The sequence below is a fragment of the Sminthopsis crassicaudata genome, chromosome 5 (assembly GCF_048593235.1).
Source record: "Sminthopsis crassicaudata isolate SCR6 chromosome 5, ASM4859323v1, whole genome shotgun sequence".
Taxonomy (NCBI): Eukaryota; Metazoa; Chordata; class Mammalia; order Dasyuromorphia; family Dasyuridae; genus Sminthopsis; species Sminthopsis crassicaudata.
The window spans coordinates 13,289,715-13,575,735 of record NC_133621.1 but is presented as its reverse complement, the minus strand read 5'-3'; the positions used below and the strand labels follow the sequence as shown (position 1 = coordinate 13,575,735).

Here is a 286,021-nt window from a genome sequence, read left to right as displayed (position 1 = left end):
GGTTATTTTAGAGAAACTGAGGCAAAAAGTGACTCGCTCAGTGACCACCGGAAGTGTCTAGGCTGTATTTGGAGGCAGGCCTGGTGCCCCAATAGTGTACCACCAAACTGCCCCTGCACAGTCCCAGGGCCCCCACCTCGTTCTCCTGGCTGCTTTACTCAGCCTCAGTTCATAGCAAGCTTCCCCTGGGCATCTCTGGGCTCTTTGATCGCCTTCGGATACGGGATGGTAGCATTCCATCGCACTCATATAACGCCTTTGGGTTCACTTTTCCCTGATTAATGGGCACAAGGATTTTTTAAGCCCAGTTTTAAAGAGGCTGGTGTGCTTTTAAGTACCTCATCCTTGTTTACCAAGATAATCCTGTTTTGTCAAGCTCTGAAGACTGTGTTCTTGGGTTATTGTTAGAGCAGAGGGTGGCTGACTCCCAAAGCAGAGTGGAGACAGTGCAGCACCAGCCTCCAGGAAGGGATTTTCTTTTTCTTTTCTTTTTTTTTTTTTTAATAGTTTTTATTTACTAGATATTTGCATGGGTAATTTTACAACATTGACAATTGCCAAACCATTTGTTCCAATTTTTTCCCCTCCTTCCCCTCCCCCATGATGGCAGGTCTACCAATACATGTTAAATATGTTAGAGTATAAATTAAATACAATATATGTATAAATGTCCAAACAGTTGTTTGAAATAGTTTGAAATAGTTTGAAACAGACTTTGAAATAGTGTACAATTAGCCTGTGAAGGAAATCCAAAATGCAGGCGAACAAAAACAGAGGGACTGGAAATTCTGTGCAGTGGTTCACAGTCATCTCTCCCAGAGTTCTCTCATTGGTTCGGTTCATTACTGCTCTATTGGAACTGATTTGGTTCATATCTTTGTTGGAGAGGGCCACACCCGTCAGAATTGATCCTCATATAGTATTATTGAAGTGTATAATGATCTTCTGGTCCTGCTCATTTCACTCAGCATCAGTTCGTGTCAGTCTCTCCAGGCCTCTCTGAAATCATCCTGTTGGTCATTTCTCTCAGAACAATAATATTCCATAACATTCATATACCACAATTTATTCAGCCAATCTCCAGTGGATGGGCATCCACATAGTTTCCAGTTTCTGGCCACTACAAGGAGGGCTGCCACAAACATTCTTGCACATGCAGGTCCCTTTGGGAAGGGATTTTCTAGGCAATATTCTGATAATTCTTAAAGGCAGCTGTAGGCCAGAGAAGAACTGAGAAAATAGATCTCCCTCCCTTCTTTGCAGAGGTGGGAGGCAGTGGATGTGGAACGATGCAGGTATCATCAGATACGTCCTGGCTGGTTTTCTGGAATAGTTTTTTTCTTCTTTAAAAAGAATCTCTTACAAGAGATAACTCTGGGTACAGGAGGAGGAGGAATGTATTTTTTATTTATTTATTTATTTATTTTTAGCAATCCTTAAGAATAAAACTTTCAAAAAAAGGAAGTGATTAAAATGAGTTAGGGAGCCAACTTTGAGAGAGGGCAACTATAATGAATACAGTTCTGGATCCTTATCCAGTCAAGAATAACCCAATTTCCAATCATGTCTCTGATTTGTACTGACTTTAATCCCATTTAACTTTAGTTTCTTCATCTGCAAAATGGGAGTTTGGCTCAATACAGTAGCCCTTAATTAAGTACCCACTATGTGCTGAGCACTGTGCTGGGCAGAAGAATATTACAAAGAAAACAAAATAAAAAACAAAACCCAACCTTTGCCCTTAAGGAGCATATGTTCTATAGGAGAGGGAAGAAAATTATACCATGTGCCGAGCAATGCGCTAGGCAGTAAGAATATTAAAAACAAAATAAAAGCCAGCCCCTGTCCTCAAGGAGCTTGTGTTCTTTAGGAGAGGAAAGACAAATTACTGCCATTATGCTCTATAGGCATAATGATGTATATGTTAGTACTTACCCTATAGGGCTCTTGTGGGAGAGCAGCCAGGTGCACAGTGGGTAGAGGGTTGTACTCAGGGACAAGACTCAAAGACTGACCTGGTTAGAATCCTGCCTCGTGACTTTTTTTTTGGGGGGGGGGGCTTTCTTTGTATCCTCGTGCTTAGTGGGATGCCTGGTACATAGTAGGTACTTCAGAAATGCTAGCTGACTGACTGGATGTGAGATCCAGGATAAGTCACTTAAGCTCCCGGCAGCTCAATGTGAGTTACAGAGAAGAGGTGCCAGTGTCCACTGGCAGAATTTTCTGTACTGGAGAAATCCCTTCTCCGTGGCCCCCATTGCGGTGGGGATCAAATGAGATTGTAAACCTTCACAGCTAAGTAAATGTCAGCTACTCCATCCTTTCCATTCCTTCCCAGGCGGTCCTACCCAGACCCGGGGCCATTGTGATTGGGCAGCCCCAATGGCAAGATTCCCAGGGTCGGTGATTTCCATTTCGGCCTCTTGTTCTGAGGAGGATGGAGAAAATCCCCGTGCGTGCTGCTTTCCTCCTGCTTCCTCAGAATCCCTGCGTGTTTACCGGCAGGAGGCTGCGAGACCAGCCAGGGAGGGGCTCCGGAAACGTTTCAGGCACAACCTGAGGTCTAGGAGAGAAAGGAGAGTGAGAATCAAAGCGAGGAATCGGCGGGCCTTTTGGAAGCCGGGGCTTGGCCCACAGAAAAAGGAAGGGGCCAAGAGGAAACCTGAAAGCGTGGAGCTTTGGGCCGCTGCCATACCTTGAGCCCTTCTCAGAAAGGTGCAATTGGAGAGGGGCTGAGGGGCTTCTCTCCCCTCATTGGTTTCCTCTTCTTTTCCTTTGGGGGACTAATTGTAAACTGGAATTATGACGAAAGGAGTAGGTTACAGAGAGCCAGTTGTTGAGGTACTGGAAAGGGTGGCGAGTCCCATTTCAATGAGGCTGGAGATTTTAAAACAACCATCCAGGGAGAGCCTTCTGTGGGAAAGGCTTCCTCCTGGAGGGAGGTGGGAGTCGTGCTGGCTGGGAGAGATGGGGAGGACTTTGTGTGAGATCAGGAGAGGCCGTCAGGGGGAAGGGGAAACCTCCCCTGGGGAAGGGGAGGTTTTCGTTGCATAAATCAGCGCCGAGCACAGAGGTGCTTAATAGATGGTGACTGAATGGAATGGAATTTCCTTACTTCCTAAGAAATTAGCACTTGGTTGGGCAGAGAAATGGTCCAGTGGGCTGATCCTGGCAGGAAAAGGATAAAAACTGGATTATCAGAGCCCAGAGTCCCATGGATGGAGAGGAAGAGAAGGAGGGAAGAGGAGGGAGGGAAGAAGAAGAGGAGAGGAATGGGGGAAGAAGGAAGAGGGGAAAGAAGAAGAGGAGGAAGAAGAGGAAGAGGTGAAGAAAAAATAGGAAGGGGAGGAAAAGAGGAGGAAGAGGGGGAAAATGAAAACCAGAGTGTAGTTGGAATAGTTCAGAAATGACTAAGACCTCAGTGAAAATCCTGCCTTTGTCATGTATTAGCTGTGTGACTCTGGGCAGGAAACTCACTTGTTCTGAGCCCTTGGAGGCAAGTTTCCTTGTCTGTAAGTGGGACTGACACGGCTGTTCTCTGGGGTCTGGTGAAGCAGACAAGCTGGCACTTTGTAAGCATCAATGCCTGCTCCGGGTGTCACTTGACATCACGTCTGACAAGTTCCCTACTCGTTGTCCCATCTTCCTCTGGCTTCATTGAATGAGGAGAGGGAGTGAAAGATCTCTGGGGGGTGGAAAGACAGGTGAATGGTACAAAATGAAGCTCAACAGAGTTTGCACAAAGGTGAAATAATCCATTCTAGGGAAACAGGGGACAGAGCTTTGGGCCTGCAGTTAGGAAGCTTTATTTTCCTGACTTCAAATCCAGCCTCAGATACTTCCTAGCTGTGTGACTCTGTGTGATCCTCTGATTGCCTCGGTTTCCTCATCTGTAAAATGAGCTGCAGAAGGAAATGGCCAACCGCTCCAGTATCTCTGCCAAGAAAACCCCAAATGGGGTCACGAAGAGCTGGGCATGACAGAAATGACCGAGCAACAAGAAACCCTCTCTCCCCTCCTCTCTGCCCCTCCCTTGACCATTTTCTGGGATAAAAGCAGAGTATAAATCTTCAAATGATCATAGGATCACAGATCTGGAGCTGGCAATAACCTTAGAGGCCATTGAGCTTAACTGCTTCAATTTGCAAATGAGGAAACTGAGGCTCAAAGTGATTTAAGTGACTTGCTCAAGACTACACTGGTAGTGTCCGAGCAGGATTGGAACACATGTCCTTAGACCTGAGAGCCAGTATTCATTCTATTGTTGCTAGGACTTCCTCTTCCTAAACTGACAAAGTAATCCTGTACCCTCCAATAAGCTAAATATCCACCCATGGCTGAGGTGGCGATCCCTCGTCCTTTCCTACATAGAGAAGACCCATTTAAAGTATCCTTGCAGTGTGATTGATGTTGCTGGTGAAGGTTTGTGGTCCTCTCTGACCCTTGGGATCCTCAGCTTCCTTCAAGCTCATCTCAGGGGCCTCTTCCTAGAGGAAGCCTTTCCTGATGCTCTTTCCTTTTAGTTTTCTTGGCGGCTTTCATTTATTTATTTGACCAGTTTTTAAATTGTACGTTGCTTTAGAAGATAAAATCAAGTATTTATGGGAGGAGGGAAAGACTGGGTAATTAAATATTAAGACAAACAGGGAATGGTGGATTGCCTCAAAGTCATTTCTGAATGGATTCCCCTCTCTTCTCCAGCCAATCTTTCCTCGTAACAGAGTTATAGCCGCTTGCTGTTGAGCAATCTGAGAACAGCGCAGCCCAGGAATCTCTCTGCCGGGGCATTATGTTCTTACCCTTCTCCAGGCCCTGACTCTGCCTTTATGGTTATTCAGTTTCACTTGGTTCTTCTTCCCTTTACATCATGTTCTGCTTCTCGCTTCCTTCCCTGTTCATCTTTTTGTCTGAGTCTTCCTGCCTCCGGCTGGTTCATTTTGGCTGCCCCGCGAGGTCCTGTCCCCTTCGTTCCGACCCCGTTTGTTTCATCCTTTTCCCGGCTCGCTGAGCAGCCGCTTTGTTTCCTGTTCTCTCCAGTGCACAGAAAGTGCGTATGAATATATTGGTATACGAGCTACCTTCCTTTGACTTTTGTCCTCCTGGGACAAAGGTCAGATTCAAATAATGTCATTTCTTTGAGGTCCCTTTGTTTTTCTCCCCAGTTTTGGGCACAGCAGCGGGCACCAAAATGCTTGTTGGATCAGGAGGACTCTTTGGGCTGTGGGAGGGGATATATGGGATCTCTCTGAGCCCCTTTGCCCCACTTGAACAGATAATATTCAGCCTTTACTTATTTTCCAAGGTGAGGGCGTTTGCGCTCCCCCCATGACGTCGGATTAGTGAGTGACTAAATGAAACCTGGTTCTCACACACCTCGCTCTTGTGACTCACGTGGCCCCTTCTCAGGTAAAGACGAGTGGCTCAGCAGGTCTGTGGTTGGTTTGAGGAAACCACGCGAGGCCCTTAAAGGCTGTCTAAAGCTGAGGCTTTCCAACCGCCTGCCGCCGCCCCCCGACCTCGGCCACTTTCCCAGTGGCTCCTGAAACTCTGCTGCTTGGGCTTTAAGTCCAAGGCCAAGAGAAAACTCCAAGGACAGCGGGAATCTTTGGCCCCATGAGAGCCGGCGGGCTCGATGGCATGAGCCCTTCAGGGACTACACATCCGAGTACCCGGCTCCAGAGACTCCCTGGGTAACGAGCTCAAGCTCTCCAAACCTCAGCCCACTTCTTGCTTTTGTGGAGAATGCCCCCTCCCCCATCAGGCCTTTCTGGCTGCCCCACCCCCTCCTGGGAGAGCCCTCCCTTCTTGAAATTACTTTGTATTGACATAGAATTTGTCTTCTGTTACTTCTGGCTACAAGCTTGCCCCCACTGTATCCCCCTTTGAGTGAGAAGCTTTTGTTTGTCTTCTGTTACTTCTGGCTACATGCGGGAAGCTTTTGTTTCTTTAATCATCAGTACCTATTACACAGTTGGCACTCAATAAGTGTCTGCGGAGTGAATGGTGCCGCCCTGCCTTTGGAGCCCCAGGGCCCGAGTTCAGATTCCAGCTCCCCTTCTGGATGCTTTGGCCACAGGTCCCTCGCGAGATTATGGCTTCAGGCTGGGCAGGGCTTGGTCCACGCCACAGTAGGAGGCTCTGGTCAGCCTTACAGGTCAACACTGGCATTTCCTCAAGTAGAAACCGAGGCTTAGGGACATCAAATGTCTCACAGGGGGCACACAGCTACTAACTGAGAGGCAAGATTTGAACTCAGGGCTTCCGACTCCAGAACCAGAGCGAGAACTCTTTGCATTTAGTCACAAGCCGCTTGATTGTGTGAGATCCCCCCATTTTTTCTTCTGTAAAATGAGGTGGTCAGGCTGAACAAATGTCCCATTGCATGTGTGAAGGGCGCCCTGGATTGGTGAGGTCATGAGCCACAGACTGGTCAGGCTGGAGTCCAGTATCATGGGAGGGATGCTTGGCGTTCACTCCTGAGACTCCGCTGTTCCCAAGCAGCATTTTCCTGCTTTTCCAGGGAGGACCATGGATTTGCCATCGACCTTTCCATTTCTTTCATTCCATCCTTGTCCCTTAATCCCTACACACACATACACAGTCAGTCTTTTTCCTTCTCCCTCTCTTTTTCTCTCTCTCTTTCCCTCTCCTTCTCCCTCTTCCCTCTCTGTCTCCGTCTCTCCCTCCTCCCTTCTTTCTCTCTCTCTGCCTTTCTGTGTTTCTCTATCTGTCTCTCATACACACACACACACACACACACACACACACACACACACACTCTCTCTTCAAAAACCAACTCAGTGAGCCAGAGCGCCAGGGTCAGGATTAACCCCATGTCTCTGAAAAAAAATGAGGGGAGCTGATTGATTGGTGGATGCTGGATCAGCGCGGTGACTTGCAAGGCTGGCTCATGCGTCCGTGTGCCCAGATGCGGCCTGGAGCGATGATGAGCTAAGGGCCCTCGTGGCCCAGATCCATGGAGACAAGGTGAGGTCAGGGGTTTGTCTTGCTGAGCTGTGCTACATGTTGGGGGATGAGGGTCTGCTTCTCAATGAGGAAGGCTGAGAGAAAGAAGCAGAGAAGGCAATTTTTGATGAAAAATTAATTAAAAAGTCTTCCACAGGTGCAAGGGGCTTTGCTGGGATTATTTGTCAGGGGGTTCTGTACCCTGCCTCTTGTTTATCTTTGTCCCCATACTTAGGACATCTGCTGGGCACCTAAAAAACAGAGGCGCAGCAGGTACGTGGAAAGAAAGTGCCTGTGTGTAACGAGCTGTCGTCTCCAGAAGCTGCCGGATCGCTCTCTGGGAAGAGATCTGCTGCGTCTACTACTCAAATCTCTCAGACAGATTCTTCTTCCTGTAACGAACCGTTGTCTCCAGGCAGTTGCTGTTAACTCTTGTCCTTAGAAGTGACTTCCCTTCCTGCAGAGAGCCCCGTCAAGCCTGATGCAATGCAGAGTCTTTCTTCTTGAATCCTGGCTCTGAATCTCCTCCAGCTCTTATCCTTCTCCAGGCCGATCTGCCCTCTGCGCCCATTGCTGTCTCTTTTTATCCTCCCAGAGAATGGGCGTGGGATAATGCAAGGGCTTCTGGGAAGAACCACCCCAGCCAATGAGCTTGCCCCCTCTATCAAGTCAACCTGAGTTCTCACCTTGTAATTGTCCAGAAAACCTGAATTCTCACCTTGTCACCATCCAGACAACCTCAGTTCTCACCTAGTAATCCCAACATCTCCCCCTTTCTTTTGATTTAGAACATAGGACAGTCATGACCTTGAAACATAAATCCATCAATATGGGAAGTATTGCAGATAATTACATAAATTACATAAGCATATAGTAACATAGTAACATAACACATGCTAGAAGTATATAACATAATCATAAATTGAAAATTTATAAATGTCCATAAGTCCATTGTCCATTAGTCTCATCTTGTGTGAGGAAGTCCAATGATTCCTGCTGGTTTTTAAAGTTCTTTAACAGTCTTCTTATTATCCATGCTCTTTCAGTGTCAGATGTTTCTTAGATCTTCTCCTTTATTTTGAGGTCTTTCTCTTTTTCTGTCTCTCTCTGATGGACAAGGCGAATATGACTCGTTGGCACCCATCTGATTCCTTCTCCTGCTGAAGAAATACAAGCAAACCCTCTCTCCCAGGCAGTTAACCGCTTTCTAAATCTCTTCTCATCATCTGACAATTACATTGGAGTTGTTTGCACTGGGCACAGCCCTGTTGGTTTAAAAGGCCTGTATTCTCCCCAAGTGTAATCCATTTTTGCAATCTGATTGCCTTTTGACTAACTTATCAGGTAATCCCTTTCTGCCATGTGATTGCTTCTCTGCTGATTGATTAAATCAGAGTCCTGGCCTTCTAAAGGCTCTTTAGGTGTAACATCAGCTGCCATCATGCCCCAAGTCTTTTTTGCCTGGGGCCCTGGACCTGGGCCCCTCATCCCATTTCCCTGAATTATTCTACACTCTGATGCCCAATGGAATCCTCTGTTGCATTTTGGACATGGGGTTTTAGGTCTTCTCTCACCCTGTCTTTTCACTGTATCTCCAAATCTACACTGAGCTCTTAGATGTCCAATTTTTCCACATTGAAAACATCTCCGAGTTTCTCTAGAAGGCCCTTGCCAGGAGGGACCCTGTCTCTCCACATTCATCATTGTCTGGGTATAAAAAGCATTTGTTCCCACTGTAGCACAGCGTCTTATGATCTCCTCTAAAGGAGCATCTTTGTCTAATCCCCATATAATTCTTTTGCAAATCTCATTGGCATTTTCCTTAGCCAGATGTCTGGTCATTATTTCTGTAGCTGAATTTTCTCCAATAGTTCTTTTGACAGCAGTTTGCAAACGTCCCACAAAATCTGCAAAAGGTTCATTGGGACCTTGCTGTATTTTAGTGAAAGCCTCTCCACGATCTTTCTGTCCAGGAAGGACACCCCAAGCTTTTATTGCAGCCTTAGCAATTTGTTCATATATTGTCATGGTATAATTAATCTGTTCCGAATTCTCTCCATACTGACCTTCACCAGCTAAGTGCTCAAAAGTGAATTGTGTGTTAACTCCTATTTCCAAATTGCATCTGACTTGAATTTTACATAATTCATGAAATTCCGCAAGCCATAATAAATTTTCTCCAGGTTCCAGACATGTCCTTGCTATGGATTTCCAATCATTCGGGGTTAGGACTTCATAAGACAAACCATCTAGTAACATTTTGACATAAGCTGATGTAGCCCCATAAAGGGTACAACCTTTTTTCAAATCCTTAATTTTATTCAAATCTAAAGGTGCATATCTTCTCCTTTTTTTACCTACAGAGTCAATCTCTTCAATCACAGGATATGCATGTATAAAATCACTTATATCCTGTCCTTCTTTTTTAGCTTTAACCAATGCTTTTTCTAATCTTGTCATAGGCTTAGACTGCTTCACAGACAATTCTGTTTGTGTTTCTGCCTCTTCCTCTCCTCCTTCTTGCTCCACCCCTGAAGGGTTAATTGAGGGAGGAGATGGGAGGTGCTCCTGTTGCTGTTGCTCAGAATTGTACTTAACTTCATTGTTATCTGATTCATCCTTTTCACCTAGTTTAGTTGACACCTCCCCATTTTGCTCCTTCATCTCTTCCTTTAGAATAACATTTTTTAAAGCCATTTGGATTAAATTGTAGGTATGAATTGTATCTTTGGAAACTGAGTTTGGTCTGGAACCAAAGGGTAAAATGTCACAAAGACAATTGTACTGTTCACCTAATTGCTCTCCTACTAATTCCCATTCATCTGGATCCAATTCTTCTTCCAGAGAAAAAGAAGGACATATAACCTTCACAGTTCTTAAAAGTTCAGTAATCTCCTCTAAAATTATAATCAATCCTTGGCTTTTCATAACCTTGATGATGCTCTCTAAACATTTTCCTTGAACAGAAGGTGTTTGCCCCATTTCACTATAAGAGATTCCTGGTTTAGCCCTTAACAAGTTAAGTTCCTTATTTATCTATTAGCACGCTCACTTAATCTTTAACAAAGTTTTCCTCGTTACTCACGGTTCTGGGTCAGAGAGACTGAGATCTAGATTGGAAGCTTTTCCACTGGAATCAGGACCGTGTCTGTCCCTGTTCGGGCGCCAAATTGCGAAGGTCTGGTCTAGCTCTTCTTGTCAGGATAAGCAAAAGTCCTTGCCCCACGTTGGGCGCCAATTGTAACGAGCTGTCGTCTCCAGAAGCTGCCGGATCGCTCTCTGGGAAGAGATCTGCTGCGTCTACTACTCAAATCTCTCAGACAGATTCTTCTTCCTGTAACGAACCGTTGTCTCCAGGCAGTTGCTGTTAACTCTTGTCCTTAGAAGTGACTTCCCTTCCTGCAGAGAGCCCCGTCAAGCCTGATGCAATGCAGAGTCTTTCTTCTTGAATCCTGGCTCTGAATCTCCTCCAGCTCTTATCCTTCTCCAGGCCGATCTGCCCTCTGCGCCCATTGCTGTCTCTTTTTATCCTCCCAGAGAATGGGCGTGGGATAATGCAAGGGCTTCTGGGAAGAACCACCCCAGCCAATGAGCTTGCCCCCTCTATCAAGTCAACCTGAGTTCTCACCTTGTAATTGTCCAGAAAACCTGAATTCTCACCTTGTCACCATCCAGACAACCTCAGTTCTCACCTAGTAATCCCAACACCTGTGGAGCAGGGTTCAAATCCTGCTGTGCCAGTCACTTAGTCTTAGCCCTCGGTTTCCTTACTTGTAAACAATGAACTTTGGGCTAGATGAGACTTATGGTCCCTGCTCTATATACATCAATGGGCATTTGTGAATTTGCATCGAACTGTATGAATTTGTGTTACCTAGATTGGGGTGCTGATGGTTTCAAGAGCTTACTTGGGAAAGGCCGAGGTCGCCCTCCGCTGCCCAGGCCATGGTCGGTCTTGAATTTTGTCCAGCCACTGATGCTGGTGACTCTGGAGGAGAGAGCGAGGCTGGCAGCCGTGCAGCTCCACACTTAAATCCGCTTCACTCACAACTCAAGCCATCATCCTGGGCCATTGGATCTTTCCGAGAACAAAGGAGGAACAGCAAGTTTTTTTATATCTGAGACCTAAAAGTAAATTTTAAAAATTCTTTTAGACTGGACCTGTGATTTTATGAATGTAGGGACCTCCCAGGGAGGAGACTCCAGTCTCTGGGCCATGAGCTTCTAGTCTTAGAGTTTCCAGGGTTCCACAGCCTGTGGTATGAGAGGTGGGTGTCCCAGATTCTGAAACTAAGCTCTGAGAGAGGCTCATGACCTAGCCAGAGTCATCCAAACAGAAGCAAGACTCGAAGTGTTCCTGACCGCAGAGCTGCTTCTGGAGCCGCTCTTCCACTTCAGTGACATTTCTGAGAATAGTAATCACTAATCCTTGCCTTAAGTCTTAGGATAATGATCCCCTGTTTACATTCTTTTAGCCCCCTGATCGTTTGTGAGAGGATCCCGGGGTGTCCAGCCGCAGGATGAGGTGTGGTCCCTGTGGCTCAGCCTCCCAGAGTCCCTGGCCGATGCAGATCGCTCAGCTGAGAGCAGGGGCAGGGCCCTCCGTGACACAACGGCCAGAGCAGGTATTGTAAGTTCTTGGCCAGGTGACTTCTTACACATGTGGCCAGCTGCACACTCATTTCCTGTTCTGAATGCATAGTTGATGTCAATTAGCCCTAGTGACCACAAGGCCTAAGTTCCTGAAACAAGGAGCTGCTGCTGGTCTCGACCATCTGTGACCTGTCAAATGTCAAGCACAGGATCATCTCAAAGTCCCTCCCCCCCAAACCAAAGGGTAGTTAAGGAGAGGGTGTGAGAGCCCCAGTGATCTGCCCTCAGAATCACTCTCTGATAATGAATTATATCACAGAGTGGACCTGTAAATGTAATAATGGCACCCTGGGTTCATATCTCACATCTGTAGAATCCATGAGCTTGAGTAACTATGGTGAAGTCACTTAACCTCAGTTTCCTCATCTGTAAAATGAGGACATCAAATCTGTGGTCTTCCCCCATTAATGTAACTGTGAGAACAAATGAGCAAATATTTGTAAGGCTGTTACAGTAGAGATGTCAGATATTTTCACCTTTGCAGAATTATGGGAAATTAGGAGAAATTATTCTGCCATGGAGGTGGAGAGCTGTTTACTTTTCCAAACAGGGAAAGAAGACTGGCCTCTAAATTTCATTCTAAAGTAGAATGAGGGCAGCTGGATGATGCAGTGGCGGGAGCACCGAAGCTGGAGTCAGGACCTGACTTCAAATCTGACCTCAGACCCTTGGTGCTTACTAGCTATGCGACCCTTGGCAACTCATTTAAGTTCAATTGCCTCACTGATGGGGGAGTGGAATGTTGGGGAATCCTCAACTGTCTAAATCCCAGTTGCTCAGAATATTATAAAGGGATTTTTGGAAAGGTATGGGATAGACCAAAGAGTCTCCTAGGTTCCTTCTAACTTCTAACTCTGAATAACCCAAAGATAGTAGTGGCTGCTTGGCAAGCCAGCTACAGAGTAAGTAGTGGTCTTGAATGATTTGAGAAGAATCTCTTCCCAGGAAATATCAGACCAGAGCCAAATATTTTGGGATCGCCAAGGAGAAAAACAGAAACTCTCCATTTAGATCCTCTGAGAATATGGTGGTTAAGCTCCTATAACCCAAGACAGAACAGCTCCTAGTCAAGGGCAAAACAATCTGTGGTTCTCTTTTCTACAAGAGGAATCCAGGACCTAGAGAAACTTTTCTACTTTAAAAAAAAAAAAAAAAAAAAGGCCGACAAATCCCCTAAGTGAAAATCCCTTAAAATAAAGACTGTTGTTATTTCATAATAAAAGATGGTGATCAGGCTCCCTAGGAAATTGCAGATTAGCCAGAAAATAAAGAGACCATCTGGTCTGTGTATGAGTTCCAGCTCAAGTTTAGAAGCAAGGCTGCTTTGCTAGCAAAACCCAGCAAAGAAGCCGGTGATTGTAGACCCTTGAGCCTAATGTGCTAATAAGTATCTTCAAAGTTTGCTACCATGGTAAACTTGCCAATTAATATGAAGCTGCTTCTTTTTAGACAATCATGAAAAATCACATTTAAAGAAAAAGGCCTCATGGACTCTTGAGTGACAAAGCACTGGACTTGCAAGGGGAGAGACCCAAGTTCTAATCCTGCCTGTGACTTTTACTAAACTCCGATCACTGATAAGTCACTTCTCTATTTTAATCCTTGATTTTCTCATCTGAAAAATGGGGTCAAGTAATGGCTCTCCATCTTCCCTCTATTCTAGTACCAGTTGCTGTGAGCCTTAAGTTAGAGAATCCAGGAAAAGTGCTTTTGCAGTCCTTAAAATACTATATAAATGGCAATCAGAATGCCTTTATCAGAAGGGGGTCTGGACCCCATCGGACAGATCTGAGGAAACTGAAATCTGGCTTCTCACTCAGGTCCTCTGACTCCCAGCCCAGTGTTGTAGCCATTGGACCACCCTGCTTCCCAGGATCCTAGATCTTAGATTGAAACTTCGAGAGAACTTGAGAGCATTTTCTCCAATTCCCTCATTTTACAGATGAGGAAACTGAGGCCCAGAGAGCTGAAGTGAGTTACCCAGAGTCCCATAGGTAGCAAGCCCGTGAGCTAGGTGCCAGTTACTCAATCAGTATCTATTTACACGATAATTATGTGGCCTAGTCTCTTTCTGCCATACCACAGAGGGACAAGACATGTTTGTTACTTGGCGAGGGATCTGCCAACCCAAAGTAAGACTATCTTGGGCATGCTGGTGTTTGTGCTAAAGAGCAGCAACAAAAGGCAGCCCTAACGGAGGTCTATTTGTTGGGGTCGAGAGGATGAAAAGGAGGAGTGTTTTGTCTGCAGGCAGCCTCTGGTGATTTCTATTCCCTCTTGAGGCCTCTCTTGATGTGCATTTTAACCTGATTTCACCTCAGAGATTTTGGCTAGGAGGAAGGATCCGGCCTGAGCCAGCTTTGACCCCCCGCAAGGAACACAAACCACATTTCATATCCTGTCCCCTTGTAGTGGAGCCAACGCTCAACTATGTGCTCGCTCTTTCCTTTTCGCCCCAGGAAGTCTTCTAAAATAACGTGTACTTGTGGCCAAAGTTTTTGACCGCAGCCTAGTTACCACTTCTCGCCTGTACCCACCTACCCATGTTTGCCAGGAGGCTGGGTTCTCAGTGGCCACTCCTCCCTCCTTCCCACCCTCTTCCCCCCGGGCCATTTGGACTGCTCTGGCCCTGTGATGGGTGGGGGAAGAACAGGGCAGCAAAAATAACCAGCAGTGTTACACACCCACTATGGGATGTTTGCCCTTCGTTCTTGAAGGGCACTGGGACATCAGGGAGGAGGTGCCGTGACATGCAAGTGAATTGGATTGAGGTGAGGGGGCTGGCAACGTCACCTGCCTCCCTTTCCCCGCCAGAGCCGTCTGGCTCTAGTGTTCAGATGTAGAGAGATGGATTTTGCAGAGTAAATGTTGAAAACTCTCTTTGCACATATTTTGAAAATAAAAGTTATTATAAGAAAAAAGATAGAGACATGACCCCTGATCCAGTGGGAGACTGTGTTTTTCCCCCAGACACCCATGGTCTGCCCGCCATTGCACCAGCACTCCCTCCCACTATGGAAGGTGGGATGGGTTCTTCACTTTCTGAGCTCCTCTTCAGGCTGGCTGTGTAATTAGCCAGGGTTCTGCTTCCTGGTACTTTCTCTTCCTATTCACATTGTCCTAGTCTTGTACGTGGTCTCTGCTGACTTCCCTGTGCATCGGTTCACAGAAATCTGCCCACGATTTTCTGTGGTTTCTTCCGGCAAGGCGGCATTCCACTCATTCTCCTGGGATTCTCTGGTCCGCAGCCATTGACTTCATTACCACAAAAAGTGCTCCCATAAATCTTTTGGCCTGTATGGAACCCTTCTTTTTGTCTCTGAGCTCCTTGGGATCTATGCGCAGTAGTAGGATTTCTGGACCAAAAAAAGTAGGAAATTTTAGTCTCGTTCTAAAAATCCCCAATTCCCAATTGTTTTTTTGCCGGAATGACTGGGTACTGTGGCGTTTGTCATCCTTATTCTGCAGATGAGGAAAACCAAGTCTCAGAAGGGCGAGGTGCCGGGTCAATGTGTCATACTGGGACGAGCCCAGAGGCAAGATTTGAGTCCAGCTTTTCTTGAGTCGATACTTCTGCTAAAGGTTCAGAAGGCGGCCACAGCCTCATCTCCTTGCCCCCGTCCTCTTCCTCTTATCTTCCTTTTTTCCTTTTCATCTCTCCCTGACTCTCTTTTCCTCGGTCACAGCCTGGATACCCTCAGTGCAAGCTGGATCTGGAGCCCGTCATGGAGGAGCCAAGTTTGGTTACCATGGTAGCACCTGCCCACATTTCTATTTCATCATTTGGGCTTCTTGTCAGTTTTACCATCTCATTTCCTCCAACAGCAGCAGGCAGCCCTGCTATTAAACAAGTCAGTGAGGATCGCTCTACGGCCCCTCCTCCACAGAGTCGTTTAAACTTTTAAAAAATGTTTGGTTTTTTAAATTAATATCTTTTCTTTTTATATCACTTAGATTTTCCCCCGGGTTCTCCTCTAAGAGAATTTTTTTTTTTTCTTTTTTCCCAAAAAGAAAGAGGAAGGAACAGCAAAGTCAGTCAACCTCTAGATTACAAAACAGATCAACATAGAAAAACAGTTCCAGCATTGTAGGGGGTGATCTAGCCCCACGGACCCCAGCTCTGAGGAAGAATGGGGGTGGGGCCAGCTGTGGGCTGTGATCACTTGATCACAATCTGCTGCCTTCTCTCTTCCTGCTCCCCCTCAGTGTGAATGGCTGCTCACTGTTTAGAGTTGGAAGCTCGTGGGGGAGCGTGTATGGATTTGGGGGGGCGGGGGACGGGCGCAGTGCACTAAGTTGGGAATCTATTTCTGCCAGCCTGCAGGTGTGTTCATTTTAATTACAGAGATTTTTCAGTCTCTCCGCATCCTCTCCGTACTATTTATAGTTTTAATCTTCTCCTTTTAAGAACTCTGAATTGACAAGAGATGTGGAAGGACTGAGAATGTTTACTCATACACAGACCGGCAGCTTGAGCGGCCATTTAGCTCAGCAGTTTGGGAGCAATCTGCCTCTTCAAAAGAGGTAATTGAGCCCCAGCCACCTGATGGTTTCTAATTTGTACGGCCCTTCTCCAATTAACGGCTTTGAGTGGTTTAGCAGAGGGATTCATTCATCTGTGAATTTCATTATGGATCATAGCCTGGCCTCCCACTAGGCAAATGCCCGGCTTCCTGCAAAGGGCAACGCAGGGGCCACGTCCTTCCTTTATTCGGCCTCGTTCTCTTTTGAAATTATTTTCTGTTCTCCTTCCAGTAGAATGGAAGCTCCTTGAGGTCTGGAGTGATTCCAGTTTTGTCTCTAGTTCCTCTAGAATAATGGCTGTCACATAGTAGGCGCTTTATAGATAGGTGCATTGAACTGAATTGAAACTGTAAAAGACCTTGGAGAGCATCTACGTCAGCGCCATCTTTTTATCATTCGCTTGAGCCTCTGCTTGGAGACCTTGAATGATGGGGAGTCCGCCACCTTCTCCCGAAGCCGTTCCACCATTGGGTAGTTTTCATTGTTAGGACGCTTCTCCCCAAAATCTTCACCTGTGTGACTTCCACACATTTTGGCCACCGGGCTCCAAGTTTTACGCGGGTTTGCTTCTGGTGGATCAGCTCTACTCTCCAAGGCCAAACTGAGGAGGAGGCAGCAGAGACTTCGGAGACACTTCAAATATTCCCTCCTCCTGCTCAGGGCTTCTTTTTAGCAAATTAAATGCCCCAAGTTCCATCACTTGATCCTTGAATGTTGTGCAGTAGAAGGACCCTGAGTGCTGGACAGCTAGGACATTTATTGTGTGGGCACCCTGAAAGGGTTATTTCTCTCTCTCTCTCTCTCTCTCTCTCTCTCTCTCTCTCTCTCTCTCTCTCTCTCTCTCTCTCTCTCTCTTTCTCTCCCTCAGTTTCCCCTCATAGAAGAAGTAGGGCGTGATACTCTTTAATCTTTCAGGTCTCTTCCATTTCTAACTTTCTGCTCCTATGTACCTGTGATTACCCAGACTGCTCTCATCCCCATATAATCCAGCTGGTTCACTAAGTCCTCAAATGTGGATCAGCACTAAGTTTGTTCTAGTCCCGTGTGGGACTAGCATCTCCTTCGCCACTCTGGACACCGTCTGGCTCTCTCTTAATACCAGCAAAGATAAAAATTGGCCTTTTGATCTTCACATCTCATTCTTGACTCAAATGGAGCTTGTGATCAGATCTTTTTCATGCTCACCACGGCTTGGCCACATCTCCAGCCTTGACTTGGGACGTTGATTTTGAAAAACTCAATTGTGAGACCTTAGGATTTTAGCCTATTCAAGAATGTTTCAAATTCTGGTTCTTTCATGCGGGATGCTAACCCGGCTTTGTGTCAAATACAGATGTGAAGGCTACAGGCCCTTCATGCCTCAAAGTCATTGATAAAAACGTTAACTAACATGGGATCAAGGCGAATCCCTGAAGCACTGCACTGGAGACCGTCTGAGCTGATGCCAAACCAGTAACCTTCGATTCTTTGGGGAATCGGGATGTCGAACTTGTTCTGAATGCACCCAGTGTCACTATCATGTGGTCCTTGTCTCTTGAGCTTGTTCCTGAGAATATCTTGCAAGACTGTCAGATGCTTTGCTAAAAATCCAAGTAAATGTAACCTACTGCATTCTGCCATTATAATAACCCTGTGAAAGAAAAAGCTGAACATCGGTATCATTGTTGGCTTATATATAGTACCTACTGTGTGCAAAGTGCTTTACAAATATCGTTTCATTTGATCCTGTCATTAATGAAGTCATACCGTCACCTTTGCTTTCTTCTTCTAGTTTTTCAGAGGCTAGATCCTTAAGAGCACAATTTAAAATTCCCCAAGTGTCGTGTGCTCCAAAAGCGAGGGCAAGACGTCCCAGGGGCCCCTCTGGTTGGGGCCTTCCTCCCTTGTTGTCCTCAGAGCTCTTGTTCCTCAGCTGCTGGGATGTGCTGCTGCCACCTGGATGGGGCGTGTTCCTGGGCAGGAAGGGCCTCCACGTGGGGCTGCCATAGTCTCCCTTCTGTGAACTCCCTGAGATAGGGATGCATGTGCTTTGTGTGTATCCCCAGTGTTTAACACACAGTAGGCACTTATTAAATGCTAGGTGATGATGAATTCTTCCTTTTTGCCAGCAACTGGTCAGGCTAGTTAGCATTGCTGCTGGCAAGCATTATCTCTGCCTGTGGTAATACCCATCCTGTGCCATGGTGTTCTGAGGGAGTAGGGAGGAGTGGGCAGAGTTCCCTAAATCTGTATGTGAATTCATTAATAAATGATCATATTTCCTGTAGTCAGAATAACCAAAAAATCAATCTCTCTCTCTCTCTCTGTCTCTCTGTCTCTGTCTCTCTCTCTCTCTCTGTCTCTCTCTCTCTTTCTCTCTCTCTCTCCCTCCCTCTCTCCCTCTCCTCCCTCTCCCACTCTCCATCTCTGCCCCTCTCTTTTCTTCTTCCCTCCCCTTGTCTGAGTTTCTCAGCTTCTGTCTTTATCTCTTTCCCTCCCTTCCCCCTTTAACTCCTCCCCCCCCCCCGGATCTGCTTTTCAAATATATCTAGACGAATGTGTAGATGGATTTCTGTATGCTTTAGAGTGCCTTGCTTTGTAGACATCATTAGCCCCTGAATAAAACATAAGATCCTCCAGAGCTAGCGCTGGTTTTTTTCCCTTTGTGTCCTTAATGCTGAGTATAGAGGCTGGGACACAGTAGCTGCTTAATAAATGCTTGCTGAATTGAGTGACGAACTCCCTGTTCGATGCTTCTAACTCTGTCTCTTTGGTCTTTTAAGCTCAGTGTGTTCCAGACAGATTTCATTATCCTGATCCCCCACCCAGCCCTTGTCTGAATGACTTTACCGAGAGCACCTTCTTCCTTCCAGATCCTTAGGTTCATAAATCACCCCCGACTTTTCCTTCTTGGTTTTCCCCCCAAATCCAAACCATTCTAATGTTGCTAATTCACTTTCACAATGTCCCTAGTTTTCTTCTTCTCTTGATCTCTGGGGCTTATCCTGTAGCCATTCCTTCTTACCTAGACTACTGCAGTGTAACATGCCTTCCTGGCAGTTACAATTACTAGTCTGCCCTAGGCCCAACAGAGTATCTTTGACCACTGACCTTTGCAGTGCCAACTCTACCCGGCTCGCCTCCTCTGAGGCCTTCAAAGGTCTCTGGCCACGATCTCTTGAATCTATAGCTTAATAACCCGTAGCGCACTCAAGAGCAGCCACGTGTATTCTTAAAAGCCTTTATTATACCTACTCACATAATGCCCTGACGTAATGCCTGACTTGTCAGCTCCCTGGTGAACACCTGGTCTGAAGACCCACATGTTCTCTACCAAACTCCTTACCACTTGGCTATCCATCCGCTTGGCTCAGCTACCCCAGGTTAGGGAGCCAGGTTAAAGAAAGCAATTGCTGTCTGCAGTGGGTTTGGCCTGTGAGGTCACCCACACAGCTAACCAGCGAGAGAGCCGTCACCCATTATGAAGCTATCTCAATATGGCCAGGATCCCACCCACAGGGAAGTCCTATATCCACAGAGATTACTTCGGGCCACTCAAATCTCCTGTTGCACTGTGCCCGTCCATTTAAAGGGCCCTTACAATTCCCTTCTCTTGTTTTGTGGGAACTGCATCCTTACACTGCAGTGCTCTCCTGTTGGGACTCTCAGCTTCTAGGCCCTCCCTTCTCAGATGCATCCTTCATCCTCACTCAAGAAACTTCCTGGGATCCCTGGGCAGCTGGGTGGTGCATGGTGACCTCTGGTGGAAGCCCCCCTCAGATACTAGGTGCAGTTACCTTGGACAAGTCACTTAACTTCTACCTCAATTTCTTCAATTATAAAATGGGGATAGTAGCAGCATTTGTTTGTCAGGATTAAGTGAGATAGTGCATTTGCTTTGTAGCTGTTAAGTAAATCATCTTGGTAAAATCCTCCTTCCCTCCCTTCCTCTTTCCTTCCCTCCTTCCCTCCCTTCTTCTCTCCTTCCTCTCTCCTTCCCTCCTTTCCTCCCTTCTTTCTTCCCTTCCTTTGTTCTTTGTTTCCTCTCTCCTCCCTCCCTCTCTTCATCTCTCTCCCTCTCTCTTTCCCTTTCTCCCTTCTCCCCACTTCCTAACAAGACTGTGAGGACTGAGTTGTCACCCAGGGCCCAGACTAGCTGGACAAGGTATGGAGTTGGGCCTTTGATTAATAGTTAAATGGGAAGCTCCTTGAGAACAGGCCCCATTTTTTGCCCCTTTTTGCATCCCTGGAGCTTAGCACAGCGCCTGGCACATGGGAAGCCCGGCAGATGCTCAGTGACGGGCCATCGGCTTCGGTGTGGACAGTCCACGTGTAGGAAGAGGAGTGAGGATGAGACTGATCCATGTGGCTTTTCCTTTTGTTTCAGGAGGCTTCTCTCGAACCCAGACCGTGCCACTAAAATGCACTGGCTGAGAAGGGACCTCCCTGCCTGTTGGGTGCTTTTCCATCCCTAGACTCCATCCAGAATCAGCCACTGCTGTCACAGTCACCTGGAGATCCAGTGGCCAGCTGCCTCAACATGGGTGATGAAAAAGGCCTGGGGCTGCCCCAGAAGTTGGTTTCTCCTTCTCGGAGTACCAGCAGCTGCTCCTCCAAGCAGGGGAGTCGACAGGTAAAGGTCAACCCAGAGACGTAAAGGTTCGCCCACTCTTGCCCCGGACCTTTTAGCTGCTGAAGGTACAAGCAGCTGGAAGGTCCAGTTCTCCGGGTCCTGCTCAGTCCACTCTCCATCAGTTGAGGACAGATTAAGTTCCCTGAAAACCCACAGCCCTTTGTATCACAAGGTGGCCTCTTGCCCCTTTGCAGGTCTTGAAGGGCAGCCAGTTTTTGTGGGAATTCACATCTCATCCCTTTTGGGTCTCTTTGCCATCAGGGGGCAAAATGTAGGCAGCGAGAAGGGGAAAAGAAGCGACCCCCAAGTGCCGGTCTTCGGGCCGTGCCAGCTGCTCCTGCCCGTTTCCCCTTTCCTTCCTGGTGGGTTCTGGCCCGCAGCTTCGGGCTTGCATTAGGGATAGATTGTACTTAATTTGTATCAGTGTGTTTCCCCCTCTGGAGTATGGGGTGAATGCAGTTGTCAGTGCTTAGGGGCTCGCAGCCAGTTGAGCCTGGGAGGTGTTGGCGTGGCTGGCAGTGCGGTACAGCTTCGCCTCTTCTGGGTCCCAGCTATCCCTCTTTCTCCTTCTCTCCAACAGTCCCTCAGTCTCCTCATGTCCTCCTCCCCACCAACTCCTCTTTCTTCCTCCCCACCACTTTCTCTTCCATCGCATCCACCCATCTGCTTTCTCTCCCAGACTCCTTCACCCCACGCATGCTTTCTTATACCGCAGCTTTCCCCCCCATTGCCATTCACTTCTTTCTGTGCCCTCCCCTCCTCCTTTCATCTCCACCTTCTCCCGTCTTCCACGACCTCCTCTCCTCATTACCTCCTTTTCCGTCCTTATCTCCCTCTCACCTCCACTCACTTCCTTATCCCTTCTTTCTTCTCACTATCCCTTAGTCCCCTGAGTCCTGTCTGTCTTCCTCCCTGCCACTGTTTTCTCCTCCTGAGGCTCAGTTTCCTCCCAGAAAGTAGACGAGTTGGTCTGGATGCTCTCTCCACATCTGTGACGCTCGCCTGAACCCCAAGCCGCCTCTGATGCAGAGACCCACACTCCATCGCCTTTCAGTGCTTTGGGAATACCAGCTCTTACTCTTACTATTATCATCCTAAATAACTGCAACCGAATTCAAGTTAGTGGGAAGCGAGCAATGGTATTTTGTTAGAGTAAAATAAGCCACTTCTTTTTTTTCTTGGTGAAAAAAGAGAAAACCTTCTGAGTTGTCTCCCTCCTCCCCCTCCCCGATTTTAGCCTAAATAGCAGCGCTGGGCCGGTCCTTCCTCCGGGGCTGTGATCAGAAATCCACACGCACACGACTCTGGGGGTTGTTATGGAGGACAGTGCATGTAAGAGATGTTTGTTGTTGAGCGATCGTTCTAAATGTGAATTTTTAGCCATCGTGCAAAAGCAATCCCATAACTTTTTCTCAAAGCTGAACCAGCTTCATTCACTAGATCATCTCTGTGCCTTTGCCCTGGGAGGGCCCATGATTGGGATGTTCTCCTCCTGTTCCTTTAAGACTCAGCTCAGGTGGTCTTTCTTCCCAAGTGCCCCAGCTCCCCACGCCTCTGTATGTAAATAGCAATGAGCTTGGACTCGGCCTCTGGGATCTCTTTCCACTGGAGATCTGTGCAGAAATAAACATTAAGAGCACACGTTGGGCTCCTGACATTTTCTCTGCACTTTATAAATGAGAAAAGAAGGGAATTCTTGCCCTCCAGGGGCTTTAATCCTGGTGGGAGAGAACAAACCTTAAATCCCCACTCTGTACCTTGGCTGGTAAAGGAAACGGGACCTGCCCGAAGGGAGCTTCTATCCTGCTGGGGGCCTGCCTCCCGCCGGGCTCATGCTGTCCGAGCCCTCCCTCTTCACAAAGACTGAAGCTCCTCCCAAGGGAGGAATGAGCACCAGGGGTGCCCGGGCCCCCGTAGCAGGTGGATAGCCGAAGGGCAGCTGACGGGCTCCACCACTGCAGGGTCAGTTCTCGGGGCTCTTCCTCATCCAGCTGTGTCAGCTCAGAGTTCTTTACTGCGCACAAGAAACGGATTTCTTTGAAGTCTATCCAGTTTTCAGACATGTTGAGCGTCTAGTCGGAGGAAAGATTTTTCCTCTTAGCAAATTCCTCACGGAAAGGAACCTACTTTAAAAACAGCAAACAACCGAACGTCACCATTTTGGTAGCATTTGTCACCCCTGCTCCTGTTCTAATCCAAGCTGTGTCGCTCTGGAGCACAGGGAGCTTTTGGGTGCTGCTCTTAACTGCAGGGATTCCCGCCTCCATCCACCATCCCTTTCAGGACTGAGAATGTCTTGGGAGGGGGTGGGGGACGGTCTGCCTGGCCAGGCCCCTGCTGGAAGCTTTCCACTGCCGGATTGGGAGGTGACTGATTTAGCTGCTTACTTTCTTGAAATTTTACCGACATCTGTGACTAAATGTCTCCTGTGATGCTTTGTCATGGTATGATACCGACCCTGGCTTCTCAGCGGCCGGGACAAATGGGGCCAGCCCTGCCAACTTGCACCCGGAGAGCAAAACTTTGAGGGGTGGGCCCACGGCCCGCAGCTCACAGCACGGCGTGACGTAATGGAACACGTGACTTAACACTACACAGCATATGCCATAACATAACAATACACCATTAGAATGAAAGATGTTTGCAAAAAGGGAGTTATTTATTGTCTTTGTATCCCCATCCCCTGATATGTTTTTTTTTTTTTTTTTTTGCTCAGGCAATTGGGTTGACTTGCCCGGGGTCACCCAGCCAGGAAGAGTTAAGTGTCTGAGGTCCTATTTGAACTCAAGCCCTCCTGATTCCAGGACCAGAGGTGGCTCTAGCCACTGCACCCCCTAGCTGCCTCCTAGTAGATGTTTAGTTAATGTTTCTTATTTATTGATTTCTTAAGGTCTCACAAAGAGGTAGGGAGATAGATGAAAAAGCCCTCTTTAAGTCCTTGTTCTGCATCGGGCCCAGGGCTAACTACTGAAGTAGGGAAGCAGAGGCCCCGCCTTCAATGGGCTGACATTCTAATGGGGGTAAAGCTGTGGAAGTGTGCATGGCTGGGTGGGTACTGCTTCCTCGCCCTTTGGAGGAGGAGAAAGCAGCAGCGGCCATTGCCAGGGGTGAGAAGGTTGATGGGGTCAAGGTGGAGAAGTAACCAGGAAGGTCCAGGGCTGAGCTGGCAGGGATCACAAGCGCTGCCGTGGGCACCCGACCCGCTGCCTCCCAACGTACTGTTCTTGAATGAAAGTAGTGCGCTTGCCCCCGAACAGGAGACTTTCCCGCAGAGCCGGCCGTCCTGGGAACGCAGAAGCGTCTCCAGACAGGAGGTGCGGTTTTTAGGATCTGCCCCATTTTCCTCTGGTTACACAGTTTGGGCCCCACGGCGTCTGAACTGCAGCGGGTGCGGAGAACACTTCTGAAACAGTCAGTGACACTGAGTCATGCTCTGCTTTTTCATCTCCGTCTCTTGGGCCCTCCTTCCCAGAACTCTCTAAGAACAAGAGGCTAAATAAAGATGACTGACTGGAATGGCTTTCTGGGAGCAGGGAGGTTACAGATGACTATCTTCCTTCCTAGGGCTTGGGTAGGCCAGTGAAGGCTGCCTGATCTAGGGCAGGGCTGGGGAGCTGAGTGATGGGAAGGAGGAAGCTGTGTGTCCATCAGTCTGTTTCCTGCCTTGGCTAAGTTTGACGCCGGCATGCTGAATGCTGCAGCAACGACTTCTCCACGCGGAGGAATTAGAGAGGGACCGGGCGTTCGCGCGGCACGTGGGCAGCGTCCGAACGGCTCCGCTTACGGCCCATTTTGGTCTGGGAGTGTTGGAGGGTGCAGGCAGGGCTGCGTGGGGGACCTCTCGGAGGCATCGTGGGTGCAGGTGAACCACAGAAGCTGCCTTTGTCCTCTGGGCCCTGAAGTTCCTGCTCCCGGTCCCTTTGTCCAGCTGCTTGCCGGCAACTACAGCTGCCCGGCTCTAGGCCCGGGCCCAGCCAGATGGAACCAGTCAGCAAAGATTCAGTGAGAGGGAAACTGCCAACTGTGTCATCTCGGGCTTGGTGTTTCCCTTTAAATGCCTGTTTAGTTCCCCCTTTTTTTTGTTGTTACTCTCAGTTTCAAGGCCAGAAGTGACGGGGAAACAGATTTCAGCTCAAATATAAGGACGGATTTCCTAATAGTTAGAGCTGTCTAAATATGGCGTGGGCTATTTAGAAGCGATTAGGAGGCACTTTAGAATTTGCTGAATGGTTTCTATGCTACCGTCCTGTGAGACACTGTGAGGAAACTGAGTCTGAGAGAGGGAAGCGTATGTCCAGCATCACACAGTAGGTGTCAGAGTTCTAGCCTCCTGGCCCTCGGTCCAGCGCTCCTTCCTGTGAGCTCTCTGAGGCAGGACCTGCCTTTTCCTTTTCCGGGGACCCCCCACACTCCCCCTACTGCACGCAGGGGCACCTTGGCAAAGAGTAAGTGCTTCACACTAGCTGATTAGATAACAAATATTTTCTCTCTTCTATTTGTGCAAATACAAGTAAGTAGTGACTCGTGATCATTTTCCTTTGAAATACAAACATTTAGTCTTTCCGTGAGGGACAGAGCCCGGTCCTCTGAGTTGGTCTCAAAGTCTGGACTGGGAAATGTTTGTAGGTGGGTGAGTGAGGGCCTGCTCCCTGCCTGAAGCTGGAGAGAGGGTCAGGTTTAAAGCTGACGGGGGCTGGAGGAGGAGGAGGGGGACGTTAGCTAACAAACAGTGATGTTTTAACTCATTTGATCCTCTCAGCAATCTCGTGAGGTTTTGTGTCTGTCTGACTCTCTGGGATCCCATTTGGACTTTTCTTGGCAGAAATTCTGGACTGGAAGATCACTTCTTCATTTTATATATGAAGGAAACTGAGGCAGACAGGTGAAGGGGTGTGGCCAGGGTCACACAGCCAGGAAGTGTCTGAGGCTGCATTTGAAGCCCGGAACATGAGTCTTCCTGACTGTGGGGGCCGGCGCTCTGTCCCCTGCTGCCTCGCTGTCTTGGAGGTCCGAGTTCGAAAGTGGAACTGGCGCGGCGTGCCCCGTTCTTATCGGAGCCGGGCTGGCTTTTGTAAGGACTGCTTCGCTCTCGCCGTGTCTGCCAGCCACCTCTTTAATCAGCTGCTCCAAAACGTTCCCAGGAATCAAAGTGAAGCTCCCTGGCCAGAGTCCCGCTCCCAGACAGGTAGGGCAGTGCCGAGCCAGAGGCAATTAGGGGGAAAGCCTGGATTTGGCTCAGGAGGAGCAATGATTCATCTGTGGTGCCGGGGAAGAGGTAACGGGCAGGGTTTCCAGAGCGCGGGCTCCCTGCCCCTCAGACACTCACTGGGGCCTCCTTTTTCCATCGTGTTCTTGCTCCAGCTTGCTTGGGGTCTCTGGATGTGGGGGGGAGTGGCCCTGGCCCCCCAATGGGCAGAGAGGGCAGCGTGACTGATGCCACAGCGTGAGAATCTGTGGCCTGGAGCAAGCAGCACGTGGGGGTTCAGAGGAGGAACTGGCCCTCTCGTCCTTGGCAGCTTTTCCTCTTCCTGGGGCAAATGCCAATTCCGCACTCCAGCCGGACGGGCCCAGACGGGTGTTCCTAGTGCCCACAGCACCTTCCCTCCTGGTTCCTCTCCCCCCTGCTCTCTCTTACTGGGTGTTTACACCCCTTAGACGGGTCATGGAGCTGGGAACAAGTTAAGAGGCTTCTCCTGCAGCCCCTTCCCTTCCAGGGAGCGGTGAGATGGGACTTGTGAGGCTGCAGGCATTGAATGGCAGAGTCGGGTGTCCGGAGAGCCGGCTGCTGATGGAGAACCCAGCGGGGGCTCCTCCAGCTTCCTGTGGCGTGGGCTGCCTTCTAGGGCCGTCAATCAGGGCCAGGGTCAGCACAGAAAAGGCAAATGGATGGGCTGGGGTGGGGAGGCCGAGCTCTCAGGGACACCATCCACAGGAGGGCCGGGTAGTGGCCCCAGCCTTTTGGGTTGTGTCTCTCTGGCAAAATGATGAGTTTTTGACATGATGGAGTCTAGGGGGGAGTCAAGAGGGGGAGGGGAAAGTGAGTGGGTGCATGCCCACATTTGAGTTACCCAAAGTTCCTTCTGTGGCTCCCTGTTGCCTACTTTTAGTTAGAGTTCTTAGTCTGGCATTCAAGGCTCTTCATGGTTTGCTGTGAACCTGGTTTTCCAATTTTTCCATCTTGTATCAAAGGTTGCGGCCAAAGGAGCCAGCTCCCTCGTGTGGTACAGATAGTGATGGGACCCGCGAGTCATAGGGACAGGGACTCCCCGAGGAGGAAACTCTCTGTACCCATGCAGACTAGCACCTCCTCTGCAACTGAATGATTGGGAGAGTTTAGGATGGAAAGGGGCCATAGAGAACCTCTGTTCAATTTTCCCAGGTTAGAGATGCTAAGAGAGGAAGTGAATTATCCAAGGTAGGGGGCCCTAGAGCCAGAAGAACCAGAGGATCCAGAATTAGAAAACAGACAATCTAGAACCAGAAGGAATGGAGGATCTGGAACTGGAAGACTGGGAGGATCTAGAGCTAGAGGATCTAGAACTGGAACAGCATGAGGATTTAGAACCAACCAGAAGGGCTGGAGATCTAGAACAAGAAACCCTATGGGTATCTAGCACTGAAAGGCCTGAAAGGATCTAAACTGGATTATAACTGGAAGAAATTGAGAATATGAATCAACCAGAACTGGAAGATCTAGAAATGGAAGAACCAGAAGATCTAGCACTAGAAGGAATAGTGAATTTGGAGCTGGAGGATCTAGAAATGGAAAAAAAAGAGGGATCTAGAACTGGAAGAACCAGAGGATCTAGAACTGGAAGAAGTGGAGGAACTAGAGCTGGAGGGATCATCAGGGGTTGTCCAATCTTTGCCTTCATTTTATTTTATTTATTTATTTTGCTGAGGCAGTTAGGGTTAAGTGACTTGCCCAGGGTCACACAGCCTGGAAGTGTTAAGTGTCTGAGGCCAGATTTTCACTCAGGTCCTCCTGACTACAGGGCTGGTGCTCTGTCCACTGCGCCCCCTAGCTGCCCCTGCCTTCATTTTATAGAAGGGAAACTGAGGCCCAAGGATTAGAAATGATAATGATGATGGCATTTATGCAGCCTTTTAATGGAACTTGACTTTTGCTTTCTCACTTAGTCCTCATAGTGACTCCAGGAGTAGGTGTGTGTAGGCTAACGTGATTGAGCTTTTTACAGATAAGGCAATTGAGTCACTGAGAGGTTAAGTCATTTGTTCCAGATCGCACAGCTTGTCAGTGTCTGCAGCAGAAGTTGAACTCGGGTCTTCCTAACTTGGAGGATGAGTTTAAAACAGGACTGTGCTGGGCTGTGGGAGTACAGAGCCACAAAATGAACCAAGTCCTGCCCATGCTACCTAGCAAAATAATGTGTACAAATCTAAGCACATGCAAGATATATACAAAGTAGATTGGGGGGAAGGGGAGGCTGTGGCCACCGGGGAGGGAGGGAGGCAAAGGAGTCACAGGGCACTGACTTCCCAAGTGCAGGACAGTATGCCCATTTCACAGACAGGGAATCTGGTTAGCTCAGAGTCAAGCAAATAGTAAGCTTGAGGTCTCAGGTTCTTTCAGCTCTCTTAAGCCAGGAGAAGGGACCTGTGACCTCACCGGTGTGGGGACTCTCTTTGCTCATGCAGATCGCAGCCGGTCTTTTTCACAAAATTATAATCAAGATAATTGACATCTCGGTTCTATTCAGAGACATTGTTTGTGAAAGAAGAGTAGAACAGAAGGGAACTTTCATTTATTACATTTATTAAACACCTACTGTTTGCTACACATTATGTGAAAAGCTTTACAAATATATTATCTCGTTTGATTTTTTGCAATAACCCTGGAAGGTGGAGGCTATTATTATCGTACCTATTTTACAATTGTGGAAACTGAGGCAACAGGGTCTGACTTGTCCAGGGCATCCAGCTGGAAAGTGTCTAAGGCTGGATTTGAATTCAGGTTTTCCTGACTCCAGGCCTCCTGATTTCCCCAGAGCCAGGGTCGAGTTTTCCCCTTCCACTTCTCCTGCAGCCTTCTTGGGTAGGTAGTACACACATTTTTTGGCCCATTTTCCAGAAGAGGAAACTGAGGCAACTTAAGCATTAAGTAACCCACCTCAGGTCACACCCAGAGTGTCAGAGGCAGAGGCAAACTGATCTGACTTCTGGGCTGGGGCTTATTCCTTCCGAGTCTCCAAGGAAATTAGGCTGTGTTTATTTTTAGCATTAAGTCACTAATTCTTTAAAGTGGATAACCCAGGACCCGTCTCTCTGGTAATGCTATTACCAAGAGCGTCTGTCCCGGCCCCGAGAAGGGTTTGCTGAGGTGGGGACGCGGCGACCCCTGCTCTGTGGGGCAGAGAGGGCGGGAAAGTCCACAGTCTGGCGCGTCTGCTGGGCCGGCCCACGCTCTTCTCTCTGAAATGCCCGGAGCAGAGACAGCTGCCCCGGAGGGAGATGCCCATAATCCAGAGATCCGGCAACATGAAAACTGCCTTCTAGCCCAGGAACATGAAGAAATGCCTGCTCTGTCCCCACATTGAGGAGCGTTCTGTGTGTGGCCCTTTTGTTAGATGGTTCTGGGAGCGACTGTGCTGGGCCCAACGCCACCGCTGGCCTCCTCTCTGGTGTGAGGCTGAAGGCTTTTCCCGCCTTGTACGAGGTACGGCCCTAGGGTGCTGGTGAGATGGGGCAGGGCAGAGCGGCAGCTCAGCGGTGTTTGTGTTCCCCCGAGTCACTGCCGGCATGACCTTCCTGAATGCCAAAGGTTTCCAGGGATAGTGAGTCTGCAGGAAGGGAATAAGCATTAATTAAGTACCTACTGTATACCAGGCGAATCTAATCTCACTGGCTCTTCACAACAACCGGGAGAGGTAGGGGCCGTTATCATTATCTTCATCATTATCTAGTGGAGGAAACATCAAGCGACTTACCTAGAGGTTACACAGCTAGTCTTTGAGGCAGAATTCAAACTCGAGCCCTCTCCCCTGGCCTCCTGGGGCTTTCAGGGCAATGGAAGGGCACGTGTATCATGTTTGTATAGAGAGGACCATCTTCCTTAGCCCTGCGGCTCAATCTCCTTATTAGCCACGCTAGAATCAGGGAGACCCAAGTTCAAATTTGGTCTTAGACACTTACTATGTGACCCTGAGAAGATCCCTTCAAACTGTGTACCTCAGTGTCCTCATCTGTAAAATGAGCTGGCTCTCCAGGCTCCTTGCCAGGAAATCCCAAACGGGGTCTCACAGTTGTGACGGGAGTTCTGAGAGACTTCAATAAATTTTAAAAGGCTTCAATTGTATCAAGACTATTTCCTTGACAACTATCTTGAAACTCGCTCTATTTTCTTTAAAGTATTTCTTCTTATTTATCTGATTTTCCAAGAGTCTTGGCTCAAACGTATTGGCCAGACTCCAAGCATTGCTTTATTCCGCAGGATGGCTTTCTCAGAAATGAGCAGCGTAAACTGCACTTCATTCTGGGATCTTTCACTGTGGGGACCCCAGGGGGGCCCCGACTCGGACTCCTCCTTGCCTCCCACAATGTGTGTTTGATTGACTTAGCTTTTATCCCTGTTGTGATGGGAAACGTTCCACAGAGAGACCTGGAGAAAGTTGTTTTTGTATCACAAACAATTGTCAATCACTCTTTCGTCGGGGGTCTCCAAAGTGGATCCACTGACACCATGAGGGATCACCTCTTCCCTCACAAAGGGCGGCTTGAGATGTTGCAGGGTCGGTAAGAGATAAGAGGCAGATTTTGCAGTAGATTTTCATCTGTGGATCACCTGTGAGTCAGGCGCTGGAAGGATTGTCATGTGGATGACGGATTGGCCCCGCAGGGCGAGACCAGGAGCGTTATGCAGGGGGAGGATGGTACAGAGGCAGAGCTGGATGGGATGCCGGGAAAAGGGAGAGCAGCCCCGGGGGGGATGGTGGCTGGTGAGATGGCAGATAGAGGTCCCCAAGCAAAGGTCGGAGGCCGTTTGGTAGAGTTCTGATGCATTATATTCCTTCTGGGGACGGGTTTGTGTAGATGGGTGCTGAAAGCCTGCCCAGGTCCAAACTTGTGTCCTTTTGTGAGGAAACTGGCTAAGTGCTCCGTGAGGGAGATGTGATGCCCTCGGGGCTAACTAGTGGCAGGTTCTAGGCTGGAAAGGCCTGGGGAGCCGGGGTCAGCATTAGGGCCTCGTGGGGTAGGAGGGAGGCAATGCTGAAGACAAACTGGGGGAACTCGGGAGCAGGAGCACAGCGTGTGAGTAGCGCGCTGCCTTTAGAGGCAGGAAGACCTCGCGTGGAAGTTCAGCTCTACACTAATGGCCCGTGGAAACTGAGCAAAGCACTGGCCGACTTTGACTCCTTCCTTGGGAAAACCAACTAGGAGGAGGTGAACTTGGCAGGCCCTCCTAGCTCTGGATCTTCTGTAATCTTAGGACTTCAAACCTAACCACCTCTCTTTATTCTCCCACTCTCCCCCTTTCCCTCCCTCTTCCTTTACTTCTCTTTGTCTCTTTCTTTGTCTCTTGTCTGTCTCTCTCTCTGTCTCTCTCTCTGTGTCTCTTTCTCTGTCTTTCTGTCTCTGTCTCTCTCATTTTCCCTATTCATGTTGAGACTCTGGTCTCTTTCTAATGTCTTTTCGGATCCCAGAAACTCTGACGCTGGCTTCTGTTTCCCTTGATCCCTGGCTGTTGGGGACATTCGTGCTCTGAAGATTTGTCAGGGCAAACAAATATAGAATCTGCGAGACGCTCTCATGGAACAAAAGTTTGTTTAATTTGATCATCATTCTCTTGCTGAAGACAAAAGAGAGAGTCAGAGAGCAGCCTGGGTGGCGAGAGTTAACAGTCTGGATTTGGGGAAGGAAGCGAAGCCAGGATGTGCTGGGAGAGGAGGAATACCTGAGACTGGGGGGGGGGGGCAATTCTCTGCATCTTCTTTAAGGAAAGAGGGAAATTTCCTTTTTTAACAAGTGTCTCTTGTTTGAGCAGGACAGCTGGGAAGTGGTGGAAGGGCTCCGTGGAGAGATGAATTACACCCAGGAGCCCCAGATACAGAAGGGCTTCCTCCTGAAGAAGAGGAAGTGGCCACTCAAAGGCTGGCACAAGGTAGGGATCCGAAGCGTACCTCACCTGCCCTTGCAGCTTCATGTTGGTGGCTTTGGGAGTGGGTCCCAGGCCCTGCCGGGCCCCATTTGTGGAGAGGGTCCCATAAAGCCTCTTCTCTAGTTCACTTAGCCTTTGACCCCTTCAGCAACATGTGCTTTTCTTCCAACAGAGATTCTTCTTCTTGGAGAAAGGGATCTTGAAGTATGCTAAGAACCTGGCTGATGTAAGTCCCTCACCATTGTTTCACTCATCGGGTTGGGAAAATTTGTCCAGTTGGTCAATAGCGTGTCCGGGAAGTAGAGAGTGGAAGGGGTGGGAGGTGGAAGCCTCGCCTTGTTGAGATGGGCCCCAAAGGGACAAGAGTTGGGAACCCCATCCTGCTGGCCATATGGTCATTCTGGTGTGTTGTGCTTCTGACCAGATCGAGAGAGAGAAGCTCCATGGATCCATTGACGTTGGGCTCTCTGTGATGTCCGTCAAGAAGTCCTCCAAATGTATAGACCTCGATACTGAGGAGCACATTTACCACCTGAAGGTAAGGAGCTTCCCACAAGGCGCCATCGTAGTGCCCAGCAGAGCCAGCGTTTGGGGCTTAGAACTGGCTTAGCCTTGGCATTCACTCCCCGCCGCTCCCACGAGGTGTGACCTTGGGATGATAACCAGGTGCCAGGGTCGTGGGGAGCCCCAGAGGGTGGAGGAGGAATGAGGCTTCACAAACTTTAATGTGCCATATGATTGAGCCGTGATAAAGTGCTGGCCTTGAAGATTGGAAGTCCCAGGTCCAGTTTCCATCTCTGACACAAACTGGGTCACCCTGAGAAGGGTGGAAAGGAAGGAAGGAAGGAAGGAAGGAAGGAAGGAAGGAAGGAAGGAAGGAAGGAAGGAAGGAAGGAAGGAAGGAAGGAAGGAAGGAGGGAAGGAAGGAGGGAAAGGAAGGAGGGAAGAGAAGAAGGGAGGAAGGGAAGGAAGGAAGGAAGGAAGGAAGGAAGGAAGGAAGGAAGGAAGGAAGGAAGAGAAGAAGGGAGGGAAGAAGGGAAGGAAGGAAGGAAGGAAGGAAGGAAGGAAGGAAGGAAAGAGGGAAGAGAAGAAGGGAGGGAAGGAGGGAAGAGAAGAAGGGAGGAAGGGAAGGAAGGAAGGGAGGGAGGAAGAAAGGAAGGGAGGGAAGGAAGGAAGGAAGGAAGGAAATAATTCTTAAGTACCTAACATGTGCCAGGCTCACTGCTAAGTGTTTTTTGAATATTATCTCACTTGATCCCCACAACTACTCCAGAGGTAGGTGCAATTATCATCCCTAAGAGGCCTAAAGTAGACAGAAATTAAATGACCTACCCATTAGTTAAGAAGGTTCTGAGGCTGGATTTGAACTCAGATCTTTCTGACTTTAATCCTAACACTGTCCACTGTACCATCTGCTGCCTCAGTGATTCCAAGTTGGTTGTTATTTATATGACAAGATATGTTATATTGTTATGCCATATTAGGTTGCATTGTATTATCTTAGATGAAGCAACATAAGAAAACCTAACAATATGTGGATAATTATATCAAATATATTTCTGATGTAACAATTCTTACTGCTTTTACAAATGAAGGACTATAAAATAATGATGTCAGTCTTGAGGATCTCAAGATTCTTTCCTGATGACCTATTAGAAGTCTCTTGTGACTCATTATTATGCAAGATATTATTATTCAAGAGCACAACAGAGCTGAGGTTTTCTTGGTGTGGGTGCTCTGTTCCCTCCACATCTCGTCCCCTCCCCAGATTAGTCAAAGGAAAATTACATTTAAAAGAATCATCAGTAAAGGACATGGGGAAATTTATGGGATGCAAGGAAGACATTCCTTTTAGAGGTAGATTTATATCCATGGCCACTTCTTTTAATAACTGAGAAAGCCGTGAATTGAATATGCAGTTTCAAATGGCAAGTTAATCAATCTTCTGCAAGAGTTTCTGGGGCCAAAACCTTCATTACTTTGTGGACATATTGGCAGGTCAAATTGTAGCTCCTGAAATACAGCAGCCGTGTCCGGGAGGAGGCTCGTGGCTGGCCTCTATTCCCAGCACCGGTTTAATTCAAGGGCTCTGGGAGATTGCTAACATTTGGGAGATTCCCCACAATTCCTGCCTGATTTCCTTAGAGCAAAGAATCTCGGTTAATCCATTTGCTTCCATCCTCAGTTTGTGGAGCGTCTCTTGGTGGACTGTGAAGCTGATGGGCCGGCCCATCCATGCCGCCTTTCTCCAGTTTGGGGAGATTCCCAGCACTTAGAGGAAGGCATTCTATTTCCTTTCCCCAAAACTGATGGTGCATTAAAAAAATGATCAGTAACTTGGTTTGAGGCATCAAGAACCTGTTAATCATGAATGTAGGTGATGAAAAGCTGGGAGGGAGAGCTACCAGTCTAAAATGACTGTGACTCCTTCACATGGGATTCTCCCCATCCTCATTCTTTACTAGATACTCACTAGTTGTGTGACTCTGGGCAAGTCACTTAACCTTGGCTTAGCCTTGATTTCTTCAACTGTAAAGTGGGAATAATAGCTTCAGCTTCAAAGTTACTGTGAGGATCAAACGAGATAATTTTTTTTAAAAGCTCTTAGTTGGCGCTTCTATAGAAATGCCATAGGACTAACAGAATCGATCCCTGATTTTGAGGGTCTTGGATATTTGGGGAGGCTTCCAGGCTTGTTTATTATGTGTGCAGAGACATTTGCCAGGTTCCATGATAGAGAAGAAAAAAAGGAATAACTGATCCAAGAAGGAGGAGAGGAGAAAATCCTCACGGGGCTTCTCGTTAACTAAATGAAAATAAGCCGTTCTCTCAGAGGGTTAATAGTCTGTGAAAAAACTTGTCTGCTCTTCATTTGAAGCTCTAGAGAAGTTGGGATTTGTAACCACTAAAGTTCCGGGCGAGGGGGTTGGATTATGTTAATTATGTATGTATGTATATGTATATAATTATATTGATATTAATGATGACTATTAATTGCTAGCATTTATATACATATATATTTTTTCCCCTGAGGCAATTGGGGTTAAGTGACTTGCCCAGGGTCACACAGCCAGGAAATATTAAGTGTCTGAGGTCAGATTTGAACTCAGGTCCTCCTGACTTCAGGGCTGGTGCTCTATCCAGTGTGCCACCTAGCGGCCCCTCAGTGCAATTCTTACTCCCATTTTACAGATAAAGAACATGGCTTTGTCCGGGTTACGCAGCTAAAAGGCTTTTTTGCCCACCATCCGAAGCAGCAAGTGTTTCCACAGTAATTCATTTGTTTAGATTTTATAGCTGAGAAAAGCTCTGGCTGGAATAGCCTTTCCCTTCCCCTTTCATTTCTTTTTGTTATTTGTTTGTTTGGGAGGCATTTGGGATTAAGTGACTTGCCTAGGATCACATAGTTAGTCAATGTTGTGTCTGAGGTTGGATTTGAACTCAGGTTCTCCTGACTCCAGGGCTGGTGCTCTACTAAGCCATCTAGTTGCCCTTCCCCCTCATTCCTCCCTCAGAGACTCTTCTTTCCCATGAAGCTTAGCTCGAATGTGCTTCCTTCCCAAGACGTCTCCTGAGTCCTCCCTCCCCCAAAGCTATGTATCTATGTTTTGTATTGATTTTTCTGGGTACACATATTGTATCCTCCCAGTAGAATTTAAGCTCTTGGAGGGGAGAGATTGTTACATTTTTGCCTAATGTATCTTTGTCCATTGTGTTTGTGGCTAAGGCACCAAGCCCAGTCCCTGGCACACAGTGGGTCCTTACGGACTGCTTGTTAGACTGAGCAGAACCATTGTAATATTTTCATTGTTGCTGGGTTTTTTGCCCAAGAAGTGTCTTCCCTTTGAACCCTCAAAGCAGATTAGCAAGTGCGTACTAAAACAAAAATTGCATTGAATTTTGAACCAGAAATCGTGAAATCCTGCTCCCTTGCCCTGATTAGAGGGAGGGGCTTTTGACCTGGTAAAAATTCAACAGAACAAACAAGCCTTGAGTTCCAGAGACACCTTTAGTATATGCTGATATTTTTTCTATCATGTTGCAGGACATGAAAAAAATGAGGGAAATAAACAGCACATTTGGTGATCCACGGAAAGAGGACTAGGGGCTTGGGTCTTTTTGGTGGTTCAGCCACTTCAATTTTATCTTTGTCCTCAGGGCCCCCTTTGGGGTTTTCTTGGCAGAAATACTGTGAAGTGGTTTGTCACCTCCTTCTCCAGTTCAATTTACAAATGAGGAAACTGAGGCAAAGAGGGTTAAGTGATTTGACCTGGAGTAACACAGCTTTTAAATGTCTGAACTCAGGGCTTCCTGATTCCAGGTCCTTGTATCAACTAGCTGACCTGGTTTGGGTCTCAGAGAATCCTCTCAGTGCTTTGGAAGGCAAGTCAAAATCACTAGTGATGAGTCTTTTTGTGATTTATTGCCATTTATTATATTTATATATATATATATATATATATATATATAATATTTGTATATTACAATACATTATACATAATATATTATATAATATAATTATTGTATAATATATAATATTATATAAAATATAATGTATACTATATTTTATACATTACATAAATTGCAGTTTGTTATATTTATTTATTTTTTAAAAGAATGCAGAAGTTGGCCAGAAGTATCTCAGGCTTCTCATTTCCTCTATGGATTTCCCCTTGAAATAGCATTCGTTCCAGCCTTGTAAGGTTAGAATTCTGACTTTCCAGTGTGCCTTTCTTCAGCCAGCATTTATGCTGTGCCGGTTTTATGCAGGTGCCATTGGTACTGTCCAAGCTGTGGAGGCTCAAGCATGGACTATATACACCACAGGGCTTTGCAGCGGAGGCAGAGGAAGAGCTGGGGGGCCACAGTGGCTGCTTTTGATCTTTTTCAATGTTGTGCTTGACGTATTCCACAACCTCAAGTCTCTCTGTTTTAGGTGAAGTCCGAGGACGTCTTCGATGAGTGGGTGGCCAAGCTCCGTCACCACCGAATGTACCGTCAAAACGAGATCGCCATGTTCCCACGGGATGTTAACCATTTCTTCTCTGCGTCCACTGTCACAGACTCTGCCTCTGCAGTATTTGACTCCGTTTCAACTAGGAAGGTAATTCCAGATGGCTTGGGATGCAGGCATCAGAAGGAAGGAGGGAGGGTGAAAAGAAAAGAAAGGACGGAGGAGGAGGAGGTAAAGAGAAAGGGAAGGAGAGAGGGAGGGAGGAAGGAAAAAGAGTCTCCTTGTACCCTCACCACCGAGATCTGTAGCGGCGAAGGGTTAGTGATGTCCAGCCAAGGACAAGGTGATAGTCCCGCCCTGCTCTGTCCCGAGCTGAGCACATTTGGAGTCTTTCTTTCTGAGGACCACTTATTGGGGAGAATATTGACAAGCTGGAGAGTGTCCGGAGTAGGGTAATCAACAGAGTGAAAAACCTTGAATTATGGTGCATGGAGATCATCTGAGGAACTGCAGAAGGAGAAGAATAGTCTCAGGGGCAGCAGAACTATCTTCAAGCATTTGAAGGCCACCGAGCGAAATCAGGGTTGGACTTGTTCTGCTCGAGAGTAGCCGGGGATGTGGGGGAAGCAGGCTGCTTTGGGCTCCTTGTGACCAAAGATTAATGGGTGTCTTAGGAAGCAGGAGTCTCCATTCATTCGAGGTCTTTAAGCAAAGGTTGGATGACTCTTCATGGAATAATTTAGAGAAAGGATTCTTGTTCAGCTTAAAGTGGGTGCCCCCTTCGCAAACTGTCCAATTCTAAGATTTTGTGATAGACCGGAACCTGTTTCCCATGCACAAATGCATGAATGAGACTTCCTTTCCTTGCTAGTATTTCTGCTTTAATCCTACTTAATTATTTAACGGTGTTTGTGCAGTCAGTTCAAACTGGGAATTTTGCAGCAAAATTAAGAAGGAAAATCACACACACACACATCTGCATAACACCTCCCTGGAACAGGTCATTTTACAGATGAGAAAACTGAGGTTCAGAGAGCTTCAAAAACTGGCTTAAGTTGCTTAACTGGAAGAACTGGGGCTTGAGCCCTGTGACTCAGTCCATTGATCTTTTCATGAGCTTTCTTTCCCTGTTACTATTTCTGCTCTAATCATACTTAATTATTTAACTGTGTTTGTGCAGTCACTTCCAACTGGGGTAACCAGATAATTTAATAAAGGTCGTACAGTGAGAGTATGTAGAAAAGAGTATACTTCCCTCCCGAAAATATGTTTTCCACTCCCCCCATCTGTCTATCTATGTCTGTCTGTCTGTCTGTTTATCTTTCTCTGTGTTTGTGTGTGTCTATCTCTCCCTCCCTCTCTTCTCTCTTCTTCCTCCCCTTTCTCCTTTCCTGTTTCTCTTTTTCTTTACTTCTTCTTCTCTCCCTCCTGCTCTACTTTCCTCTCTGTGTGTCTCTGTCCTTCTCTCTCTCTCCTTTCTCTGTGTCTCTCTCCATCTTCCCTTCTCTTTCCTTCCCATCTTCCTTCTCTTCCCCTTCCCCTTCTCTTCCATCTCCCCTTTTCTTTCCCTTCTTTCTTTTCCTCTCTCTGTCTTTTCTGTCCTCCCTGTCCCTCATCTGGCTTGACCTCGCTCTCCCCCAACCATGAATGAATGAAGTCACCTAGCCATGGGTATTTGTAAAAAACCATTCCACATGATGTTTCGCTGTTGGCTGGGTCTGTGACCTTGTTACTTTGGCAGGAGGGGAAGTCAAGGATGGTAGCTCCGGGTCTGATGGTGTCTGCCGGGCCTCCCTACCAGGCCCTGGCATCCCATCACGGGCCAGGCTGCTTTGCCTCCTCGGCCAAATCGCCAGGAAATATTTGTGTTCCTCATCCCCCTTTGTTGTCTGTGGAACAGCGCGGCAGCATATCAAAGCAGAGCTCGTTGCAGACGGGGAGCAGTTTGTCGTTCGGCTGTGGAGAAGTCAGGTTCCCCATCTGGCCCCAGTCTTGCGAAGACATGGAAAAGTGCTCCAAAGGTAGAGTCTCTAGAGCTCAGGCCGGGTTCATCCTCAAAGGGAGGTATTTGTCCCCTCTCCACTTTGCCCCTTACCTTTTGTTCCTGAAGTCGATTGATGGGAGGTCACTGCAGGGTAGATGCTGAGCAGGGGGGATCCTGGGAATCACCTCCTCCAACCCGCTGCTTTCTCAGAAGAGAAAATTAAGTCCAGAAGGGAGTGAGTGGTTCATGGTCATCTAGTGGACCAATAATAATGGCAGCAACTGATGTTAGCAGAGTGCCATGAAATAGGCCAAAGTTCTCTAACATGTGTTGTCCCATCCAGCTCTCACTAGTCCTGTGGGTCCTACGGACTTCACTCCACAGAGAGAGAAACGGAGACTCTTTGAGACTCTGATGGTCGCCCTGCTGGTAACCTCTGAGTCTGAGCCTGCCTTGCCGGTCATTGCACCACACTGTCCTCTCCAGCATGGCTAAAGCCATACATCTGACAATGAGGGTCATACCTTGATTCTGGAGTCTGGATCTCATTTCTTTTTTAAAAAGTTATTTATTTTTAATTCACATTGCTTCATGAGTCATGTTGGGAGAGAAAAATCAGAGCAAAAGGGAAAAACTAGGAGAGAGGAAAAAAAAGAAAAAAGAAGTGAACCCAGCATGTGTGGATTTGCATTCAGTCTCCTCAGTTCTTTTTCTGGCTGCAGATGGCATTTTCTGTCCAAAATCTACTGGGCTTGCCTTGGATCACTGAACCGCTGAGAAGAATTTCCTAGTTGATCATCGCATATTCTTGCTGTTATTGTGGATCATGTGTTCCTGGTTCTTGTTTCACGCAGCAATCGTTCTTATAAATCTTTCCGGGCCTTTCTATAATCAGCTTGTTCGTCATTTTTTAATAGAACAATAATATTCCTTACTGTTCTATTAAAAATGACCAGCAGGATGATTTCAGAAAGGCCTGGAGAGACTGACAGGAACTGATGCTGAGTGAAATGAGCAGGACCAGGAGATCGTTGTACACGGCAACAAGATTATACAATGATCAGTTCTGATGGACGTGGCCAGTTCCAATGGTCTTGTGATGGAGAGAGTCATCTACACCCAGAGAGGACTGTGGGAACTGAGTGTGGACCACAACATAGCATTTTCATTCTTGTTGTTTGCTTTCTCATTTTTTTTCTTTTTGATCTGATTTTTCTTGTGGAACATGATAACTGTGGAAATAGGTATAGAAGTCTTTGCTTAGCATATATTGGATTGCCATCTAGGGGAAGGGGTGAGGAGAAGGGAGGGAAAAAATTTGGACACAAGGTTTTGCAAGGGTCAATATTTAAAATTATCCATGCATATGTTATGAAAATAAAAAGTGTTAATTAAAAAAATAGGAAAAAAAAAGAACAATAATATTTCATTATCTCTATGTACCACAACTTGTTCAGCCATTTCCCAGTTGATGGGCATCTATCTACTCGTTTTCTGGTTCTTTTTTAACCACAAAAAGAGCTGCTACAAACATTTTTGTCCAAGTGAGCTGGATTATACTAATAATGGAGCCATTTTTTCTCTGGGGGCTTCAGTTTCCCCCTTTGGAGGTTAGCGTCCATGGCTTCCGATGTATGGTTTGGGCCTCCTGCAGATTGTCTATTGAGTAAACATGAGCATCGCTGTCTCCTTGGCTTCTTAGCCTCAGATTAGCTGAGCCGGCCTTCTAACCCACGTCCTCTGGCCCTCAGTGCAATGCCCTTTGCCCTGCCTTGTTTTTCCTCCCAGGAGCGAAGGGTTTTTAGCTAACAAGAGGTGTCTGTTGAAACTTGACAGGTAATCTTCTCTCTTCCATAAACACCTCTGTGACCACCTCCCTTCCCTTTTGGCCATGTGAGCTTTGTCCTCCCAGGCTGCCTCACCTTTGACCCTGGAAAGCTGCCTTTGCCACGGAGGCCTTTCCAGAGTCCATGGTATGATTTCCAGAATCAAAACACAGGCTATCAGAGCAATGAACTGATAATGACGGAAGGATTCGCAGAGAATGTAAATGTGGGAGCCAGTTGTTGCTCAGGGAGTTAGCTCAGGGAAATCTGTTTTAGGCAAATCTGCAGACAGCACTTTTACGTGAAAGTCTGGATCTCCAGAAGGAAAAGCCTCCTGCTTCATTCTAGACAGAGATCAAACGTCACCATATTTTGATGTTGGCCATGTGGGGCAAAGGTTAATGCCTTCTTTGTGACCTTGCAGCCTTCCCAGGTGATGCAAGCAGGTATCAGATTGTGACAGCCGTTCCCGGGAAGTTCATTCCTGAACTAGGAGCTGGCCTGAAAATGGGTCCCACAAAACATGGAAAGCCTCAGAGAGATGCTCTGACACAGCATTGGCGTGGGGAGATTGGATCTTATTGACCTTATAGGAAGATACATGTGCACTTGTTAATGGAGACTTTTTTTTTTTTATTATTTAATTTATGATAAGGAAATTAAAAATATGGTATAAGATTTCATATTCTTTTTTTTTTTTTTTTCTTTAAACTTCACAAACATTTCCTAGGAGATCTTGGGACAAGGAAAAGGTTATGTTGTGTGTCAGCCACACAAACATCTGACAGAGTATACCATTTTTTGCCCCCTTGTCCACCACCTCTCTACCGAGAGGAGAGAAAGCTGTTTCACTGTCTGCTCCCCGGGGCTGAGATCAGTCATTACAATTCATCAGAGGTCAACTCCCACGTAGTGTTGTCTTTGTTGCCCTCATTTTACTCATTGCGGACGCCATTTTGTAGGTTCTTTCTTCTTCATGCTAAACATTTTGCCAAATTCTACTCATCCATTGTTTCAGCACGGCAAGATTCCCGTTGTTCACATATCCCAATCTGCTCAGTCAGAGGAGCAGGTTCAGGTCCTGGCTCTGCCCTTTGTCCCATTTCCACTTTTGTAAAATGAGGATTTGGACAAGATTGTCTCTACCGTCCCTTCCTGTGATTGCACTTCCCTTCACTTGTGTTCCTGTTCCTCCAGACCTGGCCCACTGTCACACCTACCTGGTGGAGATGAGTCAGCTCCTCCAGAGCATGGAGGTCCTTCACAGGACTTACTCGGCCCCAGCGATAAACGCCCTTCAGGTCAGTGGGATCCCCCGGGCTCGCCCGCCTTTCCTCCTCCGGGCCCGGGGGGCTGCCAGTCGGTCACCGTGGCCCGCCGGCTGCTGCGGATGGGGCTTGGTGCTGCTCTGCTGGCCCATGGATACGTTCTGTGGAGCCTCATGCCCTTTCCTCTCTTTCCTCTTTTGTGCTGAAGGGTGGCGCTTTTGAAAGTCCCAAAAAGGAAAAAAGGCCCCACAGACGGTGGCGGGCGAGAGCTATTAGCAAGGAGGCCAAAGGAATGCTGCAGGTAACCTGAGCCCCCGGGACGCTTGCCCCACTTTGGCTACTTCTCTGCCCTTTGCGGCAGAGGACACTTCTGGAAGAGATGCGCACTTAGGGGCAGAACAGGAGTACCCGGCGCCCCCGTGGCCATCGGGCCGACCCCAGGGGACCGAGTTACTGACTCGCTCCCCAAATGTCCCAGGCAGATAATGGAGGCTGGAGGGATTGACCTAAGGGATGGAGAGCTGAGAGCAAGCTCCTGCTTGGGCAGGGAAGGTGGCCTTTGATCGCTCCACTGGCACGGTGGGTCACTCCACTGATGTTAGAAAATGGCGGCAGACAGCGGTTCCAGAGGCTCCCCCTTCTCTCTGACTCTTCTGAGCGCTCCTTCCCTGCCTGAGTTGGGCTGTGGCTGATGGTGGCCCTTCCCCGCTGCCTCAGATTCTGCTGGCTCTGCCCAGAATCTGAGAGGCCTCGAGCTGCTCGGGGCAAAGGCTCGTCTGGCTCCTCGTGTCCCTTTTGCTCACACGCTGCCTCCCCCCGTGCCTTCAGAAGTTGCTGGGCAGGAGTCCAGGGTCACTCTTCTGGCCCAGCCCTCCATATTAAACAGGGATAGCCACTAGACCAAAGCAGCGGCCTGGGCCCCGGGCCTTGCTCTCAGGCGCAGTAAATACTGCCGAGGGCCAGGAAATGCGAGGGGTCCTGAGGTGAGGCAAGCTGCTTGGATGGCATAAGGCAACCTTTAAAGCCAAGACTCCCAGGTAGACCTTCCTTGTTTACAGGTAAGGGGATTGAGGCGTAAGGCGTGAGCTGACGTCCAATTTCCCGCAGCTAGTCGGTGTTTGAGACCGGGATCTGAATCCGGGTCCTCACGATCCCGAGTCCTGTGCCCTGATCCTTGCATAAAGCTGTCTCCCCAAAGAACCGGGGGACCCAGCAATGTGGGTATTGCCCCTAGGATGCTGACTGCAGCTTCTCCATCCCCATTTGCTTAAAGGCACTGAAGGATGTTCAGGGACAAATAACCGTCTCCTAGAAATAAATTCTCTCCAAAAAGGGAAGGGACAATCTGCAGCTGGATCTGTAGATGGTCCCTTGCAATGATGAGCGTTGAATAATCTACACGCCTAGTTTTCTGACCACCCTATGAGCTAGGGGCTCAGTTGGGCCCTGTTTTTCTCATGGGGAAACTGAGATTCAGAAGCACTTAATACCCAGCCCAGGCCACACAGCCGGCTGACATCTGAGGTGGGATTTGAACCACTGACTCTAGCTAGAGCACTTGCCTTCCTCACTCACACATTGGGACAACTGAGGCAGCAGAACGCCAAGCTTCCCTTTGAAGTTTTCCTGAAGCGAACGTGGCTTCTTGCCCATCTGCACTTCAGTGGAAGCTCTTGGGGACGAGCTGGTTCTCAGAACTCAGGTTTGGGGAGCTTTGGGGGCTCCTCTGGGGCCGGAGAAGACAGTGCCATCTGTCTGGGGCCCGAACCTCAACTCTGGCAGGTGGCTTGGGGGAGAGGGGGAAGGGAAGAAGGTGGGGGACGGGAGAGCTCTCCCCGCTCCGCCCCTTCAGAAACCTGCTCTGTTGCTGTCGCCCCAGGTCCCCAAGCCTTATTCGGGCCCGATCAGGCTCCACGCGTCCAATCCGAATTTATCAACACTGGATTTTGGAGAAGACAAAAATTACTCTGATGGCTCCGAGACCTCATCAGAGTTTTCCAAAATGCAGGAAGACCTGTGTCACATTGCACACAAAGGTAAGGACGCCGTTTGTTCCCCTCGATATGGAACATTGCTTAAGGCGTTTCTCAGTATGGCGTGTGGGGGACCGGACTGCTGGCCGTCCTCGGCCCGGCCCTGCCCAGCCATCCCTGGGCATCTTCTGAGCACGAGAGAGTGAGTGACTGGCCACCCTGCTCCTCTGTCTGTGTCCGTGGTGGAGCTTGGACTTCCTGCCCTTCTCTGTCTTCTCCCCTCACCCCAAACTCCTGCCGCCTCCACCAGCTCTTTGAAACAGACTAGTTAAAGCTTGGCCCTGTTCTCCAGGTCAAGCCCAAGTCTTTGGTGCCATTTTAAGCGTATACTCTGTAGTTCAGTGGCTCTGCATCTTGATGTGTCCTCCTTCTAGACTCAGATCTGGTGGCCCTCCCCTCCTGCCCTTCCCTTTCCATAAGCGTGCGCCAATAGAGCGAGACCTTCCTTGAGTTCCCTTTTCCTCTCACAGATAGATCCCCAAAAAGAACCTGGCTGCCCATTGGTCATCCTTATACATTCAATTAGTGAACATTTATTAAATGTCTGTTGTGTGCCAGGTATTGTACTAAGCTCTAGAGACACAGAAGGCAAAAGACCACTGCTGCCCTCAAAGAGCTCACGGTCTAATGGGGGAGACAAGAAGCAAACAAATATATACACGAAAAAGCGAGTGTTCAGCATTGCTCAGGGGAAGCTCTTTATTCCGCTTTTCTGTAATGGGCCGTTGAAGCCCATCATGCTCTTCTCAGTGTCCTCTGGGCAATCCTCATTTCTGACGGATCCTAGACTGAATGCAGCCTCAGAGGCATCTGGCTCCACGTGTGCATGGTACAGATGAGGAAACTGAGCCCTGAGGGGGAAGTGAAGGGGAAGCCACCTAGGTCCATAAGAAAGAGCCGAGTGGGACTCGGTTCCCTGGGCGAGGCTGCCTTGCAGTTATGCAGAAGTCCAGGAAGAATCCGCCTCACAGAAGGCTTCGAGGAGAAGGGGAGAGACCTCGGCAGCTTCCTGGCTCATAAATCTCGACCTTCGGGACAAAATTGTACCAGCGTCCCCTCTCTGCAAAGTGCTTGACGTCATTTCATCTGTCCCCCGCAAGGACCCTGAGAGGGCAGTGTTATTGGGATCCCCATTTTGTGCACGAGGAAGCCCGAGTTAAGTTATTTGCTCAAAGTAACAGAGCTCAGGGAGGCGTTGAGCTAGGGCTTCCCGACCCAGGAGCTCTGAAATGAGGCATCTGAGGTTTCACAGCTGGTGGAAGCAGAACTGGAACCGGAGGAGAACCAGAACCTCTTGCCCAGACAGCCCTGAATTCTTCTGGGCCCACTTTGTCTGGCTGGGCTGGATGACTGGGGGGCCCTTTCCAGGCCCATCGTGATCGTTTGTGTGTATGAGTATGAATGTTGTGTGTGAGTGTGAGTGTGTGACTGTACGTGTGGCTGTGTCTAAGTGTAGTGTGTGAGTGTTTGTGATTTTCCCATGACTAATAGCTCCTCCCTGGGACCCCTTCGAGACCCAGTCCCTCCACACTGACCTATCCCGGACTTCCTTCACGGCCTCCCATAAGTGCTCCCGGGAGAAGCCGCCCAAAGGGCTGGGGGCCACCTCTAGAGAAAAGCTTCCTAATCTTCTCTGCAGCCCAGCATTCTGGGAAAGTCTGTGGGCCCGTTCCCAGAATCATGCTTTTAAAGGCATCAAATAAAATAAGATTACAAAAGTGACTAATAATTTTGAAATGCAGTTACATTAAAAAAAACAAAAACAAAAAACTGGGGGCAGGTGAAGAATGGCAGCTCTAGGTTTCGCTGTGGGACGGCATCAGTGAAGAGTCTGAAAAATCCATCAGTCCGTGCCTCCTTTGAGCCTGGGCTCCGCCCTCCTGCTTTCCTCGCCTTCCCATGAGCCTCCTCACCTGTGAACTCCTCCACGGGCACTCACCTCCCCTTCTCCAACTCCTGCCCCCCTCTTGCTCAGGCTGACATTCATCCTTTGACCTTCGGCTTGTGGCTGAATAGCCTAAGAATACTCATTAGCCATATTATAACTATAGTTTACATTGATTTAACTCTTTGGTTGCCACAAAGCATCTCATTCCCTGGTCATTCGATTCCCACAGCAACCCTGGGCAGTAGATGCTCTTATTATTTCCATTTTACAGATGGAAACTCAGAATGGTTGAGGTTAAGTGACTCTGGGGTCTCACAATAAGCAGCTGAGGTAATCCCGCAGTGAATCTGATTTGAACTGGTTATTGAAGGAGGCCAGGGAAGGGAGCCAGTGGAGGTAAGAGTGATCACTACAAAGGCTTGGAATTGAGAGAGCCAGTGTTTAAGATATTTCAGGATATTCAATCAGAAAGTAAGCATTTATTAAGCACCTACTACAGCAGTCAATCAGTAAACATTTATTAAGCACCTTCTATGTGTCAGACATTCTAAGTGCCGGAGATGCAAAGAAAGGCAGAAATCAGCTCTTGATCTCATGGAACTCGCAGTCGAATGGGGGAGACAACAGGCAGACTCTATACAAACAAGCTCTAGCCAGGAGATAAACCAGAGAGAAGGCAGGGGAAGGGAGAGGGCTTGGGAAAAGCTGCCTGGAGCAAGTGGGGTCCAGCTGGGACTCAGAACGAGTGAGGGAAGCTAGCAGGCAAGCATGAGGGGGGAGAGCATGGCAGGTGTGGGGGACACCCAGAGGAAACTCCTGGAGGCTGGAGATGAAGGGTTTCGTTTGAAGAATAGCCGGGAGACCTATGTGACTATTTTGAAAAGTGTATTTGAGTCCTGTGTTCCAGGCAGGGCGTGGGTGTGAAGTATAAGAAAATAAGAAAAATTAAAAGTACAAGAAAATGAAAAATAAGAAACTAGAACTAGACTAAGTGGCACTTTTAATACCCAGGGATTTTGTGTTTTATCCTGGAGGTGAGAAATAGCCATGGGGTTGAGGAGTGAGTGGGGGTGGAGATAGTGGACAAGAGTGGTCTGCTCTGCCTGAGCTGAAGGTGGGCAGATCCCAGAAGCCATTGCCTTAGTCCTGGTGTGAGATGCCGGGCCCGGGCAGGGGGCTGTATTTGAGAGATGCTGCAAAGGTGAAGTTTGTAAACTTTGGCCCCAGCTCAACACTGAGAACACTCAGAGACAGCGAGGGTCCTAAGCTGGAGCCTGGGGTGGGGGTGGGGGGCTTGCTCTCCATAGTTACAGGAAGGTGGTCGGAGCTGGAGGCTCTAGGGGAAAGACAATTTCGGACTTGCTGAGTTGTCGAGAGTTGCAGGAACATAGAGAATGAGCGGCTGCCAAGGGAGGAAGGGACCGGCTTATGAAGAGCTTGAAATAGCAAATAAAAGAGTTTAGATCTGACCCTTTTCTATTTAAACCCGTACTGGAAGTACTTTGTACACAGTAGGTGCCTAATAAAAGTGGATTGAAAAAAATTGTTTTAAGTAAGTATCTGATGTAGGAATTAAACACACATTTTCTGACTGTAAGTCCAATTCTATTTGCACATTTCAGAATGATGTCATCCTAGTAAAAAAAATTTTGGCCTACCCATTTTTAAGTATGTGGCTGTTAAATGGGTATTCCTGTACATGATGTGAAATAGCGAAGCTATTTTTTCAATTGGCAAACTATGTCAGATGCAGTACTAGCGCTTTAGTGGCTGTTGGCAGAGGGAGGTCCTGCCCGCCTCCGCCCTGACAGCTGGTGCTGGAAAAGTTACTCAGAGCTATGGCAGGAATAGATGTGAGGCCATATTTGCCTGTCATAGGTAGTAGCCCTGAATCCATTTGGCAAACTATGTCGAGGTGGTTGAGTAATGAGTAAGGCTGTTCTAGAATCAGTTTATTTATTTATTATTTTAATAACATGATATTAATAATAATTTTTTTTTCATTTTTATTTTATTTATTTTTTCCCCCTGAGGCTGGAGTTAAGTGACTTGCCCAGGGTCACACAGCTAGGAAGTGTTAAGTGTCTGAGGCCAGATTTGAACTCAGGTCCTCCTGACTCCAGCGCTGGTGCTCTGTCCACTGCGCCACCTAGCTGCCCCCTGTTTTTTTCATTTTTAGATGAAGGAGAATGTTGAGGTTCTTCCTTGAAAGGTTTTTTAAAAAGAGATTCTGAACACTTGTTGTCATTCCAAATGAAGCCAAAGACTATGTCATTTAGACCTGGAAGGGACTTTGGAGGTCATCTGTCCAGTTCTGTCAATTTCCTGAGTAGTAATATATATGGCCCAAAGACATCACCCATCATAGGTGTATCTTGGGATCGGAGCTGTCCGACTCCCTTCATTTGACTGAGGCGCAGACAAGAGAAGGGATTCGCCCTGGATCTATGCAGGTGGCAGGGCTGGGTTTTGAACCCTCTGCCTCCAGAGCGTGTGCTTTTCCCACCATACCATATCATCTTGGGAGCCAGTGAGATTTTAAAATGAGAAAATCAAGATCTGGAAGGATTTATTCTCATCTTTTGTGAATGCTAGAAAATAAGCAAACAGACCAAAACATTTCAAAAACAAAAAACAAAAACAAAACAAAACAACAAAAAAAAAAAACGGTCCAAATCATTCTTTAGCATACCGTGCATGTTGCGTACACTTAATAATTGTTTCCTTAATTGGATAGAACTTCAAATATTCCCCAAAGAATTCGATTGTGATGAAGGGAAAAGTCTTGTTTCTGGCATTTGGAGTTGACTAAAAAGCTATTGCTGCAGGAGGTTTGGTTCCCCATTTGGGTGATAATTGCTGCTAAGACAGAGACGGTGACTGTCTGGCTCTCTTGCCAGGGATATGAAGATATACTATCACTTGGACCTTTTAATCTTTTTTTCTATTTAAAAAAAGCTTGCTAGGAACAAACAAACAGCTAAGAAATCATTTTGCAAATAATCAGAAATGTCCATGGAGAAAGAAAGAGTGTTCTTGAAGTGTCTGGAAGCTGCTGTTTCCTATTACTTTGGACATAAAAACAATGTCCACAAACACAGATTTATCCCTTCTACCTCCACAACGTCTTTGACCTTGTGCCTTCTCTAAAACAACTAGCCAGATACTAGAACGCCGGACCTGAGATCAAATATCATCTCAGACACTCAGCTCTGTGCCCTTTAGCTCTCTGTAAAATGGGGATAAAAAGGATAACATCTATCTCCCAAAGTTGTGATTGTAAAGAACTCTGCAGACTTTGAAAGTACTACATAAATGCTAATTGTTTTTAGTATTATTATTGTCACTGTCCTGGTTCAGGATTTTATTCTCTAAATTATTATTATCACTTAAATTGAAGTTTTTGTTGTTGTTGTTGTTGTGACTTTTTAAAAATTCAGAACTTAAGATGAACAATTCCCTGGGCAAAGTGGAACAGAAAGAGGATTGTATGTGACCCTGCACATTTCTATTACAGATACTTTGATTTTTCCTTTTAGGTATGATGTGGATGTGGCCCATCCACTTGGGCAGCGGGGTCTGCAGAAGCGGTGTCTGACATGTCATTTGTATTTTCCTCTCTTTGTGCTGTTTCATGAACAATTTACTTCACACCATCAGTTCTGGGATTTCCCCCCAAGGTTGGAGACTGGTGGTGGCCACATTGCTATTCTTCAACCATACTCTTAGAGTCTAAGATAACCCTAATGTAGAAGAAAAAATTTTATACCAGTTGCTATTATAGGTCCTAAACCCCCATTGGTGTACTTCCATTTGTACAAAATCAAAGTGATACCAGTGACTCTTAATCATAAAACATTTATTAAACATTAAGGCAAGAGCACTACTGATGATGTTATTTACTCATTAGAAGGCAAGAGGAGGTATAAACAAATTCTATAAGTTTCTATAGCAGAAATTTTCTATAACATAGGAAAAAGTACAATCCATCATTAAACCTGAATCATATTATATATGTATACAATGTATGGAATATCCATGAAAGAGAGAGAACACATATTTACTGACACTTAGCTGGGAGGCACATGAATGAGGTAACCTGCACACTAGAAGTATTTCACAACTCTGGATTACAGGCCTTGATGTCCTTGACCCCTTCAAGGAAAATCTGGACCTGACAAAGCTGCTTCTCTGATAAATGCTCCTCTTGGTCCTCTCCTGTCTCACGATGGGCAAAATTTATTCTCTTCTGCTTTCTACCAATAGATCAGTGACAGCCTTTTAAATTCACAGCCACATTTAATAGGGCACTAAGAAAATGTTACACTCTTTTAACAATGCAAATACATACATATAATATACCCTCCCAGTATATTACAGTCCCCCAAAGGGCAGTTCTGTGTCTGCTCCTCAGAACAGCCTGGATCTCTGCTCAATATTTTATGTGAGAGACTCTTTCTTCATAAGCTGGTTTTGTAAGGTTTTTTCCCCCCTCTTACACAATTGTTTTTGGCCACTTTTAGCAGACAAGCTCTTCTCATATGAAAGGGGCAGTACCTTACATAAGTGTATAAGGAATTCAACTTTCAAAGAGTTTCTGCTTGTTTGTCTTTCCTTTTGTTTTGTTCTGTGCCTTGCTTTCCCCCCCCCCTTTTTCAATTATTTATTTTTGATGTGCCTTTTAAAATTTTGAGTTTCTCAAATAATAACCTATAAATGTTTCTCTCTCTCTTCATATATATATATATATATATATATATATATATATATGAAAATATATGTGTATGTATATGTATGTGTAGCTATTTTTCTAAATGTATAGAGACCCACCTAAACATTGCATTTATTTAGTGGGAAGTAATTCTTTTCAGTCACCTCTTTAAGGTGACTCTCTGGACAGTTCGGACAACTGCCCAGCCAGCTTTTCATTCAACTGGGATTCTGCTTTCTCTTCTGAAAAGCAAAGCCAGCTCAAGCCTCTTTGCCAATAAGCCCAGTTTATAATAAAAAAATTGCAAAGCCTGTTTCTCTCTGCCCCCCCCTTTTCTCTCTTAAGCAATGAGGAACTGTCTGCGTTTTTTCCCCCTTTCTCATGATACAGACGGCTCTCCAGAACAGTGAATATAGAAAGTTCTGCATGTGCAGCAGCAAGACTGAGCTCTCCTCCCATCAGCACAGTAGCTAAATGAGCCTTTCTGCTGGCCAGTCTGCAGAACATTCCCTTTCTTCCAATCAGCAGGCTCCCATCCAAGCAGCTGAAGAATCCGTGTTCTCAGCTGGAACCAGCTGTTTGATTGACCTGCCATGGCTTCTTATGACCCCTTCTGTGCTTGCTTCTTCTCTCTGCCTTTATCTTCTAAAGACTCATGTGACAGCCTCCTGAAAAATATGGACTCCACTGTCCCTTAATAATAATCTCATAGTCCCCAAACAATCATTCGATTTGCAGTTTCGATTGTAAATGTTAAATCTCTTAAAGAAAAAATAGTCCCAAGTAACAAGCAGCCATAGAAAATCAGTGATAATGCCCTGCAGCCTGAATTACCTTCTGTCATTCTGCTGACTTCAGACAGGCCCTCCCAGTATATTACAGTCCCCCAAAGGGCAGTTCTGTGTCTGCTCCTCAGAACAGTCTGGATCTCTGCTCAATATTTTATGTGAGAGACTCTTTCTTCATAAGCTGATTTTATGAGGTTTTCCCCCCTCTTATACAATTGTTTCTGGCCACTTTTAGCAAGCAAGGCAATACCTTACATAAGTGTATAATGACTTCAAAGTGTTCCTGCTTATTTGTCTTTCCTTTTGGTTTTCTCTTTGTTTTATTCTGTGTATTGCTTTTTTTTTCTTTTTCAATTATTTATTTTTAATGTTCCTTTTAAAATTTTGAGTTTCCAATTCCGTTGCTCTCTCCTCCCCTCTTCTACTCAAGGCAAGCGATATGATACTCCATTATATGTGTGAAGTCATACAAAGCACATTTACGTGTTAACCACATTACCAAAAAAAAGGCAAGAAACCTAAACAAAAAGTCTGCTCCACTCTACACCCGTTGATAGTTTTCTCTCTGAGATGGATAGCGTTTTTCATCATAAGTCCTTTGGAGTTATGGCGGAGTGGATCAGAGCAGCCAAGTCTTTTCCAGAGGATCATCCTTCTAACATTGCTGTTCTTCTGTACAATGTTCTTAATGGTTCTGCTCATTTCACCTTGCATCAGTTCACATAAGACTCCCCAGGTTTTTCTGAAACCATCCCTTTCATTTCCCATGATGCAATCGTTCTGCAACAACTATATGCCTCAGCTTGTTTGGTCATTCTCCAATTACTATGCATGCCGTCACTTTCCAGTTCTCAGGTGTTCCTTGCTTTTCAATGTTTCAATGACCTTGCCTTCTTTTTTATTTGTTGGGAAGGGATTTCGTCCGTCCCAACTCCCACTCCCAATTGGGAGGGAGGGACATTTGCAATAAATAACTTAAATTGAAACTTGAAAAGTTTAGTCACATTAGCTTATGATCATTAGACTCACAATATTCAGTCTGTGTGTTGTGTGTGTGTGTGTGTGTGTGCAAAAGTGGTCTAAAAGCCCAGATATTGCCTTGGGCCTTTTTGGTTCCTAAAATGGGTTGTTCTGGCACAGTGTCAGCCCAGTCTGACTCAGTGTTCGGGAGCAGCTTTCATAGCATGTGACACTGTGTTATTATGGGATAAGGAGTTATCCCATGTATGAATATGAATTTGAGTGTGTATTTGTGCTTTATGTAACACTCACAGATGTAACACTTTTTCTTTTCTAAATCTTCCCCCTTAAAAAAGGCTAATTTCTCTGATCCTGTTACCCATGAGATTGTAAGCTCGGGGATTGTCTTTTGCCTCTTTTAATATCCCTAGCTCTTAGCGTAGTGTCTGGCACATAGTAGGTGCTTAATAAGTGTTTATCGATTGACTGTTGTAATAGTAACTTATTTTATTTACTCTCAATTTTTTTTTTTTTAATTTTTTTTTATTATATATATATATATATATTTTATAATATTATCCCTTGTATTCATTTTTACAAATTACCCCCCCTCCCTTATTCCCTCCCCCCGACGACAGGCAATACCATACATTTTACATGTGTTACAATATAGTCTAAGTACAATACATGTGTGTGAATATCATTTTCTTGTTGCACAATAAACATTAGAATCCGAAGGTACATGCAACCTGGGCAGACAGATATTAGTGCTAACAATTTACATTCCCCTCCCAGTGTTTCTTCTCTGGGTGTAGCTACCTCTGTCCATCATTGATCAACTGGAAGTGAGTTGGATCTTCTTTATGTTGAAGATTTCCACTTCCATCAGAATACATCCTCATACAGTATTGTTGTTGAAGTGTACAGTGATCTTCTGGTTCTGCTCATTTCACTCAGCATCAGTTGATTTAAGTCTCTCCAACCCTCTCTGTATTCCTCCTGCTGGTCATTTCTTACTGAGCAATAATATTCCATAACTTTCATATACCACAATTTACCCAACCATTCTCCAACTGATGGACATCCATTCATCTTCCAGTTTCTAGCTACAACAAAAAGAGCTGCCACAAACATTTTGGCACATATATGTCTCTTTCTGCTCTTTAGTATTTCTTTGGGATATAATCCCAGTAGTAGCACTGCTGGGTCAAAGGGTATGCACAGTTTGATAACTTTTTGGGCATAATTCCAGATTGCTCTCCAGAATGGCTGGATTCTTTCACAACTCCACCAGCAATGTATTAGTGTCCCAATTTCCCCACATCCCCTCCAACATTTGTCATTATTTGTTCCTGTCATCTTAGCCAATCTGACAGGTGTGTAGTGGTATCTCAGAGTGGTCTTAATTTGCATTTCTCTGATCAGTAGTGATTTGGAACACTCTTTCATGTGAGTGGATATAGTTTCAATTTCTTCCTCTGAGAATTGTCTGTTCATATCCTTTGACCATTTATCAATTGGAGAATGGTTTGGTTTCTTATAAATTATGGTCAGTTCTCTATATATTTTGGAAATGAGACCTTTGTCAGAACCTTTGTTTTTAAAAATATTTTCCCAATTTGTTACTTCCCTTCTAATCTTGTTTACATTAGTATTATTTGTACAGAAACTTTTTAGTTTGATGTAATCAAAATCTTCTATTTTGTGATCAATAATGATCTCTAGTTCTCCTCTGGTCATAAATTCCTTCCTCCTCCACAAGTCTGAGAGGTAGATTATCCTCTGTTCCTCTAATCTATTTATTATCTCCCTCTTTATGCCTAAATCATGGACCCATTTTGATCTTATCTTGGTATATGGTGTTAAGTGTGGATCCATATCTAATTTCTGCCATACTAATTTCCAGTTTTCCCAACAGTTTTTTCCGAATAATAAATTTTTATCCCTAATGTTGGAATCTTTGGGTTTGTCAAAGATTAGATTGCTATAGATGTATCCTTTTTTGTCCTTTGTATCTAATCTGTTCCACTGATCTACCGGTCTATTTCTTAGCCAATACCAAATGGTTTTGGTGACTGCTGCTATATAATATAGCTTTAGATCAGGTACACTTAGACCACCTTCCTCTGAGTTTTTTTTCATTAGTTCCCTTGCAATTCTTGACCTTTTATTCTTCCATATGAATTTTGTTGTTATTTTTTCTAGGTCATTAAAATAGTTTCTTGGGAGTCTGATTGGTATAGCACTAAATAAATAGATTAGTTTGGGGAGTATTGTCATCTTTATTATATTCGCTCGGCCTATCCAAGAGCACTGAATGTCTTTCCAATTATTTAAATCTGATTTTATTTTTGTGGCAAGTGTTTTGTAATTTTTCTCATATAATTCCTGACTTTTCTTTGGTAGATGGATTCCCAAATATTTTATACTATCAACATTTGTTTGGAATGGAATTTCTCTTTGTATCTCTTGCTGTTGCATTTTGTTAGTGATATATAAAAATGCCGAGGATTTATGTGGATTTATTTTGTATCCTGCCACTTTGCTGAAATTTTGAATTATTTCTAGTAGCTTTTTAGCAGAGTCTTTGGGGTTCTCTAAGTATACCATCATGTCATCTGCAAAAAGTGATAGTTTAATTTCCTCATTTCCTACTCTAATTCCTTGAATCTCTTTCTCGGCTCTTATTGCCGAGGCTAGCGTTTCTAGTACTATATTGAATAGTAATGGTGATATTGGGCAACCTTGTTTCACTCCTGATCTTACTGGGAAAGGTTGCAGTTTATTTCTATTGCATATTATGCTTACTGACGGTCTTAAATATATACTCCTGATTATTCTAAGGAATAATCCATTTATTCCTATACTCTCAAGAGTTTTTAGTAGGAATGGATGTTGGATTTTGTCAAATGCTTTTTCTGCATCTATTGAGATGATCATATGGTTCTTATTAATTTGATTATTAATATGGTCAATTATATTAATAGTTTTCCTAATATTAAACCAGCCCTGCATTCCTGGAATAAATCCTACTTGATCATAGTGTATTATCTTGGAGATGATTTTCTGAAGTCTTTTTGCTAATATCTTATTTAAGATTTTAGCATCAATATTCATTAAGGAGATTGGTCTATAATTTTCTTTCTCAGTTTTCGATCTACCAGGTTTAGGTATCAGTACCATGTCTGTGTCATAAAAGGAATTTGGTAGGACTCCTTCATCCCCTATTTTTTCAAATAATTTATATAACATTGGGGCTAATTGTTCTTTAAATGTTTGGTAGAATTCACATGTGAATCCATCTGGCCCTGGGGATTTTTTCCTGGGGAGTTGATTAATAGCTTGTTCTATTTCTTTTTCTGAAATGGGACTATTTAAGCAATTTATCTCCTCCTCTGTTAATCTAGGGAGCCTATATTTTTGGAGGAAGTCATCCATTTCACTTAAGTTATCAAATTTATTGGCATAAAGTTGGGCAAAGTAACTCCTTATTATTTCTCTAATTTCCTCTTCATTGGTGGAAAGATCCCCCTTTTCATTTGTAAGACTATCAATTTGATTTTCCTCTTTCTTTTTTTTGATCAAATTTACCAAAGGTTTATCTATTTTATTGGCTTTTTCATAAAACCAACTCTTGGTTTTATTTATTAATTCAATAGTTTTTTTACTTTCAATTTTATTGATTTCTCCTTTTAATTTTTGTATTTCGAGTTTAATTTTTGGTTGGGGGTTACTCTCAATTTTTAAAAAAACTCTTCCTTTTTTTTCTTTAAACCTAGTTTACTTCACCTTAAAGTCAGCTTTCAATACCATATCAAATGAGAGGGAGAAACTGAAGCAGATCATGGAGCACGAGTCTTCCTCATCACCTTCTGCACAGATCGTGGGTCTGAAGCATGCCTTATCATCCGTAAGTGACATGTGTGATACAGAGGGAGCTGTCCTAGCAGCTAAAGGGTGCCGCGGTGTATGGAGTGCAGAGTTCAAATGTGACCTCATGCACTTAGTAGGTACATAACTCCTGGCAAGTCATTTGGCATCTAGCTGCCTCACTTTCTTCAACTATATATGGGATTAATAGCGGCATTGATCTCCCAGGATTGGTGGAAGACCAAATGAGATTTTTGTATAATATTTCTCAAGTGCTTAGCACATAGTAGGGTCTTTACAAACATTTCCTTCCTTCTTTCTTGCTCATATCTTCTTATCTTGTCTGGATTCTAAGTTTCACAGACAGTTCCTGACAGAACAAACCAATTAGATGATCATTATTTTCATTCAACAAATTCGACCAACATTTATTAAGCACTTAGTGTATATAGCCTTTAATATGTTAGAGTCCTCAGGCAAAGTTAAAATGTAAGTTTCAGAATTTGGGTTCAGGGCCTTGCTTTCTGTTAACTGTGGCCTTTCTAAGTGACCTCAGAGCAGGAGCTGTTGTGCCTGGGAGAGAGAACTCATCATCTAGAATTCCCAAGACCAAGGAAATCACGGGCTGTCCCCTCCCCCATCCTCTCCAAAAATGGCAGTGTGGTGCAGAGATAATTCCTGTGCATGTGTGGGTGGTGCCGGGATGTTCACACCCATGTATGGGCAGTAAAGTGGTCAGATGCCTCTGTGGCGGAGCAGGGAGAGCACACGTGTGTCTGTGGGTGGGGCAGGGAGAATTTGTATATAAATAGTTCAGTGATTGTTCACACAGGTGTACAGGTGGAGCAGGGAGAATTCACACAGAGGTGAGCTTTCAGGTGTATAGGTGGAGCAGGAGAATTCACACACAGATGATTTTTCACGTGTGTACAGGTGGAACAGGGAGAATTCACACACAGGTGAGCTTTCACAGGTGTACAGGTGGGGCAGGGAGAATTCACACACAGGTGAGCTTTCACAGGTGTACAGGTGGGGCAGGGAGAATTCACACACAGGTGAGCTTTCACAGGTGTACAGGTGGGGCAGGGAGAATTCACACACAGGTGAGCTTTCACAGGTGTACAGGTGGGGCAGGGAGAATTCACACACAGGTGAGCTTTCACAGGTGTACAGGTGGGGCAGGGAGAATTCACACACAGGTGAGCTTTCACAGGTGTACAGGTGGGGCAGGGAGAATTCACACACAGGTGAGCTTTCACAGGTGTACAGGTGGGGCAGGGAGAATTCACACACAGGTGAGCTTTCACAGGTGTCTAGGTGGTGCAGGAAGTATTCACACCCAGGTGAGCTTTCACATGTGTCTGTAGGCGGAGCAGGGAAAAGTCACACACACACATTGATAGGTAGTGCAGTAATAATTCACAAATATGTAGCATTTCATTTTGCTGCTTATGTAGAGTTCATTTGATCCTCTATGTAGCTCTGGGAGGGAATTGCTGCTATTCCCATTTTACAGAGCCATATGACTTGTCCAAGGTGAGAAAAGGGGAGTTCTGTTCAGGAAACAGCTCTGCAGGCCAGTCTCGCTGGAATGGGGTGCTTGGGAAGGGGCGTTACATGGAGCAGACCTGTATGGGCTGAGCCAGTCGGCGGAGGGCATTAGGGGCCGGGCCCAGGGGTTTGTTCCGGGCCAGGATGGGGTCAGCACAGGCACAGACTTAGACAACTGTTGTTTGGACCAGCTATGAGCCAGCTCCTCCAGCACTTGGGGCTAGAGAAGTGTGACCATTTTCACCTTCCTCCGTGCTCAGATGAACTCTCTGACGTTTCTTTCCATGAGACGTTCACTGATTATTCAGATGGAAACACAGTTCACCCTCTGACCAATGTGAGAGTTGGCAATTAATTAGAACAGAAGAAACCTTTCTTAACCAGGGATCAGTTTTGTGTGTGTCTTGCTCTCTGTGGCTGAGGGTATGGAGATGAAGGTATAAAGAGGGAGGAGGGAACAGGAGGAGTCACACTGCCATCAGAGGAGAGGGGAGCTGGAATTTTTCAGTGAGATTTGTGCCTTTCTCTCCAGCCTTCCAAGAGCTGCAAGAGAGACAGCAAAGCTAAAACACGTGATGGACAAGGTCCCAAGAGAGCATTTCAGCTGTGATTATGGGATTTGTTTTTGTCTTCCTTTTTTCTTCCCTTCCTCCCTCCTTCCCTTCCTTTCTTCCTTCTTTGTTTGTATTCTTCACTCCCTCCCTATTTCCTTCCTTCTGTTTCTTCTTTCTTTTCTTCCTTATTGTCTTTCTTTCCCTCTTTTTTTTCTTTCCTTCCCTCCTTCCTTCCCTCCTTCCTTCCTTCCTTCCTTCCTTCCTTCCTTCCTTCCTTCCTTCCTTCCTTCCTTCCTTCCTTCCTTCCTTCCTTCCTTCCTTCCTTCCTTCTTTTCTCTCTCCCTCCCTTTCTACTTTCCTTTCTTCTTTCCTTATTGCCTTCCTTCTTTTCTTCCATTCTTCTCTCCCTTTCTTTTCTTTCTTCTTTGTTTCTTCCTTATTGCCTTTCTTTCTCTGCTTCCCTCCCTTCCTTCCTCCCTCCCTTCCTTCCTTCCTTCCTTCCTTCCTTCCTTCCTTCCTTCCTTCCTTCCTTCCTTCCTTCCTTCCTTCCTTCCTTCCTTCCTTCCTTCCTTCCTTCCTTCCTTCCTTCCTTCCTCCCTTCCTCCCTCCCTGCCTGCCTTCCTTCCTTTTAATTAAGCAGGTATTAGCTGCTGAGAGAGCATCTGGGGAGTTTTCTCTGTCAGTCACAGCAAGGGGAGGAGAGGGAGTCAGTCATGAGCAGCCTGGCAATAGAGGGTAAGAAAAAGAGACAGGGAGGCCCTGAGCCAGCCTGGCCGTGTCTCGGGCTCAGCCTGTAATGGTGTAACAGTCTGATGTCCATTTTCCATCATCCTCCTAACAAGCTGCCATGTTGCTTCTTATCCTGATGCAAAAATTCCAACCTGGAGCTGGTATAAATGGGATGAAATACGGCATTGCAGGTTCCCTCTTCTCCAGCATCTCCAACCCACTGTTTCTATGGGTTTAGACACAGTTCTGTTTTAAAAAGTGGTTCCTAATCAGCTTTCTCCACAAAGGCCCTCCATCCCCTGAGGTCTAGGATGATGACCCTGAGTTCTTAAAAGCTGTGCCATGAGGAGGAGAAGCTCTGGCTAACTCTGCTAAGCCAGAACTGCTCTGAATAAGGGCCTGGAATAGACTGTGCTTCTCTCAGCCTGAGGACAGAAGCGTTTCTGAGAGGATGACAGGCTCACAGATTTAGAGCCAGGAGGCGTCTTAGCTTAGAAATCTTTCCTCAAGAAAACATGGAAATGTGTATTAAGCACCTACTATGTACCAGGCCCTGGGGAGAGAAAAAGAGACAAAAGATAGTCTCTTCCCTCTAGAATCTTACAATCTAGAGATTTTTAACTGCAGCCCGTGAACCTGCCTTCATTTTATTTTATTTTTTCAGTATAATGGGTTTCCTTTGTAATTCTAGGTGCTTTATTTAATTCATTTAAAGGCATGGTTCTGAGAAGGGCCCCATGGGCTTCCACAGACCTTGGCCAGAGGTCCATGACACACACAAGTCTGAGCTGATCCAGCCCTTCTGCTTTTCATGATCAAACCAGGGTCCCCGAGAAAGAAAGCTGAATGGCCCAAAGGCGCACAGCTAGTGAGACTGATGGTCCTATGGCGCATCCTCCAAGGGGTGCCAGTAAGACCTGGCAGAGGTGGAGAGAGGGAGCATTGGTACTTGAGGTGAACTTGGCTGAGGGTCTCATCCTTTCGTGGGGGAGCAATGAGGGTGGGCGGGGATTCTCTGTAACCGAGAGCCGTGGACTGACCGCCTCTCTTAGCAATCCCCAGCCCACCAGTTCCTGCCCTTGGTGATGCAGCTTATCTATTAATGCGGCCCCCATATTTTTTTAACATGTTCCAGGCCCTAGCACAAAATACAGACCTTAAAGAACGCTTACGTAGAATCCATGCCGAGTCCCTGCTCCTCGACTCTGCTGCCGGTGCCAAGTCAGGTGATGGTCTGGCAGAGGTGGGTATGGGCTCCCTCCGGGACTGCAGTCCCCTCACCGCATGATTCCTCTTCCCCCGTTGTGCATCTCCTGCCTGATGCAGCCATCGTTAACCGTGCTCCGAGCCCAGCCGGCATCCCTCCTCGCTCCCTGTGACTTCGAGGCAGGAGGGACTGAGGGTCCTGGGGGGAGCAGGTTCTCTCTGGAGAAATGGTTAGTCTGAAGCCCCTTCCCCTCTTATTTATCTCCATTTTCTCCTAATTATCATCACTTTCTATTAGGGGTGTGTGTAGGGGTGTGTGTGGGAGAGAGAGAGAGAGAGAGAGAGAGAGAGAGAGAGAGAGAGAGAGAGAGAGAGAGAGAGAGAGAGAGAGAGAGAGAGAGAGAGAGAGAGAGAGAGAGAGAGAATGAGAGAGAATGAATATGAATGATTGAGATTGAGAGATTTGCACAGGAGCCCTTGGAGGTTCTCACAGAAATACCTGCTTGCCTCCTGTGGGCTCTGCTTTCCCAGTTCCTTCTTTCTTTATTCTCTTCTTCCATCCCTTGAAATCATTTGTGGTAAATAGTGATAGAAAAGGGGGCCACAGTCTCCTCCAAGGGGAAGTTTAAATTGTTAACTAAGTTGAAGTTTCTGGGCCAAACGTGCATCAGAAAACCTGGCTTTCAGGCGACTGAAAAATGATGAAATCTTCTCCCTGTTCCTCCAAGATGAGGAGAATATCTCCATATGGGCGCATTCCCCAAAATTAGCTGTGGGAAGGGGCAAATAAGGTAAAGGATTTTATTTTTAGTCATTTGTTGTTTATCTAAGCCGGAGCAGATTGGTTTAACGCGACATGCATGGCGGCGTGCATTTCCAATCCAGAGAGCTGTGTTTGCAGTGGAGTGGAAGCTCCCAAGTGGCTGCTGATGAATCTGCATGTTTCTGCTTCATTTCTTCCTTGGTGCATGTGCACAAGAGCTGCCTGGAAATCTCTGTCACTGTTATTGCCTCAAAATAAACTAAAACATAAGCAACCAAGGGGGCTTCCCCCATTTCACTCCATAATGTGATTCCTGATTTCTGGGATTTGAATTTTTGTTTCCTTGTTTTCTTCCTTCTTTCCTTCCTTCCTTCCTTCCTTCCTTCCTTCCTTCCTTCCTTCCTTCCTTCCTTCCTTCCTTCCTTCCTTCCTTCCTTCCTTCCTTCCTTCCTTCCATCCATCTGTCCATCCTTCCATTCTTCTTTCTTCCTCTCTCCCTCTTGTCCCTTTCTTCCTTCCTTTTCTTTTTACTCCCTCCCTTCTTTCCTCCCTTCCCCTCCCCCCTCCCTTCCTTCCTCCCTCCCTCCCTTTTCCCCTTCCTTCCTCCCTCCCTTCCTCCCTCCCTCCCTTCCTTCCTTCCTTCCTTCCTTCCTTCCTTCCTTCCTTCCTTCCTTCCTTCCTTCCTTCCTTCCTTCCTTCCTTCCTTCCTTCCTTCCTTCCTTCCTTCCTTCCTTCCTTCCTTCCTTCCTTCCTTCCTTCCTTCCTTCCTTCCTTTCTCCCTTCCTTTCTCCCTTCCTCCCTTCCTTCCTTTTTTCTTCTTTGTTTTCCTCCTCTCTTTCTTTCCTTTCTTCCCTTCTTTTCTTTTTTTTTTTTCTTCTTTGTTTTGTTAAAGGTGTCTAATTTAATCTTCCCATGTGTACAAATCATTTCCATGTGATGCTTCCTATCTGGATTGTAGTCATTATTGAAGCTTTCAAGGCCAGCAATTCCATTAACGATCAGTGCCTCTCTTTCCTCCCTGGGATCAGGCCAGGATATATCCTAATGGACGCCCCACGCCATTGTAACAGCTCCCTTGCTGCCAGAGCAGATGCCTCTGGGGTTTTAATTGGTGAGGTGTGGATTTTTCTATTGCGCCCCGATTTGGAAATGGAAGCGGCCTGTTGTAGGTGAGGCAGAAAAACCTGAGTTCTAATCCAGCCTCAGACACTTTCAGGCTTTGTGACTCTAGCAAGTCACTTCTGTTTGCCTCGGGCTCCTTTGTAAAATGGGAATAACAACAGCACCTACCTCCCGAGATTGTTGTGAGCATCAAATGAGATAAAAAGTGCTGTACAAATGTTAGCTGCATCATCATTCTTAAATTTCCCTGTAAAATGGTCCAAATCTCAGTCTTGGATCCAGTGGATTCCACTGGGGTCTGAAGATCTTGCTTGAGGGTGGGGTCTCAGCCCTAAAGCGCACGGGTTGCCACAGAGAGGGGGAGAAGGACCAGACCCCCTCTGCTGGGCTAGCATGAATTCTTAAGCAGTCTGGAACAAAACATTGCCATTATCAGCCACCAGAGAAACTTGAGTTAAGCAGATCGGAGCCAAGACTCGCCTTTCTTAGTTAAATATTACCTAAGAGATTCAGCTGCGATGTGGAAATGAGAAAATGAAAAAACCAAACCTGACAGCCTGAAAGCGTGGGGGGCAGAGCGGATGGGGCTCAGAGGCAGGAGGCCGGAACTGTGGGCGCCAGAAAGCTGAGGCTCGCGCCTCGGGCCGCCGTCCATCTGCCAGGTGACTGCGGCCAGATCGCCCTCTCCGATTCCGTGTCCTGGACGCTTCTCCGCAGCTCCAGTGGGCCGGGCCGGGCCAAAGATACTGAGACAGAAATGAATTAACCCGTGCCCTTCCTCTAGAAGTTTATCGTCTCCTGGGGTTGGGGGTGGGAGGAAGAGGATATAGCACAAGGACAGGGGAGGCAGGAGAGAGCCCTTGAGACTTCGGGTGCAGGGGGTCAGAGGCAGCTTCCCAGGAGGGAGGGAGCCCTGGGACGAGCTGGCAGCAAGGCCGGGATTCTGAGAAGAAAGAGAGAGTTCCAGGCCTAAGGCACAACGTGCGCAAATGAGGAGTGTGTGTGAGAGGGGACCCGATTGGAGCCGGGAGTTAGGAAGGGAAGGAGCCAGACAGCCTCAGTTTCCTCCTTTGTAAAATGGGGCGATGATACTCACCAGGTACTGTGGTGAGGCTCCAATAGCTCATCTGCTTTCTCACACTAAAAGCTCTGAGCACTAGGGACTTACTAGAGATTTGTAAGTAAAGGCAAAGAACCAGGCAGGGGAAGCAGAGGATCCATGGCCTCATTATATTTGGTTCCATGTTCTCTTCAAAGATCTTCCTTTATTCGGGCATTTTTGTTGCTTTATCTTCACCCCAGTAGAAGAGCCGGGACGGCTGGGTGGTGCTGTGGACAGAATGCTGGGCTTAGAAACAGGAAAACTCCCTTTAGATACTCCTTGCTGGGTGATTGCCTTTTGCCTCAGTTTCCCCATCTGTAAAATGAGCTGGAGAAGGAAAATTCAACCTGCTCCAGAAGCTCTGCCAAAGAAGCCCCCCGTGGGTCCCAGAGAGTGGGGCACGGCTGAGCCACCCGAGTTTTGTCTGATTTCCTCTTGTTTTCTCCAATTCTGTTCCTCTGTGGGAAGCGCCTCCTGTTGATCCTCGTGGGCCATTCTGGAAAGTCAGCGTCAACAGCAGGTCTCTGAGCACCCCAGGAACTGCCTTTGTTTCCGTGGGAGAACTTCCCTTAGAACGTCCCTGACAAGTGCCCAGTTGTGCTCAGGGACTAGCCTGAAACTGTGGGGAGAAGGCCCCAGAGGCTGGTTGAGCTTCACAGCAAAGGCCCAGCATTTATTAAGGACCATTGTGTACCAGGAACTACGCTAATGGCCACGGACAGACCGCTCTGTCCTCGGGGAGCTTACCTGGACACACAAGTTCATCCAAGTGAAGGATAAGCGCTCAGGACCAGAGGAGGGAAACTCCCAGGGAGGACAGGATGGCGCCTCCCCTGTGGCCTAGAGGGTTATGGTCTAGTCTTCCGATCACAAAGAGACAAATTTACTTGCCCAGGGCCACATGGACAGACTATGTCAGAACTGGACTTGAACCCAGACCTTGCTGGCTTGGAGACCTCCAGCTCTCTGCCCATGACGCCATGACTCCTCATCTGTATAAGGGATCACTTAGAGTGATCACCCTACAAGGTGATTTTTTTTGAGGAGAATAAATAGTTGGAAGGTTCAGGAAAGCTCCTGAGAGGAGTTTAGCTGGATGGTCAGGATGATCTGAATTCAAATTCTGCCTCCGACAATTACTAGCTATGTGACCTTGGGCAAGTTAATTAAGTCTCTGCCTCAGTTTACCCTCTGTAAAGTGGAAATGATAATAGCATCTACCTTCCAGGAAAAAAACCAATGTGATATTTGCAAAGCACTTGGCAAACCTTAAAACATTATACCAACTATAATCGTTATTATTCTATAATAATAATAAAAGTGTGTATGTAATAATTTTATTATTGTTACAATTTGCTACAAATAATAAAAATACGTTATTATTAAGCTGACCTTTGAAGGAAGTAAGGGAGTCCAACAGGCAGAAAGATGTAAGAAAAAAACCTCAAAATTACAGCGCTGCATAGTGAGAACTGGGTTGCCACACGAGACCATTGGAAGCTGCTGCCCTGGAAGATGGAGGGGCCTCCTGACTCTGGGATTCTCCCCTTTTCTCAGATGTGGAAACTGAGACAGATGATGATGTGCGACGGGGACACGCTGGGGCCCCTTCTCCCCACATCCTGCTCTGGTTCAGATCCTCTTGTTCCTGGTCTCATTACTTTATTTGAGAAGTATCAAGGGGACCAGCCCTCTTCAGTGGATAAACAGTCACGGAAATGTTGATTTGTAACAGTTAAGGATTTGAACACAGAGCCCAAACTGCCCGAGTTACGGGGTCCTGATGATGTCCCTCCCAGTGACACGGATCTGAAAAGCATTTGTAGGTTCATGGGCTTGAGCTTTCAAGAGCCATGAAGGTCATAGTCCAACCCCCTTCCTTGACAAATGAGCTTCTGTGATTTGCCCGACATTGCCCAGCCGTACAGCTCTTCGGCCCGCTGGCAACAAGCCCCGCTTTCTTTCTTCACGCCGTGTGGCCGCCAGAGGCAGCTCCGCCTTGCGCATGTCCCAATTAACTTTTACTCTCTTTATCTTGGCCAGGTGTCCTTCCCCAACAAAGTCTTTTTGGAGTCGGCCCAGCTATGGGTTTTCTATTTTTTCACCTCCCTTTTCAGGGTCTGGTTCTGCTTCATTTGAGTCCAGTTTCTAGCCCCAGGTGCTGATTTATCAGTGATTTCAGCTGACTTCGCCAGCCACGAAAATGTCATCATTTTACCCCCAGGAAACTCGGCAGCTGCCTCTTGGAGGCTGATGTGGGAATTTGGCCCTGAGCTCCTTTTAACTGAGTCATAGGCTTGACACAGAAGAGGACAGATGGCGGCCAGTTGGCTTGGTGGATAAAATTTGTCTTCAGAACTCCCAGAACCCCTTCTCCTGCAAGCTCTAGACAGCTGAAGTTCCCAATTTTATACTTTGCTATACTTTCCATTCCCTGTTCTAACCTTTCCCATCCTTTCTGGCTTCTTTTTTCCTTTCTTTCCTCCTTTTGTTTTTCTCTCTTCTTTCCCCCTCTCTTCCCTTCTTTTCTCTTTTTTTCTTTTTCTTTTCTTTCCCCTATCTTTCTCCCTTCTTTTTTTCTTTCCCCCCTCTCTTTTCTCCTTTTTTCCTTTATCCTTCTCTCCTACTTCATATATGAATTATGAGGTGCCATCTTGGAAATAATAATGGTGCCTTGAGTTGGATGAGTAAATTCTCATTAATAGCTTCATTGGATCTCTTCCTTCTGCCAGTGGAGATGGTGACCTCTGAACCTGTGATCTTTCAGAGTTGCTGTAGATGAGAAATGCATCTACTTTTAGTCAACTTGCTAATAACTCCCTCAGAATGATCGAATCCTAGATTGGAATGAGACCATAGAGACCATCTAAGTCTAAATTCCCCACTTGATACTAGGAAAACTGAGGCTCAACAAGCTCAGGTGACTTGCTGAAGATCCCAGAGGCAGTAAGCATCGGAGGTCGGATTTGAATTCAAGTTCTCTGACTGTCACTGTCTCGTTGAGCCAGGTTCACTGGTCTTCAGAATACAGACACATAGTCAATCACCAAGTCCATCCTCAAGGTCTTCCCAGCCAGGGTATGTCCTGTCTGACTCTTCATGACCCATTTCTTGGCAGAGATCCTGGGATGGTTTGCCATTTCCTTCTCCATCTCATTTTACAGATGAGGAAACTGAGGCAAAGAGGCTAAGTGACTTGCTCAGGATCACATGGCTAGTCAGTGTTTGAAATCAAATTTAAACTCCTATCGTCTTGCCTTAAGGCTCAGTGCTTTATCCACTGGCCACCCAGCTTCCTAGCTTGGTAGATCCTACCAAAGCTGGTGCTCTATTGGTACAGTCTTTGAGAAATCAGGGTCATCCATGCAACAAAGACGCCCGAGCAGATTTTCAGTCTTTTATTCCATGTTAATAATTTAAATAATAAATACACATCCTCAGACTTTCGTTTTATGGGTCTGTGGAACGTGACCCAACCACTTTGACTCTTGCTTTTCTTGGTTGCCTCCATTTTCCTGAGAGCCAACGTAGGATGTAGGATTAGATCTGCGAGGGGCAGGGAGCGAGGTTGTGTGGACACCGTGATGGATTGTGTCTTAGGGCTTTTGGACAGCATCAGGTAGACCATTGGCTCCTAAGTAACTGAATTAGCCCCAGTCTTTTCCCAGAGAGTAGGAGGAGGACTTTGTACGTTAGAACCTTGGCCAGAGAGTTTGAGAGCTGGGAAGAAGCATGGATTCCTGGCCGATTGCTCTGAACTCTTCCTTTTTCTGAGGCTGCTAAAAGAAATTTGAGAGAGGAAAGGGGTCAGTATGTGTGGTGGATTTCTTCGTCCTGCCGGAACTCACGTTCCTTCCTAGCTGCCTCTTTCTACTGGAAATATGCTGCTTTTCACCAGGAGAAGGGGCTATTCTGAACCCCATGCACAAGTAGGATTTAGAAAGCAAATATTCGTTTATTGTTGTTTGTCCTTCATTTTCAAAGACAACGATAACGTCAGGGAGGGGACGTCATGACGTGCAAGGTCACTAGTCTCACTTTCTGCTCCAGAACCATTTGGGTCTAGTTACAAGATAGAGTGAATGATGAAAGAAGGGATAGCTCAGGAGGCCCAACTTGGGGTAATTAGATCCTCGGGGAGCAGGAGAAGATGGGGTAAGGGAGTACGGGGAATATTTGGTAATGACTACATTATCCTATTAAAATTAATGTTCTTATTCTCATGTGCATAGACGTGGTAAATTTTTGAATATATTTCTTTAATGTTAACGGGGGGTACAGGCAGGTTTGGAGGCAGCTGAGGCTAGAAGGAAATAGAAAAGACGAGAAATCCATTTCAGAGAAAGGTGTTTCTCCCTTTTGAACGAAGGGAAAAAAAATTGTCTCTGTTGGCAGAGTATCCCCATGGCTTGAAACGTGAATGGTGACGTGTTTCTGTAAGTGGCATGTCTCCATCCTACGGAACCTTGCTTTCCATTTTGTTCGCTAAATGTATGGTCCCGCTCATCTTTGGACCTCGGTCCCATTCTGTAATCCCAATCTAATCCCAGGTGCCCCAGGACTGATTTATTATTATTATTATTTTAGCTTTTTATTTCCAAGATATTTGCATGGGTAATTTTACAACACTGACAATTGCCAAGCCTTTTGTTCCAACTTTTCCCCTCACCCCCTTCCCTTGATGGCAGGTTGACCAATACATGTTACATATGTTAAAGTATAAATTAAATACTACATATATATATATATATATATATATATATATATATATATATATATATATATATATATACACATACATGCAGGACTGATTTTTTAAGTAAGATTCTTCTTTGCCTCTTTCCTTCAGAGTCTCTGGAAACCCTTTCCCAACGCCTTGGTTTGTTTGTTTCAAACAGGACATCTCTGGAGAAGAAAGCAGAGCGCTCGTTCACCAGCTCTCCAATGAAAGTCGGCTCTCCATCACAGACTCCCTTTCCGAGTTTTTTGATGCCCAAGAAGTCTTACTGTCTCCAAGCTCCTCAGAAAATGAGGTTAGAGCTTTATTTTTATTAAATAGGATTTTTTACATTGCTTTAGTGATGTAGCTGCAACCCCAAGTAGTAGTAATGACAACGCCACCAGCTGGCAGTTGTGTAGTGCTGTCAGATTTGCAAGCTACTTTTCCGTGCGTGCTGTTTCATTGGATCCTATGAAGTGAAGTCCCGTGCGCCCAGTGATGACTTCCCTGAGTATATGTGGCCGGTACTAGAGTGCTCAGAGCAGACTGGGAATGGAAATAGATCTGTTTGGTTGGCTTTTTGATTCTCCCACCAATTAAGCAGTTCCTCTTCGAGCCCCTTATTGCTTCAGACAAGATGGCCTTTCCCTTCCTCATGGCCTAGAAATCCCCAAAGTACCACTTGGGGCACCTCCCTCCAAATCAGGTCTTTTTGACGGCTCTGAGGCTAGACGTGAACGCGACCACGAAGTTGGCAGGCGGGCCCTGCAGGGCGATACTTGGGCTCACAACACAGGGGCCTTGTTCATTTCTATCGCACGTTTTCATCGTACGCAAAACTTTAGCGCAGTGAAAGGGCCGGGCTGAGCCGGAGCCACGGCCCGGTGGGATTTAACCCAAGTTACCTTGAGACGAACGAACAGTTCCCCGAGCCGAGGCTAATTGTTTTGTCAGGTTCCGTCCTGCTTCGGGGAGGATCCTCCCTCTAGCTGGGTCTCTGAGAAGCAACGGGTGCTGCTCAGAGCTTGTTGTCTTAAATGGGAAAGGCTTTCTCCTGGCCAGCTCGCTCGTGGTATCGATTTCCATAAATCCTGCTCTCAAAGATAATAAACTGTAGCCTTCCATCTGGCTGGTTTTTTCCCTAACGAATTCAGAAAGAATGAGGGCTTATTGTGATCAATATTCCAAATGGGGTTTTATCATAATAATGATGATATCATGGGTTTATTGGATGCTTTTTCTGATAATGAGTCAGATTCATTCTTAAATATTGCTTGATTCCAGTAAATGGCTAAAAGGTTTCAAATGCCTTTTTCATTAGATTGGAGGAGCTAAAAAACGAGTAAGATCACAAAGCACAAAGAGCCGTGCCCCCTAACTCTGGCGGCATCGAGCCTCTTGGGAAAGTGATCCTCCAGCTCTTTGTCCAGCTCCCCTGGAATCCTGGGCTTAATGAAGATGTTTCTCTCTCCTCCTCCAGGCTTCTGATGACGACTCCTATGTCAGTGATGTAAGTGATAATGCCTCCATGGATAACCTCAGCAATGATCTGGAGAATGAGAGACAGACTTTGGGTAGGACGAAAACATTTTTTCTTGTCTGGAAGGGAGCAGCAGCACTTGCTGAACACTGGCTGTGTACAGAGGCGGTGCCGGGTCCTGGGAAGCCTCCATTGGGATGGGACGTCTAGAACAGGAACCACTTTTGTCATTAAATCAGGGTTTTATGCAAAGTTGGTGCTTAATAAATGTTTGTTGGATTAGCCACAGAAGTGTGCACATCAAAACCTGGAATAGAATGGAGTGGAGAATCTAATGGTCCATTCTGCCCACGGTGTGGGAGGGAGGAGAGTCCCCAGGACCCAGTGGGTGCACCCAAATGGCTGCTCAGAGTTAGCTTTCTTCCCCTACTGAGCGTCAGAGTGCTCACGTCAGGGCCTGCAAACGCCTCTGTGGCCTAAATCGGACTAAAATGAAATTGGGCGATGTTTACCAGAATAAGTGAAAATAGAAGGCAACATGGATAAAGTGACTCTGTGGTTTTCTGAGCCCATGAGCATCTGCTCCTATTGGACTTTGACAGCCCTGCTGCAGACATTCATTGCCAAAGGCCGCTGAATTCCCAGCATCGGGGCCATCCCTTCTCCATCCCCCTGGCCCTCTGTGGTCATCAGCCACGGCGCGGGATAGTCGGTCCCTGAGGAGAGAAAATGAGGATCGCCCAAAGTGGGCTGGAGAGGCAGCTGGTGGGTGGGGAGAAGCCAGGGGGAGTGGGCTCAAAAAAGAATGGCTGATGGTCCGCCATGGGTTCCACCGGGGCCTTTGTGCGAGCAAGGGAGAGTGTGGAGTGGCCGTTAGCATGTTGGGTGGACTCCTGGGGGAAGCTTATGGAAGAACAGAAATGAGTCACCCAGACTGGGGGGCTGAAACGGTCACAAGCAGGAGGCGCCCCGTCTATGAGATCAGAGGATCCTGGAGGATAGGAGATCCTGATCTACAGGATCACAGCATCCTGGAGGATAGGAAATCCTGATCAGAGGATCCTGGAGGATAGGAGATCCTGATCCAGAGGATCCTGGAGGATAGGAGATCCTGATCTACAGGATCACAGCATCCTGGAGGATAGGAAATCCTGATCAGAGGATCCTAGAGGATAGGAGATCCTGATCCAGAGGATCACAGGATCCTGGAGGATAGGAGATCCTGATCTACAGGATCACAGCCTCCTGGAGGATAGGAGATCCTGATCCAGAGGATCACAGCATCCTGGAGGATAGGAAATCCTGATCAGAGGATCCTAGAGGATAGGAGATCCTGATCCAGAGGGTTACAGGATCCTGGAGAATAGGAGATCCTGATCCACAGGATCCTGGAGGATAGGAGATCCTGATCAGAGGATCACAGCATCCTGGAGGATAGGAGATCCTGATCCAGAGGATCACAGCATCCTGGAGGATAGGAGATCCTGATCCAGAGGATCACAGCATCCTGGAGGATAGGAGATCCTGATCCAGAGGATCACAGGATCCTGGAGGATAGGAAATCCTGATCAGAGGATCCTGGAGGACAGGAGATCCTGATCCAGAGGATTACAGGATCCTGGAGGATAGGAGATCCTGATCTACAGGATCACAGCATCCTGGAGGATAGGAAATCCTGATCAGAGGATCCTGGAGGATAGGAGATCCTGATCCAGAGGATCCTGGAGGACAGGAGATCCTGATCAGAGGATCCTGGAGGATAGGAGATCCTGATCCAGAAGATCCTGGAGGACAGGAGATCCTGATCCAGAGGATTACAGGATCCTGGAGCTAAACGTGAAAGGCCTCAGACAGCCCCCTCTTGTATATAATAAAGAAGCTGAGGCGCAGAGAAGCCAAATGTCCTAGCAAGTGTCGAGGAAGTGTCCGAGGTGGGACGGGGACCCAGGGCTTCTTGCTCCCAAATTCTGTGCCCCATCCACCGTCCCAGGTGCCTCTCCTTTCTGTTGGAACTTTAAAGCATCCAAGAGTTTGATGTCCCACACGGCGAGCTCCCAGGGTCCTTGGGACAGGGGGAGGGAGAAATCACAGTTTTGAACGTCCTAGACACCTCCTGGCGGTTCTGCTGGGCACTTTTTCACTCTTACAAGGCAGGACCGTATATTCAGACGTGACTGACGTCAAGACATGAACAAGGTCATTTTTAAAGTTAGACTTAAACTTTGATGAGAGAAAGAGGGAGAGAAATAGCTGAAGTGACGTCCCCTCCTGTCCCCTCCAGGTCCCATTCTCGAGAGCGGCCCCGAGGGCCAGACCAAGAGGCGCTCCTGCTTGCCGGCCCCCTGCCCCAACACCAGCAACATCAGCCTCTGGAACATTCTGAGGAACAACATCGGGAAGGACCTGTCCAAGGTGGCCATGCCCGTGGAGCTCAACGAGCCTCTGAACACGCTGCAGCGGCTCTGCGAGGAGCTCGAGTACAGCGAGCTGCTGGACCAGGCGGCACGGACTGCAGACCCCCTGGAGAGAATGGTGAGGGGCTGGGGCAGAGACCCCCAGGAGAGGATGGGGAGGGGCTGGGGTCAGAGACCCCCAGGAGAGGATGGGGAGGGGCTGGGGGCAGAGACCCCCAGGAGAGGATGGGGAGGGGCTGGGGTCAGAGACCCCCAGGAGAGGATGGGGAGGGGCTGGGGGCAGAGACCCCCAGGAGAGGATGGGGAGGGGCTAGTGGTGGAGACCCAGGGACCCTGAGCCTCCTGAGTCACAGCAGGTGTCTGCAGGGGGAAGTGGGACTCGATATACAGCAGCTTTATCCACTGAACTGAGTTTACACACTCATTCATTCTCACCTCCATGTTCTCTACCCAAAAGGCACGGAAAGTGTGTGTGAGGGAGTGTGTGTCTCAGGAGTGACCGGACTAAGGACCTGTCTTAAGTAAAAGGAAGTTCTTCTTCCTTCTTCTTTCTTCTCTCTTCTTTCTTTCTTCTTCTGGCAATTGGGGTTAAGTGGCTTGTCCAGGGTCACATAGCCAGGAAATGTTAAGTATCTGAAGCCAGATTTGAACTCAGGTCCTCCAGACTTCAGGGCTGGTGGGCGCCACCTAGCTGCCCCCAATCTCCAGTTCTTTATAGAAACTCTTTGAGAGGCTGTGGGGTCCAGTGGAAGGAGTGCTGGGCTTCACCCTGAGCTTGAATTCTCAGGACTTGGGGGCTGACCTTGGATCACTGACAGAAAGCAGTCTCCTCCCACAGCCCCAGAAAAGCCTCTTAGGTGTTTACAAGAACAGAGCAAGTGAAGGCTCGCCCCCAGGAAGGTCCCAGAGGCTGCTGGGAATGTCCCGCTGCAGAGGTGGGGGTCTCCCCAGAGGACGTTGGTGGTTGGAGGGAAGGTCACCTTGCTCAGACAGCCCGAAGGCCTGCAACCCAGCAGAGCCTGCCATTCAGTTGGAGGGGTCTCCTCGGGGCTTCCTTGAGGGGCCTCTTCACCATCAGCTGGAGAGCCTCCGAGGAAGGCTGTTGTCCTGACCACACACACTCATGCTTTCCAGAGTTAAAGCCTGCTTTCCTTTCTTTAAACTTGCTTACATTTGGGGGGAACAGCCGGAGCCTCGTGATCCAGAGCTGACAGCCCAGCACCAAGGGAATTCCCATCAGCCAGGGCTGCCGCGTGCTTGGTGCCCATCCTGGGCTGGACCGTTTCTTTTAGAGCAAGCTGAGGGCTGGCAGGAGGCTGCCCTCAGACCTGGGTAACCTTGGGGAGCCCTTTCAGTGCTGGCTGCAAAGTTCAGGCCTTCCCAGGTGACTTCTATGGACAGACCCGGAGAAGGAGGACTAGTCTGTCCCCGGCACAGAGAAAGACCGTTCTGGGGACTCACCCCAGGGAGCCACTGGTACAATGGGGGTGCCGCATTTGGACTCCGAGTGCCGGGTTCTGGCTCTACCATCCCTTCCTGTACCCGAGGAGCCACTGGTACAATGGGGGCGCTGCATTTGGACTCCGAGTGCCGGGTTCTGGCCCTGCCATCCCTTCCTGTACCCGAGGAGCCACTGGTACAATGGGGGTGCCGCATTTGGACTCTGAGTGCCGGGTTCTGGCCCTGCCATCCCTTCCTGTACCCGAGGAGCCACTGGTACAATGGGGGTGCCGCATTTGGATTCCGAGTGCCGGGTTCTGGCCCTGCCATCCCTTCCTGTACCCGAGGAGTCACTGGTACAATGGGGGCGCCGCATTTGGACTCCGAGTGCCGGGTTCTGGCCCTGCCATCCCTTCCTGTACCCGAGGAGCCACTGGTACAATGGGGGCGCTGCATTTGGACTCCGAGTGCCGGGTTCTGGCCCTGCCATCCCTTCCTGTACCCAAGGAGTCACTGGTACAAGGGGGGGCGCCGCATTTGGACTCCGAGTGCCGGGTTCTGGCCCTGCCATCCCTTCCTGTACCCGAGGAGTCACCGGTACAATGGGGGCGCTGCATTTGGACTCCGAGTGCCCAGGTTCTGGCCCTGCCATCCCTTCCTGTACCCGAGGAGTCACTGGTACAATGGGGGGGCTGCATTTGGACTCCGAGTGCCCAGGTTCTGGCCCTGCCATCCCTTCCTGTACCCGAGGAGTCACTGGTACAATGGGGGGGCTGCATTTGGACTCCGAGTGCCGGGTTCTGGCCCTGCCATCCCTTCCTGTACCCGAGGAGTCACTGGTACAATGGGGGGGCTGCATTTGGACTCCGAGTGCCCAGGTTCTGGCCCTGCCATCCCTTCCTGTACCCGAGGAGTCACTGGTACAATGGGGGGGCTGCATTTGGACTCCGAGTGCCCAGGTTCTGGCCCTGCCATCCCTTCCTGTACCCGAGGAGTCACTGGTACAATGGGGGGGCTGCATTTGGACTCCGAGTGCCCAGGTTCTGGCCCTGCCATCCCTTCCTGTACCCGAGGAGTCACTGGTACAATGGGGGGGCTGCATTTGGACTCCGAGTGCCGGGTTCTGGCCCTGCCATCCCTTCCTGTACCCGAGGAGTCACTGGTACAATGGGGGGGCTGCATTTGGACTCCGAGTGCCCAGGTTCTGGCCCTGCCATCCCTTCCTGTACCCGAGGAGTCACTGGTACAATGGGGGCGCCGCATTTGGACTCCGAGTGCCGGGTTCTGGCCCTGCCATCCCTTCCTGTTGTGACCTCTGTGGGCCAAGTTACTCATCCCTCCTTTTCTCCTCTGTAACATGGGAAGACTGAGTGGGATGAAGGGCCCTTGCAGCCCTGTAGCCATGACGGCCCGCTCCACAGGATGCCGAAGTATCTCCCCACAGGCACCTTCCTGCCGTTTTCCTGGCTGATGAATAGTCCTGAGGATGGGCCCTCCCAAAAGCTCCCCAGCAGCCCTGACTGAGCTACAAAGCCCGTGGTCCTTTTCCTTGGAGGAGATCCTGCCCTTTCATGCGGAAAGCTCACCCTCCCATCCTAGGAGGAACTGGGATCACCTCCAAGCGGTGGCTCTTTCCCCTGCCAGTGCTTTTCTCTTTTTCTTGTTTTACTCAGAAAGGCAAAAACTTTTGAAGGCCCGGGCTCCCCCCAGTGGCCGGTTCTGGCCTTTTCAGCTCATTTTGAGAAGGTCAGGGAGCCCCAGAGGTGCGTCCTCTGGGCGATGATGAATGTCACAGGGCTGCGTTGTCAGAAAGAGGCTCTGAGGTCTGGAGGCAGCTGCTAACGACTCCACTGGCAGCTGACATCTTGGGGGCTTTGTGTTCTCTTTCTCCCAGGAAGCTCGCTCCTGCTTTTCTGTTCTCTTGTTCCAAGATGGGAAACCCAGGGATCTGGCTTCTTCATTACCAAGTGCAAGGCAGTTCAATTAAATGAGCATTTATTAAGCACCTAGTCCATACATCATCCCGTGCTACTTGCTGCAGACACAAAGACAAATACAAACAAATATAGACAAATAAAAATAGCAGCCCCAGCCCTCAAGGAGCTTACATTCTAATGGGAGAGGCAATACGTCCGCATATGAGTGTGTGGGGAAAAGAAGTGATAAACTGGGAAATATCTTTGAGGAGGTGACTCTTAGGCTGAGCCGTGAAGGGATCCAAGGTTCAGGAGATAAAAGTGGGCAAGGAGAGTGTTTCAGTGCGTGAAGAGTGCACAGCAGCAGGGACCGCATGTTGTGTGCAGGGAAGCCGCCCCTAGGCCAGCGTGACTGGAGTGCTGAGCGTGTGTGAGGGGGGAGATGGCAAAATCAGTTAGGGAGGACGGGTTGGAGGCCGAAGGAGAGTTTCAGGAAGTGCTGGAAGATGAGTCTGTGACTCTGAAGGGGCCTGGGAATGTAGGGATACCCACAAAAGAAACATTTGGGACCTAGCTTAATGACCCCAGAAAAAGATGCCTTTTTTATTGATTGATTGATTAAATTCTATTGAATGATAAGGTTTGGGGCTCCGAGGAAACTGGAAAAGAAATGCACGGTTTAGAAATCACCTAGTTTTTAAACAAAGCTTTAGACCTAGTCATGCAGTAATAAGGATGAATGAATTTTAGGTTAATACCTCAATCAGTCTTTGCATGATTTATAGACAACAATTGATTTTTTTTCAGAGATTTCTAATTCAGTTTTTGTCAACCAATTCCTTTTCTTTTTCTTTTATACTTTTTTTTTTTTTTATTTTTCAAAATCACACAATGCAAACCGTTTTCAGCATCCAAACTTGCAAAACTTTGTGTTCTAAATTTTTCTCCCCCTCACCCCGCTTCCCCACTCCCCTAGACAGTGAATAATCCAATACAGGTTCAATATGTACAATTCTTCTAAACATATTTCCACATTTATCATGTTGTGCAAAAAAAAAATATATATATATATATATATATATCAGATTAAAGGCGGGGAAATGAGAAAGGAAAAAAGCAAGCAAACAACAAAGGCGAAAATACTACGCTGCGATCCACATTCAGTCTCGGTTGCGGGTGGCTCTTTCCATCCCAAGTCTATTGGGATTGGCCTGAATCGTTCATCACATGATGATCAGCACATAATCTTGTTGCTGTGTACAATGTTCTCTTGGTCCCACTCACTTCCCTTAGCATCAGGTTAAGTCTCTCCAGGCCTTTCTGAAATCCTCCTGCTGATCTTCTTACAGAACAAGAATATTCCCTACATTCGAATACCAGAACTTACTCGGCCGTTCCCCGGCCGATGGGCCCCCACTGAGGTTCCAGTTCCTCGCCACCCCTAAAAAGCCGTTTGCTCCTTTTCTCCCAAACTCAGCCTGCCAGAGTAACGAGAGCGCTGGACTAGACGTCCGAAAGATCTTGAGCAGCTCCCATAAATTGTGACTCTCGTAACGCTACCTGATGTTGAACAGTTCTTGAAAGTCTGCCGGGCTCTTTAGGAGCAACGGTCCCATAAGCCTCCCAAGATGGCCCTGTGAGTTCCGTACTCTGGGCCCGTGACGAGTCAAGTTGGGGGCACCTCAGAGTGCCGTGGAAATCACAGCATTATTATCATTTCTACCTTTTTAGCCACATCCCTGAGCACAGATAGGAAAGGAAAAAAGAGCTAAAATACAAACCCTCTGATCTGACTAATGGCTTTGTGTCTGCTGAGTTGAGAGGGTTTGAGTCTGATTCCGTTCACTACTGATGTTTAGTTTTCTGCACTTGCTAAGGCAGGGTGACATTTTAACATGGCCACTATCAATCTCATCCATCTTCCTCACAATGGAAAATTAGTGTTTCTGGCCCTGTTGCCGCTCTCCCTCTCTCAGAATTTTCAGTAGCTCCCTAGTACTTAGATTGGCCCAGAAGTTCTCACCCTGCTGCCTGACTCCCCTCCGACCTCCTGACCTGTGGGCTGTTCCCCAAAGTCAGAGCATCACAGCCCATTTCCGGGCATTCCCACATACGCTAGGCACTCTTCCTTCGTCTATATTCTTCTTTAATCCTTTTCTCCTTAAAGCTTTAGTTCAGATGTCACTGGTTACAGACTTTCCCTAATCCTCCCAGTTGTTCACTCGTCTCCTCCACTTAGTCCCTTGTCCCTGTCTTCATGCTGGGCTGCGTGTCCTCCTCCCTGAGACTATGGGTCAGAGAACCATCGATGTGCAGCGAGGAGGGGCCTTCGTAGCCTTCTAGTCCAAGCTCCCTCACTTCACAGAGGACATTCTGCATCAAAAATGGCTTACAAAAAGCACAAAAAAAGTTTTTGTTTATTTTTTTACAAAAAATGGCTGCTTAGGGCCAGACCTAATTTAAGACCTGTCTGAGAGCCTCACTGGCCACGTCACTTAATCTCTGCCGAGGGTGACTGCCCCCAGCACTCTGCATAGAACTAGAACCTTGTCCACAGAAGGGCTCAGAGAATGCCTGTCCACAGTGATAGCCAGCACTGACCTGGCACTCAAAGGTTTACAAACATCTCGTGACAAAGGTATTATTATCCCTATTTTACAGGCCAGCAAACTGAGGCCGCGTGTGCCTAGGATGCTGTCCTTGGTCACCGAGTGCCGGGCTGGGGTTCGAATTCGGGTTTTCCCGCCCGGGCCCGGCCGGCTACGGAGCTCGCTTGGCGAATTGATCGTGCTGCTTTCTGCCTGTTCCCAGGTCTATGTGGCGGCTTTTGCGGTGTCTGCGTACGCGTCCAGCTACTTCCGCGCGGGGAGCAAACCCTTCAATCCAGTGCTTGGCGAGACCTACGAGTGTATCCACGAGGAGAAGGGCTTCCAGTTTTTTTCAGAGCAGGTAGGGCTGCTGCTGGCGAGCCCAGCTCTGAGGGCGGGGCGGGGCGGCAGGAATGGCTGATGTGGCCGGTGCCCTGCGCTGGCCAGTGTCCCTCTTCCCCGGCTTTGAAGCACTTTGGGATTATTTCCTCGCCTCCTTTCTTTACTGCTCCTCCTCTCACTGGGCCTGAAACTCCTGCTATAACCGTGTCCGCACCAGCCCGGTGGTGAGAACGGAGAGCTCCGTTAAAGCCGCGGGAACGGGCGGCTTCTGAAGGGCGTGAGGGGCGTTGCCTGGGTAGCTTGGGCCCCTCCACAGGTACTGCCCCCTGTGCTAAACCCTCGAAGGAAGGAAAGGCCAAGTGATCCGAGGAGCGGTGGCCCCCACGTCAGTTTTAATTACTTAATTACTAAATTTAAGAGACCAGACCAGTGTGGGACTGGGACCCCCGACTCCTCGTCCCGACCCTCCGCCACAACCACTCAGACCATTCGAGAAGAGCTACTTTGCACAGTCATTCTAGAATTTCCTCATCAGCTTTGACCTGGCACTCAGCATCTGACCTCGGGGTGCTCCCTGCCCTCCTCTGTGCGGGGGGAGGGGGGGGGCACGGAGGGGAGCTGTGTTCCCTCACCTGCACCTGGCTGCGGTTGGGTGGGATATTGCGCAAGCTCCCATCTCGGTTTTTGTCCCAGTCCTTTCCATTGGCCCGGGATGTTTCCCTGACTATTGTGAGCTTCCCAGGCTTCCCTGGGGTCTTCACAGACATCTCCTCCCGCCTGGATTAACATTCATCCGGCAGCAGCACATGCTGTGTTCTCCCGTGGGCCCTCTGCCGCCTGTCCTTGGGCCCCAAAGAAGCGCAGTCTCTGGGGGCGTCTCCTGCTCCCAGGAAGCCGTCTCTCTTCCACATGCGCCCGTTGCTGGGCACCCGCTCTTGTCTGAGACCAGACTGGGGCTGAGGGCTTCAGGAGCACTCTCCCTTGCACGCCCGTGGCCTCTGTGAGAACAGCCTAAGGCTAATGATGACCAGCAGCGTCCGGACCGCACCAGGCTCACACAGCTCTACAGAGGCTCTGGGCGGGAGAAGGGGTTTGCATGGGGCTCCTCCCGGACACTTCATCCTGCTGGGTTCTGACCACAGTCCCTTCCCCTGGAGAAAGGAGCTTGGGGGCGGAGGGGAGCCTTGGGGGGGGGGCGCTTTGATAGTAAATTTAATAGCCCATGGACGTGCCACGAGGCTGCTAGTGAAGTCCGGGACGTTTGGCAGTTCTGTCAGGGGCACTGGGGCGTTCTGGGGCGACCCCCGCCTGGGGCTCCTATCGGAGGGGATGCTCCCCCCTCCCCCGTGGACAGTCCGCTGGAGGGGAGGTTTCCAGACCACGGTAGGAAGGGAGGGGAAGGGCGTTTGCTCGGCGTTCCCTGCGCCCCCGGGTGCTGCGTCCCAAGCTAAGTGGGCCGCCACAAGTCCCAAGTAACCTAAGGAGACGGAAAGGTTGCAGGAAGGCGACGACCCACGGATCCTCTTCTCATAGAGAAAGCGTCTCGGCCCCGCCCCAAGATGGCGCTGGGAGTCTGAGGGAGGGGCCGGGGGGGGGGGGCTGAGGAGAGCAAAAGGAAGGGGAGAGACGGGCCTGGCCCCAGCAGGCTCCGAAGGGGCCGACCCAGCCTGAGAAAAGCCCTTGGGGTGACCGGCTGGGGGGCGCTTAGCCAGCGCCCGCCGGCCGGTGTCGCTCTGCCCCTCGGGAAGTTCCTCTGCGTTATTCCATAATTTGGAGAAGGAAATGACAAATGACTTCGGGGTCTGCCGAGGAAAGTCCAGGGGGCGTCCGTGGGCAGGGTCCCGAAGAGCCGGGCCCAGCTCCGGGGTGTACGTGGAGCTTGCTTCCCTGGACTCCTGCGGCCCTACGGTCCTGGGTAGAACCGAAGCCCCCCAGGGCAGCAGCCCCCCCCCCCCCCTGTGTCCTTAAGTCCTCAATACTTAGCACAGCGCCTAGCACACAGCAGGTGCCTAATCAGTGCTTGCTGCATTGAATTGCAAGTATTGCTGGGATCCCGTGGCTGGCCTTGGCAAAGCTTGCCCAGGGATGCGACAGGGCCAGAGAGCGCTTCTTTCCCCGGGAGGGCCGCTCCCTCTGCAGCCGCCTTCTGTACTGGACACCTTAACTCTGGAGTGGAGGAGTCCCAGCAACGGCTCGCTCCGTGCTGAGCTGAGGGCCCGCTCTTCCGCAGAGGTTCCAAGGGGCTCGGCGGGGGGTGGGCCAGATGGGTCTGCTGCGCGCTGGGATGCAGAAGAATGAGCTGATGAACCAAGGCGAGGGCAGCCGGGCCTAGTGCAGTCAGAGCGGACCAGCGCACGCAGCGACCTCAGGCACGCGGGCCGCCACGTTGTTCTTGAGCCTCTTCTGTTAGCAAGTTCAAGTGAGCTCATTTACGCCGAGCGCTCAGAGACTCCAAAGCCGAGAAGAGCGTGCCCGTTGTTTGGTGGGGCTGTTCCCGAGGCCTCCACGATGGGGCGCCCGCGCTGCTCCTTCCCCCCTCCCCCCGCTGCTCCTTCCCCCCTCCCCCCCCCTGCTCTGTCCCCCCTCCCCCCGCACTGCTCCTTCCCTCCCCCCCCTCCCCCCCCACTGCTCCTTCCCTCCTCCCCCCCCTGCTGCTTTGTCGTTCCCCCCCCCCCCCCCCCCCCCCCCCCCCCCGCTGCTGGGGGCTCACACCTTGACCTTGGACCTGTGGGTGGATGGAGCACAAGCCCTTCCCCGAGCTGGACAACCTTCCATCAAGGACCCGCTGTGGGAACCCTGGCTGGTGTCCAGGGCCACGCTGAGCCAAGTCTGGGAAGGCTCCGGGGCAGGGACTTTTCCCACCCCACCCGCCATGGAGAAGCCTCCTGAGGCCAGGCCTGGAGTCCTCCGCGCCCCACCCTTGGGGTCTGATTGGACTGTTTGTGGGGGGCCCCGAGAGCCCCCCAGAGCTCATGTCCTGCTCGGGCACGCGCAGATCTGGACCCAGCCAAGAGAGACAGTGCTTGACTTTGCATCGTTGTTAGAAGGTTTTTCAGTCTGAAGGATAGGAAGGAGATGCTTGTGAACCCAAACAAGCAGGTACAAAATAAATGCAGGGCAGCTTTCCCCAGGGGGAGACCCTTTAAACGTACCCGCATTTATTGAGTCGTGGCCATTTTCCGTTTGCTTTGTGGCCCTAACGTTGCCTCGTGCTTAGCAGGTGCCGAATAAATCCTGGTTTGTTAATTAGTGCTCGCTTAATTTTTAAAATTGCGCCTGATTTCCACATGTGCACACAGTGCAAGAGTACTGGCTGGGGTAAGAGGCTCTGAGCGCGAGTCTCACTTCTGATGCTTGCTACCTCGGGCACATCCCAGCTTCACCGGGCCTGTTTTCTCCCCTGTAAAATGGGGGGGGCGTGGAGTAGAAGGTCCCTGAAAGCTATGACCTCCCCCCTGAGCCTCCGCGCCATCCCCTGTGCCCGCCTCGCAGGAAGAAGGCGGTCAGTGAGGGAAGTGGGCCCTGACCGAGTGTCTGCTTGCCTCCGCAGGTCAGCCACCACCCGCCCATCTCGGCCTGTCACGCGGAGTCCCCAAACTTTGTCTTCTGGCAAGGTAAGTGCGGTGCAGGGGTCAGTGCCCTCGGGGCCCAAAAGCCCCCGCGCCTCCCCCAGTGCCCCGGAGCGCCCCACGGGATGGAGCAGCCGGTGTCATGCAAGGAGAGGATGCTCTAATGAAATCTCAGGCTCCGGAAGGGAACCCAAGGCCTCTGGCTGCCTCTGTCACTCAGACCTAGTGGGCCGAGTGACCAAGCGCCCCAGCCTCGCATGGCTCCCGGGTCCTGCGTCCGGAGACGCCGTCCGGAGACCGCTCAGGAGCAGGGGCAGTGTGCCATCTTCTCCCCGCCCTGGGCCGGCGCTGTTCCCGGACACACGGGGCTGCCCTCAAGGAGCTGCCCCGGCCTGGGGTGGGAGACATTCTCCAGGAAACCCGTTGGAGAGAATGTTAAAATTGAGGGGCCCGGCGGAGGCGCCCGTGGCAGGAGTCCGAGTCCAGGAGCGTCTGAGGCAGGACCGACGCCACCTGCGCCCCGTGTGCCCCCGGACCTGGCCCCCGTCTTCCGTCCCATTCCCACTGGGATGATCAGGAGCCCGCCCGTGGAGTCACCACGGAAGTTCTGTCTGATCTTCACCCGAGAACTTGCTGGGAAAGAAAAGAGGCCCCAAGACACAATATGGACAGTACCCAGAAGCCCCTTTCCCCTCCGCTGTGGCTCCACCCTGGCCAGTGGGCCTCGGCCCGGCCCCTTCCTTCAGACCCTTAGTATTGTCCAGCTCCAGTGCCTCCGGGTGTCCAGCCGCCCAACTGGCTTGTTGTGGGAATCACGAAGGGATGCTGTCAAGTGCTGAGCCCAGTGTCTGGCACATAGTAGGTGCTTTGGCTGCTTGGAGAAATCCTGCCTGGAGTCTGGAAGGCCTGAGTTCAAATCCTCCCCAAACTATTAACTCGCTGCCTTCACTGAGCCTTCCTGGGCAGGCCAGTTAATCTCTGTGTGCTTCCTTATCTGTAAAAGGAGGATAATAATAGCTTTTTGGAGGGTTTTGATTATTTATAATTGCTATTATCATGTTCTCAGGCCAGGCAGAAAAGGCCTAATCCCTGTCAGGTGTGTTTGCCCCGTAGCCTGCTCCCTCTCAGCGGTATTGGCAGCCCATGGGCTGCGGCCCCTTGGCCAGCCTTGTGCCCGTAGGGGAGCTGCACCTGGGTAATAGCTCCCACAAAGCGTGGCCCCAGAACCGAGCCCAGCCCCCCAGGGTCCGACGTTAGGGCCCTCCCTCCCTCCTTGTGGACACAGATGCAGCCCAGGACACACTGATCCCTCTGACCAATGTGGCGGCCTGCTGCTGCGCTGACCCAGAAGCCCCCTCGCATTCACCCCCTCCGGGCGCAGAGTCTGCACCGAGAGGACCCCCATCTCCATCCAGCTTCAACACCTCAGGCTCGAGGTCCACCGTGGCTAAAGGGAATCCATTACCTCCCAAGATCTCACGGCGCTCTCCACATCTGGAGGAGGATCCTGGCCACGGGGCAATGATCCCAACCAGCCGTCCGCCCCTTCTGGGTCCCATGTGTCCCCTGGGGGAATGGCTGCCCACCTCTCCTTGCCTTGTCTAAGGGTCAGAGGCAGCCCTGAGGTCCCTCAAGAAGGATTTGGATCTAGAAGGACACTGAGAAGTCATTTAGCCAACCTCCCCATTTTACAGATGGAGAAACTGAGGCCTAAATAGGAGATCTGCTCAAGTTGGTGTTTCCATACTTGGGGCTTTTCACAGCACTTTGCACATGTGATGTCAGTTGCTGTTGTGATGGACACTTTACAAATCCGGAAGCAGGTGCTTGGGGGAGCAAAGAAACTCCTGGACCTTTGAGGACCCTTTTTATTTCAGAAAGGAGCAGCTCTGCTTTTCTTAGACCTCCTCTGGGATTATCAGCTTTTTTCTTGACATCCAATCAGAGCCTTTCTAGAGTTTCTGGCTTTCGCTCCTCGCCGCCCATTACTTCAGGGGAGCAGGTCACAGAACTGGCTCAGGGCTGCAAAATCAAACTGAGACCTCGACGTCTATCGCCGTTAGTTCCGGCTCTGCATACAAATTCAAGCTTAAGAGAGCAGCTGTTGCCCGGCATTTACTAGCGAGCTTCCTGTTTAACCTGATTCCCCCTTCTGCCATCCGTTCTCTGATGTGTAAAGAATTACCTTCTGCTTCTGCTTTCCATAAAAAAATCCCCCATTCCCCTTCTGCTGATATAGAAACACAACCTACATAAAGGTTGCAGAAACCTACATCCTGGGCTCACGATTTTTATTTTAGTGCTTCTGTTTTCTGAGCAAAATAAACTGGGTTTATCCTGTCTCTCATCCTGGTTAGTCTACCTGGAAGTCACACCCAGGAGTGGACCCGAGAGATCCTTGTCCAGTCCTTCCGCTTTATAAAGTGAAGGGATTTTTCCCGAGGTCCCACAGAGAAATAGGCAGAGCCGAGGCTCCTACTGTCAAGGCAGCGCCCTGTCCCCGTGTGCCGTATTTCCTTCCTTCCTTTGGGGCCAGGGGCTTTGGTAAATACCCAAGAGGCAGCTCTTCTCCTCCTTTTGATAGTCTGCTGCCTGTCCTTTCCACAAAAGCCTCTGGTTCTGCTGATGAAGGAGTTTCTCCACGCAGGCAGCCCGTCCCCCGTCTGTAATTCCGGGCACGGCCCAGGGAAGCCCGATGGCCAGTGTCGGAGGGAGATCGCGGCCAGCTCTTCCTGGCGGCACGTTCAGCCTCCGTCGCCTTTACTCCCTGCTCAGAGAACATGAAAAAGCCTCACAAGTGGGTGAACAACAGGCTGAATGAGTGAAAAATCGGGACGGACAAGACCCAAGCAGCGGAGCTCTCCGTTACTTTCAAACACACACAGAATCACAAGAATGGGGCTGCCGGTCCCCAGGGACAGGCCTTGGTTTAATGGATAAACAGCAATGCTTTTTAGTTTGCAGATTGAGTGTTTGCTTTGAATAAAATGCTCCTGAAGTTGGGGAAAATTACTTCGGTATCGTCCCCTGAGACTTCCTTTGCAGAATCTTCATTTGCGCTGCAGCCTTTGTTTTTTTGGCCAAGCGAGTTCTCTGGTGGGAGGGATGACTGCCCTTCCCCAATTAGTGGGGGATTCATGAATCTCTGCCTTTGGTGGATGGAGGAGAAGAGAAAAAACCAGGCTCCCACCAAGGCCAGAGTGAGTGTGAGCAGCTGCCGAAGGGAATGAGGAAGGATTCAGGAACTGGCGCTCCTCCCCATCGGTCGGAGTTAGGGACGGTCAGAGCTGGAGGCCCCTCTGCTGCTGTGCCCCACAGAATGGACGCTCCCTGAGGGCAGGGACTGGCTCGGTTTTCTGTCTGTAAAAGGCCCTCCCCAGTCACAAAGCCTTTCCTCTGACATTGACTCCTGCCTATTTACCTCATGGACAGGAGCACATTGCTGTTTGCATTTTGTCTCCCCACCCATTTGCCTTCCTTTGTATCCCTGGTACTTCCTTGGTATTTAATAAATGCTTGTGGAGTTCTTAACCCTTAATGGAGCACCTAGAGTTTAGCGTGTGCTTAATACTTAACTGTGTTGAATTAAACAGAATTGAACTTAGTCAACCTTGTATCTACACAGCTGTCCTACATCTTGACAAGAAGTCCCTAATCTTGATCTTTCATCTCCAGCGCTGAGTATACAGTAGACTCTTAATAAAGGCAGTGTTTACAGTTCTGAAGTCAGGAGCACCGGAGTTCAAATCTGGCCTCAACACTTAACACTTCCTGTCTGTGTGACCCTGGGCAAGTCACTTAACCCCATTGCCTCAGCAAAAAGTAAAATAAAATAAAATAAATGCAATACTTGGTTTTTGCCCCAGAGTAGGCCTCTGACCTACTAACTGACTGCTATTTGTTGTTTCGTTCTAGATGTGAGATGGAAAAACAAATTCTGGGGCAAATCCATGGAAATCGTTCCCGTCGGCACGACGCACGTCACCCTTCCTGCGTAAGTTCTCTGCCGAGGCATCGTGGCCCCATTAAGCCAAATGGAGAGAATTTGTGGTTGAGATTTAAGCAATTATCTGTGAAGCTTCCATGCGCGACTTTGCACATAAAACTAAATTGCGCGACCATTTCGATACGCTAGACAGTTGGCCCAGATGTTGTTCATTTTCTCCATGTCCAGTTTTGTGGGTTTTTTTGCCTGGGAGATCCCACTCTGGGCTCTAACCATCGTTTGCTCACCCCAGACTCTTCCCTCCTCAGCACACAAAGCCCAGGGGGGCCTCGATGCAGATTTCCATCCCCTGGGAACGGGCTGCCCAAGTCAAATCTTCTCAACGTCAAAATGGCTTATTTGTAAGAAACTGATGTTCTCACAGGGCTCAGTGTCATCTCACGTCATGACATGGTAGAGCTGGAAAGGCTTAGAGCCCACTGTCTAACCTGCCGTTTTCACACCTGAAGGAACCGAGGCTGGGAGGAGCAAAGAAGCTAGCATGGGCCAGACAAGGGGACCGAGTGGTAAAGCGGGAGGTCCGACTGGACCCCAGACACTTCCTAGCTGAGTGACTTTGTGGCGGACCCGTCACTTTTAGTTCCTCTTCCTTAAATATTAAGCTGTTCCACGAAGGGGACTTTCCTCCCTGGAGTTCCCCGGCGCTGATGAAATCATGGTTCCACACAGAGCCAATCACCTTTGAAGAGGTCACATTTTGCCTGGGGAATAGGATGTGTACACACACCAGTGAAGGGCTGAAGAGGAAAATCAGCAGAGGGAAAAGCCTTCTGGGATGTGACATCTAAGTTCTGCTTTGAAGAAAGCTTTTGCTAGTTAATCATATTATGATCAATTAGAATTATTAATAATAAAATGATAGTATTTATTTAGCATCGTTAAATTGACTTTACATAAAAAAGAAAGAAAAAAATTGACTTTACAGACATCTCATTTGATCCTCACAATTATCCCCATTTTGCATATAGGGAAACTGAGGCTAAGAGGGGATTGGTGGCCTGAGCAAGGTCACACAGAGTAAGAAGTATCTAAGGCAGGATTTGAACTTGGGTCTTCTATTGTTGTTCAGTTGTATTCAGTCGTGCCCCATTCACCGTGACACCATTTGGGGTTTTCTTGGCAAGGACAGATGAGGAAACTGAGGCAAACAGAGTAAAGTGACTTGCGTCGGAGTCACACAGCTAATAAGTGTCTGAGGCTACATTTGAACTCAGGAAGAGGAGTCTTCTAGCCTCTAACCATTGTGACTCCTGGCTGCCCTAACTCTCCTAGCCACCTTTTGTTTTATTTTATTTTATTGTTTTTATTAAAGCTTTTTATTTTCACAGCATATGCAGGGATAATGTTTCAACATTAACCCCTGCAAAACCTTGTGTTCCAATTCCTCCCCCCCACCTTAGCCACCTTTTATAATCAATCAACCACATGCCAGGCACTGGGCATCCAGAGACAACCGTAGGAGAAGCTCATTGCGTGCAGTTCTGACTATAAGTCCGGCTTTCTGTCGGTTTCTTCTTTGGGGGGAAAGGAGGTTAGGGGGGTTGGGGGCCCATCGACAGGGTCATTCTGGTGGTTGTTTTCATCTGGCCTCCTTGGTCCCGGCCTCCTCACCCTCGTCTCCCCTCAGCTTCGGCGATCACTTCGAGTGGAACAAAGTGACTTCTTGCATTCACAACATCCTGAGTGGCCAGAGATGGATCGAACACTACGGGGAAATCATCATCAAGAATCTAAATGAAGATTCCTGCCACTGCAAAGTGAATTTTATCAAGGTACCTGGGAAGGGGGGAGGGGGCCAGGCTGGGATGGGGCACAGAGGCTGCTCTCAGAAGCAGAAGGAGGCATCGGGCTTCCTTCCCCTGCTCCCCTTTCCCCTGCGTGGGAGGCTCCAGGGCACTGGTACTTCCTCCCCCTGTTCCCTTTCCAGATTTATTCGGAAGAGCTCATGCACAGTGAGGAGGACCAGGCTGATTACTGTTTTCTGGATTATTTTCTTTTTTGTCAGGGCTCAGTAACCTCGAAGGAGTGAAGCTGGGCCGGGGAACTTGGGGAGACAGCCCCGGGGAGGGTTTGTTTCCTTAGGGAGGGAAAGGAGATTGAGAGAAGGGGATAAGTCTCTCCTGCAGCCTTAAAGAGCACCCACAGGGATGTTTGTTGGGTTGGTCATGGCCTTGCTTTTCTGATACAGATAAGAGAATGAATGAATAGGATCGCAGGATTGCAAGCCCTCAATCAGGATTCAAACCCAGGGCTCTCCCCTCTGCACCACCTGCCTCCAAAAATCTGAGAAAGGCCTTAGCCCTGGATGCCTCTGAGTGGGACAGCAGTGAGTTAACTCCCTCCTCCAGCTTGAATTTCACTGAAGATATTTCCCTTCACTCTGAGCAGCCACTTGGTGGAACTCCAGATTTCAGACTCCAAGAGGAAGATGGGACTCCAGGCACGGGGCCAGGAGCACTGACCGCTCTTGGACTGTGACTGAGTCATGACCTCAGGGCCTGCTAGCATCCATCCACCTCCGTGAGCCTTAGTTTCCCCATGTTGTTGTTGTTGTTATTATTATTCCCAGATTATTATAAGTAAAGACCTTGTAAAGCTTAAAGTGCTCTAGAAATCAGAATAGTTATTATGGTTCTCAGTCTCCCGTTCAATGAGGAAGTCAGAAAAGTGAGAAATAAACTCTCGACCTTGGACAGTTCCTTCTGAAACACCCTTGGTGAATCCCTTCTCCCCCCCCCCCCCCCCGCCCTGCCTTAGTTTCCTTCTCTGTACAATGAGGGGGTTAGACTCCATGACCTCTGAGGGCCCTTCCAGCTCCACATCTCTACCCCTGTCATCTGCTTACAGAACCAGGAGCATAGGAGGAAATCCTTGTGGGCAAGGGAAGCACTGACCAGGGTCAGAGGTGACCTCCCCAGCGCAGGAGCAGCTCAGGGGATGGCTAGACTTGGGGTCCAGAGGGCTTGAGTTCATAGTCAGCCTCAAACGTTTACCACCTAAGTGATCCTGGGCAGTCTCTCAGCCTCAGTTTCCTAATCCGTGAAGGGGGACAATACAGGTAGCATGTGCTTGTGTGTAAAACGTTAGCCCTTCTCTCCCAAAGATGGCTGTTGGACCGACCCGCGCCCACTTCTATCACTTGCCTAGATTTTGATTCTTCTTACTAAGACTTGACCTTTTATGACTGTTTGTTGTCCCATTGGACTCTACTCTTCGAAGGCTGAGATATGGCTCCTTATCCTTCAGGGGATCCAGTGAGGGACCTGAGAAAATGCAGGATCCGCTCAATGCTCGAGCTTCCAAATTCTAGAGAGGGCGTCCCATGGGAGAAGGGTTGGATTTTTCCTGAGAGCGAGAAGGTCCCAAAGAGTAGATTGAGTCCGAAGTGGGGTCCACAGCATCCCCAGGTAGCGCTGACTGCCTCGTGAGGTAGTGAGCTCCCCATCGATGGGAGTATTCGAGTGCAGATGGATGACCCCATGGAGGGTAGGGCACATCGGGGATCTGGGTTCAGATACGGGTTGGGTGGACGGCTTCGTGATTAGCCCCCTTAGATCTGGGATGTGGGATTCGGCGTCTTGGAGAAGAGGAAATCGTCATTACTCAAAATATCCTTGAAGGCCCTTCTGCTGTTGGAGAGCTCCGGAGCCAGGGCTTAGAGATCCCAAGGGACTTGGGGATACTGGGACGTGCAGGCAGCCTGGGAGGGCTAAACTCTGGAATTGAGCTACTCGGCAATTTTCTCCCTCTGCTGGCGCAACGTGGAACTGCAGCTAACGCAGGAGTCCATCCATTCTCCTGAGCGCTGAGAAACTTCAGCTTCTTCCTGACGAGACTCCGGTGGTTATCTCTGTTCTAGGAGAATGAATAAGAAAAGCATCGAGCCAGAGAAGATCCATCTCTAAGGATTCCTCCAAGATGCCGCCGTTGATATTATCATCAGGCTACAAAAGATTGGAAATGTTACGTAGAAAAAAGTCCAGATGCTAAACGCTCTCAGCCTGCAGGGCCTCCTCAGGCTCCGGTTTGTCCGTGGGAATGGGTGAGGACAGGAGAAAAGCCACAAGCCGACGCCGCTCCCCCCAAACCATAGAAAAGGCCGAGAACCCGAAGACCGCGGATGTGACTGCCCGGCGCGACTTCCAAATGAAACCTGCTTAGTCCGAAAATGGACTCAGACGTGAGGGAGGCAGTGGGCTCGGACGGCGTTCCAACAGAGAAGCATCTGGGGATTTGTTTGAGAAAGTGGAGATACTATTCATGATGGCAAATCAGACCCGGGCCATCACCGCCAGGAATCACGGAAGAGTCGAGTCGAAGGAGCCCAGGCTTAACGATCACCGTAAGGAATTGGTCGAAGTCATACCACTTGTCTGCAGAAATTAGCCCGGAGACTCTAGCGAGACAAAACCTGGTCAGCAGCAGAGGGGAGCAGTTCCTCGTGGACTGACAGAAGGCAGGTCTCTGCCAGAAATACGGACCTCAAAGATATCCTTGAGAAGCCATCCACTCGACTGCCTTGGAATTGAGCGTTATTAGAGCTCTGGCTGTTTCTCCAGATTGCTTACACGTAGAATGGATGCGTCTTTAGTGGATGTTGTCATAACGAGTACTCAATCTTCCAGCCGTGTGGAAGGAAAAGCTTCCAGAACCTCGAGGCGCGGCCTCCCAGAAGATCCAGAGCACGTGGGACTGCGTGAGTTCAAGTCGCCGTCATCTTCTGCGACGGAGCTGCTCCTAGGCTGGCCGCAGAGAAGGCCTCGACACCCGTCTACATAAAGTGGCTACTGTAGGCCAGTCATAAAGTAGTGGTAGCCGGAGAGTGCCTTGTCTTAGGAGCCTTTCTAGCGGAAGGCCAAAATCCCCAAGATGAACGCAACGAGTGGATGACTGGGGCTGCTAATGATAGCGACACCTGGACACACGGGAGCTTCCACGGCCCAGAGCCCCGAAGACTTGGTGTTTTCTCGCTCTGTAAGTGACCTGCTCCCTCTGCCTTCTAGGCCAAATACTGGAGCACCAACTCCCACGAGATCGAGGGCACCGTCTTCGACAAAGGCGGCAAAGCCGTGCGCCGGCTCTTTGGGAAATGGCACGAGAGCATCTACAGCGGCACCCGGTCCTCGTCCACGTGTATCTGGAGAGCCCGTGAGTACCGAGCCTGCTCGGGTGCGGATGGGGGTGGGCAGTCAGTAACAGGGCTTTCACCCATGACTCCCGGCGGGGCTCCCCTCATTCCCAGCTCCTTGTGAAGCCCCATCCCTGGCTCAGTCTGGGAAGGAAGCTTTTAGTCCACACACAATATTGTCGCCTCTGGCGTGTTGTCCAATGGATGACCGAGCAGGCAAGGGAACAAGTCCGGGCGTCTGGACTCTGGAGAACTGCTCCTAACCACCCAGGGGAACCTTTGGGCAGCTCCCTTCCCCTGTTTCAGCCTCAGTTTCCTCATCTGTAAAATGGGAATAGTAATCCTTATACTGATTTCATTCTAGGCTTGTGATGAAATAGTCCAGGAAATTGGTGAATTCAAGAATTCAGATTCTAAATGTAAATAACGTAAATCTTAGTTCCCACTCAGGAATGTCACAACGGAAAGATGACTGACTGAATTTGGAACCAAAAAGGACCTAAGTTTGAATCAGGGTCTTATGACCTCTCCTGTTTCCTCAGTTTCCTCAGCTGTAAAATGAGGAAATTGGACTTGAGACCCTCTGATGCCATCTCTGTAAAGGGCCATATATCACTGTTAGCTATAATCCGTATTGTTGCTGTTGTTATTCTCCTGACCCACCGGCACTCTGGAATCTAGCTCCGAAAACTGGTGCTCTGACCTCCAGCCACCGGCCAGAGGGCATCCAGCTCCTTTGTGTCTAATGCTTAAACTGGGACGGGGCCACGGTCTGACCTCTGCCTGGAGGAGTATCCATTTGGTGACTGGGGGAAGGGCGGGTGGTCAGGGTCCGGTCCCTTTTCTTCACTTACTCCTGGGGTCATCTGAGTGTGGGGCAGAAATATATGTGAAGCTAACGGAGGGATTAGCTGCTCTAGTCCCTTGGTTGAAGATTTACCGAGCCCCGGTGCTGCTAGATCTCAATGGAGATGGCCCCTCCGCCAGCACTCCTAGCCCAAGCTCCTTCTGGTTCCCACATTCTCCACTCTGTAAATCTTCCCAGGAGGATCTTCCCACTCCGCCGGCCCACCCGTGGCTCCTCTGATTCACTGCCCTCCCTGCCTCTTGTGATCAGATTGTATCACCAAGTCCGGGGACCAAGAACTGCTTTCATTTTTCCCTGTGCTTCTAATAGCTAGCATTCGCATACTAGTTTAGATTTATTAAGCATTTTACAAATATTATTTTATTTCACAAGCACCCTGGGAGGCCGGAGTTATTATCACTAATCTCATTTCATAGATGTGGAAACGGAGGCCGACTTGCATAGAGTCATCCCACTAGCAAATATCTGAGGTGTGGTCAGGTCTTCCTCGCTTCTAGGCCCAGCACACCCTGCACTGCATCACATAGCTTCCCCTTCTGCTCTAGGGCCCGAAGGGACCTCAGAGGCCATTCAGGGCATCCTCCCCATTTAACAGATGAGGAAACAGGCCCAGGACGGGGGAGGGCCGTGTTCACGCCAAAGCTGCAGCCCCCTGAAGCCCACCACACCACATGGGCTAACTCCAGGTGTGAAAAGAGCGAAAACCAGATCTGACAGATTTCAAAGCTCTAAAATGCACACTGGGGAGTATCTGCAGAGTGAGAATCGGGGAAAAACAAGCACTGAATTTTTTAAAAAGCAGGTTTCTTCTAGCAATACGATTCAGGAGAACTTAATAAGTCAGAGTGAAGCCCAGTGGAGCTGCAGAAATGGGAGGCTGGTCTTTGCGCTCTGCCTCCCCAATTTCAGTTTTAAGTGAGTGTCTAGACGGCTGACCGAGGAGAGGATGTGAGGGTGGCAGAGCTGGGGGGGGTGCAGATGGCAGCAAAGCAAACAGGGATGAGAGGAAGGCAGGAGAAGGGGACGTGTCCTGGTGCCTTCTGCCAGAATGTTTTCATAGATGGGGAGCAAAATGATGCTGAGGTCAGAGAGGACGGGTAAGTGGTGAGGGAAAGAGCACGGGGGAAATGAACAGAGACTGGGAGGAGTGGGAGGCGAGCACCAGTTATCGGTGTGCTTCTTCGCAGACCCCATGCCCAAAGGGCATGAGCAGTATTATGGCTTCACCCAGTTTGCCCTGGAACTGAATGAGCTGGATCCACTGACCAAACCATACCTCCCCTCCACGGACACGCGTTTCCGGCCAGACCAAAGGTAAAGTTCTCCAGCTTCCCCCACCCTCTAAGCAGTGGGCACAAAATGCCATCCCCAGTGCCTGGGGGGGAGGTAAGTCTCTTAACCACTCTGTGCCTTGGTGTTTTATCTATAAAACGGGTATAATCATATCTTCCCTCCTTAACTCACAAGGAAAAGATTAAAATTATCTTTAACTTTATTTCCAGCTTAAGATTTATGGTCCCATGTACCCCTAAATCAGTATTCTTGCCACTACTCTTAACTTGCTAATTTATTTATACTGTAAATCAGGACATTTTGGGAAGTGCAGGTAAGCATATGGGTTCAAGCAATTTAGTGCAATGCTGCAATAAAGCTCCTTGTTCCAGGTTCATGTCCGGCTCTCACTCAGAGCTGTCCCTCAGAGCCTTTACTTCCCCATCAGTAAGATGGGGCTAATGCTGCTTGAGCTCTCTCTTCCTTTAATCCCTCCCTGAGTAGTGGTGCAAACACCAAGACACTGGGGACACACATATGAGCCACTCGTGATTTAGGACATTTCTGAACAATGGTCCTCTCTGTCTAGGTTTTTAGAAGAAGGGAACATAGAAGAAGCAGAGACACACAAGCAAAGGATCGAGCAGATGCAGAGGGAGCGGCGCCGGGTCATGGAAGAGAATAACCTGGAGCATCAGCCTCGGTTTTTCAGGTATGCTCGTCACCCCTTGGGGTGACATGGAGACTGTGGCACTGATGGAGGTACTGGGAACAGAGGGAGGGTCTGGGACTGGAACAGGTCTGGCTGTGGTCTACAGATCTCCCAGGTGAGGAAACTCCCATGACCCATGCAGAACAGCCATTTCTCAGCCACTGAGCTGCCTCGTGCTCTGAGAGGGGAAATGGGCCGCCCAGTCGTAAGACTTGAGCCCGTGTTCCCCGCTTCAAGAGCAGCTCTCTCTATACTGCAATCATTGGGCTGAGATATGCCGATTAAACCCGATCCCGGCCCTCAAGGGGTAATGACATGGATGCGTTGTCATTTGGCTCACCCGAAACCCTAATTCTTCAGAAGTTTTCACATTCCAAAGCATTTTCGGGAGGATTTCCGTGTTAAGAAGATGGAACTTTGCACAAGGGAGTAGCTGAGAATTACCAAAGCTCTTTGATGCTTTCCAAATGTAATACACCCAGTTGCCAAGTATTTGAAGTTCCTCTTATGCTTCAGGCCTGGAAGGAGCCCCAGGAGCACAAGCACAAAGACCGAGACAATCCTTGTTTACAAGGAGCCAGGCGCAGTTAAGCATACAGGGCGTCCTCGTGCTGCCGTGATAAGCTCTCCCGGCTTCATTAACTGCGTGATAATTAAGTGCCAGATAATTGGGGAGGGTGGGCCCCAGCCATTGGGGAGACCCGAAAAGGCTTCATGCACAAGAAGGGACTGGAGTTTGGTTTGAAGGAAGAGGGAGATTTCATGAGATTATATTCCACGCCTGGGGAAGGCTGGGTAAAGTTGCTGAGGGAAAGGTAGAAATTAATGTCTGACCAACGGACTGGACTATTGGGTTAGATCACAAAGGGGTAGATGGGGGGCAGTGATGTCCAGTGAGACTGGAAAAATGAGGCTGGGGCCAGGTGGGAAGAGCTTTAAAAGTGAAATTGAGGAGTTTATATTTGATCCTAGGACACTAGGCAGCTGGGTGGTACAGTGGGTAGAGCGCTGAACTGGAGTCAGGAAGACCTGAGTGTCACGTACAGCCTGGGATATTTAATGGCTGTGTGACTTTTGAGCAAGTTACCTAACCCTGATCTCTCCGTTTCCTTATCTGTGAAATGAACTGGAGAAGGAAATGGCCAAGCACTCCAGTATCTTTACCAAGAAAACCCCATATGGGCTCATGGAGAGTCAGACGTGACTGAAATCATTGACCACAAAAAAAGGGGCACCAGGAGCCACTGGGGTTAATGGGAAAAGGGAGTGATGTAGTCAGAAAAATGAAGACAGATCAGTCAGCCATTCAGCAAATTCAGCAATGTCTTTACTTTTACTAGTCCAGTGGAGGAGAGTCGTGGCCAGTATTATGAAAGTTCAACCAATCAGAAAGTACCTGTATTCTTTGAGATCTCAGGCGAGGAGATTTCCCAGAGAATCCCTCAGATGCTCATTCAAGAAACCGTTTGTTGTTGGGCAGGAAATCCAGTGACGACTCGTGGGTGAGCAACGGCACTTACCTGGACCTTCGAAAAGACCACGGCTTTTCCAAACTCGATAATCCTGCCCTGTGGTGAAAGAAGTTCATCTGCTCTCGTCCTCTGCTGGTTGCTTTCTGAGACAATGCATACTTAGCTATATATGAATATATGTACATGTATTTATAAGACACCATCTAGAATGATGCATTTGTGCTTAACCTAGACTTGTAAGTATATAAGTATCTATTTTCCTCAATGGATTTCTTTACAACTCCAATTGTTACCATGATTGTTTGTATGAATGTAGAACACCTTGATTTCTTTTTATATAGAAACTATTTAATAAAATGAAATCCTGAATGTTAGAGGCTTGGGGAGAGGAGAAGGAGAGAAGCTTTAACACTAATTTTCCAAAGGCTTCACAGACATTCAGATTAAATTGATGCCTTATTGAATCATGTTGAAGGGGAAAAAAAAGAATATCTCCCAGATATGTTGGGGAGCAGGAAGAGGGGCCCCCACTTGATGAGCTGCCCAAGTTTAATTTGGTAGCTCAGCAATTTTTGGCCTCAGACTGCTGGAGAATTGCTCACGCTGGGCGATTCTGCGGATTCTCTTCCTTTTATTTTCTCAGGTGGGAGGGTAGGGCTGTGAGATGAAAAGAAATCTTATTTTTGTTTAATATGGGTTTAGAACCTCCTGGAAGAGGTTGTCCAGTTGCCTTACATGCACAATCGTACCCTGTTGTTCAAGCATTAGGAAAGAAAATCCCCGTGCCCAGTATTTTGGATCGATGGCTCAAAGTAGCCACTTGGGGAAGCTGCCCTGAAGGAGAACAGAACCTTTGGCTAGGACTGAAAGCAGCCCCTGCTTTTCTGTCCTCCTGTGACCCTCCCCTGCAACCTATTCAGCAACATCTTAGCGTTCGACAAAACAATTTGAAATCCACCATGTGTTTGTATCCACAACCTTACTGGTTTCTACGAACTTGAAACAGACAACAGGGGAACTTTTTAAGAAAAAAAAAACAAAAAAACTTGGCAAATTTACCTAATTGTTTTAAATAACTGATGTGTTTTTTCTTAAATACTATTTTGGTATTTTCTACCTCTTCTAAGTACCATATTTTAGATCTTGTACAAAATGTTTGACCATCTGCCTTATTAAGCCCCAAATGATGGGATCTCCGCTCTTCCTTTGAACTCTCCGTTCTGTTTTGACGACTCTCTCGGCGTCCCGCAGTATTGGGCTGCGTCCCGTCCGACGCTCTCTCCCATTCGCTTCCCTCCCGTCCAGTGTCCCTACTTCACGAACTTGGCAGCTGCCTAAGAGAAAGCACAGATTCAAACCACAGGGAGAGGCAGTTTGCCTTTTGTACCGCTGAGTGATTCCAAATCACAGTCCTATGCTATCACGTGCAATAAAGGAAATGCATGACCAAACATTCGCCTGAAAGATATTAGGATCGGGGCCTAATTAATGCATAAACTTTCTATCCTGGTGCACAAGCCAGTGCTGTGGAAGCTCAAATAAGGATGTAAGGGAAAGAAAGAAAGAAAAGAAAATGTCTAACAGGTTTGAAAGTGGACAAGCTTTTGACCCGCTGGGAACAGTGAGAAAAAAGGCAGAAGCCTTGTGGACCATTAAGCTGTAGGACAATGGTACGATTTGTATGGAATGGGCCGGGCTCTTCTGGGGCAAAGGACTGTCCAAACTGTCCACTGAGCTTTCCGACAATAAAATCCTCCTTCAGTATCAGAGTCTCTCGTTCTCGTGTTTGCAGACAAGCAGATCAGCCTCCTTTCCATTCAAAGCCGGCATCCGTTGGCCCTGGGCTGATGTCACCTTTAGCCACACACAGTTCGGGCACAGTCCGGGCTGCTCCCAGGGAGACTCGGGCTGGCTTTCCTAGTGGGAATGCTAGTTGAGTGTGATGAGGGTGATTGTGCTTCCAGTGACTCTTGGGGGACATGGGTTCAAATCTCATCTGTGCCGTCCACCCTCTGGATAGTCTGGGGCAAGTCCGGGTTTCATTGTTCTCACCACTGAAGATGCAATTATCCTGGTTAATTCTTACGGTCCCTTTTTTGCTCCAAAGCTGATCCCTAGGTCTTTCCCTATTTGACTGTGAACTTCCTAGAACTGTATTTTGCCTCTTTTTCCATCCTCAGGTGCATCATAGATGCTAACAAATGCTGATCGATTGATTACTCTTCATGTTCTAGAAATTGATAAGCATCTGTCAGTTTAATGCGTTCTGGGGTACAGTGAAAGGGAAAAGGACCCCCAACTCTCAAAGAGCACCTAGTCAAGGGTGGGAGGAGGGGAACATCATGCTAACAACCGTGAGCAGACACACACTAAATGGGAAAGAAGGCACTACTGGTAACGTGAAGGGAGCCTCCTTTCAGGACTGGGTTTCTTTTAAAACTTAGGGCTACGGGAAGACGGGCACCTCGGGACACTGTTGGGGGAGCTGGGAAGTGGTCCAGCCATTCTGGAACTGTGCCCAGAAATGCACTAATTCCTGTTTATCCATTGACCCAGCTATACCACTGCGAGGTCTACGATGCAAAAAAAGATCAGAAAACACCATAGCTTTCCTTTTCTGTGGACAGGAGTCCCCTCCTTTCAGAGCTCATAAATACTAAGGAAATCGGCCCCATTGCCACATTATTTGAGATCTGGATGGGCACTGAATTCCCAAATGGCCCATAGAGAGAGACATTACGTGTGGACATTATGTGCATTGGGAATTGGTCCTTGGGAAAACTGGTCCCAGGGGCAGGACTAGGTGCCTTCCCTGTGTTGTAGCTGGCTGGTGCCCCCTGCTGGTCATTTTCAATTTGAATGACCAAAAACCAACCTGGCAAATAATGTTTTCAGTTGTCTCTGTCACAGCGTTAGCTCCCTCCCTCCCCCCAAAAGCAAGGGCAGAACCCACCTAGAAAGCCCACCAAGGACATGGGATTGGGTGAGATCAGAAGTCTGCTTTAACTCGGATTTACCAGGGAGCTTTGAGATCGTCTAATTCAGAGATGGAAGGCCCCTTGTTGGGTGGAGATTTTCCTTTGGGGATTGGGTGGACGAGAGGGCTTCCGAAATTCTGTGATTCTGCCTCATTTTACAGATGAGGAAAACGAGACCCACAGAGATGAAGGAGCTTCCCAGAAGGCAACACACAACTAGTAAATTCTCCCTGCCTCCTGTCCTTAGTGGCGTCGGGCTTTCCCTATTCTTGCTGCTATTGATCCTAGGAGATGGGCATAGTATTTTGGCTGCCCATGATCTACCTGGAAAGGTGCATTCCCAGCCAGCAGGGTGGTCTAGTGGTCAGCTGAATTCTGAAAGCCCCTGCCAAGAAAGAGGACCCGGTCCCATAGCGGTACCCCAACGGGTCCTACAAATCTCTTGCTCCCTGCAGGACCCTGGGCGCCGCCAGAATGCTAAGTAGAAAGGAAAGCTAGCGGGTCAAGTCAAGGACCACGTTTAAGGTTATTCCAAGGTCACCACTTCTTTCCCCACCTGGGTTTAACTCCTTCCTTTCCCCCCCACCCCCATGAAGAGCTCTGCATTTCTCTTCCTCCACCAAACACTGACCGCGTTCCACAGGTTCCATGTTTCCATATTGTCCATATGTGTCCAGAGGGTCTCAAACAAACGCTGAGAGACAGACGATCCGACACGAGTGTCAGTTGGACCCTTGGAACTCCTCACGAACACGTTGGCACCTCGAGCCTTCCAGCTGTTGTGGGATAGCCTGGTGCTTCTGATTCTGAGGGAAAGCAGTAACAAGTCATTCTGATAACCTTGGGGCTGATGGTTCCCGGGTATTGGCGTTGAACTTATTTGAAATGTCTTTAATTTTGATCCTGACATCTGCAGGCTCTATTTTTCCCCTACCAGCTGGGTTTGATTTGCATCCTCCGTACATTTATCTGCTATTCAGCACCGGCTTTGATTTCTCTGCGTTGGCAATATGTGTCGCCCGGCCTCCGTGAGTGATGATGAGGGCCAAAATGCCAACCGTCAGGCGATCGTTCGGTTTAGGGCACTGCAGCGTTTGGAGGCTGCGGCGTCATTTGTTTTATTCGTAGCAGTTTCCTTCCCCTGAACCCAGCTCCCTTAGAGGGCACCACTTTTATGGTTACTTGTGCTATGCCTTTTATATTTGTTTAAAAGCCAGATCATGCTGCCTTAAGAGCGGAATAATACCCCGAGGATCTCGCATGAATGTGCAAGGAACTCTCTTTATGGAGCCAGTTTATCACTGAATAAATGGCATGAGAAAGGGCTGTCCTAGGTCCGAATTCCCTCTGTTCACATGGGTTTGAGGGGCACAGAGAGGAGCACAGATTGGCTCACTACAAATTGGAGTAAGACTCTCGCCTTATTTTGCCCGCTCTCGCACCCCGGGCTGTGTTCAACAAGACAAACCCATTTCACAGCTGGCATGGAGGATCCCCTCCCATCTCTAAGTCAGCTCTTTCCCCTCATCCTCCAAGCCACAAATCTACCTCTTTTGAGCCCTCCAGAGACCAATCGTTTCCTCTTCTTAGAAATCTTCCCCGATTAACTAAACCTGGTTCTAGGAGCTGGTGGGTACAGAAAGGCTTTAACGCTGTCTCTTTTACAGACATAATTGTGGTATTAATAGTCACTAAATATTAAGCACCTGCTGTGTCGGGCACTATGCTAAATTCAAAGAGGGAAAAGAGCTCCCTCAGGAGCTGAGAATCTGATCAGGGAAGACAACATGCTAAAGGGGTGTGTGTGTGTGTGTGTGTGTGTGTGTGTGTGTGTGTGTGTGTGTGTGTGTGTGTTTGTGTGTGTGTGTGTGTGTGTGAGAGAGAGAGAGAGAGAGAGAGAGAGAGAGAGACAGAGACAGAGACAGAGAGAGAGACCCAGAGACAGAGAGACAGAGAGAGAGAGAGAGAGAGAAAGAGAGAGAGAAAGAAGAGAAGAGAAGAGAAGAGAAGAGAAGAGAAGAGAAGAGAAGAGAAGAGAAGAGAAGAGAAGAGAAGAGAAACAGTGAGAGAGATTGAGAGATGCAAGGCCTGACTATAAATAAAGGGTCTTTTGTTTGAATTAAGCATCCCAGAACTTGGTAGAGAGAGTGGGGAGTTGGGCCTGGGATTTCCTTCATGTGGAGAGCTCCTGGTATGGAGACTTCCTCCACCGGGCCCCATGGTTTGGCATTGGTCATTCTAGTTGACCAAGCATTTCCTGAGCCCTTAAGACCACCAGGACCTCGTGGTGGTTCAGACTTCGTCTAAGTCAGAAATGGGGGAAATGGGACAGACGGCAGCCAAGGCCGAGCAGCAGGGCCGAGGGCAGGCACACCACGGTGTCTGGGCTGGACATTCGGGGTCATCCATTCCGACCCTGCGGGTCAGCAAAATACAGACAGGGGAGGCAAGTGACTGTCAGGATCACGTGCCTTTGGAAGTGGCAGGAATAAGACTGGTCCCCTTTTGTCTAATCATTTCCCAATCTCGTCCTGTCCTTTCTTGCCCCTAAGCATTTGCCCATTCCTAGAGGTCCTCCCTCTTTATCTGCTCCTATTGAAATTCTCTTATTCCCAGGGCCAGCTTGGAGGCCATCCAAGACATCATTAAGCTTCCTCCCCTGGCCTGGCGTACCTGAAAATTGGTCCCTCCATCATCGTCTTCCTTTTTAAAAAAACGAAAACGAAAATAGTTTAGCTCTCATCAATGTAGCTGTTTTTACTAAAACAGGTTAGCAAAGAGTCTTCCTGTTCCAGTCTTAAAGAGCTACTCAGCGCACCAAGGCCTTAAGCAGCTTGCTAGGGATCATGCTCTTGAGGCAGGACTTGAACCCAGAGCTGTGAGACCAGCTGTCTACCCATCATTCCTCTCTTCCCGTTTGTCTGTGTCCCTCTCCCTTTGTCACATTCTACTTTATATTCCACGAATGGGAGTGTGTTTTATTCCCCCATTAACCCGTGACCTCCCTGGGGCAGGAGCTGCTCCTTTTGGCAGCTCTCTGGGAGCTGATCACTGTTTGCCGGGGTGTTTTGTGGGGCAATAAGGTGTAGCTGGACACAAAGCTGCTGGGCCCACGGGGCCTGGGAAGTAGAGGGATCCCCGACCATTGGGAGCCAGGTGATGGACGCGCCCTCCCTGGCCCGGGCACGTCTCCGGCAGCAGCCACCCTCCCCATCACGATTCCCCTTTTTTGGCACCTGCAGAAAGGATCAGCCGCAGGGTGCTCGTCCCCTGCCGGGGGAGGGGGCCGCCTTATTTCAGAAATCGATAATTCGACCTTTCCCCCCACTGCCTGCCCGATTCTTCCTGGGGGAGTGTTCTCAGGTCCCCACACGAGGCGGTGTGGGCAAGCAGAGGGAGCGTACCCAGGACTCAGTCTCAGCTCTGCCCTCTCCCCAGGGGCTGCGCCAGTTCTCCAGGCCTTGGATTGTTCCTCTGGAAAATGCGGCCTCCATCTTCCTCTGGCAAATTCAGTTAAAAGCCCCGGGCTGTCAGCAGCAGCTGTGGACGTGGGCAGCCGGGGTGACTGCCTATTCCCGGTGCCTGAGGAGAGCTGGGAACGTGCTGACTACAGGAAGACAATTCCACTGTCAGCTAGGTAGTCTTTCCAATCCTCTTAGAGGGATATTTTAAGCAGACTTCAGGCACTTAGCTTTTCAACTCAAATGAATTTATCATGTTCTCTGCAATAGGCAGCTTATAATTTATACGGTACCAGGCCTGCGTTCAAATCCAGCCTCAGATGCTTCCTAGCTGTGGGACTTTGAGCAAGTCACTTAGCCCCTGTCTACCTCAGTTTCTCTAACTGTAATTTGAGGATACCCGGAAAGATTGTGGTGAGATTTTTACATTTAAGGGTTCTGATGAAGGCCTCATTTCTAAAATACAGAGAGAATTGACCCAAATTTATAAGAATCCAAAACACTCTCCAATTGATAAATGGTCAAAGGATATGAACAACTTTCAGATGAAGAAATTGAAACCATTTCTAGGCATATGAAAAAGTGCTTCAAATCACTAATGATCGGAGAAATGCAAGTTAAAACAGTTCTGAGGTACCACTACCCACCTTGCAGATTGGCCAAGATGACAGGAAAAGATGATGAAATGTTGAGGGGATGTGGGAAAACTAGGACACTGATACATTGTTGGTGGAGCTGTGAACAAATCCAACCATTTTGGAGAGCAATTTGGACTATGCCCATATCTATATGCTACCAAACTCTGCATCCTCTTTGATCCAGTAGTGTCTCTACTGGGCTTATTTCCCAAAGAGATTTTAAAGAAGGGAAAGAGAACCTGTATGTGCAAGAATGTTTGTGGCAAAATGTTTGTGGCAGCCCTTTTTGTAGTGGCCAGAAACTGGAAAATGAATGGATGCCCATCAGTTGGAGAATGGCTGAGTAAGTTGTGGTACATGAATATTATGGAATATTTTTCTGTAAAAAATGATTGGAAGGATGATTTCAGAGAGATCTGGGGAGACTCACATGAACTGATGCTGAGTGAAATGAGCAGAACCAGGAGATCATTGTACCCGGCAACAAGAAGACTCTACGATGATCAATTCTGATGGACGTGGCTCTTTCTCACAATGAGATGGTCCAAGCCAGTTTCAATGACCTCGTGAGGAAGAGAGCCATCGGCCCAGAGAGAAAATTGTGGGAACTGAGGGTGGACCACAACACAGCATTTTCGCTCTTTTTGTTGTTTACTCGCATTTTCTTTCTCATTTTTTCCTTTTTGATTTGATATTTCTTGTGCAGCAAAATAATTGTATAAATATGTATATATACATTGGATTTAACATATATTTCTACCTGCCATCTAGGGGAGGGAGTGAGGAAAGTGGGGGGGGGGAATTGGAACACAAGATTTTCAAGGGTTAATGTTGAAGAATTATCATCGTATGTTTGGAAAAATAAAAAGCTTTAATTAAAACATTTTTTTAGATTGTTGTGAATATTAAATGAGATAATATTTGTAACGTGTTTAGCACAGTGCCTGGAAGGACAGCTGGGTGGTACAGTGGATATGGTACCAGGCCTGGGTTCGGGAAGGCCGAGTTCATAGGTGACCTCAGACACTTTCTAGCTGTGTGGCAGTTCCCTTACCCATGTTTGCTTTAGTCTCCTCCCTAAATGGAGACATAACGAGTCAGACATGACGTGACTAAAACAGGTGGACAACTGGAACATGGCAGGTGCCATACAAATACTACTTATTGTTATTATTATGAATGATAATCCATATTATAGTAATAGGGGAAAGCTGATGGCCGGGGGTGGCTATAGAGCGGCACACTGGACCATCCTGCAGCCCTGTCCCCGGCACCTGCCTATTTCTCCTTGTACGCGTGTTACAAAGTAAGAGCTCATATTCCTACAGCCCAAGCAACCCATATCATAGGCCTTGTGTCCTTTAAGCCTCACACTCACTCGGGGAGGCAGGAGCTAGTATTATCCCTAGTTTACAGAGGAGGGAACTGAGGCAGAGCCGAGTGATCTGCCCAGAATCACAGAGCTAGTAAGTGTCTGAGGCAGAATTTGAATCCAAATTTTCCTGACTCAAGTCAAAATTGACAAGCATTTATTAAGTAGCAGTACAAAAAAACAAACAAACAAACAAACAAAAAAGGAAAAGACAACTGCTTCTTTTCTAAAGGATTTTACATATTGTTTAACATATATTGGATTACTTGCCAACTGAGGGGATGGGGGAAAAGGAAGGGAAAAAATAGAACAGAGGTTTTAATGTTGATAATTATCCATGTATATATTTTGAAAATAAAAAGGTTTAATTAAAAAAAAAAAGTGGGGGGGTTTACATTCTATTGGAGGAGACAACATGTCTTGGAGGAAATTCTAGCACCTGAAGGAGACCAAAGGCCTCAAATAGAAAATGGCGCTAGCACTGGGTCCCCACCAGAGGCTACAAAGAATCAGTAGGGAAGGAGGAGCTGGGAAGACAGAAAAATGGTAACAGTGTCTTACACAAAGTTCTCTCCATCAACCCAAGGCTCTTTGTTTGCATGTGGTTACCAACCAGACCTCCATACAAGTGCCAGCCAAAATTGATCATCTACATAAATCGGAGTTTTCAAAAATGAGAACTGATTGCAAATCAGGTGCATGTTGGGGACATTAGCATTCAAATAGGAATCCAATTAAAACGTCCTAACTCTTAATCATATTATAACTGAGTTTAAGTTGAGCTGCAGGCATGTCGGTCTGATTTCTAATCAAACGTGGCAGAATAATAATTGCATTTTATCTTTAGCTATCAAATTTCCATTTTTTCCTATGTGCTTTCAGTAGTCACTTTCATAACTTTTTAAAATTAATTTTTTTTTGCTTTTTAAGTGAACAAGCATTTATTTTTCTCTCTCCTCTCTCCCCATCCTTCTTCCTACACACATTGGAAAGAAAAGAGAAAAAGGAAATCATTATAGCAAATGTGCATAACCAAATAAACAATTTCCTGTATTAGCCACAATCAGCCATGAATGTCTCATTGTACACCTGAGTCTATCACTTCTCTCTCAGGTCCCAAGCTTTAATGCCGCTCTTCTGGAATAATGGTTGGTCATTGAGTTGATCAGCATTCTCAAGTCTTCAGAGTTGTTGCCTTGTGTTCTGCCGGTTCTGCTTCCTTCACCGTGCCTCTGCACTATTATTACATCTTGCTGGTTCCGCTTCCTTCACTGTGCATCTGTTTTGTTATTACGTCTTGCTGGTTCCTCTTCATTGTGTATCCGTTCATGCAAGTCTTCCCAGGATTCTCTGAGACTATCCCTTTTTAAGTCATTCTTTACAGCACAATAGCACCGCACATATATCCACTCACCATAATTTGTTCAACTGTTCCCCAACAATAAATACCCAGGTCTCCCCTGTTTCTGCCCCATTTCATCTATGTTGAATTTAGGACACCCAATAAGGCAATCCATATGTTGGTAAAGTGGAAAGACAGAAGACCTGGACTCAAATCCCACCTTTGATGCTTACCACTGATGTGATCTTAGGAAAATGATGTTCCCTTCCTGGGCCTCAGTTTCCTCATTTGTATATCGAAAGGGTTGGACTAGATGGCTGCTGAGGTGTCTTCCAATTCTAGGGCTATGATCCTATAATCAGGGCAGGTAGGCGACACCATAGCGTGTAGAGTGCCAAGCCTGAACTAGGAAGACTCATCTTCCCGTATTCAAACCTGGCACCAGATACTAGCAGTATGACCCTGGACAAATCACTTCACCTGGTTTGTCTCAGTTTCTGTGTCTGTAAAATGAGCTGAAGAAGGAAATGGCAAAATCTTTGCCAAGAAAACCCACAAATGGAGTCGTGAAGAGTAAGACAATTGAAACAAATGAACAATAGTAATGATAAAAATAATTCTCTGATTGGAGTTTAGGAGTGAAGTAAATGATAGATAGACCGAGACACAGACAGACCAATACAGAGAGATGGATAGCCATAGGAGCGACCTGAATAGAGATGATAGTTGAATTCATGGGGGCCGATGAGATCACCAAGAGGGAGAACGTTGAGATGGAAAAGCGGTCAAGTACAGAGCCCTGGGGTACATTGGGGGTGGGATGAGGAGGATCCTATAAAGAGAATGGATAAAGGATTGGGCTGAGGGGTAGGAAGACAAACAAGAGGGAACCCATGGGAAACCCAACAGGAGACACCTGGGATGGGGATATGAAATCAGAAGCTACAAAGAAAGTAAAAACTTGGGGGGAGGGTTCCCTAGAGCCTTGGATATCTTCATGGAAGGTGGTGGACAAGTCAGCATTGGTGACTCCCTGATACTTGGCGTGTCCATCTCTCCTGTGGCCTCACTAGTCTCCTGATTCCTTTACACAACTAGCCAAAGGTCATGGATCTTCTAGGGATGAGAGCAAAACCCTACTCAGCTGCACTGATTCACGTCCAAAGTCAGCAGCTTTTGTTGTTTTTTCAGTCATTTTTGACTCTTCATGATCCCATTTGGGGGTTTCTTGGCATTTCCTTCCATGAGGAAACTGAAGCCAACAAGATCAGAGTGACTTGCCCAGGATCCCACAACTAGTAAGAGTTTGAGCCCAAGTTTGAATTCAGGTCTTCCTGACTCCAGGCCTGGGGCCATATTCACTATCACCTCACTGCCCAATGTCATGGGGGGGGGGCATTAGTGGCTTTGGGAAGTCCCCAGAAACACAATCGTGGAACGTGAACATTTCAAGAAGAGGGCAGGAAGAAGGACTCGTGTCCACGGCAGTGACAACATGCTTCATATGATCCTCATGGGGCTCAGAAAATACCCCAGAACCAGAGAGTTTTTCTGGTCTATTCTGTAAATGGAAAATGTTCTTCTTTTATGCCCATTTCTTTGGAGATCAGCAATGACATGGCGGCGACAGGCAGATGGTCCTTAATAAAACATTAATAAAGCAAAAGCAGATGGCCTCTAATAAGGTATCATACAAATGGGCCTTTGGACCAGGCCAGGATGCTAGAATAATTATACAGCTCATAATGGGAGAAACTATTCTCTTTAAAATGGATTTTCTGTTGTCATTTGGTGTTTTTGCATTTATGGGGGAGGGAGGGAAGAAGCATCATCCCTTAACACTCACAGCATTTCAGTCATTTGATATCGTCCGGGGCCCATAGTATTGTATTTTAAAACTTTTCAGAGTGAAAGAGGAAAGAATCTATGATTCCATCAGCTTGGGAAATTTCCCAAGTAAAAATCCTTTACACCAATGAGATTCCAAAGCCTGTCTATGGCCTAATCACTCAGCTAGTGTCACAGGTGAGCTTTGAACCAGGTCCCTTGATACCAGAGCCAGGATCACAGTCACAACATAAATCATCAAGGATACATGTGACTGAAACCAGAGGTAGATCGCTTTTATAAAGAGAATTCAAAATAGATTGAATGACCCAAAGATGACAAAATAGCTAAAGGAAGGAAGGCATTGGGCTGTTCTTCCATGGAGGAAATTCAGAAGAGCATAGATGAGAATTGCATGGGATGGGAATGAGCCATAGAGATGTTGAGATCTGCACAAATGGAGAAAGTAGCTGATCAGCACACTAAGAATCTTTTTTTTTCTTTTTAATTAAAGCTTTTTTATTTTCAAAACATATGCGCGGATAATTTTTCAACATTGACCCCTGTGCTCCAAATTTTCCCCTCCTTCCCTCACCCCTCCCCTAGATGGAAAGTAATCCAATATATGTTTTACATGTTAAAATATTTGTTAAATCCAATATATGTAAACATATTTGTACAATTACCTTGCTGCACAAGAAAAATAAAATCAAGCCAGGAAAAAAATGAGAAAGAAAATAAAAAGCAAGCAAACAACATCAAAAAGAGTGAAAATGCTGTGTTGTGAGCCACATTCAGTTCCCACAATCCTCTCTCTGGGCGTAGATGGCTCTCTCCATCACAAGGTCATTGGAACTGGCTTCAATCATCTCATTGTCAGAAAGTCACATCCAATTGTTAATATACTAAGAACCCAAGTAAAAGAAGAATAATTTTGTATTATTTGGGACCCAAATTTGGAATTTTCCTGGAAAAGCACACTCACCCCCAAGGGTCAAAACTGGAAATCTTTGTGTCTGACAAATGCATCAAAACAGACCCAAGGAAAAGTGAAAATAGTACCCCACAATCAGACAGCTCTTCTAGAAGGAAGGCAGGACTGGAGCTTATCTCCATAACCTAAATCAGATAACTTTCTATTGGAATTAGTTAATCTTGTTGGCCTGGTGCACAGATTACAAATTCTGTCAGCCTCTCTAAATTTGGGAGGTCAAAGCCCTAGTTCCTCCACCTTTCTTGCTGCTGTTTTCAACCCCCAGTGGTTGGATACAGAAGCTTTCACAATAATTTCCACATCACAGGAAATCCAGAGGGACCATAATTCACACTTTGAAACAGCTTCCTCTTATAGTTTCTCAAAATAACAAGATATTCAAATTTCTTTTTCCCATCAATCAGGATTATGATTCAGCTTCTGAGACATTGTTATTCTCCTAATTGGGTTTTTCTCCCTCTTGCAATTAGCCTAGCTAAGGACCTTTACTAATAATCACTGTGCACACAGTGCTGGTCTCTCATCATAATCCAGCTAAGAACTTTTACCAGACATGAATTCCAGAGTTGGAAGCAACCATCTCATGACCTCTGTCAGAGTCTCCCCATCTTGTTTATCTTTGTGAACTGGCAGCATCTTTTCAGAACAGTTTCAGTAGTTTCTTTTCTTTTCTTTTTTTTAATGTATACATATTTATACAATTATCTTGCTGCACAAGAAAAATCAAACCAAACAGGAGAAAAAGAGAAAGAAAACAAAATGTAAGTGAACAACAACAGAAAGTGAGAATGCTGTGTTGTGAGCCACCCCCAATTCCCACAATCCTCTCTCTGGGTGCAGATGACGTCTCATCACAACGTCAATAGAACTAGTCTGGCTCATCTCATCGTTGAAAAGAGCCATGTCCACTAGAATTGGTCATCATATAGAATTGTTGTTGAAGTATATAACGATCTCCTGTTCTGCTCACTTCCCTCAGCATCAGTTCCTGTCAGTCTCTCCAGGCCTTTCTGAAATCCTCCTGCTGGTCATTTCTTACAGAGGAATAATATTCCATAACCTTCATATACCATAATTTATTCAGCCATTCCCCAGCTGAGGGGCAGCCCCTCAGTTTCCAGTCCCTCCCCCCAAAAAAGGGCTGCCATAGATATTTTTGCCACATGGGTCCCTTTCCCTCCTGTAAGATCTCTTAGGGACACAGGCCCAGTAGAGACACCGCTGGATCAAAGGGGATGCACAGTTTGATAACTCACTGGGCAAAGTTCCAAATTGCTCTCAGAATGTTTGGATCCAGAAATCATTTCTTGGGGGAAAGGACTCTGTTTATCTCCTCTCTGGCTCATCCAAGAGACCTTCTGGGTGTTTCACTCGTGATTTCAAATCCACGAGCATTTAGGGGGCATCTACCTTGCCCCAGGCAGTGTGCTAAGCACACTGGGGATGCAAAGAAAGACAAACCAGTTCCTTCCCTCAAGGAGTTTCCATTCTAATGGAGAGTCCACATGTAAAAAACTAGGTAAATGCGAGATGGTGAGGAGCTTCTTTCCATTGATACAGACCTGCAAAGAACCTGCAAGTTAAGGTGCCAGAGTTTCACAGGGCTCACATTGCCATGCTGTTCTTACTAGATTAAAGGTTCCAGTTCTCTTTCGCTGACAGCAGACTGAGAGAGAGCCAGGGTGCCAGGAGGGGCGGGCAGACAGCGCCAATTCAGTACTCTATGGATGATACAGCTTGGCAAGTAAGACCGGGCCTGGGCTACTAAAGGCATTGGGGGAGCGAGAGGCCAATTAAATGGCCTTTGACCCAGATTACACTGATGGGCATAGACTACCCAGAAGTCAAAGTCAGACAGGATGGCCCCATAGAAGCAACTACCTCCGGCACAGTCTTCTGGGGGGTGTCGGGAGGCCAACTGTAGCGCCCAGAGAGTTCTGACTCAGAGCCCGGGTCCAGCGGCACCGGCGGCAGCGGCTCCGGCTGCCCCTTGTCTCCTGCTCGCTGCAGCGGCTGCGCTCTCTCCTATCACTTCGGCCACCACGGCTGGGCCCTCGCCCTTCTGGGGCCGGTGGGACACTGTCTCCTTTCCTTGGGGAGGAGAAGAGCCCAGGCTGCTGGCAACGCACAGGAGGCAGGGCTTCCTTCTGGGCCAGCCTCGACTTCTGGGCCCAGGGACCAGCCCGTCGCCCCCAGGATTGCAATGACGTCTCTGTGATGATGCTACAGGCGCTGTGAGGGATGGATCAGGGAATGTAAGGAAAGGCAACTGCCCCGGGCGGCCCGGAGGGGACGGAGCACACGGGGCTGCCCGGAGGGGACGGAGCACACGGGGCGGCCCGGAGGGGACGGAGCACACGGGGCGGCCCGGAGGGGACGGAGCACACGGGGCTGCCCGGAGGGGACGGAGCACACGGGGCTGCCCGGAGGGGACGGAGCACACGGGGCTGCCCGGAGGGGACGGAGCACACGGGGCTGCCCGGAGGGGACGGAGCACACGGGGCTGCCCGGAGGGGACGGAGCACACGGGGCTGCCCCTCCACAGAGGCCCCTGGGGGAGGAGTCCCAGGAGCGGGCACAGCGGAAACCCTGCTCCCCTCGTGAAGCTTTGGGGTCACCCTGGCTTTATTTGGGTTTCTGTGTTACTGTAAGCTGTTTGAGGACAGAGACCTCCACAGATCAGTTACTTACCAGGAACTTTACCCCTCAAAAGCCCTTTTGCCATTCAGACTTTTCGGGTTCCCAATTCAGGGCCCCGCCGCCAGGGAGCGCTAAGTGTCCGAGAGCAGATTTGAACCCAGCTTCTCCTGACTTCAGGGCGGGGGCTCTGTCCACTGCGCCCCCCAGCGGCCTCTATTAAATCTACCTCCAAGCTACTGTATTTGCAGGAATTCTGAGAAAGAAATCACCCTGTCTACCAGGAGCTTCCAGAAATGACCAGCCTCGGGACCAGCCCCTCCTCCTTTCTCGGGGAACTAAACCAGGGGCCTGACTTTCCATAAGTGTCTTAGTCCTTCTCCCGGGAGCAGGTTCCTGGGCTGTCCTTAGATAAGTCTAAGACCCGCCCCCACCCTTCTGCCTCCGGCCGGCGAGAGCTCGGCTCCTAGTCTGCGGTCCCCCCCCCCACCCCGTTTCCCTAAGAAAAGCCTTCTTTATTCTTTTTGTGTGTCACCCACTTTCTAAGCAGCTTTTTTAAGGGCCTGGGAATGACTTGTTAGAGAAAAGACTATTTTTAATGGTTTTAGTTTCACCAAAAAGCTTTAACTATATGTGTGTGTGTGTGTGTGAGTGTGTGTATGTGTGTGTGTGAGTGTGTGTGTGTGTGAGAGTGTGTGTGTATGTGTGTGTGTGTGAGTGTGTGTGTGTGTGTGTGTGTGTGTGAGTGTGTGTGTGTGAGTGTGTGTGTGAGTGTGTGTGTATGTGTGTGTGAGTGTGTGTGTGAGTATGTGAGTGTGTGTGAGTATGTGTGTGTGAGTGTGTGTGTGTGAGTGTGCGTGTGTGTGAGTGTGTGTGTGTGAGTGTGTGTGTGTGTGAGTGTGCGTGTGTGTGAGTGTGTGTGTGTGAGTGTGTGTGAGTGTGTGTGTGTGAGTGTGCGTGTGTGTGAGTGTGTGAGTGTGTGTGAGTGTGCGTGTGTGTGAGTGTGTGTGTGTGAGAGTGTGTGTGTGTGAGTGTGTGAGTGTGTGTGTATGTGTGTGTGTGAGTGTGTGAGTGTGTCCCACCTACATTTTACTTGTCACTTTACTATATTTTATCTCTCCATTATCTGGGCCCCCCGGAGTTTACAAGACGAGCGCAGACCAAGGAATCTAATTTCCGGAGGAGGGACCACTATGTAGTGGGGGGGGGGGGGGTCAGGACCGACCCTTAGGAAGCGGCACCTGAGCTCACTTTGAAGCAAACCACGGCGCTGGAGCTGGGTGGACAGAGCGCTGGCTTTGACGTCAGGGGAAACCAGAGCTCAGATACTAGATGTGGGACCCTGGACAGGTCCTTTCACCTGGTTTGCCTCAGTTTCCTCATCTGTAAAATGAGCTGTAGAAAGAAATGGCCAGCCACGCCAGCGTCTCGGCCCCCTCCCCCGCCCCCCAAAAAATCCCACGTGGGTCACGAAGAGCCAAACTGAATGACAACCACAGATTCTAGGGCAGCGTGAGGAAAGGAGCGTTCCGGACGCCGAGGACCGCCGCGGTGGGGGCTGGGAACGGACGGCCGGGAACCAGACTCCTCCGGCAGATTCCGGTCAGACAATACGCATTCATTAAACGCCTACTGTTTTCCAAGCCCCGAGGCACAGGGGAGATGAATTTGCTTAGAATGGAGCGGAGGACGATCCGCGAATGAAATAAAGCTGCTAAGTCGGAAGGGCCGGAGCCTGATGGAGCCCTCGAGAAGCCGCCCGCCTTCCACCCTCGGATTCTAAGACATCTCCGGGCTTGGAACTTCCCACGACCCCCGTGCCGCCCCCCCCTTGTGCGGGGGCGATGGAACTGGAATCTCCAAGCGCCCCCCCCCCCCGATTTCTAATGGCCGTGATCCTGAGTAAATGGCTCTCCTTCCGAGCCTCAGTTTCCTCCTCTGTAAAATGGCCATTATAACGAGAACCTCCGCCTTGGAGGGGAAACTGAGGCGGCGGAGGGCCGGGCACGGAGCCGGGGCCGAGGCCCGACGTCCGGACGCCTCGTCCCGCGGAGCTCGAAGCATACGGCGTGTGTGGCCGGGCACAGAGCCGCCCGTCCGCTCCGCAGGCCCCGAGAAAGGAAGGGCCCCAGGGTCTCCCGGGGCCTTCCTCACGAGGCGCGCCCGGCCAGCCAGGACCCCAGACTCCGGCCGCACATTCCGTGCTTCGGCCCGCCCCGCCCCCCGCCCACTCCAGCTGCGGGGCGGGGGCAAAGTTTCCCGCCCCGGGCCCGCCCACCACGCCCCGTCTGGGCCCGGGCATAAAGGGGAGGCTCGCCGCGGGCTGGGAGATCCGGCCCTCCGGCCACGAGTACCCGGAAATCCAGGGGCCCGAGCCCGAGAAGAGAACCGGGCCGACGTCGGGGGTCCCGGAGGGAGCACCTCTTCCTCCTCCCGGACGCCGCCGCTTTGTCGCTTCCTCCCGGGCTCCCCCGGACCAAGAAGCGCCTGACGCTCCCCCCTGCGCTGCGGAAGGCCGCGGGGCCGGCAGCTGCTCACCTGGCCCCGGTAACCCCCGCCTCCCCCCCCCTCCCCCCCCCCCCCCCCCCGCCCCGACCCTCGCTCCTGCCCCTCCGGGCCGCCCCCGGCCCTTGCTCCGCTCTCCCCTCGCCTGCCCCGAATCCGGTTGGAGGCCCCTGGGAAGGGGAAAGTGGGGGAAGTCCTGCCCCCGATTCAGGAAGTCCTGCAGCCCAGGGGGGCGCCGGGATGACTGACAGGCTAGGCTGGGCCCCCGAACTGCCCCTGGGGGGACACTGAGTCACCGGTGGAGCTTCTTTCGGGCTGGGCCTGGGTTAAGCCCTTCGGGGATGCTTTAAAGAGATGGACAAAGTATCTGTCCAGCACTTGGCCCAGCGCCTGATACATAGTAGGTGCCTAATAAATGCTCCTTGGCTTCCGAGCCGTCCCTAGAGGTCTCGCCCCCGTGGGCTCTTTCCTGCTCCCTCCGGGCCAGGTTTGGGGTTTGGCCGCTTGTGCCAGGCTGGCGTGCTGGGCCCGGCTTCTGCACCCCTAAGATGAGGCTGAGCTTCCCTCCTGGCTCTGAAGGAGCAGCCGGAGCCTGGGAGTCGGGGTGGGGTCGGGATGGAGCTGCGCTTCCCCTTTCTAGCCACCGGCTGCTTTGCAAGTTGAAGGTTTTGGTCAGTCAGGCAGTAAACGGTTACCAAGCGCCTACTGTGTGCCGGGCAGTGCTAAGCCTGAGCATACAAAGGGAGGCAAAAACGTCCCTGCCCTCCAGGAGCTCCCCGTCTTACAGGGTGGTAAACAACTGTATACAAGCAAGCTGCAGGCAGCCTGGAGAAGTCAGCACAGGGAAACTTAGGGGGTACAGGTGGCTGAGTCAAAGGACTGAGCCCAGCCCCTGGGCTTCCTAATGTTATTGTACCAGGAGGGAAACCGAGGCAGCAGGGCCCAGATCAGAAAGGGAACGGATAAGAGTTAGAGATCCAGACTTGGAGTCTGGATCCTGACCAGAATCTCTGCTTGGCCCTAAACCTACTCTTGTCACTCCTGGCTCCGGGATCTAGACCTGACGGTTGATCTAGGTAGGTGAGCACCCTGTGAGTGAGCTCTAGGAAGGTGGAGTTTAGAGGCCAGCCAGAGAGCAGGGGTTCTCAAACCACGGCCCGTGGGGCTGCGTGCGCCCGCTGAGGACGGTTATGCGGCCCCCAGCTTATGGCGAATGGGCTGTGGGGACAGAGCGGGAGCCTTTGTTTTTACTCTAGTCCGGCCTCCCACGGTCTGAGGGACAGGGAACTGGCCCCTGCTTAAGAAGTTTGAGGACCCCTGGGCTAGATCTTCGCTCTCCATTTCAGAACGGAACCTCAGCTCCAGTGCCCATCTTTGTTCTTTGGACTCTCCTTCTTGGTGGAAATGTTGAGGTGAATGACACCTCAACAAAGTTAGGGTCCCTAGGCCGGGGTTGCAGGTATGGTAAAAACAATTCCCAGCCTCGGTTTCTCCCAAGTTATGGGGAAAACACTGATTAAGTTCCGAATTGGATTAGCAAAGAACCTGGAGCAAGAAGGCACATGGATAGGAAAAGGACAGAGGGATCTGGTGTTCCGTGTCCCTGATATGCTCGTTTTTATTATGTCCCTCCATAGTGAATTTTATGGTTTAGCGGTGGGAATGGAAGGGCACCTCCCATTAGTCTCAGAAACCCATTATCACGGGCAGCCACTGTTATCTGGAGTTGTGGCTTGGGCACCTCAGTGCTACTTCCACATTTCCCCTAGAAGCTGAATCCCATCAGAGATGAGCCCCCTCCCCCCCCCCCCCAGAGAAGGAAACTGAGGCTGCCGAGATAGACACTGCACCACTGGAGTCCTTTGATGACCAATTCAGGGTTTGGGGGTGGAAATCTGTGATCCTGCTGTTCCTTGTTGAACATTTCTTCCCACTTCTAAGTCTATGATCTTGTGATAGACCATACCCTTGATCTCTTTCTGAGCCTCAATTCTCCCTGGGAGGTGAGGGGGTTGGGCTAGAAGGACCCTCCTTTCAGTCCCAAGTCCTGTGATCTGCTTGGGGCTGGAGCTCCCGCCTCAGTGTCTCCAGCCCCAGACTGGACTTCCTTTGAGAAGCTTCCAGGGTTCTCTTCTCTGATCCCAGGGTCCTCCCCGCTTTTGAATTCTTATGAGCCCTGCTTGTCTCCTCTCTGTGCTGTCTCCTCCTCCGGCTCATCTCCTGCCTCCGGCTGACTTCTGGATTTCAGGAGCCATTTTGTTTTTATCTTTCTTGTTTTATTCCAAAGCAATCGAGGGCGGTACCCAACTTTTTTTTTTTTTTCCCCATTAAAAATGGACTTGGGATAGGGAGCCAGCAGGAGGATGGGACGATGGCTTTGGGATGCAGCTCTCCATCTACCATGTTGCCTTTGACTTGCCCCCCAGAGAATTGCAGAAGACTGCCGGCCATGGGGGTCTCGAGCTGGAAGGGACCTTTAAGGCCATCTAGTCCCTCCCCAACCCCATTTTACAGAGGAAGGAATGATCCAGCCCAAGGCCTCATAGCAAGTAAATACCAGGGTTGGGAGCTGGACCCACGCCCTCTACCCCCAGATTTGGCTCCTAGGCTGTCCCATGCTTCTTTGCTCCATCAGTGCACTAGCCATCGCCCACAATCCAAATGTACGGCAGAGTTTAGTTTTCAAAGTGTCTTCCCCAGAGCACTAATGGCACGCTTCTCTACTGAGACCCAGAGCGGTGGCTAATGGCTAAGGAGGTGAGAGACTGAGCCACAATCTGCAGAGTGGGGACAATTCGAATTTCTTACCGCTCTCCCCAGGTTGGTATAAGGGAGGCCTTGTAACGGGATCATTTTAGAGCCGTAGATTTAGAGCTGGACGAGGGGGAACTCAGGGATATCAAAGAGCCATATTCTAGCCAAGGAATGGCCAGCTTTCTTGGCTCCCTCTCATACACAGGGCTTGACTGGTAAATGGGAGCTGTTATTATAAACATGAAAACTGAGGCAGCAGACAGTGGTAGAAGCACAGTGGAGACTAAAAAATAGGAAGCTGGTGTAGATGGTGGGCCGGAGTTCATATCCTGGGTTTTCCCCTTATTACTTCTGTGATCTGACATTTCCTGAGCTATAAAATGAAGGGGAAGGTTGAGCTTGAGGACTTGTGGTCCTTCTGACACAAAGTCCACGGTCCTGGACTTGTCACTAAGACAGTGGGACCTGGGATAGCCCTCTCGGATTTCTGTCAGATCAGGGTTTGGGCCCAGGCGACCTCGGGCCTTTCAGCTCTCGACCTAGGACAGCATTTTGGTTTAGGAAGTGATTTCCCCATTGCCGCCTGATGATGCATGTTGTCCTGTACATTTGGCCTGTTCCAAACAACCATGACGTAGTTGTTTGTTGTTTTCTCCCAAAGTTGACAAGGCTCCTAATTTACCTTCTTTTGATTTGGAATTATTTCCAATTATTTGGCTCTACTCACTACTTCCTTCCTATTTTCTGAATCCATAAACATTTATTAAGTACCCACTATGTGAAGTGACAAGCATGTACTAATTATCCATTATGTGCTGGGTACTGTACCAAGTAACAAGTATTTATTAAGCACCTACTGTATACCAGGCACTTAGTGCTGGGAATACAATGATAAAGTAAAATGGTCCTTGCCTTCAATGAACTCAAATTTTAATGGAAAGTTCTCAGGAAAGCAAAGTGGAAGTTGATGTCATTTTTTTTTTTTTGCCTCTGTCTTTTGTGTGGTTTGTGGTTATTCTTCTTTTAAAATTGAGGAATTTGAGAGAAACAGGTGAAGGGATTAATTTTAATAAGTGTCTGAAGCCAGATCATCCTGATACCTTGGACTTGGGGTAGGGAGACCAATTTGGAATTAGCCCAGGGCCTAGACTGGAGTGATGATTGCCTGACTACAGAGGAGATCAATATAAAAGACACAGTGTAAGTAGAAAGCACAAGACTTGGCAACTGGTCTGCTCTGCAAGGTGAGAGAGAGTGAGCATGGAGCCCAGGAAGATGGCAATGCCATTGGCTCCATCCTGGCCAGATTCACCAAAAGCAAATTAAACCATTCTCAAAAGTAAAATCAAAATATGAAGAGTCTGGTTTGGATTTCCTTCCTCAAATCTTTCCTCTTCTCCCTTTAGGAAATGACTGAATCATTTTTCTGAACTTTGAGCTCAAACCATGTTGGAGGGATAAGGGGAGAGTTGATTTTTGAAGGGCAAGGCTCACTGGGGGTTTTCCAAAATCTAATCTGAGCACATTTCAATAACAGTCGGATTTGATAATTTTTTTTTTAATCCTTTCCTCATTTTACAAATGAGGAAACTGAAACCCAGAGAGATCGATCACATCATAGTCTGAATTCACACAGTGGGAATTCAAGCTCTAGCTTTGTACATCATACCCCTTTTCCCTCCAGGATTGGGATGAGGGGAGGGCAGATTTTCTGTAAAGGAGGTGTAAGACCTCATTTTTTTGTAGCTACTGAAAATGGCCTCTCAGGAACAGAAAGGATATTTAGGGACACTGATTCCCTCAGCCGAAGGCTGTATTATTTATACTTGTCCCAAGGTCCCTGATACGAAGACAAAAAAAAAAAAACAACAACAACAACAAAAGATGCCTCATTTTTCAAAATCTCAAGAGATAAGATTGGGTGAGGGGAAAGGGCTTTGAGCAATTGAGAGATTCGAGTTTCCTTTGAGGAGAAAATGTCCTTTGTCAAATGAGGAAATCTCGCTTCCCTTCCCCTTCTTGGCTTGTGCTGTGCTTGCAACACTCTCATTCAGACTTGGTCACTTTCCTTCCCAGAAGAGAAGGGAATGTCTTGTCCTTTCTCCCTTGCCCCCAAGAAGCAGACAAACTAAGGCACAGAGAGAGGAAGTTGATTGGTCAGTGACAGAATGGGCTAGAACCCAGAGTTCCAACCTAGTGGTGTTCTGGCTTGGAATTGTGGTGGACCTCTCTGAGAATGGATCAGCACCTGCTCTGTAACTTAGGGCAGGAGAAGGTTGGCTGACTCGCTAGACCGTGTCACGGGCTGAGCTTGAACGCAGTCCCCGATCCCGAAATTTGTTCTCTACCACTTATGACACGCTGGCTTCCTTCAGGCCCCCTCACTCACTCCCTGCCCCCATATCTAAATAATGGTGTCTTCCAATGGATCACAATCTCAGAACAGCGGGAAATTTCAGCGGTCATTTCTAGTACTTCTAGGGGAATTCTGTCAGCAATTAGCAGCCCCTTCCATTTTGGAGAACTCCTCATTTTAGGATCATTCTCCTTATGCCAAGTCTAAAAATGCTTTTTTGTGCCTTCCCCTATTGGGGAAGCTTATTGGTTCTGCCTTCCAGGGCCAAGCTGCCCAAGGCTGCTCCTTCTCTGTGACAGCCCCCCAGATGCCAGGGATTTTTTTTTCCTTCAAGATAAACATCCCCAGGTCCTTGGCCTGAGCCTCCTAGAGCATGGCTGCCCATCTGTCATGGTTGCCCTTTTCTCATGGGCTCCATTTTGTCAATGCCCCTTCTAAGACATGGTAATCGGAAGCCAGAGTGAGGGGCTGCAAATCCGGTGACCAGTCGGCCTTTCAAAAGAACAATAAAAACTCCAAGGACCTACTGTGCGCTGCACTCTGGGCTGGGTCCCAAGGGAGGTGCAAAGATCATCAAGAGTCTGCCTCTGGTCTCAGTGAGGAATGTGTGTATGCTTGTCGTTTCTCAGTGGAGCAAGAGCACCCTACTGAGCTGGAGATTTTATATGGCTGAGAAGGATGTGTGTACATAATGCACATGTGACACACTTAAAAACACTTAAAAAGTACACTTAAAAGCACACGTGAAATTTTCCACCAGATTTTGCACCATCTCTCTCTTCCCATTTCCTCTCCTTCCCCCCTTTTTCCCCCTCCCCTTCTCCTCTTTTCTCCTTTTTTTTCCCCCTCTCTCCCTCCTGAAATCTTAATCAGAAAGCACCTTCCTTTCTCTTGGGATAATAACTCATGAGAGCCGACTCCTTCGACCATGTGTGGCTGGGAAAAGGCAGTGGCACATTAGGGAGAAATAACAGTTCAATTCAGAGGAGAAAGAGTGATGAGGAAAGAGCAATTTTCTTTGATCCCTTGGTTCGCTCTCTAGCATCCATCCAGCTTGAGTGATTTTGGCAGTTTGTGTGATACCAAAGGCGGGGGAGAATATTGTGTGGCGTGAGCTGTGGCTGGGGTAGGCTCCCAAGAGGATGCTGGGAAATTCTCCATTCTCTGACAAGAGGGTTTCTTCTTTTAGGAGAGTCCTTGGGATGTTTGCCAAGGCCACCAGGAATTTTCTGACTGACACTGACCCAGGAGGGAACCTGATTCCAGTGTCAAGCCTCAATGACTCAGACACGCTGCAGCTTCTGGGGCTGGTGGTGAAGAAGAAGAAGTTTTGGTGCTGGCAGAGACCCAAGTATCAGTTTTTATCAGTCACCATCAACGACATCCTGACCAAAGATCAGTGTCTGACCCCAGGTAAGGCACCTGCTGGGTGCTCCTGGCCGCTCTCTGGGTCCTTGGCCCCTGGTGCGGGGACAGGGACTTTCCTAGAGGAGAGGTCGAGGTCCAGAGGGAAGGGAAGGGTTTCCTCCAGCGGCTGATGGCATTGTCCCAATAACAGAAACCCCAAGAAAGGACCTACTCCCTGCTGTCCTCTGTGCTGGGCCCTAAGGGAGCTGCACAGATCATGAAGGGGCTGTGTCTGTTCTCAGGGAGGGAGGGGTATGTGCTGTCATTGCTCAGGGAAGCAAGAGCCCCCACGTTGCCTCCTGAGCAGGGGAGCTAACAGCACTGGGAAGTGGATATGTGGGGGGGCTTATAGATGGGCGTGAACATGTAGACACAGAATTTATACCAGCACGTGACACGCGATGTATAATCACATATTTACGTACTTATATGTTCACACTTTTCTTCTTTTGCTATTTCATCTAGGGCAGGGGTTCTAAAAATTTTTGTGGGTCATAGACTTTCCCCTTCTCAGAGTCATGTTTTTAAGTTCATAATATATATAGGATTACCAAGAAATCAATTCTATTGAAATAGAAGTTTGGGTTTTTTTTCCCCCCTGAGGCAATTGGAGTTAAGTGACTTGCCCAGGGTCACACAGCCAGGAAATGTTAAGTGTCTGAGACCAGATTTGAACTCGGGTCCTCCTGACTTCAGGGCGGGTGCTCTATCCACTGCGCCATCTAGCTGCCCCTGAAATACATATTTTTAATATATGTATATATTTTTTTAGAAATTATTTATTTTTAATGCACATTGCTTTAGGAATCATGTTGGGAGAGAAAAAATAGGAATAAAAGGGAAAAACCATGGGGGAGAGGGGAAAAAAAAACAGAAAAAGAAGTGAACATAGCATGTGATTTACATTCAGTCTCCATAGGTTTTTTTTCTGGATAAAAATACACACACACACACACACAAACACACACACACCACACTCACACACCCACACTACACTCACACACACATATACACACACTCACACACACACACCACACACACACACATATACACCACACACACACACACACACTACACTCACACACACACACTACACTCACACACACCACACACACACACACACTACACTCACACACACATATACACCCACACACACACTACACTCACACACATACACACTCACACACATATACACCCACCCACACACACACACACACACACTACACTCACACACCACACACACACACACACACACACACCACACTCACACACACAAAACACACACACCACACTCACACACACACTACACTCACACACCACACACACACACACACTATACACACACACACCACACACACACACACACACACACACACACACACACACACACACACACACACACATTTATTTAATACCATGGCCCCTAGGTTAAGAACCCCTGACTGGAAACCACGGTGGGGGCTACTTGGAAAGAAGAACTGACTTAGAAAGCCATAGGGAACAAAAGGGACGTGAGAGGGAGGCAGGATGACACCGTGTAATCGGGACTAGATCTGCGGCTTGATAACCCAGGGGCTCCCTTGGCCCAGGAGACACCCAGGGAGGCAGTTTAGACATTGGACTCTGGATGTCGAAGGAGGTGGCTCAACTCCTTGTTGCATGTTCCTTAGAGCCAGGATTGTGAGAGCATGAATGGGACCTTCATGTGCTCCTGCGTGTCTTCCACCTAGTAAATGTGGCCTCAGACACTTACTGACTGTGAGATCCTAGGCAAGTCACCTCACCCTGTCTGCCTCAGTTTCCTCATCTGTACAATGAGCTGGAAAAGGAAATGGCCAACCCCTCTACTATCTCTGCTCAGAAAATTCCAGAGGGATGATGAAGAGCCAGACATGAAGAAGCGCCTCTATCTTGGGTGAAAGAGCACCCTCCACACCAAATCTCTGCTCTTCCCTAAGTGACTTTGCCCCAGGAGCATTTTCAGCCAATAACAGCTCAAGTCTGATCCCGCTTGATAATCCTGAGATAGCAGAGATCCTCCCTCAGAGAATGAGAGGAGCACCCAGAGGGGGGGGGGAGCCGAGGAGCAGATGTGATGGGCTGGGAGCCCGGGGGATGATGTTGGCCCAGGGTGAGGGACGTGGCTTTTTGCCAAACTGAGGGTGAAGCCTCAGCAGGACTTTATCTCGAAGATGAGTGGAGATAAGGGATTCCTGTCCTGGCAGAAATGCATCTGCGAAGGCATTCATCAGAGATGAGGTGTTTGTGAAGGCTTCCTCCCCCAGGGAGAGTCTGAACAGAGCTGATGGGAATCCTGAAATTGGCCTGACTGGATCCCTGCAGATTCATCTTCAGTCGGCTCCGCTGCGCTCTCTCTGCTGCCAGATTCTGTTATTCTTCCCTAATTGGCTCCTCTCCACAGTTCTCCTCTGGTCTCCACAGCTAACCTGTCACTTCCCCCCTCAGCCGAGTGTGATTAAGAAAATTGGGGTCCTTTGCCAAGCGCTCCCTTCCTCTTCCCCGGACGCCTTCCACCATTCTCTCCTTCCCTGTCTCACAAGCAGAGGTGGCCCTTTTCTTGCCAAAGCCCACCCTTCTGTGCATCCTGGATTCCGTCTCTTCCCGTCTCCTCATGAGACTGTTCTCGCTGTCATCCCCGTCTTTCTCCATTCTCTCCCCAAGCTCCTTCCCTGCTATTTACCTACGTGTCTTCCCCCAACCCGCCCTTATTCCATCCATCCCCATATCTTCTCCCTTTTGTGGGTAAACTCCTTGACAAGGTCATCTACACTCAGTGCCTCCGTTCCTCTCCCTCTCTTCTTGGTAATCTGATTTCCAGCCTCATCTTTTTTTGTTTTAGCTTTTTATTTTCAAAACATAAACAGACACTTCCTAGCATTCACCCTTGCAAAACTTTGCATTCTAAATGTTTTTCTCCCTCTCTCTCCTCACCCTCTCTCTTAGATGGCAAGTAGTCCAACATATGTTAAACATGTGCGATTCTTCCGTACGTATCTCCACAGGCTTGTCCTTCTTCCGCTCCCACTCTCTCCAAAGTTACCAGCGCCAAATCCAGGGCCCTGTTCTCAATCCTCATCCTTCCTGATCTCTTGGTAGCCTCTGACACCGAACATCTCTTCTCCCTAGTGACACTGCTTTCTCTTTGTTCTCTCTTACCTGACTGCCCTCCATCACCTTTGCTGGATCATTTTTTTTACACACAGTAGGCCTTTTATCAATGCTTGTTTTCTGATTGGAAGAAGAGGGTCAGGGAGGACTGACTCCCCGAAATAGGCAAGGCCAAGTGATCAGCACTTGGAGGTTCTAGGGGGGCTTATTGATAGTCTCCCCCATTGCAGATTGCTCCCCAACCTGCTGGCCAGAGCTCACTGCCTGTGTCCATTTGTCCATCGGAGCGGGTGAAGGGAGAACTGCGGAGACCAGTTCTTGTCTGGGCCCAACACCAACCTGCAGGCGTGGCTTTGAATCCAGCCTTGAGCTTTGTCAAAGCTCTTCCTGCCTTCCGAAGAAGCGAGCCTTCAGCACCTAGGGCAGCTTCCTCACGCCTTTGCCTGAGTCTCTGGCTCCTTTGCTTCCTTCCAGTTGTGGTCGAGTCGGACTTTGTGACCTACGAAGGCAAGTTTGAAGATGTCGTGAAGGGCACCGTGGAGACCGCGCTGGGGAAGCTCACCCTGAACGCCGGAGGCTCGGGCTTGGTGGAGAGGCATTCCTCCTTTGGGACGCTGCGGAAGCAGGAGGTGGACCTGCAGCAGCTCATCCGGGAGGCGGCGGAGAGGTAAGTAAAGAGAGCCCCGGCTGTTTGCTGGGCATCCCCAAATCCTGCGTCTGGGGGACCTTTCCTGACTCTGTTTCCTCTTGTCAGTCGCACTCGTGGGCTGATAGGACGGCAGCTGAAGTCCCTGCTGTGCCAGGTCTGTGATTGCCTAAAGGAAACATTTGGGAATTGGTGAAATCTAAGGGCATTCATTATGATTGTGTTTTCCCTACACTCAGAATCTCAGGGTTGGAACATCCCCGGCCGTCTGGTTCACTCTTTATCAGACTAGGACTTTTCTCTACTGTGCGTCTGAGAAGTGGCCCACTCATTCAGCCTTTGATTGGAGATAGTCCATGATGGGGAGCTCACTACCTGTTGAAGTAATCTGTTCCATTCTTGTTTTCCTAATTGTCCGGAAGCCTCTCGATAGCTTCCTCCCTCTGCTCAATTGGCAACCAGGACACGTCGAATCCACTTCCTGGGACTTAGTCAGTTCTTGCGTGTGTCCTTTGAGACTTCTAAATGCCCCATGTTTCTCTAGCTGATCCTCAAGCCTTTTTCACCTTGGATGCCCTTAACTTTCTGGTCTCCAGGCCCCTTTTTCAGACTTGGACAGCACTATCATCCATGTTGCCCTCAGTCTGAAGGCTAAAAGCTCCTGCCTGCGAGGAGCTCGCATTCTATTGGAAGAAGCAACATGACGCAGCAAATGAAAAAGGTCCCTCGTTTGGGAGAGGGGCCGGGGAAAGCAATTGTGGTGAGAGTGGGGTCAGCCTCAGGCAGGAGGCAGCACTTGGGGTGAATTGAAAAGGCAATGATGTGGAGGGGACGGAGTATAGGCAAGATGGGGAGTCAGGAGGTGGGAAAACCTGCTCGCCTGTGGGCGAGATGTCCAAACAAGAAGCCTGCAGAGGGCAACTCCTCATCCCGCCCGAGGGGATGGAGGTGGGGGGGCATTTTATCCTTGGGATAAATCTGAACCCAACCGGAGTGCTCAAACCTGTGCATTAGGCTACGTCCACTCGGCAGCTGGTTGTGTCGGACAGCCTGATAGGGTCCGCCGGAAGAGTGGTGCATTACTTGGCTTCCACAAGCCTGATATAATTGGGTAGAGAGCTGAACCTCCTGCTGGCACGTTGGAAAGCTCTAGCTGACATTGTCGTTTGAATAGGAAAATCTATATCTCCGTGTAGAGCTGAGTTGAGGAAGAAATGGGGACTTTATAAAAAAAAATAGAGGTGGAAATTTGGACAGCTCCTTTCTCATGCTTTAAGGTAGAGGGAATATTAGGCATCTTTCTTTTTTTCTTTTTTCTTTTTTTTTTTTTTTTTTAGATAGCAGCTTTTCATTTTCAAAATATATGCAATGATAGTTTTCAACATTCACTTAGAAAACCTTGTGTTCCAAATTTTTCTCCCTCCTTTCCCCCACCTCCTTCCTTAGACAGCAAATAATCCCATATATATATTAAACATGTGCAATTCTATATGTATTTCCACAATTATGTGCTGTACAAGAAAAATCAGAACAAAAAGGGGAAACAAATGAGAGAAAACAAAAAGCAAGCTAACAAGAACAAAAAGAAGTGAAAATACTATGTTGTGATCCACTTTCTTTTTTTTTTTAATTTAGAATTTTTTTCCACAGTATATATGCATGAGTAAATTTTTTTTATAATATTATCCCTTGTATTCATTTTTCCAAATTATCCCCCCCTCCCTCTACTCCCTCCCCTAGATGACAGGCAATCCCATACATTTTACATGTGTTACAGTATAACCTAGATACAATATATGTGTGTAAATCCCATTTTCTTGTGGCACATTAAGTATTGGATTCCGAAGGTCTAAGTAACCTGGGTAGATAGACAGTAGTGCTAACAATTTACAGTCACTTCCCAGGGTTCCTTCTCTGGGTGAAGTTGTTTCTGTCCATCATTGATCCACTGGAAGTGAGTTGGATTTTCTTTATGTTGAAGATATCCACTTCCATCAGAATATTCTTCATACAGCATTGAAGTGTACAGCGAGTTGTGATCCACTTTCAATCCCCATAATCCTCTCTCTGGGTGCAAAGGGCTCTCTCCATCCTAAGTCTGTTGAAATTGCCTTGAATCACATCATCATTGAAAAGAGCTGAGTCCATCACAGTTGATCCTCACCTAATCTTATTGTTGTGTACAATGTCCTCCTTAGTGCTGTGTATGATGTCCTCCTGGTTCTAATCACGTCACTCAGCAGAGATTCATTTAAGTCTCTTTAGGCCTTTCTGAAATCATCCAGCTGATCATTTAGAAGGCATCTTTTTAGGGGTACAACTCAGTTGTAAAAAATCAGTAAAATGAGATATTTAGCTTAGATGATTTCTGAGATTCCTGCCTGCTTTTGGGAGAATCACTTAACCCCTCAAGGACTTAGTTTTCCCAGCTGTAAAATGAGGGATTGGTCCTGAATGAGTACCAGAAGTCTCTTCTGACAGAGGATCCCATGATCCCATGATAATGGGGGAGGGTGATATAGAGAAGAGTCTCTCAGCCTTATCTTCAAAATAATAGTATGTGTATGTGTGTATATAAGCACACACATAAAGGTGGATACCTTCAGTGTTTATATAATGTTTTTCGTACATTATGTCATTTAAGAATGAGTTTCAGGGATGGGAAAATGAAAACAAGTGCTGGACCGTCCCATTTGTTTGTGCTTCTGTTAGGCCACTGAAACCAATGGCAATTGAGGCCTCCCATCTGCAGGGTGGAGATGGCACAGAGCAGGGCTTACCTCATTTCATGATGGGCAATAAATGCCTGCCTTCCCTCACCGCCCAGCTGCCCGTCATTCAGCTTCTGAAGCATCCATGGAGTTTGGAAAGCTAGCCCTGATCCAAAGCTGCCCTTGAGGCACCCTTGACACAGGTAATTAGTAATGTTTAAGTACAGCCTGTTCCCGAGGGTTATTTTCCCCAGACTTTTTTATCCCAGGTAATTTAGATAAGACATCATTCTAAAGCCTACAGTTTTTGTCCTCAAACTCCATTCACTGTAATAGTGAGCTGAACCAACTGCCATTACCCTCATGTTTCCCATCTGTGAAATGGGGTTGGAGAGAAATAGCACTTGTATTGCCCACTCCCAGAGCCATTGGGAAGGACGGGTTTCGTCGGCTGGAGGCACTCCAGAAGCGGGAGCCGCTAGGGTGGAGCGGCCCCTAGGTGAAGGTTCTTGGAGATTGGTTTGGTCATCGCCCAGTTGATGAGCATCTCCATAACTTTCATTTCTTTGCCGCCACAAAGAAAGCTGCCATAAATGGTTAAGCAGATGTAGATTCTTTTCCATTTTCCCTACTTATCTTGGGAAACAGACCTAGGAATCGTAAAGGGGCAGTTTAATCATTCTTTGGACATAATTCCAAAGCTCTCTCCAAAATGGACCAAATCATGGATTCACCACGAACGAATGAAGGTCCTAATTTTTCCACATCCCCTCCAACATTTGTCACTTTCCCCTTCTCTCATTTTAACCAATCACATAGGTTATAAAATGATATCTCAAGGTTGTTTTAATTTGTATTTCTCTAATAGTGATTTAGAGCATTTTTTCATATGAACATAAATTATTTAGTTTTCTTCATTGGAAAAACTGCCTGTTCTTGTCAATTGGGAAATGACTCACAATCTTACAGATTTGGCAAACTTCATCGTATACTTGGGAAATGAGACCATTATCTGAGGAACTACCTATAAAATATCTTTCCCAATTTCTGCTTTCCTTTTGATCTTGGCTACTTTTGTTTTATTTGTCCAGAACCTTTTTAATTTAATGTCATCAAAATTATCCATTTGGCATCTCACAAAACTCAATTTCTTGTTCATAAATTGTTTACCTACCCATAAGTCTCATAGGTAACGTTCCATGTTCTTCAAATTTTCTTGTAATATCTCCCTTGATATCTAGGTCTTGTATTAATTTTGATTTACCTTGATAAATGGTGTAAAATGCTAATCTATACTTGGTTTTTACCAGACGGCTTTCCAGCTTTCCTGACAATTTTGACCAAATAATGAAATCTTATCCCCAAATAGAAGAGTTTACACTTGTCGAACACTGGATAACTAGATTCATTTGCTATTGTAGATTCTATGTTCCTGATTTATCTTACTAATTTTTTAAGCCAGTTCCAGATGGTTTTGATAATTACTACTTTATAATATCAATTGAGATCTGGTACTGCTAAACCTCCTTTTTTTTTTTTTTTAAACATTCCCCCCCCATTAATTCCTTTGATATTCTTGACCTTTTGTTCTTTCATTGAATTTTGTTATTTTTTCTAGCCATAAAATATTTTTAAAATAATTTAATTGAGCATGGCATTGAATATGTAGATTAATTTTGGCAAAATTGTCATCTTTGTTATATTGGCCCTGCCTACCTCATGAACAATTAATATTTCTTCATTTATTTAAATCTGATTTTATTATATACAAAGTTGTTTTGTTCATAGAGATCCTGGGAATTGTCCTCTCTAATTGATAGGGTTATTCTTAAAGGCACCTAGAACTATTTTTGTTTTGTTCATATAAGTGAAGTTTCCAGATAACTGAAGCATCTTTCTTTCATGTGACATCAGTTGGTCAGTAAGTTTTATTAAGTACCTAGAATATGCTAGGTACTGGAGATATTATGATCCCTACTTTCAGTGAGTTTACATTCTAATAAAAGAGACAAGTTCATATAAAAGTACATGCAGCATAAAAGTATAATTAACAAATATACATAAATACAGGAATAGGAATGGGATAAGAAAGAGCTTGATAAAGAAAATGGTTTAAGTTGTATTTTAAAGGAGAGGGGAAGTCTCTAAGTGGAGGTAACTAGAGAGTATGTTCCAGACATGCAAAAGCATGGAAGTGGGAAATGGGCATATCATGTTTGGGGTTCTGAAAGGGCACCTGTTGGGCTAAAATAAAGACTGGATTTGTGCCATTTTTGGCAGAAGCCTTTCCTCTTATCTTCTCTTGCTTGTTAAGTAGTTTGTGTTGTGCAATAACCTAGCCTTTTTTGGTAACTCAGGTGATGAGGGAGTTAACTTAGATTTCTATAGTGTTTCAAAGAAGGTAAAACTCCTTTTTTAGCTTTTTTTTTTTTTTCCAAAAATATGTCTCGATAATTTTATTTAAAAAAAATTATTATAGCTTTTTATAAAAGTATACATGGGTAATTTTTCAACCTTGATCCTTGCAAAACCTTCTATTCCAACTTTTCCCCTCCTTCCCATCCCCTCACCTAGATGGCAGGTATGTCCAATACATGTTAAATATGTTAAAGTACATGTTAAATCCAATATATGTATACCTATATTGTATAGATAGTTTTCAACATTTACCCTTTTTTATTGAAGGTTTTTTTTTCTTTTTGGGGGGAGAAACTTATTTATTTATTTACTTATTATTATAGCTTTTTATTGACAAAACATGTGCATGGATAATTTTTCAATACTGGCCCTTGAAAAGCCTTGTGTTACAAATTTTTTCTCCCTCCCTTTCCCTCACCCCCTCCCTTAGATAACTGGTAATCCAACAGATATTAAACAGCTTTATCTTTATCTCTTTATGTGCTATTTCACCCACCCTGGAAGAGAGGGACTCCAGGGAATAGCACTCCCAATTTACATATAATGCCTAGAAAGGTGAGGTACTTGCCCACCCAAGGTCCCACAGCCAACAGCTCTCAGAGTTGAGATTGGAATCCTTCCTTGCTACTGTCCATTGTGCATGATTCTAGGCTGGCCTTCCCAAGCTTTAAATGAGTAACTGGCTCTGTGATCGCTGGTGAGTCTCCTGAGTTTCTCCAACACCTGTAAAATGGGTCTGAATGCATTGAGTCTATTAATTATACAATCGGCCTATGAAGTTTACATCCAGACTTGGAAATAGCAGCTTGTCCTTCTGTAACCCTGGCTTGCTAATTGGGTCAAATATTGAGGAAAATTTGATAAAGACTAATTGTTTCTGCCATTTCCCATGGTTCAGCATTAGTCTGTACAGTGTAGTGAAACATGTCTCTCTTCACCTCCATCTAAATATTTCTGTTTCTCCTCACTCTCTATCACTCCCTTCCATCTTACACCTTATCTCTGGCCCTTGTGTCACCTGGAGCTTGGGCCTTATTCCTTCTGTAGAATTGGGGGCTGGCACCAGAGGGCACCTATGGTCCCCTCCAGCTCCAAACATAGGATTCGCACGTTAACACCAATTTGAAAAGCCCTGAGTTTATAGAGGACTTTTCTCAGAAAAACCCTGTTTGGGAAGCAGTGTAAGTATCAAGCCAGTAAGGAGGGAACAGAGCAAAGAACACTGGAGACCGAGAAGGGACCAGAACTATTTTTTAAAATTGGATTTTTTAAAAATTTAAACATTTATGCTTTTTTTTTTCTTTTTTTCCACTTTGATCTGATTTTTCTTGTACACCACGATAAATGTGCGAATAAGTTTAGAAGAGTTGCATGTGTTTAAGCTGAATTGGATTGCTCCCTGTCTATAGAAGGGGGTAGGAGAAACGGAGGGAAACGAATTTGGAATACAGGGTTCTGCAAGGGTGAAGACTGAAAGCTATCTTTGCATGTATTTTGAAAATAAAAAAGCCATTATAAAAAAATTAAACATTTATTTATTTCCCCTATCTGTTCTACTGGGGGAAGAAAAAGATAAATACAACTCTCGTGTCAAATCTATGTAGTGAAACAAAATGAATTAGCCTGATGGGTGTAGGAAGCGAAAGCTTCATTTGCTGTAGTGATCTGTTGCTTTGCCCGATGGGGACGGGCCTTGAGCTTCCTTGCTGGCTTTCTGGGCTCTCACCAGACTGGTCTGTCTGTCCGTGAGTCCGCGTCTGATAGTCCCACTTCTCCCCCGTAACTTACTGAACACCTTGTGTTTGAAGGAATGGAAGAGTGCAGCTGTGAGAAGGGCATCAGGGGTGATCCCTGGAATGGCCAGGAAAGGCAGGGCCCTCGGGGTCATCTTATTCACAGATGAGGGAACTGAGACCCAGAGGAGAGACACGGCTCTAAGAGCAAAGCGCTGACCCGAGGAGCCCCAGTGATCTCTGAGCGCCCAACGGGCTGGAGGTAAGGGGCTGGATCCCCAAAGAAACTTGGCTCTGAGGTGCCCTGGGTGCCCAGAAGGATTCTGGGTGCGGTTTTTTCAGTGTTGGCCAGGCTTGGATGGACCTTGTCTTTTTCTTTTTTTTTTTTTAATTTACAAAACACGCATGGCTAATTTTTCAACACTGACCCTGCAAAACCTGCTGTTGCATGGAGGTTGTCTTAAGTCTTACAGCCTCCAGAAGGAGGAACCGAGGAGTCTGGAGGAATAGTGACCGCTGAGGTCTACCAGGAGTCTCCCTCCCACTCAGCCCCGTTCACCTTTTCTTTTTCATGCTAATGGCGAGTGTCTATATAGGACCTACTATGTGCCAGGCACAGTGTTCAGCATTTTACAATTTGACTCTTCAAAACCCACCTCGGAGAGGTGGGCACTGTTATTGTTCCCATTTTACAGATGAGTAAACACAGATTAAATGACTTGCTCATGGAGATGCAGCTAGTTAAGTGTCCGAGGCTGGATTCGGACTCAGGCCAATCTTCCTGACCACCTAGCTGCTCTAGAGCCCTAAAGAATGACTAGTTAAATAGCCTGCACTTCAGTGGGGGGGGGGCAGTTCAGTGGAGAGGGCGCTGGGCCCGAATTCGAATGCAGCCCCAGGCTCCTAGTTGCTGTGTGATCCTGGGCCAGTCCATTTTCTCACCACTAGTGGCTGTCTCTCTCAGCAGGGCTGGGAGGAAAGCACTTGGCCAGGGAGTTGGGTGAGTGGGGGGCTTTTGTCTCGGGCCTTCCACGCCTGTAAGATGTTAGTGGCCGTGGTCAGCGCGTGGCCGCGAGGTCACCGAGCATCGCGTGTGTACCCCCGTGCGCCATGTTTACTCGCGGGCCTGTGCATCGTTTTCTTTGGTTTATTGCCTTCCCCGGCTGCAGCAGCTCATAAACCGACCATAAGTGACGCTGGTGAAAAGGCTGGAAGTCCATACTTGCCAAGTGCTTTTCCCCTGCCCCTCCCTGGGTCATTGTGTGCCAAGGAGATAAGCTCCGGCCGCCTGGGCGGCGTGCCAGGAGGAGCCATCCCCGCCTGGGAGAGGGCCGCGCCTAAGGTGGCTAATCGGGAGTAAGGGGCCTTCCGGGGGGCTTTGTATCTCTGGCACTGATCCCTCCTGCGGTCCGGTCAGAGGCGGAGGGAGTGGACTCCCCCTCCCCCCTTCACTGTGAAGGCCGAGTCCCAGGCTTGAATCGCCTCCTCGAGATCGTCCTGGGGGCAGCCAGTCCAGCCTTCCAGTCTGCCGCAATTCCACAGGTGCAGACCCCCGCAGAGGAAGGACCCCCCCTCCCCCCCCCCGCAAGGAGCCCGCTTTGGCCCAGCGGCTGTGAGCCTCCATCCGGCCTTTTCGAAATTGTTCCTCTTCGGCCCGCGCGTCTTCCTCCTCGGCCCGGCCTGTGAGTCCGGCCCGGTGAGGTTCTGCGCTTTCTCATCGTTACTATTAGTGATGGCGGCTTTGTTTTCTAACCCTCCCCGATTACTCACAAGGGTGAGCTTTGTCTGCATGAGGCCTCGTGGATTATCTGCTGTAGCCACAGATTAGAAGGTTCCCCCGCCGGCCTCTCCTGCAGTGGCCTCGTAGCCCCCTGGGGACCTGAGAAGCCCCCTTGTGTTACAGATGGGGGACCTGAGGTGGGAGGGACCAAGGAATCGGCCCAGGGCCCACGGTGACAACGGCAAAGCCCCGCCTCGCCCGTACCACTTGTCCCTGTCTCCCTACCTTCTCCCAGAAGGACCAGGGCCCCAGAGCCGCCGGTGGCCCTGGAAGTGTCCAGTCCAACTGTCCTTCATCTGATCATGTCCCTTAAGTAGCCCCGACCTGCGCCCCCCAGACCCCCGCTCTTTTACCTTTCACCCCTGGCCCCCAGGGCTGCTCCTGGGTCTTAGGTCACGCTTTATGTTTGTCCCCAACAACGTTCTCCTTGCTGAAGAAGAGTTAGACCTTTGCCCTCGGCCTCCCGGCTGACTAAGGGAGTAAATAAATAATTTACTGCAGGAGATAATGGGCGACAGCCTGCGGGCACGCTCCCAGGGCCCGGGGGCATTGACACAGGCAGAGCCCCCCTCCCCGATTTATGAGGTGGCGCATCTGATGAGTCACGCGCCCTGCCAGGGCTGCCCCGGGCCCGAGGGTGGTGAGCAGGGTCAGTAAAGGGTTTGGAGGGGGGGCAAACTGATGTGGCCAGCGGCCCTACGGTGCAGGAAACCGAGGCAAGGAAAGGGTAACTGGCAAGCAGTGCCCAAGGCGGGGTTCAAGCCTGCATCAGATCACTTTGGGCCGCGGGACAGCTGTGGCTGTGATGTCCATGAGAACGGCCTGGAGCGTTGACACGGCACTGGACTTGGAGTTGGGGCTCCTGGTTTGAAGGCCCAGACCTGCCAGTTACTATTTGTCTGACTCTGAAACTTGGTTTTCTCATCTGTGAAATGGGGGCGATAATGGTCCCTCCCCCAAAGTTGTGAGGATGAGCCAAGATAGATGCCGTGGGCATTTCGCACAACATAAATGTTGCTTATTATCGTCTGTCTAATGGGGGGCTCCTCTCAGGGACTGCTTAGAAGGCCTCTTGGGAGACAGCGGGAGCATCGGCTCAGGAGAAGCCGGGTGGGCTGGTGGATAAATGCTGGAGTCGGGAAGACCAGAGGCCAAGCCCCGGACGCCTCCTAGCTGTGTGCCCAGGCAAGCCGTTAACCGTGTGGCCTCGGGCCCCCCTCTGTATAAGGGGAGGGTTTGGGTTCCAGGCCTGATGAGAACTTGCCAAGGGTTGGCTCGGAGCCCATGGCCCTGCTGAGCAGCTGCGAGGGTGTGGGGGTCACCATCTTCCCCCGAGGACCATGGAGAGCGAGGATCCGTCCCAGATCCGTCCATCCTTCAGAACCTCCAAAAGATGGCAGCACCATCCTGGGGAACGAGGCTCAGCTCGGGGAAGCAGGGACGCTGCCAGGGCGCCCTGGCAGGGCTGGACCGGCGGTGGCAGCCACGTGCCCCCGGCCCCATTGAGAGCCGGGAAATGAGCCCTCCTGGGGTCTGCGCTTACTCTGCCTCCCGAACGCTTTCACCTCCTGGTCCATCCATCCGCCACAGCCCGAGGGGTTCAGTGAAGACCAAATGGGTCCCCGTTGGCTTAGGGAGCGGGCTCCGTTTTCCCTGCTGCTAATCACTGCTCAGCCACAAAGTGATTTCTTCTGGGCCCTCCGAGCTTCCAAGGCCAGGCCGAGCTCGGGGGCTAAGCTTGTAAATCTCCTCCATCACCCGAGGTGAAGGGAGGCTGCGCGCTGGGCGGCCTCGGCCCCTCCCTGGATTTTCTGCCCCTCTGGGTCGGGGCGCCGGAGGGAGTCTGGTGAACAAGGCTGAGCACGGCTCGTGGGCCCGGAAGTGAGAGGGACCTTGGAAGTCTGGCCCGCCATCTTGCATATGAGGAAATCGTGCCCTTGTCCAGGGTGGCCCAGGTACACAAGTCGGGCGGCCTCCCCAACATCATGTAGTGAGTGGCAGGACCAGGATGAGAACCCAGAAGTTTCCTAAAAGCATTTTTGGACACTTGAGGTGTGCTGCGTTTTGGGGTTGTTGAATAGATCCAAATCAGCTCTGAGCTTTTTTTTTTTGAGGCTGGGGGTTAAGTGACTTGCCCAGGGTCACCCAGCCAGGAAGTATTAAGTGTATGAAATCAGATTTGAATTCAGGTCCTCCTGAATTCAGGGCTGGTGTTCTATCCACTGCGCCCCCTAGCGGCCCCTTGCTAGCTTCTTTTTAAGGGATGTAGAGTTGAGATGAGCTCCAGTGAATGGCATCTCTTCTAAATTCCTAAGAGAGAGCCTGCCATTATTTACGTGTACCCACGGCAAAGCTTCTCTTGGAACCGGCTTGTCTGGGAAATTCATTTTGTTTTCTCCTGGGGGAATTAGAAGAAAATAAATCTGTAAAGTGACTGATTGAGGGAGATAGAAGCTGAAAAATGAGCCAAAAGATGAAATTGGCTGTGACAGCGGCGGGGGAGGAGGGGACACCTGAATCCGGCAGAGGGAGGCTTTGCAAAGAACTGATATGTTTGGTTTGAATTTTCGCTTATTATGGCATCCTTACGTTTTCAAATCACCTTTGCTTTCATATATATATATATATATAAAATCCTTAACCCCAATCCCTTCCCAGAAAACCATCCCTTGTAACTCAGAATAAAAATAAAAAGTTGGCAAAATCACCCAAGTGTGGAAGAACACACAGTATTTCACCTCAGTAGTCCTCCATCTTTGTAAAGAAGGGAGAAAGATGTACATTTTTGCAACTTTATTGTTTTTTAAATGACCATTTTGTTTTTTTTAATTTTTTTTTCTCAACTAACAAGCATATTTTACTCTCCTTTTCCTCTCTGCCAACTAAAAACAAACACAGTCCACATAACAAATGTGGCCAGCCCAGTGAGACACGTGCCCAGGTCGGCCATGTCCAGAAACGTCCATGTCGTCCTGCACCATGAGGCCATCATCACATGGGAGGGTCCTTTGTTGTCTGTCCTCTGGTACTCCATGCAGTCCACAGCTTTGTTTCCTTTTTTTGGCGGTTCTATCCCTTTACATTGTTGTAGTCATTGTGTAAGGAGCAGCTAGGTGGCACTGCATTGGAGAGAGCCCTGGGCCTGAAGTCAGGAAGATGTGACTTCAAATGTGGCCTTAGACGCCTACTAGCTGTGTGATCCTGGACAAGTCACTTAACTCCTGTTAGCCTCAGTTTATCCCCTGTGAAATGGGGACACGCTGGAGAAGGAAACGTCAATCCACTCCGGTATCTTTGCCAAGAAAAGCCCAAACTTCTCCAAGACTTGGATGTGGCTGAATGAGCTGTGTACGTGTTTTCCTGGCCCTGCTTTCTTCCTTCCACATCTTTCTAGAACTTCCCTCTCTGAATTCTCCAGGGTTACAGTTTCTTACAGTGAGGTAACGTTCCATGACCCTTCCGTACTGGGAGTTGGTCGGGTACGTGGGTATATTTATTTATTGATGTGCCTCCTTACTCACTGTTGGCCAGTCTCAGCCGGTAAAACTCAATCTATCCTTGCTGGGCAGGGAAGGACAAGAATGTTACTCCCTGAGGACAGGGGTGACTTCTTGTTTTTGCCTCTGTGTCTCAGGGGCACCCAGTAGGTGTCTAATAAATGCTTATTGGCTTGAATGGTAGTTTGAGGAGCTCTCCATCAGTCTCTTTAATGCAGATACGGTTGCTCTAGCTCTTTCTGTCAACTTTTCCAATGCCCGTTCCCTCCCGAATCTGAATGCCATCAGTGGGCTAACTCATCCTTGCCTCAAGTCCTAGCTGGCACCAATGCAAATGTTTGTTTGTTTGTTTGTTTTTTATTCTTTATTACAATTAACCCTTTCTTGGGGCTTGAAAATATTTTTAAACTTTTTTATTTGAATATTTAAAATAGTTTTTAAAGGAGCTATATTCTGGCTGTTCTTTGAAAGCAAGTTTCCTCCCTTAGTTTTTAACTGTCTTGTGTATTCCTAATGATAGCTGGGTTCCATTGCTGCTTTTCGTTTACTGGACTGTGATTTTTTAAAAATGAAATTTGGCCATTCCAGCTTTGTTTCTGGCGTCGTTGTGTTTGGAGTCTGGATGAGATCTAGCCCAGCTTGGGTTTTGAATGTCATTGGGTTCAATAAACACGGTTGAGCACCTACTGTGTACACTGTGGCTCCAAAGTTAAAAAAGAGACGGTGCCTTCAACCAGTTAGCAGCCTGTGCTTGACCACCCGCGATGGATGTGGCGTGTGGGACCCTCCATCTCCCAGGGCTGCCTGTGCCACAGGGCTCGTGGTTGGGAATTGGAGAATCGAGCCCCCAGTTGTGGCTCCAGGTCCTTCCTTCTGGGACCAAATGGAACAAGACTAATCTCTCTTCCCCTTGGATCCCTTGAGATATTGGAGGACCACCGCCATTATGTCCTCATCCAGTTTGCTCTCCCATTAAATATCTTCATATTAAAAATCCCCACTTTTGAAGAGATCCTCCCATGGCACAAGATCCGCACTTTTCACCGCTCTGGTTGCCTGCCCTTGGACTCCCCGGTTTGTCAGGGTCCTTCCTCGAGCACGGCTCCCACGATCAGACCCGCTCTCTGGCTGTGGCCCAACTCGGTCAGTGTCCAGGGGGCCTGTTGCCTCCCCCCTCCTGGAAGCTCGGTCTTTTTAGCTTGAAATCACCTCAGAGAAGCCGAGTATTGCACCCACAGTGATTGAAGCTGCAGGATGACCTTGGGTAGATCCTCTAATGGCTCCAGCTCTCCTTCACCTCATTGACTTGGGTCCTCGAAATCCCTTCTTAGGAGGCTCCAGCCCACACCCTGACCGCTTCCCCTCAGTTTGTCCTGACTGCGCGAGAGGGGACGCACCTGCCTTTCCCCGTTCGCCGGAGGATGGCTCAGGTGCCGTCCCCGGCCTTCTGTTCTCTAGACAGAAGTAGGTGGGAGTTTGGGAACTTGGCCAGGTCCTGGGTCTGACTGGGGCCTGTTTGAAGACCAGCTGGCGGTCCTCTGCCCGCTTCCCGTTTGGTTCCCCGATGTTCCCGAGTCACGCTGTGTGTAATGGGATCCCCACTTGTGCCACGGGGCGGGGAGTGAGATGCGCTGCCGGCGCCTCCTTCGCTCGCCTCGGAGCTCGGAATCTGAGTCGTGGTTCATCTTGTTTCAAGCAGATTGCCTCCCGTGGAACCGCGAGCGAACTGTGGCCATGGCAGGCCCCCTCCCAAGCCCCTTGCTCTGTGGGGAGGGGGCGGGGATTCACGAGGCCGAGGTGAGGCTCCGGGACGCTCATGCTTGGTGCTCTTTTCCAGGAAGATAAACCTGCAGAGCCCCGTGCTGCAGCAGGTCCTGGAGCGGAAGAACGAGGTCCTGTGCCTCGTGACACAGAAGATCGTGACCACTCAGAAGTGTGTGATCTCCGAGCACGTCCAGATAGAGGAGAAGTGCGGCGGCGTGGTGGGGCTCAGGACCAGGAGGCTGGAGGTGACGCCCGGATCGGAGCGGGGGGAGGGGGGAGAGGAGGCCCAGCGAGGGCAAGCAGCCTGGCCCAGAGGAAGGAGGTCTGTGGGGTCCTCTGGGTCAGCCCTCTCAGTGCACGTGCAGTAGCTGCTCACACTCACACACGGTTTCCCTTTCACTCCCTCTTTTATTCCCACGCTCCCTCCTTCACTCCCTCTCGCTCTCACATTCGCTCCCACAAGCACATGCTCTCCCCTCTCTCCCCCCCCCCCCCAAAGCTCCTTCCTGGTTCTCATGGGGCACTTGAGGTTGTTTCCAAAAGCCCCCCAAGGGCCCGGAGCCGCCCAATGCCGTCTTGTCCTAGGGCCCTAGGTGCGGCTCTGTTTGAGCACGGAAATCTCTTGTTGGGCGGCAGCAGGACTGGCGGTGGGGAGTTAATGAACTTGGGGCGAGGAGGAAGAAAGCCCCTCACGGCCTGTGTGCCCCCTCCCCCCTCAGGTTTCTGTGAGCGAAGATGGGAATGTGATGCGAGATTCCAACGTGGTCCTCGAGATCCCCACGGCCACCCCCATCGCCTTCAGGGTCCTGGAGCTCTACGTCAAGGAAGATGGGCAGTTCGGTGAGTGCCCCCCGCCCCGGTGGCTCGGTGAGTGCCCCCCGCCCCCCGGTGGCTCGGTGAGTGCCCCCCGCCCCCCGGTGGCTCGGTGAGTGCCCCCCGCCCCCCGGTGGCTCGGTGAGTGCCCCCCGCCCCCCGGTGGCTCGGTGAGTGCCCCCCGCCCCCCGGTGGCTCGGTGAGTGCCCCCCGCCCCCCGGTGGCTCGGTGAGTGCCCCCCGCCCCCGGTGGCTCGGTGAGTGCCCCCGGTGGCTCGGTGAGTGCCCCCGCCCCCGGTGGCTTGGTGAGTGCCCCCTGGACAATATGACGAGTGCTCCCAGCACATTCACTTCAGTTCAGCAGATGCTTATTAGGCACCAGCTGGATACCAAACACCATGCAGAGGATGCAGATGAAGGAGGGGTTTGCTGGCAAGGCATTCCCATTCTGCTGGAGAGGCTGTTCGGTTACTTCGCAGTTGCGCCCACCTCTTCGGACCCAGCTGGAGTTTCCTTGGCAGAGATCCCGGAGGGGTCCGCCTTTCCCTCTCCAGCTCATTTTACAGAGGAGGAAACTGAGGCAGGCGGGTGAAGGGACTCTGCCGGGGTCGCACAGCGGGAAGGCGTCTGAGGCCGCATTTGAACAGGGGAGATGAGTCTTCCTGACCCGACTGGGCGCTGTGGCGTCCCTAGCTCCCTTTGGAAACGTACAGCGTGCGGTCAGAAAAATAAAAAGGAGCATCCATCAGGTGTCCAAGACGTGCTCGGCCGCATCGGGAAGGCCCGAGACGCTATCGGTGTGACCCGGGCAAGCCACTCGGCCCTGCTGGCCTCAGTTTTGCTTATAAAATGGGCGTAAACGGCATCCGCCTTCTTGGGTTTTTGAAAGAAATGGCAGAACATCTACCAGGTGTTTGGTAACTTACAGACTGATGGAGCGGTTACCATGACAACAGACTAACACTGCTGAGTGCTGGGGACACAAGTACTGAGAGGGAGGCGCGTCCCGCCGTCGTGGAGCTTTCGGTGGGAATTGGCAGGGATGGGGGGGGGAGCCGGGCCTTTAAAGGCCAGGAACGATCGGAGGGGCTTTGATTTGTGTTCCTTGAACAAGAGAAGGAAAGTGGGGGGGGGGGGGCCCAGGAAGATGCAAGGCTCGGCCCAGGAGCCACCTCCTCCGGAGCCCTCTTCAGATCTTCAGACTCGTAAATGTTCTCCCGTTCCTCCGGTAATCTCCCCCCACGGAGCCGGGGCAAGCAGCCGTCTTCCTGGGGGGACGCTGCCATCTGTCCAAGCGGGGGGCGGGCGACCTAACGCAGGCAAGAAAGGGCGAGACCATTTTTCTGGAAGGGAGAATGCACCAAGCCAACAGAAGAGCGGGTGGGAGGCCCCAAGTGCCAGGGGGGCCTTGAAGGTAAGAGACGGAGGGCAAATAAGGACTTGTCCCGCTAGGGGGCACTGTGAGCGAAGCATCGGTCAGGGTCAGGAAGAGCCGAGTTCAAATGCGGCCTCAGATAGTAGATGTCTGGGTGATCCCGGGCAAGTCACTTCTCCCGGTTTGCCTCGGTTCCTCGTCTACACAACAAGCTGGAGAAGGGACTGGCCCCCCCCGCAGCGTCAGCCCCTACTCTGCGGGACCCAGACCCTGCGAGGGCGGGCCGCTCATGCGCACTTCTCTCCCCGGGAAACCTGCCGCAGCAGCCCAAGCTGCGAGACTCGCCGCCTCGGCTCTCCCGGGGCTCTCATCTGTGAAGTCGAGGGGCTGAGCCGGGGGTCCCAGGTGCCCGCCAGGAGCTGGAAAAGCCTCTCATCCTTATTTCTCTCTCCCTCCCACCCCGGGCCCGGCGAGGGCTCCCGGCCATGGAAGGGGTTAGCCAATGTCTGTGGAGTCAGATTGGAGTCAGGGATGGTTCAGAGTCAGGGTCAAGTTGTTACCTTGGGAAGCAGCTCCCTGCTCTCTCTGAGGACCTCTGCCGGCAAGGAGGGCTACTGATGTCTGCTGAGTGACTGACTGAGCCAATGTGAGCCCCTTAACAAAATAAGCCTTTCTCCCCTCCTTCCTCCATACTTTTTCTTTCTTTTCTTTTTTTGCTGAGACAATTGGAGTGACTTGCCCAGGATCACACAGCCAGGAAGTGTTAGGTGTCTGAGGCCAAATCCCCAGGGCTCAAAATGCAGCTCTCGCTCTATCGTCCCAGGCTTTGAGGCTGACAGTCTTTAAAAGAGGCTTCTCACCTTTTCCTATAAGTAGATGCTGCATTGATTCAGGGTTGTTTTTGTTTGTTTTTTTTGGCTTTTGTTTGGTTGTTAGTTTTTTTTTTCTCTGAGGGGACTGGAGTAAAGTGACTCGCCCAGGGTCACACAGCCAGGAAATATTAAGCGTCTGAGGCCGGATTTGAACTCGGGTCCCCCTGACTTCAGGGCTGGGGCTCTAACCACTGCGCCACCCGGCTGCCCCTCCTTCCTCCATTCTAAAAGGAAGAGCGCCCAGTTGGATCCCTCTTTTTATCCGAGGCTTGCTTTCCCATCTGGGTATTTTCCCAGAACTGAACCCACCCGTGAAGGTTGTTGATTTGTCTGAAGCGAGGCTGCTCAGCAGAGGCTGCCTGGAATTTTGAGAGGTTCCTGGGCAGAAAGCCCGGCCCTGGGGGTGGGGGGGGGCGGTGTTCCCTCCCCAGCACCTGCTGTGTCTGTGCAGGGCCTGCCGAGGAGGAGCACGGCAGAGAACCACCCCGCTGGTCCTCCCTTTCCCACTGACACAGATCAGGGCCTTCCCTTCCCCTTGGGAACTCTTTCCGTTTGGATCATCAGATCCGGGTCGTCGAGGCAGCTAGCCCAACCCTCCGTTTAACAGATGAAGAAACTGAGGCCCCAGGGGAAGATATTTGCCCCAGGTCACGGAGGTGGCGAATGGCATCCATGAGACTTGAGCCCAGGTCTTCTGCTTCCAAATCCCTAGCACTCCCCTAGCCTCTGCTTGGAAGACCTTCTTCACCCCCCGAAGCACCCGAAGCTTGGTCCCTCCCGAGAAAAGGCCCTTCCCTTCCCCAATGACAGCCATGCTTGCTGGGAGGCAGCCCGGGGGCGCTGTCCTTGCGGTCACTTTGTACCGATGACCCCGAATGCTGTTCTCAGTCTCCCCGGCAGCTTTCGGGGCTTTCTCAGCTTCGTGTGGGGCAGGAGCCCTGTTTGCATTTCAATTCCAGCCTTTCTTCCCCCTTCTCTTTTCCGTGGGCCATCGGGGGCCGTCCTCTGGGACGCCTTCCTCTGCTTTTGCTCCTTTCTCATGCCCCGGGCTCGGGAGGACGGTTCTCCCCTCACGTGGGGGCCTTGCTTTCCCATCGCTGAATCCCCTCTTTGCCCAGAGTCCGTTCCGCGTGACTGGCGGCTGAATGTTGGCGTTCTGCTCTGGGTTTTGTTTATCTGTGCTCCAAGTCACTCTTGCCATGGCACATTCTGAATAGTTCTACTTTGTATACTACGGGCTTGGGGCTGGAGTGGACTGGACTGGACCACCAGAGACTGGTCCGCCCCCGGCTCTGGCCACGGCTGCTCCAAACCCATTCTGGGAAGCAGCCGGCTCCCCTTTCCCAAGCCCTAGAGCCGAGAGCGCCCATTGGCACAGGTTCCCCCGTTTCTATACGGGGGCATTCTGCCCAAAGTCTCGCCTCAATCAGTCCGATCTCGTTCTCTGATTACTCGTCCTTGAGAGAAGTAAAGATCCTGGCTCCCTACTGCTGCCCCTGTGGGGGACTGGATCGGAACAGAGACACGGTGACGGACACTGACTGGACCTCTAGTCAGAAATACAGGGATAAGTCCTGACTCCAGCATCACGAGCTACAAGCATTGCTCGAGTGGCCGAACTTCTTGGAGACTCGGTTTTTCATGTCTGTAAAATGGGATAATAATTGGCCGCTGTGAGGATTGAATAACACAGTGCATGAAAAAGTACTTTTCAGACCTTAAATCTCCCTAGAAATATTAGCCATTATTATGACATTATTATTTCCTCCACCTCTCGGCCCTGGGTTTGGAAGCTTTGTGTTTTTTGGCCTTTGTCTTGGGTTTTGCGCTTGGGCTGGCTATGTTGGACCTTGTCCTTCGCGGGGCCCCTGCCCCCACCCCCGTTGGCCCCTGGACTTGTGTTTCTAGTTCTCAGGCCCGACTGCTGCTGGGACCCCAGCCGTTTCCCAGCATTGCCCGGGCCGAGGGTTGTAGACACAGGACTGGAAAAGACCATGAGCGTCCGCTTGTTTTATGGAAATGCAGTGATGAAGTGCTGCGGGTCATGGTCCGAGGCAGGCCTGGAGCTCCCAGGCCGGAGGGCCTTCTCCCCAGGTGGCTCCCAGCCGGCGTGGCTACGTCCTGCGCCCAGGAGGTCCCTGCTGGGCTGAGCGGCTCTTCCTAACTCTCTGTCCTTGCCCGGTTCTGGCCTGATGCTTTCCATTGAGCTAAAAAGGAGGTTTTTTGTATGCTTTCACAACTAGGAAGGGATCTTAGAGATTCTTTCCTCTCCCCCCCTCCCCCCCACCTCTCAGCTCCTGGTTTTACAGATGGGAAAACTGAGGCCCAGAGAAGAAATCTGCTCTAAATCAGAGCCTGTTACAAATAGCAGAGGCGAGACTGTTCTGCAGAGGAGGAGGGTGGGGTTTGGACCAAGGGAACCCGATTGAGTTTTGCCTCTGGTGCATCTAGGCTGTTTGGCCTTGGACCAAGTTCTCACTTCTGGGGCTTCGACTTTCCGAAGGGCGACCTGGTGACCAGAGGCTCCTCCCCTCTCTGGGTCTGAGACTTCTAAGGCCTTGGTCTTCCCACCGGTGATTGCCCTGAGGCTGGAGCTCCCTGTTGGAGTCCCTGGCCCGAGCAGTGATTTGGGTCAAGATTTTGTTGTTCGGTCTCTTCAGTCACGTCCGAGGCTTCACAACCCGCTCCGGGGTCTTCTCGGCCCAGACACTGGAGCAGCTGGCCATTTCCATCACCGGCTCGTTTTACAAATGAGGGAACGAGGCCCCCAGGGTGGAGTGACTTGCTCAGGTCCCCACGGTTAGTGAGTGTCTGGGGCCAGATTTGAACTCGGGATGAGTCTTGGAGGTCTGGTGCACTATCCACTATGGCGCCACCTAGTGGCCCCCTCGGTCTAGGACCAGAGCTCAATTCAGCAGAGTGAGCATTTATTTCTTTGGCCCCCACTGGCTCCCTGTCCTGGAAGAGCTCGCACAATTATGGAAGGGAGGGCGGTGCCCCCGGGTCCTTCCTGGGCTGCTGCTGTCTGATGGCCGCCCGCTTTGCCCAGGAATACCCATTGGCAGCTTCCACTCCGGGAGATGGTTTTCTCCCAGCGGGAAGGGACAGCCAGGGGGAAATGGAAGTGCTTCAGCCACGCGCCGGCTCTCCCCTCTCCCCTAAGGCACGTCCATCAACGCTGACCTCCCTGTGTTCTTCTCCCCATCCCTGTCCCAGAATTCTGTTTGCTGCATGAGAAACAAGGCGGCTTTGAACGAGGGAGCCCAGAGGGTCGGGATCACCTGGATGCTGGGATCTTTGGAGCGCTCCTCTTCCCCTTCCTGCCAGACGCCGTGGACGGGACTTCTCAAGCCGCGAACCTCACGCCTGCTGAGGGCCCATTAAGCTCCTTAAAACACGGTATTATGAGCAACGTGTGTCTTAATTAGCCTCCCAACCTGTCTTGTGGTTTAGTGTGATGTCTCATTTTATCTTTATTTTTAAATGTCGATGCTTTATTAATGCTCTCTTCAAATGAGGGGGTCAGTCCAGATGGCCTCTGAGGTCGCTGCCCATCTGGGAGCTTGAACAAGCCTCTTAACGCTCCCTTTGAGCTCTGTGTTCATCTGTAAAATCCGATTGGTTGGGATGACCTCTGAGATCCCTAGATTTATGATCCCATAATTCTGAGACCTCGGGTCTTGGGTTCCTTAGGAAAAGCAGAGGAGAAGGTCTGTTTTTGTTGTTTGTTTTGATGGAAGCTGGGGGCTGGGGGGGGGGCTTTACAATTTTTCTAATCCCCAGAAGCCTTAGTGAGAGTAGCGAGTCTTCAGCAGGAGCGGCGACGGGGCTCGTGCCTCTGCTTTTCTCACACCCTTGGCCTTCCGGCAGCAGCAGCACCACGGTTGGCGGCCCCGAGCGCCCGTTCGGATTCGTTACCCCGTGGCGAGGATCAGTGGGCAGACATTGCCCCTTCTTCTTTTTCCTTTGGCTTTTGATATCTGGAGAGGTTTTGGCAGGGGGCTAGGAAAAGGAACTGGAGCTGGGACAAATAAGGGAGGTTATGGGATCCCGGGATGCTGATGTCTGACGCCAGTCAGGCTGGTGAGAGACGGGGTGCTCCTCGAGACCCAAAGGCTGGCAGATGGTCCGGGGTGAGGACGGAGGCCCGTGGTCTCCCCAGCCCCATGTGCTGTCCTGAGGGGACATGGGCGACTGAGAGTAGGGCGGGACTTGGTGGCCTTCCAGGGAAGCCTGGGGCTTCTTCTCCTCGAGGAAAGGCTTAGATTAGAAGGCTGCCGAAGTGCCGAAGGGAGAGTCCGTGACTTGGATCTGAACCAGACACTAACAGCAGCTGATACGTAGATAACATTTAGTTGTTCAGTCATTTTTTTGTCACCTTGGACTCTTTGTGACCCCATTTGGGGTTTTCTTAGCAAAGCTGCTGGAGTGGTTGGCCATTTCCTTCTCCAGCTCATTTTGCAGGTAAGGAAACTGAGGCAAATAGTGAAGTGACTTGCCCAGAATCACACAGCTAATAAGTGTCAGAGGTCAGATTTGAACTCAGGTCTTTTGTCTCCCAGCCTGGCACTCTGTGCACAATGGCACCATCTTCCATAAGGTCCTTGAAGCTCTGTAAGCTCCTTTACCTATATTCTTTTAAACCTCACAACAAACCTGTGAGGGAGGGGCTATTTTCCCCTACAGGGAAACTGAGGTAGGTAGTGAAGCCGGGATGAGCAGGGCTTTACCAGCCAAACAGAGGAGTTTATGTTTGATCTTTGAGGTAAGAGCTAATTAAGTCCGAGGCAGGATTGCAAGCCGGGTGTCTGGGTGCTCCCCTCCCCGACATGCTGCCTTCCTTCATGTGATCTTTCCATTTACAGGCCAGAAAGGAAGGTCCCCTGTGCCCAGTACTAAAGGTTGGATTGGCTTTAAATTGGCCAATGGAGTGTTCTGTTGGGCTCCAAATGCCCCCAGGGCTGTGTAGAAGCCGGCTGCTTCTTCAGAGCTCTGGGGATTGGTGCTATGGAGAAAATGTCAGCATTTAAGGCTCCTGAAAGGGAGGCTGAATTGTAGATCTCGCCATCCAAGGAGAGGCTGGTGTCGGGGGAGGCGATGAGTGGTATGGATTTCCACGGCTATTTAAATGAGGAAACGAGATAGTCTCAGCCATGGGGAAACACAGTGGTGGACACCTTGGTCATCCTGGATCCCGGGAGGGCGGCCCCATCCTGGATCCCGGGAGGGCGGCCTCTTTCAGAAGCCCCCAAAATCGGGCAGGCAGAGGGATGCACTTGGTGACCTCAATGTCTTGCTTTTCTGTCACTCTAGTTCTTTATCTGAAAAATGGGAGACTTGTCCAAAGTGTCCAGGGTCCATTCCAGTTTTTGCCGTTTGCTAGGCGCTCTCCCGGGTGCTGAAGATATAAAGATAAACCAGATTGTCTCCCTCTTCAGGGAATGTGGACAGGGTCCCCCGGATCTTCACGCCATTTTGAGCTAATAAAGCTAACAAAGCTTAAAATGACACAGACACTGGGGACGGGCCGTATTTAACTGGGGAGATGCACCATCTGGCCAGAAAGTATAAAATAGGCACAAAGTGAATACGAAGTTATGTATTTTGTGGGTGTGTATGCTACTTTTATATAACAAATATGTATGAACGTGTGCCTGCATGTACACATCTGTATATTTTAATGACATAATAGTAACATTTATCTAGTGCTTGCTACACGCCAAGCACCCTGAGAGCTACAATTATCATCTCATTCGAACCTCACAACAAATCTGGGCAGTTACTATGCTGACAAATGAGGAAACTGAGGCAAATAGAGCCGAACTTTCCCAGAAGTCTTAATTGGCCCAGTTAACATCCGTGTAGTTCCTTCTCTCTCTCTCACACAGAATAATGAAACTTAAGGTCAGCACTGTCTCTTCCTCCGCCCGGTGAGTGGGAACCGGCCGGATCCTAGCTGGCCAGAATGCCACGGACTTGGAGAGGACCGTTGGCCCGAGTCAAATGTACCCAGTGTGGGAAAGGACGCCGAGGGGCTGTGGAAAGCCGCGGCCCCGTCCCCTCCTGGCAGAGGCTTGTTGCTTCCACAGGGATGCTGCTCTTGGAGAGGAATTTCCGCCCTTTTGTGGAGCTGTCAGGCCATCACCGAGCAGCTCTGTGTGAAACCCTCTGGGAAGTGCTGCTTGACGATGACTTGGTGGTGGCCCTGGACACCGTGGTAAGGGAAAGGGCCCTCGAGCCCGCAACTTCTTACGCTTTCTGAACCGTGACCGGCATAAAGAGGCTCGGAAAACATTTCAGCTGAGCCAGACTCTGGACTCGGGGAGAAATGGGTACGCTGCTGGAAGGGAACTCTCAGCTCCTGGATTATTCAGTCCTTTCATTCCTTGCATACACACTCACACACACCACAGACACACACTCATACACACACTCACACACACACACACTCACACACACACACACACACACGCATACACACTCACACACACACACACACACACTCACACACACCACAGACAGACACACACTCACACACACACACACTCACACACACACACACACACACACACTCACACACACCACAGACAGACACACACTCATACACACACACACTCACACACACACTCACACACACACTCACACACACACTCACACACACACACACACACACACACACAGACAGTCATGCGGGTGGGGAAGTAAAGAATTAAATACGGGGCCTCAGTTTCCTCATCTGTGAACTCGGAGAGTTGTAGGAGGCGACCTCTGAACTTCTAGCTTTAGACGTTCCTTTATCTGATTCACCCACTTCAGATCCAGGGGCTATTCCCCACTTCCTTGGTACCCCACTTTGGCCATCACTGCCCAGAAGATGGGGTGGGGATCAAAGGGCCGGGAGCTGTTCCTCTCCCTCCCCGTGATTCATCTGGATGTAGACTTGGCTGCCCCAGTGGGTGGAGGGCTCCATCTTGACAAAGGCCAATGAAGAAAGTTTCCGTGGTGCATGCTGGGTATTTTAGCACTTGTCACTGTGTGAACTTGGCCAGCTCTCAGTACCACCCTCGCCCCCACCAGACTAGCTCACCTGCTCTTCCCCAGGCCCGGCTCCGCCTCCCACCCCCTGGCCTTTGCACAGAATGGGCTTCCTGCCTGGAACCTCCTTCTGAGAACCCCAGGTTTCCCTCGAGCCTCGGCTCCCAGGCTCCCACCTGCCAGCTCTCCTGACCCCCAGCTGCCACCCAGATGCCTTTCAAGGCAGCTGGCGATTCCAGGAGAAAGTGCAGGACTTGGAGGGAAGTGAACCGAGTAGGGCAGGCCCTTTAACCTGTGTCTGCCTCAGTTTACTGACATGTAAAATGAAGATAACAGCAGCACTCCCCTCCCAGCGTTATTGTGAGATTCTATTTCCCAAAGTGCTTTGCAAGCCATGAAATACCATATAAATGCCAGTTAGTGTGTTTTTGTTTGCTTTGCCCAAACTTAATCTATGTACGTGTTGTTCCCTCCTAAAGGTTGAGTTCTTCCAGGACAGACTTCCATTTTGTTTTTGTCTTCCTATCCTCAGCCCCTGGCAGAGGCCTGGCACATAGTACATAGTTAATAAGCAGTTGTTGACACATAGTAGGCGGTTTATGAGCAGTTGTTGGCACATAGTAGGTGATAATGATAATGATTAATGAGTTGTTGGCACTGAGTATTGATTGGCACATAGGAGGTGATTATAATAAGTATTTGTTGATTGACTGACTTAGGTACAGGGCAATAGAGGGTCTCGAGGGTTCTGCGACACCATCTCTCTGGGTATTTAATTGCTCGAATGAATAAATGAATGAAAAAGAAGCATTTTCTGGGTGGCGGAGGCAGGGTAGCGTGGAGCCTCGGGAAGCTGACCTCTGAGCCAGGAGGACCCAGATTTAATTGCCTTTAATTCATCCTGGCTGTCATTTACATTCTTGCTCTCCGGGCTACCAGGCTTAGCGTGGCAGAGAAGGTCCCGACCTGCACGGGCGGAGGGAGGAGCCGGGGGATGGACCAGCCGATGCCCCCCTTCTGGAGCGTGCTTTCGGCTCCCGGTACCATGGAAAAGCTGCTTAGCCCTTCAGGCCTCCGCTTTCCCATCTGTAAAATAGAGGATTGGATTGGGTGTCCTTTCAGCCCCAGATCTGGGATCCCCGGCGTTTGCCAGCGGCCGCCGCCTCCCTCTCCTGCCCCTTTCTCTCCTCACTCCTCATTTCCTTAAGCGCCCGTAGCTCAGCCCTGGCAGCTGCGCGTTTTTGGATGGTAGGAACGTTGAGGGGAGGTGGGCAGCGGGGCCGGGAAGCCCTGGGGGCCTCCTGGGAACAAACAGAATGGTGGGCACAGGAGCTTGTTCTTTCTCAGCTATTCTGTTGGCGAGGCGAAGTTCCCGAAAGCCAGGATGTGCCGGGGGCAGCGGGCCGGCCGCCCGCCAAGCAGCCGCCTCTCCAGCCCCGGGGACGGCTCTCGCTCACTTGGAGTGACGGATGGGGAAAAAAGGCAGCCTGGCTTTTAATGAATCTTTATTTATTTATTTGTTTGTTTTTGCAAAGGCTTCTGGAGCTCTGACTAGAGACCTTTCCATTCCTTAAAAAGACTTTCTGTGCTTTCTTCCTGTTGAAGGGAGCCTGGTAGCTGTATCCTCAGGCTGTGGCACCTGCCGGGGAGGCTGGGCCGTACCCCAATCACCCGTTTGGCCCCAAGTTCAGCCTGGCCTGGCTGAACAGCCCACTGAGTCTCCCATCCCCAAATAGCGCTTCTTTAAAGGCAAAATGTCCCCCAGACTTCCTGCCTTCTCCCTCCCTGCCAGACGCTCCATCCTGCTGAATAAGGAGCTTCACCTGCTCAAAAGATGGTGGGGAAACGCTAAGTGGAGAGGCTAGAACTCCCCTTCTGGAAAATGAGCCTCCTTTCCAGGGAGCGTTTATTAAGCACCTCTTAGGTACACACACAAAAAACCAAACCACTCTGATTTCCCTGGGGATGGAGGGAGATTCAGCCTTGGACTCAGAGGATTTTCTCTCCCAAATGGGTGAGACCCTATGGGTGTTAACCCCAGAGTAGGTTGGAGGGGATTCTCCCCAGCTTCCTCCCCATGCTGTTGGCTGCCCCTTCTCTAGAGGACCTGATGAGCTGGCTTCTGATGCCCGCCTTGAGGTCTGTATTTGGCACTAACTCTGAGTCTTAGCCCCAAAGGCAAAAGACCCTTCTGTTTGCCGTCAGCTGCCTTTGCCCGATGGGAAAGGGTGTATACTCATACACCTTTTTATTTATTTTTTATTAAAGCTTTTTCTTTTCTTTTTTGGATGACAATTCATTGATTTATTTATTTTTATTAAAGCTTTTTCTTTTTTGGGGGAGGAGGAGAATATTTATTTTAGTTTTACTAAAGCTTTTTCTTTTCAGAACAAATGCAGGGACAATTATTCAACATTGACCCTGGCAGAATCTTGTGTTCCAAATTCCCCCCCCCCCCACCTCCCCTAAATGGCAAGTAATCCAATATAGGTTAAATGTGTTAAAAATATATCTATGTTAATTATATAAATGTGTATGCATATATTGGATTTATCTTGCTGCACAAGAAAAATCAGATCAAAAGGGAAAGATGAGGTAGAAAATAAAATGCGAGCAAACAACAGCTAAAAGAGTGAGAAGGCTGTTTTCATAGCTCTCAATTCCCACAATCCTCTCTGGGTGCAGATGGTTCTCTCCATCAGAGGAACCGCTTCTTGTTTTAAATTGATTCTGCTTTGGGAGTTTTTTATCCTATAGTTTCCTAAAGGAGACTTGCTTCCCCGTGTTTGATCATGTACAAATGTCCACCTTGGACGTATTTCATGGCGGGGATGTGTGGGCTCACGTGAGCCTGTGTGGGTGTGAGGCGGACGCGTGGAAGGGCCCGTTCCTTCCCTTCTCGGCGCTCAGAACCTGCCGGTCTCCTCCCGGTTCTAGCCAGAGCCATCGGCTGGCTTGCTTTCAGCAGGAGCGGGCCCTCGGTTGCCAACCTCTCTCTCTCTTGCCTTCTTCCACCCTGCAGCTCAGTGACATCCTCACTGGCGGACGCCCGCAGCTGACGGCCCTGGCGGGGCTGAGCCGTCTCCAGCAGCAGCAGCTCGCCGCCTTCCTGGGGCTGGCCGGCCTCCAGGTGCAGAAGGATTCACGCGTGTGGCGGGACGCGCAGGGCCATCCGGAGCTGCTGTCCACCGTCCACTTCCTCGTCAGCGCCCTGGCAGGTAGGGGAAGAAGCCGCGTCCCGTGCTTAGAAATGACTTGTGGATCTGGGGCTTCCCCCGAGCCCATTCACTCCCGTGGGAGAGCCCCGGCAGGAGAGCACAGAAGCAGCCCAGTGTTGGGGCATCCAACGGCCCACTGGCCCCTCTGACTTGTCTGATGAGCCGAGGGTCGGGGGAATGGGGAAGGCCTTCCCATTTTACAGATGGGAAAACTGATCCAGGAACAAGTGCCTATATGAGCTCACCCAGCAGTAAGTGATGGAGCTGGGATCTCAATCCAGGGCCTTTACACGTGAGGACAGTAACTTGTCTGAGATCAACAAGGGTAAACGTTAGAGCCAGGATTGGAACCCGAGGCCCCGGCCAGGCCATTTTGGGGTAACTCTCATCCTTCTACAGCTGTTTGTATTCTTGGAGGCAGAGCCTAAATCTACCTCTCTGACAAGGGCACACAGCTCATCTAAAATAAACATAGCGACCCAACGGTTAACCCCGAGGCAGGCTGGGCAGCCCTGGGGGACGGGAAAGGCGTCCTGGCAGCCCCCGGCGGGCCCCCTCCTGAGTGACTCTCCCGCCCGGGGCCCTGGCACGGAGCCGAAGCTCAGGCCACCCCAGAGGGGCTGCCGGGGCCTCCCCCTGGCCCTTCGCCCAGCCCACAGGAGAAGAGCAAGAGTCGCCTTTCTCAGGCCTGGGCACCTTCTGAAAGGAAACTCTGTTCTCTTCTACCCCCCAGAAGGGATGAAAGGAACAAAGGGGGTATCCTAGTTCCCCTGGATTTTCCCTCACTGCTATCACTAGGGAAACTTGGGGGGTCCTTTTCTCCCCTGCTGCACCCCGCTCCCTGGAAAATAGGTTAGTTGGAGAGCCAAGAATAGAGGCAGTGTGTGTGTGTGTGTGTGTGTGTGTGTGTGTGTGTGTGTGTGTGTGTGTGTGTGTGTGTGTGTGGAGGACGTTGCCAGGCAGGAATGGGGACAGTGGGGCCTGCCCGGTCCTCGTGGCCGTGTGAGCCAAGTCAGGGCTCTGGTTTTTCTCACTGGGGGGTCTCCACATTCCTCCACTGACGTCCTGGGAGACTTTCCGGTCAGTAGTGTTGCCTTTGACCCCTGAACTCCTGGGGCCTGGGACCCCTTTCCTGGGCTTTAGGCGCTCGGGATGGGGGCAGGCAGGGCTTCCGATGTCTGGGGGCTCGAGCGGGCTGCCCCGGAGCTCTGGAGGCCCTGCCAGCCTGGCCCCTTCATCTCCTGCTGGGGGGGAGGTCCTGGTCTCAGCCAAGGCCCCGGCTTCACACCACCTGCAGGACTGTGGAGCAGACCGCTTGTGGGGCCGTAATCCAGGGAGCATTAATGAAGTGCCTGCTGTATGCCTGGCACCGGGCTAAGTGCTGGGAATGCAAAGAAACTCAGGCGCCGTCCACCAGGAGGGAAGATCATGGAAACAGTGGCGTTCATTCAGGGTGCACGTAGGTGACCCAGAGGGGAAGGCTCTACCCGCTGGGGGGGGCAGCAGTAAGGTGGATAAAGTGCTGGGTCTGGGTCAGGGGGGTCCCAAGTGCAGCCTCAGACTTATTAGCTACAGCTAATAAACTAGTAATAAGCTCATAAGGACCTTGCTGGGCAAATCCATCGCTGCCTGCCTCAGTTTCCTCCTCTGTAAAATGAGGGCAAATAGCGTCTGCCTCCCAGAGCCCTGGGAAATCACGCGAGGTCGTACTTGTGTGAGCTTGGCTCTGAGAATGCTTCTCAAGGTCTGTCCGTCCCCAGGAAGGATTCTGGGGGGGGGAGTCGGGGGGGCGAGAAGAACCTTGCCCGGTAGTCCTCTGGGCTTGGTCCTGAGCACGCCTGCTTGGGTCTCTGGCCGACCAACTCCCTCACCCACCACCAGGGGGTGCCCCTCGCCGGCCACTCCATCTTTCCCTTCTGCTTTGGGCCCCTGTCCATCCCTGCCCCACCTCCGGTCCCTTCCTTGGCTCTGCCTGCATCTGGCCCCTGGCTCCCCTCGGCTCCCTTGGGACCCCCAGCCCCGTCCGTGGTGATTCGGTCATTTCCCTTGTGTCCTGCTCCTTGTAACCGCAGTTGGGGTTTACTTGGATGCTATGGTGACGCTAGAGTGGGTCGCCCTTTCCTTCTCCAGCCCATTTCACAGATGAGGAAACTGAGTCAGACAGGGAGGTCACACAGCTGGATTTGAACTGGGGAGGATGAGGCTTCCAGACTCCAGCCCCGGAGCTGTGTGCACTCTGGTGCCCCCCAGTGGCCAATGCAGGGCGGGACACAGTAGGTACTTAATAAATTCTGGCTGAGACTTGCACATGGATAACCTAAATTTAACTGCTTCCCCCCTCAGGAGAGAGGGAGAATCTGGCGTCCAAAATCCTAGCAAATGAACATTAACAACCGGGGAGGAAGACAAAATGTATTTATATATAAATCCTAACTCAGTTATGCACCAAAAAGAAGCTCTTGCTGACTAGGACATCCTTGAGTTTCCCCTCCGGGTCTCGGTTTCCCCACTTGTAAAATGAACACCAGGCTTTTTTTAAAGGTTTCTTCTAGCTGTAAAATCTGTAGCAGCCCCGCTGTGCTATTGGCCAGCCGGCGGTCTTTAACCCCCGCCGGGTGTCGGCCCTGGGCCAGGCTTTGGGACACCAGAAGGGGCGGAGAGAACGTGGCTCTGGGTGGGCTGGGGGCCTTGGGCTCAAGTTCTGCCTCAGCCGCTCCCTGGCTTAAGCCCCACCCGCCTTCTCCTCCTCCGTTTATCCGGGGTTCTGATTGCCCGTATTTCGCAGACTTGTCCTGAGTGCGCAGGCAGGCTGGGAGGCCCCAGCCAGACGGGCTGGTGAATGGCTGGGCTGTGAGTTACGTGGAGCCCTGGGGACTCGGGGTCGTCCCGCTGATCGGGGATGACCCAGTCTGCCCCAGAATGTCCCGGCAGTCGCTTGAAATTGGCGCGACCCGCGGTCCTCCAAGGAGAGAGTTTATAGGAGTGAGATCGAAGGTGCTAATTTATGTAAAGGGCCTCGATAATGCAAGTCACGATTTTTTATTAGATTTGTGATGATTGAAATTATTATTATTACTAGATTATGAAGCTCTGACCATCAGATGCTTCAGGGAGACTAAACTCGGGAGAAAACGCATTTCATGTGCTCCAGGCGGCAGCCCCTTCTCGGGTGGTGGTAGTGATTTTGAAGGTCAGCGCAGGTTTGAGGAGCTTTCATTAATATCATCTCTTCTGTCCCTGCCTCCCGCTCTCCAAATTCATCAGAACGCTCCGTGTCTCCCGGGATACGCGGGAAATGTTAAAATGATGAATGGGCGGGTAGTCTGTGGCTTCCATTTCCTAAATAATGACACCTTCTGGCCCTACGTGAGGCACGATGCCAAGCGGAGAGGGAGCAGGAAGGCAGATGCCGACGGGTACCGGCTCTGGGGCCCTGGGCAGATCACAGGATCTGCCTTAATATTGGAAGAGCCCTTAGGGATCAGCGCTCACCATTTACAGATGGGAAACTGAGGCACAGGCCCAAGCAGAAGGCTTGTGCTCCAGGCAGCTCGCTCAAAATGAGCTTTAAACATGGAGGCTGCCGATGGAATCCTGGGTCCTGAGGGGGGGTGGGGAAAAAAGAAAAGCTTTCCGTCTGTGGGAATGACAGTGGTTTGTTCAGCTTTAAAAACTGGAGTATTTATCGGTAAATTAATCCTCCTCCTCCTCATAACAATGATGGCTAGAGTTTCCATAGTGCTTGCCATGGGCCGGGCTTTGGACCAGGGGTTCTCAAACTACGGCCCGCAGGCCTGATGCGGCCGCTGAGGACGTTTATGCGCCCGCCAGGTTATGGCAAATGGGCTGAGGGGTGGAGACAGAGGGTGAGCTTTTGATTTTACTCTAGTCCAGCCCTCCAGCAGTCTGAGGGACACGGAACTGGCCCCTATTTAAAAAGTGTGAGGACCACTGCTCTAGATTATAGAGATTTAGGTAGTAGAAAGATTAGACATTTTATAGATGTTTAGATAGAATAGAGAGCTGAGCCTGGAATCAAATTCGAGTCCTGCCTCGGATACTTACCAGCAGGGGACTCCGGGCGAGTCGCTCCAGCCAGGTTTCCTCAGTTTTCCCATCTGTAACATGGGTACGATTGGAGCACACACCTTCCGGAGTTGTGACGTTTATAAAGCGCTCAGTCCCATACCCGGCCCATAGAAATGTTACTTGTTGTTATTGTCTCATTTGATCCTGCCAGGTGAGTGCGAATGCCCGCTGCTGGCCTGGCACTGGATCATCACCCTAACGTGTGTGGAAAGAACCTTGGGAGCTGTCCGGTGCTCCGTGAATCTGAGACAGAGTACCCGCTGGTCCTCCATCCTCTCGTTCCAAACTCGGGAGGAACAGGATGGTTATTGGGGACCCTTAGGGAGCTCGGGTGACCTCGGGAGGGAGCGGAGAGGGCTGATTAGCGGCAGAGCCAATCGCCACATCCTCCCTTCCCCCTCAGTGGGGCCCTGTTCTTCCAGGCTGTCCTGATGCTTCCTCCCTCCTGTTTGGGGGCACCCAAGGACAGAGCTGGAACTCTGCAGGGGGAGGAGAGGTAGGTCGCTTCCCAGGGCACGAGGCCTGGAGGAGGGCTGCAAAGAAAGAGTAGACATCTCTTCACAGCCTCAAGGTCTTGACTTTGTGTTAAGGCAGATGGCGTGGCCCACAATGAAGCCTTATCTCCCCTAATGGAAGGGGGGCCCCTGGGAGGTGCCAGGACACACCGGTGTCTCCCGGCTCTTGGTCCGAGCAGCAGGAACTCTCCTCCGCTGCGGGGTCTCAGGGCTACTGGGGAGCAGCTTGGGAAGGGCATCCCAGGTTCTTTCTTTGCTCCCCACACCCCGTTTCTGCCCACGCCGAGCAGGACAGGCTGCAGGTGTTTTTCCGGGCTCGACACCCTCCCTTTTATAAATAAAGCTGTTAATTATTGCAAGAGCACGAGGGCTCGGAAACCACTCGTGGGCGAGCGTTACCCTGCCAGAGATGGCGAGGAAGCCCGTTTCCGTCTCCTCCTTCCTCTGTCTCCTTCCCTTTGCTTTGAACTTTGAGCAAAAACAAACCCCAGGATTCCAGGCTGGCCCAGAGCAGTCCTGTGGCTTGCTGGGTATCAGGGAGCGCAATTCTTGGGCCTTTCCTTGAGTCCCAACATTGTTTCTGAGCGACATGGGGGGAGCGCTCACGCTTGTGGCTTTTAAAGTTCTGTTGCTTCTCTTCACGCCACAGCCATTTCCTGCTCTGTCTCCACCCTCGCCCTCCCCTTCCGACCCTGGACCTTGTCTGTGTGCCCCTTCCCCTCTCCCATGGGTCCATTTGCTCCCTCTTGCCCCTGTTTCCTTCCGCTTAAGTTTCTTGAGGACAGGAGCTTCCTGCCTGCACTTGTTTCCAGTGTGTACAGCCCAATGAGCCCTGGATACCTGCTTATCAGAGCATGCTTTTGAGGGGTTATTGTTCGGCACCTGCCACAAAGGGGCTGCACGGAGACCGTTCTGCCAGTGACCCCACGCCCAGGGTCGTGCGTGCTGTTACCCGCCCGTCTGTCTCAGCTCGGAGGGCTGGAGAAGACCCGATTCTGAATCCCACCTTGATGCAGAGTGAGGAGGCCCAGGGAGGGAGCCCCAGGGGCCCCATTCGGGCTCTCTCAGAGCGGCCGCCCAGGGTCGGTCCTCAGTGACCGGTTTCTGTCTTTGCAGAGATGCCGGACGACACGGCGGCTCTGATGGGCGTTTGCTGCCAGCTCCGTCTGATACCGACCTTATGTCGCTTGGTAAGTGAGGGACGCAGGAGCTGAGGTGGGGAGGGAGGGAGGCCGAGGCCTCAGAGACCACCCAGGCGCCCCCCCCCCCCATAGGGAAACAGGAGACAAAGCCCCTCCTGGAGGTCAAAGGTAGAGTCTGGACCAGTGACTCTGAATGTCTGCTGGAAGCCGGGCCGTTCCAGGAGGCTACCGGAGGGGAACGTGGCCCGGCCTTTCTCCCCACTCAGGACTGGCTGGCTAAGCTCCCCATCCACATGGAGGGGACAAGGGCATTCATCAGAATCATTGGCTTTGTCTTACCGGGGCCCTTCTTACTTTGGAGGGTGACAGGAGAGCAGTGAGAGCGAGTCAGACGCTCGGCCCCAGGGAGCCCAGGAGCAGCTCTTCCTTTTAAATTGGATCGCAGAGCCGCCCAGCAGGTGGCCCACTGATGGGGTGCTCGGGCCCTTTGTAGGGGGCCTGCCATTTGTGTCAGGAGGAGCAGAGCTTGAGCAGATTATAGGGGGGAGGGAGGAGCAAGGGCAAAGACAGGTCTCTGAGTTCTGGGCTGGTGGGAAAACTAAGTCCAGATTCTCGAGTCCACCTGGCCCAGGGGAAAATGCTGATTGCATGGAGGGAGCCGTGTGTGTGGCCCCTGACCCAAGCAGCGTTGTGCAGGGATTTGTGAAAAAGGGGGGGGGGGTGTGACCTTGAGCATGCTCTGTTTGGGTCAGGGGGAAGACATGGCTCTGAGGAGATCTGGAAGCTCAGGATAATTTGGGAAGGCAAGAACAAGGGCTGGGGATGACGAGGAGACCTCCTGGGGGAGGTGGGGTCTGAACTCTGAAGCCAAGGAGCCCTTATTAGGCACCTACTGTGTGCCAGGCAGGATGCCGAGCAGTGAGGACATCAAGTTCTGCCCTTAGGGAGCACGCTCTCTGACAAGGGGGGCCCATACGTGCCCATTCCCACATGCATGTGCACACATGACCAGTTGTGGAAGGAAGGCCCTAAGATTAAGGGGGATCCCTTGGGAGGGAGGGCGGGCCCCGGCAGTAGAGGCTGGCCGTGTGACAAGGGTATAAGCACTTATTATGCGCCGGGCACTGGACCTTTGTAGCCATCATCTCCCTTGAGCACTGGGAGGGAGGGGCTGCTGTCATCCCCACTTCATAGATGAGGAGCCTGAGGGAGGCAGAGGTGAAGGGTCTCCTGGACCCCAGCCCAGTGCGCAGAGGAGGGCGTCCTCATAACAGCCTCCTCAGGGGAGGGGTTGGGCTGTGTTCATGCAGGGATCTCTTGGGCTCTCCCTCCCCTGACCAGTTCCATTTGGGGGGTCTGCTCCCCATCTTTCCTTGTGGTTCCATGTGTAAAGCTGAGCCCGGAAGGGCCCCAAACCTTTGTGTGCCCCGTTTATGGAGAGGAGCAGAGCGGGGCATTTAGGCCACGCTGGGCGGCAGAGACTAAATAAGTGAAAAGCTGGGCTGGGAGTCCGTCAGGCCCGAGTCCACCCTTCGCTCTGCCCTTCCCCGTCTAGCCAACCCCAACCTCTCCAGGCCTCGTCCCCGGCCCCAAGATCCCTTGGACACAGGCTGTGTGACCCCCTACCTGTGGGGGGCTCTGCCCAGGGGCTTGGGAAAGCTCTTCTTTTTGGCCCCTTTCCTCAAGCCCACTTGGTTGTTGAAAAGTAGACTTTGGTTTTGCTGCTTTTTTGTGATTTAAGGAAGTAAATGCATTAGCTCTCTCCTGGGTGGATCTAATTACAGCCTCTAGTGATGTCCGCTGACGGCGTTTCGGAGCTCAGGGATCCGGGCCTGGCCCTGCTCGGGGACGCAGAGAGCTTCGAGATCGCGCAGAAGCTGTTTGCCTCGTCCAACATCAGCCTGGAACGAAGGGAGTCGAGCGTGGAAGCCGTCATCATGAAGCGGCCTCGGTATCTCCCCCTCGTCCTTTACATAACCCTGAATGGACTCTGTGCTTTAGAAGGAAAAGCCAAGTGAGGGGACCAGGTAAAGGCTGAAGTGCTGCTAAAGGCCGGGCGGCCTGCTCCACCTTCAGACCCCCAAAAAGCTGCTCATGAGACAAATGAAAATGAAGAGTTCCCCCCTCTCCCCCAGAAGCTAGGGCTTCCTTTTACAAGACTCAGCAGCGTTCCCTCCTGAGGTAAAACGCCTCCTAACATTTGTAATATTAGACTCGTGTACTGCAGAACGGGGGCTGGGGCTGGGGAATAGCTGGTCAGCATCGTCCACGTGCGCCTCGGGGCGCTGGGCTCGGACAGAGGGGCCCGAGGCGCTCTCCTCTGCAGCCTCCACCTGGGAGAGAGACCTTGTCCGTGGGACAGTGACTGTGGGGAGGCTGCCAAGCCATCCTGCCGCCTTCCAAGGGAGCAGGAAGATTCCGCTGCCTTTAGATTGAGGTGACTGGACACCCACAAGGAGCCTGGAGTGGGCAGAGGCCTCCTGCGGCCCCTTGTCCAGCCACTGCCAGCCGGGTCTGGCTCCGCTGCCGTCCGAGCCCCCGTGAGCCACAGGTCCAGTTTACAGCCTTCCTTTCCCGTCAATCCAGACGTTTAATTTACAAAACTGATTTCTGAACCACTGTACCTGTGTCTGCTCCGACCTCTCTTCCCAGTGACGACAGTCACGTCCCGGATGGTGCCGGAGCGGCTGCCATCCGTCCGGAGCTCAGGCGGTCCTGGGGCCGAAGCGGAGGAGACAGCCCCGATCTGGGCGGCCCTGCTCCCTCCCCAGCCCCCGTCTGGCACCCGGGCCATGCTTCTGGCCCAAGGCAGGTGCCCTTTGTCCGGGGCACGTCTGCTAACGGGAGCACCGCCCCATCTCACAGGAAACTAGTGATGAAGAAAGGCTCCCAGCCGCTTCCAATAATAAGTCTTTATTTCTTTATATATACAAAAATATTTCATTGGGAATAGTTAATCTCCGATTTTGTACATGTCTGTAATTAGCATCATGGACAATACATGAGCAAGACATGAAACACGTGAAGGAAAGGGGGGAGCTTGGGGAAGATGGGGCAGAGCCAGCCTCCGGGCGGGCGTCCCCTCTCCGGGACGCCCCGGAAAGTAGCAGCAATGGGCTTTAGGACCGTACGGAGCTAGAATCTGGCGCGGGTTCTGCCCTCAGCTTTTCAAACTGCTCTCTTCTACAGCTGTGCAAAAGCTGGTCATAAAAACCATGCATTTTAATGTCTGATGTAGAACTCCAGAGGAAAAGAAGAACCCCCCCAAGCTTCTTCCTCTAAGAACCATAAAAATGCCCCAAGTTTCAGGTGCTGCCCCTTTGACAAAGGGAATGGGGGCCGGTTTTTTCATACTACCTTAAAGAAACATTTGCTGAATGGGTGGAAAGGGGGGGGGGGTCACTTTTTTTTTTTTTGCATGTATGGAGACTTTAGGTTTTTTGGACTCTTTGCAAGTGGACTTGCATTTATTCCAAGCCTGCCACTTAACTTTCTACTGGATTCAGGGCATCTGGATTATTATTGTTATTATTTTACTGCTGTTTCTTGTAAAATGAAATCATGACCCGTAAGGTCCCTTCCAGCCCTAAATCCTCACCAGGACCAGGTGAACTTCGAGTTACAAAGCAGGACTTTTTCTACTTAGAAAACTACCGTACCTTCTGTTTAAATTCTCATCCTTTTGAAAATGGTAAAACACAAGCACCTCCGCAGTTGCAAGTGGTAGCAATGGGGAACTGAGCGTAGTCTTGAGAATGTGGGATAGTGACTTACTGCTCCCTGTTTTATGTAATTAAAGTAGAAACATGCAACTAAGCTACTGTCTGAGTGCCGTTTGTCCGGTATCGCTCTCCTCCCGAGCGGAGGGCCAGCCGCGCGGTCCGGCCACTAGCCGCTGGGCCCGCCGAGGCCCCTCTAGACCCCCGGAGCTGAAAGGCCGCGGGCCCTCGCGCATTTTGACAATACGTCTCTGACTCGCCCTAAGCCACCCTCACCCCCCCTAGCTAACCCCGAGTCGCTCATAAGCACCTTGAGTATCACCTCTGGGTGTTTCTGGGAGGTTTGGAAAAGGGAAGGAATAAAGTTGGCTCCTGAAGAACCGAGATCCGATCCATGTCGGGCCTTGGGGCCAGGAGAGCCAGTGGCGGGGGATGGCAGCTCCTTAGAGGTATAGAGAACGTGGCAAAACCCATCACCACCGTGAGGTAAACATTCAGAACCAGCTCTGACCTTGGGAGAAGGGGCGTGACCCGGGATCACATTTTCAGGGCACCCTCCCTCACATCTAATAACCTAAATCTCTTCAAAAACAACACAGTGAAACTGCCAGCCACCCGCATCTTTACATACATCTTCTGTTTGTTACAATCGGACCCTGAAAGCAAAACGGCTTTCTCCAGAACGCACCTTGGGGCTCTCTTTGTGGCGGCAGAGAAAGAACTCAAGGACCAAGCAAGATCCGGCTCCCTAGACTAACCCTGAGTTATTCACACACACAGACGGAAGAGTCCTCCCTTGCAGGCGTCGCGCTTTGGCTCCAGGAGGGCCAGACCATGGCTCCGAGGCCTGCATCTTTGGGGTTGCTATGGGATTAAAACTGGGGCATCCAAAGGGTATGCGCACCAGGCACCGATTCCCAGGCCTGGAAAGACGGTGCAGAAGAACCTGGAGATGGAGATGGCCCTGGGGGGAGGGGGGGGCTTCCTTCTCATATTGGAGTCTCACATAACCTGACAGACTCGATCTGATCCCAGGAGACCAGGATTAGATCCCCACCTAGCAGGACTCACTTCTCACGGGTGGTGTCAGTGAGAGCAGGACAAGGGAGGCAACCGCGCTACGGGGCCACCAGCCTCGCCTTCCTAGCTAGAAAAAGCCCAGCCCGGGGACTGGGGTGATTGGAGGGGGGGCTGAATGCCTCATCCAACCTGGAGCCACCACTGGAAGCGAACCATGGGTAAACAGAACAGGGCAGTGCCTCAAGGGCAGAGTGAGCACCCCATGAACCCTAGTGGCACCCGGTCACCGAGCTCTCCCCGCCTCCCTTTGGGAGGTCAGCGCCCACCACGGGCAAGGAAAGTCTTCCACGGCTGCTCCAAGACGGCGACTCTGACAGGCTTGGCGACTCCCGCCAAGAGAAGCTCTAGCTGGGCCCGTCCCCATCTCAATGACACCCCTCGTAAAGTAACTCCCGCGGCTGTTTGTTCTGACCTGCTGATTAAAACCTGGGGTGAGGGGCTGCTTTCCAGGTGGGGCCGGAGCCGGGTGGGCCCCAGGAGCAGAACCCCAAGCGCCAATTCTGCAAAGCCGAGGACTCGGCTTTTAACGCCCGGTGGGGTTAGATACATATGCTGTTTTATTAGGCAAAAGATGCTTTAGGGGCCATCAGTTCTGAGATAGATTTAGGTTATTTTATACATTTGTGAGTGTGTATGTGTTTGGGGGGCGCACACACATGGTACGTATATGAAACACGACCCATGGCTCTTCCTCATTAGCACAGGGAGGTTCCCAGAACCTCTGGCAGATGTTTAAGGACAATGATTCAGTTTCAGACAAAGATCCCCCAACTGGGGGCGTCACAGCCAACAAAAGGCGAGACGACCCAGGATTTCCGGCCAGTTTCTACGGCGTTTGGCCTGCAAAGCTTCATCAGTGACAAGTGTGCCGAGCCCTCGGCCGTCCCCTCTCCCCCGATGCGGCCGCTGGGCCCTCTGGCACCTGGCAGGCCTGGAAGGGCCGTCTCCCACTGCTCGAGACACCGTCGCCCTGCAGCCAAAGCAGCCCAGAAGGGTGGGCCTGGCCCAGAACCTGAGCGCCCAGGGAACCTGGTTACCTCTCCTCAGGAAACCTGATTTCCAAGTCAGCTGCCAGGAAAAGCAACGTCCTGTGGGGCCTGGGTCTGTCCCCGGCCTGACTGCTGCATGGGGCTATTGATAAAATGCTATTTTGGGGGCGAGCAAAGCTTGGTGCAGAACTTGTCACGTGTCAATGAAGTCCCCGTGGAGCTGCGGGAAGGAAGCCAATTCAGCCCAAACACACCCTCCTGAGGGCTGATGACGCACCCTCACCAAGGAAAATCATCTTCAAGGCTGTTCATAGATTTCAAAAGATTGCACGGCATCCTCTGGTCCCTCACCAAAATGGCGGAGCATCTGGAATCGCTTCAGACCATTCCCTTGCCATCAGAGCTCCCCATGCCTCCCAAAAGCCACGTCACACGTGTCCCCATTTCCAAGAACCGGCTGGATCTGCAGAAGGCCAGGGCCAAAGCCAACCCCTCTGGGTCTACGCTGCTCGTCAGGGGGCCGGCACCTAGGAGCTGCTCTGCTGTGAGCGAGAGGCCACTACCTGGGCAAGCTTAAAGGGAATAGAAGAAAACCAAGGTTTGGTTCACATTTCCCAGAAAGAAGGCTCTTGGGGTGCCCTAAAGACGTGCCCTGGGACCGAGGGTTTGGATCTAGAAGAGCCTCATTTTACATGTGGGCACAGCCCAAGTCACCCAGGTGCTGAGGGGCAGAGGTGGGCCGGCCCTCAGGGCTTCCCTTTAACCCCGTGAGGTCCCCGAGCACCTGCCAGGGGGCCAAGCCCCTTCCTCGCGGCCCTTCTATCAAATCCACATTTCACCACTTTCCAAATCCAATTGGGACAATTGTGCGCAAAGGGAGCCGAGGGTATGAAACCATTCCAAGTCCCTTTTTTGGTGAAGTCAGAACTCAGGCACATCTAGCATTGAGAGAAGTCCGGCCTTCGTCCCAGGCTCCTTTCTAAGGACACGTGGTACAGCCCCCCAGGACAGGAGGCAGACCCTACCCCCCAGCCCGTCGTCCCTAGGAGGCCACCACATTCCCCGAGGGCGGGACACACTCCACGCTCCCTTCTGCACACTGGACCGAGCTCAACTGCACTTACGCCAAATACAAAACACAGAAACCCTAAACTCACCTAGAGTTGCCTCTAAACAGGTCCCTTGATCGTGGTACGATGGGAAGACAAGAAACTGATGCAAATATATACTGATTAAATATTGTGACTGTTTTAGAGAACGTTTCCTCAGGAGATGCTGAATACCTGTCCTAAGACTAAGGAAAGGGATCTGTGTCATAGCTCTCAGGGTCAGCCGAACTCCGGGACAGCACAGTGTTGGAGGCTGGGTCTTAAAGGGACCAGGTGATGACTTTAGGCAGCCCGTACCCTGTCACACTGTGCACGAATCAGGCCTTGAAAGCCTAAGGCCATCACTGCAAGTCTCCATTTTTCTTACAAGGTTCCCACCAGGGCCCTCTCCTTCCCGGGGCTGGAAGGTTGGGGGGAACTCGTTAGGACTCACTTCCTTGCCCCCAAACGTCAAACTCCAGGAGATTCAGGACCGACACTGGGATGTGCAAGGGACAGAGCCAGATGTCCCGGGAGAGCGTCCGGCTACACGCGGCGGAATTGATGTGCGAGCCAATGGGAATGTAGAAATCTGCATATGATAATGTCAGCGAGCACAAGGAGGCGGCCACGCTACGGCCTGTCATAAGCATAAAGCTCATCTCTTAACAGAGACGCGCCTATAAATAACATCTAGTTAGAGCATTTAGCAAAAGCTTCCACCTTTCACAAGCTACTCAATGGATATGGTTCTCAGCACAACACGGCACGAAAATCCTATCATGTCACATCTCAGAAAACACAAGGCTCACTCACGAACACCTCAAAATGGAAAAGCAAGAGAAACTTTAAATATCACAGGAATTGATAGCTGTAAAATGGAACTGCTGACCATATTATAATAAAAGCTTAATAAATTAAAGGTTTTTTTCCTTATCAGTGAAATTTTCACTAGTGAAAATAAATACTTTGACCTAAGTTTCTGTTTCCTGAATCCTTCTCTCCCTCCTCCGTCTCTCCCGGACTCGGGTTCTCTGTGGGAGCGCCCCTTCTCGCTCAGCCCCACCGTACCAGTTACAGGGAGCGGCGGCACCCTCCCTCACACAATGCATGCTGGGAAATGGCTTACAAGAACAGCTCAGAGGAGAGGGCCCCTTCCCGCACTGCATTTCCCCCTAAAAAACCAACATGAAGGGGACCTACTGTCTCTATAAAGTACAATGAGCAACCCCACCCACCTCCAGGAGAGCAGAAAGCAGACACGGAGGAAGGTGATGGGATGCTGGTTATGGCACTGATTACTGACATTCTGCTCTCAGAAGAAATTAAATTAGATGACAGTTCATAATTAGTGTTTTCCCTTAATAAGAATAGCTGGCAACAGAACCATAATGAGGGTTTTACAAAAACTGCTTCAAGTATCCATTATCACAGTGAAAATAGGAGACCAAAATACACTGTTAAAGTGAATGATTGGAAAACTTGGATGAAAAAGGCAAAAATGTTAAATCAAAACATATACAAAATGCTTCAACGCATTTCTCTCTGTGATATGAATAGAAAGATTATCTGTAAAAAGTTAGAAAAATTAAGATAAATTACATATTTAAGTCCACTTCCCCTTCCACATTTTCTATAAAAATTCCGAGTCGTGTCCTAATATTTCAGTCTACCGAGTAAAAACGCCTCGACTTGGCCGGGACCGTCTAGCGCCGCACACGTTTCTTAGACAAACGTTTACTTGGAAAGGTTCCATTTTGTCTCTTCTGCGCACAGGGCCCATCAGTACACCCAGCTGATGGGGACCCACTGCGGCTCGGCCCGCAGTCTCTCGATGGCGGACTGCAGCTTCTCGAAGGCCTTGTCCAGGTTATCGTTGACGATGATCAGGTCGAAGTAGTGGTTGTAGGCTCTGTGGATGCGGGCGCTCTCATCTACTGTCTTCTTCAGGTTCGTGTCCTACAAGGGTTTGGAAAGGAAGGAAGCGCGATGACGTGGGAGGTCCATCCCATTTTAGGCTGGCACAAAGCCAGGAGGAGCGCCCCTCGTTTGGGCCGGATTTGCTCTCTGCCCATTTATTTTTCCCTCACGGCTCCCCCGGATGCATCAGAAAGATCAAACAGGAAGCCCCGGGACGCACAGAACTCACCGGCTGGCACCAAGTCCAGCCCGGGCCCGTGAGCTTGCTTAACACTTTTACGATGGCATTTCAGCTCGCCGGGTCCCCAGGCAATCCTGAGTGGCTAAACCCGGGATCCTGACAAGGGCCTCGCAGAGCAGATCTGACAGCGGAGCCAAGAAGCCCCTCCCCCCGGGCTGACTCGAGGGGGACAGGGAGCAGTTGGCTGGCTTCTGGCCAGAATCATGGCACTCCCCCTGCCCCCCAGGACCATTCTCTCACCGTCCTTTGGCTGACATCACTGCCAACAGTTCTTACGTTTGCACGGCTGCCAATAAAAAATGCCCGTCCCCTAACCTGAGTCACCCTAAGTCACCATGTTGAGCTTGTAAACAAATCAGTTCCTTTGCTCCCTATTTTCTGGACCTGACCTAAGGCTCATCAGTGTGAGGAGCTCCCTCTGCCAACACCAGCAGATGTTTGGCTTGGAGCTGCTGGAGGCCGCCTGACCCCAGCCAGGAAAGCGACCCGTCCGAGCTCAGCCTCCTAGACGTGGAGGGAGGGGGCTGGACACACCTGACCTTCCACATCTTTGTTTTAAACCCCATGACCCACTGCCCAACTTTTCCAAGGACCCAGACCCTAGATTACAGTAAATTAATCCTGATCCCGTGAGTAGAATCCCAGGCGACCATGGCCTTGCTAAGCGTGGCTCCCGGCTGGGAGGTCAGAAGGCCCCCACTGGAGGTAGCCGGGCAGCCTGCTCCTGCCCTGAGGGGGTCTGGGAGGCGGCCGGGGGAGCCGCCACGTATCTGACAGCGGTCAGCAGCGTCCCGGCCTCCATGAGCTCCCCCATTCCCAGTGCCCTCCCACCCCACCCCACAGTCCTGGCCCACCCCCTTCACGGAAGGCAGGAGAGGGAAGGTGGGCAGCTTGTGAGAGGGAGCCCCGCTCACCGTCAGCAGCTTAGTGGTGATCCCAGCGTCCACCACGGCCTTGTGCATAGCTCGCAGAGTCTCCAATTCAGGAGCGGCGATGAACACCACGTAGGGCATGAACTCAGATGTCCTCAACACTTTCAGAGCCTGGAAGGAAAGGTGAAAGTTTAGGCCCGTGTACGGCTCCCCACATGCACTCATCTCCACTCGGAGATGTGAGACTGAGCGAGCCGGATGAACTCTGTCCCATGGGCACACGGGAGCCACGTCCCTGACAGGAGACGGCTTTTTCCCCCACAACAAATGGAGGCCTCTGTCTTCCCTCCCCCAGGATGTCCCGCTTTCTTCTATCGATGCACAGATTAAAGTCCTCCAGCCATAACCGGATGGATCTGGCCCAGGTTCTACCTGTGCAGCCCGCAGGTCACGCCCCCCAGACTCCATTGCTGTCCTGGGTCACTCTGGCCCGGACTGACCGGCTCAGTATCAGGAGGAGGAGGCCACTGAGAACTTCTGGGGGGCTCCGGGCCATTCCCGATTACCTCCTGCACTCCCTCACCTGCGGGTTCACATCCAGGATGCACGTCCTCCCGGTCTGGGCCACCTCCAAGATGGAGTCTATCCTGGTGCCGTAGAGGTTGCCCTCATATTCTCCATGCTCCAGGTACCTCCCGGCCTTGATGTCCGCCTCCATCTCAGCACGGGACACAAACTTGTACGCCTGGCCATCTTTCTCGTCTTCCCTCGGCTTCCGTGAGGTGACTGTACAAGGCAAACGACAAAGAGGTTTTCAATCTGATGTTTGGCCTTAGAAGCTCCAGATGGGGAGTCTGGACCACGAGGGCCTGGCACACGGGGCAGGGTTTTCCACAGGGAAAAGAAGCAACTTTAGGAATGGTGATAAAGTTCCCAGAATAGCCCCTGGGGGCTTATTTATAGCTCAGGACACAACCAGGACGGCCCACAAGGAGCTGGAGAGGCCCAGAGGCTGGGGAGAGCAGGAGGGAGAATCTCCATTAATGCCAAGCCTGTCCTGGGGCTCTCCTTTTAAGCCCCTTGCAACAATCTTGGCTGGAAAGCTTAGGGACTGAGCTCCCTGGGCTACCCTTCCACTGGTCTGTCCCCTACTTCTCAGACAGAGCACCCCCCCGCGCCTCCTCTCAGAGCAGACTCTGCCTTCTGCAGGGGCCGACACCCCCAGCCTCCCACCCAGGGACCTCCCCAACCAGTGCCCACTGCCCTCCTGCCCTGCGTTCTCCATGGGGTGTCCAGGGGCTTGGCAATTATCTCAGTATCTCAGAGTCCCCCTCCCTACATGTGGTGACAGGCCACGGGAGCATTCTCACAAAGGCGGAGCAGCTGACTGGGAAACATTAATGGCATTCGCTCCATCCCCTAGAGACTTTCAGCCCTTCTACCAAAAGCCTGGCAGGAAGGCCCGAGGGCCCCATGGCTTCGGATCCCCCCTGACTGAACCAGAACCAGAACCAGGGACCAGGCCCCCTTGTGTCAGCCAAGTGCTTAATGAGGCAAAGGAGCTTCAGAGTGTCTAAAACAATCCGGAGGCACCTCGCAAAATTGTGATTCTGGCAACAAAAAGCCTTTTTTCCACGGATAAAATTCACGTGAGAGCTCCCAGCCATGAGGAGAGCTCATCGCCTTCCACTATGAATCACGTCACAACTATTCCCGATCGCTTTGTGGTGGGTAAGGGCCGGAGAGAGGACGACCGTGTGCGGTTCCCCAGCCCTGTAGCTGCACTGGGCCACTAACTTCCAGGAAGGGTGGGCCGAGCCCACGACTGCCCCGTGGGCGCCTGCCACGTGCTAAGGTTGCTATGAGACTGAACGTGTCAGTCTGTGCCCCAGCTCTGGGCACTGCTGGTCTTCCGCAGTGACCTCGGCAGGCCCCAGCTGACCAGTAGCAGCTCTCCTGAGGAGCCACCGGGCAATCTCGTCAGAAGGAAGGCCAGCACAGACTCAGCTACACCCAGAGAAGGAACACTGGGAAATGAGTGTAAGCTGTTGGCATTTATGCTTTTCTTCCCAGGCTCTCTTTACCTTCTGAATCCAATTCTTCCTGTGCAACAAGAAATTCGGTCCTGCACACATAGATTGTATCTAGGATATACTGTAACATATCTAACATGTATGGGACTGCCTGCCATCTGGGGGGGGGTGGAGGGAAGGAGGGGAAAATTCAGAACAGAAGGGAATGCAAGGGATAGTGTAGTAAAAAAAAAAAATTACCCAGGCATATGTACTGTCAAAAAAAAGTTATAATTATAAAATTAATTAGAAAAAATAATTAAAAAAAAAAAAAAAAGATCGAAGTTGGAAAAAAAAGAAAAAAGAAGGCAGGCCATCGCCTGACGCTTCTGAAAGCCTTGTGAGGACGCAGGCACAAGACTCCCGAGCCCAAGGATTCAGGGTCAGATCAGAGAAAGGATCAGGAGAGAAGCAGGAGCCCCGGCATGACAACATGACACAAAGCGGGGCAGGAGGTGGTGGCGGTTACTCACACGGCACTGTGGTCCCAAACTTGGTGGGATTCAGCACGATGAACCTGTTCTTCAAGCTCCTCCGGCCCACCCCCTGGGCCCCGATCAAGACCAAGGTCTTCCTCTGAAAAGGCGGCATCTTGGCTACTTCCTCATATATCTGGATTTCGTGTCTGTCAAATTCTAAGTGGGGAGAGGAGGGTGTCAACCACGGCCAGTGTCTGCACCGTTCTGCTAATGGCGGGGCCCCCGGCTGCAGGGACACAGCCTGTCCGGGCGAGCCCGAGGGCAGAGCTCTGTGGGCCATCTTGCTGTGGCCAGAGACCGCCCGGCTTTGTGTCTCCACCTGGGGATCCCAGGCAGCAAGTGTCCCCTCTGTCAGGGTCAGCAGAGCCCCTGAGGGGAGCAAGTCCGCCGAGAGAGAGGGCGACAGGCAACAAGGCCCTCAGCGGGCCCCTTACGGGGTGGCGGAAGCAGGGGAAGGCCTGGCTATGAAGCCCCCAGAAATGACACAGCACAACTTCCCTGACGCTGGGCAGCGGGCGCCCAAGCCAGCAACACTCCTGAGCGACACGGCGGAGCTCTTGCTCTCAGAGCCCGCAAGGTCAGCCAGCCTTTCCAGAACCTCTCACAATACCTGCGTTGCGGGTGGTCAGGTACATCATCTTCTTCTTCTTTTTGCTGCTTATGGTTCCACAAAAAGGCCCTGGAGACAACAAGACAAGTGGATTTTAAACAGCAGCCGAAGTACGGGGAAATGCTCTTGTGGAAGCCCATGGGCGTGCCCTGCCCCTGAGGGAACCAAAGGGGAAACTGAGCCTCAGACAGTGAGTCCGCAGTTCCAGGTAATGGATGGACGGGTGGATGTACACACACTTTCTCTGTTTCTCCACTCCCCCCCCCCAATATATATTTATGATTGATTTGGGCCTAAGGCTCCAGGACTCAGCAGCGGGCAAAGCAAGGACCCAGAGGCTCACCCGGGTTGTCCCAGTCTCTCCTCACAAACGCCTTCCTCTTCTCCTCCAGGAACTGGCTGGGGATGAGGCCGGCGCTTCCTCCCTCCTTCACGTGGTTAGCCTGGAATCAAATGGAGGCCTGTAAAAGGCGGAAGGCCGAGGACCCCTCCCCTACGGACCACCCTATGGTGGCTCAAGTACGGGACCTCTCAAGGGCGTCTGGTGGGGGGCTAGATCTCAATCCCCCTCTGGGGAAGGCACACTGGGCAAAGTTTCAGCACCAGGGGCTCGATCCCTGGCACACCAACCTCCGCCTCTGCCAGCCGGGACGAGAGGAGCCTCCAGGAATGGGGCTAGATACGGGCTCCCCTGCATGGCCACGCTGCCCACATGGACGATTTAAGGAGAAAATGCTAGGTGGAGTCACGGGGCAGAGAGCCCTGGGCTGGAGTCAGGAAGAGGAGTTCTGACCCGGCCTCAACGCTTACTAACTCTGTGACCCTGAGCAAGTCACTTAACCCTGTCTGCCCGGCTTCTTCAGCTGTAAGAGGAGGGTAACAACACCGGCCTCAGAGAGAATAAAATATATTTGAAAAGTTCTCTGCAAACCGTGAAGCATGACAGAGGTGCTAGCTGATAGTACGAATAGCATTAGTAATTTTAATTTATATGTTATTCAGAGAAGTAACAAATTATATATTAATTACAATCACCTACTATTACCATTGATAATAATAATAATATTCAAGAGGAAAGACTTCAGGGTGGATAAAGAGATGAGGATAAATTCTGAGAAAAAAGAACTAAGAGAAAGACTCAAGTAGAGAAAGAAGAAATAGAAACAAGGAGGGAAAAAAGTTAAAAAAAAAAAGCAGCTTTAGAAAAGGATCATTTAAAAAGAATTTGATAATTAATATTTCTTATACTCAATATATATTACATATATTATGTACATATTCATATTTAATAATCGATAGTTTAATAATTAAGATAAGCTTAGTAAACCGAATACAAGATTCTAGGAATTTGGGATCCATCTTCAATTTTGATTTATTCATTTCAAGATTCATTCACTGAAAAATGCTTTTGAACATATTGTATTTATGATAATGTTAATGTGTAAATATACAATATATCAAGATATAATATATAATGTTATTCTATATATATAAACAGTGTATCAAGATACAATTATAAGGTTATTCTATATATAAATAATGTATCAAGATACAATTATAATGTTATTCTAACATTATATATTATATCTTGCTACATATGTATATGTGCAGTAAAGTCCCAGTTTAAAATGAATGTTACCAGTTTTATGATGTTACTAAGTTATGGTCTACTTAGACACAAAATAGCACTGCAGCCGAGTCTGGAGTTTTATCCAGCTAAAAAACCCGAACAATCCCACCGTCCGTCTCCCTTTTCTGCTTTTAGAGAAGAGTCCATTCTGGGAGATCCAGCCACAGACAAGTGTGCGCTCCCATAGGCGTACACACAGAACAAGAGGGAGGCGAGGGGGCCTCCTCTTCACACCCAGAAAGCAAGCTTGGGGGGGACAACGAGCCTGTTTCTCGAGAGCCCACCTTGGGGGAGGAGGGGGCTACGTGACCAGCTAAGACTCCTGTTCCACCCAGGCCGCAGTTCTCTCATCTATACACACCTAACACTGGCACCACCAATTTGGCTGGATTGTTGTTATGAGGAGCAAATCATGTAGGAAAAAGTGCTCTGTAATTCTCAAATGCTCTAAACTTTCTATTCTTAGCTAGAGCAATTGATCACTTCTCTGTCCTCTCACCCAGCATTCGCCTCTACCCTGGAGCAGGTGAGAAGATACATGGGCCCGTTGAGATCACACAAAGTAACCTGAGACAAAGGAGACCCTCCAAGAAGGGCCTTGAGGTCCCCCTGCCCAAGGCAGAGTCGTCCGCAGCTGTCAGACAGCTGCGTCTTCCTCACAGGCACTGCACTCCCCCCAGATTCAGGGTCTCTCAAGTGCAATCAGGACATCTGGGAAAGGAGGGGGTTCTTTGATGAGGTGGGAGCAGGGAAGGGTGCCCACATTTCTCAGAGCACCCTAAGACTGGGCCAAGGCCAGAAGCCCCAGCCGGGCCGAGAGCCCTTCTCACCTGCCACCAGTTTGGATCTTCACGGTTAACGATCTGAAGGATCTCTCCTTTTGAGAACTTCAGTCCCGCCTCTTTGCAGGGAATCAGGTTGTCGTTGTAGGGGTCATAGTCAAAGTGGCATTTCACGAACACCTGAAAGGAAGTTCAGAGACTGTGACCATGGCGCGACGGAAGCCTGGCTCACCCGGGCAAGTGAAATGCCGTGGGGGCGATTTAACGATGGTATCCATGACCAGCCGAGACACTGCGGCTGCGGGGGTCCCGCAATCCATTTCCCAACAATTTCAGATATTCTTCAGTACCCCAAATACTGCGATCCAGCTTAGTCAGACATAATCAGAACAGTCGGAGAGCCACCCCCCAGCATACACTCCACTGCTCCTCGCCCCTCTCAGCCGGGGCCCGGGCCACGCAGACAGCAGCCCTACTCAAGCGGCCACACTTTTTATCTAAGAGTTCTTCCTTTCCCTGCATTATCATAATTGGTCATAACTAGACATATTCGATGGTTCTGAAGAATAACAGACACACAGTATAAGTCTGAGACTCATTAAGTAAAAATCACAGAACTACGCTTCTGTGAGCCCCTGCGCTTTTAACACCATTAAAAAAAGATTAATCCATAACCCAATTCTAGCATTAAGAAAATTATCAGAATTTTAAAAATACTTTCCTAGCTGTCTACTGATTCCTTGAAGATTTAAAGCCAAATTATAAGTAAAACAATAATAAGAATCAGTACGCAAACTATTATTAGTCAATTTACTGCCGATAGTTTCTTGAAATGGCGCTAAGATCTGCCTGTGCCTTTGTTTGTTGCATAATGTGTAGATAAGTGTACGAGAGTCCAGACCCGGACAATGAGGTGCTGCCCCGCTGCTCTCAGCTCGGGGGTCGCCATGTGAGAAAGAAGGTGCCCAGTGGTTTACCACGGGAAATGCCACGCTCATCGGTTCTGGTTCTTTCTTACTCTGTGCTTCCCAGCAGCCTCAGGGAGATCCTGACCTGGCAAAGGGCAGCCCTGGGCAGCAGATCACTGCTCTGCCCCTTCTGGAACTGGACCACCCTTGTCGCTCCCTACGTGACGACTCCACCCACGCAGACCCTGCCGAGGACTCTAGGGAGCAGAGCTTCGGCTGTGGTTCTCTGCGTGGGCAGGGCGGGCTGCACCAGCCTCCTGACGGAGTAGCCAGCTTGGATCCAGGCTCCTGCATATGCTCAGAATAATCTCTTCTCTGAAAGCAATTACGGATTCGAACACTCTGTGACAGAGACAGGCAAGTCTTGGAGAAAGACTTCATGATCACAGCTTTTACAATTTAAATACATTTTAAACCTCCACGAAAACCCCATTTAGGGATGATGGGGAGTGGAAAAAGAGGGGAATGAGAGAGAGGGAGAACCAAAGAGGAAAGGGGGGAAGAGAGAATATGCTTTTCCAAAATGGCTCTTCTATGCCCGGCCTTGCTAAGTTTCTCTAGGCTCATCATCGAGCTGGCCGTTAAGATCATCGGCTAAGTTACAGAGAGGTCCAGTACTGAGGGCCTCTCCAAAATAGAATTTTTTTTCCTAAATAAATTATGTCTAGGTGGTGCAGTGGATAGAGTATCAGCCTTGAAGTCAGGAGAACCTAAGTTCAAATCTGATCTCAGACTCTTAACACTTCCTGGCTGTGTGACCCTGGGCAAGTCACTTAACCCTAATTGCCTCAGCCAAAAAAAACCAACAAAAAACATTAAAACAAAAATAAACTATGTCTGTTAACTCTATGCTCAGATGAAGCCGCGTGACTCTCACTGACCACCGTTCAGCCCTCCCCAACCAAGTACAATCTACACACTCCTTGGCTGGGCAATTCAAGCTTCTCTCTTCAGTGAATTTTGCTCTGCCGAGTCTGTGGCCCTTGGGGTCCTCCTCAGTCACCCAACCCCAGAGCAAGCTCCATGTTTTCGATGTGCTCCTGCAGCATGCGTGTGTATCGCTCAGACGGGACATCTGTCCCACTCTGCGTCTGAAGCGCTGGGAGGCCCAGGTGGTGTCTTGTGCACCTCCAGGCCAGAGATCCAGACCAGTATTTACTTAATGAACACGCGAAACAGTGAGGGATGTGACTGAGCCTGCTTAAGCCTGGGGGGCCGGGGAGCGTTCAGGAGCCTGCTGCTGCTGCTGGAAGTCACCCTCATCTCCCCTCATGCCAGCACACACAGAGGATCTCCTAAAATCTGCCACCTGCACGAGGCGGCAAGGCCATGTGAAAGCTCTGCACTGGGGAGCAAAGCCTGGCGGACACACTGGGCCGGGGACCCTCTCTGACCAGCGCTGGGGCCGTGGAGAGACTGCAAAGTGAAGAGGTGATCTCCAAGGTCTCTGCGGGTCAGCCCTGCTTCTCCCAGCCTCTCCGTCCCCCAGCCCCATCGACCCACGCCCCTCTCCCCCGCACTTCACACCCCCGTTTGCTCAGCATCCTCTCCTTCTCTCTACGTCTCTCCTGACCAAGCTCTCTGCTGAGCTGCAGCTGCCCTCGGCCAAAGGTTGCCCCACTTCCTCCGTGCAAAATGAACCTTCACAGCCTTCTCTGCACAGCTCTGTCAGGGGTCAGGCAGCTCCGCCCTCCCCCCCATTTCCTCAGCCAGGCTGTGTGCCCCCTCCCCCCCACTATCCTTGCTGCTGCCCTATTCCAGGTCCCATCACCAACCCCCCAGCGGCCAAACCGGGTCATCAGGCTTCCCTCCCTCCTTCCACAAGGGCCCGAGCCATCTTCCATAAGCTGAGATCTGCCTATACCACATCTGTGCTCAAAACAGGCCGAAATACCAGTCAAACACCATGGGAATGGCATTTGGGGCCGGCCTATCTGGCCCTCATTTCCCATCCTACCCCCTCCCTCTATCCTGAATGCCCCCGGATGCCCCCAACACGCTTAGAACACGGTCCTCCTCCCCTCCCTCAGCACCCCTCCTACAGGAAGCCCTCCCTGATCTCTGCAACGGGTAAGGAGCCCTCCCTGACCACGGCCCTTGGGCCCCTGTCTGCTCGCCTCTCCACGCACTCCCCATCTATCTCCTTTGATTAGTTTGTGTTTTCCTCTCCCTCCAGACTGTATGCCCTCTACAGGCAGGGCCCTGACTCCCTGAACTTCTGCTTTATTCAGGGCCTCAAACAGTTTCCTGAACAGAACAAAGACTCAGTTTGGGGATGTGGCCAAAAACGGTCCCGGGCGATCTGCAAGTCTTCCTTCCTCAGGTGCGCAAGTTTAACCTGTGTTGGATCCTGTGCCACCCGGGGAGGGGATGGGAGAGAAAAACTTGGAACACACGGCTTTGCCCAGGCGGACACTGAAAACGAAAAGCGATTCTCTAACAAAGCCGGCTCCCTGCTTCTGGGCCCCCACTCACCTGCTGAGGGATGACGGTGTCCCTGTAGCTGGGCAGGATCTTCAGGGTGACGCTGCCACTGATGCTCCTCAGCAGCTCCTGAAGCTCCTTGGGGTTGCTCCCGACCTCGTGGCCGTTGACCTCCTTGATGACGTCCCCGACGTGGAGGAGCCCCTGCCGATCGATCATGCCCCCATGAAGGATCCGGGCGATCACCAGGTCGTTATTTTCAACCCTGAACGTCACACCCTGGGGGAAAGAGCAGTGTCAGCAGCTCCGTTACTCTGGGACCCAGGGTCACCCCGGGATAGTCCCGAACACGGGAGGGCAGAGGGACAAGGCTCACTGCTCCCCTTCTGGGAGGAGCAGATGGGCCCCCAGCCCGGACTCTTGTGTCAAGGCTTAGTTGGCACAGGGGTTCTGGAGGCCAGTGGGCCAGAGACCGCTCTCCTCCTGAGCCTGGAGGCAGGAGGAGGCCATTCTGCCCGCATGCGGCCCGTGGGGACCCACCTCAGGAGGAGGAGCCCTGCTCTGGGCTGTCCACAGCCCATTTCACCAGCAGGGGGTGCTCTCCATGGTCCCGCCCCAACTTTGTCATTTAGTCCTGGCCCTGGGTATCTCTTCATGGCTCCTACTAGCCCTGGGTAATAAGCTTCCCTATAAAAGGGGGGAGGGGAAGGTGCTCAGACTACTCCGGGGCCAGAGCTCAGCTGCATCCCTAACACTCACGCCGAGGGGAGCCGAGTTCCGACCCTTTCTTACCAAGGGCTCTCCCGCTTTCTTGTGGATCCCGAGGATACGAATGGCGTCCACCGGCAGCAGCTGGTTGTTCACAGAGGAGTGATTCATTTCCGGGCTCGATGGGGGCGAGTCATAACACTTGGATGCCACAATATCATGGGCCTCTAAGAGAGACTACAAGGGCAGATCAGAGACAGGGTTAGAGCGACGGGACGCCCGCCACAGTCCCAGACACCCCTCACCTTGCCCCCGACCCCAAAGCTGGAGCCACATTCTCAACAAGGGCACCCCCAGGAAGGGGCCGGATCCAGCCCGCCCAGGGCAGCCCCAAATGTTTCCCAAGATTGTGCCGGGCAGAGGGCTCAGGGCCTGCTCCCGCCAGACGCTCTCTCAGAGCCAGCACTGCAGCTCTCCAGTCACACTCCCGCCCCTCGGCCAGGCTCACCCACACGTCTGTAGAACAATGGCCCAGTGGCTGGAAGGCTGGAGCAAGGTCCTCCTTCAGGGCCCTCCCAGACTGGCCTCCCCGGACTCCAAGGCCCTGCTCAGGCCGTAAATCCCCCCCAACTCATCCTCACTGTCCGGAGCACAGAGCTCTAAGGCCCAAATCTAAGGAAGCCCAACCAGGCCTGCCCACATCTTCCCTCCCTGCCAGGGGCCCGCTTCCTAGAACAGCTGCGCCAGCCCAACCCTTCCTGGCCACGCTCCCTTTGCTCCCTGGCTCTGCCTTAGTGCCCAGACCAGGACCCGCCCTCAGCCTCACTGATAAGGCAGCGCTGCTGTAGCCAGGAAAAAGCAAAGGGACAAGGACTGAGGACCAAAGGGCCTGAGACCGGACTCCTGGAGCCCTGGACCTTCGTCTTTGTGCCGGGACCGTGAGCCCGACGCAGGAGATGGAGCTTCTAGGGCAAGTGAGAGGCTGGTCCTGCCGCACCCACGGGACACGTCCCAGCAGAGGCCGAGGCCTGGGGGGCTCCGCCGGACCATGAAAGACCAGAAGCCATAAAAGGATTATGGATGAAGGAGCCAGAGGCATGCTGAGAGGGTCCGAGAGCCCTAGGGGGAGAATCTATCCCAAATATCATCTCATTAGCCGAGTTCCTCCCTCAGGTATTTAAAGGTGGACCCTGTTTGAAGGAGGCACAGGAAGGAAGGAAGGAAGGAAGGAAGGAAGGAAGGAAGGAAGGAGGGAGGGAGGGAGGGAAGGAGGAAGGGAGGAAGGATCAGGAAGACCTAGCTTAGACATAAGAGGAACATGGTCCCCAAGCAGCCATCACTGACCAGAAGACTTCAGACTTGTATGCACACGGGTCCCTTTGGGGAGGGTCAGAGGGGGACTCAGGGACACACTGGACCAGACTTGGAAGGGCTAGTGGGGGCATTGACTAAGGTACCGGGCCTGGGTGAGGAAGGCCCAAGATCAAATATGAATTCAGGCACTTTTTAGCTCTGTGACTCTGGCCAAGTCACTTTCATCACCGCCTGCCTCGGTTTCCCCACTTGCAAAATGGGGATAATTATAGCACCTACCTCACAGTGTTGTTGATGAAGGGCAAATGAAATTATATTTGAAAGACACTTTGCCAGCCCACAGTGCTATATAAATGCTATTATTGTTATTATTATTCTTATGTAACCTGTGAAATCTCTTCCAACTCAGACGTCTCTTTTAAGACTGTACATTAAGGGAAATGGCAGATGACACGTCTAAAAACAATTGTGTCGTGTTAAAATTGTTTCCAGAGGCTGCGAGTGAAGAAAGAGCCTAACCTCTTCTGAAAAGAACGGGTTTGTTTCGGCAGAAAATCACGTTGTAAAATCACAGGGTTTAGAAGTGATTCTGTGTAAATTAGCCACCGAGAAGCAGAGAAGTGGGAGGAAGGAAGCGAGCTGCCAGAGAAAGCCTTGACTAAAGCCCCCACTACGTGTGCCGCAGAGAAGAGCTCTGGTTTGGGGCCTCCTTCTCCATGGAGCAGGCCCAGGAAAGGGTCAGCTGAGGTAGGCAACCAGAGTGGACATTTGTGACGCTGTAAACACTCGAGGCTCTGGAGAGGCAGAAATAGCAGCATCAAGTTTACAGAGAACTAAAAATAAATGGGTGCTATCTGATTTGTAAGGGATTAAAAAAAGAGAAGAAAAAGAAAAAGATTTTCTCTGAGAAGGAAAGGAAAGCAGTTAAGTGACTCGTGGCTGATGGAGCTTAACAGGGAGCATTTACCGGTTAGAGCAGCCTTCAAAGCTGCATGCACGACCTCGATTGGACATGAGAACTTAAGCAGTATTTTATGGTTGGGAAGTTGAGTTTCAAGGAAAAAGCAGACACTGAATGTGATTTCAATTTCTGGCAAAAAGTCTTTTAAAAATCCTGATTAAGAGAAATCTTGGAAACACCTAGAAAAGGAAGCGTCCAAATTGGGGAGCCCGGGGCAGGGCCACCCCGCTGAGCCTCAGGACTTTCTGGCCAGGACATGAGCCCGGCAGATGAGCCAAATGCCCCAGTGAAGGCTTGCCCAGATTTGTGACAAGGCGCTTGATCGCTTCTCTTGTAGTAAAGATGGAGAGCTCCAGACCAGATGAGACTGCAATCGGATGGACTCCTGAGGTTGGCTCCCAAGAGAACTCATTAGGAGCCATTCCACTTGGAGGGAGAGTCCAACGAGCGCCGCGGGGATCGGGGCTGGGCCCCGGGCTGCCGTCTTAACATCTTTACCAATGGTCTGGATGAAGGCACGGGGCCACGCTCACAAAATCTGTAGCTATCACAAAACTAAGAAGAAAGACTAACACTGATGAGTCAGATTTTTAAAACCTCTTAACTGGTCAGAATACTGGGCTAAATCGAGGAAAATGAAATTGAAAAAGGACGTAGAGTCTCAGAACAGTTAGGTTAAAAAAAAACTTCAAAGAAGAGGGAGACAGAAGTCTGGCTTTTAAAAAACAGGCGGGCGAGCTCAGCAAGTCAGAGCGCACGTTGTAATCAAAGTGAACAGAATTGGGGCCTGGGGGGCCAACCTCCAGGCAGATGGAGGCCCCCCCCCATTGCCTTCTGCTGTGGCCACAACACACCTGGGCTCTCCATTTCAGGAAGGCTACTGCCAAGCATGAAATTATCCAGAGGGGGGACCGGGACAGGGAAGGAAACCGGGGGATTTAGCCTAGAGTCAACTGGAGTGGGATGGCCCAGAAGAAGAGAGGACGCACATGAAGTCAGAGAGCAGGCCGGGAGGCAAAGAGAAGGGAAAGGAAAGGCTCACAACCCAAGGGGAAAGCCCCGGTTCTGGGGGAGAGCACAATAGCTACATATCCGCGATGCTGTAAATGAGGGGGAAGAAACAGCCACTGGGCTTCCCAGGTTTGGGGGAGAGCAGGGGAGGTTAGGTTTAGAGGTGCTGAGTTGGAGCTGACGGTGGGACACCCAATGGGAGAAGCAACTGAAGGCACTGCATGCAGACAGGCCTGGGGAGAGCCCGGTCCTGGAGAAGGAAGGAGATGGCCAGAGCCGACCACCTGGCCGCCGGTGCTCCCTCAGAGCCGGTGCTCCCTCAGAGCCGGCAGTCCCCTACCACCAACTCCTGGCTCCCTTCAGTTCCATCTTCCACTAGAGGTCCCCCCAAAGCTCCTTCACTCAGTGCCTTTCCTTGAGCATCTCCATTTTCCCCATCTGTGTATAGCGTTGTGTCTCCCAATGACTGTGAGGTCCTCAGGGACAGGCTTTCTTTTGCCCTTTTTTGTATAACCAGCACTGGGCAAACAGCAGGCACTTAATAAACACTTAATGACTGCAGAATAATGGATGTCAGGCAACACCCTAAATCTTGAATGACACAGCCACTACATTAACTCTAAGTCACATGGTATAAATAATTCATTAATTCAGCATGGGGACCCCCATCTCCATTCCCTCTCTGTATCAGCAGTCCCTCCCACGTTCCTTTTTTCCTCCCTGCCATATTATTGGGAATTGACCTTCCAACTCAAGGTTACCAAAATGGTTCTACCAAACGCTTCAGCCGCGGCAGATGCCCTGAACAAATCCCCTATTTATTGGTGTGACCTTTTGCTTCTGTCACTGGGGGACACAGAGGGCCATCAATCAGGGGGAGTCTAAGACATTACAGAAAACATGAATCGCCGATCATTTCCTGCCAATTTGTTGAGTGAAAGATGGGCAGCTAGATCCACCCTCAGACACCTCATCTGCCCCCATGTCCTCATCTGTAAAATGAACTAGAGAAGGGAGTGGCAGACCTCGCCAGGCTCTGCCAAGACCCCTGCCAATGGGGCACAAAGAGTCAGACATGATGGGAAATGAGCAGACCACAGTTAGCGGGTAAATGCACTGAAAAACGGCTTCTCTCTAGGTCTCAGGGGGTCTAACCTCGGTGACACAATTTTCAGGCACTAACGGGGCAACATGATGGGCGTAAAGGAGATCTGTTCACAGAAGTCTAGTAGTAGAACAGATCAAGGCGAGACCCTTTTTGCTCTGCCTAAGTAAAGCTTTGTGCCACAGCCAGCAACTCGGGAAAGAAATCTTGCTTTTTCCACATTTGCCTTTTACAAAAATAGTAAATGATTATGTCAGTTGTTCAGTGAACATTTATTAAGCACCTACTGGATGCCAAACACTGTACTAAAGGGAAACTGGGAAAAGCAAACTTGGCCCCTCTCCTTACGGCAATCCCCATGGGATGGGGGCAACTCAAAACTAACTGGGCAGAGACGAGGTTTCCCCCTCTAGGAGAGGGCCCTGCTGGGTGCAGGGTGCCAGGAGGTCCATCCTCCATACAGGCCAGAGCAGAGACCAGAGTGAGAAATGGCTGGTCACTGGTGCAGTGGGTGAGCCTACTGCACCCGTAGGAGGTCAGAAAGGTAAGGCCCATGGAGCGGGGCCAGGGGAAGTGATGTATGAACCACAGTACAGTTAAAAAGACAAAACAAAAAGCAAACCCTCTGGATGCACAAGGAATGACATGATGCAGTCAGGCCTCTGGCAGAGAGGGGGCGGACTCCCTGTGGGTCCCTTGTCTCCATCATGCCGCACCCTCTGCGACCCCTTTTGAGGTTCTCTGGGCAGAATTAACACAGTGCTCACCATTTCCTTCTCCAGCTCATTTTACAGATGAGAAAACTGAGGCAGCCGGGGGAAATGACACTCCCAGGGTGACACCATGGGGAAGTGTCTGAGACCGGATTTGAACTCGGGAAGAGTGGCCTTGGCTCCAGACCTGGTGCTCTGACCACTGTACCACACGGCTGCCCTGATGTATCAAACACCCCCCACGATCATTTTTAAGTTTTGCATGAACATGTTTCTTCCCGTTGTAGCCAGTTAAGCCAACTGGAGGACCCCACAATAATCAAACCAAACAACTTCAAAAATCCAGGTGGCCCACTTAGTTTTGCGGCGTCCTTGGGCCACAAGCCACCCACTAATCTCCATGAGCCAGTTCAGAAATGTGTCTATAGTCACAAGGAAGAGAAAAAGAGCTAAGATGAAAAAAGGAAACCTCTGATCAGTGAGGAGAAAATGACCTTAGGGCCCCTCTTTCATGGTAGCTAAGTGGGAGCACCCTTACATATAAGACCCTGTAACTATTATCATGAATTTTCTAGAAAGACTAAGAAAAATCCAACTAAAAATATTTTAAGACAAAAATAAATCTAAAATGGAGGCCAAAAAATAACTGATTTCCTTCTTTGAATAATATGGATCATCACAAGTATTTCAAATATTTAAGTAGTCAAATTTCAAATATAATTATGTTTACAAAAAAATAAAATATTCAAATCAAAAAGAAAAAAAAGTTATTTAAATAACCCTATATGAGAAAAAAATTGAATTAAAACATCCAGATGGATTTAGAAGTGAATTATAACATTCAAAGAAAAATTAATTTGAATATTATATAAACTCTGTGCAAAAATAGGGAAAGAAGAGAACCTTCTAATTTCTTTCTAGGACATGATTTTTGATATTTAAACCAAGACCAAAAAGAGAGAAAAAGGAAAAAATGCCTAATAAATGTAGTAACAGCATAGTGTTTGATATACCCAAAGTTTTCACTTGCTTGAATAAGGATTTACTATAGAAACTGCTGAGAACACTGAAAAGCAATCTGGCAGAAATTAGGTCTAGATCAACATCTCACACTATACACTAAGATAAAAGCCAAGGGAATATATGACAGAAATGAAATCTAATATCATGAGCAAATTAAAGACACTTCAAAAAAAGGGTCAGAGGATGACAAAAGGAAAAAATGGATCATTGAGTACATAACATCAAGCTCTTTGGAAATTTAATTGGTAAGAGAGTCACATGGCCAAGGGCGAGAGGTAGCTAAAGGGGGAAGGCATGATGGGAAAAGGTTACCTGAAAGTGAGGCTCCTTGAGAATGCTGACCAGCTCTGCAACATTTTCATCTACATTTATTAACGGGCTGATGTCTTCAAGAATTTCATTCACTAGTTCCAAGTTATTATCACTGACAGCTTCAAGTTTAGAATCTTCGAGTCTCTCGTGAGCCTGAAATCATGACAAATTTATATTAACAGCAGAATTACTTTTCATTCTTTCTGATCCAATTAACGTTTTCTTCTTGATTTATCAATACTTCAGAAAGATTTTTTACCAACCATACTATTTTGACATTTGACTCACATAAGCGAAATTTCGGTTTGTTATACCCATGCACACAAATTTTCCAGCAATAGTTTTTCGAGAAGTATCAAACTTATAATTCACACTCCAATCCCGTTTCTAAAATGGAAATTTTGTAATGAACTCAAAGATCTGAAAAGCTGGCTGCAACTCCTTTCGGAAATAGTTTTAACTGAATGCTAATTAAGGAGGCCTTATTCTCACCAGAATTTTCTAATCTTTCCAGCTTAAAGATGCAATAAATATTAATGCTGCAACTTAAAAATTATGCTTACTATGTATCCATCAAGAAAACATGTGTCAGGAATGGTTTCTGAGGTAACTGATTTTTTTCTCTTTTTAAAAAGAGGTCAATTATATTTCCTTCTCTACCCATTTTATGAGATGAAAATGTGGAGATGAAATCATAATAAAGGAGCGAAAGCACCTCTGGCCAGACGGAACGCACACGTAATGAACTGTGCTAATGCTGCCATCATTCACCGCAGATTGGGGCCGGAAAGGGAGAAGCGATGGCAGGGCTCAAATGAAGAGGGATGCCCGCTCTGCCACGGCCGGCGAAGTGACAGAAGAAAAACGAGCGAGTGTGAAGGACAAAAAGCAGCCACCGGACAGACTTGAGCAACCCCAAGCTAGAGATCAGGGGAAATGAGAGCGGGCGTTAGTGCTATGAAGTGTCGCGTTCACTCAGCACAACCACATCTCGGCGGCTTCCGAGCCAGAAGAAACCTCCTGAACGTTGATTAAAAATGACAGCAGATCTGCTCGTGGGCACCCTTGTCTGAGCTCGGCCCAAACTTCAGCTGGGTCTTGCTATCTTGGCCACATTACTGTTTGCCAGAATAAATGAGGCAGGGGTGTTAAAGACATTCCCAGGCGCAGCAAGACTAGATGAAAATGCGATCGAAGAATATTAAACAAAATAAGTAAGAATAAAACAAAACACAGATATTGTTACATGTTAAAACTAAGTCACCAGGATGCTACGCTGGGGATTAGTACGTGCCACGTGCCCCCTCCCCCATTTCTGTTTGCGTTGGTACCACTGCTGTAAGGGAACAAACAGAAAATACGAACTGCTGAGCAAATGCTTACAAGTAATTTTAGTTTGGTCAAAAGTGGGAGAAATGGTAGAAAACCAAGAAAAAGCAAAAACCTGAGAAAAGACAAATAATAGCCATTGTATTTTTTTTTAAAAAGCCTTCTCTCCTCATTTCTATATTTTTTAAAAAGTGACAATAAAAATAAGGAAAAATGATACCCAAGTGTTATGTAATTGGGAGAGGGGGAGCAGAGGTATGTGTGTGGTGGGGGAAGGGGAAGAAGGAAAGGAGAGAGGGAAGGAAAGGGGGAGGAAGGGAGGGAGAAAGAAAGGCAGATAGATAGAGAGAAAAAGAGAGAGAGAGAGAGAGAGAGAGAGAAAGAGAGAAACACAGAGAGAGAGAGAGAGAGAGAGAAACACAAAGAGAGAGAGAGAGACAGAGAGAGAGAGAAACACAGAGAGAGACACACACACAGAGAGACAGAGAGAGAGAGACACACACACACACAAAGATACCAAACCCAACACCTTGAGAAATGAGGGAAGTTTCTCCTAAGGTAAAGGCAAAGACTCCTGGGATGTGCTGAGTCAGAGTGCTCCGGCCAGAGGCAGGAGGCATGGACCCAACTGAGCCTTTACTCAGCACCTCTCGTCGCCAGGGAATCTTGCCACAACTTACAAAAAGGCTACAAAATCACCCTTCGGTCAGGAAGAGAATGGCCTGCATGGGAGAAATCACCCAGAAGAGGCTCTCCTGAGTCCTCCCCTTTGAGCATCCTTGGTCCTCCAAAGCTAATAGCAATCTCCACCCTCTCCACCCTCCTGAAGGCTGCATGACCCTTCCTCACATAGGGAGGGCCTCCCTTATCCTGCCTCTGGAGCATCTTAGGCTCCAGGCCCCTCTCCAGGGCTGGCTCAGTGGCAGCCTAAGCTAAGTGAGGGAGACAGGGCCTGAGGCAGTGGGAGGCAGCCCCTGGGTTCCAATCCATGCAACCTTGGTGGTGGGCCTCAATGGCTGCCAAGGTCTCTCCTGCCCTCAACCTAATGGTCTTCTGAGATTTCATCTGGGGCTGGAAAGGGAGGAAGGGGACTGAGAAGAAGAATTCTCCCACTTTCTTGCCCAGATTCCATCTTTAAAAAGAAAGAATTCACCAAAAATCCACTGCTTCTTCTGCCCTTTCAGAACCATGTAAAGTCCAGTCTCTAATTCAAAGCAAGGGTTAATTCCCATGGAGCGGGCCCTTGCTGTCTGCTTTGGAAAAAGCCAGGCCTTCCCTCTGTTCGAGCTCACAGCCCTCAAGGTCCCCTTGATGATTCCCTCACTCCCATTTCCTTTTCCTCTGGCCATCTTCTCCCTTCTCCCTGACCCCCATGACCCTTCTCCTTCCCCTGCTGCCTCTTCCCCACCCTCCGACCCCTGCTCCTTCTCACCTGCTGCTTTGTCAGTGTTGGTGCTTTAGGGGACCCCCCGGGGCTCTGTTCTGTCTCCTCTCCCCTAGATTCTCCCTGGTGGCCTCCTACCTTCCCACAGATTCTCCAGTGTCGTCAAACCTAGCTTCTCTCCAGAGACCCAGATGGACCCTGTGCTCTGAGTTTGATGGAGGCCGCCTCACACTCCCACATGGACCCCATCCCCTCTTCTCTTACCTGTTTCTAAATTCAGTCTGTCCCACCCCTATCAACCCTCTAAATTATTCTACCCTCCCCCCCACCCGCCAGCTCCTCAAGCCTGTCAATTCTCCATCCTTCCTATTTTCCTATTACCGTGGCCGCTCCCTCAGGTCGGCAGAGCTCAGCCGTCACCTCCAGCCTCAGTCTCTCCCTCTCTCATCCATTTTCTGCACAATTACCCCCAAAGTTTCCTGAACCACAGGTCTGTCCATGTTGTTCTCCTGCTCCAGTGTTCTCAGTGGTTCCCTCTCATCCTCCTTATGAATAAAATCAACCCAAACTCGGCTTTGCACGACCCCTCCCGAGCCTGCCTCCGGCCCCTTTTTGGGAATCACTTAACAAAAAGGATGGACCGCTGCCGACCACACGGGGGCTTGGCTGCCATTCCTGTACTGGACTTGTCCCCATCTCCTCCCAGCATCCTTCCGGCCTGGCTTCTCCCTCCCTCTGCCAGAGGCTACGAATGCCCAAGGCCCCGAGTCCCCCAAAGGGCTTTGGCCCCCAGCTCTCCCCCTCAAGTCTGGGCTGGGTCAGCGTCCATCTGCATTTTCTGTCTTAGACCCAGCCTAAGTGCAGAAATGATACATAACTGGTGCACTTGAAAAGCCCAAATCCCGAGGCCCAAAACAAAGTTAACAAAAGGATTTCAAAGCCAAGGAAAACATTTTCTGTGGATTTTGGGGAAATCCAAAGATGTCGGCTTTTGGACGAGCGTGTTTCTGAGCTTGCTGCTTTGGAATCTAGATTCACTGACTGATTTCACAGTTTATTAAATTTTGAATTGAACCCCTTTCTGAAGTGGGGGATTCTCAAAATGCGGGCTTAGACTTGAGAAGGATCTCGGAGGACATTTTGTCCACTGAAAGTCGGGTCCAGCGGCAAATCCGGGATTCGGATCCAGGCCCTCCAGGAGTACCAAAATCCAGCACGCTCTCTACTGGACCATGGCCTGTTAACAGCTGTGTTTCTGCAGAGGAGCGCTAACTGCATGCTGGCAGCCCAGGAGGAAGATGGGGCTCAAGTCCCTGGATGAGAACGGAGGAGGCAGGAACAAGGAAAACTGATGTATAACAAGATCTCAGAGACAAGAGAAGCAGCATGATGGGTGGCTGCTGGGCAGCAGAGAGCCAGAAGGACTGTTTCTTCAAAACATTATCGTTAAAGAGATCAATGAAAGGACTCTAGGATCCCCACCCAAGGCTGGCTTCAGGAGCCACTCCAAGGATGAGGAAGCTGCCCCTAAATGGAAACAATGGGGGGTTCCGGATAGTCCGAGAGGAATATGGAGTGCTTTTGGCTAGAGATACTGCATGTAGTAATGATTCCTTACAGAAAGGAGCGGCAAGCTTTTGGCTGTCAGGATATCACCTCCCCATCACCACAGAGAGCATCAGAACTCCTTGTGGAGAGGTGATGGGCAGCCCTTCATGGGATCCAGAATCCTGGAATTAAACTTGCGTTCTCTGCTCAGCTCTCAGACTCCATCGGGGCAACTAAGACTCTTAAGGAGCTGGGCCCAGGGGCCCGGGGAAGAAGCCACCTAACCCAAGACTCAGCTTTCTCATTTATAAAGTCTGTCAGAGGATTGGAAGAAATGATCTCTGCGGCCCCTTCCCACTCTCCCTTCATCTGAGACACTGGATGCTGCTGGGATTTCTCTAACCAGAGGAAGGTGGAGCTGGAACCATAAAGTTCTGTTTTTAATGTAAGTAGAAAAAGAAAAATGGTTTGCACTGAACACTTTAGGACTTGACCATAAGACAGGGATTACCCTTTGCCACTGGCTGCCACGGTAAGATCCGAAGCATCGCGGCCCTTCCAAAGCAGAATCCCCCTAAGTTTCCATGCTTGACCCCTGAACAAAGCCAGCTACCTTTGCGAGGGATTTCACGATCGGGTTCTCCATGATGCCCTTGAGGAAGATGAGGTCTATTTCTCCTGCCCCTGTAGAAGCGGGCAGCTCGGTGAGGTTGTCCAGTACCTGCTGCATTGCTGCTGCTGCTGCTGTTAAAGGGGACAAAAAAGAGGGAAAAATGAAACCAACCGTTGGCTAGAGTCAACTTCAGTTAAAGCCCAAGGCAGTGTGGATAAGTGTCCCTCTAAAAGAGCTGTGAAGCTGACCACTAAAAGCACAAAACACAAAATTGTAGCTAGTCAATAAATGGGTATTAAGCGCCTACTATTTGCAAGGGAATACAAATGGTAAAAGATACTCCCTCACCAAGCTATATAAAGGATAAATGAGAAATAATCACCCAAGGGAAGACACCAGAATTAAGGGGCACCAGAAAAGGCTTCTTGCCCAAAGGGAGGGGAGGGTGGATTAGGCTCTCAAGGTAGCCCAGGGGATCAGGGGGCAGAGAGGAGGGGGAAATAGCATTGCTGGCATGAGGGACAGCCAGAGAAACCGCCAGAGCTGGGAGATGGCGGCTTTGGTTTGAAAATACGCAGGCCATGTTCTTAGGTAAAGGATGTTCACAATAAGCACTTGAGAAAAAAAAAAGAAAAAGGCACAATGAAAATAATTACTACATGCAGGCCCAGTCCCACCCTTCTCAGGTGAGTCAAAGATCTATTAAAGCACCTACTATGTGCTTTAAACACCTTCAAGAGCTAATAAGGGCTGGGCTTCCTCTTTATCATCTGTTGCAGAAACATCCTAGTAACTCCAGATTCTGTTCCGTGGACTTTCTGGCTCAGTCACCGCACCTGGCCTGGCTGCGGCTGGCCCAGGGAGCTCCACCCTGCCAGGGGCCGGCTCTCACCTTTCTTTCTCCCTGGGCCTAGCACAGACCAGGCCCGCCATCAACATTTGCCATCTGATGGCCCTTTCGGCCACAGCATCTATTGACTTAGCTGGGAGCATGGCCTCGTGGGGAATGCTAGCTCCCTGGGACTATCTCGTGTTCTGTTGCCAGAGTCAAGCTCGGATTCCAGCAAACAGCAGACATGTAATGCTTGTGACTGACTGACAGTCTAAGGATCATTTGTCCAGGATTCCCGGCAGCCTGGGTTTTCCCTCTTTCCCCTCCTGTGGGATCTCTGAGCATCTGCAGATCAGGAGAGCTCCCAGGGTCCACCCACAACACAAAAGGGCTCTGGGAGAAACACCCAGCGAGCCTAAAGCAATATCTCCCCCAAGTCTCCCTCCCCCCTTGAAAGTCTCTGTCAACTCTCAACAGAACACAGAGAAGGAGATCAGTGTGGGCAGAAGAGAGGACACACTTCAAGAGCAGAGTGAACCCCTGAGCCCGGTCTGACTCAGCCACTGACAACCTGGGTGATCTGGGAAAAATGTCTCCTCTCCGATCTCTAAAATGGGGTCAATTTTCCAAGGTGTCAACTCAGAAGTATTAAGGGAAAAAAAACCAAGCACCCATAGATCAAAGCACTGCCTACATTACTCATGAAAGCTTCACAATAATCTGCAAGGTGGGTGTTGTTATCCCCATTTATCCCCACTTTAGAAATGAGGAAACTGAGGCAGAGGGTCACAGATCTGAGGTCGGGTCTTACAGACTCTAAGTTTAGCATTCCAGGCCCTGTCCCTGACCCTCACAACTACATTTGCAAACATTTACCCGATCTTTAGAAAATATCTGAAAACCACAAAATGTAGTTGGAAAGTAGAACTTTCCAATTTTATTCCCAATGAATGCCTTCACCGGGCAAAGCAGCACGACCACAGCAGGCCCCTTCGCTGAGAAACGGGAAGGCAGGAATTTACAGGCCTTCCTACATAGAAACAGACCACAAAGTTGCATTCCAATTTTCTACAATAGATTTCATTATGTAAGGCAAATTTTACCGAGTAGTTGGAATTTAACCACCTACATTGTTTCATAATGCTGCTTAAAAATCCTATTCCACAAAATATTTTCTGTTCCCTTTTAAAAGGCAAAATATGCGTATTTAAAGGTTTTATTGTAGCTAATAAATTAGTTGGTATCTATGTGGGTTTATGGACTATTTTTAATATAAAAAGGCCTCTGTAACTATATTTTATGGTGGTTTTGCTCACATTTACTTTGATAAAGTAAATTCCCCTTGAATACACGAGTAGGAGAAATGTGACAGTCATTATGCTTTTTGAAGTTGACAGCAATTATTTCTGTTCTTTTAGTTCATATAACAGTAAGCAACAAGCTTTTTAAAAAAATAAAATAAACCAAATTTGTATTACCTACTTTATTTACAGAATCCAACAAAACAAAATTCAATCCTACAGGATGTGGGAGCTCTTTGAGAACAACTATAAAAGAATACATTTAAATTGTATATGTAAACACACAAATATATTTACATAATCTATATTTGCAAGTGTAGAATAGGCTCCGTGATTCTATAGTATGAATGTGTTGATTCTATACCATACTATTCTATAGTATAATATAGTATAAAAGAAGGAACCTATTGGAATTTTGGTTAAAACAGCATTTGATTTGGAGGACTTGTTTTTTTCTTTTTTCCAGTTTACAACTGATGTGACCATATGGCACTCTAGAATAGCATTGGATTTAATCCAAAATTCTATCAGACCCATGACAAAATATATATATTTTTTAAGTTTAATCAATATGGCATTGAATGAACAAATTAATTTAGGTAGAATTATCATTTTTATTATACTGGCTCAACCTACCCATGAACAATATTTCTTCAACTGTTTGGATCTGATTTTATGTGAAATGTGTTTTGAATTGTGTTCATCTTGTTTCTGGGTTTGTCTTGGCATGGCAGGTAGACTACCACATATTTTATACTGTCTATAGGTATTTTAAGTATTTCTCTATTTCTTCCTGCTGGACTTTATTGGTAATATATAGAAATGGTGATGATTTGTATAGGTTGATTTTATATCTTGCAAGTTTGCTAATTATTTCAATTATTTTTAGTTGATTTCTAAGTATATCATCATATCTACAAAGTGATACTTTTGTTTTCTCATTGCCTAATCCAATTCCTTCAAATTCTTTCTTCTCTTATTGCCAGAGTAAGCATTTCTAGTACAAAACTTTTTTTTTTTTTTTTGAGGCTGGGGTTAAGTGACTTGCCCAGGGTCACACAGCTAGGAAGTGTTAAGTGTCTGAGACCAAATTTGAACTCGGATCCTCCTGAATTCAGGGCTGGTGCTCTATCCACTGCGCCACCTAGCTGCCCCTACTATAAAACTTGAAAGAGTGGTAATAATGGGCATCCTGATTTTCCCAATGGAAAAAGTTCTAGTTTATCTACATTACAGATCATGCTTGCTGATGAATTTAGAAAAATACTACTTAAAATTTTAAGGTAAGTTCCATTTATTCTGTTGAATGAGTGTTGTGTTTTGTCAAAAGCTTTTCCTGCATCTATTTAGATAATCATGACTTTTGTTGTTTTTGTTATTCATGTTGCCAATCATGCCGAGTTTTTCCAATACTAAACTAGCTTTGAATTTCTGGTATAAATCCCACCTGGTCATAGTATATGATCCTTGTGATATATCGCTGTAATCTCCTTGCTAATATTTTACTACAATTTTTCAAATCAATATTCATTAAGGAACTTGTTTGATGATTTTCTTTCTCTATTTTGGTTCTTCTTGGTTTAGGTATCAGCACCATAATTGTTGTTTGATGATTTTCTTTCTCTATTTTGGTTCTTCTTGGTTTAGGTATCAGCACCATAATTGTGACACAAAAGGAATTTGATAGGACCACTTTTGCTTAGTTTATATAATACTAGGATCAATGTTGGTAGAATTCATTTATGAATCCATCTGGGTCCTGAAGAATTTTTTTGTAGAGAGCTTATTTATGGATTGTCCAATTTGTTTTTCTAAGACAGAATACTTAAATTACCCTATTTTCTCTTCTGTTAACTTGGGTAATTTGCATTTTTGTAAATATTTATCCATTTTACTTAGATTATTAGCTCTATGGCATATATTTGGGCAAAGGAGTTCCTGATTATTGTTTTAATTTCATTCTCACTGGTAGTGAATTTACCTTTTTCCCCCACTTTGGATGTTGGTAATTTAGTTTTCTATTTAAAAAATGAAATCAAACAACTGTTTATCTATTTTATCATTTCCCTCCATAAAAACATCAAGATGGTGTGATGATCAATCATGACAGACAGCTCTTCCCAAGAATATAGTGATCCAAGACAATTCCAATAGATTTCCAATGGAAAATGCCAACAACATCCTGAAAAAGAACCATGTAGCCTGAATGCAGATCTAAGCATACTCTTTTTACTTTTTTGTTTGTTTTTTCTTTCTTGTGCTTTTCCCTTTTTGTTCTGACTCCCCTCTCTATGACTAATATGTTAATATGTTTAAAATGAAACAGCTAATTTGATGGTTTTCAATTTCTATTCCTTTCAACTCTGTTAATCCTTACTTTGATTTTCTGATTTGTTCTTTGACCTACTTATACCTTATAATTATTTAGTTCCCAATTAAATTTTAATCTGTTTCCATAGCCCTTTATCGAATGTAATTTTTATAGCATTACTGTCTGAAAAGGATGCATTTAATATTTATGATTTTCTGCATTTAGTTACAAAGGTTTTTTTATGCCTAATACATAGTTAATTTTTGTGAAGGTGCTATGTATAGATGCGAAAAAGACGTTCCTTTCTATTCCCATTTAATTTTCTCTAGAGGACTATCACATCTCACTTTTCTAAAATTCTATTCTTTGCCTTAACTTCTAATTCCAAGAGGGGAAAGTTGAAGTCTCCCACTAGTATAATTTTTCTGTCTATTTCTTTCTGTAAGTCATTTTAACTTTTCCTTTAAGAATCTAGATAGTCTACCATCAGGTACATATATGTTTAATAATCATGTGATATCACAAGATTAACATTATCTATGGCCCAGCTCCTTAAAACTGTGGGTCATGACAATGTTAGGTAATGTCATGGTAATGTTAGGATTGCAAAATCATGATTTATGATCAGCAAAAGTTTTGATTTGTATATCTATTTAAAATACCTATATACCCAGAGTCATGTAAAAATTTGAGGGTGAAAAAGGGCTAAGAGTGGAAAAAATTTAAGAAGCCTTGCTCTATGATCTTTTAGCAAAATGTAGTTGCCCTGCTTATCTCTTTTAATTAGATCTATTTTTGGCTTTGCTTAATTATGACTTCTACTCCTGCTTCTTAAATCTTAGCTGAAGCAAAGCAGTTTCTGCTCCAGCCCCTTATTTTTATTCTGTATGTTTATATTTCAATAAGTTTCTTATAAACAACATTTTGTTGGATTCCAGATTTTAATTCATTTCACTCTGCTATCCACTTCTGTTTTATGGGTGAGTTCATCCCATTCACATTCACAGTTATGAATACTGTGTATTTCCTGCCATCCTATTCATTTTCATTCCCTCTCTCTCTTTTCCCTCTTTTCTTCCCCACTCCTCTTCTATCTCATTCATCCTCCAAATTCTGTTTTGCTTCTAACCACTCTCTCTCCTGATCTATCCATTTACTATCAATCTCCCCCATTTTTCTTATCACTTTCCCTTCCTTCTTCCCTGTAGATGAAGGTAGATTTCTGCCCAACTGAGTGTGTATATATTACTACCTCTTTAAGTCATTTCCAGTGAAAATAAGGATCAAGTGCTGCCCACAATCCTCTTTCATTTCCCCCTCCACTATAAAAGCTCTTTCTTTTGTATCTCTTATGTGAGATAATTTTCTCTATTTTTTCCTCACCTTTCCCCATTCTAGCAGAGTGTTCCTCTTTCTTAATTCCTTAATTTTAATTTTTTTTTTAAAATCATGCCATCACAGTCAACTTGCATCCTCTCCTCTGTCTATACAAAGAGTTTTCTCACTTAATGGAAGTGGACCATTCCAGACTTTCCCATCCCGCTGTGGGGTTCTGCCAGGCCTGACCCCTCCATGACTCCATGGCCCTCACATCTAGAGAGGCTTCAATGCCTGGGGCCCCAAAGAGCCAGAGTGGTTTCACTATCTTGAGGTCCTATGGCCCATCAGTCACAGAGTCAAATTTGTACAATGTGAAGTTAAGTAAATCAAGTACTGTCTGTATACTCCTTCTAAATGCCCTAATAATAAAATTCTTACAAGTATCTTCCCATATAGAAACATAATTCATTTAACCTTACTGAATTCCTTGCAATTTCTCTTTCATGTTTACCTTTTGATGATTCCCTTGAATCTTGTATTTAAAAATTAATTTTTCTATTTAGCTCAGAGGACCTGAAAGTCCTCTATTTCATTAAATAATCATTTTCCTCATAAAGGATCATACTAAATTTTGCTGGATATTCCTGGCTATAATCTCCTAGCTCCTTTGTCTTCTAGAATATCATATTCCAAGCCCTCTAATCCTTTAATGTGGAAGCTATTAAAACTTGCATTATCCTGACTGTGGTACCATGATCTTTGAAATTCTTTCTAGATGCTTGCAATATTTGATGCTTGACTCATGAGATCTAGAATTTGGCTATAATATTCTTGACAGTTCTCTTTTTGGAATTTCTTTTAGGTAATCAAAAGATTCTTTTAATTTCTATTTTGCCCTCTTATTTTAGAATATCAGGGGAGTTTTTCCTTGATAATTTTTTGAAATAAAATGTGTAAGCTTTATTTTTTCCCATGGCTTTCAGGTAGTCCAATAATTCTTAAGTTATCACTTGTGGATGTATTTTCCAGGTCAGTTGTTTTTCCAATGAGATAGTTCATATATTTTTTTTTTCATTTTTTTTATTCTTTCTTTATGTCTCATGTAGTCATTAGCTTCCATTTGCTCAATTCTAATTTTTAAGGAAATTTTTCTTTAGTGAGTTCTTGTACCTCTTTTCCCATTTGGTTAATTCTATTTTTTAAGGAGTTCTTGTCAGTGTTTCTTGTCATTTGGGCAATTCTGTTTGTAAAGGTTATTTTCTTCAATATTTTTATGACTCCTTTAACAAGTTGTTGACTTTTTTTCATGATTTTCTTGCATCACTCATTTCTTTTCCCAATTTTTATTCTACTTTTCTTACTTAATTTTTAAAATCTATTTTGAGCTCTTCCAGGAATTCTTTTTGGGCTTGAAACCAATTTATAATTTTCTTTGAGGCTTTGAATGTAAGTTTCGATTTTTCTGCTTCTAAAGTTTTATTCTGATTATCCCTCTCATTATAGAAAATTTTTTTAATAGGTTCTCTTTCTGTTGTTTATTGATTTTCAGCCTTGACTTTTAACTTTATCGTTAAAGTTGGGCTCTGCTTCCAGGTTGGAGTAGGCACTGTCCAATGTTTCAGGGTTTTTGTGCTGCTATTTTCAGAACTAGTTCAGGGTGGGGTCTGTAAGTTTTCCAAGGTGTTATGATCTAATGAGAGGTGTAGTCACTGCTTTAGTGTATCTACAAAAACATCACTAGGAAAAATCAGTCTTCTCTTAACTTTGAGTCAGAGAATAGACCTCATGAAGAAAAAATTGCAAATGCGGTACTGTGGAGTCATTATGAAAAACAAGGAGGATGCTCTTTGAAGTTATTATGTATTACAATTAACTTGTAGGATTACCAATTTTGGTGATTTTAAGCTGGAAAAATTTTGTATGAAAAAATCAATACATCTAGGATTGTCAATTTCCCCCCAAACTTGCATCAAATATTCCCAATAAAGCCTGAGATTCTAATCTATAGGAATTAAGAGAAATTTGGAACAAGAACTATTCCCTCATAAGTGGTCCAAGGACAGAAGCCAATAGCTTGCCAAGGAAAATTGAAACCACTTATAAACAATCTGAGGTTCTACCTCACATGTGACAAATTGACAAAGAGACCCTAATATGCCAATAATTACTGTCAGAGGGAAGACAGGCTCCAAGGAAACAGGCGACTCCACAGATCCCTTTGAGTCAATTCCTCCCCCACCCCACCCCCGCATGGCCTCTATTTCAAATAAGTCAAAGATGTAAAGAAAAGTCCCAAATATAATAAAATATTCACAATGCTGGAAATAAAGGGAGTACCTGGATTCTAAGAAATGGCTAAATGTTTGATACATGAATGCAATGGAATCTGCAAATAGGAGAAACTTAATAATGAGAATATTTGGCAGTCAGTCAATAAGCATATTTACTAAACATTTATGATGTACAATGCTCTCTGCTAGCCTAAGGACACAAAGAAGGGCACACTCAGTTTCTACACTCAGGGAATTGACGGTCTAATGAGGACGATGCAATGTAAAGAGCTAGGGACATACAAGATACACGCAGAGGAGATGGAGAACCATCTGAAAGGGGAAGGCACCAACAGGAGAAGGCACTAGGAAAGGTCACCTGCAGAGTTGTGAAGGAGTCTGGGAAACTAAGAGGTAGCAGTAAAAAAGGAGGCAGCTAGGACAAAGACAGAGATAGGAGATGGAGGATATCGTGGGAGGAACTACAAGTAGGTTACTGCAGCTGCATCATGGAGTACAGGTAGGGAAGACAGGCACATATATCACAAAAGATTATAAAAAAAGAGAAAGTAGAACAAGCATTTTTAAAAGTATGAAATATCCTGAGGGGAGTCAGAATTAAGAAGTCACTTGATAAGAATGAAAGAGTGTAAAAGGGGATTTGAAATTTAATATCCCAAAAACCCTAAGATCTTGGCAACTGGTTTCATTACTTCCTGGCAAAAGAAGGAATAAGAAATGCGCACTGGGTCAGATTTTATATTCTTGGGCTGAAAGATTGAAGCAGGCAGGGACCGCAGTCATGAAATGAAAAGATGTCTGGTCCCTGAAAGGAAAGCTATAGCAGATCTGGACAGCAGACGGAAAAACAGAAAGAGCACGTTGCCGACAAAGGTCCCCATAGTCAAAGTTATAGTTTTTCCAGGAGCAACTCCCCTACCCGTGAGGGTTGGACTATATAAGGAAAGCTGAATGCTGCAGAATTGATGCTTTTGAATTCTGCTGGAGAAGATTTTTCAGAGTGTCTTGGACAGCACGGAGATGCAATCAATCAATGCTTAAAGAAATTAATTCAGACTCTCCACTGGAAACTTCAGTAGAAACTTAAAATACCGAAGCTGAAACTTAGAGTACTTCAGCCACATAATGAGAAGACAAGACTCGCTGGAAAAAAAACCCTACTGGGAAAGACTGAGGGCAAAAGGAAAAGAGCACAGCAGAGGATGGTGGTCACAGAGTCACTCACGGCTCAGTGACTGAACCTGTTCGATTTCCTTTTTATTTCTTTCAGTAACTCTCACATTTCCTTCACTCCAGAGCACCACAACCACCTCCTTAATGCAGCTGTTCCAGACCACAACCTGAGACTGTTTACAATGTTGTGACCAGAGAAGCCACAATGTGTCCCTAACAAAGTCGGAGATCCCAACATGGGACAGTGATTTGGGAGTCTTTTCCCCCTGCGGCAGATCCCAGCCACGCTCACCGTCCAGGCTGCGGAGGCTCCTGTTCGTGTTCTCAAAGCTGCCATCAAGTTCTTGCAGGGCCTTCAGAGGCCCTGGGGAGCACCCTGGTCACCCACTCTCTATCCCCCCATCACACGCTGGGTCACACCAGTCCTTGCTGATGACTTTAGTCCTGCTCTTAGGATAAGTTCTAGAGGGGCACAAGGACCTAGTGAAGCAGGACTCCAGCATATCTCCTGAGCATGTCTGTGCAGTCTACAGGAGGGCAGACTCATGGAGAAGAGGAATACAGGTAGGTTGGAGATTATTCCTGCTCCTAAGTTAACAAGCATTTATTAAGCACCTACTCTATACCACACACTGGGCTAAGTATAGTCCTGAGAAGAAACAGGACTATGCATAAAAGATGGAAAAAACACCTCAAAAAGCGCATGTTTGGAATAAAGTCACAGTCCACAGTCTGAGCCTGAAGCGAGACAGCCCCTATAATGGGGGAGATTGGCCACCCACAGGGGTGCCCTAAAAGATGATGCTCCAGTGTGGGGGGGAACGACTGAGAAGCTCCCAAATCAAAGACTCTCTTTAAAAGGTAAGATGGAGGCAGGGGGAGCCATGGTGCCCCCGGCCTGAGCTCAGGAACAGAAATGTGGCCCCATATTCCTGCTGGGGATGGGGATGACGGGGAAGTCGCTTTCCCCTGCCAGCCTCGGGTTCTCCACCTGTACAATGGGGGTGACAATAGCCCACACCTCAAAGGGTTGATATGAGGAGCAAACAATATTGGTCGAGTGCTCTGAAAACCTTAACGTGCCATAGACACCACCATTATTACAGAAGAGCTGCAATCTAATCAGAATCATGACACGTCCGTGGCCATACCAGAAGAGAAAGTCTAAAAAAAGGAGAAGCAATTGTGGGTCAGTCTGGCTCCGCAAGGGCAGAGGATGACTGGAGCCCACACAAGTGTGGCCATGGGGATGGGGCTTCATGACATCTCCCAGGACTAACTCAGCTTGGGGAAAGCCAACAGTGAGGTTCCCCAAGACCAGACAACCCCTTTTCTAAGCCCAGCAATCCTGGGACAGTGAGGAGAAAAAGCAACCCCAAAATTAATGGAAAAAATGCAAACTAAGGTGGCCCAGCTGTGCCAGACCTAAAACTCTGTTATAAAGCAGTGGTCATCAGAACCGTTTGTACTGGCTACGAAATATAGAAGTTGATTAGTGAATAGGTTAGGTTCACAGACAAAATAGTCAATGACTATAGAAATCTAGTGTGTGACAAACCCAGACCCCAGCTTTTGGGATAAGAACTCGCTATTTGACAAAAACTGCTGGGAAAATTGGGAACTAGTATGGCAGAAACTAGGCATCGATCCATATCAAACTACATACCAAGATAAGGTTGAAATGGGTTCATGATTTAGACATAAAGAATGAAATTACAAATAAATTAGAAGAACATAGGATAGTTTACCTCTCAGATCTGTGAAGGAGGAAGGAATTTGTGACCAAAGAAGAACTGGAGATCGTTATTGATTACAAAATAAATAATTTTGATTATATTAAGTTAAAAAGGTTTTGTACAAACAAAACTAATGCAGACAACATTAGAAGGGAAGCAGAAAACTGGGAAAACATTTTTACATGCAAAGGTTCTGATAAAGGCCTCATTTCTAAGATATATGGAGAATGGATTCAAATTTATAATCGTTCAAGCCATTCTCCAATTGATAAATGGTCAAAGGATATGATCAATTTTCAGATGAAAAAATTGAAACAATTTCTAGTCATATGAAAAGGTGCTCTAAATCATAAGAGAAATGCAAATTATGGCAACTCTGAGATAGCACTACACACCTCTCAGATTGGCTATGACAGGAAAAGATAATGTTGGAGGGGATGTAGAAAACTGGGACATTAATGTGCTGTTGACAGAGTTGTGAATGGATCCATCCATTCTGGAGAGCGATTTGAACTATGCTCAAAAAGTCATCAAACTGTGCATACCCTTTGATCCTGCAGTGTCTCTATGGGCCTATATCCCAAAGCGATCTTAAAGGAAGGAAAGGGATCCACATGTGCAAAAATGGTTGTGGCGGCCCTCTTTGTGGTGGCCAGAAACTGGAAACTGAGGGGATGTCCATCAATTGGAGATTGGCTGAATAAACTGTGGTATAGGTATGTTATGGAATATTGTTCTTCTATAAGAAGTTATCAGCAGGATGAATACAGAGAGGCCTGGAGAGATTTACATTAACTGATGCTGAGTGATGTGAGCAGAACCAGGAGATCATGGTACATGGCAACAACAAGATTATACAATGATCAATTCTGATGGATGAGGCTCTCAAACAATGAGATGATTCAGGCCAGTTCCAATGATCTTGTGACGGAGAGAGCCATCTGCCCCCAGAGAGAGGAACTGTAAGGACTGAGTAGAGATCACAACAGAGCATCTTCACATTTTTTGTTGTTGTTTGCTTGCATTTTATTTTCTTTCTCATTTTTTTTACCTTTTGACCTAATTGTTCTTGTACAGTAATAGAACTATTAAATATTATGCCTATATTGCATTTAACACATATATTTTACTTTGTTTAACATATATTGGATTATATGCCATCTACAGGAAGGAGTTGGAGGAAGGGGGAGAAGATTGGAACACAGTGTTTTGCAAGGGTCAATGTTGAAAAAGTATCTTTGCATTTGTTTTGGAAATAAAAAGCTCCAATTAAAAAAAAAAAAAGAAAGAAAGAAAAAAGAAAAAGCAGCCCTGAGAGGAGAGGAAGCTCCAGGGCAGCACAATCCAGCCAGAGCAGGCTGCAGGAAGACGCCAGCCCCATGGACCTCTGGGAGGCATCTGCTTCCTGGAAGCCAGCTCTAAGCCCAACCAGTCTTGTGGAGGGGGGAATCCTCCTCCCCCCTCTCTACTACATTACTTGGGGATCCCATCAGCTAGCCTGGATTCAGTGATCATCTCTGTGCTGATGAGGAGCAGTCTATTTGTCTGGCTCTTACCTTTAGCTGCCCTATCAGGACCTCTTGAACTGATTATCCCATAGAACCCAACATGGCCCCTTCATCCTTCCCCTTCATTTCTCTCTGCTACCTTTCCTGTCCCTGTGAACAGCACCATCCTCCTCCTCCCAGTCACCCCAGGAGGCATCTTCATTGCCATTCAGGTATCATCTCCTCTCACGCATGCTTACCCACGTATCCGCTCTGTTGCTAAGGCCTGTCAGTTCTGCTCTCTCTCCTGACACCCCACCACTTTGCTGCAGACCCTCAGCACCTTAAGCATGGAACACTGCAAAGACCTCCTGATTGGTCGGCGAGTCCCAATCTCTCCCCAAACCAGTCCATCCTCCAATCAACTAGCAAAGGCATCTTCTTAGAGAGCAGGTCATTTCCCTCCTCAATAAACTCCAGTGGTTCCCTATTGCCTATAGGATTCGAATAGAACATCTTTTGTTTGGTGCTCAAGGCTTTTCTTTCCAAGGGTGGCAACTGGAAAAACAAACACCACCCCCCCCCCAAAAAAAAAAAACTCCCTTGAAAAACCTGAGAAATGCTGCATCTCTTCCTAAAATTGTTCTTCCCTGCGGATTATTTGCATGAAAGTCCTAAGCCAACTGGACCCAGTGCGTGGCCATCAAAAGTCAGACAAAACTTTCTGAGATATTCTTCCATGAAGGTTAATGGGAGCTCAAACTCGTGGTTCAAACAGTAGCATCAAGGATTAGGGATTCCTAAGTATCTTCCTCATGATTTCATTGGTCTAGGAGACTCCCTGGGAACCAGCATCTGTCCCCAAATCCCAGGCTTAGAATTGCTTAATGAGAATCACTGTCAGGTCAATAAAATTATGCCGGATTACTCTAACCATACTGCACTCTGGTCTGCACAAAATCTGAGAAGCGCCCAGAACTGTCCCATCAGGATCCAGCAAAGCACAAAACAGGGAGGAAGCAGACCACCTGACCCCCGTGTCTCCAGTCCCAGAGCAGGTCCAGCTCCTCAGAGCCCACCTCCGAGAGGGCTCCCCTACAGATCTGGGGTGCCCGTCATCTGCTATGGAGGGCCAACTATACTTTGATAGCATCGGTTTCCTTCGCAATACTATGGATTTTGTTTCTGTCTCCCTGAGCTTTACCAGATGGGTCTATCTGGCAAATCCAAAACGCTCCGGCAGCCCGCCACACTCGCCAAAGCCCTCGTACCGTTCCGGCTCCTGCTTCTGGCACACGGTGCTGACCGCCTCAAGCCACGACACACTAGAGCCCCATAAAGGCCATTCGGAACCACGCAAGGTTCATGGCTGAACTAGGAATCCAAAAAACCCAAATGGACGAAGCCCATCCTAGCGTCCAGTCTGAGCGGCAAGAGGACGGTCAACCTTGAGACCGAGGCATCTGAGCATATATCCAAGAAAGACACAAACTGGACTATAAACTGAGCCCTGAAGTTAACTTGAGAAAGAAAGCTGGCTCTGTCACCTTTGGGAGACACAAGCTTGCCCCTGGCCAACATGGAACAACAGTCTCCAAAGAACCCACAGGGAAGAAGAAGAGTGTGGAACCAAGGGCGTGCTAGGCAATATTTAACAACCCAGTTTCTCTCCTGCCCCTAACACACTTAAGTTTAATTAGAATTGCATTTTGTTCCTTCCTTTCTTAAGTCTAGACAAAGCAACAAAACAATAAATCAAACCCTTCCTTATAACCTTTGCCAGTGGCCAAGGTGCAAAAGCTCACACTGAACATTTAACAATCGGCTCCCCGTGCATCCCTGACAGTTGGCTCTAGTACAACCTGATTGAAACACTTTACCAATGAGGAATAAAAAGGGGAAAATAGTGAGAATGACATTGTCAGAGAAATGTCCCGGGGTGGGGGGGAGGAGGAAAAAGCTGTATGAAGGGCAAGGGATTGCAAAGGGACAGGGCTGTCCACTGGTTCATCGCCTTGGGTTGGAAAAGCCGGTCCCCAGCACTAAGAGCTCTCCCTGGGGCTGCCACGAGGAAGCGCACCCACGTCGGGAGGAGGGGGACGGCCGGAGGAGATAACGACCCCGTTGCGAGGACACATACTAGCGAGGAAGAGCTTTCCTTCTGGCACCACAGCCCACGCTTGGAACCAGAGATAGCGCTCACAGGGCTGGCCCGAAACAGCAAGAATACAAATTGAGGATTAGCATTGTCTAAATTCAACCTGAAATAACATCCACACAGGACGGTCAGGCTGTAACTGACTAGCTGAGTCCACCCCAGACCAACAAGTGGCCAGCCAGGCTGTTGCTGCCCACTACCATGACTGGCAGCTTGTCACCCTTGGAGATAGAGGCTGATCCCAGCAGAACTCTTCCCGATTCCTCCCACGGTACTCCGGAGCTGCCAGCTGGGGAGTGACAAACAGCTCATCCCTTTTCCCGCACCGATACCCTGTGCTCCCTTCCCTGCGGCCCCCTTGCCTGTTACACCCGGATCACCTTTCCTCCCCAATTTCCTACCCAGCCTCTAAAGCCCCCTGCAAGCGCTCCCTCCCCTCGGGAGGTTACCTTGTGGCAACCACGTGTGCCCTGGGAGCGACGGCCACGTTTGCAGTTAGGTGGGGGGGCCCTTCTTCCTCTCAGCAGAGCCTAGAGTACCCAACCTCAGTCTCTGCAGGCAGAGTGTGGGTGACTCGGTAACTCATCAGTTGGGCCTGGACTCCATGCCTTTGCTCTACCTTCCGGACCCAAAGTTCTTAGCCAGAGAGTGAGAAGTCTCCGAGTCCCATGTCTGGTCCCCACGGATCCCGTGAAATGGGAGAGATTTATGACAAGCCTGTGATCTAGTAAGAGGCCGAGAGCTTTCTCTGGAGAGCCGTGCGCTGGCCATAACTCCCCTTCCATCCACTCCGTCCACAAGCATTCGGTGAGTGCCAGGCGCTGGGCCGGGCACTGGGGAGACAAAGAAAAGTAGCCCGGTCCTTGAGGAACTTTTACTTTAATAGAAGAAATGACTGAAAACCATTAGGCAGAGAAGCCATTCTGCAGAGGAGACGGAAGGTGATATGGTGGGAAAGGTTCCTGCAAGAGGCGGGTCTTGAGCGTTGAGTGTTAGGGGAAGATAAGGAGAGGGAAGGGGAGGGGACTGACAGCAGAGGACCAGGGCAGCTCCCGAGACAGGAGACTGGCGCCCCGGGAGGGGAATGGCAGAGGCCAAGATAGCTGAGATGCAGCCATGATGGCAATAAGGATTAATTGGTCAATAATATGAGTTATTAATAATATTACTGATGATGATGATGGTAGTGGTGTGTGAGAATTCTAGAAAGGCAGGGTAGTGCCAGGTGATGAGGTGTCAATGCCATTAAAAGAGGAACTGGCACCCCGCGGCCATACTGGTCACCCCCCAAGACGAGAGGCGGGCTTTTATCTAGGAAGTAAGACACTGGGAGAAATCTAAAGGAAAGACGAGACTTGGGTACAGGGAGTCATGTAGAATGATGAACCAACCGAAGAGATGCCCAGGATGAGCTGAAGGACCAGAGGAAGAAAGCGAGAGAGGCTTCAACAAGTTCTGAGGCATTCCAGCTTTCTCAAACCTCTTAAAAGGTCAAAAAAGTGTACGATCCACTTAGTTCTCCAAGTAACTTTCTTCTCCCTAAATTACATCCCCATGTCTCCCTAATTTATCACGTCTTATTCAAATTATAAATCCATTCAGCAGGGACCACGTCTAATTCATTGTTTCTGTATATTATTTTATGGTGCTTAATAAATGGAAATTAGCATTAGTCATAACAGTGATAAAATTTAATTTGCTTTTGTGCGAGTGGGCCGGAGTAACCATTGTTCGGGTCTGAATATCAAAAGACATGCTAATTTGGAAGACAGTTTCTTCCAATAGCAAACTGAAGTTCCTTTTCTTCCGAATGTGATCACTGTGAGGGCAGAAAAATGTGCAAAACTAAATGAGAAAAAAGGACAAATTCGATTCCACTGGCAGCGGCCCCGCCCCAGTCCGCTCCCCAGGGTGGGCTCCTCAATGCTGGAAGACATCTTCTACCTAGCTTTGGAGACCTTCACCGTCACCTGGAGCTCAGTTGAACCAGACGGGACCGAAGACAGGTTCATGTTGGTCTGCAGCCCCACAGGCTCTCTGCATCCTCCCTCTGCTGGGCAATGCTGGGCCGCCTCCTCATTTGCGAAAGCACAGGACCTGCTCTAGCATTTTGTGACTCTAAAAACAAGATCCCACCTCCACACCTCCAAAATATCAGTTATTCTCCATTTCCCAGAGCAGCCTAAGCCAAAACACACTCAAAGTCTCTCCGCTGCAAGTTCAGATCATTGTGTGCAAGTTCTTAGGCAGCCAAGAACACTGTTTGACAGAAGCCACCACAGAAAGAAGTTCCTCCTAACTCAGTCATCATCCACATGGAGCAAAGGAAGAGACAGAGGGTCAGGCTCCACAACCTGGACGATAAGTCTCTCTGACTCCCAGATGCTCCAGGGACATTCGAGATTTTGGGGTCACAATCCAAACAGGCGAACCCAAGTAAATGAGCAGCAGACAATCAATCCCCGCCATCTGTGAAGTCCATGTTTGTGAATTCACCTGCTTGCTAAGATTTATTTGGAAGCTCAAATACACACCCGGGGACTGAGGTGCTTGTGGACAGGCGGCTGCCGAGGCCACTTCCCCAGCTAAGGTCCAACAAACAGACCCTCCAGCCTCTAGTTCGGCCCTGAGGCTGCACATGTCTTTGTGCAGTCTAGTCAGTGTGCGGTTTTTTGTTTGTTTTTAGGATTTTTATGCTTTTTGGTGATTTCGCTGTTTAAAGAGCCCCCAAGTATTGCAGCCCCCTGTCTGCTGGGATGTGCCACATGGAGAAAACATGCACGTTAAGGAAGCTTCAGCCGGCCACGAGTGATATCACTGTTGTCCATGCGTCCAATGTTAACGACTCAACAATATGGGACATGCAGAAAAAGGAAGAGGAAATAAACTGACAGTATGGGAGGGCCACTGGCCTATGCTGTAGTAAGAGGGACCAGAAGCTTGCAAGAGCTTAATCCTGTATTTCCCTGGGAGCCATGGGCTCTTGGCGACTTGAAAGAATACAAGTACGGCACATGACAAGAATGGATGGCGAACCTGCCAGACTACAGGATTCAGTGGGACGGGAACTGCAAATGGTCAACAAGCTGCGCCAGAAGTGCGCAGAAAGGGATGAACAGACTGGACTGCATTCAGAAAACCGAGGAGATCTTACAACCATCTTTTTAAAGCTCCATATTCTCTTGCTGCTGAGTCACAGAATACCACAATTTCCAAAGAATCCAAGGTACCTTTCCAGTTCCGAATGTCCTGCTCTTTTTTTCTCTCTTTTTTTTTTTAATTAAAGTTTTTTATTTTCAAAATCCATGGATGCATAATTTTCAACATTCACCCTTGCAAAACCTTGTGTTCCAAATTTTCCCTTCCCTTCCCCCCACCTGCTCCTCCAGATGGCAAGTGATCCAATATACGTTAAAACCTGTGCAAGTCTTTTATACATATTTCCATAATTATCTTGCTGCACAAAATAAATAAATAAATAAATAAATAAAATCAGATCAAAAAGGGGAAAAAAAAAAGAGACAGAAAACAAAATGCAAGCAAACAATAACACAAAAGGAAAATTGCTCCTTCGTGGTCCACCCTTGTGTCCCCACAACACTCTGTCTGGACGCAGATGGTTTTCTTCATCATAAGACCATTGGAACTGTTGGCAAGAAAGGGGGTTCATGGTAGGTAGAAACGTAGCTTAGGCCTGTTGATGGTGACTGTGTGTGCATGCTCTGCACACAGTATGTGGTATTTAAGCTATCACAAACAAGAAGGGGGAGAGAGTCACGCGGTATGGTTATAGCCACCACGTCAGAGACCCCTGGTCCATGTAGCCTCTGAGGAATAAAGTGGGAGCCAAGGAACTTCCTCCCCAACTAGCGAAACCGTCCCCCATGGGGAAGCCCTCACACCTGACATTTCCCTTCCCTGGGGATCCCATGACCTATTCCCAATTCTTACCCAAAGCTCCCTCTAGGAGGAGGAGGAAGCAGAGTCCCAGGCTGTACACTTCTGGTGAAGTCCCAAGATTCAGTGGGGGAAAAAAGCAGCTCAGGGAAGGATGCACTGGTGTGGGAAATGGCCTGTGACAGGGAGACCACCGCAATGGTCCAGGCAGGTGTGGCAAAGACCAAGAGACATGGGCGGGAGACAATGACAGGATTTGGCAACTGATTTAATTCAGGAAGGGGGAGATGTGGGGAGCGTCAAGAATAACGCCAAAGCCACGAGCCTGGATGACCGGAAGGATGCTGGTGCCCTTGAAAGAAACAGTAAAATGGAGAGGGTGGGCTGGATTTGGGGAGAAGAGAAGTTCTGGCTTGGACACTGAGTGTGGGATGCCTACTGGACAGACATCCTGTTCAAAATGCCCAACAAGCAGCTGATGTTGCACAACTGGATCCGGTTAGATCGATCTAAAACCCAGTTACAGAGAGATAATTTACACATGGAGCTGAAGCCAGAGAGTGGAGAGGAAAGCTATTTAAAATAGCTATGGGGAAGCTCCACAATTAGGAGCCATGAAATAGGATAATAATTCAGCCACGGGGCCTGAGGACTGGTCCCCCAGGGAGGGGGAGGACCAAGAAAGCCCAGTCACACCCAGAGCCCAAAGAGCAAGAGTCAAAGAGCATCAGACACATAGAAAGACCAAGAAAACAGATCTTGTTTGTGCATGGCCATTGATGCTCCATCTCTCCTGTTAGAATGTGAGTTTCCTGGGGACAGAGATTGGTTTCTGCCTTCCTTTGGGCCTCAGTACTTAGCACACAGTAGGCCCTTAATAACACACATAGAAAATAGGGCGTCGGACCCAATGGCTACCTCGGACATCTGCACCTTGTATAACTGCGCGAATCCCGAGGTTGGCTTGTGATAATAATTTGCAACGACTTTCATTATTTCAATAAATGACATTTGTCCCTATTATCCATCTTCCAACAAATCCAAAATGTATGGCTCAATTTCAGCTGTCACGTCAAGACGTTCATTCTTGAATCAAATTCTGCGGTGATTGATGGGATTGAAAGAGTTCCACAAAACAAGCTCTGCATTGAGGACCCACTTCCCCTTCCATAGACAGACTGGAGAAGTTAGAATCACCTGTGGTAAGGAGAAAATCTCTTCTTTGGGGGCAGCTAGACAGCGGGCGGAGAGGGCGCCAGCACTGGCCACAGGAGGAGCCGGATACTTAACGCCTCCTGGCTGTGAGACCCTGGGCGAGTCACTTAACCCCATGGGTCTCGGCTCCCCCAGTACACATCTATAATTTCTGAGGATAAAACCCCCGCTAAGTCCTTGTGTACACCTTGTGGGATAGGTCTGTATCGCCACTAATGGTGTGGATAGAAAAAAGCAAGCAGACTCCAGTGTGTACATCAGTCTTTCCTCTCCTAAGCAGCAGAGACAACATGGAAAAGAGCCGGGGGGGCCCCATGGAGCCACAGGACCCGTGTTTGAATCCCACCTCCGACACTTCACTATCAGCAGGCTTTGTCATTTGACCTCTTTGGGCTTCTGTAAGAAGGGGGGAGGGACTGGGCAGTCCCTGAGGTTCCTTCCCACTCTAGAATCTGAGTGAATGGAAAGGCCTGTGCAAAGCACTCACTGTGTGCCAGGCACTGTGCCAGGCGCTTGGGGTACAAATACAAAAGGCTCTCAAGGAGCTCCTGGGCAGGACCCGGGATCCGGCACTCCAAGGCCGAGCCTGCTAGGCAGGGATAAGCTGCCATCGGAGGAGGCCGCTGCTTCCCAAATTATTAGTCAGAACTTAGTGAGGAGATGCCAAGTAACAGTGTGTTATTCTGTGCCGCGCCCCACCCCACCTTGTGTCCCACTAAGGGACGTACCAGGTATCATATGAAGAAGACTCTGGGTCCGGAAGAATCTTTACCAAAAAAATTACAAAAATAAATGTCTCATGACAGACCTCATACAAATGACAAGTTTCACAAAACAAGTTTGAAATCAAATATTTAAAGCACTTAAAACATACAGAATGAGATCCCGGAGTTGAATATGAAGATGTGGGAATAAATGGTTCCAGTGGAAAACAAATGGTTGTTAGCGCCCATTTTTAAATTTTAAGAACGCAACTAGAAATTGCTGCTTCGAGCACTTTGTACCAGGGACCAAACCCTCCGCGGCTATCTCTACTCTTGCCGGAAGAGCCTCAATAGCTGTTTCAGGCTAGGTGGATCCAATCAGGGACCGCCGGGGCCGATGCCACATGGCGAGCCCTCTTGCAGTCCCCCCCCCATCTCAGGTGAGAATCGCATTCACTGCTGAACACCCCACAGAGGTTCACAACTTGTAGCACCCACATTTTTCTTCTTCGTGCTGGAAGATTTGTTACCATTCAAGAGAAACAAAAGCAAAGAAGGAACAAACACAAGGTATAGGCAAAAAAGAATAAAGTAATAGTGAGTAGCTAAGTGGGACTGTGGGTGAAACACTGAACCTGGAAATCAAGAAGACTCTTCCCAAATTCAAATCCTACCTCAGACACTTCCTAGCTGGAAAAGGAGCCAGAAAAGGAAATGGCCTACCACTGCATTATCTCTGCCAAGAAAACCCCAAATGGGGTCACCGAGAGTCAGACACGATTTAAACTAACAAAAAGCAGCCACATTAACTTCAGTTACTTGAAGACCGACTCTCCAGCTGGGAGAAGTCTGAGCAGGGGAAGCCTTTCCAGGGTGAATGCACTAATATTCTAGAGCTTGCACATGTCAAATGTGTAAGAAACAGCAGGATGCATTCAGGGAAACACAGAAGGTGCTGGTGAACATCGTTTCACAAAGAGACAGAAGCAGAACACATGAATGGCCACAGATCACGGGGACGGAAAGGAGGCCACCCGCGGGTCCAAGCCTGAGGCCACTCAATCCAACAATGAGCACGTGTGGCCCTACTCTTGCCACGCTTAGACAAGCTCCTTCCAACTGGCATCCCACCCGGCTCCTTTGGTGTTCTGACACTAAACCTAACCCAAGGGGTTGCACAAAACAATAGGACCGCCCTCAGGATCTCCTTGAAGACCCCCAAATGGCTAGACCCAGTATTTCATTTGGTCCTCATGTATTACTGGTGATCAATATCCACAAAAAGTAGAAAGCCCCACGAAAATAGTTGCTGTGCTACCCTCAGTTACAGAGGATGAAGAAAGCAGAGTCCCAAGAACTTGAGAGACTCTCCAAATAAAATCACGGTAGATACTAAGGCTTGGTAATTTCAGTGCAAAGTGGGGAAAAGGTGAAGACTGAGAGAAAGGGAGAAAAGAGATGATGAGTCTTGTAGATTGTCCAGAAGCCTCATACCTTTGTATTCATTTACACCATTAATACTTTTTAATGGCTTTTTATTTTCAAGATATATGCAAAGATAGTTTTCAACATTCACCACTGCAAAACCTTGTGTTCCAAATTGTTCTCCCCCCCCAATCCTAGACGGCAAGTAAGCTAATATATATTAAACGTGCAATACTTCTATATAAATTTCCACATTTATCATGCTAAATAAGAATAATCAGATCAAAAAGGGGGGAAAATGAGAAAGAAAAAAAAAGCAAGCAAGCAAACAACAAAAAAGGTGAAAATACTACCCTGTGATCCTCATTCAGTCCCCATGGTCCTCTCTCTGGATGCAGATGGCTCTCTCCATCACAAATCTACCAGAAGTGGCCTGAATCATCTCAGGGTCAAAAAGAGCCACGTCTATCAGTTGATCATCACATCATCTTGTTGTTACCATGTACAATGTTCTCTTGGTTCTCAGGTAAGTCTCTCCAGGCCTCTCTGAAACCATCTTACAAAACAATAATATTCCATAATATCCATTCATAACTAATCAGCCATTCTCCAAGTGATGGGCAGCCACTCAGTTTCCAGTTTCATGCCACTACAAACTTTTTTGCACAGATGGGCCCTTTCCCCTTTTTATGATCTCTTTGAGATACAGGCCAAGTAGAGACACTGCTGGATCACAGGGGATGCATAATTTATCACTACTTTCAAGAAAAGTACTGGCAGACATTGTTCGTGGAGAACACCAAGTAACATCACAGAAAAAAATGAAATCGATTATTTAAAAGACAGAAAAGACTTGTTACCTATGTGTAATTATCCTGAATCAGCCACGTACATTCAATGCCATCAATTTGCCAGGACTAAAATCATAATTAGTGAAAAACAACAAGAAAAGCGAATGATGATGAGAAAAAGATATAGCGTGTACATGATAATGTGGAAATATGTATAGAAGAATTACACATCTTTAACCTACATTGTGTTACTTGCTGTCGAAGGAAGGAGGGAGAAAAATCTGGAACACAAGATTTTGCAAGAGTAAATGTTGAAAACTATCTTTGCATGTATTTTGAAAAATAAAAAGCTATTATTAGAAAAAAAAAAGAATTTACGGCACAAAACAAAAAGATATGGCATGCATGTGAAATAATAAAATTCTGAACTATTTAAGCAAACAAATAACAATATAAAAGAGGAAATAGACAACTGAAATTAGCTCAAAGTGACCATAATTTTACAAAGCTAGTTAGTGATATGATCCTACGACTTACAACTGAAAGAGACCTCTGCGGTCATCTAGTAGAGCCCTTCCATTTTACAAATAAGGAAACTAAGAAACATGGAGGCAGAGCACCCCAAAGAAGAGACTTAAGGCAGTGTTTTCCAGGCAAGTCATCTTGACCACCATCTCCCTTGGGAACCTGTTGCAGACAGCTCAGGACCCAAGCATTCTGGGAATTTGCAGACCTGGGTCCTTGGTCTCATGCTGGGAAACCATCTCTGGTGAAGGTGCAGCCTGGTACCTAGACCTGCTGCTGCAAAGGCTGCCGTCCTAGCTACTGAGGAGCCCAAAAGAAGGCTCTGGCCCTCAAAGTCCTTAGCCCAGTCAAATAGCTGAACATCAGAAACTGACAGGATCTCGCGAATGGAAATGACATTAAGGAAAAGCCCTGCCATCTGCTTTGCTGAAGCGCCCTAAGGACCAGGGGAATTTCCTATTTGAATTGAAGATCTGCCAGGTGTTAATTGTCTCATTAGCAGGTAAGCTCCTGGAGAGCAGAGGCCCACTTTTCTATCTGTCTTCCCAGCACAGTGCTTTGTGTCTAGGAAGAGCTTAATAAAAGCTTCAATAGGCAGGACTTGAATCCAGCTTCCAGAGCAAGGAGCCCACAGTGTGCCTTACTTAGTCAGCAGGTTCTGACTTATTTGCCAAGTAGAGAAAGATGGCTGCCAAAGACAGTACCAGAAAAGAATATAAACTCATGGAAAATCCTACCAGGAAGGATAATGGATATTTAGGGGCGATATTGTTTCATAAAGACAGAGAAGCACGAGAAGGCTAAAGCAGCTGAAAGGCACTTACAGATAAAAACAGATGACAGAGAAAAAGTAGAAAAGATTTGCAGACCTCATTACAATATTTTTTTCCTCACTGGTCTTGGGCCCTAATACTGCGATTCTGAACATACTTATGGGGGAGGCAGGAAAGAGTCAGAACGGGTCCAGTAGCCATATAGAAGACCCTTGCTGGAGGCAAGAACCAAATGAAGAGATCTGAAGGAGGGGAAGATACCAAAGTCATGCAATAAATGGTTGCCTTTATAAACACCAAAAAAAGCTACCACGAGGAAGCCAGTAAATGGATTCAGATCTCTATTCCTCATCTCCCATTTATACAAAATCTCTGTGAACATCAGCTAACGCCGACGAGCACCCTCAATGGGGAGATTAGTCGGAAGCAGGCAGGCTTCTGCAAGCCACGTTCAAAAACGGACCCTTATCTGGACTGTTTCATAACTGACAGAAAGACACTGAGAATACAAGGTCCCCTAAGCTCAGAATCCATTGAATACAACAAAGCATTTGATTCAGTAAAGCTAAATCCCACTTTACAGGCTCTCTCTTCTAACAAGCTATCTCTTATCTACACATAAAAACCATTGAGGAGTTCCAGAAAATATGACAACAGAAAAAAACCTCTCTGAACCTGGACACCAAGTGAGGGACAGGACAGGGAGCGGATGTCTGTCAGTGGGATAGGTGTCAGTGCAGAGTCCAGGCCCGAGAGGGAGGGATTACCTGTTGATGGTGAAGTCCTCCAGACGTTCTTGTTTTCTGATGACATTGTGCTGATTACATCAAGTCCGGGAATATTGCAGAGCTCCCTGAAAGAAATCTATAATCACTTAAAGGAGGAATTTGGCCTGCCCATCCACACAGGAAAGCTCAAGTGGATGAAGAATGCCTACTGCCCAGACTACAGCACCAATTTGGACGGACAGCCTATTGCTATTAGTATATTATTAATCAGTCTATCGTCTATCAGTGTGGATGTCTGACAGATGGAAGAGAGGGACGGGCCCAGGATTAAACAAGAGGAGGAAAGTAGGCTGGATCGCCTTCAGGAAGACGTGAAGCTCCTTCAGTTATCCCAGGCTTCCCATCAAAGCCACGGCCAAAATCTTTCTAAAATCAACATTTGACTGCTGGTGCTGTACAGCTACAAAACTCAGATGCCAAAGAACTCTCTCCTGGGCAGACCCCAAAGAACCAAAAACTAATACCTCCAGAGAATGCTGGGGAGCAGATCTCACAAGCAGGGCGCTGTTGAGAGAGGGATGGCTGGCCTGACGTCAGGCCCAAGGTTCCGCTGCTGCCCTCTGGGCAGCAGGAGAAACAAAAAAAGGCCTCCTGTGGTGGGCAGGCTGGCTGGGGCAAAGTGAGACAAATGAGAGAAACCCAAAAGTAATGAGAATAATCTTGCTATGACCATGTTTAAAAAAAAAAAAAAAAGTGTGTGTGTGTGTGTGTGTGTGTGTGTATGTGTACGTAAATTCTACATAAAGGAAATTCCGTTTCTGATCCAAACCTCTCTCTTCCTCTCTGCTCTTCCCCCTCAAAGCTATTGATAATGAAGTTCACAAGAAAAAAAGAAAACTGGGATATCTGCCCTCTCCGGCCCTCCGACACTTTCCCCTCTCTCGCCGGGCTTGCAGAGAAGTGCCCAGGGCTGAGCAGCCCCAGCCGCCAATTTTCTCAGGCCTCTGAACTCACCAAGGAAGGTCAGGGAGCACGCTTCTAACTGGGGCTTGTCTTTTGTTGGTGAATGCGCCCCCCTCTACAACAGCCTCTTCTGACAAACCCCATCTCCTTTCTTATGGGGGAGTGGGAGATCAGCGTATGGGGAGCCATGTCATCCTGGTCTTTCCTCAGCAGCTGGCTCTGCCGTCTCTCCATTGCCTGCCATCACCATCTTGCTCCTTTTGCCCAAGAGAGCTAACGTAGCCCTGAGTCCCTGCCTTCTTCTCGGCAGCTCCCATTCACTGTGAGCCTCAGAAACCCTGCTCTCCTTCCCACAGGGCTCCGTGCCCTTCCACGTACCAGGCCCCTGCACAGGCAGGCCGAGGAAGCTCGCCTAGAGGTCCCCTTTTCAGACTCATGTCATTAAGTGAAAGAAATTAAATACAGAGGATTACAAAGAAAATCATATTCAAATGATCGTGAAATACTATTATTAAAATGTTGTTAAATAATAGCGCTATCTTCATTTAGCACTTTAAGGTTTACAAAGCATTTTGTAAATCTCTTCTCATCTGACCCTTAAAACAACCCTGGCAGGGGCAACGAAATACACGCTTTTATTATCTCCCCTTTATAGCAGTGGGAACTTAGGCAGAAATTTAAAAATCACTTGCTCATTTAAATGGCTATGGTGACATTTGAACTCAGAGCTTCCTGACAGCACTATGATGAATAGAATACTTGTCCTGGTAACTTAAAAACAAGATCACAGACTCCAAGCTAAGAAATTCTGGGCCGGCACCATTTGGGTGTCCTTCCCGCTACCTAATCTATCCTCAGCTCTCCCACAGCCCCTATTTTGGCATCCTCATCAGATTATTTCACTCCCAGTCTTCAGAATTCACAAGAAACAAGTTTCCTGTCCCTCCTGTGCCACTTTGTGTTCCCAGAAGCCTTAGCAATCTGCTCTCCCCAAAGCAGCAGGTACATAGGTAGACTGTTGTTCTCGAGGTTTCCTAACCTCCTCCTCCTCCTCCTCCACAAAAATCTAAGAGCAAATGGAGCACTTGTAGCCAACACTGAAAGGAAAAAGGCACTTTTAAATGTTTTCAAACAAGTTATTCACTGGTGGCCAAGGGTCACTGCAACCAATATTTTCTTTGTGTGGATTTTTCCAAATCAACATGTTTTCTGTTTAATCAGTTCCTATTCCTAGCACAGGGAAGCCGGGGGACATATCACAAGATGACATTATGGCCATCTTAAAATTGAGGCAAATGGTAAAAATAAGGGGAGCACACAAAAGTACACAAAGCTAGCTTTGACCCAGAGGACATTTAGCCTCTCTGACAGCAGAGCACAAGGAACACTGGACTGGGAATTGGCTCCAGCCTAGGCTTTGTATCTGCCTGGTCATGTGATCTTCCACAATTCAAGGGCCCCAAGGCCCAAAAGTCTACTGAGGCGCTTAACCTTGGTGTAAGTGTAAAACCAGAATGGACTCCGGGATTATCTCCAAAGATCCCCAGCCGGCTCCAAACAGTTGTAATTAATATTCAGCAATATAATCAGTAATGCCATTTAAAATATGAATATAAATCCCATTGTTTCTTTCATCATTAGCTCATCTGGCAAGAATTCTTCCTCATTTGACTCACGCTCACAAAATCAAAGGCAAAATGTTAACGCTATCATCTACCTTCCATAGACATCTCTTCCATCCTACAATAGAGAGAAACCTTTAAGACCAAAGAGAAAATTCAATGGCAATAAATGACAACAAATTCTAGGGAGGAAACATGTCTGCCGGTCAGAAGGACCACAGCTGGTCGGCAGCTTCTCCTAAGGAGACCTTCCCCTACTGCCATTCTGCATCAGCCCCCTGCCCAAACTGCAGCAGCACTGAAGCGCGTTCGGGACAAGCTTTCTACACCTTGTTTAACTAACTTGTGTAACTTGTGTGTAACCTTGTGTAACTTGTGAATTCTTCGGAGGACTTGGAGAACCAGCCCCCCAACCCCCTGGGGAAAATCACAGTGGACTTTCTAGTTGTTTTGTGATTCTACAATTGAGGGCAGTCAGTACCCTCCAGGTTTGTTAATTCCCACCATGCCAGGCTTTCCCTCATTTGCCCCAATAATCTAAAATACAACCGGTACGAGAGGGGGCTTTGATGTCAGAACTGAAAACCACTGTTGATTTCCAACACGGGTGCTCCGGCTCTAGTTCTGAGTGCTAGGAGCTCTTTGGAAATCTCTCTGGCCACAAGGGACTTTCAACACTGTCACTTACTTTTCTCCTTCTGAGATTCAGAAGAATGCCCAGTCATGATAGTGGCCTCCTTTAAGTCAGTGACGATGCGGACCTAGAGCCGTGACGGCGCGAGGTCCGCGAGCGGGAACGGTTGAGCACTTACGGGAAGTGGGATGGCAGAAGAGCCAGCTCCCTGTGGAGGCCCGAGGGCCCTGCCCCATGACTCCCTTTGTGAGGTCACAGCTGGGCTGGCACGATGCCGGGACCCCTGGGAGATCCCCGACCCTTAGTCAGTACCAAGGTTCCTTTGGGAGAACTCAGAGCTTCAGCTGCTCCAGAACAAGGGAGCAGAAGCTTAAGCCCCACAGTAAGGAAAGTGAGAGCACAGGTGGCCCCAATTGAGAAGCAGCTTCTGCACCTCCCCAGGCCACCCCCACTTCCCAACAAACACCCGCAGGAGAGCGAAGCTCCACCAACCACAGACCGGAGAAAGCATCTCGTTCCCTCCACGATTATTCTGCTTAATTTCAATACATCCTGCACTGAACCCGCAAAACCAGAGACTCAATCCCATTTCTGAAAGTGAAACCAGGGCCAGGCCCCGGCCAGCCGAAGGCTGAGGTGAAGTAGCAGGAGCCTGCCTTATCAAGGCAAGGGAGAAGGGGCCGCGGGCATCGGGATGCCCTTTGTCAATTCTAAGTAAATGAGTGAACGCAGCCTGCAGCAGAACCCAGAATTCAGCACAGAGCCACTTTTGAGAAGGGCCAGGATGACCTGGAGAGGTGGAGGAGCCCCTGAACGGGGCTGAGAAGGGAGGCAGGGAAGCAGCTCCAGCTTGGGAACGGCCTCGAGTCCCAAAGAGGTCGAGGAAGAGCAGGGGTGTGGGGAGGGTGGGGGGTGTGGAAGAGCAGGGGAGTGGTGAGGAAGCCATGGAGAAGCCCAGGAGAGAAGCCTAGAGCCAGGGTCTCATGGTGACTGAGGGGAGGCTTAAGGCTGGCAACTCTTCCAAGTCTAAGAGTGAGTGGAGGGCTCCGAGAAGCCAGAACACCGGGAGACAGGGGAAGGGGCTGAACTGGAAAGGGGGGGAGGGTGGCCCTGGGGGTCAGGAAAAGGTCTGAAGCAGTTGTGCAGAGTGAGTCAGGGAGGAAAACAAACACATAAGAAACAGACTCTCTTTAACTAGGAAATGAAATGAAACCTTTGCAATCCAATTGAAAATGGGAAGCTCGGTAGCTGGGTCTCTCCTAGGGAGCCAGCACGGCCGGCTGGGCCAGCAATAACCGAGCAGTAATAACATTAATGGCTGATAATCCCTTGGCGTTTCTGTGCCCAGTCTCTACCTACCTGGTCCCAAAACAGTCTCCCAAGCACCCCAGGAGGGCAGGCCTGAGGTTAGGCTCAATCCCAGGCACATCACTGGGGATGTGCCAGGATCTCACGGACTCGAGGCCCAGAATTCTATAGAGGCCAGAGATTGAGAGGCGACCTCGGTGGCGGATTCAGGGAGACCACAATAAAGCCCTGCTATGAGATCCCTTACAGCTGGGAGGGATTCCAGGCCACTCGGCATGCCTGCCCCATTGCCTGGACGCAGAAACCGAGGCTGGGGCCTTAAGGGCCTCGCCCCAGTTACAAAGGCAAGTAGCCGAGCTGAGACTCGAGCCGTGTCTCCAAAGTCAGCTTTCTTTCTCTGCTCCGTACACTTTTCTCACTTCTACCTGGAGGAACCAGCCCCAACCTCTCGGGTGCCTTGGGCTAAACCAGCCCAACGCCTCTCCCCAAGGTGCAGAGGGGCAGCAGGCCCTGTCCTAGTTCGCGTCTCCCGTAGGAAGGGGAGGAGGCTCCAACTCCATCTCTCGGGAGGCCCTGGGCCTCAGACATCCTCCCTTCCACCTCTCTCAACCCTCCCCACACAAGCAAAGCCTGGCCCTCAGCCCTCCCTTTGGTCCCCAAATGCACCATATTAAGTGGAGAAAGTGGATTTCGAGTGGTAAAAAATACAGCAGAGTCGTTCAGAGGTGTGAGTGGGAAGCATCCCAGTCTGGTAAGGCGCAGGCTTTGGGCCCGGAGCTGGAAAAGGGTGGAGGGTCCCGGGGTCTGCAGAGGAGCGGGCCAAGTGAGGGAGGCAGGACAGGGCAAGGAGGGAAGGCTTCCCCAGCTACCACAGGCAGAGGAGGCCCTCTGAGGTGGGACAGTGGCTGAATTAGTTTAAAGAAGTCCATGTGGCCAACACGTGGCCTATTAATGCCTGAGAGAACAAGGCAAGAAGCACTGGTGATTTTACCAACTTGGGGACTTCCCAGTCTGGGGACTCTCTCCCCAGAAGCAGATAAGGCATCTCTAATGTGACTGGGGCAGGTCCCAGGTGCCAGAAATGACACGGAGAGAGGAGGCAGGATCCAGGACTTCTGAGTGCCCAGCATCCCCCAGGGCAGACCACACGCCCAGTGGCAGGACCCAGAAAGGCTGCCCTGGGCATCTGTTTGTTTTGTCCACTCGGATGTACCCAAGCAAGGAGGAAGAAGCTGTAAGGGATTCTAGGGCTTTTGAGACAAGCAAACGAGGAAAGCTTAGAGAATGCCCTCCCTGCCCCCAGCCCCCAGGGACTTAATCCAGAGTGGGAAGGAGAGCGTGAGCAGCCAGAGGTGTTCTGCCCCAGAACCAGAGCTGGCAGGAGGGGCCGGGGGGCCTCTGGTCCAACTCTGTTATACAAAAAGGGGAAACTGAGACACAGATGGGGGGCTAAGTGGCTGGTGCCATCTGAAGTGAGACTTGAACCCAGGTCTTCCAGACCTTCATCTAATTCTCTCCCTCCCCCCACCCCCCACCTCAAACAGCTGAAGGAGCAGCTTCGCCCCAGATCCATAGACTCACTGCTTCCTTAAAATCAAAGTGCTGAGAAGCGCCAAGCTGGGCCCAAAGAGCCATGGAGGCTGGATGTGTGGGAGGCTGCAGAGGCTCCTCAGGAGTCAGTAGACCCAAACCATTGCCTCTGCTGATAAGCTAGAGAGGCAAGGGACTGTGTAGGCTCTCCGGGTGAGAGCCATGGGAGGAGGAAGTCCTCCCGGTGAGAGCCATGGGAGGAGGAAGTCCTCCCGGTGAGAGCCATGGGAGGAGGAAGTCCTCCCGGTGAGAGCCATGGGAGGAGGAAGTCCTCCCGGTGAGAGCCATGGGAGGAGGAAGTCCTCCCGGTGAGAGCCATGGGAGGAGGAAGTCCTCCCGGTGAGAGCCATGGGAGGAGGAAGTCCTCCCGGTGAGAGCACATTTGCTACAGAGCAAATACTTGTGGAAAGACAGAAGCCACAGCAACCTATCCCCTGACCATTCTGATCTTCTGCCATTGGATTCCCCTCCCCAAAGTACACTGGCCATTCTCCTCGAAGGTCCCGAGACAAGAGATGGGGCCCATCTCCCATCTCTGTGCCCCATGCCTGGTCTGCTCTGCCTTCTAGCCTCCTGGGATGGGAATGGCACTGGGCCTGGCGCTCGGCCTCGGCCAGACTGAAGACTGAAGCCTCTTTTGATAGAGCAACTAGTTAAGAAATACTTCTAGAAAGAACCAAAGTGGGAAAGGGAACGGATGTCACAGAAGGAAAGCCTGGCAAGCCGGGACTGCAGGCGCTCCTACAGGCTCTGCCCCATTTCTCAAGCTTGCTAACTGTGTGTGAGGCAGAACAGGTTTTACATCAGCCAAGAAAATGCTCTTCTCCTAGCAGACATGAAGCCAGAGATAACATCCTGATCATCAAAATCTGATCAAATAATTCTTCCCTAATTCTTGCAGATTCTAGCTGTATTTTATTCCCTCTAAACAATATCTTTTGCTTACTGAGCTTTTCCTACAGTATAATTAGGAGGAACGATATTAAAGCCAATGGACTGAAGAGAAACATGAAACGCTCGCCCAGCTGACGCAAAATCCTTCCAGTCTTCCTGGTGGGCCTGACTGACAGCTTGCTGCTCCCAGAACATGCCTTGGGTTCCAATCTCGGCTCGATTATGATAAGAGAAGAACTTCCTCATCCTGTGGGTGTTAGAAAACTGGCATGAATATGAAGAGATGCTTCGAAATCTCCTTCTCTAGAATCCTGTAAAAATAGGCTCCCCATCTGCTTGGGAGACTTTAGAGACAGTTTCTCTGGAAAGAGGGAAGGTCTCACTAGAGCCCTTCAAGCCTTCTTCCCCTGGCTTGGCTTCTTTTACCCCCTAATCCCTAAATCAACACAGTCAGGCTCTTGGAGAAAGCTCTAAAGTTATCCCAGAAACTACCAGTGTCGAGTCTCTCGATGTAAACCATCTATAGGACAGCTGGAGACAGACAGGCCGGTTCTCGGATGAGGCCTTTAGAGAGAGCCAGTATATTTGCATGTTTGAAAGAAAGGGGGGTGGGGGGAGGAAAGATGTCACCAGACACCTTGATCAAAATGTGCTGCTGTCTACTTCCTCAACCAACATATTGCCAGCAATCTGGCAAGCTGCCCGGGCGTGATTAACAGCTAGTACATGAGAACCAGGGTTCTGGTCAATCTAAATTGTAATGCCTCCCCCCAGTGGTTGTATCCGGGACACTGGAAGACTAGCCGCTTAGGTTCAACTCGAGGCAAGTCAGGCGGCCCCAAATTACAGCCCAACAGGGCTCGGGGGCCAGACGAAAAGCCACATGAACAGCACAGACCTGGGCTTCCTTCTCTAGCGGAGGGATACTCCGAGGGGGAAGACGCGGAGGAGGGAGGGGGGAAATCTACAATTCAGGGAAATTAACCTGCTTTTTCCCAGGCGAATGACGTTTGCCACAGTCTGCGGGCTGAGCTGGGAGGAGTCCTGTCAACGCTCAGTTCAATTTCACTGGCGAGCCACAAAGATCAGATACAAAGTTGCAGCAGCTATCTGCGAGACTCTCACCTGCCGCAGGAAAACTGCTGACAGGAGCCCGCCTGGCTTCCTCCTGTTCCCATTACGAAATCGCAAGTTTCAGAATTACCTAGAAATCCGTAGCGTGCACAGGGAACAGATGGGCTTTCTCTTTGCCCACATCAATTCTCTCAGTTACTTATTAGATAGCTTTTGCCTCTTTGAAATCCCAGGATATTTACTATTGTTTCAGAAGCCGGCAGCGCCCGGCTTTCGGAAAGCAGAGCCCGGCAGGGAAATTACGATCCTGGTCCCCGGGAGACAGCAGACCCCCATCACATTTTTTAAATACACTTTTTTTTTTCCTCCCCCCAGAGTCCTGACTCATAGAAGTTCACGACTCTTAATTCTTTAGGGATGTCGGTAGGAATGGAATCGGAAGTTAGGAACGGCTGCTGGACAGCCCCCCGGGTCAGAATTTAATGCGAGAAAGAGTCCGGGGGAAATCTGCCTCGGAAATAGGGACTTCTGAAATTTAGACCATAAAAACCCAACCCAAGGGGGGAAGGGGATATCGGGAGAATCCTGCAGCTTTGCTGTGCTCAGGTTTAAATCGCTGGATTTTTCCAGGGATAATTAATTCAAATATAAATTCATCTTAAAATTCTGCCCCCCCCCCCGGGGAGAAATGGAAGGGAGGGGGTCCGCCCGAGAAGGCATCCGAGGCGAGGGCGCAGTGAGTCCGGGCACCCGCTGCTGCCCATGCTCGTCTTGAGCGAGGCCACTTATTTGTCACCACCGTGGGCATTAAGGCAACCCCGGCCGCATGGGGACAAACTCGGGGATCGGGAAGCGAGGCGGCTTATGTAAGCCATGACCTCAGAGCGATCGCAGCCCCCAAAGTTCTGGCGGATTCCGGGCGGGGGTCCCATCTCCCGGCCCCTCCGGGCTCGCAGCGGGCACAGCGGGGGTCCGGCCCTCACTGCAGTAGTGTGGGCGCAGCCAGAGGAGCACCCCGGCTCCCCAGACAGGGGCGCACGCACGCACGCATGCACGCGGCCGGGCTCCCCACTAACTCCGGCGGGGCGCCCCCACTCTGGGGCCGGACCTTCCGCAGGCGCCCCGGGCCGTCCTCCTCGCGGGGGGAGGCGCCCGCCCTGCCCATCCCACTCGGGGGAGTTGGGGGCGCGGGGCCGGCTGTGCCCACGGGGCTGGAACCGTACCCCCTCCTTCCTAGGGGAGCGGCTCGGCCCGGACTGGGGGAGGGGCGGGGGCTCTCCCCCGCGCTCCGCCCCGGCCCGGAGGAGGGGGCGCGGGGGCGGGGGCCCGGCCCGGGAGCGGGCGGGCAGCCCCACAGACACGCGCACACACGCATTCACTCACCGGCTCGCGCCCCGCTGTCTGGCCCCCGCCGCCGCCACTCCAGCCCCCGCGCCTCTGGCCGCCGCCGGTGCCCCCTCAGCTGCTGCCACTGCCGCCGCCGCCGCCGCCGCCGCTGCGGCCGATGCCCCCCATGGACCAAGCCCGGCGCCGGACTGGAAGCGGCCAGAAGCGCCGCGGCTGCGCTCCCCTCCGCTCAGCTCGCGTGTCCCCGCGCGGCGCGGCGCCCGCCTGCCCGCCGGCCCTCCCTCCCTCCCTCCGGCCCTCGCGCGCTCGCTCGCTCACGCGCCGCCCCCCGGCCCCGCCCCCGCCGCCGCCGCCGCCTCGCGCAGCCGCCCCGCCCCCGGGAGTTCGCGCGAGCCCGCGGCCCCTTGCGCGTGCGCCGGCCGCGACTGGCGGGCGGGGGCGCGCGGGGGCTCCGCTCGGCGGATGCCCTCGGCTGCTCTCTGCTGCCCCCTATCGCGCTTCCCCTTCTTCCACGCCCCCTCCCCCGCCCGCGCTCCGCGTGGCCCGTCTGGCTCCGGGAGCGCGGGCGGCCACGTGGGGCTCGGGGGTGGCCAGCCTTCTCCCTCCCCCTCCCCCGCGCCTGCAGTCACCCGGGCTGAAGCTGGGGCAGCTCTCCGGGGAGGAAAGCCTCCCTCTCGGAGAGTGCCCGGGGATCCGGACTGACCTTGAGCCAAGCACACAGTAGGAACACGCCAGCCGGCGGGGTCGGGGGTGGGGTGGGGGGGAAGGGAGGGTCACTCCTCCGCCCCGCAGAGACTCGGGGTTCCTGGGTCCCTGAGAGGCTAAGAAATAACCATGAACAGTTCTAATGTTTGTAGAACACCTACTGTGTGCCCGGCATCCAATACTAAACGCTCTATTATTCCTCACTCCGGAGGTGGAAGAGACACTGTTCTTACTCCCACTTTCCAGATGAGCAGACTGAGGCTGACCCGGTCCAATGACCGGGTCACCCGCCCAGTCTGTGTCTGACTCCTGCTCCAGAGCTCCAGCTTTTCTCGGGGCGAGAATTAAAAGCAGCAGAATGTCAGCTCCTGGAGAGCTGGGACTGGGCTGCTTTTTATCCTGAGTGCGCCAATGGCAGCTTAAAACTTCTCTGAGACCTTTGGAATATCCTGCGGTATACTCAACCCTTGGCTTTTGTCCTTTGGTCGGAGTTGAGGGGGAACGGCCCAGAACGGTGGGAACTCTCAGGGTGGAACACTGACTTCACTGGTGCAAGTTACCTCCCCTATGCCAGGTTATGGGCCCTCCCTTGGAAAAGGGTTCAGATGCGGCCCGGAATGGGACGCCCGGTTGGAGTTGGTGGGGAGCTTCGTGGAAGCGTTTCTATTTCCAGTTCCTGTACTCGACCCTTCATGAACCGTTGTCAAGTAGACTGACTGAGTGACCTTGGCCAGTTAATTGGGCTCCGGAAGCCCGGGCTCTTATCTAGAAAGCAGTCAATGGAATGGAAATGGCAGATGTTGCTCGTGGAGTGGTTGTGAGAGTGAATGAAATCACTTGGGCTTACAAACCGAAGTGCCAAGTTAAGCGAGGTGTCAGTCTCTCTGTACCGCGCAGTTCTGAAGGAGGCGGAGGCGGTTTCTGGGCCTGGGATCCGAGCACCTGGGCTTTCCGACTCCAGACTCGGCCTTCTAGTCGCTTCCTCCTTGGCTGCCTCTCAGATAGTTACTCAGCCCTTATTCTGTAAGGGTCAAGGGAAAGGAAAAAACAACAATAATCCTCCTTGCCTTCTTTCTGCTACTGGGAGAACTGACTGTTCACAGATAAACAGAAACAAGATTGCACATAAAGAACCGAGTATTTATAAAGCATCTAGGGATGTAGGGAACTGTGCTAAGTGCTTTACAAATAGATCTCATCCGATCCTCACGGCAACCCTGGGGGCTGGGTGCAGTGATCATCCCTCTTCCAGGGGGGAAATGAAGGCAGAAAGAGGTGAGGTGACTTAACCAGGATCATGCAGCTTAAATGAGGGAAGATTGGAATTCAGATCTTCCTGACCAGCTCCCCACCAACCTGCTTCATTCAGATCAGTGCCTGCTAGAGGAATGAATGGAGATGATTTGGGTGGGGGAAGCATCACCCCACATCCCACAGCACTGGTACTTAACAGCCATTTTCTCATTGGATCATTTGTTCTGACCTCTGTGACTTTGGATGAATCACTGCCCTTCTCAAGCCATCGGTGTACTCCTCCGTAAAATGAATGGGTTGGACTCAATGGTTCCCAAAGGTTTTTCAAGCTCTGAGTCAAGGGCAAGGGAGAAACTTTGTGAGATGGGTGTGCCATTGTATTGCCAGAAAGATTGGGAAGGGAAAGACTTGTCCGTGGTCCTGGAGCCTGCTTCTCATGATAGGATCACAGAACTTTGGAGGCTGTCTAGTCCAATGCCATCGATGTATGAAGATCCAGAGAAACCAAGGAAACATAGGTAGGGTCAATATTCTCCAAATCTCCTCTGCCATCTCTCACCAAGCTCTCCTTTGATGGCTAGAGTGAGCTGGTCTCCTTTCTAGAAGAAATGGCAAAAGGCTTGAGTAATGCATCTACATTCTCCAGGTTATCAGGAAGTATGAGTATTCCTTTCCAAAGAAGAAGGAAGAAGAAAAAGGAAAAAGAAAAAGGAGGAGGAGGAGGAGGAAGAGGAGGAGGAGAGATTCATTATAGAGGAAGGAGGAGAAAAGAGTAATAATTGCAATAAGATGCTAAATTTGTTAAGTAATAAGAGAATCATCTTTGATCTGAGGGGAGCTCTTTGTTCATTCGAGAATGATAATGATAAGATGTCTTCAGATGAGGTCATTCAGTCAGAGAAAGAATAGACTGGTGGTGATTGTCTTTCCCCCAATAATAAAAGCTCCTTTTCTTTTTAGTTATGTGTCCATAGATTAGCACAATACCTGGCACGTAGAATTGCTTAATAAATGAATTTTCATTCATTCATTGACTATAGATCTTGCAAGAAGTCCATAAGACAAAATCTAAAGAATGAATCAACAATAAAATCTATGACCACATATCTCAACAAAAATGTACAAAATATATATAAAAAGCAAAGTGAACTAGAGATTCATATTTCGAGGTACTGGGGATATAAAAGGCAAAAATGGTTGCTGTCCTTAAGAAGTTTACTTTCTGTCAGTGGAGACAACAGGCACATTCATAAGAATATCCCAAATTAGAATAAGATAATTTGGTGGGAGGCACTGAAAGGGGAGGGTCAGATCATGTGGGTTGTAGTGTTTGAGTTGAATGTTAAAGAGCACTAAGGATTCACAAGAAGAATGAGAGTTCACCCTGGAATATTAGGTTGAAGCTAGATTGTGAAGGACCTGAAAAGTCCAATAGAGCCATTTGTACTTTACCCTTGAAGCAACAGGAAGCAACCAGCAGCTACATGGAGGTGAGATTGGATTCCCCACCTCAATGAACATAACCAATACGGCCCAAATGAAATTACTCAATTGGTCATTTCAGCTCATTCCTTCCTATTTCTATTTCTTGAATCTCTAGAAACTTTGGGGACTTTCTTCTTGGGGAGACCCAGGAGCCCCTGTGTAAGGATGCAGTTCCCACAAAACAAGAGAAAGGAATTGTAAAGGTTCTTTAAATGGGCGGGCACAGTGCAACAGGAGATTTGAGTGACCCAGAAGTAATCTCTGTGGATATAGGACTGCCCTGTGGGTGGGATCCTGGCCATGTTGAGATAGCTTCATAATGGGTGACGGCTCTCTTGATGGTTGGCTGTGTGGGTGACCTCACAGGCCCTTTATAAGCCCACTGCAGATAGCAGTTGCTCTCTTTAACCTGGCTCCCTAACCTGGGGTAGCCGAGCCAAGCGGATGGATAGCAGAGAGGTAAGGAGTTTGGTAGTAAACACATGGTTCTTCTAGAAGGTGTTCACTAGGGAGCTAACAAGTCAGGCATTAAATCAGGGCATTATGTGAGTAGGTATAATAAAGGCTTTTAAGATTACCCAGGCTGTTCTTGAGTGTGCTACCGGTTATTAAACTACTATTCAAGAAATTGTGGCTAGAGACCTTTGAAGGCCTCAGAGGAGGCGAGCCAGGTAGAGTTGACACTGCAAAGGACAGTGGTCAAAGGTACTCTGGTGGGCCTAGGACAGACTAGTAATTGTAACTGCCAGGAGTGCATGTTACACCCCTGTCTTGGTTAAGCTGAATTATCTTGCTCCCAATGGGAGGAAACTTTCACCATTGTCTGATTCATGTTCTCCTATGTAGACCTTATCTAGTTTGTTTTGCTAGATTTGGATAAATGGGTTTCTTTTCTTTCTCTGTATGTGTTCATTATAAAACTGGTATTAGTTAGGGGAAGAGTCAAGCCTCGAACATAGAGGTTGGGGTCCTCCAGCTTTCAAAATGACAACAATCTGTACAGAAGCAGAATTCTAGCCTGGTGGCCCTCTTTCTGTATCATCTTTGGTTCTAGCCCCTCTATCTCCCAATCCAGTTATTTACTAAGGTCTGCTTATCAACCACCAACCCTGATAGCGACCCTTGATATCAATTCTATCATCCCATTCATTCAAGCCTTTCTCTCTGCTCTCAGGCTCACAGCCTCAGTTCACAGCCTCATCATCTCTCACCTAGACTTTTATAACAGTCTTCTGGTCTTCCAGATTCCTTCTTTCCCCATCCAATCCATCTTCCACATAGCGGCCAATCTTCCTAAGCCAGTTGTCAACTCTATGCTACGTAGCAGTGTGCCAAATGCTAAGGATCCAAAAAAAGGCAATGTCTGACTGGTGTGACCACCACGTTCCCTTCAATGGACTCTTCCCTATAATCTTTAGAGTAAAAAATAAAACTCATCTGGTTCCCACCTACCTTGCCCACCATTTTATATCACCCCCTTCCTGTTTGTCCATACTTTTTTCCTTCCAGTTCAACTACTAATCTTTGAGCTCAGAACCCCATTCCAACAACCAATGCTTAGAACAGTACTTGGCACATAAAAATCTCTTCATAAACTTTGGAAGGTGGAGAGTTACTGATCTCTTCCCTCTGTGGCTAAGTCCTGACACCTGGAATTCTTTCCTCTATCTGACTCTCCTATTCTCTTTCTTCAAAGCTCAGCTCCAGGGCTAATACTCCTCAAGCTTTTTGCAATCCCCCAATGTTAATGCTTTTTTCCTGCCTCATATTACCTTGCATTTACTTATTTGGGCATAGAATATAGCTAGCTATCCCTAGTTTACTACTACTCCATTTCCCACAAAATGTAAGCTATTTAGGGAGCCTATGTTGAAAAACTATCTCTACCACTCATGGTCTATTGTAATCTTGGACAAATCAGTGAATTTCTGTGGGCTTCAATTTCTGAACTATAAGATGAGAGTTCAGTTAGATGACCCTAAAGGGGTCATCTTATTCCTGGTTTTTAAGGGATTGGGGGAAGGGGTCTTGGAATGCTTAATATAGTTCTTCATATACAGTAAGCATTTTATAAATGATTGGCCCAAAATATTCCTTCCCCCAAAATACTCTTGCCTCTTAATTCCAACCTTTTTTCCAACTCTTAATTCCCCCCTTTTAAAAATCATATTTGATTGCTCTTATACAGTAGGTGTTTAATCAGTGGTGGATGTTTTTTAACTGAATTGAATCCAATTGAGTTATTGCTGTTATTAACCAGCATCTTGTCTTTGAAACTACCTACCTGCTAGTAAGCCTGGATTGCTGACCAGGCTGGACACCCCACCCAGCCAGTGAAAAAAAAAACAAGAATTTCTTCTGTTGCTGAACAGGGAAAACTTAGCCACTCATAACTTCTTTTCACTCAGTGGACATCTCTGTCTGTCTCTTGAATTTTTTTCCAAAAATAAGAAGGGTGTGTATGATTCCCACCCTGGGGTAAATAAGCTGAACTGGAACACTGGCTCTCTTCATATTGCAGAGCCTCTGGTGAAACCCTAGATACCACTTCCGTGGGACCCACCCACCCCGGTCCCCAGCTGGGTGGATCATCCCACACACTGCCTCCTCCCTCAGCATCACCAGAGTGTGAAAGCCAGGCCCGGGGCATGAGCATGAGCATGAGCACACTCCAGATACACAAATGAAACATCCTGACCCAGACACAAGTATAATTTTTCCATGGAAAGAGCTTCAGTGATGTGACCAGCCTTGGGGCATCCATCTGTGGCTAAATGAACTTTCTTTAAGCAGAAAAGTCTTTAATTCCAATTTAAATTTCTGTAAACCTGAAAAGTTCTGTGAAATTTCATCTTGCTTCAGTCTATACAGGGTTTAGCCCTTTAATTTAAAAAAAGAATATGTATATATATATGTATATATATATATATATGTATATGTTTGTGTATAAATATGTGTGTCTATATCCATGTATCCATCCATCCATCCATGCCTGTGTGCATATACATATATCCTAACTAGAGTGTAGCCTTCTAAGGTGGATGGGAAGAAGGGGAAAAGGAATGGAAAAAAGGAATTAAGTAAAAAATGCTCTACAAGAAAGCAAAGAAAAGATGAACAGCTCTGAGCACAATGTGTAGTATTTATCATAGAGGTTTTCTTGAAATGGAAATTTATTGCTTTACATTTTGAATCCTCTCATGTTCTGCTATGAACATGGCAATGTCCCCTTCCCCATTTTGTATTTAAGTTTAAAATAAATAAGTGAAATGAAATTACTCAATTGGTCGTTTCAGTTGGAAATGAAAAAAAAAATGTTGACAATCTTGGTGAACTACTGTGAATTTCTTATAGGATAAACAAAGTCCAAGTCAGAGGAATTGTACTAATTTTGATAATATGAGTAGTTTTTAAAATATTCTTTTTCAGTTGATAAGCGTTTTTCCTTCCTTCCCATTCTCCTCCCTCCCCTATTTAAAAGAAAAAGAAGTCCCTTGTAATTTCTGAGTGAATGAAAGAAACCCCTATATTGTCAGTGTTCCAGAAGACATGTCCATCCATCACCTCTCTGTTATCACAGGGCTCTTAGAATCCAGGTTGGTCTTTGTGTGGATCAGAATTTGTTTGTTTGTTTGTTTTTTTATTAGAGTTTTTAAGTCATTCGGGTTTATTTTTATGATGCAGAATACCTCCTTTCCGTGTCATAAAAATAAAAGCAAACTATATTGCTTAAAACAATCTATGACATCTGGTCATTGTTTGCTGATTATATCCCAAGATGGTTTTACTATATAGATGTAACTAGAAAAGGGAAAACTTGCTTCATTAGCAGTCTTGGCCACATTCTGTAGCTATTTGCTGTCTCCCAATGGTCATTAATTGAGGAAACCATTCCTTGAGACCTGCTCTCCAGGAACATCAAAAGGGAAATAAGAAAGTGGGGAGCAATTCAAAGCAAAAGAAGAGAGGTTCCAGGGACTAGCTGAGCACCCCCCCCACACACACTCTCTCTTTGTGCCCTCTCTGTTACATGCACTGGGAGAGTAGGAGAAAAAAATTGTTCTGGTTTGTGTTGCCCACCTAGGATGGGTGGGCCCAAAGTACAATTGTTTAGGTGAAATTCCCATGCCCACCGCAGCATCCTCATGCCCTGCAGATGCCCTTGTTTTGCCAGCTGAAAGTTCACAGACTTCCAACACTGAGTCCTCCCCTTTGCTTCTTCCCCATCCCCGCCCCCATGCACATAAGTTCTGCCTTATCCCATCTCAGGCCTTCAAACCCAGTTTTATTAACCTTATCTCTGATTCTGTGCTAATGACTTAATGTGCTATCTTAGGTACTAATTACATTTACATAGGAGCTAACAGATTTACAAAGTACTTTCCTGAAGGCGGGTAGTACCAGATAAGAATAAGAAGAGCTAGGATTTATACGGGGGTAGCTGGGTGGCACAGTGAATAAAGCACCAGGTCTAGAGTCAGGAAGACTCAGATCTGGTCTTATTAACTGTGTGACTCTGGGCCAGTCACTCCACCCTGATTGCCTCCATTTTCTCCATGTAAAATGAGTTAGAAAAGGAAATGGCAAACCACTTTTGTATCTTTGCCAAGAAAACTCCAAATGGGGCTACCAAGAGGATCTGACAATGAATAAAAAGCACTTATTAAGTACTTATTGTATACAGAACACTGGAGACACAAACAGAGCAAAGGGGTTTTAAGACAGTCCCTGCTGACTGGGAAATCTCATTCTACTTAGGAGACATTACACACAAGGGAGTTATGGGACAGCACAAAGCACAAATGATGCATTTTCTCTAACTTGTATTTCCCCTCATAAAACTGCATCTATTTCTGAACTATTTAAAAGGACTGAAGACTTGAGTGGAGAGAACTTTTTTTGTACTATTGGGGATCGGTTGGTCCTCAGTAGCTTCAGAGGGGGGCTCTAGCACCATTGCCAGGCTAGCAAAAGAAAATGTGTGATTACTTCTCATTTGTTGTTATACCAGTTTCTTCAGTTGACAAAACAGAATCAGACAGATCAAGATTTGCACATGGTCAATGTCAGCATCAGAATTGGAACCCAACGCACCACTGGATTTGCATTTACATAGTATTGTAGTTTGAGAGCTGCAGCGGCTTGTCCAGCCCCCTCACTTTACTGATCTGGAAGCCTAGTGAGAAGTGATGTGGATCGCTGCTGGTCACCTAAACTAGTTGGGATGATCCCCAGAATTCCTGGCTCTGATTCTGGTTCTCTGGAAGTAGACCTTTCTTCAGCTATGGTCGCACCCTGGATCTTCCTTCCAGTCTGGAGATTTCCTCCACTTGGAACACCCATCTCACCCTGGAACACTCCTCTGCCACGCTGGCCCTTTTCTCCCACTGGCAAGTTCTTCTCATGGCATCCGTTGAGGGACAACCTTAATTCCCCTCCTTGCCTGGGATAGAGTATCTTTTTCAGTTCTCTTTTGTCATTTTCCTCCATTAGAATATAAGTTCCTCGAGGACGGGGACTGTATTTCTTTCTATTGGGTTTAACACAGTCCCTGGGACTTGGGAATCACTTTATTCCCCAGCAAAACCCAGGTCCTCTGATCCCCAATTCTGCCCCCATTCCATTCCATCATTTTAAGAAGCCCTCTTAAAATAGTAACTTAACCAGTAAGGCTTAATTCAAAAGAATCCTGGGACTTTCAGGGACTCGGGAAGCTGACACAAGTCAGCTTGGGTGAAAAGTGCATATTCTGTCACTCAAATCATTGTAGGTGGCTGCCTATTTCATCTTCCTATGGGAACAGCCTGGGTCATAAGTTACTTGGTTTTAAAGAGAAACTGTATTAGTAGTTTTAAAAAAAGATGACAGACTGAGAAACTCCAAATCTGTTCTTTAGGAAGTGAAGACAGCAGGTATGGGAGACTTGTGACTTATGGAGTGACCTATCAGAATCCTTAGCTAGAACAGCAAAAAACCAATCTCCTTCTTACCATTTCCCTTCAGGATACCCTAAGGCAATTAGTCTTTTTTATCTTTTTAAAGACATTTTATTATTCATAGACTTTAAGACTTCTGGATTCTTCTACTCATACAGATCTCAGTAAAGGAATTAATCACAGAAATCAAGAATTTAGAGCAGAGGATGACTTCAGAGATCATCCAGCTCAACCTAGTTACTTTATAAAATGAGCAAACACCAAGAAATTAAATTATATTTAGTGAATAACCCCAAACCCCACTGCTGAGATAGCACCTCCTGCTGGGACAGCAGCTACAGCAGCCCAGGTACGTCCTTGAAACAAAAGCAATGATGAAAGTCTCTCCCCTCAATAAGCTTCTAATTTTACTTTCATGACTCATCTGCCCCCTTTTCTCCTATGAGTCCACCCCCACCTTGACATCCGGGTCCCTCCACGACTCCCACCAGGATTGTTGCTGTAGCTGCTGGGGGCTCTGCTTGCCTCTTCCCACTCCAGTGCATCCTCCTCCTCTCTGCTGTCAAACTCATCCTCCTGAAGCACAGGTTTGACCTTGTCATCCCAACCCACCTGACCCTGACCCAGTCCAGTGACTTCCTACTATTTCACATAGAATCCTGCCCCAGCTCTTCACAGCCTGGTTTTCTAGTCTTCCCCTGTTACTCCATCCATACAGTTCCCATAATCCTCTAGTCCTCTGTGCCCAACGGCACTAACTTTCTCATTCTTCCTCGAACAAGACACTTCACTCCCAAGCATTCCATGCTGTTTCATTAACTGGACTTTTCTTTCTTCCTCTTCACCTCCACCCCCCAGCTTCCTGCCATCCCAGCTAAAACCCCACCTTCTACAAGAAAACCTTTCTGGGTCTCTCCTGACAAGAGCGGTTTCTCCCACCTGAATACTTCCAATTTATTCTTTTCATAGTATGTTTGTACCTAGTTATTTGCCTGTTGTACCCTTTGTTAAATAGACTGTGAACTCTTTGAGAGCAGATACTTTCTTGCCTTTCTTTTGTCTTCAGAGTTTAGTACAGGGAGGAATCCTACTTTCATGTTCTCTCTTGTCCAGAATGGAAGTCAACAAGCATTTATTAAGTGCCTACTGAATGCTAGGCTGGTCCTCGGAGGACAAACCCACTGTCCATCACTGGGCCTTCCAGGCATAGGTTCCTTTGGCAGAGACACTAGATCCCACTCCTACCTAAGGTCTTCACTCCCAGGCTCCACCCACATGATGCTAAAGCATCAAAAAAAGACATTCCTGAAGTACTGTATGTATCTATAAGAGCCATGACGCTCCAGGCCATTTCTTGTCCTGTTTCAACTCGTGGGTTACAAGACATAATAAATAAAGAGAGCTCTTCAGTGTGGCCCCCAGACCTGACAGCAATTATTGCCTGATACCTCACCTTGTGGCAACGCCATCTTTTCTGAGTTGTTGCCTGCCACGTGTACATCCCTGTTACAAATCCTTCCAGGAGAGAGGGATATGATGATAGAGGGTGATGGATAATCACTCTCATCAGTACCCTTAATAATATTCAGATTTTTTCATTTCCTTCAAGGTTACTCTAACAGGATCATAATTTTACCGGTCCCCAAAATATCCTCAGTTGAAAACCTAATTCCAATCCACTACTGACTTACATTTCTAAAAAGTACAAACACTAAAAAGTCTTCTGAACAGTCAGACCCGTGAACCTTTGAGAAAAACTCAGATGGATAATAAATAATGTGCTTTTTTTCTTCCCAAATCTCAGCTAAAACCAGACAATCCTATAAAAGCTCCAAATCTGGCCACGGCATTTAGAACTCAATTTCCTGTGTGTGATCCATAAAGAGAAGGTCTGACGATCCTAAACATGTTAATTTCTGAAAACGTAATCATGTTGTATTTCACTACTGTGTTTTGAGAATTGTCTTCTTCTTTTCCATCACAAAGCCATAGCTAGTGCATTGAGTTAACTAATATTACTCTAATCCAGGATTCTCAAAGTGTGGTCTTGGAGCCCTAGGGTCCCTGAGACCTTCTCAGCGGGTCTACAAGGTCAAAACTGTTTTCATAATAATACTGAAATGCCTTCATTTCTGATGCAGTAAATATCGATGGCTATAATCACCATAATCTAGAGATCTTTTCAGGGTCTGTCAGAGTGTGAAAGGGGTCAAAAAAGGAAAAATCCTGGATGGAGTTGGAGAGCTTCTGGGGGCAAGGGCTATTTTTGCTTTTCCTCATATCCCCAGCTAACAGCACAGTGCCTGACACAGAGTGGATGCTGGGTACTTGTTGATTTTCCTGTCTAGTCCAGATCTTCCCCTTGATCCCCTAGCCCTTCCTAGTCTCATCGTCTTTCTGTCTGTCCTCTGTTTTAAGTGTATCAGGTGTTCAGGAGGACTAGCACCTCTGGAAGAAGGCTACCCATTCACCTTAGCATCCACCTTCACCCACCTCTCACCACTGTCAAGTGTGCAGCAGCTACAACCCAGGAAACCCTCTCAGTAGACAGCCATGGTTCTCCTCAACCACGCCATGAGTTAGGGGGCATCTACACCACAAGGGCAGACTGCCCCCTTCAGAATGGGCAGATGAAATCAGTTTGTTGCAATCACCTTGAAGGCGGCTGAAGCCGAAGTTGTGGGGTACCTAGAGCTCGATCAGACCAAGACCAAGGTCATCCCCTGCTTCCTGGGACATGATGTTCATCTTGGCTTTGGTCTGGCCACTGAACTTTGGCCTCTGGAAGAGAGACTCAGGCCAAGGACTTTGCACAACTACCTCACTTAAATCCACTTTATGCTCAAGTCAAAACATCATCCGTGATGTCACTGGTTCCCTTCCAAAAGAAGGATGACCAACATCTGGGAAGGAGAATTATTACATCTTAACCAAGTTATTAACCATCCTACCAGCCCCCAGAACACTGAAGTAGCTCTAAGCTAAGGAAAGCTGCTAATCTTGAGCTTTAAGGCTTCCCAGACATAGAAACTCAGCCTCCAATGCAGGAATTTGTATACCCTTAGCTCCTGGCTGAGTGCTCTGTTCTTCATAAATGCTTCATGAAGATGGAATGGGATTAATTTTTTTTTCTTTTTTACAATTGCTTGGACTATTGAACAATGTCCCTTCTTTCAAAATTCTGCTCAGAATTCACCTCCTTCACGAAAACTTGACTGGCAAGTTCTAGTTGGTCACGTGTTCAGCGTCTCACCTTCTGCATTATTCTATATAATGGTTGTTGCTATCCCTGAAGCACCATGGCTGGTGGTAGATACACCTGTTTCAGGCGCATATTTACGCAGATATGTTAGGGGCCCTTTCTGGAATCTCACTCCTTACAATCCCACTGGGGCACCACAACAACCCAAAATAAAGAAAAATTCCACGCTCGGCAGAAGTGATTTAATTTATAACTGAGTTATACAAAAGGCTACTCCCCGAACTCAAAGAAGAGCTAACAATACTGTTTATCAATTCAATTCAGCAAGCATTTATTGATGAATAAATGAACCAAGGAATATGAATGAACAAAAGAAAACATACCTATTCAGTAAGCTTTTGCCTCTGGATAAAGCCCTGGGAGTAAAAATAAAACTTCCACCTTCTGATCTCACCTTTTAATAAAGGAAGACAACACGCGAAGGGACGTTCAGTTACAAGTCAGATGAGCCGCAACCAGCACATGTTAACATACCTTCTCTTGGGTCCTTTCCATTAATGAAAAAATGGACCAATCATTAGATGGGGCCAAAGGTTACGGCGGTAAGAACGGTTCTTTTCCTTTCTGGAGCTGTTTGGGGTGAAATGTGGGAGTGGGGAGAGCTACAGCATCTCTAGAAGCACTTATGGGCTTGTAGTTGCACAATCCCAGACCATTATAAGACTATGATCTGAGAGGTGGCCCCTGGGTTTAGGATCCCAGAGGTAGTATTTTTAAACATGTTCCTGAGACTGGGGAAGTGGAGGTGGGTATGAAAGTGACACAGTCCCCGCCTTCAAGGAGTTTCCATTCTACTATGGAAAATATCTCATGAGATAAGTTAACCACAATAAATACAAAATAAATGCAAAAGAATTGGGGGAGGGGAGGATAACACAAACCAAAGTGGGGGAAATGTGGACCCCTCTATCATAAATTACTTCAAAGACCTATAATCATTTGACTAAGTGCCACATTACCTTGGATACAAATGAAACTCAAGTCAACAAGCCTTTATTAAAGAGAATGTATATTTTTATGTTATAATAATTTTATTAAAATATATAACATATTAACATGTTATATATTTTAATAAAATTATAGTAAAAATTGGATACTATATATTATATGTGCTATATATGAAATATTATCTCATTTAATCCTCACAACTACCAGAGGAGATAGGTATTATTATTATCTCCATTTTATAGTTGAGGAAACAAGGTTAAGGGACTTGCCCAGCTTCACACAGCTAGTAAGTGTCTGAGGCTGGCTTTGAACACAGGCGAATCCTTCCTCCTCTGCCTTTAGCCAGAGTAAGGAGAACAGCGTAGGGAGAAATGGCACATGTGGGTAGTTATCCTCCTTTAAACAAAGGTTCTGGGAGGAGCTAGCCAATCAGAAATATGTATCAAAGAGATAACCTTCTCCTCTCCTTAGTAGACAGTTTTGTGAGTTGCTAATGGTTTTAAGGGATTTAGTCAGGTTGACCAAGCATGCAACTTCACTGAGTTCAAATCCAGCCTCAGATACATACTAGTTTGAGTGGCCCTGGACAAGTCACTTCACCCTATTTGCCTCAGTTTCCTCATCTGTAATGAACTGGAGAAGGAAATGACAAGCCTGTCTAGTATATCTGCCAAAAACAAACAAACAAACAAACAAAAAAAAAAACCCAGAGGGATCACAAAGAATTTAATACAACTGAAAAATGACTGAACAACAGCAATATAGCTAGAATGAGGGATCAGAATGGAAAGAGGATGCCCACAGAAAATGGAGAACAAGACCTCTAATGTTCTGGCTCCATGTTCCCAGGAGAGATTTGTGGGATGACGCTGAAAACAAATTCATAGACTCGGGAGGCTCAGACAAATTAGGATTTGCAGCATGAAGAGTAAATCCTTCCCAATGAAGTCCCACTTATTGAAGGAAAGAAAAGAAAAAATAAAGCAAATGCTTAGAGACTTTTACAAAATCACTTTCTGATCGGACAACATGTCCCCATTGTGCAGGCAGGAAGTCATTGTCCTGAAAATTCCATTTTAGACAGAGACGATACCATCACACAGTCTGTGTCTCACCTCCAGTGTTTTCAGTTTCTTGAAGGAAGCCTGTAGTTCTTCTCCAGAGGGCAGGGAGAAAGCTGCAGAGATGCCAGTTGGGCAGCAGCAGCAGCCAGCTAGGCAAGGATCACCTAGGTAAGTCAATTTTAGTTACCAGAGCATGGAGACTCAGTGGGATCCCCAGGAAACATGAATGATAAATACAGCTGTTTGTTTGACAGATAATTGACTAGTCACTTCAGGAACAACAATGACTAAATCAATGATTAATGGTCCCTTGTTTCTAAAAGTCTCTTCCATCATTCTAAATTAAGCTTGAATTTCTATTTCCTCATTCTCAGATAAGTGGGCAGAAGGATGACCCACATTTTTATTTGTTGCTTTTTGTTATTGTTCTATACTTTAAAAAGCATTATCAAAAACAAGCATTTCTATATACATATAACAGAAAAAAAAAGAATTATATTGGAAACCATGAATCTATGTACTACAAAATCCATATTTTTTTCTTTCTTTTTGTGAGGCGATTGGGATTAAGTGAATTACCCAGAGTCACACAGCTAGGAAATATCTGATCTCAGATTTGGATCTTCTGACTCCAAGTTCTGTGCTTTATCGACTGCACCATTTTTATTAGTGAGTTAAAACATTTTTTTTTCAAATAACTGTTGATAGCTTTGATTTTTTCCTTTGAGAATGACCTGTTCTCCTTAGAGCACTTAATAGACCCTTGATTTTATGATAGAATGTACTTAAGGCATGGAGACGATGCTGGGACCTTGAAGATAGTATTGGCGGAGTCCAACCTCACACAGGTCCCACCAAACTGGAAAGACCTGAAAGATTCCGTGATAACCCAGCAACGTACCATGCAAAGCCCCACTAAACTTGGAAGTCCATCCTTAAGATGGGCCATGAGACATTAACATTTTTTGTCTGTGTCAACTCAAGGAACTCTCTACTAATCCCAGTGAAATAGGGACTGCTCACACTGAAGAAATCGCAGACATTTTGAAGTATTAAATTAATGTACTGGAGAAGGAAATAACAAGCTAGTCTTTGAAGAGATTCAAAAGATAGGGGGAGTTAGATGGCACTGGCTCAAGAGGATCTTAGTTCAAATTCAGCCTCAGACACTTAACATTCACTAGTTGGATGACCCTATTGCCTTGCAAAAAAAAAAAAAAAAAAAAGAAAGAAAGAAGATATTCAGAAGATGAATTTAGAAGGAATAGACACAATTATTATATGTAACATAGGAAACGTCTACACATAATATTTCATCAAATCAGAATAGGGGACTATACATTGGACCTTCACACAATCTGGGAGAGTACTTTATGTACTATCAGCCCATTTTTATATTTTGAAAGCTCAGACAGAAATATTAACTGCTTTGTGCATGATCACACAAATACTAGGCCTTCCTCACTCTATATCCCTCACCTGATACACTGTGCCATATTTCCTCTAATCCTGTGAAAATCCACTAGGATGGATACCTCAGACACTGTGTTCCTATTTTGTAGGTAAGGAAACTGAGGTTCCCAGGGTTGATTTATTCAGGTCATTTAACTTATGGGCTGTGGATTCCAACCCAGGGTTTGTTTGTTTTTACTCTTAAAATTTATTGCTTTTTTTTTTTCTATAACACTGCACAGCCTGTCTCAAGAATAGTATTGATGATGCTCTTCCTGATGTCTTAAAATTTCAATATCCAAAAGGAAAGGACATTTTACCCCAAATATAGAATTCAATAAGCCAATTACCTCAGCACAAGAGCAAGCTGTAAAGGCAGAATGTGAGTTAATATAGAATGGAGGTCGTATTATCGAAAATAGTATAATTTCTCAATAAGTTGGAAGAATTCCGGCAAGCCTGGGAAGGCACGAATGGCTGTAAAGTAATCAGAACCAGTAGAACAATGCGGAGATGACCACAATGTAAGCAGAAAGAAGAAAAACCAGACTCGCTCCCTAACAAAATAGAGGCCTGTGGAATTATAATCACCGAGCTTGCTTCTGGCAAACTTGAGCACAGTCTCCACTTTATCGGCCATGCAGGAGCGGGATCCTTAGGGTAAGGAATCTTGCTGTGTCCAACAGAGGTGATTTGTTGACTGAATAGTCTTTTTTTCCCCCTTTCTTTTATAATCTTTGTTACAAGGGAAGACTAACTAGGGACAGGAGGAGGAAAGATGTATTGAAAAAAGGTGATGGAAAAATGAGAGATAGCAACAAAAAATAAATATTTTTTTAAAAATCAGTATACTTTCAAACACTACCTTGTTTGTATTTTTTAATGGAAAGACTTTTTTTTTTATTAGATTGTTCACAGTAAACCTACAACACAAGCTGTAACAAATTGATCTGTTCTGTTCAAAGAACAGGAGAATAATGTATATTCTTGGAGCTTGCTGCTACTTTGTGGTGTTGACATCTATCAGGTAACAATGGAACTGGGGCCATCAATTACGTTTAAAATGTAGGTCTATGGCAAGAGAAAAGGATGCCATTCTTTAATATCACTTAAAAAACAAACGCATCCATACATACTGTCATCACACTGCTCCTCCAGGGCTGTCCACACAGCCAATAGTTCTGTAACTACCTGCGATGGGATTACTCTCTATTTTTCCTGGAGATAATAAGGTTAAGTCCTGGGGTCTTAGTCATATAGTTTTCTGGGAACTCTATTTCTGCCTCAGCATTATTCATTGATTCTTGCATCAGATACTTATTGGGTATTTCTATGTGCATTATGGGAAATCCTCAGGAGATAGAATATATAATTCTGATTTGAAGAAACTTACTATCTAATCTAGAAATATATCTTGGAAAGGAGAAATAAACACTGTAATCAGTCGCCATTATTAAGCTTCTTCCATGTATAGAACACTAAGTTTTGGGGGAGACATAAAGTTTAAGTAAAACATAGGTCCTTCCTCAGGAACTTAGAATCCAGAAAAGTTTAAAACATAAAGAAGTAAATGCAATACATAAATGCTACATGGAAAGTGTATTAGAATGTTGTAAAACCAAGTGCTGTGGGAAGTTGGGGAGGAAGGATGCTAGCAACTGCGAGGGGGTTGGTCCAAAGAGAACAAGGAAGGCTTCATGGAGAAACAGCATTAAAATCCACTTTAATTGACTAGAAAGAGGTGAGCATTGAAGGTCCACTTCTGGCTCAAAAAGGACCTTCTACATATGATCTAACTAGGGTTAATCCTTGGATGAATCTGGACTCTAATGAGAGGGCTTAGACTTCCTCTCTTCACACTTTCTGGCTCACTAAAGCCCTCACTCTAGTGACTCAAGGAAAATTGCTTAAGGTTTATTGTTCAGTTCATATCTGTGAATCCCTGTGAGAAAACAAGAAGATACTCCATGTATAATATATATCAGATATGGGACCTGTATGTATTTCTTACACTCCCCAAAAGAAAGACTGCTTACTTTTATAAAAATTCATGTTGACACTACAACTTAATATAGGATTTTGAATGGAATTTCTCTTTGTATCTCTTGCTGTTGGATTGTGTTGGTAATGTATAAAAATCCTGAGGATTTATGTGGATTTATTTTGTATCCTGCGACTTTGCTAAAATTCTGAATTATTTCTAATAGCTTTTTAGCAGAGTCTTTGGGGTTCTCTAAGTATACCATCATGTCATCTGCGAAAAGTGACAATTTGATTTCTTCATTTCCTACTCTAATTCCTTGGATCTCTTTCTCGGCTCTTATTGCCAAGGCTAGAGTTTCTAGTACTATATTGAATAGTAATGGTGATAGTGGGCAATTAATATAGGATTCAGAAACAATTGATATACTGTTATTCTGTCTCCGGAGGATGATTGATTAACCCAATCAGAAGATAATGTCATTTGTGCAGCTACTGAAAGAAGCATTTTACATTTCACCTCTGCTCTGCACTGTCCATGCAGATACTGGGCTGTCTTTTATTAAGTGCTCCAGGTTTGGGCCAGTCATCTGAGCGATGGTCATCTTAGTTACTGGGAAGTCTGTTCTCTGCTGATAGTTGGCTCTGAGCAAAAGAATTCCAAGAGCTCTGGACCTCTCAAAGGTCACCTTCAAGCTTGGACACATCCTCCAAACAAAACCAAAAACAAAAACAACAAAACAAAACAAAAAACCGGTGGTCTAAAAGGCAGGCTCAGTCTTGTGTTGGCATGACTTGTGGTTTAGAAGCCGTGTGCCCATGGCTGCAGTTTAGAGGACTGGGACTGGGGAATAGCCCAAACCAGCCCCATCCTTCCTGGGAAGGAGCTCAAAACAGTCCTGAAAAGATGATCATCCAGAAAGGAAGAGCGCCTTGAGGGCGGGGACGCTCATTTAAAAATATCCACTGAGTCAGGATCTTCCTAAATGGACTGTTTTGTCATCTCAAGGTGGCAATCCCTTAAAGCCAGCCCAAGGTTGGAAACAGCCAAAAAGGTCATCACCTCCAAAAACCACTGAATCGTCATGTCCCTGAACTTGCTGAACTTTCCAAGGCATCTGTAGGTACCTGCACCCAGAAGATGATTCATATAGGTGGATTTAATATATTATAGTAACAATAATATAATTTATGCCATTTAAAAACATTTAACAAATATTATCTTACTTTGTCCTTACATCAACACTAGGAAATAATGTTATTAAATAATATCTATTTTACAGATGAGGAAATTGAGGCAACAAGAGATTTGTGACTTACCCAAGGTCAGACAGCTAGTAAGTGTTAGAGGCTGTATTTGAATTTAGGTCTTCCTGAGTCAAAGCGCAGCAACTTTATCTACCGTGCCAATATCCTAGCTTAGGAAAATGTGAATAAAAATGAGGAATAACCTGGTTTGCATAGAACATGTAGAGAGTAATAATAGGTGATGAGCCATGCTGGATTATAGAATGCTTTGAAGGTAGAATAAGGACTTTATTTGGGTAGCAATAGGGAATTGCTGAAGATTTTTGAGCCCAGGAGTGACCCTACCTGATCAATATTTAAGAAAAGTTATTCTTTTAACAGAGTGAAAGATGACACGGTGTAAGGAAGGGGAGAATAGCAGAGAAATAGGGAGAATGGGATGGATGCAAGAGTTGATGCGGAATGGAAATCTAAAAGAACTGATAAATGATGAAAGGTGACATTTTAGGAGAGAAACTCAAAGATTACCCAGAGATGATGGGAAAGGATAATAAGCTCTGTTTAGGGCATGTTCCAATGGCGGTGGCAGTGGAAACATCCAGGTAAAGAGATCTAGAGTAAGTTCAAAGGCTTGATTTTAAAAAGAGCTCGGCACTGGGAGGCAGTGGGAGAATCATCTCTTTAGACAGAGTAGATGACCCTGGGGAAGTGAATAAGATTGACAAGGGAGACAGTGAAGGAAAAAAGAAAAAGGGCTTTGGGCAACCCAGACATTAGAGGGCTGAGAAAAGAAACCAGCAAATGAGGGGGATGGAGCGGAGAGGGATAAAAGATGAGCTGGTCTGGCCAGACCCAAAGGGAACAGTGAGACTTGGAGGAATCTACCAGAGGGACAGGTATTATTATTCCCTTAGATTGCTTTCCCTGGGTACAGCCAAAGTCAGGTCACAGAGGCACGTCAAACCATCTTCTCCAGTCAGTATCAGGACGTTAGGGATTTAGGCCAAATTAGGCAAACCACCTGGCCCCCCCTGCATTTTCATTTCCTAGTTCTGTCTCTGATCAGAAACAGATTTGTCCATTATGTCTCAGTATTCTGTAGAAATCCTCTAAGAGATAACCACCCTGCTCTTATTCTATGATTTAAACCTGCTCTTCAATTTAAAAATGGTATTTTTGTTTATTTTATTAAATATATCCCAATTACATTTTATAATTCTTTATATTCATTTTTTTAAAATTTAAAGGTTCTTCCTCCTTCCTGTTCCTCTCATTCACTGAGAAATCAAAGTAATACAATTATACAATTACACAATGAAGTCCATATTGATTGTGTTGCAAACACATACAAACAAAAAGTCCATATTGATTGTGTTGCAAACACATACACACACAAACACAAAAGCAAGAAAAATAAAGTGAAAATAAATCTGTTTCAATCTGCACCCAGAATTCAACAGTTCCCTCTCCGGAGGTAGACAGCATTTTCAGCATGATTCCATTGGAATTTTCTTGGATCATTTTCTTCATCAGAGTAAGCAAATCTTCCTTAGCTGTTTGTTGTTACAATATTGCTGTTACCACATATGATGTTCTTCGGGGTCTGCTCATTTCTGCTTTGCATGCATTCATATAAGTCTTTGCAGGTTTTTCTGAAACCATATTAGTGATCATTTCTTTTTATCATATTAATATTCCAAAGCAATCATATACCATGACTTGCTCAGCCATTTCCCAGTTGATCCCTTCATTGACTCCAGTTGAGCTATCCCCTCAATTACTACCAGAAAAATAACTTCTAGAAATATTTTTTGTACATATGGGTCTTTTTCCCTCTTTTTGATCTCTTTTGAGATACAGACCTAGTAGTACTAGTATTGTAGGGTCAAAGGATATGCAACAGTTCACAACACCAACTGTATAGTAGTATTCCTATTTTTCCATATCCCTTCCAACATTTATCACTTTTCTTTTTTTGTCATCTTAGCCAATGTGATGAGTATGAGTTGTTTTAGTTGCATTTGTCTAATCAATAGTGATTTTGAGCATTTTTTTCATATGACTTGACAGCTTTTATTTTTTCTTCTGGAAACTCTTTTCATATCTTTTGACCATTTATCCAGTGGAGAATTACTCTTATTTTTATTAATTTGTCTCAGTCTCTCATATGTGAGAAACAAGGCTCTTATCAGAGAAACTTGTTATAAAAAGATATTCCCAGTTTCCTGCTTTCCCTCTAATTTTGATTGGATTGGTTTTGTTTGTGCAAACTATTTTTGATTTCATATCATTAAGGTTATCCATTTTACTTTCTGAAATCCTCTCTATTTTGTTTGGTTATAAACTATTCCCTTATCCATAGATCTGACAAATATTTTTTTCCATGCTCTCAGAATGTATTTATTTCATCATCCATAATGTCTAAATGATTTAACTTTTTTGATCTTATATTGGTATACAATATGAGATATGAGTCAATGCCTAGTTTCTACTAAACTGCTTTCATTTTCTCAGCAATTTTTGTCAAATGGTAAGTTCTTTCTTCCAAAGCTTGATTTATCAAAGACTGGATTACTATGGTCATTTACTAATCTATCTTGTATACTTAGTTGATTCCACTGATCTACTACTCTTATTTCTTAGCCAGTACAAGACCAGTACAAGATTGTTTTCACGATCAATGCCTTATAATAAATTTGTTCTTTTAATTAGAATCTCCCCTTCACTTTAACAAATCAATATTACCATTTTGATCCCTTTCTGTTGTTATACACATACACACCCTTGGGTGGTTTCTTAGATTGCATTAGCTCAGTCATTGGTGGGGTCTATAGGTAAGTGGACACTGAAGATAGCATATGATTGCTGAAGCCACGGAGAAGAGAGTATCTGGTAAAAAGGACTGAATATCTCAGGAGCCAAGATGGTGAAATAAACAGTAAATTATCCAAACTTTCATATTCATTTCTAAACAACCATAAAATGCTTCAAGACATCCTGGAACCAGCAAAAAAAAAGATGGTGGAACAATCTTTGAGCCCAAGAACCTTCGTAAATCAGTGGCAAAGGTATGTCTCACTCAGGTAAAAGAGGAGCACAGTCCAGGACAGTCCCAGCAAGCCAGAAGCAAGCCCTACCTCGGCAAACCAGCAGTAGTCCTGAGACTTAGTGCACTGGAACAGGCAAACCATAATTAAAGGATAAGAGAGAAGAATACACTAGGTGCAGAAGGAAGGGAGAAGTAGAATGAGGTAAATTATTTCACATGAATAGGTACACCAATTACAGCGGAGAGGAAGATGGGAGGGTGGGTGATGAGCTTTGCTTGAACCTTGCTTTCATCATTGATTCAAAGAGATAATAATATGCACAATTAATTGAATATAGAAATCTATTTTAACCAACAGAGAAGTAGGAGATTAAATAAAGGGAGGGGAAGACACTTTGGGGGAGATGGTAGACAAGAGCAAAACACTGGTGAGGAGGGAAAGGGTGAAAGGAGAGATAAGACATACAGGAGGAAAAATAGGATGGAGGGAAATATGAAGTTAGTAATCATAATTGTGAATGTGAATGGGATAAACTCTCTCATAAAAATGGAAAAGGATAGCCCAGTGGATCAAAAACCAGAGTTTTACCATATGCTGCTTAGAAGAAACACACTTGAAGCAGAGAGACACACATAGAGTAGAGCTGGAGCAGAACTATTATGCTTCAGCTGAAGAAAAAACAAAACAAAACAAAACCCCCCAAACTAGGGTTGCTTATTCCAGTCTTTGGGAAAAGAACTCACTATCAACAAAAACTTGAAAAAATGAAAAATAACAGGTGTACAAACTAGGTGTAGATCAAGAACTCATATTATATACCAAGATAACATCAAAATGGGTGCACAATTTAGACATAAAAAGTGACACAATAATGAAAAAGAAGAACAAAGAATCGTGTACCTGTCTATGGAGAAGGGAAGAATTCATGGTCAAATAAGAGATAAGAGAGATTTACAAAATGCGAAATAGGTGATTTTGGTTAATTAATTAAAAGGCTTTTGTACAAATAAAACCAATGCAACCAAGATTAGAAGAAAAGCAGAAAGCTGGGAAACAATCTTTACAGCAAATATCTCTGATAGAGGCTTCATTTCATAGATTTTTTTGAGAACTGAATCAAATTTATAAAGTTAGAAGCTATTGCCAAATTGGTAAATGGTCAAAGGATATGAACAGTCAGTTTTCAGATTAAGAAATAAAAGCTATCTACAGGTATAATGAAGAAGTGCTCTAAATTACTTTTGATTAAAGAAATATAAATTAAAATAACTGTGAGATACTACTACTTCATACCTATTAGATTAGTTAATATGACAAAAAAGGAAAATGTTGGATATTGGAGAGGATATGGGAAAATTGGGACACTAGTGCAGTATTGGTGGAGTTTTAAATTGATCCAACCATTCTGGAGAATAATTTGGAAATATGCCCAAAGGGCAACCAAACTATGTATACCCTTTGATGTAGCAATAACACCACTAGGTCTAGATCCTTTTGGATCATAAAAGAGTGAAAAAGACCCACATGTACAAAAATATTGATAGGAATTTTTTCCACATGGCAAAACATTGGAAATTGGGGGAATGCCCATCAACTAGGGAATAACTGAACAAGCTAGGGCATAAGAATGTAATAGAATGCTATTGTGCTATAAGAAATGATGAACATAAAAAATTCAGAAAAATCTGGAAAGATTTGTATGAACTGATACAAAGTGGAATGAACAGAACTAGGAAAACGTTGTACCCAGAATCAACAGCATTATATGATGATAAGTTTATGAATAATTCAAGTCTTCTCAGCAACACAATGATCCAAGATAAATATGGACTCATGAAGAAAATGCTATTCACATCCATGTAAATGTCCTATTGTCTCTCGATTATAATCCTTCCCTGGGAGGAGGTTTCTTTTCTGTAAAATCCCTTTCTCTGTGAACAGGTTTCTTGGGAGGCTTCTGAAGCCTCCAGCCAGAGTGAAGGTAGAATCTCAAATCCTCCTCTTCCTGAATCCTGGCTCTGAATCTCCTCGAGTTTCCCTGAAGTTCCCCCAGGGAAGTCTTGTTCTTAACTCAAACCAGACTGCTTCCTTTCAAACTGCCTTCCAAACTCCACATCCCGGGAGGCAGCCTTGGTGGCTCCTTATATCCTCCCAGAGAATGGGCTTGTGGGTACGCCCAGGGGCTTGTGGGAACTCCTTACTGACCAATGAGCAAGCTCCTTTTCCCAAGTCTAAAGGTGTAAATTCCTTTTAAAGGTTTGAAACTAAAAGTGTGAACTCTGAGCTAGAGAATTGTTTAGACAATCTGAGTTGGCACCTAGTAATCTAACACATGTAGATCAAAGCATATTTTTCACTTGCTTATTTTTCATGTTTTTCCATCCTTTTGATCTGTTTTTTCTTCACAACTGTGACTAATATGGAAATTTGTTTTACACAATAATACCTGTATAACCTATATTAAATCGTCTGCCATTTTCAAAAGAGAGGAAGGGAAGAAGGAAGGGAAAAAAATTTGGAACTCAAAATCTTGTAAAAATGAGTTCTAAAAATTGGTCTTGATATGTAATTGTGGAAAAAATAAAACTTTAAAATAAAAGAATAATCCATTGTTTCTGAAATTTCAGAGGAGTTAAAGCGTTAAACCCATTTGATTCTAGAGATTTCAAAGATTATTGGTAATCTTTGAAAGTTTCAGCGAAGCCATATTGGTTTGGGGGCTAGGACATCACTGAAAGGAGTTAAGATGACAGTGAATAGAGAGAAGCAATGGGGACATCAAGAAGACAGGATTTTTTTTTTAAGTTTTGCAGTGACTAAGGAGATAGAGAGCAGAGAGAGACAGAGAAGAGAGACAGAGATGGGGAGAAAGGGAGGGAGGTAGAGAAGGAGGAGAGGGAGAAGGGGAACAGAGAGAGAAAAAGAGGGAGAGAGACAGTGAGACAGAGACAAAGGGAGAGAGAGACAGAGGGAGAAAGACAGAGAGAGAGAGAGAGAGAGAGAGAGAGAGAGAGAGAGAGAGAGAGAGAGAGAGACAGAGACAGAGACAGAGACAGGAGAGAGAGAGAGACAGAGACAGAGACAGAGAGACAGAGACAAGAGAGAGAGAGAGAGAGAGAGAGAGAGAGAGAGAGAGAGAGAGAGAGAGAGAGAAAGAGAGAGACAGAGACAGAGAGGAAACATTGGCTAGAAGTAGTAGATAAGTCCAGGGAAGACACATTTTCAGACAGAGAGATTTGTGGATGTTTACAAACAGATGTGAAGGAGGGAAATGATGAGAGTGATATGTCCACACAGCTTAATAAATATTTCAGCTTTAATAGCAGGATTTTACCAGCTCTTGAAGGAAGGGAAAAGGAGCAGGATAAAAGGAATGGGGAGAAGGAGATACCTAACGGGGGGGGGGGGGGAAGAGTACACTCCCCCCCCCCCCCTGTGATCAGAAGGTGGAGGGGGAGAAAGAGTCAAATATCAGGACGTTCTGAGGAGTGAAGTAGGCAGTTGATGTCTCTCCAGTGAAGAAGAACATGCACTTTAAATGGGGCGGGGAGGATTCTGTACCTGGGCAGAGTAACAGAAAGAAGGCTTGCAACAGCCATCATGAGGAATGAGTCAGTGTGAGTAGCCTCCAGGCCCTCTGTTGGATTCTGCACACTAGCCTATGTTTACACTCTCAGTGAGTGGCGCAGGTAGTCAAAGGTAATAATAACAAAGCAAATACAGCAGCTGGCATAATACCTTTCATGTGGCAAGTGCTTAATTACTATGTGATGATTATTTATTGAATTGTGAGGGAAAGAGACTAATTCACTTTATTCTGAGTCAACATTATAATTCTCATAAGTCAAGTATACACTTAAAATTGATCGGATATGATCATTAAAGCTCCATCTCTATTCAGAGCATGGTAATATACAAAAATAATATAATTACAGATGTCCATTTAAATGATCACCTCCACGGAAACAACATTAGCATTAATTAAGAATGAAACTTAAAGAAGCCAGGTGGCATTTGAGCTAGATTCGTGCTTTCTATCTTGCTTGCTTGGAAAAATCTGTGTGTGGGAACTCCCTCCACTGGATGGAGAGCATCTTTTAAAGCCTTAACAAGTACTGTGTTATCCCCAAGGATCAAACTACAAAAGTAAGGCGGTCTCTGCTCTTAAGGAGTTTCCAATGGAATAAAGGGAGGAAACACACTAAGGGGTGTTGGACAGGGAAGATTTAGAAAGTTACAAGGATCTACAGGGGAGTCATGAGGAGGAGGAGGTTGGTCTTCCCATCTTTCCCTGCCCGGTCCTGACAATATTGACTTGACTAGAGATCTAGAACTGGAACGTGCTTTCACCAAGGGAGCTGGTGAGTTAATGAGGAATTGCTAGAGCAAATCTGAACGCAGCATTCATTCATCAGAGCCGCAGTGTTGGAGGGCAGAAGTTTGGGAGAATAGAGTATGTCTGTCGAGGAAAAAGACAGCCGGGGGAGAGAAATCGGAGGGAGTGCTTGAGGCATGGAGACATAATGAGTTTCTCATGGTTACATGTCTTATTAATGTTTAATGCAGGATTTGAACCCAAGCCTTCTAGCCTCCAAGCTTGGAATTCTAGCCATTCCATCATGCTGCTTCCTGAAATTTGCAAGAGACTAACGTTTCACAAACTTAAATGAATTACAAGGCGACATTCATGTTCAATTAATTGTGAGGGGCCCCAGGCATCTTGATTGGCTCAATCAATCAGGAATAAATTAGTAGTCTTTAATCAGTTTGAAAGGAACTTAGCTGATGTTGACTCACAGGACATACTTGTGATTGGTTGAAGAGCATCACTCCTATGTGGCGGGGGTATGGTCAAAACAACAAGCCACCTCTGAGCCAGTCAGTCCAGCAGTGATCAAACCCAGAGATGAAGGACTCCCATAAGGGGATTCCCTTTCCTCAATATGCCATGGCAGCTAGGTAGCACGGTGCACAGAGTGCTGGGCTTGGAGTCAGAGAGACCTCGATTCTAATCCAGCCTCAGATGATTACTAACTGTGGGATTCTGGGAAATCATTTCACCCTATTTGCCTCAATTTTTCTCAGTTGTAAAATGAGCTGGAAAAGCAAATGGCAAGCTCCTCCATCATCTCTGCCAGGAAAACCCCAAATAGAGTCCCTGAGAGCCGGACACAAGTCAACAACAATGTGTCTAGTTCGTCCGGGTGCATCTCTGAGCTCTCCTTGCAGATGGAACTGTTGCTATTCCAGGGATGCTTGCTACTGGCTCAGTGGATACTCCAACTCTTCCCAAGAATGGGTGGGTGAAGGGGAAGAAGAGAAACTATTTCCCAAGGGTGTGCTCTGGATCCTTTTCTCTTCTCCCTCCATGGCATTTCACTGGATCTCATCAGCTTCTGGGAATTTAATTATCATCTCTATGCAGATGGTTATCCAACTCTAGCTCCAATCTCCCATCTCTGTATTCTATCAGACATCTCAAATGGATGACTTGAAGATCCTAAGGGTAGCACGACCAAAATAGAACTCATTGTTTTTTCCCAAACCTTCTTCTTTTCCTCATTTTCCTATTATCATCAAGGCACCTTCAAGCTTTAAAGCACCCAGGCTTGGAACAGAAGGGTGGTCCTCAGCTGTTTATTCTTACCTTTCCCCTCTCCCCACAATCGAAAGAGTTGCCAAATCCTATGGATTCTTCCTTTGCCACAGCTCTCTGCCAGGAACCTTCTCCTTACTTCCCCTCCAGAATTTTTGCAATAGCTGCTGGGGGGAGAGGGTGTCTGTCTGCCTCAAGCCCCGCTACTCCTCACCTTCCAGTAAGCTTCAAATTTAATAGACCCCAGTGACTCCCTCTCACCTGGAGGGTAAAATAGAAAATCTTATTTGCCATTTGTCTTCCTTTACAACCTGGCCCCGGTGACACAAAAGTCACCTTATGGGAGGCTGTTCCTCACCTGACATTCTGTGTTCTCCACATCTGGAGCCATCTCTCCTTTCAGGTCTGCCTCCTGTCTTCTTCCAGGGCCCATCTCCCCTCCCACCTCCCAGATGTCCTCCCCATCCCTTTTAATGCTAATGTCTTTGCTCTGGTTATCAGCCAGCTTATCCTTCCTTTATCTTGGGTCTAGAGCCAGTTTTTTCTGGATAAATAAGGAGTTTGGAAACCAATTTACTTGCATGTTGTAGCATCACCTCCCTGATGAAAAGTCTCCTTCAAGGGCTGGGCGCATTTGTGTTTGACTGACTGAATGACTGAGATTACGCCCATTACTCATTGATCATCACACTCAGAATGCCTCTTGCTTTTCTTTCTTTTTTTTTTTTTTAACTAAAATCTTTAATTTTCACCTATAGGATCAATAATCTGCATGTTTATTCTACGTGATCAGTGAATACTGCCCAATATTTTTCTTTTTTTCTTTTCTTCTTTTCTCCATGGTCTTGGGCTGAAAATGGGATCATTTTAAGCAGGCACATGGGCACATGGGCCTTCTTCTAGATGAGCTTGAGCAATGACCTGGACCAGCTGGCTGTTTCCTCTTTCCTTGTTTGGAAACAGAAATTCAATCTTTAAAAAAGTGATCAATGCAAAATCATTCTCTTTCTTCTCCTAAAGAGTTGTTTTATTCATTTATTGGATTACTCGCCATCTAAGGGGGAGGAAGGGAAAAAGAAAAATAAATTTGGAATCCAAAGTTTTGCAAGGGTGAATATTGAAAAAAAACCTGCATCTATTTGAAACTATAAAGCTTTTTAAACAAGAGTTGTTTTATTGTTATCTTTTGGTTTTGCACCATATTCATTTCTAAATATATCACTTCCCACCTTTCCTACCTGGTAAAACTTCTAATCATGATTTTTAAAAAGAGGGGGAAAAAGTGATTGAACAAAACCTACTAACAAATCAAATGATATGACAGTCTATAAACCATCCTACATCCATAGTTCCTTACTTCTTCAGTGAAGGAAGAAAGGTACATTTTCGTAATTCTTCTCCAGGTCCAGCATTGGACATTACACAATATTATTTCATTTCTTTCTGATAAATATCCCTTTTCAGTCTCTTGTAAATTATTCTCCTTTTCTCAAACACAGGAAGCTTACAATTTCATTTGAGAGAAATATTTTACCCTAAGTAGCACTTCTCAGATACTTTGGGATTTGTTAAAAAGGAAAAAAATATTAGGAAATGTAGCTTTATCTGTAGGGAGGGATGTGTTTTTCCTCCCCACCCCCACCCCAGCATTCTCTTGAACAAGGTGGAGTCCTGAGTTCCAGTTGCCCCATGGATGTGTCCCTTGCCTCTGGCATAGGTGAAGTCTTTTTGACAAGGTATAGACTGACCTTTTTGTTGGTTCTTACTGTCCTGGTGCTTGATGAACCTTAATCATGATTTGGCCTTTACAATCCAATTCCCAAGTCACATTTACTCAGCCAGTTGTGTTTTTGGTTTTTTTTTTGTTTTTTCCCTAGATTTGGGAAATGGGTTAAATTTAAACCAAGAGGGCTGTGTCAGGTGATCCTGAAGATTCTTTCTGGCTCTCAAATGTGATGAAGCAGCTTCCTGATGCCAGTTTTAATTACCTTTGCTGCTGATTACAAGGTAATTTGGGGTGAGTCAGTTTTCTAAGAGTGAGAATGACAGAGATTATTAAAGGTTGGGGAGGGCTTTGGTGAAACAGGCACCAGATTCTCACACAATTTTCTCTCCTTTTAAGCTAAAAGTATTGGGGGGAAAGGGTGGATGAGTTGGGTGAATATGGCTTCCAAATGGTAAGAGCTCAATTTGTTTAATTAACTTTCTTTGTTTGGTTCCTATCAAGCACCTCACCCAAATGAGTATTTAATGATGATGTTAGAGAGGATAAAGATATGAATACAATATACAGAAAATCTATTGTAATCATTCAAATGTCTTTATGACAGCAATGTGACTGATGGAATCAATATCACGGGCACATCATTACCAGCTTCATACTTTGCATTCTCTTTTCATCCCTTCCTGCTATTTTGATGATAAAAATTTTTATTTTTTAATTTTTTTATTAATTTTTATAATTATAACATTTTTTGACAGTACATATGCATAGATAATTTTTTTTACAACATTATCCCTTGTACTCCCTTCTGTTCTGAATTTTTCCCCTCCTTCCCTCCACCCCCTCCCCTGGATGGCAGGCATTCCCATACATATTAAATATTTTATAGTATATCCTAAGTACAATATATATGTGCAGAACCGAATTTTGTTGTTGTTGTTGTTGCAAAGGAAGGATTGTATTCAGAAGGTAAAATAATCTGGGAAGAAAAACAAAACAAAACAAAAAAAAATAATGCTCACAGTTTACACTCATTTCCCAGTGTTCCTTTTCTGGGTGTAGCTGATTCTGTCCATCATTGATCATTTGGAATTGGATTAGCTCTTCTCTATGTTGAAGAGATCCACTTCCATCAGCATACATCCTCATACAGTATCATTGTTGAAGTGTATAATGATCTTCTGGTTCTGCTCGTTTCACTCAGCATCAGTTGATGTAAGTCTCTCCAAGCTTCTCTGTATTCATCGTGTTGGTCATTTCTTACAGAACAGTAATATTCCATAACATTCATATACTATAATTTACCCAACCATTCTCCAATTGATGGACATCCATTCAACTTCCAGCTTCTAGTCACTATGAAAAGGGCTGCCACAAACATTTTGGCACATACATGTCCCTTTCCCTTCTTTAATATTTCCTTGGGATATAAGCCCAGTAGTAGCACTGCTGGGTCAAAGGGTATGTACATTTTGATAACTTTTTGGGCATAGTTCCAGATTGCTCTCCAGAATGGTTGGATTCTTTCACAACTCCACCAACAATGCATCAGTGTCCCAGTTTTCCCACAGCCCCTCCAACATTCATCATTATTTGTTCCTGTCATCTCAGCCAATCTGACAGGTGTGTAATGATATCTCAGAGTTGTCTTAATTTGCATTTCTCTGATCAATAGTGATTTGGAACAATCTTTCATATGAGTGGAAATAGTTTTAATTTCATCATCTGAAAATTGTCTGTTCATATCCTTTGACCTTTTATCAATTGGAGAATGGCTTGATTTCTTATAAATTAAAGTCAATTCTCTATATATTTTGGAGATGAGGCCTTTATCAGAACCTTTAACTGTAAAAATGTTTTCCCAATTTGTTACTTCCCTTCTAATCTTGTTTGCATTAGTTTTGTTTGTGCAGAAACTTTTTAATTTGGTGTAATCAAAATGTTCTATTTTGTGATCAATAATGGTCTCTAGTTCTCCCTTGGATACAAACTCCTTCCTCCTCCACAAGTCTGAGAGGTAGACCATCCCATGCTCCTCCAATTTATTTATGATCTCGTTCTTTATGCCTAAATCTTGGACCCATTTTGATCTTATCTTAGTATGTGGTGTTAAATGTGGGTCCATGCCTAGTTTCTGCCATGATAAAAATTTTTAGACAAATTGAGACAATCTTGAAGTTTCTTTGCTATGTTTTTTTTTTTTTTTTTTTTTTTTTGGTAGGAGCCTATAGTTTAGACAATCTATGCTGTTTTTTTGCCATTCTTTATATCCCCAATGCTTGGTATATAAAAAGCACATGATAAAGGTTTATTGACAGAGTGACTGACACGGAAGTGGAGAGAGGTCTTTTTTGTTGGTTGCACATTGGCCATCATTTGTTCTTTGGCCATTGCATGAATCTGGGTGGTTTCCCTGGTGGTTTCTGGGTCCTATTGGGTCTTACTTGAGCACCTGTTCATACTATCGTGCTGTGCACCCAACAGGTGCTCGATAAATCCTTCTTTGATTCAGACCCAGTGACTGACATTCTCCATGCATGTCAGACCAACCACTCCAATCATCAAGGATGACCTCGACTTTTAAAAAACAGCATCTGATTTTCCGGACTAAGATTGGGTGAGGCTGGGGGGAAGAAGGCTGGGGAGGGGAGAAGAAGGAGTTTGTTTACTTCTAGTAAAGAATTTCCCCAAGGCAGAGGACTGTTAGATATCTCTGTCACCAAGGAGGTCACTGACAAGGTCCCTTAGGCAAAGGAAGGTAGATAGGTTAACGCCTTTTCTCAGGAGCTTACTGTTCACTGGGAGGACCCCGACTAGATGGCCCAGTCAAATTGCTTCAGGGAACCACAGACAATTTATGACAGCATAATAGACACACATCCTATGAGCTTACTGTGGAGAAAGGAGCAGGCTGGGCACTAATATAGTACTGATCTAGTAATCCCTGCCCCCAAGAAGTGTGTGTGTGTGTGTGTGTGTGTGTGTGTGTGTGTGTGTGTGTGTGTGTGTCTTAGAGTGCTTTCACTAAATACAGACAATATAAAATGGGGAGTGGGAGTGGAGGGGGGAAGGGACAGAAGTATTGAAACAAAATGCTCTTGGCAAAAAAGTACTTTCAGCGGGGAGAAGTCATAGAAGGCTTCATGGAAGAAGTGATACCCATATTGAGCTTTTGAGTAAGACAAACATTCTTTTTTTCCTTTTCTTTTCTTTCTTTTTTTTATAAAGCTTTTTTATTTTCAAAACATATGCACAGATAATTTTTTCAACATTGACCCTTGCATAGCCTTGTGTTTCAGATTCTCCCCTCCTTCCCCCCACTCCTTCCCCTAGAAGGCAGGAAATCCAATATGTTATACATGTTAAAATATATGTTAAATCCAATATATGCATACATATTTATACAATTATCTTTCTGCACAAGAAAAATCAGATCAAAAAGGAGAAAATATGAGAAAGAAAAAAAGCAAACAACAGAAAAAGAAGTGAAAATGCTATGTTGTGATCCACACTCAGTTCCCACAGTCCTCTCTGGGTGCAGATGGCTCTCTCCATCACAAGATCATTGAAATTGGCCTGAATCATCTCATTGTTGGAAAGAGTCCCATAAGACAGGCATTCTTAAAGCTGCAGTTGAGAAGGGAGACCATGAGTCTTGGGAAATGCCCAGTGTAAGTACACAGAGTGGGGAAAAGGGCAAGTTGAATTTAAGGAACATTGAGCAAAGTCCTGTTTAACAGGAACATCTAGTACCTAAAGGACAGTTATGTGAACTACATGGTGAAGGCCCTTAAACAGCAGATTGAAGAGTTTGTGTTTTATCCTTGAGCAAATAGGGAACCATGGAAGGTTTTTGAGCAGGGGATGGGAGAAGTCAGTACCTTATAATCACTGCTTTGCTTGGGTTTAAATGAACTGAGAAGACACTGCTCCTGCTCCTTTGTAGTAAGAGTGGGGGGGGTGGTGGCAAGAGTGTCCCCAGGTGTGAAATATTATATATACAACCAGATCGTTTCATTATATGGATGTTTTTTTCTGAATTTCTTCTCTTCTTTTTTTCTTTTTTCAAATTGTTTTATAAAGGACTATAAATTTCCAATGCAAAGCCTCAAGGTAGAAGATAGAATAGGAAGATAGGGAAAGAGCAAACAGTATGCTTGGGAGAGAGAGATTATTGTACAAGAAACCCGGAAAAGTCCCCTGGAGCATTGTAAATGCCAAAGGAGGATTTTGTAATTTAGTCTAGAGGCAGCAGGAGCCATGGAGCTTCTTGAGAGGCGTCCCACAGGCAGATTGATGCTTTGGGGGTTGACTTTGGCAGGTATATGGAGCATGAATTGAGAAAGGATGATGTTGGAAGCAGAAAGATTAATTAGGATGCTATTTCAGTAATCCAGGCATTAAGGGGCCATCTGGGGCCTGGGGATCAAGCCCCCAGCTTCCACTGGCCATTGGACCCATTTTACCCCTAAATCTCCTGGGGCTCTAGGATCTTTTGAGCTCGGCTTCAGTGTACAACAGATCAGAACTCACAAAATCTATTTCAGTTCATTGTTTATTTATTAAATATTAAATTCATTAAAATTTCTTTCAATTATTTGAAAACATGATTCTGAGAAGGGGTCGTTGGGTTTCACTTGATTGAGAACTGTGTCTAGGACATCGAAATGGTGACGTAGCTGGACTAGAGAGAAGGATATATGACAGGGCCTCTTGGGGAATTCTTAGCTCAACAATATTCCAATTTAGCTAGAACTGGGCTACCCAGCCCTGCACCATCAGGGGAATACGCTAACTCCGCAACGTGGGATCTATCATTAATGACTGCTACGTAATAGAAACACAATGCTCGGTAGTGATTATTTCTATAAGGAAAAGGAGGCTCCATCCCTTCCCCTAGACCCATCAGGCATTTCTGGGCAGGGCCTACAAGGGGAAGGAGGAAGGAGGGAGAGACAGAGAAGGATGGAGGGAGGCAGGGGCAGACAGAGATCGGGAGGGAGGAGAAAAGAAAGGAGAGGAAGAGAAAAGTGGGAGAGGCAGAGGGAGGGAGAGAAACAGATGGAGACAGGAGGAAGAAAGGGAGAGAGAGGGAGAGGCAGAACAGGGGAAGAGATAGAGAGAGGAAGTAGGAAGGGAGAGGAAAAAGAAGGAGAAGAAAGAGAGGAAAGGAAAGAGACAGGGAGAAGTGGGAGAGAAGGGAGGAGAGAGAAGGGGGAAAGGCAGAGAAACACAAAGAGACAGACGTGGATGAAAGAGGATGGGAAAGAAAGAGAAGGGGAGAGAGGAAAGGAGGAGAGAAACAGGGGGAAAGGAGAGAGAAAGAAGGGAGAGAAGGGAGGCAGAAGGAGGGAAGGGAGAGAGAGAATGGGGGGGAAAGAAAAAGGAGAAGGAGGGAAAGAGAGGGAGAGGAAAGGAAAAAGAAAAGGAGAGAAAGAGAGGGAAGAAGCAGAGGCAGAGGGAAGGAAAGAGACAGACACAAAGAGACAAGAGTAGGGAGGGAGAGGAGGAAAGGAGAGAGACCGGAGCGGGAGGGAAAGGAAGGGCCAGAGCGGAGGCAGAAGCGGGGAGAGGAAGAAGAAGGAAGCCGGGAGGAGGAAGCGGGAGCTCCGACGTCCAGCTCCCGCAACATCCTGCTAAGTGAGCCGCCATCCGCTTTGGGGGCTGCAGTCGCGCGGTTCCCGTCCCCGCTCCCACCTCTGCCCCTCAGGGCTCGGCTTTCCGCTCCCTCGTTCTGGGCGGCTTCGGAGCCTGGGGGATTTAGGGCCCAGCATTTCGGACGCCCGGGCCGCGTCCGCGTCCAGCCTCGGCCAAGTCCCGGGCGCCGCCGCTTCCGCGAGCCTCTAAAACACCGCCCACGCCCCCGCCCCACCCCCACCCCCGCCGGAGAGAAGGGGTTCCGCAACTCCTCTTTGTTCCGGTCCGGTCCGTGCCTCTGGAAGCGCCGCAAGGCCGCGGGGCTCCGGGAGTCCGACCCCATTTGCGCACAGTAGGGACGCGGGAGGGGCTCCGGCCCCAACCCTGGGACAAGTCGGGAAGGAGACGGCGCCCCCGGGGCCGCCCCCGCAGCGCATCGCCCCAAGGGACTTGGCCCGGGGCTCACTTGGGACTCGGTTAGGCGTTCTCCGGGGCCCAGACTTCCCACAGGAAAATGAGCATTTCCCCCAGAATCCACCACTTTACAGTTAGGAATAGACACTTCCATTTATCAGCGAGGCTGGGAACCCCGGGCAGGTCACGGGACCGTAAGGTATACAGTAAGTCTTTAATGAATGCTAGCCGGGTACACAGTAAGTCTTTAATGAATGCTAGCCGGGTACACAGTAAGTCTTTAATGAATGCTAGCCGGGTACACAGTAAGTCTTTAATGAATGCTAGCCGGGTACACAGTAAGTCTTTAATAAATGCTAGCTCGCCTGTTTTCTTCTCTAGACTTTTGGCTCCTCCTCTGTAAAATGAAGGGACGAGCCCGGAGGCCCCTGATGGCTCCACATCTTCTCTGCTCTTCCGAGAGCAATTAGGGGGCTCAGTGGTTAGAGCGGATTTAGTCTCCATTGATTGACTCCCCATCACAAGTGCTCTTATTTCTGAGGCCGGGAGATGCTTTCCAGGTGCCTGTTTTTGGGAATCTATCGGTGGAAAATTTGTCAAGGATTTACAGTGCACTGTGCTCTGCTCTGAGGTTAGAGACAGAAATGAAACTCGCTGCCCTCGGGGCACTTACATTCTACACACACTCACACACACTCACACTCACAGTCACACACACTCACACACACTCAGCACACATACACGAATACTCACACACTCACACACACTCACATGGTCTCACACACACACTCACAGTCACACAAAGCCACACACACACACTCACACACACACATACTCACACATACACACACACACTCACACATACACACTCACACACACTCACATGGTCTCACACACACACTCACAGTCACACAAAGCCACACACACACACTCACACACACACATACTCACACATACACACACACACTCACACATACACACTCACACACACTCACATAGTCACACACACACAGTCACACAAAGCCACACATACACACACACACACACTCACACACTCACATACATTCACACTCACACTCACATACAGTCACACACACAGTCATACACATTCACACACACATATACTCACACACACACACACTAAGAGGCTTTTTATTTCCAGGTTGGGCACTACCACTTAGAAGGAAAGACTTTATTTTGAAGGATCCTCCTGGAGAGAGTAAGCAAAAGCATTTATATAGTGCCTACTGTATGCCAGGCACATTATCTCGTTTGATACTCACAACTCTAATCTCCCCATTGAACAGATGAGGAAAACTAGAGCAAACAGAGACGTTAAGTGACAGGTTCAAAGTCATGCAGCTAGTAAGTATTTAAGCTCACTTCTTCCCTGACTCTAAACCCAGCACTATGTGTCCTATGACATTCCCTCAGGGCCTCAAATGATTAACACGGAAGCAATTCATTTAGGAGACTAAGAACCCAGGATGAGTGTGTGTCCGTGTGTGTGTGTGTGGGGGGGGGTATTCCAGGCCTGGAGACAGCCGATCCAAAAGCACAGGAATGGTGAAGGACGGCTCTGTGTGAGCAACAGCAGGAGGTCCCTGTGGCTGAACAGGGACCAGGTAAAGGCTGGAAAGGTCAGTGGGGCAGGATATGGAATCCAAAATTTGCCAAGCTGGATTGATCTGGTTTGAAAAGGGGAGATTTGGAGGGAGTATAAAAAGGCCGCCATGATGGAGCGTTTCTTAAGACTTACTGTGTGCCAAGCACCATGCTAAGTGCCCGCCATGCAAGTGCCCTCCCAGAGCTTCCATTGCACTGGGGCTCACAAGGAGATGTTGCCGGGTGGGATGGAGGAGGCTGCATTTAACCAGGAGGAAGTGGCCGGGCAGAGCGGGGGCCTCGGGGCTGGAAGGAGCTCCTGGGTGGGCAGAATGCTGTGGTGGGGCAAGAGAAAGCGGCCCCTTTCCTGGGTGATATAAGAGCCCATGGAATTTTGAGCTGCAGTCCATTGAATGAAGTATTTTTTTTTAAGTCTTTAAAGGTCCTAAATTATTTTGTAGCGGTGGCTGTGTAAACCGCCATAACTAGGATAATCAAATCTCATGCATCAGTGCATGGGCTGATAGCCGGAGGTGCTCTGGAAGGACGCTATCTATAATGCAAAACGTGGCATAACTGGGGAAATGTGCTATGGGCTGAGGAGCTTCCCCCTCCTTCTGGTACAATCTTGTGAGGGCAGAGAGCGGTCTAATAGCATTATCCGGCACAGAAGCACTCGGTCCATATCAAGGCATCGGCTGGAATGGCTTTGAGGCCTCCAGTTTCATTTGGATGAGGAGAATGACCAAAGATGGCTGACAGGGGTTGGTGATGAGTGAGTTCTCTAGGGCAGAGACCTCAAGTCGCATCTCTCTCCACTCCAGTCCATCTTCTCTAAACCCTCTCTCGGACCCTGTCACTCCCTCCTTACTCAATAAACTCCAGTGACTCCCCAGTAGTGTCAAATCCTCTATTTGACTTTCTTTTAAATTCTTTTATTTATTTATTTTTGCTGAGGCAAGTGACTTGCCCAGGGTCAAACAGCTAAGGAAGCGTTAAGTATCTGAAGTCAGATTTGAACTCGGGTTCTCCTGACTTCAGGGCTGGTGCGCTATCCACTGCTAGCTGCCCCCCTCTATTTGACTTTTAAAGTCTTCACAACTTGTCCTGTGTGGCGTGCTTGGCTGATAGTAGTTACTTAATAAATCCTGGTTGATTCTTGACATGGGCAAGTCATGAACTGAAACTCAGTTTTCACATCTGTGAAATGGGTATAAGACTATCACATAAAAGCAAGAGAGATAATATACACAAAATTTTAAAACCAAAATAAATGGTAGCTATTGTTGAATTAAGTGTTCCAATGGAAGCCAAGATAACATAAATAGAAATGATCATCATTGTGTTAGAATAATAGAAAAAGCAGCTCACATTAACCTTAAAATTGCCAAGTGGTATGGCCCTCAGTTTCCAGGTAGACAAAGTGGCCTCTAAGGCCCTTTATCCCACAAGGCTCCCAACATTCCTTCTCTCCATCCCTTGGAGCACAACTTTTATTCCCCAACTTGTATTATATTTATCTTGCACATGTTGTCTTCTTCCTCACTCCTAAATAGCATGTGATGAGCTATCTACAATACAAATTTTCATGTGGCTGTCTCCATTGCAGGACTTTGCAATTTGGGGGAGGAGGGTGTGGGGAGGAGAATTCCCTTTCCTCATCTACTCTGTGTCGCCTTAGAGAATCATCAGGGACCCGGAAAAATCAAGTGTAACCCTGTTTTCAGAGCTTCTCTGGATCAAAGGCAGGCTGGGCAAGGGCTCTGAACTTCTGTCTCCTCCATGCTGCTTGGAATATATTTGGATTTTAGGTCTAGGGCTAGGAGAGATCTCAGAGACCTTTGAGTCCAACTCTCATTTTTACAGATGGAGAAACTGAGGCCCAGAGAAATGGAGTGACTTCCTTGTTCAAGGTTACAAAGATAAAAAGTGGCAAAAGAGGAATTTGAACCCAAGACTTAAACTAGGATTCTTCCTCCTAGCCAGTTGGTTCTAAGTCTGGAAGCTTTGCAGGATGGCTTTCATTGAGGGGATTGTCCTGGAAAGGGGCAGTTCTGCTCTCTCTGCCCCTGCTGGTCTCCCATTTTAGGATCTAAATGAGGTGGTAAGTTGTGACCATCCCTCTCTGCTCTCTAAGCACTTATGAGGGGCCTGCTCCATCCCCCCAAAGGGACCCCGAGCCCCACGATGGAGCCTCGATAAGAAAGGCTGGCTCTTGCTTCTGGGGGTTTCTGGGATATTTCTCTTCTGCACACCTTTGGAGACTAATAGAATCCACAGTTTTGATCCTGTGTGAATGTAAAAGTGCATTTAGGAGGGTTTTCACCTTAAAAGCATGAGACAGACACTGCAGGGAGACAGGGTGACATCCCTCTTTGTGGAGTGACTTCTTGGATTTGAAGGCCTTCTGAAGGCTTGCCAATGGCCTTTCTAAGGTCGGTGAGCCATCTGTGAACAAGAAAGCTGCATCCTGTTTTCTCTGAGCTGCAAAGCTGAGAGAAAAGGATGATCGGGAGAGGTGGCTGGCCGATGGGATTCGCCTCCCGCCTGGTGCTTCCAGGGACCCCCTCCCACTTCCTCTCTTTGCCAAAGACAGCCCGCAGCTCCCTGCATCTCTTGGCCTTTGGGAGGGATGCTGTCGGGTATTCTGAAGTCCAGGGGCCCCTGACACTAGAATGGGGGTCTCTCCTACTTTTGTGTGTAGTCATTTCAGTCAGGACCTCTTTGGGGGTATTCTTGGCGGAGGTAGTGCAGGGATTGGCCATTTCCTTCTCTAGCTCATTTTACAGATAAGGAAATCTAGCCAGTCAATCAAATAGTAAGCATTTATTAAGCACCCACTGTGTACCAGGTACTGAGAACACCATGACAAACTCAAAGTAGCCTTGGCCCTCAAGGAATTTACGTTCTACTGGGGAGACAGGGTGAACATCCCTCCCCTCCCCCATATATACCAGAGAAATAATAAGGGACTTTGGGGGAGCGGGCTCGACCAGCTGAGGGGTTCAGGAGAGGCCCCATGGGGCTAGACATCCCAGCTGGAGCTGAGCTTCAAAGGGGAGCCTTATTCCCAAAGAGTTTCTCACTTGGAAAATCACAGTCAAGTCACATCTGCTCCAGTCTGCCCCGCTGGACTGATGAGGGGGTTTTATGTTAAGTCTTAATATCGGCCACATGGGACCAGAACGGAAAATTCGATCAAGCGCTCCCCTTCCACAGGATGTTAATCAAAGGTCTCCCAGTCCCTTCCAATCAAAGTGCTGTGCTTGATGGCCATTAATGCCTCTGACATTTATGTTCTTTGGTGGTCCAGAAGCAAATGTGCCCCTGAAATCCCTCGGAATGAGCTGGATTTGCAGTCCATCTGTGTGACAGGAAAATCCATCACTGCCTAATAAGACATCAATTTTACCTTGGAGAGGGCAGCGGGACGGTCCGATGGCCAGAGGAAGATGTGGTGTCTTGCCTAATGCTCACACTCTATTTCTCAGAGGGGGGAGCGATTCATAAATCTCAGGGTGATCCATAAAGCTGAGGGGGTTTTGCTGCTCTTGGATTTGGGTGGGGCTGTGATTTCCCTGTAAGGAAAGTCTCCCCAGCAGTGCAGATTGGCCCCCATGTTTGCACCTGGTAATTGTAGAGAGTTTTCTGGGGGTACTTCAGGGTTCGGAACCCAGTCTCCAAGTCCAGCTTACTTGGCACTCCACCTTGACACCTCTCAAGGGAGAAGGAAACAAGGCTTTATTGAATACCCATCATGTACCAGGCACTGTTACCTGCTTTGCGAATGTGATCTCACTTGAGCCTCACACCAGCCCTAGGCTGTTGTTATTCCCAGAGGAAACTGAGGCAAATGGAGGTGAGGGGATTCTCAAAAGGGCATTATTTCCCATTGTGATCTGTTAGTGTGTGGATGTCAGGTACCAAAGCCAGAGTTCCTGGCAGGAGCAGAGCAGTAACCTGGGCTTCTTGGGAAGGTCCAGCCATTCTGAAAATTACATGTCCTCCTGATGAGGTCCTGGGACCAAGAGAAACTAAAGCATTGACCCCTGAGGCAAGCAGGCAGAAGGCTCAGATAGAGATCGGTTTAGCTCCATGGTTCCATCCTTTAGGGAGGTGGTCCAGTCTGAAATCCAAGTTATGTCAGATTTCTGAGACCCTCCCCCCAGGGGTCTTGGGCAGCCTCCCCTTGCCTGGTCCTGTCAGGAATCCCAATCATGTCCCTGAGGCTAAATTTTCCCCACAAAATCTACTTATGGGCCTCCCCATGGCTGCTGCCCCCATACCACGTGGTATCTCTCCTAACTCTACTATGCTTCCCAACCCCACTTCTCCTTACAGCTAACTCTCTTGGGGAGCCGAGCCCCTTTCAGAATTCAGCCTGCCAGCTAAGGGCATGCTCCAACCTCGCGGGGTGCTCCCTTTCTGCTGGGGATTGGGGGTTCCACTGAGGAACTTGTCTTTCATATGCTCTTCCAAACCTATTTCTTATTTACCATTCCTGGTGTCTATTTTGTCGGTAACCTCTTCCCCTAAATAAATCTATCTTTTGCCCAAGAGAACGACCCTTGTGAATTCTGATTGACCCCAGCTTTTGCTGCCTGCCATCATCTGGTGTCTACATCCTACATCATTTTGGTCCTCCAACCGCACGGCTCTCAGTTTCTCCTCTCCCTCCTGCCTGTCCCAACTTCCTGGGGCTCCTTCCTTTACAACTATCAGCTTTAACATTCACAGCAACTCTTTTTAAAAGCTTGCAAGGGGACCATGTGACTAGTCATTAGGCCTGAGGTTTTTATCGCTATAATTTTGATTTTCCTCCCTTGGAACGCTGCCCTCCATGAATCATCGAATTGCCTCCATTATAATCTCGGGCACCACCTGGCATTTTTACCCTCCCAATGGGCAGAAGGCCTTCCACATCCCATAGGCTCATTGGAGTTAATTCAACTGAGTGTGGCTGCCATCCCCTCCCATCTCCTCCCCACCCATCCCCCACTCCAGGTCCAACTTTATTTTAGGAGTTTATTTTATTTTAGAAGCTGATTTCCTGCCTTTTACACTCTAATTGGAGAAATCAATATAAGTCATAATAGTTGGAATATTTACAATGCTCTCAGGTTGGCAAAGCCTTTTAACTCTATATTATTTCGTTCCTATCCCCATTTTACAGAAGAGGAAATGAAAGTTCAAGTGACCTTCCAGGATCATGCAGCTGGCACACAATCTAAGGCAGGAATTTTCTTTTCTTTCTTTTTTTCCCTCTCTCCCTCCCTCCCTTCCTTCCTTCCTTCCTTCCTTCCTCCCTTCCTCCCTTCCTCCCTCCCTTCCTTCCTTCCTTCCTTCCTTCCTTCCTTCCTTCCTTCCTTCCTTCCTTCCTTCCTTCCTTCCTTCCTTCCTTCCTTTCTTTCTTTCTCTGAGGCAATGGGGTTAAGTGACTTGCCCAGGGTCACACAGCTAGGAAATGTTACATGTGTGAGACCAGATTTGAACTCAGGTCCTTCTGAATTCAGGGCTAGTGCTCTAACCACTGCACTACCTAGCTGCCCCTTGAGGCAGGAGTTTTCATTCAGGTTATCCATATTCTAGATTTGAGACACTCCTCTGCAGCAGCAGCTCCTTATATATGGATATATCTAGTCCTAAGCAAACTTAAGAAATAATGATTGTCTTCAATCCTCCAAAGCTCTTCCTTTTTCTATGTAACCTGACCTTAAGCAGGTGCTATGCCTGCCTAATACATAGCAGGCATTTAATAAGGACCTTTGTATTAGACAGAAGAACTAGCATGTAGTGCAGCATAGAGGCAGGAAGCTTTTCTTGGGAGTCAGGAAGATTGGAACATGGTTCAAATAATAGTTTTGCCCTTAAGCATGTGACCCGAGAGCAAATTTCTGACTTCTGTGTGCCTCAGCTTCCTGACCTGTAGAATAGGGATACCGATATCTACGGCACAGGGCTGTTGGGAATGAAAATCAAATGCAATATTCGATACAACGTGTTTCACACACTTTAGAGCCCCAAGGGACTCTCATTTATGATTGGGCAAATAGAATATGTGGGACCATGGATCCAGCTACCTCCCTTAAGCTGATCCCCCATCATCAGCTGCCTACTAAACATCCCAAAGACAGCTCCAGGTCAACAGACCCAAAGCAGGACTCATCTGTCCTCCTAGAGATGCTCATTTCTAAATTACTTTTTTCCCCCTTTTGTCAAGGGCACTGCATAACCTCAGCCTTATCTCCAGCTCTTAGCCTTCCCCTCCCTTATCCAATCAGTTTTCAAGTCATTCCAGCTCTACCTCCACTCTCTTTTGGATCTGGTCCCTTCTGTCTATTCCCCTTTCACCCTGTGAGCTCTGGCTCCCATCACCTCTCACCCACTCTAGATATTGTAACAGCCTCCGAACTGGTCTCTTTGCCTCAAATCTCTTGCCCTCATTCCAGTCAATCCCTCTATCAGTCAATAAATATCTATTATGTATTTAGCATACACCAAGGCACTGCACCAGCACTGGAGCTACAGAAAAAGGTAAAAGATGTTTTCTGCTTTCAAGGAAATCCCAAAGTAACTGGGATAGACAAATTATGTGCATACAAGCTATGGACAAACAAACTCTAGACAGAATAAATAGGGGATGATTAACAAAAGATGGAGCAACTGACCACCTAGTAACATATAGTATATAGCATAGAGCATATAGTATATAGTATATAGAATAGATCTGGCCACATCATTCCCTTCTAGCCAATTCCTTTTGCCGGTAGGGCAGGGGAGGCAAACCTCCTTTTATGCTTGGGACTTCTGTGGAAGTCTGCTAAAGCCTAGGGGCTCTTTGGAATTATGTTTTTACAAAGAGAAAAGAAAATTATAAGGGAAACTAAATATGTTGAAATAGTTATCAATTAAAAATAATTTACAAATCAAATTTTCTGATGCCAGTTTAGAAGGAAGCTTCTTCAACTTTTTCCATTCTAGGACCTCTTTTTGCCCGAGAAATATTTATGTGTCCCCAGGTATGTAATTATAATAGGTATACAAATCAAACATTTGTTGATAATAAATCATAATTTTGCAACTCCCCCATTTGGGTATGAGACTCCATATGGAGTCATGAAGCTGGGCTCTGAGCTAAAGCATAAGCCCCTGTTTGTCTTTTAAAGCCCTTTCCAACCTGGTCATGACCAGTCTTTCCGATCTCCCTGGGCCTTTGTCTCTCCCTCTCTCATATTCTTATAATCCAGACAAGTTGACCTTTTCTCTCTCCCTCACCTGTGTACACTCTCTCCCTCCTGTTTCAATGCCTTGGAGTCAGCTGTTCCTCACCCTTACCATATGGGTTTTCTCTTGTCCTTTAGGACTCTTTTCAAGCTTTTGTATGAAATCTTTCCTGACCTGCCCCCTCCTCAATGCCTTCCCTCCTGACTACCTTTCTCTATGTATTCTGTATGTCTTTGTCATCTTTTCCATTAGAATTTCAGCTCTTGCGAATGAGGATTGCTTCCTTCTTTACATTTATATCCAATACAGTCCCTGATGCACAGAAGGCTCTTCATAAATGCTCGATGGATGGACGGATTCAAAGACTTTTCCTTTCTGTCACTGGAACTTGGGCACCTTCCCTTCTTCTTCTTAGAATCTGCCACTTCCTCTCAAACTGACCCTTGTCACCTCCTTAGGGGGGTAGGATACAGGGTACCATGGAATAGACAACGAACAGGATCATGAAATCGGTAACCCTCTGAATTGATCTTTGAGCCCGAGGATATACAATCTGACTCGGCTTCCATTCCTTTTCTTCCATTTGCCAGGAACCCATTGCCAAAATCTTAGGGGTTTTTTGATGTTAAGCTTCAAATTAACTCTCACACTTTCCTCTTTCACCCTCATTAAGAAGCTTCTTAATTCCTCATTTTCGAGTGGTATCATCTACATCTAAGACTGTTGATCTTTCTCCAGGCAACCTTAATTCCAGTGTTTGATTCATTCAGTCTGGTATTTCACATTAAATACATAAAATAACAATATACAATTTTGTTGCATTCCTTTCCCAACTTGAAATCAATCAGTTTGTTCCAAGTTTGTTTCTATTGTTTCTTGCCTGCAAAAAACTTTCTCAGAAGACGAGGAAGATGGTTTGGCACTCTAATCTCTTTGAGGACTTGTCATATTTTGTTGTGATCCACATTGCCAAAGGCTTTAGTGTAGTAGTCAACGAAGCAAAAAGTAGATTTTGGGGGGAATTCCCTTGCTTTTTCCATAATCCAGAGAATCCTGGCAATTTGGTCGTTAGTTCCTCTGCCTCTTTGAAAACCAAACTACTCCTCTGTGAATTCTCGGTTTGGATTTTGCTGAAGCTTCGCTTGTGGAATCTTAAGCACAATTTTGCCAGAGTATGAAACGGGTGCAATTGTTCAGTAATTTGAACATTCGTTACCATTGCCCTTCTTTTAGGATTAGGAATAAACTGATCTTTTTGGAACCAGCGGCCACTGTTGAGTCTTTTACATTTGATGGCATATTGAGTGCAGCACTTTGACAGCATCATCTTTTAGGATTTTAAACAGCTCAGCTAGAAATCCACACCTTCACTAGTCTTATTGTTAGTAATATTTCCTAAGGGTCATTTGATTTCACTCTCCAAATTTATAGATCATTAACCACATACCACCATGCTTATCACTGAAGTTAAGATCCTCCTTGCATGGTCCTTTTGTGTATTCTAGCTCACTGTTCCCAATCTCTCTGCTTCTGTTACATTCCTACCATTTTTGGTCTTTTATCTTGTCTAAAAGTTTTCCTTGTTATCTCAAATCTTCCCGAAGAGATTTCTTGTCATTCCCATGCTATTGTTTTTTTTTTTTTTCTATTTCTTTGCTTCCATAATTTAAGAAAACCATCTTTTCTAGCTATTCTATAAATGAACAATAAGAAATAATAAACATGATGGAAACAGGAAAGATTCTTCAAACCTATGATTAAGTTGGAAGGGGCCTTAGGGGTCATGGAATCCAACTCTCTAGTTTTGAAACTGAGGTAGGAAGAAATTAAATGACGGGTCCATGGTCACCCAACAAGTAAAGCCTGAGGGAGAATTCAAACTCAGGTCTTCCTGATTCCAAGTTAGCATTCTATTCACTATATAGAGCTTCTGCAAGAAGCAGGTGCAAAGTAAAATAAGCCAAAATAGGAAAATAATTCACACAATTATACAGGGATGGAAACGGGAAGAGCAGTAGCAGAGCAATCAAACAGAATGCTTGAAAATAGAATGCTGGGAAGGGAAGCAGAGAGGTTTATGTTCAGAAATATAGATAATGTAATAGCGAAAAAAACCAATAAAATATATATTTAAAAACAAAAGAAAAAAGTCTAAGTAAGCTTAAAGCTTATTATTTGACATAGGAAGAGGAACTTATTTCTTTCTTGGGAATGGGGAAGTGATTTGCAGACACTCTCCTCTTTGGGGGTGAGATAATCCACCCATGGAGGTAAATGACCTTTCATCAGTCATGTCCTCTGCTCCCCTGAGCAGCCACCTTGGCTGCCTCGCCAGTCCTTAGGGCCGGGTAAGCTTCACCATCTGTGTTTTCTGCCCAGAGGAGGACCCCCTGATTAAGGCCAATAATCCTGGCTCTTTAGCCTCTTCTGAGCCCCACCGGCTGTTCAGCAGCCTTTGATTCATCTCTTAGCACATTCCCCCCAGCTGCCGGGCTGTATCCTTTTCACCCTCTCCACTCTTGTCAACCCTGGTTTGAGTTCTTCAAAGCCAGATGACCTTGCCTCCCTCCCTCTTCCCCCAGAAGGTCCAGGCCATGAATCTCCCCCTTCCCCCAAGCTCTTCTCCACACTTCAGTGCTTCTGGTTTCCTTAATTAGTTTTTCATCCTAACCTCCCATATCAGAGGCAGGGTCAGCAGGCTCCCTGGCCAAGGTTAATCTGCCCAATTGTGCCTTTTATAGGATTCCCTCTTGAAGACCTTGTTTTTTCCACTCTTTCTCTCCCTCCCTCCCTCTCTGTCTCGCTGGGTTTCTTTCTCTTTGTGTGTGCATCTCTGCTTCTCTGTCTTGTTTCTGCTTTTCTATCTCTGTCTCTCCCTGTGTCTCTGTCTCTCTCTTCTCTTTTGTCTCTCTCTTTTCCTCCCTTTCCCCCATCTTTCCCCACCCCCTTCTATCACCTCTTTTCCCTCCTTGGCTCGCTCCATCCTTCCCTGTCCTGACAAACAACAAAGTAGTCGGGACTTCACTACACCTTTGTACTTGCCACCAGCCCATTTTTAGAATTCTTTTCACTCTCAAACTTCAAGAAGAATATTTTTCACTCTCTGGCTCCGTTGCTTTGCCACCCACTCCCTCCTCAAACCCTCGCAATCTGGCCTTCCCAGACACCATTCTCTAACACACTCTTCTCTTAAAGGTCACTTGGTAAACTCTTAATTTCCCCAATCCTAGGCTTTCTCAGCCCTCATCCTCCTTGACTTCTTAACCACGCTCTCCCTTCTGGCCTTCCCTTTTCTCCTTTGAATTCCTTCCCCCTCCTGCTTTTCCTCCAGCCTTTCTGGTGGCAGTCTTTTCCCCATGGCTTCTCCTACAGCCTAGAAATTCCACAAAATTCTGACTTCTTCTTTCCTTCCTTTCCTTTCCTTCCTTCCCCTCCTCACTTCCCATCCCCTCTCTCCTCTTCCTTCCCCTCTCCTTCTTTTCTCTCTCTTCCTTCCCCTTCTCTCCCCTCAGTCTCCCACTTTGTGTGTGGGTCTCGTCTGTGTCTCTCCTCTATAAGATTATATGATTTCTACCCACCAAGTAACAAATATTTATTCCAGTGTTGGATATTGTGCTTTGAGAAGTCAGGCGACTTACCCCAAATCATAGAAATCATGAGTAGCAGAGCCAGTTTCAGACCTAGATTTCCCTGGTTTAGCATCTGGGACTTTGCCATTCTATCAACTCACCTCCCTCCGATCTGGGACTTCTACCAAACAAGGCAGTAGCTGGGAAATTGGACCGCACATCAGGAAGACCTGAATTCAAAGGTAGCCTCAGACATTTACTGGCGTGATTCAGGGCAAATGACTTAACCTTTGCCTTCCTTAGTTTCCTCACCTGGAAAGTGGGTACATTTATAACATTTGCCTTCCAACGTTGATGTGAGGATAAGATGGGATAATATTTGCAAGATGCTTTGCAAACTTCACAATGCTATGTAAATGACTGTTACTGATGGATTACCCCAATATGTCTCAAGCTCTGTCTACCTCCATGCAATGGCTAATTTGTTCCCTTCACCCTCCTCACCAGCTTTTCTTAGCGCAATCTAATCATCTGAACGCCAGGTCTATCTATGTCTTCCTGATCTCACCAGGTAGTACTCTGTCTCCTCCCTCGGAATAGGGGTTTGTCCTTCTGGTGTCACTTCTTTGCATTTGACTTTCTTTTATATTTATCTATGTCTCCCTCTCCCCCTTCTCTTCCATATGTGATGATGAGCTCCTTAAGGTCAGGGATCAGGCCCATGGCCTATTGCAAAGCAGGTCCCCAGTTGTTGTATTTTCAATGAAGGAAAAACCCCCAGCTTCTGATTTCATTTTGGGAATCTGCTTGTTAGCTTCTAAGAGAGATCTGAGGTGTGAAACATCAATATTCCTTAGCTGATGTGCATCCTATTGGGGAACATCCCTCTTTTCGGTGATTCTTCATAAAGGAGGCAGAAATTCACCACTAAAACACGTTGAAGGAGTCCATCAAACCCATTCCACCCCTGGTTCAATAATCCCAGTTTCCACTTTATAACAACAGAAAATAAGATTTGAAATTTCCAAGCAACAATGATTCATGGCCAGTGCCGTCAGTGGCCAAGCAAGAGACTCTTTAAAAACCTGATTTAACAGAAAAATGGAATAAGCAAGACTTGGTATTCACCCCTGGGTGCCCTCTTTTTTTGTCATTTTACAAATATTATAAAGGAAGTGAACGAACATCCATCCCATCTCACCTAGGTGGCAAATCACTTGAGCTCCCAGGGTTCAGACTGGATGATTTGTCAGGTCCTTTACAGCTCTAGATGTGATCTCATGGACTCTGATTAGAATTAAGCTTTGAATTCTTATCTTTCTTGTGTTTTGTGCACATTTGCCCCTAAATTAACTGGTAATTCATAATGAGAGAGATCCTTGAGAATGAGGGTGTTTTGTTTTGCTTTTGTATTTGTATCCACAGTGGTAGCACAATCCTTGTTCCATAGCAGACACTAATAAAGCCTGTGGATTGAGTGCATTTATTTTGTATATATTTGTAACCCAAGTTTATCTGGGCAAGCCCGGACCTAATATGGAGGCGCCCTAAGGGGCTCTTGAAGAGTATCCACATTATCTGACAGGAAGACCTCTGCATCCATTACTGGGTGTGTGGACAGAGTTTCCTGTGATTGGTTGTGTAAACAAAATAGGCAGCCATGCTTTCCTGGTTCCTATGTTCTCAGGAACTCATCTAGTGGCTCCCTGCTCCAATTAAATTACAGATCCCATCACTGTCCCTTGTCTTTTTTTCATATCCTTGTATGTGAATAGCCGCTAAGTGACGCCAGCAGTAGAGTGTCTGGCCTAGAATTAGGAAGTTAGGAAGCTCATTTCCCCGAGTTCACACTTCCTAGCTGTATGATCCTGGGCAAGTCCCTTCACCCTGTGTGCCTCAGCTGTAAAATGAACTGGAGAAGGAAATGGCAACCAAGAAAACCCCAAATGGGGTCACCGAGAATCAAACATGACTGAAAAAGGGTGAACTATAAATAATATATCATCGTACCTCAACACAACATATAAATGTTAGCTATTATAAGCGATAAGTGGGGGGGAATGAGGAAATTATGGAAAGTATAATTTTATTCATTGAAAGATACTATTAAAACCACGGAGTGGAGTAAAAAATGTTTATTCAAGAGCTCCCATTCTTCAGGATTGGCAGAAAAGGGCAGAATTATAGGTGGTTTTGTTTGACAAAATTAAACAGATTCTCTGTTGTTTTTCTGTCCCAATTGGAACAAGTTCCTTACTAAAGCCCAATTCCAAGCGAATGAGGAATTAAGGGAAAAAATAGAAAAAAAAAACAAAAAACAACTGTACTTTGGCTAGATGCGAACCCAGAAGTCCTTATGGTCTTTATCATGAGCCTAATTTTCTAAGGGAGAAAATTCATTTCCACTGAGAAGTAGGAAGACATTTGCTACACAGAATTGACTATAAATCAGATTAAACCATGCCCCTCAAAATGTAAAGCTACAGAACATTCACTGAAATGTTGAGCTAATACAATTAACCTATAATAAACTTTATATTTAAAATATCTATGTTATAGATATAATGTATATATACATATGTATATATATAATTTTATATATATAATCTATAATAAAACATCAGTTCACCAAAAGGAGAATAACATGGCTCCAGCTAGCTGCCTCTTTCCTGTTGCCCATTGCCACTTCCAGATGCTCCCTGTATCTTCATCCCTCAGCAACCATTTCTCTTCCTTTGAAGTTTGCCCCCTTATAGCCATTATCTGTGAACTCCAGGACATTCTCCTTCCCCAATAAGTTCAGACAACCCCCAAATTTGTTTTCTTCTCTGTTCCACCCCTTCTCTCCCTCTGAACTAGGCTTTTCTTCTTCCATCTTCCTGGAACACTCCTCCCTCCACAGACTGGAGCACCCCTCCCTTCACCCACAGCTGCATGGGACCCACAGGCTAGAATTCTTCCCTCTGACTCTGGACCTGCTCAGACCACACACATGGCTCCTGCTTCTGCAATGCACCTCTGCCAATCAGCCAGACATTTTGCCCACAAGGTGCCAGATCTCCCCATGCTGGATTGGGAAATATGTAAATCACTGGGAGAAATTTTCCTTTCTCATCCAGATGCTTGGAATATCCCAAACACCACCATTGCCTTCTCAAATATTTAACAGAAGCCTTTTACAGGGACCGAATCCCACCTCTTCCCCTCTCTGCCCTTCTCCGGGAGCAGCTGCGAGAGAGGGGAAGTCTGAATTAAAGCAGAATCTTCCGGAAAAAAAAATGACCTTTCACAAGCAAAGTATCTCCATGCTGTCTGTGCTCACACGCTTTCTTACAGAAACCACAATTAGATCTGACAAATGTCAGTAAGATCCAGTCATTAGCATTTTCTTCCTATACAAATATAAGTAGGGGAGAGAGTTAGAATTGGAGGATGACCTTGGAAGTTGAAAGCTGCTCATCTTAAATGGAATAGCAATAGAAAGAAAAACAACAGCAGAATAATCAAAACGATTCTGCAAAGTTAGACTGTTTAAGCTTGGTCTCAATGTGGCAGGGAGAAAATGCATCTTGGAATATACTGTCGGACAAAATCGAAGGGATGGTTAGTTTTGTTGAACTGATTTCTTTTTTTAGTCTTTTTTAAATTCTTTGTTATAATAGCTGAAGAGAGGTAGGACAGAGGGATAGTTAGGGGAGAATCCCAGGAGTTAAGGAGGAACTGAATTCAAATTTGTCCTCAGACACTTATTATCTGGGCAAGTCACTTAATTCTGTTTGTCAGTTACCTCCTCTGTAAATTGTGCTGGAGAAGGAAATGGCAAACCGCTCTAGTGTATTTGCCAAGAAAATCCCAAATGGGGTCACAACAAAAATACAGATATGATAAAAAATGATTTAATAACAGTACAGTTAACAATGAAAGCAATGTAAAAACAGAAAATTGCAAAGCAAATATGTTGTAAAAAACAAACAAAAGACTAGCTATCAATTAACAGGCATTTATTAACGCCTACTATATTCCAGGCATGGTGCTAGGCACAGGGGTTGCAGAGACAAAAAATGAGATTAGCTCATATTCTATTGGGCAAAGAAGATGTGTATAAATGAATCTTTCACAGAAGCATCTTTACAAGGGTTGAGGCACAAGTTCTTCCCAATCCTGAGACGGGCAGCCCTGGACCAAGTCCAATCTTCTAATGAAAGGAATTGAGCTCCTTTTTTCCCCCACATTCATTGGTTCAGTAACAATCCTCCATCCCCTCGTCCTGGGGATGATGCTAATTATAGCAATGATGATGGTCCTAAGTCTTGGGGTTCTCCCAAAGGGGAGTAAAAGAACCATTAGAGCTGTCTTTTTTTTTTTTTTTTTTTTTCTCTGAGGCTGGGGTCAAGTGACTTGCCCAGGGTCACACAGCTAGGGAGTGTTAAGTGTCTGAGATTAGATTTGAACTCAGGTCCTCCTGAATTCAGGACTGGTGCTCTATCCACTGCGCCCTCTAGCTGACCCGTAAAAAGAGCATTCAATAGACAAAAATGGAACAAATCTGAAGCAAGTGCTTTATTCTAAGGAAGAAAGAGATGCTAATCACCAAAGAATCACCATATACTTTAACAGAACGATTAGAACAGCCTTTAGCAACTTGTAACTATGGTTCTAGTCGGTGGTAGGAAGGTAACATTGGAAACCTCATAAAGCAATTGGGCAATCTGGCTAAGGAGACATTTCACATTTCCCCTCACGCTGGGCGCTGGCCAATCCAATAGTCAAGTCTTAGCCTTCCAGCGAAATAATGAACAAAATAAATACAAGATCATTGGGATGGGAAGGTTGTGGGGGGGAGCAACGGCAGCTGGAGGGGGAGGGCAGGGATGGGGAGGGTGGAGCAGGAAGGTGGGGATTCCAGTATGCAAAACTGAGCGTTTCCTCTTCCAGACCTTCCCAGGTGGATCATCAGCTCATCTGAATATTCCCGACCTGGCTCTCTTCCTGTCTGACTTTCTTTTTTCTTGTCAGCACAGATTTTTTTTTCAAGAAACTACAAATTTCTCTGTATTATTCCTCATTTGTCATAAATGGAGCAGTAACACTAACTTCTAGTACTTAGCTATTCCCCTGTGCTATGAGATCAATTTCCATTTTTGGAAAAATCAATAGAATTTCTTCTTTAGTACTGACAACATGGAGCAAAACATGGTGGAAAAGATCTGCCCCCCCCCCCCCCGGGGGGCTAAACCCTGAACCGGGTGTATACAGTGGAGGGGGTGGGGGAAGGCTCCAGCACTCAGCGCTGTCCAGCAGAGACTTCTTGGAAACTTCCTTCTCCACAGCTGCTGTTCCCCTCTGTCCTTCCTTCCTGACCACAGGAATCAGCTTGTCCTTTCTGTGCCTCGCAGAGTGCCAGGCGCACAGTAGGCGCCTAATAAATGCTTGTTGGCCAGCCTTTCTACTGCTTCTCTGATCACTCTCTGAGGTTAGAAAGGTTCAGGATGGACCAACTGTCCCGGAAGTCCGCAGATCAAAGGAGCTGTTGGAAAGATTGGGACTAGGGGATTAAAGAACAGGGGCTGCTCTCTGGGTAAGTGTAGGAACCATGAAGTGGCTGGCAGCTGATCGTTAAATCCTTACACCTCAGAAATCAGCAAATGCTACAAGTCAGATTATTGTTTTGCTGATTTTCTTGAAGAAAGTGATGGAGAAATAGGAATAATTAACACAATTAAGTAATAGTAATATGAAAAACACAAACATAAATAACAAACAAGATAAATAAGCATTATATATTAATTATTATGACATATATTTATTGTATATAATAAAACAAACTAATGATTAATGTAAAATTAAACTTAAAAGCATTTTTTCCTACCCTGAAAGCCAATTGTTAAACATTAACTAGCCTGCTCCTGGGAACAGCTCACATTTATGTAGAAATTTTTTTTCCTTTTTTTTTTCTATAGAGATTTGAGACATAAAAGATGCTTTCCCCACAACAACCTGCTTCATAAGCAGATGGCTCCTATATCATTGTTCCCATTTTACAGGCAAGAAAATTGAGGTTCAGAGGGTGTTGTGGAAGGCACATTGGCTTTAGACTCAGAAGATCCACATTTGAACTCCAATTTATGATCCTCTGAGCTGCCTAGAAAGGCTGGAAGGGCAGAGAGATCAGAAAAATGTCCACGATGACAACAATGGTGGAAAGACCCATCACTCTGAAAGACTTAAGAACTCTGACCAATGCAAGGATCAAGCAAGATTGCAGGAGGCTGAGGAGGAGGCCTGCCCAAGCCGGAGAGGGGAGAGGCTCCGGCTGCCAAAAATGACATTTTCTGGGATGTGGCCAATGTGAGATTTTGTTTTACTGACCATGCAGGTTGAAGGATGGTTTTTCCTCCAGCAGAGGCAGAATTTTGTTCACTGGAAAAATGGTGCTACAGCAAAAATAAAACAAAAGTGGTCAGAGAGTGGGCTTTGGAGTTAGGGAGCTCTAGGTTCCATTTCTGCCCCTGATGCTAACATCTCAGGGCCCTGGGCAGGGGCTCTAAGTTAGGGAGGACCTGCCCAGGGCCAGGGAGCATCCATGCAGGGCACTGTCTGTTTCCCATCCCCCTTCCCCTGCCTTCCCAGAGCCTTGCCCAACTCCTAAGTGGCCAAACAGGGATTTGAACTTGGGTCTCTGCCTTCACACCCATAATGCTTTCTCTGATACAGCTGTGGATGTCTTGGGTGGATGGGAGGGTAGCTCACCGGCTAGTGCACTCAATCAAAGTACATTCTATTTCAGAATTTATTTTGAAAACTTCGAATGGGTCCCTGGGAGCACTAGCCTCCCTGTCATATTGTAAGCCATTGAAGCTGGCTGTCCATTGGTCTATGCAACATCCTGCCTCTTCCTCCATGTAATGGGCCACATAACTGCCATTGAGTCAGTGGTCTCTGTCCTCATGGAGCTTTAACCGAGAAGACAGCACATAAAGGGGAGACAGAAAGGCAGGGGGCAGTTCCCAAGCTATGGATGAGAAAGAGATGTTCAGAGAGTTATTGAGACCTGAGGGAGGAGAAGTGGGACTGGATCCAGTCCTGAAAAAAGAATCTAGGAAGTAGCTCACAAATTGAAGTGGAAGGAGCAAAAGAAAGGAATGGAAACTGAAAAGAAAAGCTGGGCAAGTTCCCATGATTCACAGGTAGATCTTGAGTAGATCAGGGAGGCAGCTGGCTTACAATATAGTGGGGAGGGGGCTGTGCCCCAGGACACATTCAAATTTAATCATACACACATTTTGATGGTAATCTTAAATGGCATCTAGGTATTTATTTTCTGAAAAAGCTCATCTGAAAAAGCTCTGAGGGTTTCCAGTAGACCTCAAGCTCAATATGAGTAAAAATGGCAAGTAAATAGTTCATGGGATTGTGAGATTTGACCAGAAAGCAGAGTCGTCCAGCTTTAGGAACTGATGATGCTGTTCGCCCTTCCCAGGGTCAAGCTACCAGTAGTCTAGAGAGGTTAATTCTGGGAGCTGCATTTGGGAGGGACATTGCTAGGCTGGAGAGTGTATACTCAGCCAGAAAGGGGGGCGGTGTCTCAACTCAAGCCATGGGAGGATCTGTTGAAGGAATTGGGCCTAAATAATCTGGAGACAGAAGCCAAGATGAGGACATAGGCTGACTTCAGATATCTGAAGGGTCATGATATAGAGGAGGAATTAGCTTGACCCAGGAGGACAGAGTTAGGAGCAAAGAGAGGAAGTTTGCAGAGACACAAATTCAGGCCTGCAAGGTGAAGCTCCCTAATAATGCTTCTGGAGGTACTGAGGTCTTCGTGCATGAAGGACTTCAAGCATGAGCTAGATGACAATTCCTTGGCTATGTTATTTTTTTTCTTTTTATTTTCAAAACACATGCATTGATAATTTTCAACATTCACCCTTGCAAAACCTTGTGTTCCAAATTTTTTCTCCCTCCCTTCCCCCCATCCTCTCCCTTAGATGGCAAGTAATCCAATGTATATTAAACATGTACAATTCTTCTATACATATTTATACACTTATCATGTTGCGCAAGAAATATCAGATCAAGAAGTAAAAAATAAGAAAGAAAACAAAATGCAAGCAAACAACAAAAAAGTGAGAGTGCTATGTTGGGATCCATACTTAGTTCCCACAGTTCTCTCTCTGGGTGCAGATGCTTCTTCATCACAAGACCATTGGAACTGGCCTGAATCATCTCATGGTTGAGAAGAGCCACGTCCATCAGAATTGATCATCTTTTCATCTTGCTGTTGCCGTGTACCACGATCTCCTGGTTCTCTCATTTCACTCAGCCTCAGTTCCTGTCAGTCTCTCCAGGCCTCTCTGAAATCCTCCTGCTGGTCGTTTCTTTTAGAACAATCATATTCCATAATTCACATCCTATAATTTATTCAGCCATTCTGCCAATGATGGGCAGCTTCACTTGCCACTACAAAAAGGGCTGCCACAAACAGTTTTGCATCCAGAGAGAGGACTGTGGGAACTGAATGTGGACCACAACATAGCATTCTCACTCTTTTTGTTGTTTTTTGCATTTTATTTTCTTTCTCATTTTTTTTCTTTTGATTTGATTTTTCTTGCACAGCAAGATAATTATATAAAGATCAGTCTTTGGAAGACATGGCCTTGAAGCCTCCCACCCTTTCTAGTATGCATATAGTAGATATATATATATATTTTTAAAATTAAAAGCCTTTTATTTTCAAAACAAATGTAAGCATAATTTTTTGACATCGATCCTTGCAAAACCTTCTGTTCCAAATTTTTCCCTCTTTTCCCCTCCCCCCTCCCCTAGATAGCAGGTCATCCAATATATTTAAAATATATTTTTACCATGTTTAACAAATATTGAATTACTTGCCACCTAGAGGAGGGAATGGAGGGGGGAAGGAGGTGAAATTGGGACACAAGGTTTTGCAAAGGTCAATGGTGAAACATTATCCATGCATATGTTTTGAAAATTAAAAAGCTTTAATAAACAAACAAATGAAAGTAGGTTGGACCATGAGAAACAATGTGAGAGCCCTTGGTCAAGAGTTAGCTGTGTGATCTGTTTTTGCCTTAGATATCACCTGGTCTCACAGACCTGGGATTTTCTGCCTCATTTTTATTTTGGTCTGTGAAGTAGAAATAATAGAGCCCCAGAAAATTGCTTTCAATTTGACTGTGGAAAGCTCAAATTAGAAGTTCAACACAAAATATTAGGCCATATCCTGGGATGGAGAGAAATGCTGCCTAGAATTACTCTATTTGGGTCAAATTTTCTTCCTGGGCAACCATTTAGAGACCCCACAGAGGTTGGAGGGGATGGAGCCCAATGGTCCTGCTTGGGTAAGGCTGCCAAGGGAAAGGCTTCTGGGCCACTCAGAGTTTCTCTTTCCTTCCCTCACTTTCTAAGTCTGGTCACATCCTTCCTCAGGTGATTTATTCCTGACCTTCTGGCACTTCTAAAGAAAGCTCCCCAGTGCAGATCCTGCTCTGAAGTCCTGCCCAAACCTGGGTTCTCTCCCCAATTCCTGAGGCTCCAGATTGCCCGAGATGCTTGAGCCTCATTTAAGATGTGAGACAGAATCCTTGGTTCACATTTCCAAGTTCAAAGATGGCCACTTACCTAGCCACAGGAAGCTGGCTGCTGGGGGAAGGCAGCAAAACAGCAAACTGAGATTTGGGTCCTGAATGCACCCTCATGGCTCGGAACCCTGGGTCCTGGTCTGCAAAGGAGGCCTTGCCCTAACCCCTCGCAGAATGTAGAAAATGATTTGTAATCCTTAAAGCGGCCCTTGTCCTCTATCGTTATTATGCTTCCCATGATTACTTTCAAATACAGAATCTGGGGAAAGAGCAGAACGTCTGTAAATGAGGAGTATGGGTCTCAGAACCTCAGAGGCCACAGAATCTGAACCATTCTTGATGACATGATGGGGGGGGATCTCTCCTCTTCTCTCCCCCACCACCCCCTCCGACTACATCCTGATGTCCAGCAAAGGGGTGGAGACCACTTGCTAAGAGAGCCTGGTCCACTTTGAAATTGCCTTAATTTCTGGAAGCCTTTCCATTCATCCTACTATCATGTACCCATTGCTCCTATTTTTCGTCCTGAAGTCAAGGCTAGGAAATCAATTCTTTTTCAGAGACTAGGAGATGGCCATTCTCTTCCCACCCATTAAATCTTGTCTTCAGACTAAACACCCCAAACTCCTTGAGATCAGTCTTTGGAAGACATGGCCTTGAAGCCTCCCACCCTTTCTAGTTGTGTTGGCCAGTATCCTTTTAAAAACAGGGTGCCTGAGCATGTTTAACCTATTCTGGATTACTTGCTGTTTAAGGGAGAGGGAAGGGAGGGAGAAAAATTTGGAACACAAGGTTTTGCAGCAGCAAATGTTGAAAATTATCTTTGCATCTATTTGGAAAAATAGAAAGCTATTATTATTTTTAAAAAATAAAATTAAGGAATAAAAGTGAGGTGCCTGGAAGTGGACCCAACCATCCAGATATAGTCTGCCTGGGGGACCAATTCTCCTCTTCCTGCAACTAGGATTGCAGTGGATTTTTCCAGTATCATGTCAAGTGATGGACTCAGCTTTGAATCCACTCAAACCCCAATCTATTCCCACACCGCTGTCTAACATTGTCTTCCCCATCTCCTGCTGACAGTTTATTTTTTAATCTAACTGTAACATTTTGCTCTGAAGAATATTGATTGAATTTCATTGTATTGGATTCTACCGAGGGGACCATCTTCTACCTGTCCCCAAAACACTCTTATAAAATGTCTTATTCCTTCCATTACAGGTGATGACACCTTTAGATACTGGCTGTGAGATACTGGGCCAGTCACTTGACTTCTGTTTGCCTCAGTCTCTTCAACTGTAAAATGGGGATAATAATAGCATCTACCTTGCAGGGTTGCTATGAGTTTCAAATGCGATCATATGGGTAAAACACCAAATTTATAAGTGCATGTTCCCTCCCTTCCTCTTCCTTCCACGATGACAGCCAGCCTTTGCCCAAAGCTCTCCTGGGAGGGGTAGCTCCCTACCTCCTCTGTCACCCCCGGGGGTGCCCAGATACTGCCCCAGTCTGGAGCTAAGGTAGTGAGGATGCATCAGTAGAAACCGAGGCAGCCCTGGGCCAGTTCTTGTGAGCCTCAGGCGCTCCCCTTCCTTGGTATCCCGCTTGCTCTTCACAAGGGAACACTGGCCCCAACGGCGGACAGGCCCCCCGAGGCCCCCATCCATGGGAGAGGGCCCATGCGTGTTCTGAGGCGCTCTCCAGCCAGGGAATGCTTCCTTCCTTCCATTTCATCTTTGAGGATATTTTAATCATACATCATTTATGCTCTTCCTGAAATGTAATAATTTTCTCAAGTGGCAAAAATGCTTTAAAGCGTTCCTGGCTGATAGAATCTATTTAAGATAATGGATTAAGCATTTGCTTTAGATTCCAAAAGGAGGGCATTTAATTCCTATTTGAGTTTTATTTGCTGTAATCAGCTCTTCACTTTTTCTCTCCCACAGTGGGAAGTGGATTACTGGCTTCCCCTTTTCACTTACTTTATTGTAAAACACTTCACGGATTTTCTCCACTTGAACAATTTTGAGGTCAGGGAGAGGAAGAGAGAACAACACATGGGCCCGGCCAGCCCGCACAGAGCTGGGAAAGGCCTTGGGAGAACACCCAGCACCACGGGGGGTCCTGTTTGGAGGCCCATATGGAGGGATAAGACAGGCAGGTATAAATATGCATTGAATGAATGGGAAAAAAAATGGACTTTTAAAGAGCCTACTATGTGCCAGGTTTGGTCTAAGGACTTGGGATATAGATACCCAAGCGAGACAGTGTCTGCTCTCTTTGGGTCTGAGTTCCAATAGAAGGAGACAATACAGTGAGGGGAGCGGTGGCCAGGGAGAAGGGAATTCTGGTTCTGGCAGTCACAGATGGCAGCCCTTGAAAAGCTGATCATAATGTCCTCTCCAGTAGCACAGGTAGCATCGGTTTGGTTAATATCCGTTGATCTATTGAATTGGGAAGGGGAGCTGGGGGATAGCAAGAGGCTGGAGTGAGCTAGACCTGGCTTCCTGGTCAAAGGGCAGATGAGCAAAGTAGGAGCAGGGACTGGGTGGATCCAGGTAGCTCAGCCCAGCATGGCGCCCCAAAGCGGAGGAGATGAATTTCCTTAGGGATAGAGGATGATCCCGGTCAGTCCTCGGTGGAGAGAAGAAGATGTACATTTTGGACAGGCCATGGAATGGCCCTGGGGCTGGTGGATGTCTCAATGGGATGGGAAGCAGAGCCCGGGATTTGCCTCCCTGTAGGGGACACCCACCTTATGAGATCATAGACCCACTGGAGTAGAGGGGCGTCCAGCTATTATGGATGAGAATAGAACGGGCACTTTTCTTTCCTTTTTCCCTTTCCTATTTTCTTTTTCTTTTTGGTGGTAATGGGGAAATGGCAGGCAGGCGAGAACAAAACACATGTCTACTTTCCTCTAGCTTTGAATAGAGAGTACTTTGCTGAGTGCTGAGTTTTCTTCAGTTTGAAAAATAGGGAATTTAGATGTTCAGAATACTTTATTTTAAACAATTTCACTTCTTAACAGTATTCGAAAAAACTGAAATAACATCTAATTTAAATCATTCCATGACATAAATGATGACTAATTTAGAAAAATATAACAATGGAGAAAATCAACCACATAAAAGGGGTGATCTGTAAAAATGGATTTTTTTTTTAAGGTTAGCAAGGCAAACAGCCTCATTAAATACTTGATTTCCTCTCCCCCCAGTTCTGAGCTATAATGGGTGGATTTTTCTTTTCTGGAGAAATGATCCTGGTTTGTGACTCACTTTAGCCATGGATATAACCTCAATTCCTGTTTCGTTCAATCGACCAGAGCAAGTTAGGAAAAAGAGGATGGAAAGAAGTCATTTGGGGAGCCCTACACTGGACTGCCGTGGAGAATTCGGGACAAGAAAAATGCAGGCATTTTGAATTAGGCTAATCAAATTTTTCTGATCTCGAGTGGCCACCACTGGTGCTTTAAAGCAGTGGGAAAACATGGCACCCTAAGACAGAGATGGGGGCGGGGCTGAAGATTGATTGGCAACCTTGCTTGGATTCACAAAGAACCGTTCCTCTGGGCTTGGACAGCCCAGGGCTTATCACATCAGGAGAGGGAATCAGCCCAGAATGCTAATGTCATTTTGAAGGAGGAAAAGAAAAAATAAAGTTGGGAAATTTGAGATAAGAAGATGAAATGAAAGAATAAAGTTCTTGGTGGGTGGTGGGGTTTCAGAAGCAGCTCCAAACATAGCTCTATCTACCCATACATATCTTTTAATTCAGTAGTTTTTCCTCCATCTCCTTCAGCACAGAAAGTCTTGGAAGCGACTGTGCTTTTCCACCTCCAAACAGCAGTGCATACAGAATTTGGGCTCTTCCTAATTGAATTCTTAAATCGAGCATCCATTTTGGTTTCCCGTGGCTCCTTGCTTTGACTTTCCCGTGGCTCCTTGCTTTGACTTTCCCATGGCTCCTTGCTTTGACTTTCCCGTGGCTCCTTGCTTTGACTTTCCCGTGGCTCTTTGCTTTGACTTTCCCGTGGCTCCTTGCTTTGACTTTCCCGTGGCTCTTTGCTTTGACTTTCCCGTGGCTCCTTGCTTTGACTTTCCCGTGGCTCCTTGCTTTGACTTTCCCGTGGCTCCTTGCTTTGACTTTCCTGTGGCTCCTTGCTTTGACTTTCCCGTGGCTCCTTGCTTTGACTTTCCCGTGGCTCTTTGCTTTGACTTTCCCGTGGCTCCTTGCTTTGACTTTCCCGTGGCTCTTTGCTTTGACTTTCCCGTGGCTCCTTGCTTTGACTTTCCCGTGGCTCCTTGCTTTGACTTTCCCGTGGCTCCTTGCTTTGACTTTCCCGTGGCTCCTTGCTTTGACTTTCCCGTGGCTCCTTGCTTTGACTTTCCTATGTGGCCCAATCTATTCCCTCCTGTCTGACATCTGCCCATCTCCAGCCCTTTCTCCTCTCTAGTCAGTCAGGCAGGTCCTAAAACAAAGGCAGGAACCTCTACCCAGAGGAGGGGAGAGGGATGTGGAGAAAGGCAGATGGAGTACCTGGGCTGGATCCAAAAAGATTCGACCCATTTTTATGTTCAGCCTTATCTGCCCCCCTCACAATGGCTTGGTTCAGAGGCAGCTAAGAGTGTTCTTATATTGACTGGCAGGTCTGCAAAAGGCTCCAGCTTGCTTTGGGATAAAAAGGGAGAATGAAAGACTGGAGTACGTGGGATGGGAGGGGAGCAGCTCTCCAATACTCACAATTTCCATGAATAAAAATGATTTAACTAAATAATCCTCCCTCCTCCCATCTCCCCCTGCACAACTTGGCTCCTTTAAGTCTTAGACACCCCCAGGATATAAAACCACATTGCCCCTGACAGCTGAGGGTCACCCAGTGGTAACAGAATAATTATTATATTTGCAAGATATTTGCAAACTCTAACTGCTATATAAACCCTAGCTATAAATACCATGGTTAGTGTTTATAGAATGTCTTAAGGTTGGCTAAGCCCTTTATAAGTATTTTCTCATTTGTTCCTCCCAACAACCTTCTGCTGTTATTATTTCCCATTTTACAGGTGAGAAAACTGAGACCCAGTGAATGAAGTGACATTTTCAGGGACACACAAGCAGTATATAATTATTAAGTGTCTGAGGCACCTCAGTGGACTCAGGGCTTCCTGACTCCAAGCCCCAAACTCTATCCAACTGTGGCAGCTTGTTGCCTAAAATAGCTAGTATTTATAGAGCTTGCAAATGTGATCCTCACAACAGCCCTGAGACACAGGGGCTCCTGTTTTCTGGATTATACAGATGAGCAAACTGTGGCCCAGAGGAGTTAAATAACTTTTCTAGGGTCACACAGCTAGGGATATCTGAGGCCAGAAAGTCCAACACCACCCACTTTGCATGACCAACCATGTCCCTGTATGTCCTGGGTTTACCCAGGAAATAGTTCCATGTCCCCAAAATATACCTTGTGGCTGAGCACGAGGCTTCATCTCTTTTCCCTGGAATCCTGGCCCTACTGAGCTTACTGCTTCCCTCTTTTCTGCTCCTGGCACCTGGGTATCAGTCCTGGGCCAGGCCCTTTATTAAGTGCTCGGGTTTCAATGAAGTTAAACAGTTCCTTTCTCCAAGGAGTTTACTAATTTTTTTTTTAATAGAGGAAAGAGGAAGAGAATAAGCATTTATATAGCACCTACTTTGTGCAAGGGATGGTGCTAAGTGATTTTCTATATATACTCAAAACAACCCAGCAATTTTAGTATGCCATTTCACAGATGAGGAAACTGAGACAAACAGGCTAAGTGATTTGACCAGATCGTACATAGTAAGTGTCTGAGGCCAGATTTGTTCTCAGGTCTTTCTGAGTCCAAGTCCTGGTCCTCTTCATCTAATTGTCTAATAGAGGAAACAAAATATAAATAATTAAGGGACTTAAAGAATATATACAGAATAAAGGGGAACTCAGCTGAGAATAAAGGCACCAGCACCTGGGAACACCAGAAAAAGCTTCTTATAGAAAGTGGGGGGCGGTGAGAGAGAGAGAGAGAAACAGAGAGAAACAGAGAGAAAGAGACAGAGAGAGAGAGACAGAGAGACAGAGACAGAGAGACAGAGACAGAGAGAGACAGAGAGAGAGAGAGAGAGAGAGAGAGAGAGAGAGAGAGAGAGAGAGAGAGAAAGAGAGAGACAGAGACAGAAAGAGACAGAGACAGAGACAGAGACAGAGAGAGAGAGACAGAGAGAGAGAGAGAGAGAGAGAGAGAGAGAGAGAGAGAGAGAGAAGAGACAGAGAGACAGAGAGAGAGACAGAGAGAGAGACAGAGAGAGAGAGAAGGAGAGAGAGAAACAAACAGAAAGAGAAGAGACAGAGAGAGACAGAGAGAAAGAGAGAGACAAAAAGAGAGAGACAGAGAGAGACAGAGATAAAGAGAGAGAGAAAGAGAGACAGAGAGACAGAGACAGAGAGAGACAGAGACACACAGAGAGAGACAGAGAGACAGAGACAAAGAGAGACAGAGAGACAGAGACAGAGAGAGACAGAGACAGAGAGAGACAGAGACACACAGAGAGAGACAGAGAGACAGAGACAAAGAGAGACAGAGACAGAGAGAGACAGAGACAGAGAGAGACAGAGACACACACAGAGAGACAGAGAGACAGAGAGAGAGACAAACAGAGAGAGATAGAGAGACAGAGACAGAGACAGAGAGAGACAGAGAGAAACAGAGAGAGACAGAGTGAGAGTAGGGGAATGGGGTGACTAGATCTAGAAGAATGATCCCTTTGACATCTGAATTAGGGATGAACAGCAGCGGGGAGACCCATGAGATAAGGGAATCCAATCAGAAGAAGGCTGTAATGGTCCAAGCAAGGCAAGCTTCTGAGGGCTGGGGCCCTATGGGTGGTGAGGGGGTCCTGGGGGGACTCATGTACGGTAAGTGAGCAGGACGAGCTGCACGTGGTGAGGTGGAGGTGGTGAGTCTGGACGCCCGGGAGAGGGAATGTCCTGGACGCTAGTAGAGAGTAGAGAAGACCGCAGTCTGAGTTCTCTTTTGCATCTGTGAATTTGCAACAGCAGCAGCAAGCTTCCCCAAGGCTCATCCCTCCACGCCGGGCCATCTCGACTGTCCATAGCCAAGTAATTTGCCTTAATTTTATGTCACTT

The 286,021-nt window shown here is 47.7% G+C and overlaps 3 protein-coding genes across 15 annotated transcripts in view; 2 read left to right on the top strand and 1 right to left on the bottom strand.

Annotated features, from left to right (window-relative positions):
* Window positions 1–96,871, top strand: part of OSBPL3 (oxysterol binding protein like 3) — a 138,617-nt gene extending 41,746 nt beyond the window's left edge. For 3 of the 8 annotated variants that reach the window (XM_074268698.1, XM_074268697.1, XM_074268696.1), the window contains exons 3-23: window positions 31,758–31,874; window positions 32,044–32,097; window positions 32,296–32,409; window positions 36,808–36,975; window positions 38,726–38,846; window positions 41,833–41,936; window positions 42,112–42,204; window positions 43,783–43,939; window positions 56,063–56,193; window positions 60,123–60,230; window positions 68,079–68,213; window positions 69,381–69,474; window positions 71,662–71,912; window positions 77,962–78,099; window positions 81,631–81,694; window positions 85,565–85,643; window positions 87,283–87,427; window positions 90,659–90,803; window positions 92,839–92,965; window positions 93,513–93,635; window positions 95,116–96,871. In XM_074268698.1, coding sequence (XP_074124799.1) covers window positions 31,758–31,874; window positions 32,044–32,097; window positions 32,296–32,409; window positions 36,808–36,975; window positions 38,726–38,846; window positions 41,833–41,936; window positions 42,112–42,204; window positions 43,783–43,939; window positions 56,063–56,193; window positions 60,123–60,230; window positions 68,079–68,213; window positions 69,381–69,474; window positions 71,662–71,912; window positions 77,962–78,099; window positions 81,631–81,694; window positions 85,565–85,643; window positions 87,283–87,427; window positions 90,659–90,803; window positions 92,839–92,965; window positions 93,513–93,635; window positions 95,116–95,212 — 2,565 coding nt within the window. In that variant the 3' untranslated portion in view covers window positions 95,213–96,871. Of the gene's footprint in view, window positions 1–20,509; window positions 20,756–31,757; window positions 31,875–32,043; window positions 32,098–32,295; window positions 32,410–36,807; window positions 36,976–38,725; window positions 38,847–41,832; window positions 41,937–42,111; window positions 42,205–43,782; window positions 43,940–56,062; window positions 56,194–60,122; window positions 60,231–68,078; window positions 68,214–69,380; window positions 69,475–71,661; window positions 71,913–77,961; window positions 78,100–81,630; window positions 81,695–85,564; window positions 85,644–87,282; window positions 87,428–90,658; window positions 90,804–92,838; window positions 92,966–93,512; window positions 93,636–95,115 lie in introns of all 8 variants that reach the window. The other 5 variants (XM_074268695.1, XM_074268699.1, XM_074268700.1 and 2 more) reach the window with 5 other exon arrangements.
* Window positions 96,872–112,673: 15,802 nt separating this feature from the next.
* Window positions 112,674–159,930, top strand: GSDME (gasdermin E). The gene is made up of 10 exons (XM_074269173.1): window positions 112,674–112,903; window positions 119,161–119,384; window positions 122,982–123,174; window positions 137,130–137,301; window positions 137,776–137,896; window positions 143,332–143,514; window positions 146,205–146,332; window positions 150,173–150,368; window positions 156,089–156,162; window positions 157,899–159,930. The coding sequence occupies exons 2-10, from the start codon at window positions 119,174–119,176 to the stop codon at window positions 158,130–158,132; spliced, it is 1,512 nt and encodes a 503-aa protein (XP_074125274.1). The 5' UTR covers window positions 112,674–112,903; window positions 119,161–119,173; the 3' UTR covers window positions 158,133–159,930.
* A 4,781-nt stretch (window positions 159,931–164,711) lies between these two features.
* On the bottom strand, window positions 164,712–246,903 carry PALS2 (protein associated with LIN7 2, MAGUK p55 family member). 6 transcript variants are annotated; one of them, XR_012482484.1, is made up of 13 exons: window positions 214,950–215,140; window positions 211,716–211,801; window positions 187,010–187,140; window positions 182,136–182,288; window positions 175,781–175,933; window positions 175,040–175,267; window positions 171,645–171,776; window positions 169,528–169,627; window positions 169,185–169,253; window positions 168,569–168,730; window positions 166,590–166,809; window positions 166,066–166,253; window positions 164,712–164,949 (listed from the first exon to the last, which is right to left on the bottom strand). XR_012482484.1 is itself a non-coding variant. In XM_074269170.1 (13 exons), the coding sequence occupies exons 2-13, from the start codon at window positions 214,984–214,986 to the stop codon at window positions 164,773–164,775; spliced, it is 1,674 nt and encodes a 557-aa protein (XP_074125271.1). In that variant the 5' UTR covers window positions 214,987–215,178; window positions 246,884–246,903; the 3' UTR covers window positions 164,712–164,772. The 6 variants fall into 6 exon arrangements, 5 of the variants coding, with proteins under 5 accessions (XP_074125271.1, XP_074125270.1, XP_074125269.1 ...); XM_074269170.1 differs by lacking the exon at window positions 211,716–211,801 and adding an exon at window positions 246,884–246,903 and having other exon boundaries at window positions 166,066–166,194; window positions 166,607–166,809; window positions 214,950–215,178; XM_074269169.1 differs by lacking the exon at window positions 214,950–215,140 and adding an exon at window positions 221,145–221,215 and having other exon boundaries at window positions 166,066–166,194; window positions 166,607–166,809.
* Between the last annotated feature and the right edge of the window lie 39,118 nt (window positions 246,904–286,021).

What these genes read in the sequence shown, in the direction of transcription:
- GSDME (XM_074269173.1), top strand. Translation starts at nt 119,174, where the DNA reads ATGTTTGCCAAGGCCACCAGGAATTTTCTGACTGACACTGACCCAGGA. An exon ending in CAAGGAAGATGGGCAGTTCG is followed by an intron (nt 137,897 to 143,331) that starts GTGAGTGCCCCC and finishes TCCCTGTCCCAG; the next exon opens with AATTCTGTTTGCTGCATGAG. An exon ending in ATTAAGCTCCTTAAAACACG is followed by an intron (nt 143,515 to 146,204) that starts GTATTATGAGCA and finishes TTGCTTCCACAG; the next exon opens with GGATGCTGCTCTTGGAGAGG.
- PALS2 (XM_074269169.1), bottom strand. Translation starts at nt 211,761, where the DNA reads ATGTCATCAGAAAACAAGAACGTCTGGAGGACTTCACCATCAACAG. An exon ending in GAGGACTTCACCATCAACAG is followed by an intron (nt 187,141 to 211,715) that starts GTAATCCCTCCC and finishes CCCCTTTAACAG; the next exon opens with CAGCAGCAGCAGCAATGCAG. An exon ending in AAGATCCAAACTGGTGGCAG is followed by an intron (nt 169,628 to 171,644) that starts GTGAGAAGGGCT and finishes ATTTGATTCCAG; the next exon opens with GCTAACCACGTGAAGGAGGG.